Source organism: Euprymna scolopes, chromosome 46 (assembly GCF_053919585.1).
Source record: "Euprymna scolopes isolate OS-2025 chromosome 46, ASM5391958v1, whole genome shotgun sequence".
In the NCBI taxonomy this organism is placed as follows: Eukaryota; Metazoa; Mollusca; class Cephalopoda; order Sepiida; family Sepiolidae; genus Euprymna; species Euprymna scolopes.
In genome coordinates, this window is record NC_136527.1 from 101,345,298 (window position 1) to 101,565,297 (window position 220,000).

General features: G+C 32.9%; 1 protein-coding gene and 1 pseudogene across 2 annotated transcripts; both read left to right on the top strand.

Moving 5' to 3' along the window:
• The first annotated feature begins 59,170 nt into the window (after positions 1-59,170).
• LOC145271204 (INO80 complex subunit B-like) lies at positions 59,171-200,472 on the top strand. 2 transcript variants are annotated; one of them, XM_080126769.1, is made up of 10 exons: positions 59,171-59,406; positions 61,468-61,636; positions 107,052-107,138; positions 128,816-128,991; positions 134,775-134,932; positions 149,628-149,679; positions 155,678-155,778; positions 168,873-168,929; positions 178,761-178,879; positions 200,276-200,472. In XM_080126769.1, exons 1-10 carry the CDS (start codon positions 59,364-59,366, stop codon positions 200,409-200,411), a joined length of 1,098 nt encoding a protein of 365 aa, XP_079982895.1. In that variant the 5' UTR covers positions 59,171-59,363; the 3' UTR covers positions 200,412-200,472. The 2 variants fall into 2 exon arrangements, with proteins under 2 accessions (XP_079982895.1, XP_079982896.1); XM_080126770.1 differs by lacking the exon at positions 107,052-107,138.
• Positions 119,927-120,053, top strand: LOC145271861 (U2 spliceosomal RNA; annotated as a pseudogene).
• Positions 200,473-220,000: the final 19,528 nt, after the last annotated feature.

A 220,000-nucleotide genomic window follows, 5' to 3' on the forward strand; every position in this document is an offset into this window, starting at 1 on the left:
GCTTTTTTGAGGCCAAATTGGCTTTTTTGAGGCTAAATTTGGCTTTTTTACGCTCTTGCATGGAACCATGATTTTGGTCACCGTTTTTTTTTTTTTTTTTTGTGAGGGGGGGGGGGGTCTTTTTCTAAATGTTCACTTCAAGTGCGTAAATTATTGTTAAGACATTGGTGGCCATTAAAAAAATTTTTTTTTTCGTATTGACATTCGTTCGTATCCAAATTATTATAGTTTTTTTTTTTTTGCGAGGGGGGAGGGTATTTTCATGGGACCATGATTTTTGGTGTCCATGTTTTATTAAAACAAAAAAAAAAATAATAATTTGTGAAAAGAAATGGCAATATGAAAAAAATGAAAAAAAAAAAAAAATGGCCACCAACGTCTTAACAATAATTTACGTACTTGAAATACACCTTTAGCAAAAAAAAAAAAAAAAAAAAAAAAAACGGCAGCCAAAATCATGGTCCCAAAACAGCTGGGCCGATTTTTATGAAATTTCACACAAAGGTACTTTATGTATCTGGCAGTGTTCTTAGATAGGTTTTGTATCGGAATGTCTTTGATAAGTATCGATAATCAATAACCAAAATAAAAATATACTATTATATAAAAGGAATTTTGTATGAGTTCGTTCCCTATGGACTCTGAAATGGCTGGGCCGAATTTTATGAAATTCCACACAAATGTACTTTATGTATCTGGCAGTGTTCTTAGATGTCTTTGATAAGTATCGATAATTGTTTGAATTTTTTTTGTACCAATAATAGTACCCCCCCCCGTTTACACGTATTATTTTTTAATCTTGTTCTTATATTTGATTCTTTATGTATTTTGTATCTTTTATGATTCTTAGTTTCGTATATTTTAGGTTTGTATGAAACTCCCTTTAATTTGAAGAAAAGGAAAATGCTAGCTCCTTGATGATGTCACGAGCCCAGCGCGAATTTCGGTCTCTTTTTGGTTCCAGCGGCATAAAGATTCATTGCCTGGCGCCGACAAGGAATTTTGGAGCGTCCTTCAAAGAAGAAAACCCGGCAAGTTAACCCCAGACATGCTTCTGAAAACTATCTAAATGGCTACGGTCTGCACATATTTGGAAGGAGTGTGATTTTTTAAAAAAAAGAACTTATTTTATGTGGCTTTTTTTCTTTTTTTTTTTTATTACATTTTCACCCCAAACAAGGCAAATTGCCACTTTGGTGTAGGGGGCTACTATCAGGGGCAACAACTAATGGGGTACTATGTAGGGATTTGGGCAGCAAGGTGTCGGTTCATGTTACACTTGAACCTCTGCACGTCAGTACTGTTGGGGAAGCAGGGACCTGGAATAGAATTCCAGAGTCTAGCGGTTCTGGGGAAGAAACTATTGGAGTAAAAAGATCTTTTACATCTAGGGATCTCTACAGTGTGGGGGTGGGATCTAGCAGCCTGTCGGGTTTGTCGAGGGTGCTCACGTCGTGGGGGGCACAAGTGATTGCAGTTCGTCAGAGCATTCACCACTAAAATACTTGTAGAAAAGGCAGAGGGATGCAACATTTCGTCGATGGGACAGAGGCTGAAGCTTAGATGCCAGTTCAGGGCTTATCAGGTTTGCGACTCTCTTTTGAACCTTGTCAAGGAGCGAGAGACTAGTAGCAGATGCACCAGCCCAGATGTGGCAGCAATACTCCATACATGGGCGAATGGTGGCCTTATAGAGGTACAGGATACTTTCGGGTGTTAGTAGTTTTCTAGCACGGTAGAGAGAGCCCACCTTTCTTGCAGCGGCCCTGGCAATGCCTTCAATGTAATTGTTCCAACTCATGTTTCCTGTGAACGTTAGGCCAAGGAGTTTGAAAGATGGACTCTCAGATAAAGAGTCGTTGGCCATTGCTATTGGTGGTAGAGAAGGTTTCTTGTAATTATTGAATGACATGGCAGATACATAAAAGACAAGGCCATCAAGTCAGATATTGTGATATGGAAAGAGCCTGAAAGAACCTACCACTGCGTGTTCTTACAAACCCAGAGAGACCTAAGACACTCGAGGATAGTGTCTAGTAGGCATTCAATGTACACGCAAGTGTGTTTTTAAATTAACCTTCTGTAAAAATGTTTATCCGTGAACCTCACAAGAATATGGTTTCTCAACTATGTGGCTGTGCATTTGATTTGGAAAACCAATACTCTGTGAAAAATCTGATTTACAAATTTCATGTTTTTTCACTTTTTTGTATTAGTTTACTTTGATAGTTTTACGAGATTAAGGTGTTCCATCCTGAAATTAGCACTTGATTCCATATCCAAGGGCTCTTTTAAGAATATTTATGGCTACTATCTGTATTTTTTTTTAATTTTTTTTTTTGACAAGGTGGTCACCACTTATCAAGGCCTGGAAGCCACTCAGGGATAAGGGTTATTGTAAGTACAGTACGTTTAATAAAGTGTGTAATTAAGGGGGCGGTTCATCAGGAATTTGTTTACTACGGTGTGCACGTAAACGGAAGGAGTATAATTTTTTAAAAAGGACTTTAAATCGAGAAAAAAAGAAAAAGGCACGTGCCTGACTGGCTTTCAATTTATGAGTACGCTCCTAAAATTTATTTCATATGAGAGTGAGATTAGAAACTACTATTTTGAATCTTATTATTGTTTCATTCATGGATACGACATCTTCAGTGTTATTTTTTTCATTATATGTCACCTTGGCGTTTTTTTAATTTCATGCCCGCAAAGGGAAAAATTTGCAACTAATTTCATTGGAAATAAAATCTCCGAAAAAAAATTTCACTTAATTTCATCAAATTTAAAAAAAAAAAAGTTTTTAAAAAGTTCTCTTTCTATATAAAAGCCTGGAAAGATGGTGGGATCCTTCTACCGCTCCAGAAGATATCTCACTACTGATGCAATTCTCTATCTATATAAAAGCCAAGTACGTCCAACGATGGAATACTGTTGCCACATCTGGGCAGGAGCTGCTAAAAACAGCCTATCCTGCCTTGACAGAGTACAAAATAGACTTCGTGGCTTAGTGGGGGATGCCCTTTTCTCTACCCTGCAACCTCTCCCCCACAGAAGAGACGTTGCGAGCCTATCCTTGTTTTATCGTTATTTCCATGGCAGGTGCTCGTCTGAACTCCAATCTGTGGTCCCCCCCCTCGCCAATCTTTCACGAAAAACACTCGTCTAGCTGAATCCACTGTGAAAAATTTCCCCCACTCTATATCTGTGCCTAAATCAAAACGCGGATTCCATGAACAAAGCTTCTTTCTTAGAACTGCACGCCTGTGGAACTCTGTTCCGTCTGCCTGCTTCCCTCCGGACTACAACTTGGATGTCTTCAAGTCCAATGTTAACAAATTCCTAATGAACCGCCCCCTTAATTAAACACTTCAGCAAATCTCCACACTAACGTAATGTACTTGCAATAACCCTTATCCCTGAGTAGCTTCCGGGCCTTGATAAATGGTGATCACTGTGTAAAAAAAAAACAAAAAAACATATTATTAGACACTAAGGCTAAAAGAAAAACGGAAAAAATTAAATTTTCATTATTTTTTCAATATTTTTATCAGACTAAATGTACGATAATCGAGGCCGCCATATTGTTTTGAAAATTTAGCTATTCTAAGGCTTACCAGATTGGCCTTTTTGAGGCCAAATTTGGCTTTTTTACGCTCTTGCATGGAACCATGATTTTGGCTGCCGTTTTTTTTCTTTTTTCTTTGGTTTCTTATTCTAAATGTTCACTTCAAGTACGTAAATTATTGTTAAGACGTTGGTGGCCATTTTTTGTTTTTGTTTTCATGTTGCCATTTTTTTTGTTCCAAATTATTATGTTTTTTTCAGGAGGTGGGAGTATTTTCATGGGAAAATGATTTTTGGTGTCCATGTTTTATTTAAAACCAAAAACAATAATAATTTGGGACAAAGAATGGCAATATGAGGAAAAAAAAAAAAAACTGGCGACCAATGTCTTAACAATAATTTACGTACTTGAAGTGTACAGTTAGAAAAAAAAAACAAAAAAAGAAAACTGGCGACCAATGTCTTAACAATAATTTACGTACTTGAAGTGCACATTTAGAAAAAAAAAAAGAAAAAGAAAACTGGCGACCAATGTCTTAACAATAATTTACGTACTTGAAGTGTACAGCTAGAAAAAAAAAACAAAAAAAGAAAACTGGCGACCAATGTCTTAACAATAATTTACGTACTTGAAGTGTACAGTTAGAAAAAAAAAACAAAAAAAGAAAACTGGCCACCAATGTCTTAACAATAATTTACGTACTTGAAGTGCACATTTAGAAAAAAAAAAAAAAAAGAAAACTGGCGACCAATGTCTTAACAATAATTTACGTACTTGAAGTGCACATTTAGAAAAAAAAAAAAAAAAGAAAACTGGCCACCAATGTCTTAACAATAATTTACGTACTTGAAGTGTACAGTTAGAAAAAAAAAAAAAAAAAGAAAACTGGCGACCAATTTCTTGACAATAATTTACGTACTTGAAGTGTACAGTTAGAAAAAAAAACAAAAAAAGAAAACTGGCGACCAATGTCTTAACAATAATTTACGTACTTGAAGTGTACAGTTAGAAAAAAAAACAAAAAAAGAAAACTGGCGACCAATGTCTTAACAATAATTTACGTACTTGAAGTGTACAGTTAGAAAAAAAAACAAAAAAAAAGAAAACTGGCGACCAATGTCTTAACAATAATTTACGTACTTGAAGTGCACATTTAGAAACAAAAAAAAAAGAAAGAAAACTGGCGACTAATGTCTTAACAATAATTTACGTACTTGAAGTGTACAGTTAGAAAAAAAAACAAAAAAAGAAAACTGGCGACCAATGTCTTAACAATAATTTACGTACTTGAAGTGTACAGTTAGAAAAAAAAAAAAAAGAAAACTGGCGACCAATGTCTTAACAATAATTTACGTACTTGAAGTGCACATTTAGAAACAAAAAAAAAAGAAAGAAAACTGCCCACCAATGTCTTAACAATAATTTACGTACTTGAAGTGCACATTTAGAAAAAAAAACAAAAAAAGAAAACTGGCGACCAATGTCTTAACAATAATTTACGTACTTGAAGTGCACATTTAGAAAAAAAAAAAAAAAAGAAAACTGGCGACCAATGTCTTAACAATAATTTACGTACGTGAAGTGTACAGTTAGAAAAAAAAAACAAAAAAAGAAAACTGGCGACCAATGTCTTAACAATAATTTACGTACTTGAACTGCACATTTAGAAAAAAAAACAAAAACAGAAAACTGGCGACCAATGTCTTAACAATAATTTACGTACTTGAAGTGTACAGCTAGAAAAAAAAACAAAAAAAGAAAACTGGCGACCAATGTCTTAACAATAATTTACGTACTTGAAGTGTACAGCTAGAAAAAAAAACAAAAAAAGAAAACTGGCGACCAATGTCTTAACAATAATTTACGTACTTGAAGTGTACAGCTAGAAAAAAAAACAAAAAAAGAAAACTGGCGACCAATGTCTTAACAATAATTTACGTACTTGAAGTGTACAGTTAGAAAAAAAAACAAAAAAAGAAAACTGGCCACCAATGTCTTAACAATAATTTACGTACTTGAAGTGTACAGCTAGAAAAAAAAAACAAAAAAAGAAAACTGGCGACCAATGTCTTAACAATAATTTACGTACTTGAAGTGTACAGCTAGAAAAAAAAACAAAAAAAGAAAACTGGCGACTAATGTCTTAACAATAATTTACGTACTTGAAGTGCACATTTAGAAAAAAAAAAAAGAAAGAAAACTGGCGACCAATGTCTTAACAATAATTTACGTACTTGAAGTGCACATTTAGAAAAAAAAAACAAAAAAAGAAAACTGGCCACCAATGTCTTAACAATAATTTACGTACTTGAAGTGTACAGTTAGAAAAAAAACAAAAAAAGAAAACTGGCGACCAATGTCTTAACAATAATTTACGTACTTGAAGTGTACAGTTAGAAAAAAAAAACAAAAAAAGAAAACTGGCGACCAATGTCTTAACAATAATTTACGTACCTGAACTGCACATTTAGAAAAAAAAAAACAAAAAAAGAAAACTGGCGACCAATGTCTTAACAATAATTTACGTACTTGAAGTGTACAGCTAGAAAAAAAAACAAAAAAAGAAAACTGGCGACCAATGTCTTAACAATAATTTACGTACTTGAAGTGTACAGTTAGAAAAAAAAACAAAAAAAACTGGCGACCAATGTCTTAACAATAATTTACGTACTTGAAGTGTACAGTTAGAAAAAAAAACAAAAAAAGAAAACTGGCGACCAATGTCTTAACAATAATTTACGTACTTGAAGTGCACATTTAGAAACAAAAAAACAAAAAAATAAAACTGGCGACCAATGTCTTAACAATAATTTACGTACTTGAAGTGTACAGTTAGAAAAAAAAACAAAAAAAGAAAACTGGCGACCAATGTCTTAACAATAATTTACGTACTTGAAGTGTACAGTTAGAAAAAAAAACAAAAAAAAAGAAAACTGGCGACCAATGTCTTAACAATAATTTACGTACTTGAAGTGCACATTTAGAAAAAAAAAAAAAAAAGAAAGAAAACTGGCGACCAATGTCTTAACAATAATTTACGTACTTGAAGTGCACATTTAGAAAAAAAAAACAAAAAAATAAAACTGGCGACCAATGTCTTAACAATAATTTACGTACTTGAAGTGTACAGTTAGAAAAAAAACAAAAAAAGAAAACTGGCGACCAATGTCTTAACAATAATTTACGTACTTGAAGTGTACAGTTAGAAAAAAAAAACAAAAAAAGAAAACTGGCGACCAATGTCTTAACAATAATTTACGTACTTGAAGTGCACATTTAGAAAAAAAAAACAAAAAAAGAAAACTGGCGACCAATGTCTTAACAATAATTTACGTACTTGAAGTGTACAGCTAGAAAAAAAAACAAAAAAAGAAAACTGGCGACCAATGTCTTAACAATAATTTACGTACTTGAAGTGTACAGTTAGAAAAAAAAACAAAAAAAACTGGCGACCAATGTCTTAACAATAATTTACGTACTTGAAGTGTACAGTTAGAAAAAAAAACAAAAAAAGAAAACTGGCGACCAATGTCTTAACAATAATTTACGTACTTGAAGTGTACAGTTAGAAAAAAAAACAAAAAAAGAAAACTGGCGACCAATGTCTTAACAATAATTTACGTACTTGAAGTGTACAGTTAGAAAAAAAAACAAAAAAACTGGCGACCAATGTCTTAACAATAATTTACGTACTTGAAGTGTACAGTTAGAAAAAAAAACAAAAAAAGAAAACTGGCGACCAATGTCTTAACAATAATTTACGTACTTGAAGTGTACAGTTAGAAAAAAAAACAAAAACAGAAAACTGGCGACCAATGTCTTAACAATAATTTACGTACTTGAAGTGTACAGTTAGAAAAAAAAACAAAAAAAGAAAACTGGCGACCAATGTCTTAACAATAATTTACGTACTTGAAGTGTACAGTTAGAAAAAAAAACAAAAAAAACTGGCGACCAATCTCTTAACAATAATTTACGTACTTGAAGTGTACAGTTAGAAAAAAAAACAAAAAAAGAAAACTGGCGACCAATGTCTTAACAATAATTTACGTACTTGAAGTGTACAGTTAGAAAAAAAAACAAAAAAAGAAAACTGGCGACCAATGTCTTAACAATAATTTACGTACTTGAAGTGTACAGTTAGAAAAAAAACAAAAAAAACTGGCGACCAATGTCTTAACAATAATTTACGTACTTGAAGTGCACATTTAGAAAAAAAAAAAAAAAAAGAAAACTGGCCACCAATGTCTTAACAATAATTTACGTACTTGAAGTGCACAGTTAGAGAAAAAAAAACTGGCGACCAATGTCTTAACAATAATTTACGTACTTGAAGTGCACATTTAGAAAAAAAAAACAAAAAAAACTGGCCACCAATGTCTTAACAATAATTTACGTACTTGAAGTGCACATTTAGAAAAAAAAAAAAAAAAAAAACTGGCGACCAATGTCTTAACAATAATTTACGTACTTGAAGTGCACATTTAGAAAAAAAAAACAAAAAAAACTGGCCACCAATGTCTTAACAATAATTTACGTACTTGAAGTGCACATTTAGAAGAAAAAAAAACAAAAAAAGAAAACTGGCGACCAATGTCTTAACAATAATTTACGTACTTGAAGTGCACATTTAGAGAAAAAAAAAACTGGCGACCAATGTCTTAACAATAATTTACGTACTTGAAGTGTACAGTTAGAAAAAAAAAAAAAAAAAGAAAACTGGCGACCAATGTCTTAACAATAATTTACGTACGTGAAGTGTACAGTTAGAAAAAAAAACAAAAAAAACTGGCGACCAATGTCTTAACAATAATTTACGTACTTGAAGTGTACAGTTAGAAAAAAAAACAAAAAAAGAAAACTGGCGACCAATGTCTTAACAATAATTTACGTACTTGAAGTGTACAGTTAGAAAAAAAAAAAAAAAAAAAAACTGGCGACCAATGTCTTAACAATAATTTACGTACTTGAAGTGTACAGTTAGAAAAAAAACAAAAAAAACTGGCGACCAATGTCTTAACAATAATTTACGTACTTGAAGTGTACAGTTAGAAAAAAAAACAAAAAAAGAAAACTGGCGACCAATGTCTTAACAATAATTTACGTACTTGAAGTGCACATTTAGAAAACAAAAAACAAAAAAAGAAAACTGGCGACCAATGTCTTAACAATAATTTACGTACTTGAAGTGTACAGTTAGAAACAAAAACAAAAAAAACTGGCCACCAATGTCTTAACAATAATTTACGTACTTGAAGTGCACATTTAGAAAAAAAAAAAAAAAAGAAAACTGGCCACCAATGTCTTAACAATAATTTACGTACTTGAAGTGCACAGTTAGAGAAAAAAAAAACTGGCGACCAATGTCTTAACAATAATTTACGTCCTTGAAGTGCACATTTAGAAAAAAAAAACAAAAAAAACTGGCCACCAATGTCTTAACAATAATTTACGTACTTGAAGTGCACATTTAGAAAAAAAAAAAAAAAAAAAAACTGGCGACCAATGTCTTAACAATAATTTACGTACTTGAAGTGCACATTTAGAAAAAAAAACAAAAAAAACTGGCCACCAATGTCTTAACAATAATTTACGTACTTGAAGTGCACATTTAGAAGAAAAAAAAACAAAAAAAGAAAACTGGCGACCAATGTCTTAACAATAATTTACGTACTTGAAGTGCACATTTAGAGAAAAAAAAACTGGCGACCAATGTCTTAACAATAATTTACGTACTTGAAGTGCCCATTTAGAAAAAAAAACAAAAAAAACTGGCCACCAATGTCTTAACAATAATTTACGTACTTGAAGTGCACATTTAGAAGAAAAAAAACAAAAAAAGAAAACTGGCGACCAATGTCTTAACAATAATTTACGTACTTGAAGTGCACATTTAGAGAAAAAAACAAAACAAAAGAAAACTGGCCACCAATGTCTTAACAATAATTTACGTACTTGAAGTGTACAGTTAGAAAAAAAAAACAAAAAAAGAAAACTGGCCACCAATGTCTTAACAATAATTTACGTACTTGAAGTGTACAGTTAGAAAAAAAAAAAAAAAAAAGAAAACTGGCGACCAATGTCTTAACAATAATTTACGTACTTGAAGTGTACAGTTAGAAAAAAAAACAAAAAAAGAAAACTGGCGACCAATTTCTTGACAATAATGTACGTACTTGAAGTGTACAGTTAGAAAAAAAAACAAAAAAAGAAAACTGGCGACCAATGTCTTAACAATAATTTACGTACTTGAAGTGTACAGTTAGAAAAAAAAACAAAAAAAGAAAACTGGCGACCAATGTCTTAACAATAATTTACGTACGTGAAGTGTACAGTTAGAAAAAAAACAAAAAAAACTGGCGACCAATGTCTTAACAATAATTTACGTACTTGAAGTGTACAGTTAGAAAAAAAAACAAAAAAAGAAAACTGGCGACCAATGTCTTAACAATAATTTATGTACTTGAAGTGTACAGTTAGAAAAAAAAAACAAAAAAAGAAAACTGGCGACCAATGTCTTAACAATAATTTACGTACTTGAAGTGTACAGTTAGAAAAAAAACAAAAAAAACTGGCGACCAATGTCTTAACAATAATTTACGTACTTGAAGTGTACAGTTAGAAAAAAAAACAAAAAAAGAAAACTGGCGACCAATGTCTTAACAATAATTTACGTACTTGAAGTGCACATTTAGAAAACAAAAAACAAAAAAAGAAAACTGGCGACCAATGTCTTAACAATAATTTACGTACTTGAAGTGTACAGTTAGAAACAAAAACAAAAAAAACTGGCCACCAATGTCTTAACAATAATTTACGTACTTGAAGTGCACATTTAGAAAAAAAAAACAAAAAAAAAAACTGGCGACCAATGTCTTAACAATAATTTACGTACTTGAAGTGCACATTTAGAAAAAAAAAACAAAAAAAACTGGCCACCAATGTCTTAACAATAATTTACGTACTTGAAGTGCACATTTAGAAGAAAAAAAAACAAAAAAAGAAAACTGGCGACCAATGTCTTAACAATAATTTACGTACTTGAAGTGCACATTTAGAGAAAAAAAAAACTGGCGACCAATGTCTTAACAATAATTTACGTACTTGAAGTGTACAGTTAGAAAAAAAAACAAAAAAAGAAAACTGGCGACCAATGTCTTAACAATAATTTACGTACTTGAAGTGTACAGTTAGAAAAAAAACAAAAAAAACTGGCGACCAATGTCTTAACAATAATTTACGTACTTGAAGTGTACAGTTAGAAAAAAAAACAAAAAAAGAAAACTGGCGACCAATGTCTTAACAATAATTTACGTACTTGAAGTGTACAGTTAGAAAAAAAAACAAAAAAAGAAAACTGGCGACCAATGTCTTAACAATAATTTACGTACTTGAAGTGTACAGTTAGAAAAAAAACAAAAAAAACTGGCGACCAATGTCTTAACAATAATTTACGTACTTGAAGTGTACAGTTAGAAAAAAAAACAAAAAAAGAAAACTGGCGACCAATGTCTTAACAATAATTTACGTACTTGAAGTGCACATTTAGAAAACAAAAAACAAAAAAAGAAAACTGGCGACCAATGTCTTAACAATAATTTACGTACTTGAAGTGTACAGTTAGAAACAAAAACAAAAAAAACTGGCCACCAATGTCTTAACAATAATTTACGTACTTGAAGTGCACATTTAGAAAAAAAAAAAAAAAGAAAACTGGCGACCAATGTCTTAACAATAATTTACGTACTTGAAGTGCACAGTTAGAGAAAAAAAAAACTGGCGACCAATGTCTTAACAATAATTTACGTACTTGAAGTGCACATTTAGAAAAAAAAAACAAAAAAAACTGGCCACCAATGTCTTAACAATAATTTACGTACTTGAAGTGCACATTTAGAAAAAAAAAAAAAAAAAAACTGGCGACCAATGTCTTAACAATAATTTACGTACTTGAAGTGCACATTTAGAAAAAAAAAACAAAAAAAACTGGCCACCAATGTCTAAACAATAATTTACGTACTTGAAGTGCACATTTAGAAGAAAAAAAAACAAAAAAAGAAAACTGGCGACCAATGTCTTAACAATAATTTACGTACTTGAAGTGCACATTTAGAGAAAAAAAAAACTGGCGACCAATGTCTTAACAATAATTTACGTACTTGAAGTGCCCATTTAGAAAAAAAAACAAAAAAAACTGGCCACCAATGTCTTAACAATAATTTACGTACTTGAAGTGCACATTTAGAAGAAAAAAAACAAAAAAAGAAAACTGGCGACCAATGTCTTAACAATAATTTACGTACTTGAAGTGCACATTTAGAGAAAAAAACAAAACAAAAGAAAACTGGCCACCAATGTCTTAACAATAATTTACGTACTTGAAGTGTACAGTTAGAAAAAAAAAACAAAAAAAGAAAACTGGCCACCAATGTCTTAACAATAATTTACGTACTTGAAGTGCACATTTAGAAGAAAAAAAAAAACAAAAAAAGAAAACTGGCGACCAATGTCTTAACAATAATTTACGTACTTGAAGTGCACATTTAGAAAAACAAAAAACAAAAAAAGAAAACTGGCGACCAATGTCTTAACAATAATTTACGTACTTGAAGTGTACAGTTAGAAAAAAAAACAAAAAAAGAAAACTGGCGACCAATGTCTTAACAATAATTTACGTACTTGAAGTGCACATTTAGAAAAAAAAACAAAAAAAGAAAACTGGCGACCAATGTCTTAACAATAATTTACGTACTTGAAGTGCACATTTAGAAAAACAAAAAACAAAAAAAGAAAACTGGCGACCAATGTCTTAACAATAATTTACGTACTTGAAGTGTACAGTTAGAAAAAAAACAAAAAAAGAAAACTGACCACCAATGTCTTAACAATAATTTACGTACTTGAAGTGAACATTTAGAAAAAAAAAACAAAAAAAGAAAACTGGCGACCAATGTCTTAACAATAATTTACGTACTTGAAGTGTACAGTTAGAAAGAAAAACAAAAAAAGAAAACTGGCGACCAATGTCTTAACAATAATTTACGTACTTGAAGTGCACATTTAGAAAAAAAAACAAAAAAAGAAAACTGGCCACCAATGTCTTAACAATAATTTACGTACTTGAAGTGCACATTTAGAAAAAAAAAACAAAAAAAGAAAACTGCCCACCAATGTCTTAACAATAATTTACGTACTTGAAGTGCACATTTAGAAGAAAAAAAAAACAAAAAAAGAAAACTGGCGACCAATGTCTTAACAATAATTTACGTACTTGAAGTGCACATTTAGAAAAAAAAAAAAAAGAAAACTGGCGACCAATGTCTTAACAATAATTTACGTACTTGAAGTGCACATTTAGAAAAAAAAACAAAAAAAAGAAAACTGGCGACTAATGTCTTAACAATAATTTACGTACTTGAAGTGCACATTTAGAAAAAAAAACAAAAAAAGAAAACTGGCGACCAATGTCTTAACAATAATTTACGTACTTGAAGTGCACATTTAGAAAAAAAAACAAAAAAAAGAAAACTGGCGACTAATGTCTTAACAATAATTTACGTACTTGAAGTGCACATTTAGAAAAAAAAACAAAAAAAGAAAACTGCCCACCAATGTCTTAACAATAATTTACGTACTTGAAGTGCACATTTAGAAAAAAAAACAAAACAAGAAAACTGGCCACTAATGTCTTAACAATAATTTACGTACTTGAAGTGCACATTTAGAAAAAAAATAAAAAAAGAAAACTGCCCACCAATGTCTTAACAATAATTTACGTACTTGAAGTGCACATTTAGAGAAAAAAACAAAAAAAGAAAACTGCCCACCAATGTCTTAACAATAATTTACGTACTTGAAGTGCACATTTAGAGAAAAAAAAAAAAAAGAAAACTGCCCACCAATGTCTTAACAATAATTTACGTACTTGAAGTGCACATTTAGAAAAAAAAAAAAAAAGAAGAAAACTGGCGACCAATGTCTTAACAATAATTTACGTACTTGAAGTGCACATTTAGAGAAAAAAAAACAAAAGAAAACTGGCGACCAATGTCTTAACAATAATTTACGTACTTGAAGTGCACATTTAGAAAAAAAAAACAAAAAAAGAAAACTGGCCACTAATGTCTTAACAATAATTTACGTACTTGAAGTGCACATTTAGAGAAAAAAAAAAAAAGAAAACTGGCCACCAATGTCTTAACAATAATTTACGTACTTGAAGTGCACATTTAGGGAAAAAAAAAACAAAAGAAAACTGGCCACCAATGTCTTAACAATAATTTACGTACTCGAAGTGCACATTTAGAGAAAAAAAAAACAAAAGAAAACTGGCCACCAATGTCTTAACAATAATTTACGTACTTGAAGTGCACATTTAGAGAAAAAAAACAAAAGAAAACTGGCCACCAATGTCTTAACAATAATTTACGTACTTGAAGTGCACATTTAGAGAAAAAAAAAACAAAAGAAAACTGGCCACCAATGTCTTAACAATAATTTACGTACTTGAAGTGCACATTTAGGGAAAAAAAAAAACAAAAGAAAACTGGCCACCAATGTCTTAACAATAATTTACGTACTTGAAGTGCACATTTAGAGAAAAAAAAAAACAAAAGAAAACTGGCCACCAATGTCTTAACAATAATTTACGTACTCGAAGTGCACATTTAGAGAAAAAAAACAAAAGAAAACTGGCCACCAATGTCTTAACAATAATTTACGTACTCGAAGTGCACATTTAGAGAAAAAAAAAACAAAAGAAAACTGGCCACCAATGTCTTAACAATAATTTACGTACTTGAAGTGCACATTTAGAGAAAAAAAAACAAAAGAAAACTGGCCAGCAATGTCTTAACAATAATTTACGTACTTGAAGTGCACATTTAGAAAAAAAACAAAAAAAACTGGCCACCAATGTCTTAACAATAATTTACGTACTTGAAGTGCACATTTAGAGAAAAAAAAACAAAAAAAGAAAACTGGCGACCAATGTCTTAACAATAATTTACGTACTTGAAGTGCACATTTAGAGAAAAAAAACAAAAGAAAACTGGCCACCAATGTCTTAACAATAATTTACGTACTTGAAGTGCACATTTAGAAAAAAAAAAAAAAAAAGAAAACTGGCGACCAATGTCTTAACAATAATTTACGTACTTGAAGTGCACATTTAGAGAAAAAAAAACTGGCGACCAATGTCTTAACAATAATTTACGTACTTGAAGTGCACATTTAGAAAAAAAAAAACAACAAAAAAAGAAAACTGGCAACCAATGTCTTAACAATAATTTACGTACTTGAAGTGCACATTTAGAAAAAAAAAAAGAAGAAAACTGGCGACCAATGTCTTAACAATAATTTACGTACTTGAAGTGCACATTTAGAGAAAAAAACAAAACAAAAGAAAACTGGCCACCAATGTCTTAACAATAATTTACGTACTTGAAGTGCACATTTTGAGAAAAAAAAACAAAACAAAAAAAAAACTGGCCACCAATGTCTTAACAATAATTTACGTACTTGAAGTGCACATTTAGAAAAAAAAAACAAAAAAAGAAAACTGCCCACCAATGTCTTAACAATAATTTACGTACTTGAAGTGCACATTTAGAAAAAAAAACAAAACAAGAAAACTGGCCACTAATGTCTTAACAATAATTTACGTACTTGAAGTGCACATTTAGAAAAAAAATAAAAAAAGAAAACTGCCCACCAATGTCTTAACAATAATTTACGTACTTGAAGTGCACATTTAGAGAAAAAAACAAAAAAAGAAAACTGCCCACCAATGTCTTAACAATAATTTACGTACTTGAAGTGAACATTTAGAGAAAAAAAAAAAAAAAATAACTGCCCACCAATGTCTTAACAATAATTTACGTACTTGAAGTGCACATTTAGAAAAAAAAAAAAAGAAGAAAACTGGCGACCAATGTCTTAACAATAATTTACGTACTTGAAGTGTACAGTTAGAAAAAAAAACAAAAACAGAAAACTGGCGACCAATGTCTTAACAATAATTTACGTACTTGAAGTGCACATTTAGAAAAAAAAAACAAAAAAAGAAAACTGGCCACTAATGTCTTAACAATAATTTACGTACTTGAAGTGCACATTTAGAGAAAAAAAAAAAGAAAAGAAAACTGGCCACCAATGTCTTAACAATAATTTACGTACTTGAAGTGCACATTTAGAGAAAAAAAAACAAACAAATAAAAACTGGCCACCAATGTCTTAACAATAATTTACGTACTTGAAGTGCACATTTAGAAAAAAAAAAAAAAAAGAAAACTGCCAACCAATGTCTTAACAATAATTTACGTACTTGAAGTGCACATTTAGAAAAAAAAAAAAAAAAAGAAAACTGGCTACCAATGTCTTAACAATAATTTACGTACTTGAAGTGCACATTTAGAAAAAAAAAAAAAAAGAAAACTGCCCACCAATGTCTTAACAATAATTTACGTACTTGAAGTGCACATTTAGAAAAAAAAAAAAAGAAAACTGCCCACCAATGTCTTAACAATAATTTACGTACTTGAAGTGCACATTTAGAAAAAAAAACAAAAAAAGAAAACCTCCCACCAATGTCTTAACAATAATTTACGTACTTGAAGTGCACATTTAGAAAAAAAAACAAAAAAAGAAAACCGCCCACCAATGTCTTAACAATAATTTACGTACTTGAAGTGCACATTTAGAAAAAAAAACAAAAAAAGAAAACCGCCCACCAATGTCTTAACAATAATTTACGTACTTGAAGTGCACATTTAGAAAAAAAAACAAAAAAAGAAAACTGCCCACCAATGTCTTAACAATAATTTACGTACTTGAAGTGCACATTTAGAAAAAAAAAACAAAAAAAGAAAACTGCCCACCAATGTCTTAACAATAATTTACGTACTTGAAGTGCACATTTAGAAAAAAAAAAAAAAAAAAAAAACTGGCGACCAATGTCTTAACAATAATTTACGTACTTGAAGTGCACATTTAGAAAAAAAAAACAAAAAAAGAAAACTGGCGATCAATGTCTTTACAATAATTTACGTACTTGAAGTGCACATTTAGAAAAAAAAACAAAAAAAGAAAACTGCCCACCAATGTCTTAACAATAATTTACGTACTTGAAGTGCACATTTAGAAAAAAAAAACAAAAAAAGAAAACTGCCCACCAATGTCTTAACAATAATTTACGTACTTGAAGTGCACATTTAGAAAAAAAAAAAAAAAAGAAAACCGCCCACCAATGTCTTAACAATAATTTACGTACTTGAAGTGCACATTTAGAAAAAAAAACAAAAAAAGAAAACTGGCCACCAATGTCTTAACAATAATTTACGTACTTGAAGTGCACATTTAGAAAAAAAAAACAAAAAAAGAAAACTGCCCACCAATGTCTTAACAATAATTTACGTACTTGAAGTGCACATTTAGAAGAAAAAAAAAACAAAAAAAGAAAACTGGCGACCAATGTCTTAACAATAATTTACGTACTTGAAGTGCACATTTAGAAAAAAAAAAAAAAGAAAACTGGCGACCAATGTCTTAACAATAATTTACGTACTTGAAGTGCACATTTAGAAAAAAAAACAAAAAAAGAAAACTGGCGACTAATGTCTTAACAATAATTTACGTACTTGAAGTGCACATTTAGAAAAAAAAACAAAAAAAGAAAACTGGCGACCAATGTCTTAACAATAATTTACGTACTTGAAGTGCACATTTAGAAAAAAAAACAAAAAAAAGAAAACTGGCGACTAATGTCTTAACAATAATTTACGTACTTGAAGTGCACATTTAGAAAAAAAAACAAAAAAAGAAAACTGCCCACCAATGTCTTAACAATAATTTACGTACTTGAAGTGCACATTTAGAAAAAAAAACAAAACAAGAAAACTGGCCACTAATGTCTTAACAATAATTTACGTACTTGAAGTGCACATTTAGAAAAAAAATAAAAAAAGAAAACTGCCCACCAATGTCTTAACAATAATTTACGTACTTGAAGTGCACATTTAGAGAAAAAAACAAAAAAAGAAAACTGGCGACCAATGTCTTAACAATAATTTACGTACTTGAAGTGTACAGTTAGAAAGAAAAACAAAAAAAGAAAACTGGCGACCAATGTCTTAACAATAATTTACGTACTTGAAGTGCACATTTAGAAAAAAAAACAAAAAAAGAAAACTGGCCACCAATGTCTTAACAATAATTTACGTACTTGAAGTGCACATTTAGAAAAAAAAAACAAAAAAAGAAAACTGCCCACCAATGTCTTAACAATAATTTACGTACTTGAAGTGCACATTTAGAAGAAAAAAAAAACAAAAAAAGAAAACTGGCGACCAATGTCTTAACAATAATTTACGTACTTGAAGTGCACATTTAGAAAAAAAAAAAAAAGAAAACTGGCGACCAATGTCTTAACAATAATTTACGTACTTGAAGTGCACATTTAGAAAAAAAAACAAAAAAAAGAAAACTGGCGACTAATGTCTTAACAATAATTTACGTACTTGAAGTGCACATTTAGAAAAAAAAACAAAAAAAGAAAACTGGCGACCAATGTCTTAACAATAATTTACGTACTTGAAGTGCACATTTAGAAAAAAAAACAAAAAAAAGAAAACTGGCGACTAATGTCTTAACAATAATTTACGTACTTGAAGTGCACATTTAGAAAAAAAAACAAAAAAAGAAAACTGCCCACCAATGTCTTAACAATAATTTACGTACTTGAAGTGCACATTTAGAAAAAAAAACAAAACAAGAAAACTGGCCACTAATGTCTTAACAATAATTTACGTACTTGAAGTGCACATTTAGAAAAAAAATAAAAAAAGAAAACTGCCCACCAATGTCTTAACAATAATTTACGTACTTGAAGTGCACATTTAGAGAAAAAAACAAAAAAAGAAAACTGCCCACCAATGTCTTAACAATAATTTACGTACTTGAAGTGCACATTTAGAGAAAAAAAAAAAAAAAGAAAACTGCCCACCAATGTCTTAACAATAATTTACGTACTTGAAGTGCACATTTAGAAAAAAAAAAAAAGAAGAAAACTGGCGACCAATGTCTTAACAATAATTTACGTACTTGAAGTGCACATTTAGAGAAAAAAAAACAAAAGAAAACTGGCGACCAATGTCTTAACAATAATTTACGTACTTGAAGTGCACATTTAGAAAAAAAAAACAAAAAAAGAAAACTGGCCACTAATGTCTTAACAATAATTTACGTACTTGAAGTGCACATTTAGAGAAAAAAAAAAAAAAGAAAACTGGCCACCAATGTCTTAACAATAATTTACGTACTTGAAGTGCACATTTAGGGAAAAAAAAAACAAAAGAAAACTGGCCACCAATGTCTTAACAATAATTTACGTACTCGAAGTGCACATTTAGAGAAAAAAAAAACAAAAGAAAACTGGCCACCAATGTCTTAACAATAATTTACGTACTTGAAGTGCACATTTAGAGAAAAAAAACAAAAGAAAACTGGCCACCAATGTCTTAACAATAATTTACGTACTTGAAGTGCACATTTAGAGAAAAAAAAAACAAAAGAAAACTGGCCACCAATGTCTTAACAATAATTTACGTACTTGAAGTGCACATTTAGGGAAAAAAAAAAACAAAAGAAAACTGGCCACCAATGTCTTAACAATAATTTACGTACTTGAAGTGCACATTTAGAGAAAAAAAAAACAAAAGAAAACTGGCCACCAATGTCTTAACAATAATTTACGTACTCGAAGTGCACATTTAGAGAAAAAAAACAAAAGAAAACTGGCCACCAATGTCTTAACAATAATTTACGTACTCGAAGTGCACATTTAGAGAAAAAAAAAACAAAAGAAAACTGGCCACCAATGTCTTAACAATAATTTACGTACTTGAAGTGCACATTTAGAGAAAAAAAAACAAAAGAAAACTGGCCAGCAATGTCTTAACAATAATTTACGTACTTGAAGTGCACATTTAGAAAAAAAACAAAAAAAACTGGCCACCAATGTCTTAACAATAATTTACGTACTTGAAGTGCACATTTAGAGAAAAAAAAACAAAAAAAGAAAACTGGCGACCAATGTCTTAACAATAATTTACGTACTCGAAGTGCACATTTAGAGAAAAAAAACAAAAGAAAACTGGCCACCAATGTCTTAACAATAATTTACGTACTTGAAGTGCACATTTAGAAAAAAAAAAAAAAAAAGAAAACTGGCGACCAATGTCTTAACAATAATTTACGTACTTGAAGTGCACATTTAGAGAAAAAAAAACTGGCGACCAATGTCTTAACAATAATTTACGTACTTGAAGTGCACATTTAGAAAAAAAAAAAACAACAAAAAAAGAAAACTGGCAACCAATGTCTTAACAATAATTTACGTACTTGAAGTGCACATTTAGAAAAAAAAAAAGAAGAAAACTGGCGACCAATGTCTTAACAATAATTTACGTACTTGAAGTGCACATTTAGAGAAAAAAACAAAACAAAAGAAAACTGGCCACCAATGTCTTAACAATAATTTACGTACTTGAAGTGCACATTTAGAGAAAAAAAAACAAAACAAAAAAAAAACTGGCCACCAATGTCTTAACAATAATTTACGTACTTGAAGTGCACATTTAGAAAAAAAAAACAAAAAAAGAAAACTGCCCACCAATGTCTTAACAATAATTTACGTACTTGAAGTGCACATTTAGAAAAAAAAACAAAACAAGAAAACTGGCCACTAATGTCTTAACAATAATTTACGTACTTGAAGTGCACATTTAGAAAAAAAATAAAAAAAGAAAACTGCCCACCAATGTCTTAACAATAATTTACGTACTTGAAGTGCACATTTAGAGAAAAAAACAAAAAAAGAAAACTGCCCACCAATGTCTTAACAATAATTTACGTACTTGAAGTGCACATTTAGAGAAAAAAAAAAAAAAAATAACTGCCCACCAATGTCTTAACAATAATTTACGTACTTGAAGTGCACATTTAGAAAAAAAAAAAAAGAAGAAAACTGGCGACCAATGTCTTAACAATAATTTACGTACTTGAAGTGTACAGTTAGAAAAAAAAACAAAAACAGAAAACTGGCGACCAATGTCTTAACAATAATTTACGTACTTGAAGTGCACATTTAGAAAAAAAAAACAAAAAAAGAAAACTGGCCACTAATGTCTTAACAATAATTTACGTACTTGAAGTGCACATTTAGAGAAAAAAAAAAAGAAAAGAAAACTGGCCACCAATGTCTTAACAATAATTTACGTACTTGAAGTGCACATTTAGAGAAAAAAAAACAAACAAATAAAAACTGGCCACCAATGTCTTAACAATAATTTACGTACTTGAAGTGCACATTTAGAAAAAAAAAAAAAAAAGAAAACTGCCAACCAATGTCTTAACAATAATTTACGTACTTGAAGTGCACATTTAGAAAAAAAAACAAAAAAAGAAAACTGCCCACCAATGTCTTAACAATAATTTACGTACTTGAAGTGCACATTTAGAAAAAAAAAAAAAAGAAAACTGCCCACCAATGTCTTAACAATAATTTACGTACTTGAAGTGCACATTTAGAAAAAAAAAAAAAGAAAACTGCCCACCAATGTCTTAACAATAATTTACGTACTTGAAGTGCACATTTAGAAAAAAAAACAAAAAAAGAAAACCTCCCACCAATGTCTTAACAATAATTTACGTACTTGAAGTGCACATTTAGAAAAAAAAACAAAAAAAGAAAACCGCCCACCAATGTCTTAACAATAATTTACGTACTTGAAGTGCACATTTAGAAAAAAAAACAAAAAAAGAAAACCGCCCACCAATGTCTTAACAATAATTTACGTACTTGAAGTGCACATTTAGAAAAAAAAACAAAAAAAGAAAACTGCCCACCAATGTCTTAACAATAATTTACGTACTTGAAGTGCACATTTAGAAAAAAAAAACAAAAAAAGAAAACTGCCCACCAATGTCTTAACAATAATTTACGTACTTGAAGTGCACATTTAGAAAAAAAAAAAAAAAAAAAAAAACTGGCGACCAATGTCTTAACAATAATTTACGTACTTGAAGTGCACATTTAGAAAAAAAAAACAAAAAAAGAAAACTGGCGATCAATGTCTTTACAATAATTTACGTACTTGAAGTGCACATTTAGAAAAAAAAACAAAAAAAGAAAACTGCCCACCAATGTCTTAACAATAATTTACGTACTTGAAGTGCACATTTAGAAAAAAAAAACAAAAAAAGAAAACTGCCCACCAATGTCTTAACAATAATTTACGTACTTGAAGTGCACATTTAGAAAAAAAAAAAAAAAAAGAAAACCGCCCACCAATGTCTTAACAATAATTTACGTACTTGAAGTGCACATTTAGAAAAAAAAACAAAAAAAGAAAACTGCCCACCAATGTCTTAACAATAATTTACGTACTTGAAGTGCACATTTAGAAAAAAAAACAAAAAAAGAAAACTGCCCACCAATGTCTTAACAATAATTTACGTACTTGAAGTGCACATTTAGAAAAAAAAACAAAAAAAGAAAACCGCCCACCAATGTCTTAACAATAATTTACGTACTTGAAGTGCACATTTAGAGAAAAAAAAAAAAAAAAAGAAAACTGCCCACCAATGTCTTAACAATAATTTACGTACTTGAAGTGCACATTTAGAGAAAAAAAAACAAAAAAAGAAAACTGCCCACCAATGTCTTAACAATAATTTACGTACTTGAAGTGCACATTTAGAAAAAAAAACAAAAAAAGAAAACCGCCCACCAATGTCTTAACAATAATTTACGTACTTGAAGTGCACATTTAGAGAAAAAAAAAAAAAAGAAGAAAACTGCCCACCAATGTCTTAACAATAATTTACGTACTTGAAGTGCACATTTAGAAAAAAAAAAAAAAAAAGAAAACTGCCCACCAATGTCTTAACAATAATTTACGTACTTGAAGTGCACATTTAGAAAAAAAAACAAAAAAAGAAAACCGCCCACCAACACCAATGTCTTAACAATAATTTACGTACTTGAAGTGCACATTTAGAAAAAAAAACAAAAAAAGAAAACCGCCCACCAATGTCTTAACAATAATTTACGTACTTGAAGTGCACATTTAGAAAAAAAAAACAAAAAAAGAAAACTGGCGATCAATGTCTTTACAATAATTTACGTACTTGAAGTGCACATTTAGAAAAAAAAACAAAAAAAGAAAACTGCCCACCAATGTCTTAACAATAATTTACGTACTTGAAGTGCACATTTAGAAAAAAAAAACAAAAAAAGAAAACTGGCCACCAATGTCTTAACAATAATTTACGTACTTGAAGTGCACATTTAGAAAAAAAAAAAAAAAAAGAAAACCGCCCACCAATGTCTTAACAATAATTTACGTACTTGAAGTGCACATTTAGAAAAAAAAACAAAAAAAGAAAACTGCCCACCAATGTCTTAACAATAATTTACGTACTTGAAGTGCACATTTAGAAAAAAAAACAAAAAAAGAAAACTGCCCACCAATGTCTTAACAATAATTTACGTACTTGAAGTGCACATTTAGAAAAAAAAACAAAAAAAGAAAACCGCCCACCAATGTCTTAACAATAATTTACGTACTTGAAGTGCACATTTAGAGAAAAAAAAAAAAAAAAGAAAACTGCCCACCAATGTCTTAACAATAATTTACGTACTTGAAGTGCACATTTAGAGAAAAAAAAACAAAAAAAGAAAACTGCCCACCAATGTCTTAACAATAATTTACGTACTTGAAGTGCACATTTAGAAAAAAAAACAAAAAAAGAAAACCGCCCACCAATGTCTTAACAATAATTTACGTACTTGAAGTGCACATTTAGAGAAAAAAAAAAAAAAAAGAAAACTGCCCACCAATGTCTTAACAATAATTTACGTACTTGAAGTGCACATTTAGAAAAAAAAAAAAAAAAAGAAAACTGCCCACCAATGTCTTAACAATAATTTACGTACTTGAAGTGCACATTTAGAAAAAAAAACAAAAAAAGAAAACCGCCCACCAACACCAATGTCTTAACAATAATTTACGTACTTGAAGTGCACATTTAGAAAAAAAAACAAAAAAAGAAAACCGCCCACCAATGTCTTAACAATAATTTACGTACTTGAAGTGCACATTTAGAAAAAAAACAAAAAAAGAAAACTGCCCACCAATGTCTTAACAATAATTTACGTACTTGAAGTGCACATTTAGAAAAAAAAACAAAAAAAGAAAACCGCCCACCAATGTCTTAACAATAATTTACGTACTTGAAGTGCACATTTAGAGAAAAAAAAACAAAAAAAGAAAACTGCCCACCAATGTCTTAACAATAATTTACGTACTTGAAGTGCACATTTAGAAAAAAAAACAAAAAAAGAAAACCGGCCACCAATGTCTTAACAATAATTTACGTACTTGAAGTGCACATTTAGAAAAAAAAACAAAAAAAGAAAACTGGCCACCAATGTCTTAACAATAATTTACGTACTTGAAGTGCACATTTAGAGAAAAAAAAACAAAAAAAGAAAACTGCCCACCAATGTCTTAACAATAATTTACGTACTTGAAGTGCACATTTAGAAAAAAAAACAAAAAAAGAAAACCGCCCACCAATGTCTTAACAATAATTTACGTACTTGAAGTGCACATTTAGAAAAAAAAAACAAAAAAAGAAAACCGCCCACCAATGTCTTAACAATAATTTACGTACTTGAAGTGCACATTTAGAAAAAAAAAGCAAAAAAAGAAAACTGGCGACCAATGTCTTAACAATAATTTACGTACTTGAAGTGCACATTTAGAGAAAAAAAAAACAAAAAAAGAAAACTGCCCACCAATGTCTTAACAATAATTTACGTACTTGAAGTGCACATTTAGAAAAAAAACAAAAAAAGAAAACCGCCCACCAATGTCTTAACAATAATTTACGTACTTGAAGTGCACATTTAGAAAAAAAAACAAAAAAAGAAAACTGCCCACCAATGTCTTAACAATAATTTACGTTCTTGAAGTGCACATTCAGAGAAAAAAAAACAAAAAAAGAAAACTGCCCACCAATGTCTTAACAATAATTTACGTACTTGAAGTGCACATTTAGAGAAAAAAAAAAAAAAAAGAAAACTGCCCACCAATGTCTTAACAATAATTTACGTACTTGAAGTGCACATTTAGAAAAAAAAACAAAAAAAGAAAACTGCCCACCAATGTCTTAACAATAATTTACGTACTTGAAGTGCACATTTAGAAAAAAAAAACAAAAAAAGAAAACTGGCGACCAATGTATTAACAATAATTTACGTACTTGAAGTGCACATTTAGAAAAAAAAACAAAAAAAGAAAACTGCCCACCAATGTCTTAACAATAATTTACGTACTTGAAGTGCACATTTAGAAAAAAAAACAAAAAAAGAAAACTGGCGACCAATGTCTTAACAATAATTTACGTACTTGAAGTGCACATTTAGAGAAAAAAAAAAAAAAAAAAGAAAACTGCCCACCAATGTCTTAACAATAATTTACGTACTTGAAGTGCACATTTAGAGAAAAAAAAAACAAAAAAAGATATCTGCCCACCAATGTCTTAACAATAATTTACGTACTTGAAGTGCACATTTAGAGAAAAAAAAAACAAAAAAAGAAAACTGCCCACCAATGTCTTAACAATAATTTACGTACTTGAAGTGCACATTTAGAAAAAAAAAAACAAAAAAAGAAAACTGCCCACCAATGTCTTAACAATAATTTACGTACTTGAAGTGCACATTTAGAAAAAAAAAACAAAAAAAGAAAACTGGCGACCAATGTCTTAACAATAATTTACGTACTTGAAGTGCACATTTAGAGAAAAAAAAAAACAAAAAAAGAAAACTGGCCACCAATGTCTTAACAATAATTTACGTACTTGAAGTGCACATTTAGAGAAAAAAAAAACAAAAAAAGAAAACTGCCCACCAATGTCTTAACAATAATTTACGTACTTGAAGTGCACATTTAGAGAAAAAAAAAAAAAAAAGAAAACTGCCCACCAATGTCTTAACAATAATTTACGTACTTGAAGTGCACATTTAGAAAAAAAAAAAAAAAAAGAAAACTGCCCACCAATGTCTTAACAATAATTTACGTACTTGAAGTGCACATTTAGAAAAAAAAACAAAAAAAGAAAACCGCCCACCAACACCAATGTCTTAACAATAATTTACGTACTTGAAGTGCACATTTAGAAAAAAAAACAAAAAAAGAAAACCGCCCACCAATGTCTTAACAATAATTTACGTACTTGAAGTGCACATTTAGAAAAAAAACAAAAAAAGAAAACTGCCCACCAATGTCTTAACAATAATTTACGTACTTGAAGTGCACATTTAGAAAAAAAAACAAAAAAAGAAAACCGCCCACCAATGTCTTAACAATAATTTACGTACTTGAAGTGCACATTTAGAGAAAAAAAAACAAAAAAAGAAAACTGCCCACCAATGTCTTAACAATAATTTACGTACTTGAAGTGCACATTTAGAAAAAAAAACAAAAAAAGAAAACCGGCCACCAATGTCTTAACAATAATTTACGTACTTGAAGTGCACATTTAGAAAAAAAAACAAAAAAAGAAAACTGGCAACCAATGTCTTAACAATAATTTACGTACTTGAAGTGCACATTTAGAGAAAAAAAAACAAAAAAAGAAAACTGCCCACCAATGTCTTAACAATAATTTACGTACTTGAAGTGCACATTTAGAAAAAAAAACAAAAAAAGAAAACCGCCCACCAATGTCTTAACAATAATTTACGTACTTGAAGTGCACATTTAGAAAAAAAAAACAAAAAAAGAAAACCGCCCACCAATGTCTTAACAATAATTTACGTACTTGAAGTGCACATTTAGAAAAAAAAAGCAAAAAAAGAAAACTGGCGACCAATGTCTTAACAATAATTTACGTACTTGAAGTGCACATTTAGAGAAAAAAAAAACAAAAAAAGAAAACTGCCCACCAATGTCTTAACAATAATTTACGTACTTGAAGTGCACATTTAGAAAAAAAACAAAAAAAGAAAACCGCCCACCAATGTCTTAACAATAATTTACGTACTTGAAGTGCACATTTAGAAAAAAAAAACAAAAAAAGAAAACTGCCCACCAATGTCTTAACAATAATTTACGTTCTTGAAGTGCACATTTAGAGAAAAAAAAACAAAAAAAGAAAACTGCCCACCAATGTCTTAACAATAATTTACGTACTTGAAGTGCACATTTAGAGAAAAAAAAAAAAAAAAGAAAACTGCCCACCAATGTCTTAACAATAATTTACGTACTTGAAGTGCACATTTAGAAAAAAAAACAAAAAAAGAAAACTGCCCACCAATGTCTTAACAATAATTTACGTACTTGAAGTGCACATTTAGAAAAAAAAAAAAAAAAAAAGAAAACTGGCGACCAATGTATTAACAATAATTTACGTACTTGAAGTGCACATTTAGAAAAAAAAACAAAAAAAGAAAACTGCCCACCAATGTCTTAACAATAATTTACGTACTTGAAGTGCACATTTAGAGAAAAAAAAAAGAAAAGAAAACTGGCCACCAATGTCTTAACAATAATTTACGTACTTGAAGTGCACATTTAGAGAAAAAAAAAAACAAAAAAAGAAAACTGGCCACCAATGTCTTAACAATAATTTACGTACTTGAAGTGCACATTTAGAGAAAAAAAAAACAAAAAAAGAAAACTGCCCACCAATGTCTTAACAATAATTTACGTACTTGAAGTGCACATTTAGAGAAAAAAAAAACAAAGAAAGAAAACTGCCCACCAATGTCTTAACAATAATTTACGTACTTGAAGTGCACATTTAGAGAAAAAAAAAACAAAAAAAGAAAACTGCCCACCAATGTCTTAACAATAATTTTCGTACTTGAAGTGCACATTTAGAAAAAAAAAAAAAAAAGAAAACTGCCCACCAATGTCTTAACAATAATTTACGTACTTGAAGTGCACATTTAGAAAAAAAAACAAAAAAAGAAAACTGGCGACCAATGTCTTAACAATAATTTACGTACTTGAAGTGCACATTTAGAGAAAAAAAAAAAAAAAAAAGAAAACTGCCCACCAATGTCTTAACAATAATTTACGTACTTGAAGTGCACATTTAGAGAAAAAAAAACAAAAAAAGAAAACTGCCCACCAATGTCTTAACAATAATTTACGTACTTGAAGTGCACATTTAGAAAAAAAAAAACAAAAAAAGAAAACTGCCCACCAATGTCTTAACAATAATTTACGTACTTGAAGTGCACATTTAGAAAAAAAAAACAAAAAAAGAAAACTGGCGACCAATGTCTTAACAATAATTTACGTACTTGAAGTGCACATTTAGAGAAAAAAAAAAAAAAAAAAGAAAACTGGCGACCAATGTCTTAACAATAATTTACGTACTTGAAGTGCACATTTAGAGAAAAAAAAAAAAAAAAAGAAAACCGCCCACCAATGTCTTAACAATAATTTACGTACTTGAAGTGCACATTTAGAAAAAAAAAACAAAAAAAGAAAACTGGCGACCAATGTCTTAACAATAATTTACGTACTTGAAGTGCACATTTAGAGAAAAAAAAAACAAAAAAAGAAAACTGCCCACCAATGTCTTAACAATAATTTACGTACTTGAAGTGCACATTTAGAGAAAAAAAAAAACAAAAAAAGAAAACTGCCCACCAATGTCTTAACAATAATTTACGTACTTGAAGTGCACATTTAGAAAAAAAAAACAAAAAAAGAAAACTGGCGACCAATGTCTTAACAATAATTTACGTACTTGAAGTGCACATTTAGAGAAAAAAAAACAAAAAAAGAAAACTGCCCACCAATGTCTTAACAATAATTTACGTACTTGAAGTGCACATTTAGAGAAAAAAAAACAAAAAAAGAAAACTGCCCACCAATGTCTTAACAATAATTTACGTACTTGAAGTGCACATTTAGAGAAAAAAAAAACAAAAAAAGAAAACTGCCCACCAATGTCTTAACAATAATTTACGTACTTGAAGTGCACATTTAGAGAAAAAAAAACAAAAAAAGAAAACTGCCCACCAATGTCTTAACAATAATTTACGTACTTGAAGTGCACATTTAGAGAAAAAAAAACAAAAAAAGAAAACTGGCCACCAATGTCTTAACAATAATTTACGTACTTGAAGTGCACATTTAGAGAAAAAAAAACAAAAAAAGAAAACTGCCCACCAATGTCTTAACAATAATTTACGTACTTGAAGTGCACATTTAGAAAAAAAAAAACAAAAAAAGAAAACTGGCGACCAATGTCTTAACAATAATTTACGTACTTGAAGTGCACATTTAGAAAAAAAAAACAAAAAAAGAAAACTGGCGACCAATGTCTTAACAATAATTTACGTACTTGAAGTGCACATTTAGAGAAAAAAAAAACAAAAAAAGAAAACTGGCCACCAATGTCTTAACAATAATTTACGTACTTGAAGTGCACATTTAGAAGAAAAAAAAACAAAAAAAGAAAACTGGCGACCAATGTCTTAACAATAATTTACGTACTTGAAGTGCACATTTAGAGAAAAAAAAAACAAAAAAAGAAAACCGCCCACCAATGTCTTAACAATAATTTACGTACTTGAAGTGCACATTTAGAGAAAAAAAAAACAAAAAAAGAAAACTGCCCACCAATGTCTTAACAATAATTTACGTACTTGAAGTGCACATTTAGAGAAAAAAAAAACAAAAAAAGAAAACCGCCCACCAATGTCTTAACAATAATTTACGTACTTGAAGTGCACATTTAGAGAAAAAAAAAACAAAAAAAGAAAACTGCCCACCAATGTCTTAACAATAATTTACGTACTTGAAGTGCACATTTAGAGAAAAAAAAACACAAAAAGAAAACTGCCCACCAATGTCTTAACAATAATTTACGTACTTGAAGTGCACATTTAGAAAAAAAAAACAAAAAAAGAAAACTGCCCACCAATGTCTTAACAATAATTTACGTACTTGAAGTGCACATTTAGAGAAAAAAAAAACAAAAAAAGAAAACTGGCCACCAATGTCTTAACAATAATTTACGTACTTGAAGTGCACATTTAGAAAAAAAAAACAAAAAAAGAAAACTGGCGACCAATGTCTTAACAATAATTTACGTACTTGAAGTGCACATTTAGAGAAAAAAAAAACAAAAAAAGAAAACTGCCCACCAATGTCTTAACAATAATTTACGTACTTGAAGTGCACATTTAGAGAATAAAAAAACAAAAAAAGAAAACTGCCCACCAATGTCTTAACAATAATTTACGTACTTGAAGTGCACATTTAGAGAAAAAAAAACAAAAAAAGAAAACTGCCCACCAATGTCTTAACAATAATTTACGTACTTGAAGTGCACATTTAGAGAAAAAAAAAACAAAAAAAGAAAACTGCCCACCAATGTCTTAACAATAATTTACGTACTTGAAGTGCACATTTAGAGAAAAAAAAACAAAAAAAGAAAACTGCCCACCAATGTCTTAACAATAATTTACGTACTTGAAGTGCACATTTAGAGAAAAAAAAAAAACAAAAAAAGAAAACTGCCCACCAATGTCTTAACAATAATTTACGTACTTGAAGTGCACATTTAGAGAAAAAAAAACAAAAAAAGAAAACTGCCCACCAATGTCTTAACAATAATTTACGTACTTGAAGTGCACATTTAGAAAAAAAAAACAAAAAAAGAAAACTGGCCACCAATGTCTTAACAATAATTTACGTACTTGAAGTGCACATTTAGAAAAAAAAAACAAAAAAAGAAAACTGGCGACCAATGTCTTAACAATAATTTACGTACTTGAAGTGCACATTTAGAGAAAAAAAAAACAAAAAAAGAAAACTGGCCACCAATGTCTTAACAATAATTTACGTACTTGAAGTGCACATTTAGAAAAAAAAAAAAAAAAAGAAAACTGGCGACCAATGTCTTAACAATAATTTACGTACTTGAAGTGCACATTTAGAGAAAAAAAAAAACAAAAAAAGAAAACTGGCGACCAATGTCTAAACAATAATTTACGTACTTGAAGTGCACATTTAGAGAAAAAAAAACAAAAAAAGAAAACTGCCCACCAATGTCTTAACAATAATTTACGTACTTGAAGTGCACATTTAGAGAAAAAAAAAACAAAAAAAAAACTGCCCACCAATGTCTTAACAATAATTTACGTACTTGAAGTGCACATTTAGAAAAAAAAAACAAAAAAAGAAAACTGGCGACCAATGTCTTAACAATAATTTACGTACTTGAAGTGCACATTTAGAGAAAAAAAAAACAAAAAAAGAAAACTGGCCACCAATGTCTTAACAATAATTTACGTACTTGAAGTGCACATTTAGAAAAAAAAAACAAAAAAAGAAAACTGGCGACCAATGTCTTAACAATAATTTACGTACTTGAAGTGCACATTTAGAGAAAAAAAAACAAAAAAAGAAAACTGCCCACCAATGTCTTAACAATAATTTACGTACTTGAAGTGCACATTTAGAGAATAAAAAAACAAAAAAAGAAAACTGCCCACCAATGTCTTAACAATAATTTACGTACTTGAAGTGCACATTTAGAGAAAAAAAAACAAAAAAAGAAAACTGCCCACCAATGTCTTAACAATAATTTACGTACTTGAAGTGCACATTTAGAGAAAAAAAAAACAAAAAAAGAAAACTGCCCACCAATGTCTTAACAATAATTTACGTACTTGAAGTGCACATTTAGAGAAAAAAAAACAAAAAAAGAAAACTGCCCACCAATGTCTTAACAATAATTTACGTACTTGAAGTGCACATTTAGAGAAAAAAAAACAAAAAAAGAAAACTGCCCACCAATGTCTTAACAATAATTTACGTACTTGAAGTGCACATTTAGAGAAAAAAAAACAAAAAAAGAAAACTGCCCACCAATGTCTTAACAATAATTTACGTACTTGAAGTGCACATTTAGAAAAAAAAAAAAAAAAGAAAACTTCCCACCAATGTCTTAACAATAATTTACGTACTTGAAGTGCACATTTAGAAAAAAAAAACAAAAAAAGAAAACTGGCGACCAATGTCTTAACAATAATTTACGTACTTGAAGTGCACATTTAGAAAAAAAAACAAAAAAAGAAAACTGGCCACCAATGTCTTAACAATAATTTACGTACTTGAAGTGCACATTTAGAAAAAAAAAACAAAAAAAGAAAACTGGCCACCAATGTCTTAACAATAATTTACGTACTTGAAGTGCACATTTAGAGAAAAAAAACAAAAAAAGAAAACTGGCCACCAATGTCTTAACAATAATTTACGTACTTGAAGTGCACATTTAGAAAAAAAAAACAAAAAAAGAAAACTGGCCACCAATGTCTTAACAATAATTTACGTACTTGAAGTGCACATTTAGAGAAAAAAAAAACAAAAAAAGAAAACCGCCCACCAATGTCTAAACAATAATTTACGTACTTGAAGTGCACATTTAGAGAAAAAAAAAACAAAAAAAGAAAACTGCCCACCAATGTCTTAACAATAATTTACGTACTTGAAGTGCACATTTAGAGAAAAAAAAAACAAAAAAAAAACTGCCCACCAATGTCTTAACAATAATTTACGTACTTGAAGTGCACATTTAGAAAAAAAAAACAAAAAAAGAAAACTGGCGACCAATGTCTTAACAATAATTTACGTACTTGAAGTGCACATTTAGAAAAAAAAAAAAAAAAAAGAAAACTGCCCACCAATGTCTTAACAATAATTTACGTACTTGAAGTGCACATTTAGAAAAAAAAAAAAAAAAAAGAAAACTGCCCACCAATGTCTTAACAATAATTTACGTACTTGAAGTGCACATTTAGAAAAAAAAAAAACAAAAAAAAAACTGCCCACCAATGTCTTAACAATAATTTACGTACTTGAAGTGCACATTTAGAAAAAAAAAACAAAAAAAGAAAACTGGCGACCAATGTCTTAACAATAATTTACGTACTTGAAGTGCACATTTAGAAAAAAAAAAAAAAAGAAAACTGCCCACCAATGTCTTAACAATAATTTACGTACTTGAAGTGCACATTTAGAAAAAAAAAAAAAAGAAAAGAAAACTGCCCACCAATGTCTTAACAATAATTTACGTACTTGAAGTGCACATTTAGAAAAAACAAAACAAAAGAAAACTGCCCACCAATGTCTTAACAATAATTTACGTACTTGAAGTGCACATTTAGAGAAAAAAAAAACAAAAAAAGAAAACCGCCCACCAATGTCTTAGCAATAATTTACGTACTTGAAGTGCACATTTAGAAAAAAAAAACAAAAAAAGAAAACTGGCGACCAATGTCTTAACAATAATTTACGTACTTGAAGTGCACATTTAGAGAAAAAAAAAAAAAAAAAAGAAAACTGCCCACCAATGTCTTAACAATAATTTACGTACTTGAAGTGCACATTTAGAGAAAAAAAAAACAAAAAAAGAAAACCGCCCACCAATGTCTTAACAATAATTTACGTACTTGAAGTGCACATTTAGAAAAAAAAAAACAAAAAAAGAAAACTGGCGACCAATGTCTTAACAATAATTTACGTACTTGAAGTGCACATTTAGAAAAAAAAAACAAAAAAAGAAAACTGGCGACCAATGTCTTAACAATAATTTACGTACTTGAAGTGCACATTTAGAAAAAAAAAAAGAAAAAAGAAAACTGCCCACCAATGTCTTAACAATAATTTACGTACTTGAAGTGCACATTTAGAAAAAAAAAAAAACAAAAAAAAAACTGCCCACCAATGTCTTAACAATAATTTACGTACTTGAAGTGCACATTTAGAAAAAAAAAACAAAAAAAGAAAACTGCCCACCAATGTCTTAACAATAATTTACGTACTTGAAGTGCACATTTAGAAAAAAAAAAAAAAAAAGAAAACTGCCCACCAATGTCTTAACAATAATTTACGTACTTGAAGTGCACATTTAGAAAAAAAAAAAAAGAAAAGAAAACTGCCCACCAATGTCTTAACAATAATTTACGTACTTGAAGTGCACATTTAGAAAAAACAAAACAAAAGAAAACTGCCCACCAATGTCTTAACAATAATTTACGTACTTGAAGTGCACATTTAGAGAAAAAAAAAACAAAAAAAGAAAACCGCCCACCAATGTCTTAGCAATAATTTACGTACTTGAAGTGCACATTTAGAAAAAAAAAACAAAAAAAGAAAACTGGCGACCAATGTCTTAACAATAATTTACGTACTTGAAGTGCACATTTAGAGAAAAAAAAAACAAAAAAAGAAAACTGCCCACCAATGTCTTAACAATAATTTACGTACTTGAAGTGCACATTTAGAGAAAAAAAAAACAAAAAAAGAAAACCGCCCACCAATGTCTTAACAATAATTTACGTACTTGAAGTGCACATTTAGAAAAAAAAAACAAAAAAAGAAAACTGGCGACCAATGTCTTAACAATAATTTACGTACTTGAAGTGCACATTTAGAAAAAAAAAACAAAAAAAGAAAACTGCCCACCAATGTCTTAACAATAATTTACGTACTTGAAGTGCACATTTAGAAAAAAAAAACAAAAAAAGAAAACTGGCCACCAATGTCTTAACAATAATTTACGTACTTGAAGTGCACATTTAGAGAAAAAAAAAACAAAAAAAGAAAACCGCCCACCAATGTCTTAACAATAATTTACGTACTTGAAGTGCACATTTAGAAAAAAAAAACAAAAAAAGAAAACTGGCCACCAATGTCTTAACAATAATTTACGTACTTGAAGTGCACATTTAGAGAAAAAAAAACAAAAAAAGAAAACCGCCCACCAATGTCTAAACAATAATTTACGTACTTGAAGTGCACATTTAGAGAAAAAAAAAAAAAAAAAAGAAAACTGCCCACCAATGTCTTAACAATAATTTACGTACTTGAAGTGCACATTTAGAGAAAAAAAAAACAAAAAAAAAACTGCCCACCAATGTCTTAACAATAATTTACGTACTTGAAGTGCACATTTAGAAAAAAAAAACAAAAAAAGAAAACTGGCGACCAATGTCTTAACAATAATTTACGTACTTGAAGTGCACATTTAGAGAAAAAAAAAAAAAAAAAAGAAAACTGGCCACCAATGTCTTAACAATAATTTACGTACTCGAAGTGCACATTTAGAGAAAAAAAAAACAAAAGAAAACTGGCAACCAATGTCTTAACAATAATTTACGTACTTGAAGTGCACATTTAGAAAAAAAAACAAAAAAAGAAAACTGGCGACCAATGTCTTAACAATAATTTACGTACTTGAAGTGCACATTTAGAGAAAAAAAAACAAAAAAGAAAACTGCCCACCAATGTCTTAACAATAATTTACGTACTTGAAGTGCACATTTAGAGAAAAAAAAAACAAAAAAAGAAAACTGCCCACCAATGTCTTAACAATAATTTACGTACTTGAAGTGCACATTTAGAAAAAAAAAACAAAAAAAGAAAACTGGCCACCAATGTCTTAACAATAATTTACGTACTTGAAGTGCACATTTAGAGAAAAAAAAAAACAAAAAAAGAAAACTGCCCACCAATGTCTTAACAATAATTTACGTACTTGAAGTGCACATTTAGAAAAAAAAACAAAAAAAGAAAACTGCCCACCAATGTCTTAACAATAATTTACGTACTTGAAGTGCACATTTAGAGAAAAAAAAACAAAAAAAGAAAACCGCCCACCAATGTCTTAACAATAATTTACGTACTTGAAGTGCACATTTAGAAAAAAAAAACAAAAAAAGAAAACTGGCCACCAATGTCTTAACAATAATTTACGTACTTGAAGTGCACATTTAGAGAAAAAAAAAACAAAAAAAGAAAACCGCCCACCAATGTCTAAACAATAATTTACGTACTTGAAGTGCACATTTAGAGAAAAAAAAAACAAAAAAAGAAAACTGCCCACCAATGTCTTAACAATAATTTACGTACTTGAAGTGCACATTTAGAGAAAAAAAAAACAAAAAAAAAACTGCCCACCAATGTCTTAACAATAATTTACGTACTTGAAGTGCACATTTAGAAAAAAAAAACAAAAAAAGAAAACTGGCGACCAATGTCTTAACAATAATTTACGTACTTGAAGTGCACATTTAGAGAAAAAAAAAAAAAAAAAGAAAACTGGCCACCAATGTCTTAACAATAATTTACGTACTCGAAGTGCACATTTAGAGAAAAAAAAAACAAAAGAAAACTGGCCACCAATGTCTTAACAATAATTTACGTACTTGAAGTGCACATTTAGAGAAAAAAAAACAAAAAAAGAAAACTGCCCACCAATGTCTTAACAATAATTTACGTACTTGAAGTGCACATTTAGAGAAAAAAAAACAAAAAAAGAAAACTGCCCACCAATGTCTTAACAATAATTTACGTACTTGAAGTGCACATTTAGAAAAAAAAAACAAAAAAAGAAAACTGGCCACCAATGTCTTAACAATAATTTACGTACTTGAAGTGCACATTTAGAGAAAAAAAAACAAAAAAAGAAAACTGCCCACCAATGTCTTAACAATAATTTACGTACTTGAAGTGCACATTTAGAAAAAAAAAACAAAAAAAGAAAACTGGCGACCAATGTCTTAACAATAATTTACGTACTTGAAGTGCACATTTAGAGAAAAAAAAAAAAAAAAAAGAAAACTGGCGACCAATGTCTTAACAATAATTTACGTACTTGAAGTGCACATTTAGAGAAAAAAAAAAAAAAAGAAAACCGCCCACCAATGTCTTAACAATAATTTACGTACTTGAAGTGCACATTTAGAAAAAAAAAACAAAAAAAGAAAACTGGCGACCAATGTCTTAACAATAATTTACGTACTTGAAGTGCACATTTAGAGAAAAAAAAAACAAAAAAAGAAAACTGCCCACCAATGTCTTAACAATAATTTACGTACTTGAAGTGCACATTTAGAGAAAAAAAAAAACAAAAAAAGAAAACTGCCCACCAATGTCTTAACAATAATTTACGTACTTGAAGTGCACATTTAGAAAAAAAAAACAAAAAAAGAAAACTGGCGACCAATGTCTTAACAATAATTTACGTACTTGAAGTGCACATTTAGAGAAAAAAAAACAAAAAAAGAAAACTGCCCACCAATGTCTTAACAATAATTTACGTACTTGAAGTGCACATTTAGAGAAAAAAAAACAAAAAAAGAAAACTGCCCACCAATGTCTTAACAATAATTTACGTACTTGAAGTGCACATTTAGAGAAAAAAAAAACAAAAAAAGAAAACTGCCCACCAATGTCTTAACAATAATTTATGTACTTGAAGTGCACATTTAGAGAAAAAAAAACAAAAAAAGAAAACTGCCCACCAATGTCTTAACAATAATTTACGTACTTGAAGTGCACATTTAGAGAAAAAAAAACAAAAAAAGAAAACTGGCCACCAATGTCTTAACAATAATTTACGTACTTGAAGTGCACATTTAGAGAAAAAAAAACAAAAAAAGAAAACTGCCCACCAATGTCTTAACAATAATTTACGTACTTGAAGTGCACATTTAGAAAAAAAAAAAACAAAAAAAGAAAACTGCCCACCAATGTCTTAACAATAATTTACGTACTTGAAGTGCACATTTAGAAAAAAAAAACAAAAAAAGAAAACTGGCGACCAATGTCTTAACAATAATTTACGTACTTGAAGTGCACATTTAGAGAAAAAAAAAACAAAAAAAGAAAACTGGCCACCAATGTCTTAACAATAATTTACGTACTTGAAGTGCACATTTAGAAGAAAAAAAACAAAAAAAGAAAACTGGCGACCAATGTCTTAACAATAATTTACGTACTTGAAGTGCACATTTAGAGAAAAAAAAAACAAAAAAAGAAAACCGCCCACCAATGTCTTAACAATAATTTACGTACTTGAAGTGCACATTTAGAGAAAAAAAAAACAAAAAAAGAAAACTGCCCACCAATGTCTTAACAATAATTTACGTACTTGAAGTGCACATTTAGAGAAAAAAAAAACAAAAAAAGAAAACCGCCCACCAATGTCTTAACAATAATTTACGTACTTGAAGTGCACATTTAGAGAAAAAAAAAACAAAAAAAGAAAACTGCCCACCAATGTCTTAACAATAATTTACGTACTTGAAGTGCACATTTAGAGAAAAAAAAACACAAAAAGAAAACTGCCCACCAATGTCTTAACAATAATTTACGTACTTGAAGTGCACATTTAGAAAAAAAAAACAAAAAAAGAAAACTGGCGACCAATGTCTTAACAATAATTTACGTACTTGAAGTGCACATTTAGAGAAAAAAAAAACAAAAAAAGAAAACTGGCCACCAATGTCTTAACAATAATTTACGTACTTGAAGTGCACATTTAGAAAAAAAAAACAAAAAAAGAAAACTGGCGACCAATGTCTTAACAATAATTTACGTACTTGAAGTGCACATTTAGAGAAAAAAAAAACAAAAAAAGAAAACTGCCCACCAATGTCTTAACAATAATTTACGTACTTGAAGTGCACATTTAGAGAATAAAAAAACAAAAAAAGAAAACTGCCCACCAATGTCTTAACAATAATTTACGTACTTGAAGTGCACATTTAGAGAAAAAAAAACAAAAAAAGAAAACTGCCCACCAATGTCTTAACAATAATTTACGTACTTGAAGTGCACATTTAGAGAAAAAAAAAACAAAAAAAGAAAACTGCCCACCAATGTCTTAACAATAATTTACGTACTTGAAGTGCACATTTAGAGAAAAAAAAACAAAAAAAGAAAACTGCCCACCAATGTCTTAACAATAATTTACGTACTTGAAGTGCACATTTAGAGAAAAAAAAAAAACAAAAAAAGAAAACTGCCCACCAATGTCTTAACAATAATTTACGTACTTGAAGTGCACATTTAGAGAAAAAAAAACAAAAAAAGAAAACTGCCCACCAATGTCTTAACAATAATTTACGTACTTGAAGTGCACATTTAGAAAAAAAAAACAAAAAAAGAAAACTGGCCACCAATGTCTTAACAATAATTTACGTACTTGAAGTGCACATTTAGAAAAAAAAAACAAAAAAAGAAAACTGGCGACCAATGTCTTAACAATAATTTACGTACTTGAAGTGCACATTTAGAGAAAAAAAAAACAAAAAAAGAAAACTGGCCACCAATGTCTTAACAATAATTTACGTACTTGAAGTGCACATTTAGAAAAAAAAAAAAAAAAAAGAAAACTGGCGACCAATGTCTTAACAATAATTTACGTACTTGAAGTGCACATTTAGAGAAAAAAAAAAACAAAAAAAGAAAACTGGCGACCAATGTCTAAACAATAATTTACGTACTTGAAGTGCACATTTAGAGAAAAAAAAACAAAAAAAGAAAACTGCCCACCAATGTCTTAACAATAATTTACGTACTTGAAGTGCACATTTAGAGAAAAAAAAAACAAAAAAAAAACTGCCCACCAATGTCTTAACAATAATTTACGTACTTGAAGTGCACATTTAGAAAAAAAAAACAAAAAAAGAAAACTGGCGACCAATGTCTTAACAATAATTTACGTACTTGAAGTGCACATTTAGAGAAAAAAAAAACAAAAAAAGAAAACTGGCCACCAATGTCTTAACAATAATTTACGTACTTGAAGTGCACATTTAGAAAAAAAAAACAAAAAAGAAAACTGGCGACCAATGTCTTAACAATAATTTACGTACTTGAAGTGCACATTTAGAGAAAAAAAAAACAAAAAAAGAAAACTGCCCACCAATGTCTTAACAATAATTTACGTACTTGAAGTGCACATTTAGAGAATAAAAAAACAAAAAAAGAAAACTGCCCACCAATGTCTTAACAATAATTTACGTACTTGAAGTGCACATTTAGAGAAAAAAAAACAAAAAAAGAAAACTGCCCACCAATGTCTTAACAATAATTTACGTACTTGAAGTGCACATTTAGAGAAAAAAAAAACAAAAAAAGAAAACTGCCCACCAATGTCTTAACAATAATTTACGTACTTGAAGTGCACATTTAGAGAAAAAAAAACAAAAAAAGAAAACTGCCCACCAATGTCTTAACAATAATTTACGTACTTGAAGTGCACATTTAGAGAAAAAAAAACAAAAAAAGAAAACTGCCCACCAATGTCTTAACAATAATTTACGTACTTGAAGTGCACATTTAGAGAAAAAAAAACAAAAAAAGAAAACTGCCCACCAATGTCTTAACAATAATTTACGTACTTGAAGTGCACATTTAGAAAAAAAAAAAAAAAAAGAAAACTTCCCACCAATGTCTTAACAATAATTTACGTACTTGAAGTGCACATTTAGAAAAAAAAAACAAAAAAAGAAAACTGGCGACCAATGTCTTAACAATAATTTACGTACTTGAAGTGCACATTTAGAAAAAAAAACAAAAAAAGAAAACTGGCCACCAATGTCTTAACAATAATTTACGTACTTGAAGTGCACATTTAGAAAAAAAAAACAAAAAAAGAAAACTGGCCACCAATGTCTTAACAATAATTTACGTACTTGAAGTGCACATTTAGAGAAAAAAAACAAAAAAAGAAAACTGGCCACCAATGTCTTAACAATAATTTACGTACTTGAAGTGCACATTTAGAAAAAAAAAACAAAAAAAGAAAACTGGCCACCAATGTCTTAACAATAATTTACGTACTTGAAGTGCACATTTAGAGAAAAAAAAAACAAAAAAAGAAAACCGCCCACCAATGTCTAAACAATAATTTACGTACTTGAAGTGCACATTTAGAGAAAAAAAAAACAAAAAAAGAAAACTGCCCACCAATGTCTTAACAATAATTTACGTACTTGAAGTGCACATTTAGAGAAAAAAAAAACAAAAAAAAAACTGCCCACCAATGTCTTAACAATAATTTACGTACTTGAAGTGCACATTTAGAAAAAAAAAACAAAAAAAGAAAACTGGCGACCAATGTCTTAACAATAATTTACGTACTTGAAGTGCACATTTAGAAAAAAAAAAAAAAAAAAGAAAACTGCCCACCAATGTCTTAACAATAATTTACGTACTTGAAGTGCACATTTAGAAAAAAAAAAAAAAAAAAGAAAACTGCCCACCAATGTCTTAACAATAATTTACGTACTTGAAGTGCACATTTAGAAAAAAAAAAAAACAAAAAAAAAACTGCCCACCAATGTCTTAACAATAATTTACGTACTTGAAGTGCACATTTAGAAAAAAAAAACAAAAAAAGAAAACTGGCGACCAATGTCTTAACAATAATTTACGTACTTGAAGTGCACATTTAGAAAAAAAAAAAAAAAAGAAAACTGCCCACCAATGTCTTAACAATAATTTACGTACTTGAAGTGCACATTTAGAAAAAAAAAAAAAGAAAAGAAAACTGCCCACCAATGTCTTAACAATAATTTACGTACTTGAAGTGCACATTTAGAAAAAACAAAACAAAAGAAAACTGGCGACCAATGTCTTAACAATAATTTACGTACTTGAAGTGCACATTTAGAGAAAAAAAAAACAAAAAAAGAAAACCGCCCACCAATGTCTTAGCAATAATTTACGTACTTGAAGTGCACATTTAGAAAAAAAAAACAAAAAAAGAAAACTGGCGACCAATGTCTTAACAATAATTTACGTACTTGAAGTGCACATTTAGAGAAAAAAAAAAAAAAAAAGAAAACTGCCCACCAATGTCTTAACAATAATTTACGTACTTGAAGTGCACATTTAGAGAAAAAAAAAACAAAAAAAGAAAACCGCCCACCAATGTCTTAACAATAATTTACGTACTTGAAGTGCACATTTAGAGAAAAAAAAACAAAAAAAGAAAACTGCCCACCAATGTCTTAACAATAATTTACGTACTTGAAGTGCACATTTAGAAAAAAAAAACAAAAAAAGAAAACTGGCGACCAATGTCTTAACAATAATTTACGTACTTGAAGTGCACATTTAGAAAAAAAAAAAAAAAGAAAACTGCCCACCAATGTCTTAACAATAATTTACGTACTTGAAGTGCACATTTAGAAAAAAAAAAAAACAAAAAAAAAACTGCCCACCAATGTCTTAACAATAATTTACGTACTTGAAGTGCACATTTAGAAAAAAAAAACAAAAAAAGAAAACTGCCCACCAATGTCTTAACAATAATTTACGTACTTGAAGTGCACATTTAGAAAAAAAAAAAAAAAAGAAAACTGCCCACCAATGTCTTAACAATAATTTACGTACTTGAAGTGCACATTTAGAAAAAAAAAAAAGAAAAGAAAACTGCCCACCAATGTCTTAACAATAATTTACGTACTTGAAGTGCACATTTAGAAAAAACAAAACAAAAGAAAACTGCCCACCAATGTCTTAACAATAATTTACGTACTTGAAGTGCACATTTAGAGAAAAAAAAAACAAAAAAAGAAAACCGCCCACCAATGTCTTAGCAATAATTTACGTACTTGAAGTGCACATTTAGAAAAAAAAAACAAAAAAAGAAAACTGGCGACCAATGTCTTAACAATAATTTACGTACTTGAAGTGCACATTTAGAGAAAAAAAAAACAAAAAAAGAAAACTGCCCACCAATGTCTTAACAATAATTTACGTACTTGAAGTGCACATTTAGAGAAAAAAAAAACAAAAAAAGAAAACCGCCCACCAATGTCTTAACAATAATTTACGTACTTGAAGTGCACATTTAGAAAAAAAAAACAAAAAAAGAAAACTGGCGACCAATGTCTTAACAATAATTTACGTACTTGAAGTGCACATTTAGAAAAAAAAAACAAAAAAAGAAAACTGGCGACCAATGTCTTAACAATAATTTACGTACTTGAAGTGCACATTTAGAAAAAAAAAACAAAAAAAGAAAACTGGCCACCAATGTCTTAACAATAATTTACGTACTTGAAGTGCACATTTAGAGAAAAAAAAAACAAAAAAAGAAAACCGCCCACCAATGTCTTAACAATAATTTACGTACTTGAAGTGCACATTTAGAAAAAAAAAACAAAAAAAGAAAACTGGCCACCAATGTCTTAACAATAATTTACGTACTTGAAGTGCACATTTAGAGAAAAAAAAAACAAAAAAAGAAAACCGCCCACCAATGTCTAAACAATAATTTACGTACTTGAAGTGCACATTTAGAGAAAAAAAAAAAAAAAAAAGAAAACTGCCCACCAATGTCTTAACAATAATTTACGTACTTGAAGTGCACATTTAGAGAAAAAAAAAACAAAAAAAAAACTGCCCACCAATGTCTTAACAATAATTTACGTACTTGAAGTGCACATTTAGAAAAAAAAAACAAAAAAAGAAAACTGGCGACCAATGTCTTAACAATAATTTACGTACTTGAAGTGCACATTTAGAGAAAAAAAAAAAAAAAAAAGAAAACTGGCCACCAATGTCTTAACAATAATTTACGTACTCGAAGTGCACATTTAGAGAAAAAAAAAACAAAAGAAAACTGGCCACCAATGTCTTAACAATAATTTACGTACTTGAAGTGCACATTTAGAAAAAAAAACAAAAAAAGAAAACTGGCGACCAATGTCTTAACAATAATTTACGTACTTGAAGTGCACATTTAGAGAAAAAAAAACAAAAAAGAAAACTGCCCACCAATGTCTTAACAATAATTTACGTACTTGAAGTGCACATTTAGAGAAAAAAAAAACAAAAAAAGAAAACTGCCCACCAATGTCTTAACAATAATTTACGTACTTGAAGTGCACATTTAGAAAAAAAAAACAAAAAAAGAAAACTGGCCACCAATGTCTTAACAATAATTTACGTACTTGAAGTGCACATTTAGAGAAAAAAAAAAACAAAAAAAGAAAACTGCCCACCAATGTCTTAACAATAATTTACGTACTTGAAGTGCACATTTAGAAAAAAAAACAAAAAAAGAAAACTGCCCACCAATGTCTTAACAATAATTTACGTACTTGAAGTGCACATTTAGAGAAAAAAAAACAAAAAAAGAAAACCGCCCACCAATGTCTTAACAATAATTTACGTACTTGAAGTGCACATTTAGAAAAAAAAAACAAAAAAAGAAAACTGGCCACCAATGTCTTAACAATAATTTACGTACTTGAAGTGCACATTTAGAGAAAAAAAAAACAAAAAAAGAAAACCGCCCACCAATGTCTAAACAATAATTTACGTACTTGAAGTGCACATTTAGAGAAAAAAAAAACAAAAAAAGAAAACTGCCCACCAATGTCTTAACAATAATTTACGTACTTGAAGTGCACATTTAGAGAAAAAAAAACAAAAAAAAAACTGCCCACCAATGTCTTAACAATAATTTACGTACTTGAAGTGCACATTTAGAAAAAAAAAACAAAAAAAGAAAACTGGCGACCAATGTCTTAACAATAATTTACGTACTTGAAGTGCACATTTAGAGAAAAAAAAAAAAAAAAAAGAAAACTGGCCACCAATGTCTTAACAATAATTTACGTACTCGAAGTGCACATTTAGAGAAAAAAAAAACAAAAGAAAACTGGCCACCAATGTCTTAACAATAATTTACGTACTTGAAGTGCACATTTAGAAAAAAAAACAAAAAAAGAAAACTGGCGACCAATGTCTTAACAATAATTTACGTACTTGAAGTGCACATTTAGAGAAAAAAAAACAAAAAAAGAAAACTGCCCACCAATGTCTTAACAATAATTTACGTACTTGAAGTGCACATTTAGAGAAAAAAAAACAAAAAAAGAAAACTGCCCACCAATGTCTTAACAATAATTTACGTACTTGAAGTGCACATTTAGAAAAAAAAAACAAAAAAAGAAAACTGGCCACCAATGTCTTAACAATAATTTACGTACTTGAAGTGCACATTTAGAGAAAAAAAAAACAAAAAAAGAAAACTGCCCACCAATGTCTTAACAATAATTTACGTACTTGAAGTGCACATTTAGAAAAAAAAAAACAAAAAAAAAACTGCCCACCAATGTCTTAACAATAATTTACGTACTTGAAGTGCACATTTAGAAAAAAAAAAAAAAAAAGAAAACTGGCGACCAATGTCTTAACAATAATTTACGTACTTGAAGTGCACATTTAGAAAAAAAAACAAAAGAAAACTGGCCACCAATGTCTTAACAATAATTTACGTACTTGAAGTGCACATTTAGAAAAAAAAAACAAAAAAAGAAAACTGGTGACCAATGTCTTAACAATAATTTACGTACTTGAAGTGCACATTTAGAGAAAAAAAAAACAAAAAAAGAAAACTGCCCACCAATGTCTTAACAATAATTTACGTACTTGAAGTGCACATTTAGAAAAAAAAAAAAAAAAGAAAACTGCCCACCAATGTCTTAACAATAATTTACGTACTTGAAGTGCACATTTAGAAAAAAAAAACAAAAAAAAGAAAACTGGCCACCAATGTCTTAACAATAATTTACGTACTTGAAGTGCACATTTAGAAAAAAAAAACAAAAAAAGAAAACTGCCCACCAATGTCTTAACAATAATTTACGTACTTGAAGTGCACATTTAGAAAAAAAAAAACAAAAAAAAAAAACTGCCCACCAATGTCTTAACAATAATTTACGTACTTGAAGTGCACATTTAGAGAAAAAAAAAACAAAAAAAGAAAACTGCCCACCAATGTCTTAACAATAATTTACGTACTTGAAGTGCACATTTAGAGAAAAAAAAACAAAAAAAGAAAACTGCCCACTAATGTCTTAACAATAATTTACGTACTTGAAATGCACATTTAGAAAAAAAAAAAAAAAGAAAACTGGCGACCAAGTTCTTAACAATAATTTACGTACTTGAAGTGCACATTTAGAAAAAAAAAAAAAAAAAAAAAAACGGCCGCTAAAATCATGCTTCCAAAACAGTTGGGCCGATTTTTATGAAATTTCACACAAACGTACTTTATGTATCTGGCAGTGTTCTTTGATAGGTTTTGTATATCAATGTCTTTGATAAGTATCATTAATCAATAACCAAAATAAAAATATACTATTATATAAAAGGAGATTTGTAAGAGTTCATTTCCTATGGATTCTGAAATGGCTGGGCCGATTTTTTATGAAATTTCATACAAATGTACTTTATGTATCTGGCAGTGTTCTTAGATAGGTTTTCTATCGGAATGTCTTTGATAAGTATCGATAATCGATAATCAAAATAATCCGATGAAAGAAGAACAAGTGATTTTGATTAAACATTTTTTTTTAACTCACGTTCACCCCTAACAAGGCACATTGGACGTAAAGGGCTACTATTTGGGACGATGCCTAGGAAAGATTAAGAAGATGTCGGTTTATGTTACATTTAAACTTCTGTTTATCGGTATAGTCAGGGAAGCCGGTAGTAGGAAGGGAATTCCAAAGTCCATCTGTTCAACGGAAGAAACTATTAAAGTAGAAAGCTTTCTGTCATTTAGGGACCTCAATAGTGAAGGGGTGTGATTTTGTTGCTAAATGAGTTTATCAGGGATGTATACGTTGAGGGGGCACAAGTGCAACGCGTTCATCAGAGCATATTCCATTAAAATATTTGTAAAACAGGCATAGGGATGCAACACTGCGGTGATGGGACAGGGGTTGGAGCTTAGTTGACAAAGTGGGACATACTAGATTGGAAACTCTCTTTTGGACCAAGAGGGAGTGGCTAGTGGTAGATGCACCAGCCCAGATGTGGCAACAATACTCCATGCATGAGTGAATAGTTGCTTTGTAGAGATACACGATTGTCTCAGGTGTGAGTAGTTTTCTAACACGATAGAGGGAACTCGCCTCCCCCGCCATTATGAAAAAACATGTCAAGAAGCAAAGGAAGATAACTCAACAATAATTCATAGCGACGATAGAGGGAACTATATCTATGAAAGATTAACAAAATGTTGATTTATGTTATATTTAAACTTCTGCATATCAGTACAGCCAGGGAAGTCAGACGAAGGATTGGAGCTCAGACGAGCACCTGCCATGGAAATAACGATAAAACAAAGACAGGCTTGCAACGTCTCTTCTGTGGGAGAGAGGTTGCAGGGAAGACAAAAGGGCATCCCCCACTAAACCACAAAGTCTATTTTGTACTCTGTCAAGGCAGGATAGGCTGTTTTTAGCAGCTCCTGCCCAGATGTGGCAGCAGTACTCCATCTTTGGACGTACTTGGCTTTTATACAGATAGAGAATTGTGAGCTCAATAGAATACATGCTGACATGTCTTGGCCTATTGGCTTCTAATTTTCCCATACCTACATCCCCTCTTGTTTGGACTTCGAAATTTTGTGACAGCAAGTAATCTTCTAGCTCGATCTTTGCAGCAGCTTTTGCAATGTTCTCAATTTATTTGTTCCATTTCATATTGCCCGTGAATCTTAGGCTGAGGAGTTTGAAGGATGAATTCTCAGGTAGGGTGTTATTTGTCATGGATATCAGTGATTGGAGAGGCATCTTGTAATTGTTAAAGTAGAGCCTATCCTGCCTTGACAGAGTACAAAATAGATTTTGTGGTTTAGTGGGGGATGCCCTTTTGTCTTCCCTGCAACCTCTCTCCCACAGAAGAGACGTTGCAAGCCTTTGTTTTATCGCTATTTCCATGGCAGGTGCTCGTCTGAGCTCCAATCCCTCGTCTCCCCTCACCAATCTTTCACAAAAAACACCCGTCTGGCTGAAACTACTGTCAATAATTTTCCCCACTCTTTATCTGTGCCTAAATCCAAACGTAGATTCCATGAGCAAAGCTTCTTTCTTAGAACTGCACGCCAGTGGAACTCTCTGCCGCTTGCCTGTTTCCCACCTGACTACAACTTGGACGTCTTCAAGTCCAACATAAACAAACTCCTGACAAACCGCCCCCTTAAGTAAGATACTCTATCAAAACCCCCAATACTAATGATTACTACAATACTATCTCATTGATTACTGTACACGCAATAACCCTTATCCCTGAGTGGCCTTCGGGCCTTGATAAGTGGTGACCCCCATGTAAAAAAAAAAAGAGCAGCTTAGTTGTACTCACATTAAACGTTACCATCCATTTACGACCCCATTCCACTCTAGTCTGGAGGTCATTTTCTAACAATTCTGCCATTTGTGTACATCCGCTCTTTCCTCGTGCATATTATAGAACGTTGTATCATCAGTAAATATACCCATCTCGGACACAATATTATCAGGGAGGTCATTTATAAATATCAGGAATAACAGTGGTCCAAGGATCGACGCATGAGGCACTCCCACGTTAAAGTTATGCTGCTTGATGTACTGTCCATCAATAACAACCTGGATGGTCTTGTACTTTCTAGCACGTTAGAGAGAGCCCACCTTTCTTCAGGTCTTGATATTTATTTACTTTCCATGTTCTTTCTCTTGCATACTGGTATTGAAAGGGCAGGCTAGTTCTCTTGTTTTTTGTTTAGAAAAATTATGTCAGGTTTGAAATGTTCAAGGACCCTATCAGTTTGTTTTACCACGCAAAATTCCAAAAAATCAACAACAATCCCACCAGCAAAATAAAGACTCAAGTCAACAAACTTATCACCACCAACAAACTAAAATCACTTATTACCTACTTTCTAAAATCATCAGTCACTATAAACCCGGTTATCTGTATGGTACTGTCAAAATACACAAACCCAACTTCCTCCTCCGACCCATTTTATCCCAAGTTACAACCCCAATCTATTCTGTAACAAAAAAAAAAACTAAATAAACTTATCAACCCATATTTATCTCACAAATACAGCGTTAAATCAACACAAGAGCTTTTAGAAATCTTCAAATTAAGAATAAAATTACTGCATGTAGAAAGCTTTTTCACTAACGTACCCGTTAAAAACAAACATATCATCAATCATCAGGACAGGCTCCTTATAGAAATGTGACAATGACGAAATGGGAGTTTCATTCTGTGTTAATGAACAAGCTTTATTCGTTATCTTCATTACTAGAGTGTACATGCATACAAAAGAGAAATGGGTTAGTAGGTTGGAGTGTTCTTGCGTAACTTATCAGCCCATATTTATCTCGTAAATACAGCGTTAAATCAGCACAAGAGCCTTTACAAATCTTTAAATCAACACAACCTGGCAATAAAATTATCGCATGTACAAAACGTTATAGAAATGAGGAGTTTCATTCTGTATCAATAAACAGCTTTATTTGTTATCTTTGTTAGTGGCGTTAGTAGAAGAGAGAAGCAGATTAATAGGTTGAAGTGTTCTTGTGTGAAGATAGAATTAATATATTGCCGGCTTGTTGAAGGAGAGAATTGTTTAGTCCACATGTGTTTATAGCTAGTAGTCGCCGGAACAAAGGAAACCAATTACAGGAGAAATAAAGGGCAAAGGTAGTCAGTGTATTGACATGTTGTCAAGAGTGTGTGTGTGTGTGTGTGTGTGTGTGTGTGTGTGTGTGTGTGTGTGTGTGCGGGTGTCAATGAGAGTAGTCCTGTAGCCAATAGTTTCCAGGACGAGAGAGGCCGGTTACAGGAGAAAGAAAGGGTAAAAGTGTGTTGATGCGTTGTCGAGAGTGTATGTGTGTATGTGTGTGTGTGTGTGTATGTGTGTGTATGCGTGTGTGTATGTGTGTATGTGTGTATGTATGTGTGTGAGTGTATGTGTGTGTGTATGTGTGTGTGTGTGTGTATGTGTGTGTGTATGTGTGTGTGTATGTGTGTGTGTGTGTGTGTGTGTGTGTGTGTGTCGACGAGAGTAGTCCTGTACAATGATAAATAAAGTTTGTGTGGGCACAGCACGTGGAAATAAATGGTTGTTTGAAGAGAGCCATTGTTAGTTCGTAGTACTCACATTCAGCCTGGGGTGGGGTGGGGGGGGGGAGCAAAGCCCCAGGCGAAGTCTGCTCTCAGGCAAGGTCAGGTTGAAAAGGGTAAATGATTTCAGATTTCACCTTTTATATACTCTGTCACGTGACTGAAAGCTGGCTTGCGATTGGATAAGCCAGGAGGAAATGGATTTCAAATCTCGTGAGAGTTAGTTTCTGCCTGTATGTAGTGGGTGTCGGCTGCTCCAAGATCTTTGATTTGTGTCAAGGGGTATGCATCAAGCAAAGTGAAACAGTTAATAATCTGGGAGGAATCGACCACCAATCGTTTCTTTTATGAGATGAAAAAGTTACAACAATTTGATCGCGTCATGGAGAATAACTTTCTCAAATGATTTAAGAATTTCTTTTTCAATGAACCGAGTATCCTCAGCACGGTAATAGCGGGACAGTAGCAACCGGTTTGCGATTAGGGGTCAAGTTTCTGAATAATTTAATTGGAGCACAATTAATTTTAGTAACAGCGCAGATATTTAGACTATCCTGCGACCCCTCAAAAGAAATAGCAATACTCCAGGGCATTTTATTGTATGCTTTTTAGCCAAAGAATGTTCGTTTGTGTAGTTCTGTTTTTTTTTTTTTTTTTTTTTTTTTTTACACAGTGATCACCACTTATCAAGGCCCGGAAGCCACTCAGGGATAAGGGTTATTGCAAGTACATTAAGTTAGTGAGGAGATTTGCTGAAGTGTTTACTTAAGGGGGCGGTTCATTAGGAATTTGTTAACATTGGACTTGAAGACATCCAAGTTGTAGTCCGGAGGGAAGCAGGCAGACGGAACAGAGTTCCACAGGCGTGCAGTTCTAAGAAAGAAGCTTTGTTCATGGAATCCGCGTTTTGATTTAGGCACAGATATAGAGTGGGGGAAATTTTTCACAGTGGATTCAGCTAGACGGGTGTTTTTCGTGAAAGATTGGCAAGGGGGGACCAGAGATTGGAGTTCAGACGAGCATCTGCCATGGAAATAACGATAAAACAAGGATAGGCTCGCAGCGTCTCTTCTGTGGGAGAGAGGTTGCAGGGTAGAGAAAAGGGCATCCCCCACTAAGCCACGAAGTCTATTTTGTACTCTGTCAAGGCAGGATAGGCTGTTTTTAGCAGCTCCTGCCCATGATAAAGTTCGTTTGGCTACAGCACGTGGAAATAAATGGTAGCTCGAAGAGAGCCATAGCTAGCGCATAGTACTCACGTTCTGCCTGGGGGCCAAAGCCCCAGGCTAATGTCCGCTGTCGGTCAGGGTCAGGATCAAAGAGGATTAAAGATTCGTGATTTCGCCTTTTATATGCTCTGTCACGTGACTGAGAGCAGCCTTTTCACCAATGTACCTGTTAATAAACATCATCATCATCATCATTGTACCTGTTAATAAAGGAGTTTAAAGAGAAATTTGTTTTGTACTCACATTAGGCCGGGGGGGGGCGGGGAAGGGCTAAAGCCTCCCAGCGATGTTTGCTGTTGGGCAGACCAGCTAGAAAGAGGATTAATGGTCTCAGATTTCGCCTTTTATATATTGTCATGTGACTGGGAGCTGACTTAATTGCTGGAACAAAGGAAGCCAGCTAAAAGAGAAAGAAAGGATAAAGTGTTCAGAGCATTGAGAGAGCAAGTACAGTACCTGGAAGTCCCAAATAGTCCCTCATATAGGGAGCCAGCTAAAAAAGAAAGAAATGGCAAAGCCTTCAGTGCATTGACGTGTTGTCGTGCGTGAGTGTGAGTTGTATTGATGTATGTTCTTTAGCGTTATAAAGAATGTTCGTTTGGGAGTACGGCATCTGGAAACAAGTAGGAGTTTGAAGAGAAGTTTTGTACTCGCGTTAGGTCTGAGGGGGGGGGGGCATTGCCCCCCTTCCTCAGCGATGTTTGCTGTTGGGCAGACCAGTTAGAAAGAGGATTAATCTCTCCTTTTATATACTCTGTCACATGACTGGGAGCTGGCTTGTGATTGGACAAGCCAGGAGAAAATGGATTTCAAATCTCGAGTCGAGAGAATTAGCTTCTGCCTGTTTGTAGCAAGTATTGACTGCTACAGCCTTTTCACTAATGTATCCATTAAAAAAAAAAAAAAACCAAGGCATAATACTTGATAATGTATGAACACCACCTCTCTCTTCAGTCACTAAAAATTAACAAAATAGATTGAAAAAGGTTATCATTTATCTTCACTCCCAAAATACCTTTCTCTAACTGCAAAGACAACCTATTTACCCAAATCGACGGCGTTACCATGGGATCAGCTCTCGGAGGAATCTTTAGCTAATTTTCTATGAGCAACCTTGAAAATAGAATATTAAAACCCACTAGAAACCCCTAACTCTAACCCTAACCCTAACCCTAATCCTAACCCACTAGAAACCCCTAACCCTAACCCCCTCATTTACATAAGATATGTAGACGGTATATTCATTTTAGCTGAGGACAAAAAGATTCATGTCCTGCAAAGTCAAAATCAAAAACAATTTTACTTTTTACAAAACAACAAAACCAAACACCATGAATAAATATTTAAAGATATAAAGAACTTGAAACATAAAAATATTTTTCCAGCAGCCAAATAGCATAATGGTTAGAAGCTCTGACTGTCGGCTAGGCGATCAATTTCAATCCTGGCTTGAGGTAGTTACTAGTCTAGCTGCATTAAAAAGCCATCTGTCTGTTGATGACTATATATATATATATATATATATATATATATATATATATATATATATATATAATTCAAACTGGTGTAATGTAAACATATTATAAGGTATTTACAACTTCTCTTCCAATTTTCGAATTTTCAATCATGTCAAAACGCACTTTATTTCCTTTTGATGGATTGATTGTTGCTATTTATCCTAAGAAGTTGAGGGCATAATAGATTCACTGATTGATATAATGATTAAGTGATTGATTTTGTGCTACGAAACAGATACTGCCAAGTGTAAGTGTCAATTGAATTAATGGAATAAATTGCAAGATGGTTAACATCATGAAATACGGAATAATGCCAATTTATTCCTTTAATTCATATTATTCAAATTATAAATATATATATATATATATATATATATATATAGTTTAGTAGAAATGGTAATTAATAAAAACTGAAGAAAGTGCTCAATACTGTTGTAGAGCAAATATGCGTTTTATTTTTTATTACCATATCTTTCTGTTAAGTTACATTATTGTTTCGGCTATGCTGCCTTTTTTTTTGGCCGTCTTTCATCCCATAATAACGAACATTTATGTAAAAGTCTGAGGAAGCTACAGACGGCCAAAAAAAATGGCCGGGTAGCTGAAACAATAATGTAACTTAACAGAAAGATACGGTAATAAAAAATAAAACATATATATATATATATATATATATATATATATATATATATATATATATATATATATATATATACATATATATATATATATATAATAACTATAATTACTTCCCCTCAAAGTAACAATATAATAAATTTTAAAATGAACTGATCTCTTTCTGTAAACATAAGTCCAAATTTAATTATGGCAATTTTGAAATTACATAGTTATTACTTTTACCTTTTAGATAGATATATAATTTTTCTTTAACTTTATCGTTTTTTCTACATACTTTCTTAATACTTTATAATTTAATAATCTTTTATTTCTTTATTTCTTCTTTGTTTGGCCGGATTTTTATCTGCAATTTCTGTTTTAGTCTTTAAATATTCCTATCTATCTAATATATCAATCTACCCACACTTTCATATCTTGTATGTATATTTACTTATATTTTACTATATACATTTACTTACTTACTTTCTTGCTTTTTCTTGAATTTGCAGATACCGGCCATCCTCTCCCCTTAAATAATTTTTATTTTTTTATATATTATATTTTATTTTTCATTTATTTATTTATTGTTTATTTATTATTTATTTTCTATTTATTTATTAATTTATTTATTTATTTTCCATTTAGTGTCTTTTAACAACTCTTGCTGATATTTTCTTAAGTAATAAACTGTACATTTCAGTTGACCTATATTATTTTGCCCTATAAATTTTTTCGTGCCTTTTAACATTTCCTGTCTGGGTCATTTTGACATTTGTTTTTCTATTTTATATTTAATTTTATCACCATTTAATTTTTTTCCCCCTTCTTCTTCCCTGATTCCTCCCCCCTTTTTCTTCCCTGATCTTATTTATATTTATATCTCGGCAGCATTGATAAAAGCATATCTTATTTTTCTTTTATTAATATTATTGAAATTTTTCCCTTTTCCCTTGTACATATTTGTGAATTATTCCATGGAGTTCGGCCTTTGGATTATTTTGGACCATCTTCCAATTACGGGATTTCCTTGGATTTTACTTGTGCAATGGAAATTCAGTTAACTTTCTTGAAGTTATATTTTTGGATTTTACCGTCATTGGATTATTTATCTTTCACCAGACTATCCATTCACGTGAAATCACTTTTTTCTTCAACATATTCCCTCTGCTTCACTTTTTTGTTATCAAATAATATCTTAGACTTACTTGTTGTTTCATCAAATACTTTTGTATGCAAAATCCGATCCCGCATTTTGCTAATTCCTACCCTCTGATGAGAAGGAAGTATTTCTTCGAAACTCCGCGGATTAAGGACTATCCACTTATCAAGTGTTTCCTTTTCAGATTAAATATGTTTTTAACTCATTTCAAAGTGTTTTTTAACATGTTTTATTAACTGTTTTCTCCTATATATATATATATCGCCATATATATTTTATAAATTACTAACTAGCTCTACCTAAGTATTGAGCACTTTTGAAGTAAATACTTAAAGTTTACGCATAAATCTATACTTTTGTATATTAATTTTATGTGAGTAAATTAAGCAGTTATATATATATATATACATATCTTATATATATATATATATATATATATATATATATATATATATATATATATATATATATATAGCCAGTAGAGTTTAGTTTCCTAGAAGTACATCCAATGAAACAACATGTGTCTACGAAAGAGTGCTCAATGAGTGAACAGAGCAGGTATATTAAATTTATTTATACAAACATTAATGGCTACATATGTGCATACATGTTTCTGTAATCACCCGCGTTGGGGGATTACGTCTTCAGGCCAAGAATTACCGCCGAGAACTGATATTTCAAACAAAGACATTTTCTTATTTCGTTTACAAAGTTAGAATGTAACCTGGGTGGGAGCTATAAGCGGGGGGGGGGACAAGTGAGGTCTTTGAATATAATTTAATATACAGGGTGTCCCAGAAGTCGCGCACCATGTAGATTTATATATGTATATATATATATATATATATATATATATATATATATATATATATATATATATATATGCTAGCAAAAGTACCCGTCATTGACAGGGTTCAAAAACAGCCTACAGAAAATGAACTCTGATTTATTAAAGTATGATAGGTTATGAAAAGGAAGGGTTGTAAAGACATAGCTTCGAATTTGGGAGTATCAAAACCAAAGCAAAATATGATGAAAGTAAAAATAAAATAGATAAACCCCATAATTTGTATTATTTGGATTCATCAGACTACTTGAGTGTTGAGACATCTTGAGTGTAATTTTCGCAACTTTTCAGTCGATGTAACCTCTGACCTTCTTCAGGTCTATCTCGTTAAGCTCGGAAATGTTTTTTGTCAAACTCGGGAATTTGGACGGAATCTCGAGCGGAATTCTTTATCTACTTCACGGGGATGGCGTGCTCTTGTTCTGTTAGCCATTATTGGAGAGAGGTCCTAAGTAATTCACAATTGTATTTTTTGGTTGCCCACACTGAGGATTGAACCTTCAACCTTTTTACAATTGATTTTTCCAAGCACTGTGACACAGGTCTTTGCGAATTACTTAGGACCTCTGTCCAGCTGACGGAACAAGAGCATGCTACCCCCATGAAAGAAATAAAGGGTTCCACTCGAAATTCCGTCCACATTCCCGAGTTCGGCATAAACATTCCCGAGTTCGACAAGATACACCTGAAGAAGGTTGGAGGTTACATCGACCGAAACGTTGTGAAAAGGGCACTCAAAATGATAACAGCAGTCTGATGAGTTCAAATATTTAATACGAATGACCAATCTTCATCTCAAAAGTTAACGTCACTAAAGATTTTTTTCTGGAATAGAAATCGTTGCTCTCGCAAACGACCTCGTGTTTGCTTAGTCTGTAAAATGCCAGCAGAAAATGTAGAAAAGAAAACACAAGCATAATTTTGTAGGTCGCTCATTGGTGAACAACGTATTCACTTAATTGGCATATGCACACAATTGGTAACTGTTGAAAGGGACGAATTCTAAAGCATGGGGGTTGAGTGGAGTTTTTTGTTGTGTGACAGTTTTGAACAAGAACGAATGGTGGGAGATAATATCGAATACACAAGGATTTGTTGCAAGTGGAGGAAAGAAAGGAAAAAATACTTTGACGAGCTCTCTTTTTTTCCCCTTTTGAATTCCTCTGTCAAAACTGGACTACTACGTCAGTAAAAGCAATATATATCCACAAGCCTTAGGATTTTATGGGTTCACTCTTAGATTGTCTCGTCTCTCCTAATTGATACATTTTAGACGGATACTTCAAAACCACTTAAGGGGCCACCCAACAACTGTTTTTCAAGGTCCGATTTTATGAGAACCAGTCTTTGTCTTGAAATAAACATTTTCTTTTCCCTTATCATCAGTCGTGGAATGCTCTTCCCAAGGGTTTCACGGCTAATTACAAATTAACTACCCACTTGATTTGATTCTCTGGTGGTCCTCAAATAAAACGTAAGTGCCAAATTTTCACTGCTTGGAAAATATATTTATGATTGTGTGGGGTGGGAATCATTTTGATTATCTGTTAAGAACACAGATTCCTTTTTTGCCATCATCATCATCATCATCATCATCATCATCATCATCATAGTCGTCGTCGTCGTCGTCGTCGTCATCATCATCGTCATCGTCATCGTCATCATCATCATCATCATTGTCGTTGTCACCACCACCACCACCACCACCATCATCATCACCATCATCGTCATCACTGTTACATCCGACAATGCAAAATCTCCTGAACTCATGTTAAAAGGACCACCCAGAAAACCGACCCACTAGCAAGGCTATCCAGTGTTGTCCGGTGCCCCATCTGGTCATATAACAAATTTAAGACCTAAACCCTAATAGTAATAAAAAATATTTCCCCAACCCCCAAGCCATTAGGAAAAAAACAATTGCTGCCTTCCATAATTGTTGTCGTCGAGGCCAGTGGTACAGTGGATGGAGACATTGAATCTCTATGGTTCCAGGTGAGCATTGGAGCATTTCGATTATCGATACTTATTAAAGACATTCCAATACAAAACCGAGCGTATGTAAGCAAAAAAGAGACAAATTTAAAGTTAAAACGATCATGAAACGAACTGCTTGGTCTGTCAGGATAATTTGGCGGGGCGTCGGTATGAATGCTGCTAGTGCTCGGGTGTCGATATGAATTAAGTTATTGTCAGGCTGAGGTGAGGGGTGGCAATGGCAAGAATGTGGCTTATGTGTTCTGGTGTCTGGGATACGAGTGCAGCAATGGCGGAAGAGGAGTACTCCTAAAAGCAGGTGTCGCTGTGGCGAGTTGGTGACAGTGGCTCCTGCTATTGGCAGGTACTCTTCGCTGTCTGGTGAGCTGTGGTGATCTGGCGGTGGCAGCAGAAGAGGGGTAGTCTCCAAGGCTTGCTGTCCAGTATCATGAGTAAGATAGCGGTAGGAGAGTAGTAGTGTTGTCGCTGGCGAGGGATTAACGGCTGCTGGCTGGTGACGGATTGGTATTCACAGTTTGACATGCAGGGCCCATCTGCCTGCTTGTCAAAAAAGCTGTCATTTTTATACTCGCGATGTGGATGTAGTTATAGACAAAAGGCGGCTTCATTCGCTTGGTCATCGTTTTCGCTTTTTATTTGTGTTTGTTTTTTGTGTTTTAATGTAATGTAGGGAGTCGTCTGTTTGGTGTTTGTATATATCAATTTAAAGCTAAGAAAGTTGTGAATGTATTCTAGTGGGTGTTGTACTGTTGCAGTGTTTTGTGAAATAGTTATTCGTGTTTATATGCTGTCGGAGATGCGTCTGCTGTGATGTTTGTGTTTTGTATTTTGATTTTTCTTTTGATGTGCGGCTTCCTCTGGCGTTTTTTTTTGTTGTTGAAGTGAGGTTCGAGTTATTTCGTTGATGTGTGCACATAAAAAAATGGGATTTGAAGTTGTCGTGTGTTTAGTGTGCTTTATCGTCGAACAGGCTTTGTCTTAGCGTCACCATTATTATCACTGTCGCTGCTCTAGCAGTGTCAGAAATTTCGTGAAAATAGTGAATAATTCCACCCCATCTTTCCAAGCTTGTAACTCCTCGAAAAATGTAATTCAAGCCCTAATTTCTTTTTCAATTAAAGGAGCAAGGACCAAGGTTTTATTAAAAAAAAAAAAACAAAAAAAAAAACAATGTGTTTTTTTTTTTAAAAAAAAGGTTTTAAACTTCGGACTTTACAGGTAAATTTCTAAAAAAGCGATTTTTTTTTTGTTTTAAATTTGAATATATTATTTATTGACCTTTTCTCTTCAATTTGTGATATATAAAACTCCCCGACATAATTAATTATTTACTTTTTAATAGACATTTCAAAATGAGAGGCGTGAATTATTCGACCCCCTGTCTTTCCAAGCTTATAACTCCTCGAAAAATGTAATTCAAGCCCTAATTATTTTTTCAGTTAAAGGAGCAAGGACCAAGGTTTCATTAAAAAAAAAAAGACAAAAAAAAGACAAAAAAAAAACAATGTGTTCTTATAAAATAAGGTTTTAAACTTCGGACTTTACAGGTAAATTTCTAAAAAAGCGATTTTTTTTTTGTTTTAAATTTGAATATATTATTTATTGACCTTTTCTCTTCAATTTGTGATATATAAAACTCCCCGACATAAATTAATTATTTACTTTTTAATAGACATTTCAAAATGGGTGACACTTGGGGGGGGGGCGTGAATTAAAAAAAAACGTTTGTCTAAATTATTATATTCGGTTTATTGGAAAGAACATAAAATTTCACACTGACCCTGAAAATATCGTAAAAATAGAATCAATAGAAAAATTTTGATAGATTTTTAAAGTTTAAAAATTGAAAAATATTGAGTTCGGAAAATTCATTACTGTTTTTTTTTTTTTTTTTTTTAAATATTTCTATTACTTTTAAAACAACTGTAATAGTTTATTTTGGAAGTATAATCCATAAAGAAAATAAATAACCCACTTTTAACAGAGAAATTACGAGGTTTTTATATTTTATTCGCAGTTTCGTGTTAGGGGTGTCAAAAATTCCTACAAAAATTCTGATACTGCTATCGCTGCTCCTGCTGGTTTCTGGTTTATTCATGTAAATATGGAGGGATATACGATATAACACTATCTAAGAACATTACCAGGCACATAAAGTGGCTTTGTGTGAGATTTCATAAAAATCGGCCCGGTGGTTTCCGAGTCAATAGGGAACGAACTCACAGACACAGAGATACACAAAGTTCCTTTTATATAATAGTAGAAAAAGGTTTAAAATTTTAAAAAAAAAAAAAAAGAAAAAAAAAAGGTGTCTATTCGTCTGAAGCCCTTTTCTTTATTCACTGGTCGTAAATAGGAAAAGTCTGTTCGTTTGAAGTCCTTTTCTTTAATCATTGGTTGTAAATAGGAAAAGCTGCAGTCAAATGTTTTTAAAAATCACAGTTTAATTTCCCTGGCCATTATTTGTTTTGCTTCTAAAAGTTAAAAAAAAAAAAAAAGAAGTAAATTTTATTTTTTAAATTTTATTTCCGTTGCATTTTTTTTCTCAAACTTTATTTTCATGCACGAAATTAATTTCTATAAACGTTGTAAAAAAAAAAAATAATAATTTAAAAAGTATGGGGAAAAAGAAAGAGCAAGCGACTGAAGAAGACACCATGGGTCAGTTTATTTTAAATATTTTTTTATTTTAAATATTTTTTTATTTTTAATTTTTTTTTATTTTAAATATTTTATATCTGTTTATATTTTAATTTATTTAAATTAAAATTTCATTTAATCTATGGGTTCGGTGGTATTTTGGGTTTGTTTTACTATATCCATAGGGTTTACACATAGATTCGAAAAAGTTGTCAAAAAACAAATATATAACAATTAAATGTTATCAAAGGCAAGATAAGTTACTTTTCTACCTAACTGGATATAATTTTCGTATTTTTATTCAATGTAACATCTTTATTCAGCTCGAAAAGCATACAGTGTTTACCGATGGGTTCGAAAATTCAAAATGGCGCCCGACTCTGTCTTTAACACGGTAAGTTCGGGAAAAGGTGTTTTAAATAATAAACTAGACAAAATACTGTTAGAAACTCGCTCAATATATGTTACCGTGGCATAGGCTGACATATATTCGGTGTTTTTTTAATAGTATTTTGTCTAGTTTATTATTTATAACACCTTTTCCCGAACTTACCGTATTAAAGAGAGAGCCGGGCGCCATTTTGAATTGTCCAATACATACATCGGTAAACACTGCATGTCTTTTAAGCTGAATAAACATGTTACATTGAATAAAAACACAAAAATATATCCAGTTAGGTAGGAAAGTAACTTATCTTGCCTTTGATAACATTTATTTGTTATATATTTGTTTTTTGACAACTTTTTTGAATCTATGTGTACAGCAATACAAACCCCTTTTCTACCCAACTGGATATGTTTTTAGTGTTTTTATTTAATGTAACATGTTTATTCAGTTCGAAAAACATACAATGTTTACCGATGTATTGGAAAATTAAAAATGGCAGCCGACTCTCTCTTTAACACGGTAAGTTCGGGAAAAGGTGTTATAAATAATAAACTAGACAAAATACTGTTAAAAACCCTCTGTTTGAGACGGTAAGTTTGGGAAAATGAGTTATAAATAAAAAAACAGACAAAATACTGTTAGAAACTCGCTCAGTATATGTTACCGGGGTTTATGTTACCGTGACATAGGTTGACATATAATCGGCGGGTTTTTAACAGTATTTTTTTGGGGGGGGGGGGGCTTGCCTGGTCGTAAAATACACTTAAATATATTTTAATTCATGCAGATTTCGTATTTAGTATTGCAAAGCCACTTCTCTATGAAATATCGTACCTATTAGCTAGAACTGATTTCCAAAGTTAAAAGGAAAAAAATGACTTGGGTGCCATCAGCTAGAATCGAAACCAAAACATTTAGCATTTCAGCTGCACTTCCTACTGTTTGAGCTGTTGACGGATAAGAAATTTAAAATTAAACCACTTCAAGCTATGAATGAATTTGCGCATGCACAAAAGTAATAGAAATATGTCACAAGTTTAAATGAACATTCTGCTTTTCAACTTGCCAATATATTTCTGTACGTGTTATTCCTCCATCCAAACAAAGATTTTACTCATTATAAACCATCCTTAGTGTATGATTATTATTTCCTGTTAATTTCAGTCGGTGCTAGTGCAGAGAGTGATCCGCACTATTTTTTAAATCGTATTTCCAAGTTTAATTAAAGTTTTATGATGTTTTTTTTTATTCAATTGTAGGGTTAAAGTACAGAATAGGTACAAAACACCCTCCCCTCCTCATGTTAAGAATGGCTTTTTAAATAATAACGTTATTATTTACGCCCGGATCACTCTCTGCACTAGTACCTTTCAGTCTTAGTAGTTTTGGAGTTTATCAGTTAAATATTTGGTACTCATGCAGAGAGTGATCCGTGCTGAAATAATAATGTTATTATTTAAAAAGCCATTCTTAACATGGGGAGGGGAGGGTATTTTGTACGTATTCTTTACTTCAACCTTACAATTGAATAAAAAAAATATACTATAAAACTTTAATTAAACTTGGAAACACGATTTAAAAAATGGCGTGGATCACTCTCTGCACTAGCACCAAAATATTTTCACACACATACACAGAGTTACTGTTTTATAGTTATTTAAGATTGTGATAATTTTTTTTTTTTTTTTTTTTAGATTCTCCTGTGAGTCATAAAAAACACAAAAAGCATAAAAAAAAACACAAAAAAAGAAAAGAGGATGATGAATCGAGTCCGGTTGGTCACCATTCGAATTTAATGTCTGACAGCAAACCATCCATTAAATTAAAGATCCGACTTGGAGGAGAAACCTTGTCATCTAAAAAGTGAGTGTAAGCCATTCTTTTTTTTTTTTTTTATTACATTTTCACCCCAAACAAGGCAAATTGCCACTTTGGTGTAGGGGGCTACTATCAGGGGCAACAACTACTGGGGTACTATGTAGGGATTTGGGCAGCAAGATGTCGGTTCACGTTACACTTGAACTTCTGCATGTCAGTACTGTTGGGGAAGCAGGGACCTGGAATGGAATTCCAGAGTCTAGCGGTTCTGGGGAAGAAACTACTGGTGTAAAAAGATCTTTTACATCTAGGGATCTCTACAGCATGGGGGTGGGATTTAGCAGCCTGTCAGGTTTGTCGAGGGTGCTCACGTCGTGGGGGCACAAGTGATTGCAGTTCGTCAGAGCATTCACCACTAAAATACTTGTAGAAAAGGCAGAGGGATGCAACATTTTGTCGATGGGACAGAGGCTGAAGCTTAAATGCCAGTTCAGGGCCTATCAGGTTTGCGACTCTCTTTTGAACCTTGTCAAGGAGCGAGAGACTAGTAGCAGATGCACCAGCTCAGATGTGACAGCAATACTCCATACATGGGCGAATGGTGGCCTTATAGAGGTACAGGATACTTTCGGGTGTTAGTAGTTTTCTAGCACGGTAGAGAGAGCCCACCTTTCTTGCAGCAGCCCTGGCAATGCCTTCAATGTAATTGTTCCAATTCTCCCGGTTATAGTCAGCTAACATACTTCCTAATTTTCTGCGTTTTTTTTTTTTGTTCTTCAAAATTTTTATCGTGAAGCGTTTTATTGAAATAAAATATAAGAAAAGGACATTATTGAAAAGTATACAATAAAAATTAATAAAACTATACAGTTAAAAGTAACACAATTAGTCTTTATTGGCACTTTTAATGACAAAATTAAAAAATATTTTTTTTATTTTATTTGAAATTTTATAAGAAATATGTTTATGAAATTATAAAAACGTTTCTTTTTTTTAAGTTTAAAGATAAGTATTTTTATTTGAATTTATATTTTATAGGTTTATGGGCATATGAAATAAAATTATTGAAATCAAAATTACAAAATTTCAAATATCATAAAAAAAAAATGTTTATATCAGACAATACATAATATTCCCAACATAGTTTAAAAATATTTTAAAAAGTGTTTTCAATAATTCTTTTTTTTTAAAAAAAAAAAAAAGGGAGCTGAAAAGGTATTTTCAATAATAATAATAATAAAAAAAACTCATTTTAATAATTCTTAATTAAAATAAAACCGAAAAAACTTTTACATAATCTATAAATATAAAAGCGAAAATGTATGTATGTGTGTTCGCTTTTTTTGTGTGTCTACAAAAGGCTTCTTTCAGAGAAGCGGTCGGCCGGTTCACAACTTTTTAAAACTTTTTATATCACATATAAATCGTAATATCTCACAGTTAACAATGAAGCTCGCCTGTCTATTTAATTTGCTCGATTTCGGGAAGATAAATATTCAACATTTGTCGCATGCCGCATGTGGGTTAGTCTTTTTCCTATAACATCTTGGGGGCGAGGAAAAAAGTGTTCAGCAGTAAATGAAATCCCGCAGTCAAACTTGACCTCATTAACTCATTAAAACGAGCACCTGCTAAATCCAAGTAATTAAATAAGTTCAAATGTGTTTCCGTAAGCATGTCGCGGTGGGGCAATGGTTAATGTTGCACGTTTTTTTTTTTTTACAACTTTGCCTCAACGGTTCGGGTTCGATCCTCATACTTACTTTTTTTTTACCCCCCCCCACCTCCAAACACCCGGGCAACGCCGGGTACCCCTCGCTAGTCTATATATATAAAAGGCAAAATGCGTTTGATCATTTAATGTATTTCAAAGCTTTTTTTGCCAGCATTTTCGACGGGCTTACTTAGAACTTTTTATATACCGTCTAAATAATAATATCTACGATTTGCGAACACACGTCGCGTCTAGATTTATTTGCATCGACTTTTATAAGATTCGCGCTATTTCGCTCTGTCACCTGTTTATTTCGCTTTTTAGTATAAATACAGTGAAACCAAATTCAAACGGTTCGTGTTCTTGACACGTCCAGAAAGCAATCAGCTTTTGATCAATGTGGAGTTTCTCCTTATATCAGACAATTGCTATTCGATTTGGACAATCCCCTTTAAATGGGGAGCTGCTTCCCCCCCCCCATCATCTTGAGGATGCAAAAACTAAAAATACTGCCACATCATCGTAATGCTCCAGCGCTGACCTCATTTAGCGTCTACAAGTACAAGCACCTACGAACATCCGGGCAACGCTGGGTACATCCCCCCCCCCCCCGCTAGTTATTAAATAAAAAAAAAAAAAGAATGTTCAGGGAAGATATAGGCACGAGAGAAAAAAGTGAAAGAACTGATTTTGCTGGTCATCGCTTCCGGCAGCAGCCATGCCGGAAGTTAGGAGTGCGTTAGCTGACTATAACTGGAATAGAAAAAGTAGAGATGAGAGGGACGTGTGTTTCCCTTTTTTTTTTGTGTTGCAGTTGTTTATTATAGAAATCTCAAAACTGCCTCTTTGTATACTTGTATGTATGTATGTTTGTATGTCTGCCTAAAACTTTCGACAGAGGTGACGGATTTTCACGAGATCGGTATCGTTTTGAAGCTCGACCCTTCGGACGACAAATATTGAAAAAATTGGCTGAAATCATTAATTCCTTCACCCTCAACTGGGCACTTTTCTACAGGGGGTTGCTTTTTTTGCTGACATTTTTTGCAAGTCATTCAACCCTTGCACCCACGACGTTGCATAAAAGGCGTTATTTCGAGCGCCTGTGGGGTAGCCACATCGATAAGATTGTTTTTTTTTTTTTTTCCCCATCTCTTTTACCTTTGGCATGTTACGGGTTTGAGGCTTGATCTAAGGGACATAACTCTACTTTTACTAATAGTTTTTTTCTTCATACAATAATTTGAGATGCTAATTGTAAGAAAAGAAAGATGCGACTATTTTTTTATTTCAAACAAAAAAAAAAGTTTTTTTTACTATATTTAAAATTCTGAATTTTTTAGATGCTGACCGATTATTTATATTGTTTTAATCGGACTATTGTTCTCAACTTGAGTTTTATTTGTGCAATGTTTCGGTCGGATTAGCCTTCGACCATCCTCAGTCATGTTGGCTTTTGTATGGAAACGAAAAGAGAAAAGTTACGGGCTCTGTAGATATTTTCGTATTCTGTGAGTTAGTCTTTATTTTATAGTTATTGTATTTGTAAAAAATTAGTTGACTTTAATAAAGATCGTCAGGGAATTATCTCCCTTCTATCATAGAAAAACAAACAGTGTCTACTCTTAAAATTTCGGCTATGGAAGGGAGATAATCCCCTGTCGATCTTAAAACAAAAAATGTTTAAAAAGTAAATATAATAGATAATTTAATTTTAGCAGGTCACCTGGCATTGCCCGGTCGTAAAATACACGATATTTTGATTAATACTGATTTCGTATTTATTATATTAGACCCAATATATAGTAATCTATCTATATATATAAAAGCAAAAATGTATGTATGTTTGTTTGTGTGTATGCTTGTGTGTCTGCTAAAAACTTTCGACACATGCGACGAAAATTCACAAACTCGGTATCATATCGAAGCCCAATCCTTTGCTTGAAAAATATCGGAAAATTGGCCAAAAACGTTAACTTTTACACCCTGAAATAAACAAAAACGGGTTTCTCGTAACGATGACCGATTCTACGCATGTGTCAGATGACGTCATGACCTGATTTACTTTAAATAGTTGAAAAGCCGAACACATTTCATCTACGTTGCTTTAGCGCAGTTGATTAGCGCGTTTGTTCATTATCTAAATGTTTTGGGTTCGAATCGTAGTGTGAGATGTTTTTTGTTTTTTTTCGATTTTTTAAATTTAAATATTGAACCCTGTATTATTTTAGCCATTTTTCACGTAACGTTCGTTTTCCTGGTTTTTTCTTTTTTTTTTGCTTCGCTTATTCTTAACGACACCCGGGTATCCACCGATCTTTTTTAAATTTTAATATCGAAACAGGGGTATTTAAGCCATTTTTCACGTGTTCGTTTTTCTGTTTTCATCGTTCGTTTGCCTTACGTTATTTTTTTGTGTTTTTTTCCTGCTTAAGTGTTAATGTTGTTTTCTTATTTAAGCCATTTTTCACGTGTTCGTTTACCTTACGTTAGATTTTTTTGTGTGTTTTTTTTTTATGTTTTGATTATCCATCCCCCCCCCCGGTTTCTTTTTTATTTAACACCACACACACCTACAAACACCTGGGCAACGCTGGGTACCCCTGCTAGTATATATATAAAAGCGAAAATGTGTGTATGTATGTATGTTCGCTCTTTGTGTATGTCTTCGAAAGGTTTTTTTCCAGCAGATTCTTGAGGCCGTCGCTCATTTTTAAAACTTTTTATATCACGTCTAAATGATAATATCTACGACTTAACAACGGTGGTTGCCTCTCTATTTAATTTGCTTGACTTTGAAACGTTAAATATTCAACATTTTCGGATCGGCACGTGTAGATTCGCCTTTTTTGTATAATAAAAGCAAAACTCGATTCGAATAACTGGCCAAAGTGATTTAACGTTTGATCAATGTTATCAGATGGTTGCTTTTATTTCGAAATGAGACACTCCCCCTAATAAACGGGGAGTTGGTTTTCCCCAAAGTTAAGTAAAAAAAGCAAACAAACCAGGTTATTGACCTCATTAAAAACTGTCCCGCAGAAACTGTTAACTGCTGAATAGCTATTGCTTATGATCACCACATGTGCATTAAGCTTTTTCGTATAAAAAAAAAGAAGCCAACAGACTTGCGGTAAATAAAACACTGTCCCGCACTCAAAGTTCATGTCATTAACTCGTCAAAAATGGGCACTTGCTAGGTCGCACGTTTTTTTTTTCACACTGTACTATTTTCCAACTGTGTGTCAAGGCTTCATTTTTTTTTTTTTTTTAAAACAACCGATTTTTCTTTTCATTCACCCAAAAACACACATGCCTACAAACATCCGGGCAACGCCGGGTACCCCCCCCCCCCTAGTGATTTATAAAGATAAAAAAAAAAAAAATGACTCGGGCACCAACATCGAGAATCCAAACCAAAACGTTCAGCTTACGATTTACTTTTTTCTTTGACATTAATGTCTGAGCAATGAAGACATGTTTGCTGCAAGGCTAAAAATTAAAACATGAACCAATAGCTATTACGTTACGCATGTATATTCGTAATGCAGTTGTTCGACCTTCACCTGGTAAATTCCATTTTTTTAATTTCCACTTTTGCACCGATTTTTCCCCAGCTAAAAGCAAAATATAAAGTTTCGCATGGGTTCGAATAGCTTATATATTAAGTTTCATGTCTGTAGACGAAAAACTGACAGCGGAGTTTGGTAGGCAAATTTTTTAAAACAATTATATATACTCATACATAAATATATAAAGAAAGAGGTTTATGTTAACGATAACCTTTTTACGCAAATATTATGCAAGTATAAATCATGTAGAATATCTGCATGAATATAATTACACGTAATAGTTAACTAAAGATGATCATCACATTAAAAAAAAAACAGAAGAAAGCTAATAGGGAAATAATAAAAATGAATGTTTAAAAGAATATGCAAATTAGCTAGATCTTTTGCTAGTGAATGCATATATAACACAGTTGTATTTTCTTTTTAAATAAATAGAAAAAATGGTTATTAATATGAATATCAATGAAAAAAAAAATTTATAGATTAGCTGACTATAACCATCCCCACTTCTATTTTTGCCTACGCTCACAATCTTACGACTGATTTTGTTTGTCCGTTTTATTGCATGCAAGTTATTTCTATAAGGTAACTCGGGACATTACGCACCACCTTTTTCATCGGCCCGGGGATGAGGCTCCTGAACAGAGGGCTGAAGATGAGGGTCCTGGGTGGGTGCTGTGCAAACACTGAGGAAGATGATGTTGATGATTCTGATTGAGCCTTGACATGAGGCGGACTTATCACAGTGATTATTTCAGCATTTAAACGACAGATGCCAGTGCAATCTAATCCTTCTTTGACGATCTCTGGCTTGAAGGATTTATCGATGTAGTCCATAAGCATCACGAAAGTAGTTCTTTTCCATTGGTTTTCTGTGGATTCGGAAAAAAACGATGAGGGATCATCTCCAGCCCATCCTATATCATGTAGTCCATAAGCATCACGAAAGTAGTTCTTTTCCATTGGTTTTCTGTGGATTCGGAAAAAAACGATGAGGGATCATCTCCAGCCCATCCTATATCATGTAGTCCATAAGCATCACGAAAGTAGTTCTTTTCCATTGGTTTTCTGTGGATTCGGAAAAAAACGATGAGGGATCATCTCCAGCCCATCCTATATCATGTAGTCCATAAGCATCACGAAAGTAGTTCTTTTCCATTGGTTTTCTGTGGATTCGGAAAAAAACGATGAGGGATCATCTCCAGCCCATCCTATATCATGTAGTCCATAAGCATCACGAAAGTAGTTCTTTTCCATTGGTTTTCTGTGGATTCGGAAAAAAACGATGAGGGATCATCTCCAGCCCATCCTATATCATGTAGTCCATAAGCATCACGAAAGTAGTTCTTTTCCATTGGTTTTCTGTGGATTCGGAAAAAAACGATGAGGGATCATCTCCAGCCCATCCTATATCATGTAGTCCATAAGCATCACGAAAGTAGTTCTTTTCCATTGGTTTTCTGTGGATTCGGAAAAAAACGATGAGGGATCATCTCCAGCCCATCCTATATCATGTAGTCCATAAGCATCACGAAAGTAGTTCTTTTCCATTGGTTTTCTGTGGATTCGGAAAAAAACGATGAGGGATCATCTCCAGCCCATCCTATATCATGTAGTCCATAAGCATCACGAAAGTAGTTCTTTTCCATTGGTTTTCTGTGGATTCGGAAAAAAACGATGAGGGATCATCTCCAGCCCATCCTATATCATGTAGTCCATAAGCATCACGAAAGTAGTTCTTTTCCATTGGTTTTCTGTGGATTCGGAAAAAAACGATGAGGGATCATCTCCAGCCCATCCTATATCATGTAGTCCATAAGCATCACGAAAGTAGTTCTTTTCCATTGGTTTTCTGTGGATTCGGAAAAAAACGATGAGGGATCATCTCCAGCCCATCCTATATCATGTAGTCCATAAGCATCACGAAAGTAGTTCTTTTCCATTGGTTTTCTGTGGATTCGGAAAAAAACGATGAGGGATCATCTCCAGCCCATCCTATATCATGTAGTCCATAAGCATCACGAAAGTAGTTCTTTTCCATTGGTTTTCTGTGGATTCGGAAAAAAACGATGAGGGATCATCTCCAGCCCATCCTATATCATGTAGTCCATAAGCATCACGAAAGTAGTTCTTTTCCATTGGTTTTCTGTGGATTCGGAAAAAAACGATGAGGGATCATCTCCAGCCCATCCTATATCATGTAGTCCATAAGCATCACGAAAGTAGTTCTTTTCCATTGGTTTTCTGTGGATTCGGAAAAAAACGATGAGGGATCATCTCCAGCCCATCCTATATCATGTAGTCCATAAGCATCACGAAAGTAGTTCTTTTCCATTGGTTTTCTGTGGATTCGGAAAAAACTTGATGAGGGATCATCTCCAGCCCATCCTATATCATGTAGTCCATAAGCATCACGAAAGTAGTTCTTTTCCATTGGTTTTCTGTGGATTCGGAAAAAAACGATGAGGGATCATCTCCAGCCCATCCTATATCATGTAGTCCATAAGCATCACGAAAGTAGTTCTTTTCCATTGGTTTTCTGTGGATTCGGAAAAAAACGATGAGGGATCATCTCCAGCCCATCCTATATCATGTAGTCCATAAGCATCACGAAAGTAGTTCTTTTCCATTGGTTTTCTGTGGATTCGGAAAAAACTTGATGAGGGATCATCTCCAGCCCATCCTATATCATGTAGTCCATAAGCATCACGAAAGTAGTTCTTTTCCATTGGTTTTCTGTGGATTCGGAAAAAAACGATGAGGGATCATCTCCAGCCCATCCTATATCATGTAGTCCATAAGCATCACGAAAGTAGTTCTTTTCCATTGGTTTTCTGTGGATTCGGAAAAAAACGATGAGGGATCATCTCCAGCCCATCCTATATCATGTAGTCCATAAGCATCACGAAAGTAGTTCTTTTCCATTGGTTTTCTGTGGATTCGGAAAAAAACGATGAGGGATCATCTCCAGCCCATCCTATATCATGTAGTCCATAAGCATCACGAAAGTAGTTCTTTTCCATTGGTTTTCTGTGGATTCGGAAAAAAACGATGAGGGATCATCTCCAGCCCATCCTATATCATGTAGTCCATAAGCATCACGAAAGTAGTTCTTTTCCATTGGTTTTCTGTGGATTCGGAAAAAACTTGATGAGGGATCATCTCCAGCCCATCCTATATCATGTAGTCCATAAGCATCACGAAAGTAGTTCTTTTCCATTGGTTTTCTGTGGATTCGGAAAAAAACGATGAGGGATCATCTCCAGCCCATCCTATATCATGTAGTCCATAAGCATCACGAAAGTAGTTCTTTTCCATTGGTTTTCTGTGGATTCGGAAAAAAACGATGAGGGATCATCTCCAGCCCATCCTATATCATGTAGTCCATAAGCATCACGAAAGTAGTTCTTTTCCATTGGTTTTCTGTGGATTCGGAAAAAAACGATGAGGGATCATCTCCAGCCCATCCTATATCATGTAGTCCATAAGCATCACGAAAGTAGTTCTTTTCCATTGGTTTTCTGTGGATTCGGAAAAAAACGATGAGGGATCATCTCCAGCCCATCCTATATCATGTAGTCCATAAGCATCACGAAAGTAGTTCTTTTCCATTGGTTTTCTGTGGATTCGGAAAAAAACGATGAGGGATCATCTCCAGCCCATCCTATATCATGTAGTCCATAAGCATCACGAAAGTAGTTCTTTTCCATTGGTTTTCTGTGGATTCGGAAAAAAACGATGAGGGATCATCTCCAGCCCATCCTATATCATGTAGTCCATAAGCATCACGAAAGTAGTTCTTTTCCATTGGTTTTCTGTGGATTCGGAAAAAAACGATGAGGGATCATCTCCAGCCCATCCTATATCATGTAGTCCATAAGCATCACGAAAGTAGTTCTTTTCCATTGGTTTTCTGTGGATTCGGAAAAAAACGATGAGGGATCATCTCCAGCCCATCCTATATCATGTAGTCCATAAGCATCACGAAAGTAGTTCTTTTCCATTGGTTTTCTGTGGATTCGGAAAAAAACGATGAGGGATCATCTCCAGCCCATCCTATATCATGTAGTCCATAAGCATCACGAAAGTAGTTCTTTTCCATTGGTTTTCTGTGGATTCGGAAAAAACTTGATGAGGGATCATCTCCAGCCCATCCTATATCATGTAGTCCATAAGCATCACGAAAGTAGTTCTTTTCCATTGGTTTTCTGTGGATTCGGAAAAAAACGATGAGGGATCATCTCCAGCCCATCCTATATCATGTAGTCCATAAGCATCACGAAAGTAGTTCTTTTCCATTGGTTTTCTGTGGATTCGGAAAAAAACGATGAGGGATCATCTCCAGCCCATCCTATATCATGTAGTCCATAAGCATCACGAAAGTAGTTCTTTTCCATTGGTTTTCTGTGGATTCGGAAAAAAACGATGAGGGATCATCTCCAGCCCATCCTATATCATGTAGTCCATAAGCATCACGAAAGTAGTTCTTTTCCATTGGTTTTCTGTGGATTCGGAAAAAACTTGATGAGGGATCATCTCCAGCCCATCCTATATCATGTAGTCCATAAGCATCACGAAAGTAGTTCTTTTCCATTGGTTTTCTGTGGATTCGGAAAAAAACGATGAGGGATCATCTCCAGCCCATCCTATATCATGTAGTCCATAAGCATCACGAAAGTAGTTCTTTTCCATTGGTTTTCTGTGGATTCGGAAAAAAACGATGAGGGATCATCTCCAGCCCATCCTATATCATGTAGTCCATAAGCATCACGAAAGTAGTTCTTTTCCATTGGTTTTCTGTGGATTCGGAAAAAACTTGATGAGGGATCATCTCCAGCCCATCCTATATCATGTAGTCCATAAGCATCACGAAAGTAGTTCTTTTCCATTGGTTTTCTGTGGATTCGGAAAAAAACGATGAGGGATCATCTCCAGCCCATCCTATATCATGTAGTCCATAAGCATCACGAAAGTAGTTCTTTTCCATTGGTTTTCTGTGGATTCGGAAAAAAACGATGAGGGATCATCTCCAGCCCATCCTATATCATGTAGTCCATAAGCATCACGAAAGTAGTTCTTTTCCATTGGTTTTCTGTGGATTCGGAAAAAAACGATGAGGGATCATCTCCAGCCCATCCTATATCATGTAGTCCATAAGCATCACGAAAGTAGTTCTTTTCCATTGGTTTTCTGTGGATTCGGAAAAAACTTGATGAGGGATCATCTCCACAGTGAATCCCCAGCCCCATCCTATATCAGCTTAATGCACTCAACCCCCTTTATTTTTATGAGCAGATGAGAACAATAGTCCGTTTAATACAAATAAGATAAACACTCATGCCCCATCTCAAAAATTCAGAACTTTATATTTTATCAAGTTCAACTTTAATATTAATGATTATATATATATATATACTAGCAGTTGTGCTTGGGTCCTATGTACTGTTCATAACTTTATATGCATATGTATATATATCAAAAAGTGTGAATATGCACGTTAATGCCTTTCCATATAATAGACTTCCTTAACTACCATAGAGAAAAGTTGGTAGAGACCACAGACGTCCAATTTTTTTAAACTTTGACCCCAATTTTGACCCCTTAACATTTATTGTTTTGGACTCAAATCAAATTATAAAGTTAGATCCATGTCCAAGGAACCTATATCTAAGATTTCATGTGTTTAGACCCAAAATTGACAGAGGAATTTGGTAGAGTTCTCAAAGGTCAAATTGTTGAACTTCGACCCTTTAACAGCAAAATTTCTGGCCGAAACCCAATTAAAAAGATTTTCCTAAATCTCAATAAACCCATATGTCAAATTTCCAGTCTTTAGACTGAAAATTGACAGAGTTATTGCATAGGGAAATGGACATACACAGACACACACACACACACACAGACAGACACTTTCACTTTTATATATATATACTAGCATTGGGTACCTGGCATTGGCCGGGTATTTGGATGTGTGTGTGGTTTTGGGTAAATCAAAACAAAAGAATACTAAAAAATCGTTGCCCGGGTTTTTGTTTTACAAAAAAAAAAATTTTGGTACGTAAGTAGGGAGAATTGAGGCGCAGTTTGAAAATAATAAAGTGTGAAAAAAAAACGTGCGACGTTTAACGGAAAGATGTTTGAATTTATTTAAGTATTAAGAATTGGCAGATGCCCATACTTGACGACTTGATGAGGTCAACTTTCAGTGCGGGGCAGTATTTTATTTACTGCGGGTCTGTTCGCTTCTTCTTTTATACGAAAAAGTCGAATCCACATGCGGCGATCAAAAAATGTTGAATATTTAAATTTTCAAAGTCGGGCAAATTAAATACACACGCAACTCCCATTCCTAACTGGTAGATATTATGATTTAGATGCAATATAAATAGTTTTAAGAAGGAGCGACCCGAGCAAGAAGGCATCGGAAAAAAACCCTTTTGCGGACATACACGAAAACGCACACACACACACACAAAAGCATTTTCGCTTTTATATATATACTAGTGGGGGTACCCGGCATTGCCCGGGTGTTTGGGGGTGTGCATGTAGGAGAGGGTGACCCTGTTTTAATATTATAAAAAAAACACGATGTTAAGAAAAATTGGAAAAACCAATACAAAGCAAAACCAAACAAACATAAAAAAAAAAAAAGGTGTAAAAGAGGAAAAAAAATTTAGGTAGAAAGACAGGCTCGAACCCGAAACATCGAGGCTAAGGCGGAAAAAAAATGCCCGACGCCAAAGTGACATACAACTGAGAACGGATAAAATTAAACCTTTAAAAACACTTGCAAGTGGTTGAAACTAACGCAAACGTTTTCTATGTCAAATATGACATCATTGTCGTAGTAGCAGGAGCAGAGAAAATGAAGGAACAATTTTTTCGGCACCCCTCCCTGTACAAAACTGATGATTTTAGGGTGAAGGAATTCATGTTTTTGGCCAATTTTTTGATATTTGTCAGGCAAAGGTTGGAACTTTAAAATGATACCTATCTGGCGAAAATCCGTGGCCCATGTCGAAAGTTTTTGCGAGACATACAAACACACATGCATACAAACATAATACATTTTCGCTTTTATATATATATATATATATATATATATCTGCGTGCTTTTTATATCCTTAATAGTTTTTGAGATATTTAATGTCCGAATGTGTTCACGATTTGTGGAAAACCTTGTATTTCAGTGCTTTAAAACCCCAGGAACAGTTTGCGTTTTGTATCATTGCTTTTCTAGAGTAAAAAGTTATGAAGTCAGTTTCAAAATGGCTGCAGATATGGAAGGAAAACAGCTTTTCAGCTTGGCATAAAACCATGTTTGATTGTTAAAAGCTGCTCTTGAGAAATAAAGCCTGTGATTGGTCAGTGATCAGACAAGCTTGGAATTTATTGTCTCACAAGTTCAATCGTAATGTTATAGAGATGTTTGTGAAGGTACCCAGGTTACACTACTTCATGAATGATGATGACCTCCGTTCTGTCTCGGTAAACAACGATGGATACCCCTTGTAAAAGTGCATGTGATTTTGAAGCAAGGGTTGCACAATCCCAGACCTCGCCTCTCCTGAATAGGTACTGCCTGATTCCAGTGGCAAGAAGTCTACAATGACTGGAAACTATACTGAGATTCTTTCCCGTGTTTCTACTTCTCTGACTGTACTGACATGCAGAAGTTCAAGTGTAATGTGAACAGACATCTTGCTGCTCAACTCCCTACATAGTATCCCTGCAGCTTATATCCCTGATAGAAGCTCTTTACATCCAAGTGGATCTGTGCCTTGTTTGGGGCAAAAAAGGCAAAGATCGCTGGAAAAATAGTTAGATCATTTTACTGCTTCAGTAGGTATCTCAATGCCAATGCAATCCTGTATCCGTATAAGAGCCAGGTATGCCCAAAAATGGAGTACTGTTGCTATATCTGGACAGGAGCTGCTTGGTGAGCTCTATCCAGCATTGATAGAGTTCAAAACTGACTTTGAAACCGAATATGGGATGCCTTTTTCTCTTCCCTGCTACCTCTTTCCTATAGAAGACACGTTGCAAGCTTGTCTGCTTTGTTATTTTCATGGCAAATGCTCGACTGAACTCCAAGCTAGGGTTCCCTCCACTTCTTGCCAAATTTCCACAAAAAAAACACTCGACTAGCTACAACCACTATAAATGATTTCCCCCATTCTCTATCTATGTCTAAATGTAAACACAGATTCCATAAACAAAGCTTCTTTCTTTCTTTTTCTGCCGATGGAACACTGTTTCGTTGGCATACTTCCCAGTTGAATACAACATGGTAGCCTTCAAATCCAATGTAAACAAATTCTTATTAAATAAATAACAACAGTTCTTAGGGTAAACCTGGTAACTGATTGCGCAATTACTTTGTCTCTAAATTCAATTTCAAGTAAAACCAGTGGTATCTGCTTAATGTCACAATAATGAACATATCCCAAAATTATGAAAAACAATAATGTAGAAATTTAATTGTCCCCCCCCCCCCCAACAGAGCAAGGATTGGACCTATTAATTCACTCTTGTTTCACCGTTTGTGTCTTTGCACTTTTCTCAATTACCACGCCTTGGATTAAAAAAAAAAAAAATTGCGCAAACATTAGTCATGGTGAAAGTAAATTTTTCACTTGTGGAGGGGGACTTTGCATGCTCGACTTGTTAATGAAAAGACAATTTAGCAAAAAATTAAGTTTTTGCTTAATTGACCAAATATTTTCAATTTTCAGAAAATATTTATCTCCCTTTTCTTACAATTAGAACTCTCCTTTTTTTTTTTTTTTTTTTTTTTTTGCAAAACTTAATTTTTACTAAATGTCTTCGAAAACTATTGGTTCACTGACTTAGATTTGGACCTTAGAATTCACCTTCGTTCGTTTGTCACCAAAATTCTCAATAACTACTCATTACATTTTCTGAAATTTTGCATCAAGTTACAACTACGCAAGGGCGGAATTTTGATACAAATTCTGGTTTCCTCAGAAGAAGGACAAAATGGCCAAAAATAGCACTTTTCGGGACATAGAATCTTTTCCGACCATTAGATTTTGCTGAAAATTACCCAAAAACAAGACCACATGGATATACACCTGGAAATGTAATATTTGACCCTGGGAAAATTCTGGAGCTTGAGCCCCACGATGTTTTAGGGTTGAAAATAAACCTTTTGGGGCTAATTTTTATTTTTCTCCTAAAATTCAAGGCAGAAGTCGGGGGGGGGCATATAGTTTTTGGCTTGTTTTCTTTAATACTTAATTTTCTGCTCTATCGTTTTTCATAATTTTTGGATACGTTCATTACTTTGACATGACGAATAGATAGCCTTGGTTTCACTTGAATTTGAATATCTCGATTTTTGAATTTCGTTATTATAATGAAGAAGAACCCTTCATTCGATTTCCACACTTTTCTCCTTACCTCGTGTGTTCTCTCCAGTGTGAAATTGCAAATAACTGGTTTGTGATTTCCACACCCTAACCCTAACCCTAACCCTAAACTGGTTTGTGATGTATTGCACCAGAAGAACTTTCTGTCCTTTTTTTTTGCTAACCAGCAGATAATCTACTTCAGTCCTTGGCTGTACCAAGTACGAGATAGCTTTCTTTTCCAACAAAAAAAAAAGGTGGGCTCCCTCTACCATGCTAGAAAATTAATCGCACCTTAGAGTATCCTCTATCGTTACAAAGCCACCATTCACCCATACATGGAGTATTTTTTTTTTTTTTTTTTTTTTACAAAGGCATCACCACATTATCAAGGCCCAGAGGCCACTCAAGGATAAGGGTTAAAGAGTGTACAGTAGAAGTTGGTCAATATAGTAATCATTAGTAATGAAAATTTGGTAAATTTAATAACTTATATGGAACGGCTCATCAAGAACTTATTTACTTTAGACTTGAACAAAACCATATTGTAGTCAGCCGGAAAGCAGGAAAACGGAAGACAATTCCACAGGCGTGCAGTTCTAAGAAAGAAGCTTTGTTCATGGAATCTACGTTTAGGTTTAGGCACAGATAAAGAGTGGGGGAAATTATTGATAGTGTTTACCACATCTAGACGAGTACATCTACCGCTCGTCTCTCTCTCAGACAGGGTCCAAGAAAGAGTTTCCAGTCTCTCACTATCGACCAACCTTCGCCCGATCGCTGCAATGTTGCATCCTTGTATCTGTTTTACAAATATTTTGATAGAATGTGCTCTGATGAACTCCTTGCATTTGTGCCCTCTCTACATACATACTCCTGACTAACCCGACAAGCAGCAAAATCCCACCTCTTCACTGTTGAGAATTCCTAGATGTTGGAAAGTCTTTGTTGACTCAAAAAATTTCTTCCCTCGAACTGCCAAACTTTGGAATTCCCTACCTGTTACCTGCTTCCCTGACTGAGTGTTTATGCACTTATTTACTGCGCTATTTTTCTAATAGTGTTTTCAAGTTTTACAATATCTATTTTGTTATTAAATTGTTAGGTGAAAGTACATAATAGTTACAAAACACCGTCCCTCATGTTAAGAATGGCTTTCTAAATGTTATTTCAACACGGTAAATAAGTGCATAAGTACCCCTGCCTGTACTAACCTGCAGAGGTTTAAATGTAATTTTAAGACATCTTGCTGCTCAACTCCCCATAGTCACATAATTAATTTTAATTACTTTATTGGATCAATTAGGTTTCACGGACCCCACAAAATAAGTAAACTGAAGGGACACTTATGGGTTAATACCAGTTAACTTTCGATTCACATGCCGTCTGTAAACATGTTATTTGTCTGGTTTATTTATATATATATATATATATATATATATATATATATATGATTAGTTTTTTTGGAAAAACAAATCCAGCAGAGTTCTCAATAAAAAGGAAAATCCGAAAAATAAGAGCATATTTTTATACCCCTTAATGAGATGAGTATTGGCTGAAGAAAGTTTGATATGGATATCTAAAACTGTCCTAATTATTGGGCTTGAAACCGACGGTACCAATGACTTGTCTCATCTAACAACTTTCTGTACACAAAATACAAAATATATATATTAGTCCTCACGCGAAAAAGCAGGACACAAAATGTTTTAAATAATAATAATAGAATAACAATAACAAAGTCTTTCGCTAGCGAGGACTACTATTGAGCGTAGCCAGTTATACAGTCCTTTTGAAATTTTCATCGCTATTTTTCTCGTTATCTACTGAATATTTTTAATGAAACCTATACGAAATATGTTCCTTATTAAATTGTAAAGATTTTCTATTCTGAAAGAAGTTAAAAAAAATTTAATCTAAAAAAGTTATTTTAAAGTTTTTGTTAAAAAAAATTCAGATTTTCTCATTATTCAGACATGTATGACAAAGAGGGAGTTGCAAAAAAAGAGTTGTGGTGTGAGGGGAAATACAAACTGAAACAGAGAATATTCAGACCTGTAATAATACAAAGAGGGGGTTGCAAAAATGAATTGTTGTGTGAGGAGAAATACAAACTGAAACAGAGAGTAGGAGAGTTTTTATAAGTACATGCAAAACCACATTTATTTTTTTTTTTAATCCAAATTAATAGATTAAATAAAATATCTTAAAAAAGATACGATACAAGTTAGAAAAACATTTCATCCAAGGCATGAAAGTTATTAAACAAAATGTTTTTACTATAGGGTTTAAAAATAAAGGTACAAGATTCAATTTGAAATTTATTCATCTTTTATATATTTTACAAAGTAAGGTATTAAATTTTTATACCTTTGTAAAATGTTTAAATTAAGGCTAGTCAATCGAAAAGAGGGGGATGACTTTTGAAAATATCGGCGAAAAAAGCGACCCCCTCCCTGTAGAAAAGTGCCCAGTTGAGGATGAAGGAGTTTATATTTTTGGCCAATTTTTTTGTATTTCTCGTCCGAAGGGTCGAGCTTAAAAACGATACCGATCTCATGAAAATCCATCGCCTCTGTCGAAAGTTTTAGGAAGACATACATGATGATGATAATTGAAACGTCTTGTCAGACGAGTGCCACTCCCTCAGACATGTAAAATCCATGAGCCCAAATGCCTGAGGGAGTATCTATAGAAATATGATGTTACAGAGTCTTAGCTTTGTACGACAACTAAGTCTCTCTCTCGGTTCAAAATGTTGAGATCCAGCAACAAGCAAGAGCAAGATAGCCAGCAACAAATTAAACTGCAGACCAGCTTAATGCGGGTAATGGTCTTCCGCTTTATGGTTTTTTAAATCAGAGATTTGCTTCTCCTAGAAAGGTTGCCTTCACCACGGCTTACGGGAGCCCTCTCCACCCCAATACACATATACACACACACAAATATACACGGTGCTAGTTGGCCGTTGACCCAGAAAAAGAGTTCATTTGCCCTTTGGAAGGTCTTGTTTTTAATCCTTCAGGGAGACTAGCCACCCTCCTCACCAAACACGTCTGGTGGGGAACCAGTTTAGTTGCCGGTGACCCGACCATGATGCAGGTAGTACTGGGTTTTGCATGGTACCAGTAGCACATGACATGACCTGACATACATACATACATACAGACAGGTGAGATTTATATTATAGATATAGTCCTTAGTACAATCATACCTTTTTATTTGGCTGGCTTCTCACTGTCCTATTTTCTGTGGCTATTTTCTTATTTTTTTTCACTCAACTTGCATGTTATTTCCTCCACTTAAATGGGTTTTTTGATGCATGAAAATTTATAAAATTGCAATAGTTGAAAAACGAAAAAAAAAAAAATTATATATTCGGCACTTCTGCATTTTTAATTTTTGAAGACAATTTTGTTTTTAGTTTTAGAGACAGCCACTCGGAAGAAAGGGGAAACAATTCAAGATCTTATGGAAACTTAAACTTTGTAAAGAAAAAAAAATTTTCGTTTCAAAAAAAAAGTCCCAATAATGACTTAAAAATTATAAATTTTAATAATTATTTTTATTTATTCTGGAAGTTTGATTTTATAAAAAAATTATCTCCATTGGTTTTAGAAAAAATACAAAATGCCTTTTTAATTTCTTTAGTTTTTTGTGTGTGTGTGGTGTGTTTGTGTATGTGCGTGTTAGTGAGTTTTTGTGTTTGTTTGTGTGTCTGTTTGTATGTGTTTGTGTATGTTTGTATGTTCGTGCTAGTGAGTTTTTGTGTATGCTTGTGTGTTTGTGCATGTTAGTGAGTTTTTGTGTTTGTGTATGCTTGTGTGTGTTTGTGTATATGCATGTTAGTGATTTTTTGTTTGTTTCTGTGTCTGTTTGTATGTGTTTGTGTATGTTTGTGTGTAGGTGTGTGTTTGTGTGTGGTGCATGTTGTTTGTGTATGTGCATGTTAGTGAGTTTTTGTGTTTGTGTGTCTTTTTGTTTGTGTATGTTTGTGTGTGTTAGTGAGTTTTTGTATTTGTGTGTCTGTTTGTATGCGTTTGTGTGTGTGTTTATGTATGAACGTTTTAGTGAGTTTTTGTGTTTGTTTTTGTATATGTTTGTTTTTGTATGTTTTTTTTAATTTTCTTCCTTTGAAGATTGTAACGCCAAACTAGCTGCCACCATTCCCCTGCTTTTTATTGAAACCAACCGAGAGCTCTTTTTAGTATCCTCGTTGTACCCTTAAGTGCAATTGTCTGAATCTCTTTTGCACTTGGTTCACCAGGAATATTAGTTAGGTAGGACTTCAGGTTCTTCTTCATAAGCCCTGTGGCACCTATAATAACTCGTATGATTGATATCTCCTTAAGATTCCAGTTTCTTTTCATATCATACATGAGACCTTGATACTTGATCTGTTTCTCCCTTTCAGCTCTGTTCAAGTCTCCATCATTAGGGACACTGACTTCAACCAAGGTTACTACTCTCTCCAACTTATTCCATTTGGTATCTCCTTAAGATTCCAGTTTCTTTTCATATCATACATGAGACCGTGATATTTGGTCTGTTTGCATATTTTTGTATGTGTGTTTGTGTAATTGTTTGTTTGTGTGTGTTTTTTTGTATGTGTCTATGTGTTCACTAAAACTTTAGTCATCCGTGTCAAACAGGCACGAACCTGATATCGTTAGGATGTGTCAGAGAGATCACTCTATCGAGAAATTAGAAAAAATCGTCAATTATTTCATGTAGAAATGTTGTATTTAAAAGTGGGAGTCAGGTAAAACTCTTGATTTCAGCATCGTTAATTGCGCATTCGTGAACAGTCAATTTTTTGTTTCATTTTAAAAAGCTAAATTTGCAACACCATAACATTCGTGTTGTCGTGGTCCGCTCGATAGCATGTTTGCTTATGAACTTAACTTTTCCAAGTTCGTGTCCAGCACGCAGCATTTTTCTTCCTTTTTTTTTTTTGTTTACAAAATTTTGCTTTCAGTTTCTCTTCTGGCTGATGGCACCCAAGTCCCATTTTCTTTTTTTTTTTTTTTTAATTTTATTTTACGGCCAAGCAACAGTGAGCACCAGCAATGGAGTTGCGATAAATGATAGTTGCATTAGCCCATTCCTTTCTCTTGACACATACACATGTCCTTTATGTAGGCATGAATAGACATAAGGGAAGTAACTTCTTGATAAATAATACAGTAGAACCCTAGGATACGTTTCTTCTTCAGGCTACAATGTTTTTCCTGCCCTTGGTTACAGTATTTGTCCTTAAGTTGTATTTATAATCTTATTTGATACATTTTTATACAACCTTACCGTAAAAATTATATTTTGATACATTTTTATACAACCTTTCCATAAAAATTATATTTTGATACATTTTTATACAACCTTTCCATAAAAATTATATTTTGATACATTTTTATACAACCTTTCCATAAAAATTATATTTTGATACATTTTTATACAACCTTTCCATAAAAATTATATTTTGATACATTTTTATACAACCTTACCGTAAAAATTATATTTTGATACATTTTTATACAACCTTACCGTAAAAATTATATTTTGATACATTTTTATACAACATTTCCATAAAAATTATATTTTGATACATTTTTATACAACCTTTCCATAAAAATTATATTTTGATACATTTTTATACAACATTTCCATAAAAATTATATTTTGATACATTTTTATACAACCTTACCGTAAAAATTATATTTTGATACATTTTTATACAACCTTACCATAAAATTATATTTTGATACATTTTTATACAACCTTTCCATAAAAATTATATTTTGATACATTTTTATACAACCTTTCCATAAAAATTATATTTTGATACATTTTTATACAACCTTTCCATAAAAATTATATTTTGATACATTTTTATACAACATTTCCATAAAAATTATATTTTGATACATTTTTATACAACCTTACCGTAAAAATTATATTTTGATACATTTTTATACAACCTTACCATAAAATTATATTTTGATACATTTTTATACAACCTTTCCATAAAAATTATATTTTGATACATTTTTATACAACCTTTCCATAAAAATTATATTTTGATACATTTTTATACAACCTTTCCATAAAAATTATATTTTGATACATTTTTATACAACCTTTCCATAAAAATTATATTTTGATACATTTTTATACAACCTTTCCATAAAAATTATATTTTGATACATTTTTATACAACATTTCCATAAAAATTATATTTTGATACATTTTTATACAACCTTTCCATAAAAATTATATTTTGATACATTTTTATACAACCTTTCCATAAAAATTATATTTTGATACATTTTTATACAACCTTACCGTAAAAATTATATTTTGATACATTTTTATACGACCTTTCCATAAAAATTATATTTTGATACATTTTTATACGACCTTTCCATAAAAATTATATTTTGATACATTTTTATACAACCTTTCCATAAAAATTATATTTTGATACATTTTTATACAACCTTTCCATAAAAATTATATTTTGATACATTTTTATACAACCTTTCCATAAAAATTATATTTTGATACATTTTTATACAACCTTTCCATAAAAATTATATTTTGATACATTTTTATACAACCTTCCCATAAAAATTATATTTTGATACATTTTTATACAACCTTACAGTAAAAATTATATTTTGATACATTTTTATACAACCTTTCCATACAAAATTATATTTTGATACATTTTTATACAACCTTACCATAAAGATTATATTTTGATACATTTTTATACAACCTTACCATAAAAATTATATTTTGATACATTTTTATACAACCTTTCCATAAAAATTATATTTTGATACATTTTTATACAACCTTACCATAAAAATTATATTTTGATACATTTTTATACAACCTTTCCTTAAAAATTATATTTTGATACATTTTTATACAACCTTTCCATAAAAATTATATTTTGATACATTTTTATGCAACCTTACCATAAAAATTATATTTTGATACATTTTTATACAACCTTACCATAAAAATTATATTTTGATACATTTTTATACAACCTTTCCATAAAAATTATATTTTGATACATTTTTATACAACCTTACCATAAAAATTATATTTTGATACATTTTTATACAACCTTTCCATAAAAATTATATTTTGATACATTTTTATACAACCTTTCCATAAAAATTATATTTTGATACATTTTTATACAACCTTACAGTAAAAATTATATTTTGATACATTTTTATACAACCTTTCCATACAAAATTATATTTTGATACATTTTTATACAACCTTACCATAAAGATTATATTTTGATACATTTTTATACAACCTTTCCATAAAATTATATTTTGATACATTTTTATACGACCTTTCCATAAAAATTATATTTTGATACATTTTTATACGACCTTTCCATAAAAATTATATTTTGATACATTTTTATACAACCTTTCCATAAAAATTATATTTTGATACATTTTTATACGACCTTTCCATAAAAATTATATTTTGATACATTTTTATACAACCTTTCCATAAAAATTATATTTTGATACATTTTTATACAACCTTTCCATAAAAATTATATTTTGATACATTTTTATACAACCTTACCGTAAAAATTATATTTTGATACATTTTTATACAACCTTACCATAAAATTATATTTTGATACATTTTTATACAACCTTTCCATAAAACTTATATTTTGATACATTTTTATACAACCTTTCCATAAAAATTATATTTTGATACATTTTTATACAACCTTTCCTTAAAAATTATATTTTGATACATTTTTATACAACCTTTCCATAAAAATTATATTTTGATACATTTTTATACAACCTTACCATAAAAATTATATTTTGATACATTTTTATACAACCTTTCCATAAAAATTATATTTTGATACATTTTTATACAACCTTTCCATAAAAATTATATTTTGATACATTTTTATACAACCTTTCCATAAAAATTATATTTTGATACATTTTTATACAACCTTACAGTAAAAATTATATTTTGATACATTTTTATACAACCTTTCCATAAAAATTATATTTTGATACATTTTTATACAACCTTTCCATAAAAATTATATTTTGATACATTTTTATACAACCTTCCCATAAAAATTATATTTTGATACATTTTTATACAACCTTACAGTAAAAATTATATTTTGATACATTTTTATACAACCTTTCCATACAAAATTATATTTTGATACATTTTTATACAACCTTACCATAAAGATTATATTTTGATACATTTTTATACAACCTTACCATAAAAATTATATTTTGATACATTTTTATACAACCTTACCATAAAAATTATATTTTGATACATTTTTATACAACCTTTCCATAAAAATTATATTTTGATACATTTTTATACAACCTTACCATAAAAATTATATTTTGATACATTTTTATACAACCTTTCCATAAAAATTATATTTTGATACATTTTTATACAACCTTTCCATAAAAATTATATTTTGATACATTTTTATACAACCTTACAGTAAAAATTATATTTTGATACATTTTTATACAACCTTTCCATACAAAATTATATTTTGATACATTTTTATACAACCTTACCATAAAGATTATATTTTGATACATTTTTATACGACCTTTCCATAAAAATTATATTTTGATACATTTTTATACGACCTTTCCATAAAACTTATATTTTGATACATTTTTATACAACCTTTCCATAAAAATTATATTTTGATACATTTTTATACAACCTTTCCATAAAAATTATATTTTGATACATTTTTATACAACCTTTCCATAAAAATTATATTTTGATACATTTTTATACAACCTTTCCATAAAAATTATATTTTGATACATTTTTATACAACCTTACATTAAAAATTATATTTTGATACATTTTTATACAACCTTTCCATACAAAATTATATTTTGATACATTTTTATACAACCTTTCCATAAAAATTATATATTTATACATTTTTATACAACCTTTCCATAAAAATTATATTTTGATACATTTTTATACAACCTTTCCATAAAAATTATATTTTGACACATTTTTATACAACCTTTCCATAAAAATTATATTTTGACACATTTTTATACAACCTTTCCATAAAACTTATATTTTGATACATTTTTATACAACCTTTCCATAAAAATTATATTTTGATACATTTTTATACAACCTTATCATAAAAATTATATTTTGATACATTTTTATACAACCTTACAGTAAAAATTATATTTTGATACATTTTTATACAACCTTTCCATAAAAATTATATTTTGATACATTTTTATACAACCTTTCCATAAAAATTATATTTTGATACATTTTTATACAACCTTACCGTAAAAATTATATTTTGATACATTTTTATACAACCTTTCCATAAAAATTATATTTTGATACATTTTTATACAACCTTTCCATAAAAATTATATTTTGATACATTTTTATACAACTTTTCCATAAAAATTATATTTTGATACATTTTTATACAACCTTTCCATAAAAATTATATTTTGATACATTTTTATACAACCTTACCGTAAAAATTATATTTTGATACATTTTTATACAACCTTTCCATAAAAATTATATTTTGATACATTTTTATACAACCTTTCCATAAAAATTATATTTTGATACATTTTTATACAACCTTATCATAAAAATTATATTTTGATACATTTTTATACAACCTTTCCATAAAAATTATATTTTGATACATTTTTATACAACCTTATCATAAAAATTATATTTTGATACATTTTTATACAACCTTTCCATAAAAATTATATTTTGATACATTTTTATACAACCTTACCGTAAAAATTATATTTTGATACATTTTTATACAACCTTTCCATAAAAATTATATTTTGATACATTTTTATACAACCTTTCCATAAAAATTATATTTTGATACATTTTTATACAACCTTTCCTTAAAAATTATATTTTGATACATTTTTATACAACCTTTCCATAAAAATTATATTTTGATACATTTTTATACAACCTTTCCATAAAAATTATATTTTGATACATTTTTATACAACCTTTCCATAAAAATTATATTTTGATACATTTTTATACAACTTTTCAATAAAAATTATATTTTGATACATTTTTATACAACCTTTCCATAAAACTTATATTTTGATACATTTTTATACAACCTTTCCATAAAACTTATATTTTGATACATTTTTATACAACCTTTCCATAAAACTTATATTTTGATACATTTTTATACAACCTTTCCATAAAACTTATATTTTGATACATTTTTATACAACCTTTCCATAAAAATTATATTTTGATACATTTTTATACAACCTTTCCATAAAAAGTATATTTTGATACATTTTTATACAACCTTTCCATAAAAATTATATTTTGATACATTTTTATACAACCTTACCGTAAAAATTATATTTTGATACATTTTTATACAACCTTTCCATAAAAATTATATTTTGATACATTTTTATACAACCTTTCCATAAAAATTATATTTTGATACATTTTTATACAACCTTTCCATAAAAATTATATTTTGATACATTTTTATACAACCTTATCATAAAAATTATATTTTGATACATTTTTATACAACCTTTCCTTAAAAATTATATTTTGATACATTTTTATACAACCTTTCCATAAAAATTATATTTTGATACATTTTTATACTACCTTTCCATAAAAATTATATTTTGATACATTTTTATACAACCTTTCCATAAAAATTATATTTTGATACATTTTTATACAACTTTTCCATAAAAATTATATTTTGATACATTTTTATACAACCTTTCCATAAAAATTATATTTTGATACATTTTTATACAACCTTACCGTAAAAATTATAGTTTGATACATTTTTATACAACATTTCCATAAAAATTATATTTTGATACATTTTTATACAACCTTTCCATAAAAATTATATTTTGATACATTTTTATACAACATTTCCATAAAAATTATATTTTGATACATTTTTATACAACCTTTCCATAAAAATTATATTTTGATACATTTTTATATAACCTTTCCATAAAAATTATATTTTGATACACTTTTATACAACCTTACCGTAAAAATTATAGTTTGATACATTTTTATACAACATTTCCATAAAAATTATATTTTGATACATTTTTATACAACCTTTCCATAAAAATTATATTTTGATACATTTTTATACAACCTTTCCATAAAAATTATATTTTGATACATTTTTATACAACCTTTCCATAAAAATTATATTTTGATACATTTTTATACAACCTTAACGTAAAAATTATATTTTGATACATTTTTATACAACCTTACCGTAAAATTATATTTTGATACATTTTTATACAACCTTTCCATAAAAATTATATTTTGATACATTTTTATACAACCTTACCGTAAAAATTATATTTTGATACATTTTTATACAACCTTTCCATAAAAATTATATTTTGATACATTTTTATACAACCTTACCGTAAAAATTATATTTTGATACATTTTTATACAACCTTTCCATAAAAATTATATTTTGATACATTTTTATACAACCTTTCCATAAAAATTATATTTTGATACATTTTTATACAACCTTACCGTAAAAATTATAGTTTGATACATTTTTATACAACATTTCCATAAAAATTATATTTTGATACATTTTTATACAACCTTATCATAAAAATTATATTTTGATACATTTTTATACAACCTTTCCTTAAAAATTATATGATTGATACATGTGCATTATATACTGTACTGTATTTTTGGTCCCCCCGACAAAAGGAGGTTGGACCTGTAAATTCACCCTTGTCCATTCGCACTTTTCTCAATAACTATGCCTTGGAATTTTTTTAAATTTCGCACAAACATTAAACATGATATGAGTAAAAAAAAGTAACAATGGATTTTCCAGGAGAACTCTAGGGGTGCCTGTCAGGTTAAAATGGCTAAAATTGACACTTTTGTGCTTATTAAAAAAAATAAATTGATGCCTTGGGTTTTTATAAAACTTCCTGAAAAGTTGTAACTAACTGATTTCTATATAATATTGTTTGTCTATACTTCACGATAACTCTTGGATGTACCCCCGGGGCTTTTTTAATGCTAATAAAAACACTCTATTTTGAGGACTATTTTACCATATTTGTCCAAAATTTTCTGCGTATGTCTATTTAGCTGTTTTGCATGGTGCTGAACTCGAATTTAAATGTTAAGATCTTGGGGACTTTTGGGGCTAAATGGGGGGGGAGAAATGATGGACTTGCGGCTAAATGGAGGGGGGGGTTAGGCAAATGATAGACTTTCATTTCTTTTTTTTTATTCTTGAGATTGCTCACACATTAACTCTTTTTTTTTGGGGGGGGGGAGGTTATACATTATGCTCACCTCCACAATTTTCTTTAGAATGACAATTTTACAGTTTTTTTTAGTATGCTGATTAACAAATTCTCATTTAAATTTTGTGGAGACAAGTACTTATAGAGATATAAAGACCTGTATTATGCACTGTAATTCATTGGTTTGTGTGCATGCGCAATAAGCAAAGCTACTTCTCATATACTGACACTGCCCCCCCCCTGCAGAACTCAAATTTACATATGTTAAGGCCTAAAACTGCACCGTTTGTTCATTTTCACCCGGATTTGACGTCCCTTGGGGACTTTTGGGGCTAAATGGGGGAGGGGAGCAATACTGAACTTAGTCATTTTTTTTTATGCCTCGTTCACTGTGCACTCACGGGGGAGCATGCACATATGCAAATACGATAAACAATGGAGTTGCACCCGACTCGCATTCCATAAACTGAGCGGAAGAACTTGGCTCTTTTTTGGAAACTTTTCAAATCTAAAAATATAAAAGCGAAAGTGTGTGTATGTATGTATGTTCACTTTTTGTGTTTGTCTGTAAAAGGCTTTTTTCCGAGAAGCGGTCGGTCGGCTCACAACTTCTTAAAACTTTTTATATCATGTCTAAATCATAATATCTACAAGTTAACAACGGAGGTCGCCTGTCTATTTAATTTGCTCGACTTTGAAAAGATAAATATTCAACATTTTTCGCTCGCCGCATGTGGATTAGGCTTTTTCTTATAATAAAAGCGACACTAATTCTGGCGGTATTTTTCCGGTCGTGAACGCCGGAAATGTCCGAAAGCAATCAGATTTGATCAATATGGAAATTTTCCTTATATCAGACAATTGCTATTCAATTTGGACAATCTCCTTGTTATGGGGAGCTGGTTTCCCCCCCAACATCTTGGGGAAACAAAAAATAAATAAATAAAAATAAAAAAGCGTTCTCGCAGTAAATAAAATACTACCCCGCAGTCAAAGTTGACCTCATTAATTAATTAAAAACGGGCACCTGCCAATTCTAAATAGTTAAATAAATTCAAACGTGTTTCCGTTAGTGTTTCGTGGTGGCCCAGTGGTTAACGTCGCACGTTTTTTTTTTTTTTTTTTTCACACTTTAATTACCAACTTTGCCTCTAGGGTTCGGGTTCGGGTTCGATCCTTCATACTTACCTACAAAAATTTTTTTTTTTTTTTTTACATAGGCATCACCACTTATCAAGGCCAAGAGGCAACTCGAGGATAAGGGTTAAAGAGTGTACAGTAGAAATTGGACAATATAGTAATCGTTAGTAATGGAAATTCGGTAAATTTGTTAACTTATATGGAACAGCTCATCAAAAACTTGTTTACGTTAGACTTGAAGAGAACCATATTGTAGTCAGCTGGAAAGCAGGAAAGTGGAAGACAATTCCATAGGTGTGCAGTTCTAAGAAAGAAGCTTTGTTCATAGAATCTAGGTTTAGGCGCAGATAAAGAGTGGGGGAATTAGTGATAGTGTTTTCTGCTAGACGGGTGTTTCTTGTGAAAGTTTGGTGAGGAGGGACCATAGATTGGAGCTCAGTCGAGCACTTGCCATAAAAATAACGATAAAGCAGAGACAAACTCACAACATCTCTTCTGTGAGAAAGAGGTTGCAGGGAAGAGAGAAGGACATCCCCTACGAGGCTACGAATTCTATTTTGAACTCTATCAAGATAGGACAAGTCCTTTCTAGCAGGTCCTGCCCAGATGTGGTAACAGTATTCCATCCTTGGACGTACCTAGCTCTTATATAGATAGAGATTGCATCAGCAGTGAGATATCTAGTGGATCGATAGAAGGATCCCACCATTTTTCCAGCAGCCTTGGCAACAGATTTGATGCAGGTTTTCCATTTAAGATTAGGAGTAAAGGTCAACCCCAGAAGCTTGTCAAAACATGAGGCCTTCCCAAGACGAGAGCCATTCATTTCAATTGATGCCAGATGGGGATGAGAGCGTTGATTATTTAAAGATAAAAGCTTGGTTTTAGATGCATTAAAAGTAACAAGTCACCTCTTTCCCCATTGTACCACTTGCTCAAAATCAGAGAAGAGAGAATCAGAGAGCACTTGGTTGTTTACGGTCTTAGATGTGCTACCATAGATGGTAGTGTCATCAGCATAAATATCTATGAATGATTTAAGGATGGGATTTGGAAGCTCATTAATGTAAATCAGGAAGAGAGTCGTCTCCGATTAAACCATTTTTCATACATGTGACTGGGGACCGCTTGTGAATTTCATACTCCCATGAAACTTCCTCCTTCAGAGGAAGCCGGTTAAACCCGAAGAGGGTTGGTGCCGACACACATTAAACCATTTGCCAAAAATGTTTATAACAAAACTTAAGACATGCTCGTCTACTTTGTTTTCATGCTATTTTAAATGAATTTCTGCTTCGTTCATTTAAATTATTTTGTTTTTGCTTAAAGAAGTTTCATTTTAAAAATAAACCTTAAATAGATTCAGGGTAATTCCATCAAATCATCCAGACTATGACACCTTACCTCTCAGACGTTTTCAAACTCTCACCATATGTTGGTATCATAAAAACTAGGGAATCCTGAAAATTTGAGCTTTTAACTCTAAGCGGTTCTGGAAATATCACAGTTTTGGTATTTTATGTATATCGCGTCAAGGCGCATATTTGCGAAATTATGAAATTACGTTTTTTGGCATAAATCAATTTCTAGACTGTAGAACCTTGAAAATTTGCATGGACAAGGTTTTCCACACAAAGAATCCAAAAATCACGTTTAAAACCTCTGAAAATGAACTGTTTCTGCATTACTGAACTTTTAAGCCGAGATTTGGGTATTGGTCTAAGGCAACCCCAAAAAACATGTGGCACTGTTGGAAATTGAATTTTTTTGTTTTCCTTATTGGTCTTGGGTTTTTTTTTCTAGCTCTCATTGCCATGTTGTACGAGATTACGCAGTTAGGTTTGTAGTTACTATTATTGTTGCTGTTATATTCAATTTTTCTGTTGTATCCTCATCTCCTACGGGCCTCATTGTAGTATTCCTTGTTTTTTTTCAAAAATATTCTCATTCTTGGAAAGTTTTGAGACTCTTTTAGAAATGTTGAGGATCAGTGCATTCTTCATGCATTTTGGATGGTTTGATCGGTAATCTATGTTGAAATTGTTTTGGTTTGTGGTAGGGTTCGTGTGTGCTATTGTTTAGGTTGATAGTCTGAACTTAATTTCCTCCAGAAAAGGTGTTTGGTTCTTTCCTCATTAGTTCACAATCTAACCTCAAAGATGGGCAGTTTTACGGGCCTCACTTCCAGACAGAGCAATGTACAAGGAGTCACTTGACTTGATCATAAACAGGAAATCCTGAATTTTATTTTGACTTCCTGTTCATTTAAGAAGTGGTATTGCTGCTTTCTGGTGTTTCTTTAAGTTGGCTCAAAAGAAAAAAAAAAAAAAAATTTTCAGGACTCCCTAGTTTTTGATACCAACATATGGCGAAAGTTTGAAAAAAATCTGAGAGGTAAGGGTGTCAAAGATGTTTTTTTCTGGATGACTTGAGATGGAATTACCCGTATATGATTCACTCCTAAACTGATTAACTGATCATTTAAATATTGAACCAGTGTTATTTAAGCCATTTTTCACATAACGTTTCGTTTTTCTGTTTCTTTTTTACTTCGCTGATCCACCCCCGACCACACACCCCAAAACACCTGGGTACCCACCGATTTTTTAAAAATTTTAATATCGAAACAGGCTTATTTAAGCCATTTTTCACATGTTCGTTTTTCTGTTTTCATCGTTCGTTTGCCTTACGTTATTTTTTTTGTGTTTTTTTTCCTGCTTAAGTGTTAATGTTGTTTTCTTTTTTTACTTCGCTTATAACAAACAAACCTACGTTGTCATTGTCGTCACGCTCGACGACTTCCGGGTGTGCACCTGTCAGTTTTGTTCTTACTTAAATAAATTCAAACATCTTTCACTAACTCATTCTGGCTGGCCGATTTTATTTTCAAACTTCGCCTCAGGGCTTCCGGTTCGATCCTATCCCCCCCCCCTGGGTTCTTTTTTATTTAACACCACGCACACCTTCAAACACCCGGGCAACGCCAGGTACCCCCGCTAGTAATAAAATAAAACATGTATGTATGTATGCGTATGTGTGTGTGTGTGTGTGTGTGTGTGTGTGAAAATATTTAACTGACAAACTTTTAAACAATTGGTTGCATAACATTGAAATAAACAGAAAAATAATCATACGCCAAGGATGGTTTATAATAAATAAACTCTTTGTTTGGATGACTAATGCGTACAGAAATATGTTGGCAAGTTGAAATGTAAAATGTTCATTCAACTTGCCAACATATTTCTACTTCTTTTCTGTGCATGCCCAAATTGAATTCATTTCTTCAAATCGCTTAATGTTATATCTTTCTTACCTATCTCGATAGCTACATCAGTAGGCAACGAAGTTGAAGTGTTAAAGGTTTTTGTTTCGATTCTAGCTGATGGCACCCAAGTCATTTTTTTTAAAAACTTTTAAATCAGTATATATATCAGGTACAATAGAGAATTGGCTCTAATAATATGAAATCTGCATTAATTAAAATATATTTAAACATATTTTATGACCTGACAAAGCGGGTGTCCCTGCTATTTTTTTGTTTTTTTTTAATAAAACTTATTTTTTAACTTTTAAAAAATTAAATCTTTATTTTTTTTCTCTCCTACAACCAATGAAAAAGCTTGTTTACCTAATTTAAAAATAATAATTTAAATATTGTTTTTTTTACCAAGCTAATAAAGTTGTTTTTTGAATCTAACATTAAAATTTTTTTTACTCTTAGTTTAATTACAAGAAAACATTGACGAAATGCCTTTTTTTTTTTTCACATAGGCATCACCACTTATCAAGGCCAAGAGGCCACTCGAGGATAAGGGTTAAAGAGTGTACAGTAGAAATTGGACAATATAGTAATCGTTAGTAATGGAAATTCGGTAAATTTGTTAACAAGTAGAACGGCTCATTAAGAACTTGTTTACATTGGACTTGAAGACAACCATATTGTAGTCAGCCGGAAAGCAGGAAAGTGGAAGATAATTCCACAGGCGTGCAGTTCTAAGAAAGAAACTTTGTTTATGGAATCTACGTTTAGGTTTAGGCACAGATAAAGAGTGGGGGAATTATTGATAGTGTTTACAGCTAGACGGGTGTTTTTTGTGAAAGTTTGGCGAGGGGAGACCATAGATTGAAGCTCAGTCGAACACTTTCCATGAGAATAACGATACATCACAGACAAACTCGCAACATCTCTTCTGTGAGATAGAGGTTGCAAGGAAAAGAAAAGGACATCTCCTACGAGGCTACGAAGTCTATTTTGAACTCTATCAAGGCAGGACAAGTCCTTTCTAGCAGCTCCTGCCCATATGTGGCAATAGTATTCCATCCTTGGACGTACCTAGCTCTTATATAGATAGAGAATTGCATCAGCAGTGAGATATCTACTGGATCGATAGAAGGATCCCACCATTTTTCCAGCAGCCTCGACAACGGATTTAATGTACGTGTTCCATTTAAGATCAGGAGTAAGGTCAAGCCCAGAAACTTGTTAAAACATGAGGCTTCCTCAAGACTAGAGCCATTCATTTCAACCCAGTCAGCCATAGTGTATCGATGGAGAGGTACGTCTGGGAACTTATTATATTTCATCTTTATCTTAAAATTTTATCTTTCATTGTCGGGTACACGGGCGGGTTCGTGAACAATCTGAGTGAGGTCATAAGCAATGGAGAAATCATGACAGAACCTCCCCTCATCATCGGTCTTGTTTGAGTGGGTCAACCATTCCACGTTGTGAACATTGAAGTCTCCACATACGTGAATGTTAGCTGAAGTATAAGCAAATAGGATGTAGTCAATTTTCTCAGATATGCATTTAAAGATAGTAACTCTGCTGTTGTGGGGGGTGATAGAGAGTAAATATAAATGTAGTAGTGTGAGCTAGTGCAACCCGGAAGCACATATAGGGTAAGTTAGGATCTTCTCTGGAGAGGTCCCTACCACATTGAAAGCCATCTTTAATATAGGCACATATTCCATACCCATGGCGATCTTGGGGGTCAGATTTGGAAGTTAGGTTAGAGTATCCTTTAATTGCGAACTCTTTTAAGGAAATAGTCTGTCCAATGCCAGTTTTGCTTAAAAATAAAAGGTCAGGTTTAGTCTCCTGTAATTGGGTTTCAACCTCTGGAAGTTAAGAATGTAGACCCCTGATGTTGGAGAAGTGGACATGGTAGTGGGGGTCTGCATTGGAAGTTGGAGATCCGGGTTTAATCGTGTATTTTTTCTTGAAACTTGTCATGATGAAATTTTGGAATTTGTGGACTAGGTCGTCAGATTTGCTTAGAGCAGAACAGAGAGGGGAAACTAAGAGAGAAAAAGAAATGAATTTTTTTTTTTTTTGTAGAATATGATAAGGTAAAGCCGTAACAATTACCCACTAATATGGCATCGAGAGGCCCCACCAGAAGCTACTGCATGGTCCAGAATCTATTCACCAAATGGCAATACAGCAGCCCCAGTACTTTGTGTCTGCTGATAGGACAGCCGCCTTAGTGGTTAATCCAAGGTTTGGGTCCCTGACTATCAGGCGGATAACGTCAGCCCAGATAAAACGTTTACCTCCAGCTCCCTTACTAGTGACATGGCTACAAGGATAGACATAGAAACAGAAAATTTCCACCATCTCTATCAAAATACTGCCAACCTAGAATACAGCTTTTTCTTCTCACTTTGTCAGAAAAATCACTCACTTAAAAATTAGGACTGAGGGACAAATAAAGAGAAGCGAGAGTAATGGGAGCTGCCGATAACGCATCCACATTGCATTGTCTACTCTTCATTAAAAAAAAAAAAAATTATTAAGTATTGTACTTAATAAAAGTCCAATTGGCTTGTTTAAGGGAAAGTATGGTGATAGATTTCCCTCTCATGAACTGAAAATGAATAAAATTACCTAATCTTATTTTTGTAATCAGCTTGGGAGATTTAATAAACAATATTTATGGACGAGAAAACGTTAGCATTAAATAAAACAATCAGAAAATAAATATATGAAATCAAATACTGAAATAAAATGTAGTTAATTAATATTTGAATCTAAAGATAAAAAGATTAATATAGAAGTCACTTATCTCGGAAAAAGAGATCCGTCTCCAGAATGCAAACTGTTGAAAATGTTTTAGTTTTAAAAACATCAGCGTTCCAAAGATTTTTTTTTTTTTTTTAAATTAACCGTTAAAAGAAAAGCATGTAATGTTATTTTGTTTATGACATAAATCATATCCTGCTACTGTTCAGAAATATAATCTGGAATGCAATCTGTTATTCTGGAATTAAATCAGAGTACTGAAAAAAAATTAATGTGAATTATGTCTCAACCACTAATAGCTTTGGCTGCAGATACATTGAGAGCATTGCCATGGCTGTTGCAAGGAAGGTGGGCTCTCTCTATCATGCTAGAAAATTACTTGCACCTGAAAGTATCCTGTACCTCTACAAGGCTACCATTTACCTATGTATGGAGTATTGCTGTCACATTTGGGCTGGTGCAACTGCTACTAGTCTCTCGCTCCTGGACAGGGTTCAAAAGAGAGTCGCCAACCTGATAGGTCCTGAACTGTCATCTAAGCTTCAGTCTCTGTCCCACTGATGAAATGTTGCATCCCTCTGCCTGTTCTAAAGTATTTTAATGGTAGATGCTCTGATGAACTACAAGCCCTTGTACCTCCTCGACGTAAATACCCTCGACAAACTCGGCAAGCAGCGAAGTTTCACCTCTACACAGTAGAGATCCCTAGATAAAAGAAAGCCTTCTATTCTGAGAGTTTCTTCCCCAGGAGTGCTAGACTTTGGAACTCCCTTCCAGGTTCATGTTTTCCCAACTCTACTGACATGCAGAAATTCAAGTGTAATGTGAATAGACATCTTGCTGCTCGACTCCCTACATAGTATCCCTGCAAGTTATGTCCCCGATAGTAGCCTCCTATATCAAAGTGGCACTGTGCCTTGTTTTGGGGGGAAAATGGAATTTTAACAAAAAAATTATTTTAATGTAACGTTAGAATTATAAAACAAACACTGTTCCGTTGGTCTACTTCCTAGTTGCATGCAAAATGGTAGCCTTCAAACCCAATGTAAGCAAGTTCTTGTTGAGTCATCCCCATAAATAATCAATTTCTACCCAATTTACACCATTAACAATTAATAAACTACCACATTTCATTCATTAACCCTTATCCTCAAGTGGCCTTTGGGCCTTGATAAGTGGTGACTACTAAGTCGAAAAAAAAAAAAATCAGTCATTATTTTGATCAGGAATTTATAGAAAGAGTAGTGTGAAAAGTTAAACAAACTGTGTCCATGGTATTATTATTCCATGAATAATTGGGCTCCTGTATACTGGTGGTGGTAGGAGTAGATATATGAATTCGAGTTAAAATGTCTGCAACCTTTTCTTTGACAGTGTTAGTTGGGAGAAACAGCTTCCCCAGAGAAAATGTAAGAAATTTTAAAAGAAAATGAAATGAATGTATATTTTCTGGAAGTACACATGAGGATTTGAACAAGGTGTCTGACAGAACAGATTAGCATATTAAGTCTTCGGCTTTAAACTTATAATATCTGATGAGAGAGGTGAAAGTCGACTTTATTGTATAGATAAACACAACATAATTAAAAGACAAAAACGAATGCGTTCAACTAAATATTACAAAATAATAGATTAAAAATTAAAAAAAAAAAAAAATGGTTGTCATTTTGACCACAAAAGTAGAAATTCTTAAATAAAAGGGGAGACATTCATTCATGAGTCGTATCTTCCACTTGGTGCAGATTGCAAACCCACATAACTTATTTTTTGCCATTCATTCCGATCCAGGGCAAGTTGGTTGATGGACGCCCAACTGTTGAGAGATGTCCAATCTAAAACATTTTTTCTCCAATTTCTCCTTGGCTTTCCTCTGCCTTTGTTGACAGGCCAGTGGTTGATCGTTTGACATGGCCAAAAAGTTTTACTTTTGATTTTATCAAATAGAGGGGGCAGTGAAGCAGTTTTGCTGGAGGATGGAATCCATGTGACCTGTTTTTCACCATTCCTTCCGATCCAGGGCAAGTTGGTTGATGGACGCCCAACTGTTGAGAGATGTCCAATCTAAAACATTTTTTCTCCAATTTCTCCTTGGCTTTCCTCTGCCTTTGTTGACAGGCCAGTGGTTGATCGTTTGACATGGCCAAAAAGTTTTACTTTTGATTTTATCAAATAGAGGGGGCAGTGAAGCAGTTTTGCTGGAGGATGGAATCCATGTGACCTGTTTTTCACCATTCCTTCCGATCCAGGGCAAGTTGGTTGATGGACGCCCAACTGTTGAGAGATGTCCAATCTAAAACATTTTTTCTCCAATTTCTCCTTGGCTTTCCTCTGCCTTTGTTGACAGGCCAGTGGTTGATCGTTTGACATGGCCAAAAAGTTTTACTTTTGATTTTATCAAATAGAGGGGGCAGTGAAGCAGTTTTGCTGGAGGATGGAATCCATGTGACCTGTTTTTCACCATTCCTTCCGATCCAGGGCAAGTTGGTTGATGGACGCCCAATTATTAAAAGATGCCCAATCGGAAACATTTTCTCTCCACCTTCTCCTTGGCTTTACCTCTACCTCTCCAGTTGCATCTTCTGCTCCCAGTGTGGATTTTGAACCCACGTGATCTATTTTTCACCATTCCTTCCGATCCAGGGCAAGTTGGTTGATGAACGCCCAACTGTTGAGAGATGTCCGATCAGAAACATTTTCTCTCCAATTTCTCATTGGCTTTCCTCTTTTGCCGTCTAACATACCCTCAAATCATAACTTTGACGTGCCAGTGATTGATCGTTTGACATGGGCAAAAAGTTTAAGGGTTTTACTGTTGATTTTATCAAATAGAGGGGGTAGGGAAGTAGTTTGACAGAAAGTAGATATTGTTTTCTTTTCTTGATCAGGCGATGTCCCGTAATGAAATGCATTACGTGATTTTGAAATGCCTCAATGTGATTGGTCAGTTATTTAGTCATGTGATACAATCAAGGCCAAACATATAACATATATGGAAGGACATAAATTAAATAAACGTTTACTTTAACGGTTATCGGCACCCTTTTTTGATTTTAGAATGGTGCTGTGTTTTTGGAAAGCCGCCCAACCCAGTTCGATTCTCTGGGTGTTTTTTTTTTTTATGTAGGCATCACCACTTATCAAGGCCCAGGGCCACTCGAGGATAAGGGTTAAAAAGTGTACAGTAGTCAATTGGACAATATAGTAATTGTCAGTAATGCAAATTCAATAAATTTGTTAATTTAAGGTGAACGGCTTATCAAGAACTTGTTTACATTGGACTTGAAGACAACCATATTGTAGTCAGCTGGAAAGCAGGAAAACCGAAGACAGTTCCACAGGCGTGCAGTTCTAAGAAAGAAGCTTTGTTCACGGAATCTACGTTTAGGTTTAGGTACAGATAATGAGTGGGGGGAATTATTGATAGTGTTTTCAGCTAGATGAGTGTTTCTTGTGAAAGTTTGGCGAGAGGGGGGACCATAGATTGAAGCTCAGTCGAGCACTTGCCATGAAAATAGCGATAAAGCAAACTCGCTACATCTCTTCTATGAGAAAGAGGTTGCAGGGAAGAAAAAAGGACATCTCCTAGGAGGCTGCGAAGTCTATTTTGAATTCTATCAAGGCAGGATGTCCTTTCTAGCAGCTCCTGCCCAGTTTTAATGTTGTCTCCTAATCACTGGCATAAATAAATGAATTGGATGACTAAGGAAGGCAACAACGATAATCACACGAAAACTAACATCGAAGGAAGATTAAAAATAACTGCAAATATCTAGATAAACTGGCGTCGATTGCAATATACCAAAGGATAATAAAATAAGATGCATATTAGATACATTTGAAGCCAAAACAACGCATTATTACAAAATAAACAGATATTTATTTTGTTGAAATTTATATTTGACTAGCAAAAGTACTCGTCGTTGACTGGGTTCAAAAACAGCCTACAGAAAATGGACTCTGATTTATGAAAGTATAAGTTATGAAAAGGAAGGGTTGTAAAGAGATAGCTTCGAATTTGGGGGTATCAAAACCAAAGCAAAATATGATGAAAGTAAAAATAAAATAGATAAACCCCATAATTTATTATACCATACCTGTTCACACTGAAACACTTCTCACAATATTCTGTGGATCTATATTAAAAAACCATGTTAAACTTTGTGACATATTTCTGTTCTCTGGATGTCAGGCGCGAACAAACACCCCACAATTTTATTATACTATATTTCTTCAAACTAAAACATAATTATCAAAGTATACTTACGTAGATAGATATGAAAAGTCTTTATTAAAGTTTGTGCCTATTTCCATTCTATGGAGGCCAGGCGCGAACGAAGACCCCACAATTTTATTATACCATCTCTGTTTAAGTTAAAACATTTATCAAAATATTATTATGTACATCTATATCAAAAACCCTTGTAAACGTTTTTGTTTTAATTTTAAAATTTTTTTATTTCCATACTTTGTGGACCAGGTGCATACGCAGACCCCACAATTTTAATGAATCATCACTATGCCAGATCAAACATACCCATTCCTGTGTCTCGATACATCTTCTATTATTATATGTGATCAGTTTTCTATAATAATCAACCATATAGGAGCCTATTCGTGACCGGACACACACAGACGTTCAGCTTTATATTAAAGATGACCAAATCTAGGCCTTTTACAGGTATCACCTACATGCTAGGCGTTTTACAAGTATCCTTACCAGTGACATATTCCTATATGGTAGGCCTTTTACAGATATCACCTTGCTTCCATGACCAATACCTATATGCTAAGCCTTTTACAGGTAGTACCTTCCTCTGATGACCAATTCCTATATGCTAGGCCTTTTACGGGTATCACCTTGCTTTCATAACCAATTCCTATATGCTGGGCCTTTTACAGGTGTCACCTCCCGCTGATGACCTATTCCTATATTTTAGGCCTTTTACAGGTGTCACCTTACTTTGATGTCCAATTCCTATATGGTAGGCATTTATGGTTATCACCTGTCTTTCAAAATCAAGTCTTTAATGCTAGGCCTTTTACAGGTATCACCTTGCTTCCATGACCAATTCCTATATGCTAAGCCTTTTACAGGTAGCCGTTTTCTCTGATGAATAATTCTTAATGCTAGGCCTTTTACAAGTATCACCTTGCTTTGATGTCCAATTCCTATATGGCAGTCCTTTTACAGGTATCACCTTGCTTTGATGTCCAATTCCTATATGGCAGGCCTTTTACAGGTATCACCTTGCTTTGATGTCCAATTCCCATATGGTAGGCCTTTTACAGGTATCACCTTGCTTTTGTAACAATTGCCATATGCTAGACCTTTTACAAGTATCACCTTCCTCTGATGACCTATTCCTATATTCTAGGCCTTTTACGGGTATCACCTTGCTTTCATGACCAATTCCTATATGCTAGGCCTTTTACAGGAATCACCTTGCTTTCATAACCAATTCCTATATGCTAGGCCTTTTACGGGTATCATTTTGCTTTCATGACCAATTCCTATATGCTAGGCCTTTTACAGGAATCACCTTCCTCTAATAACCTATTCATATATTCTAGGCCTTTTACGGGTATCACCTTGCTTCCATAACCAATTCCTATATGCTAGGCCTTTTACAGGAATCACCTTCCTCTGATGACCTATTCCTATATTCTCGGCCTTTTACGGGTATCACCTTGCTTCCATAACCAATTTCTATATGCTAGGCCTTTTACAGGAATCACCTTCCTCTGATGACCTATTCCTATATTCTAGGCCTTTTACAGGTATCACCTTGCTTCCATAACCAATTCCTATATGCTAGGCCTTTTACAGGTATCACCTTCCTCTGATGACCTATTCCTATATTCTCGGCCTTTTACAGGTATCACCTTGCTTCCATAACCAATTCCTATATGCTAGGCCTTTTACAAGTATCACTTTCCTCTGATGACCAATTCCTATATTCTAGGCTTTTTACAGGAATCACCTTCCTCTGATGACCTATTCCTATATTCTAGGCCTTTTACAGGAATAACCTTGCTTTCATAACCAATTCCTATATGCTAAGCCTTTTACAGGAATCACCTTGCTTTCATAACAATTCCTATATTCTAGGCCTTTTACGGGTATCACCTTGCTTTCATAACAATTTCTATATGCTAGGGCTTTTACGTGTATCATTTTGCTCCCATGACCAATTCCTATATGCTAGGCCTTTTACAGGTATCACTTTGCATTGATAACCTGTTCCTGTATTCTAGGCCTTTTACAGGAATCACCTTGCTTTCATAACCAATTCCTATATGCTAGGCCTTTTACAGGAATAACATTCCTCTGATGACCTATTCCTATATTCTAGGCCTTTTATGGGTATCACCTTTCTTTCATGACCAATTCCTATATGCTAGGCCTTTTACAAGTATCACCTTCCTCTGATGACCTATTCCTATATTCTAGGCCTTTTACGTGTATCATTTTGCTTCCATGACCAATTCCTATATGCTAGGCCTTTTACGGGTATCACCTTGCTTTCATAACCAATTCCTATATGCTAGGCCTTTTACAGGAATCACCTTGCTTTCATAACCAATTCCTATATGCTATACCTTTTACAAGTATCACCTTCCTCTGTGGGCCTATTCCTATATTCTAGGCCTTTTACAGGTATCACCTTGCTTTCATGACCAATTCCTATATTCTAGGCCTTTTACAGGTATCACCTTCCTCTGATGACCTATTCCTATATTCTAGGCCTTTTACGGGTATCACCTTGCTTTGATGACCTATTCCTATATTGTAGGCCTTTTACAGGTATCACCTTCCTCTGATGACCTATTCCTATATTCTAGGCCTTTTACAGGTATCACCTTGCTTTGATGACCTATTCCTATATTCTAGGCCTTTTACGTGTATCACCTTGCTTTCAAAACCAATTCCTATATGCTAGGCCTTTGCAGGTATCACCTTGCTTTCATGACCAATTCCTATATGCTAGTCCTTTTACAAGTATCACCTTGCTTTCATAACCAATTCCTATATGCTAGGCCTTTTACGGGTGTCACCTTGCTTTCATAACCAATTCCTATATGCTAGGCCTTTTACGTGTATCATCTTGCTTTCATAACCAATTCCTATATGCTAGGCCTTTTACAAGTATCACCTTCCTCTGATTACCTATTCCTATATTCTAGGCCTTTTACGTGTATCACCTTGCTTTCATGACCAATTCCTATATGCTAGGCCTTTTACAGGTATCACCTTGCTTTGATGACCTATTCCTATATTCTAGGCCTTTTACAGGTATCACCTTCCTCTGATGACCTATTCCTATATTCTAGGCCTATTACGGGTATCACCTTGCTTTCATGACCAATTCCTATATGCTAGGTCTTTTACAGGTATCACCTTGCTTTCATAACCAATTCCTATATGCTAGGCCTTTTACGGGTACCATTTTGCTTTCATAACCAATTCCTATATTCTAGGCCTTTTACAGGTATCAGCTTCCTCTGATGACCTATTCCTATATTCTAGGCCTTTTACGGGTATCACCTTGCTTTCATGACCAATTCCTATATGTGAGGCCTTTTACGGGTATCACCTTGCTTTCATAATCAATTCCTATATGCTAGGCCTTTTACGTGTATCACCTTGCTTTCCTGACCAATTCCTATATGCTAGACCTTTTACGGGTGTCACCTTGCTTTCATAAGCAATTCCTATATGCTAGGCCTTTTACAAGTATCACCTTGCTTTCATAACCAATTCCTATATGCTAGGCTTTTTACAGGTATCACCTTGCTTTCATGACCAATTTCTATATGCTAGGCCTTTTACAGGAATCACCTTCCTCTGATGACCTATTCCTATATTGTAGGCCTTTTACGGGTATTGCCTTGCTTTCATAACCAATTCCTATATTCTAGGCCTTTTACAGGTATCACCTTGCTTTCATGACCTATTCCTGTATTCTAGGCCTTTTACAGGAATCACCTTGCTTTCATGACCAATTTCTATATGCTAGGCCTTTTACAGGAATCACCTTCCTCTGATGACCGATTGCTATATTGAGGGTGTTTTACGGGTATCACCTTGCTTTCATAACCAATTCCTATATTCTAGGCCTTTTACGGGTATCACCTTGCTTTCATGATCAATTCCTATATGCTAGGCCTTTTACAGGTATCACCTTGCTTTCATAACCAATTCCTATATGCTAAGCCTTTTACGGGTGTCACCTTGCTTTCATAAGCAATTCCTATATGCTAGGCCTTTTACAAGTATCACCTTGCTTTCATAACCAATTCCTATATTCTAGGCCTTTTACAGGTATCACCTTGCTTTGATGACCTATTCCTATATTCTAGGCCTTTTACAGGTATCACCTTCCTCTGATGACCTATTCCTATATTCTAGGCCTTTTACGGGTATCACCTTGCTTTCATGACCAATTCCTATATGCTAGGCCTTTTACGTGTATCACCTTGCTTTCAAAACCAATTCCTATATGCTAGGCCTTTGCAGGTATCACCTTGCTTTCATGACCAATTCCTATATGCTAGTCCTTTTACAAGTATCACCTTGCTTTCAAAACCAATTCCTATATGCTAGGCCTTTTACGGGTGTCACCTTGCTTTCATAACCAATTCCTATATGCTAGGCCTTTTACGGGTATCACCTTGCTTTCCTGACCAATTCCTATATGCTAGGCCTTTTACGGGTATCACCTTGCTTTCATAACCAATTCCTATATGCTAGGCCTTTTACGGGTATCACCTTGCTTTCATGACCAATTCCTATATGCTAGTCCTTTTACGGGTATCACCTTGCTTTCCTGACCTATTCCTATATGCTAGGCCTTTTACGGGTATCACCTTGCTTTCATGACCAATTCCTATATGCTAGGCCTTTTATGTGTATCACCTTGCTTTCATAACCAATTCCTATATGCTAGGCCTTTTACAGGAATCACCTTCCTCTGATGACCAATTCCTATATTCTAGGCCTTTTACGTGTATCACCTTTCTTTCATGACCAATTCCTATATGCTAGGCCTTTTACAAGTATCACCTTTCTTTCATACCAATTCCTATATGCTAGGCCTTTTACGTGTATCATTTTGTTTCTATGACCAATTCCCATATGCTAGGCCTTTTACAGGTATCACCTTTCTTTGATGACTTATTCCTATATTCTAGGCCTTTTACGGGTGTCATCTTGCTTTGATGTCCAATTCCTATATTCTAGGCCTTTTACAGGTATCACCTTCCTCTGATGACCTATTCCTATATTCTAGGCCTTTTACGTGTATCACCTTGCTTTCATGACCAATTCTTATATGCTAGGCCTTTTACGTGTATCATTTTCCTTCTATGACCAATTCCCATATGCTAGGCCTTTTACAGGTATCACCTTTCTTTGATGACTTATTCCTATATTCTAGGCCTTTTACGGGTGTCATCTTGCTTTCATGACCAATTCTTATATGCTAGGCCTTTTACGTGTATCATTTTCCTTCTATGACCAATTCCCATATGCTAGGCCTTTTACAGGTATCACCTTTCTTTGATGACTTATTCCTATATTCTAGGCCTTTTACGGGTATCACCTTGCTTTCATGACCAATTCTTATATGCTAGGCCTTTTACGTGTATCATTTTGCTTCTATGACCAATTCCCATATGCTAGGCCTTTTACAGGTATCACCTTTCTTTGATGACCTATTCCTATATTGTAGGCCTTTTACGGGTGTCATCTTGCTTTGATGTCCAATTCCTATATTCTAGGCCTTATACAGGTATCACCTTCCTCTGATGACCTATTCCTATATTCTAGGCCTTTTACGTGTATCACCTTGCTTTCATGACCAATTCTTATATGCTAGGCCTTTTACGTGTATCATTTTGCTTCTGTGACCAATTCCCATATGCTAGGCCTTTTACAGGTATCACCTTTCTTTGATGACCTATTCCTATATTGTAGGCCTTTTACGGGTGTCATCTTGCTTTGATGTCCAATTCCTATATTCTAGGCCTTATACAGGTATCACCTTCCTCTGATGACCTATTCCTATATTCTAGGCCTTTAACGTGTATCACCTTGCTTTCATGACCAATTCTTATATGCTAGGCCTTTTACGTGTATCATTTGGCTTCTATGACCAATTCCCATATGCTAGGCCTTTTACAGGTATCACCTTTCTTTGATGACCTATTCCTATATTGTAGGCCTTTTACGGGTGTCATCTTGCTTTGATGTCCAATTCCTATATTCTAGGCCTTTTACAGGTATCACCTTCCTCTGATGACCTATTCCTATATTCTAGGCCTTTTACGGGTATCACCTTGCTTTCATGACCAATTCCTAGATGCTAGGCCTTTTACTGGTATCACCTTGCTTTCATAACCAATTCCTATATTCTAGGCCTTTTACAGGTATCACCTTCCTCTGATGACCTATTCCTATATTCTAGGCCTTTTACGGGTATCACCTTGCTTTCATGACCAATTCTTATATGCTAGGCCTTTTACGTGTATCATTTGGCTTCTATGACCAATTCCCATATGCTAGGCCTTTTACAGGTATCACCTTTCTTTGATGACCTATTCCTATATTGTAGGCCTTTTACGGGTGTCATCTTGCTTTGATGTCCAATTCCTATATTCTAGGCCTTTTACAGGTATCACCTTCCTCTGATGACCTATTCCTATATTCTAGGCCTTTTACGGGTATCACCTTGCTTTCATGACCAATTCCTAGATGCTAGGCCTTTTACTGGTATCACCTTGCTTTCATAACCAATTCCTATATTCTAGGCCTTTTACAGGTATCACCTTCCTCTGATGACCTATTCCTATATTCTAGGCCTTTTACGGGTATCACCTTGCTTTCATGACCAATTCTTATATGCTAGGCCTTTTACGTGTATCATTTTGCTTCTATGACCAATTCCCATATGCTAGGCCTTTTACAGGTATCACCTTTCTTTGATGACCTATTCCTATATTGTAGGCCTTTTACGGGTGTCATCTTGCTTTGATGTCCAATTCCTATATTCTAGGCCTTTTACAGGTATCACCTTCCTCTGATGACCTATTCCTATATTCTAGGCCTTTTACGTGTATCACCTTGCTTTCATGACCAATTCCTATATGCTAGGCCTTTTACGGGTATCACCTTGCTTTCATAACCAATTCCTATATGTTTTTACAATCCAGCCCATTTCCACGTGTTTCAGGTTTGTACTGAAAGAAGAGAGTGATCCTCCCGCGGCTGCTTTTCCCTTAAACACCCCAGCATCTTCCTTCAATTCCCGCACTGTCAAGTAAGCATTTTCTTTTTCCTTTTGGGGAAGAAAAGAAGGCTCCCCCCCACCCTACCATGGCCATGTTTTTAATTTTTTTATTTTTTATGGCCTAACGTTCACAGGGAACATGAGTTGGAACAGTTAAATTGAGAGCATTTCCAGGACCGCTGTGGAGAAGGTAGGCTCTCTCTACCATGCTTGAAAGCTACTAACGCCAGAAATTGTTGTCATATTTGTGCTGGTTCATCTGCTACCAGTCTCTTACTCCTGGACAGGGTTCAAAAGAGAGTCGCCAACCTGATAGATCCTGAACTGTCCTCTAGGCTTCAACCTTTATCCCATCGATGAAATGTTGCATCTCTCTGCCTGTTCTACAAGTACTTTAATGGTGAATGCTCTGACGAACTGCAAGCACCTGTACCTCTTTGACGTAAATACCTTCGACGAACCCGATAAGCAGCTAAATCCCACCCCTACGCAGTGGAGATCCGTAGATGTAGGAGAGCTTTCTACTCCAATAGTTTCTTCCCCAGAGCTGCTAGACTTTGGAATTTCTTTTCTGGGTCCCTGTTTCCCCAACTGTACTGACATGCAGGAGTTCAAGTGCAATATGAACAAACATCTTGCTGCCCAACTCCCTACATAGTACCCCTGTAGCTTTTGTCCCTGATACATAAAGTGGCAATGTGCCTTGTTTGGGGTGAAAATGTAATAAAAAGAATGAAAAAAAAAATTGTTTTATTCTATTTGCATAGGAACACATTGAAGACTTGATTCCCTACTCGTACTTGTAGCTGCTATCATCCCGCTTGGATGTAGCAATTTCAACAGTCCTGGGTTAGCTTGCAGGAAATGACTAACCACTTCCAATTTCAGCACCTGTGACCAACTAATTATCGGCTTGATTGTACTGCTAGATTATCCCTAATTCTTATCGGCCAGGTCTTCAGTTGCCTACCAATACGTGTCAGCCAGGCAGAGAAGGGGGAAGAGAGGACCTTGCGAACGAGCTCTCCCTTTGGTCGATAAGCTGCATGTCCAAACCGCTGGAGATGTCGCTAAAGGTGCGGTTGGTAGGGTGTGTAGGTTCACTCCAGACGAAATTCACCTAGATAATGTGGGTTTCTTTGTTTATCTTGGCTTTACTTTGTCACCAACTGGACAGGCAGCTGATGAGATTGGACAGCGAATCGGAGCTGTATGGCCCGCATTTTTCCGTCTCAACCAGTCTCTGTGGTCCTGATGGAAAATACGATGCAGACGCATCTCTAAGAGGACCTTGCGAATGAGCTCTCTCTTTGCTCAATAGGCTGCATGTCCGAATCACTGGAGATATCCTTTGAGAAGAACGGACAATAAGAAGCGTAGGTTTACTCTAGATGGAATTCACTGAGATAATGTGGGTTCCTTTTTTTTTTTTTTTTTTTTACACAGTGATCACCACTTATCAAGGCCCGGAAGCCACTCAGGGATAAGGGTTATTGCAAGTACATTACGTTAGTGAGGAGATTTGATAAAGTGTTTAATTAGGGGGGGGCGGTTCATTAGGAATTTGTTAACATTAGACTTGAAGACATCCAAGTTGTAGTCCGGAGGGAAGCAGGCAGACGGAACAGAGTTCCACAGGCGTGCAGTTCTAAGAAAGAAGCTTTGTTCATGAAATCCGCGTTTTGATTTAGGCACAGATATAGAGTGGAGGAAATTTTTCACAGTGGATTCAGCTAGACGGGTGTTTTTCGTGAAAGATTGGCGAGGGGAGGACCAGAGATTGGAGTTCAGATGAACACCTGCCATGAAAATAACGATAAAACAAGGATAGGCTCGCAACGTCTCTTCTGTGTCTGTCTTGGCTATCACGCCGTCTGCACAAGCAGTGGCTGAGTTTGGTTGGCGAATGGGAGCAGTATGATCTGCATTCTTTTATGTCAACCATTCTCTGTGGTTCCGATGGGAAATATGTTTGGACATGAAGGGACACATCGTATCATGCAACAATGAAAATCATCCTTCTCTATGTGAAACCTGTCCTGTGAAAGTGTCAGAATTTCATAAACTGGAAGTTTTTTTTTTTTTTACACAGGCATCACCACATTATCAAGACCAAGAGTGTTATATATTCGTTATCATCGAGGTTATCCTTGAGGGGTATCAAATTGAGCTTTCGTTACATTTGAATATGTTATCATCGAGTTCTTCATTTAGGGGCACTTTTTAAATCATTGAGGGGCACTTTTTACGTTTGGGTGTATACACTGTATAACATCAAAGATTCCGTGTGTGTATGATTGTCTCTAATATAAATGGTTGTGTGTTTGATTATCATAAAGGGAATCGTGTGTGTGACATGTAATTTCTGAACCTACCTCTGCTTCTTCTCGCTGTTGAACCATCTGGAAATTTCTCATCCTGGAGGGAGACTTGATACCTGTTTGACGAAGATTTATCACTCCAAGACGATGAAATGGTTTTATAGTTTTTTATTTCACTTTCCCCAGAGGTTCTGCAGAAGTGGAAGTGAAATCGGCTTGTGTGGGTTCTTCTTCACACACGTCAGCGTTCGTCTCCCCCCTCCCCAGTTAAGAGGGGGAGACAACGGAAAAACCATCCGTCTTCTTCAAAGCCCAAATCAAATCTCCAGATCTAGCCAACCACGTCACACATACGTAATTTGGTCAGCTGACCTTTGGTTCTGGTAAACGTGTCTACCTCCACGTTTACTCACCTCTCTCTCTCTCTCTCCCTCTCTCTCTGTAACAAGAGGCCACTCGAGGGTAAGGGTTAAAAAGTGTACAGTAGAAATTGGACAATATAGTAATGAAAATTCAGTAAATTTGTTAACTTATATGGAACGGCTCATCAAGAACTTGTTTACGTTAGACTTGGACACAACCATATTGTAGTCAGCTGGAAAGCAGGAAAACGGTAGACAATTCCACAGGGTGCAGTTCTAAAAAAGAAGCTTTGTTCATGGAATCTACGTTTAAGTTTGGGCACAGATAAAGAGTGGGGAGAATTATTGATAGTGTTTTCAGCTAGACGAGTGTTTCTTGTGAAAGTTTGTCGAGGGTGGACCATAGACTGAAGCTCAGTCAAACACTTTCCATGAAAATAACGATACAAACTCGTAACATCTCTTCTGTGAGATAGAGGTTGCAGGGAAGAGAAAAGGACATCTCCTACGAGGCTACGAAGTCTATTTTGAACTCTATCAAGGCAGGACACGATTCTCTTTGCAGCATTCTGCATTGTTGCCATGGAGATCATGTTCCAGTTTCCAATCTGCATCGAAGACTAAACCTACGACTCCCTTACTGTCTTCGTTGGTTGAAACAATGCATATGACATTTATAGCGTATAAGTAAAATTATAACGTGAATTTTTAGAGTTTGATTAATTTGCATATTTCGATGACGGCCATCTTGAATTTATAATGCGCTTGACCATCTGTTTATGTAAAATTGTCATTTTCTTTACTGAATTTATTGTGTATTTATTGTGTTGTCTTATATTGCAAATAAAATCGTTTTACATGTAGTATCACCTACTTTTATAGATGCTAGACTTGTTGCAGTTTTGTGACAGCCATTCCACGAGGATTAAAACCAAAATAAAAGATATTGAAGAATAAAATTTTCTCTTCTTTGGTCTCCCCAGAAGATTCCAGATCACCTTCTCTGAATGGTGTTGCGTTGGAGGACATGGAGTCGTTTGTGTATCTTGGTTCCATCATGGTTTTATCTGGGCAGGGTGTTGCAGAAGTTGACCGATGAGTTTGGACTGCTAGATTTGCTTTGGTGCATTTCTAGTGGTCCTTATGGGGGCGTAGGAAGATTTCAATAAAGACAGAGATGTATATATATATTATTCCTTAATTGGAATTCATTTTTCTGAGATGAGCATTATATATTAATTTATTTTTATTTCGGACTATTAGTCTCATCTTTATTAGTTGTTGTTTTTTTGATCTTTTTATTGGTTCACAACGTTTCGGCCAACTTCCTCTGGCCTTCGTCAGGTGGTAACCGCGACGGATAGGAACTTCGAATCTCCTAACTGCATTCTCAGCCATCACTGCCATCCGTAGTTGTTGTCGTCTCACCACATTTTGACCAATTAACCTCTGGCACGCTTTGGGTGGGATTGAAACCGCTATCTTCAGACATTGCTCATCTGGAACCGTAGAGATTCAACGTCTCTATCAACTGCGCCATGGGCCCCGAAGGGCGATCAAGGTTGGATTCTTTGATCTTATAAGATCAAAGAATCCAACCTTGATCTTGATTTATAAGATCAAAGAATCCAACCTTGATCGCCCTTTGGGGCCCGTGACGCAGTTGATAGAGACGTTGAATCTCTATGGTTCCAGATGAACATTGTCTGAAGATAGCGGTTTCAATCCCACCCAAAGCGTACCAGAGGTTAATTGGTCAAAATGTGGTGAGACGACAACAACTACGGATGGCAGTGATGGCTGAGAATGCAGTTAGGAGATTCGAAGTTCCTATCCGTCGCGGTTACCACCTGACGAAGGCCAAAGGAAGTTGGCCGAAACGTTGTGAACCAATAAAAAGATCAAAAAAACAACAACTAATAAAGATGAGACTAATAGTCCGAAATAAGAATAAATTAATATAGAGACAGAGATGTATATTTACCAATCTGACATTTGGTCGATCCTTGGAAACTATAAGTTTTTTTCCAATGATTTCTTCTGCCACACCTTGCGTTGCCAATGAGACAATAGAGCAGGTCGATTTGCAACTTTTTCAGAAAATCAACATATATATTATACACACACACACTAGATTCAACCACCCTGATGAGTCGTAGACGACGAAACATGTGTCAGTCAATAATTATATTTTAAAAAGAATATATATACCGCTCCTCATTAGGGCAGGTCGATTTGCAACTTTTTTCAGAAAATCAACATGGCGGCACTGGTGATGATAGTTGGGATTTGATGTGATAAGAACAGATACCAAAAATTAGATTCCCATCTTGAACAGAAAATTGAGCATTTAATTTTTAAAATCATGTAGAAAAATGCTGAAAAATCCTTCTTTTTCATAGCATTTTACACAACACTGACTTTGAAATTTCACTATTTTTTATGAAATATTCAATTAAAATTGATATATTTATATGAAATACATTGAAAGAAAAATAAATTCATGAATTATAATTTTAATTATGAATCACAACTAATAAAATATCTCAACTTTCACTGCATTGATTAAACAAAAATTGTAAAAAAAAAGCTAATTAGCAACTAAGTCTTTTAAATTTCACAATTCAAAAAGATATGTGGAGATGTATTACACAATATAACAACGTGATACAAGTTACAGAACCATGTATTTTAATTTTTTATTAAATGCAATAATATAAACTTATATTAGAACTAAATTTTTCTGTATAATTTCCTTTCGAGGAAAATGAAGGGTCTAATTTGCTGGCACGATGACTTTGTAATAATGTGTCTATGTCTTGCTTCCTGCCCATATACAACTTTTTGAGAAAAATCAATCAAATTTGACCAGTGTGTGGCTGCAAAATTGATAGCAGTAATCTTTTCATTTTTTTTTTTTTTTTTTTTTTTTTTTTTTTTTTAAGTTGTTCACTATTTCTGGAAAAAACACAAACAAAAAAGCAAAACAATTATTTGAAAACACTTACTTTTTATATTTTTGCGATGTAATATGAATAAAACTAACTATCGTTTGGGTAAATTAAGAAAACTAATAAAATTTAATGGATAAATATTTATTTACCTAATGGACAAAATCGTTTGAATGCCCTCTTCTCTCACATCCAATTCATCTGAGTTTATCATCGATATTATATTTTCCAGAAGTAGTGCAAAAGCACTATATCTTGAACAGTTTAAAACAGTAATTTGGATTTCAGTTAACTGTTTTGTTCTCTGAATCATATTAAAATATACTGTTGTTGGTTAAAATAAAATATTGTCAGTTTTGATCTCAAACCAAATAACTGCATACACTTGGATGATAAATTTGACCAAAATGTTTAATTTATCATAGTGTTTGAGGATAGACAACTCTGGTCCATAAACACATTAATCTTGTGGCTTATGTTAGCCATCTTCCTTAATTCAAGAACCCAATTTTCTAAGTTAACTTCTCCACAAGAAATGCTAACATCATACTCAAAAAGTAGCCTCTGGTCTTCACACTTAAATTATTTGTTTCTTCTGCTGTCAGATAATGATGATTGGGAGGGACACTAATTTTTTAGAATTCTACTTGAGGCAAATCTTGATAATTATTGATACAAAGTTTCCCCAAAGGACCAGTAAATGTTTGGCTTTTTGTTGTTCCATCAATTAATTAAAAAAAAATTGCTGTAAATGGCAGTTCTTCTAGTGGAACCTGAAAATGGGAAAATTTGCATGTTTAATAATAGAACCAGATTACATAATAAATACCAATATATTATTTTATTTTCCACAAAAAAGGAACATAATTGCAGGTGAATCTATAAAATTAATTTTACCTCCTTGTTAGGAGGACAAGTGCAGATTATGTGCCTTGTTTGACAATTTTCTGTGTTGCACTTTACTGCAAAGTCATCACATCTCAAGACAGGAAGTTTACAGCTACAAGAAAATATATCAAACAGTCTGTCTAGCTGTTCCTTCATTCTTTTCACTTTGATTGCTGCAAGAGATTTCCTGTCAATCTGTTTGGCCCTCTTATAGCAAAATATATTGACCTTCTGTCCTATATAATGTTACCTTAACAAGGGCAATTGTGGATTGACTGCTTGCCGAATACTAATTATTTCCTTGGCAATTAACTTAGAAATCTCACTATTTTTTAAGTGGGGATAACTGTTTTCTGGGAAATAACTAAACTGGATGACTTGTCCTGAAGTTGGGGATGCTGTTTCATCCAAATGACAAGTTTTGTGAACCACTGGTTAAAACTGAACGTCGTGCTTTTACTGACATTCTAATCTGAAAAAATGGATTATAACTGAAGGAAACTGTATTAGGCTATCTTCCAGTTTCATACGTAAAAAAATAAGTGCTAGTTATAAGAAATAATGAAAAACATTGTAGAGTTGAATTAGATGTATTGAAGAGAGGACCAAACCAAATCAGGGGCATAGTAGTGTTTAGTTTAGACATTTTTAGCAGATTTTAGCTCCTCCTTCGATAACATGAATTTATCTATAAAGAGATTCATTCTTGCTGTAGCTGTGCCATTTAAAACGAATGTTTAGTGTTTGAAAAACCAGTGCTTGTGCATCTATGTTACTATGCTATTTTTAATAGTATTTTCAAGTTAAATTAAATTTTTATGAGATTTTTGTTTATTAAATTTTTAGGTGAAAGTACAGAATAGTTACAATACAACCTCCTTCCCATATTAAGAATGGTTTTCTAAGTAACAAAATTATTTTAGCACAATAACGTAGATGCACAAATAATGAAAACCCTTTAAAGGAGTTTCCTTATTTACTTGTATTAATCTTTGTGGGTTATTTGATTTTAAAACGATAATTTTAGAAGAAAAACACCGCTTAAAAACAATTACTCCCTAAAAATAAAGATATTAAAATTTGACACTAATTTTCTGCAAAGTATTTTTTATTAAGTAGAAAAACTTGAAAATTTACGTGGTTATGTTTCGTAAAGAATGTGTAGAATAAAATTGTATGGACTACTTTTTTTGTTGTTGTTTTAATATAAAACTGGAGTATTACCATATTTTAATAAAAATTTCAAATAGAATTTGATGTGAAATATTAGGTTGGTGCAAAAATAATGTTTTCTACGTTCGTTTAAACGTAAAAAAATGCCATTATTTTTGCACCAACCTAATAGAAAAACAAATTAAAAAAGATAAAACAAATATGTTTAAATTCACTGCAGACACTAGAAATATAATATATATTTTAAACAAGTCTTTTTCGTTTTTCCTTTCGAAATAATTCAGTCTAAATCGTAATCTTTTCAAATTAAATAATAAACAAATGTTAATTTTCAATATCAATTAAGAGCGTATTTTGCAACGGTGAAATCTAAAATGTTTCCACCCAAAAAAAAGTTCCTGAAATAAAAAAGCGAACTTTGGTCGTTATTATTTAAAAAACATAATTTTGCCTTTACACCTAATATTTATTTTATTAATTCATTATCCTCACTCATTTTATTTAAAAATGTAGTTTAAAAATTATTCTAAATAATGATTCCATTTTCTTAACAGTACGGATCGTTTTGATGACGGGACGTTCTTAAAAATTCACCGAAAAACTTTTAATTGCTTCAATTTTTCAACTTTTAAAGTCATTTCCTCAAGCAAAGATAACAATTTTGAAAAAAATATTTTGTGTAGGTCTTTTCTATGTCAAACCCCAACTACCATCACCATCGCCTCACCGGGGTTCCAAAATCGACCTGCCCTAATGAGACAACTGTTCATCATTAATACCTCAATCTTAAGTCTCTGCCATTTGTCCTGTCACCACAACGTCTTTGAAGGTTGTGACATGCAGCTCATCAGGTTGATTTATAATGTAATCCTTCCTACCTCTACCTTTGTCTGGGTGGTATAAGCATATCAAGGGTGCAAGCATATCAAGGGTTTGACTGAACCTTTAGGTCAACAGGTGATCAGTTTTTAATATTTGCATCATGATTGGCTAGCTATCTCGTAAGACATTGCCCAGGACATTTGTGTATGAATTGCCATGATTTACGATGCAGCACACAATGAGAAAATAATTAGATAAGCTATTAAATAAAGTGTGAGTTTAGGCTAGCTCTAAAATAAAGTGTAAGTTTAGGCTAGCTGTAAAATAAAGTGGGAGTTTAGGCTAGCTGTAAAATAAAGTGGGAGTTTAGGCTAGCTGTAAAATAAAGTGGGAGTTTAGGCTAGCTGTAAAATAAAGTGGGAGTTTAGGCTAGCTGTAAAATAAAGTGGGAGTTTAGGCTAGCTGTAAAATAAAGTGGGAGTTTAGGCTAGCTGTAAAATAAAGTGGGAGTTTAGGCTAGCTGTAAAATAAAGTGGGAGTTTAGGCTAGCTGTAAAATAAAGTGGGAGTTTAGGCTAGCTGTAAAATAAAGTGGGAGTTTAGGCTAGCTGTAAAATAAAGTGGGAGTTTAGGCTAGCTGTAAAATAAAGTGGGAGTTTAGGCTAGCTGTAAAATAAAGTGGGAGTTTAGGCTAGCTGTAAAATAAAGTGGGAGTTTAGGCTAGCTGTAAAATAAAGTGGGAGTTTAGGCTAGCTGTAAAATAAAGTGTGAGTTTAGGCTAGCTGTAAAATAAAGTGTGAGTTTAGGCTAGCTGTAAAATAAAGTGCGAGTTTAGGCTAGCTCTAAAATAAAGTGCGAGATTAGGCTAGCTCTAAAATAAAGTGCGATTTTAGGCTAGCTGTAAAATAAAGTGGGAGTTTAGGCTAGCTGTAAAATAAAGTGTGAGTTTAGGCTAGCTGTAAAATAAAGTGTGAGTTTAGGCTAGCTGTAAAATAAAGTGTGAGTTTAGGCTAGCTGTAAAATAAAGTGTGAGTTTAGGCTAGCTGTAAAATAAAGTGTGAGTTTAGGCTAGCTGTAAAATAAAGTGTGAGTTTAGGCTAGCTGTAAAATAAAGTGTGAGTTTAGGCTAGCTGTAAAATAAAGTGTGAGTTTAGGCTAGCTGTAAAATAAAGTGTGAGTTTAGGCTAGCTGTAAAATAAAGTGTGAGTTTAGGCTAGCTGTAAAATAAAGTGTGAGTTTAGGCTAGCTGTAAAATAAAGTGTGAGTTTAGGCTAGCTGTAAAATAAAGTGTGAGTTTAGGCTAGCTGTAAAATAAAGTGTGAGTTTAGGCTAGCTGTAAAATAAAGTGTGAGTTTAGGCTAGCTGTAAAATAAAGTGTGAGTTTAGGCTAGCTGTAAAATAAAGTGTGAGTTTAGGCTAGCTGTAAAATAAAGTGTGAGTTTAGGCTAGCTGTAAAATAAAGTGTGAGTTTAGGCTAGCTGTAAAATAAAGTGTGAGTTTAGGCTAGCTGTAAAATAAAGTGTGAGTTTAGGCTAGCTGTAAAATAAAGTGTGAGTTTAGGCTAGCTGTAAAATAAAGTGTGAGTTTAGGCTAGCTGTAAAATAAAGTGTGAGTTTAGGCTAGCTGTAAAATAAAGTGTGAGTTTAGGCTAGCTGTAAAATAAAGTGTGAGTTTAGGCTAGCTGTAAAATAAAGTGTGAGTTTAGGCTAGCTGTAAAATAAAGTGTGAGTTTAGGCTAGCTGTAAAATAAAGTGTGAGTTTAGGCTAGCTGTAAAATAAAGTGTGAGTTTAGGCTAGCTGTAAAATAAAGTGTGAGTTTAGGCTAGCTGTAAAATAAAGTGTGAGTTTAGGCTAGCTGTAAAATAAAGTGTGAGTTTAGGCTAGCTGTAAAATAAAGTGTGAGTTTAGGCTAGCTGTAAAATAAAGTGTGAGTTTAGGCTAGCTGTAAAATAAAGTGTGAGTTTAGGCTAGCTGTAAAATAAAGTGTGAGTTTAGGCTAGCTGTAAAATAAAGTGTGAGTTTAGGCTAGCTGTAAAATAAAGTGTGAGTTTAGGCTAGCTGTAAAATAAAGTGTGAGTTTAGGCTAGCTGTAAAATAAAGTGTGAGTTTAGGCTAGCTGTAAAATAAAGTGTGAGTTTAGGCTAGCTGTAAAATAAAGTGTGAGTTTAGGCTAGCTGTAAAATAAAGTGTGAGTTTAGGCTAGCTGTAAAATAAAGTGTGAGTTTAGGCTAGCTGTAAAATAAAGTGTGAGTTTAGGCTAGCTGTAAAATAAAGTGTGAGTTTAGGCTAGCTGTAAAATAAAGTGTGAGTTTAGGCTAGCTGTAAAATAAAGTGTGAGTTTAGGCTAGCTGTAAAATAAAGTGGGAGTTTAGGCTAGCTCTAAAATAAAGTGGGAGTTTAGGCTAGCTCTAAAATAAAGTGCGAGTTTAGGCTAGCTCTAAAATAAAGTGGGAGTTTAGGCTAGCTGTAAAATAAAGTGGGAGTTTAGGCTAGCTCTAAAATAAAGTGCGAGTTTAGGCTAGCTCTTAAATAAAGTGCGAGTGTTTGGTGTTGTAAATGTTTATTCTGTTTAAAAAAAACCCCCAAAAAACAAGTAGTGTCGAACGTTACATGAGAACAAGAAAAAAATGGCTGCGATGTCTCTTGAAGTTTCGACATTGACTTAAAAATAAAAAATTATACAAAATAGTTGTTGAAACTCGCCCGATAATTGTTACGATAATTTGAAGCCTTTAAAAATGAAATTTAATTATCCTAATTAGTTTAATGAAATTGAAAACATAATTGTAATCTGTACAAGATTTCCTTCCATTTGATATGCTACAGGCTATATTGTGTTAATTTCTTGTTGTGGTGGCCATCTTGGATTTTTCACTGTGTAACGGTGACAAATGCGCTAAAGTCCATCAGAATAATATTTCGCATGATAATACAATCTTACCTCCCATTTTTTAAACTGTTTTTTTTAATGATGCTTCTACTGAAAGCTGTTAAAAAGAAACTTAATTATGCTAATTAGTTTAATGTGTTATATATTCGTTATCATCGAGGTTATCCTTGAGGGCCACTTTTTACATTTGGATGTATACACTGTATAACATCAAAAGATCCGTGTGCGTATGATTGTCTCTAATATAAATGGTTGTTTGTTTGATTATCATAAAGGGAATCGTGTGTGTGACATGTAATTTCTGAACCTACCTCTGCTTCTTCAAAACGGACCATCTGGAAATTTCTCATCCTGGAGGGAGACTTGATACCTGTTTGACGAAGATTTATCACTCCAAGACGATGAATGTGTTTTATAGTTTTTTATTTCACTTTCCCCAGAGGTCCTGCAGCAGGTGGAAGTGAAATCTGCTTGTGTGGGTTCTTCTTCACACACGTCAGCGTTCGTCTCCCCCCTCCCCAGTTAAGAGGGGGAGACCACAGAAAAACGTCCGTCTTCTTCAAAGCTCAAATCAAATCTCCCAGATCTGCCAACCACCACGTCACATATACGTAATCTGGTCAGCTGACCTTCGGTTTTTGTAAATGTGTCTACCTCCACGTTTACTCACCTCTCTCTCTCTCTCTGTCTCTCTCTCTCTGTAACAAATGTACTTGAAAACATAATTCTGATCTGTACAAAATTTCCTTTAATTTGATATGCTACAAGCCATATTTTTTGTTAATAATTTCTTTGAATCATGTCATAGTGGCATCTTGGATTTCCTGGTCGCCATCTTGGATTTTTCATGATGTTATAATGGGAAACGATAATGTCCATCAGAAGAATACTTCCTATGATGATAAAGTCTTACCATTTTTCTTAGCTGTTTTTATGATGTTTCTACTTAAAACTGTTAGAATGAAGCTTGCCAACTGAACCTTCATGGTATTACGATAATATGTTCAAAGTTTCATCATAATATCTTAAAAAGATCTGAAGATACAGTTTTTAGTCGCATGTAAGCGACTCTATAAGTCACTCCATTAGTTCGTCTGTCCGTCTATCCGTAACACTTTTGTGCTTGGCCTTTTTGGTTAAGATCAAAGGTCTGTTATTAAAAGATGCTGTTCTTAGCTTTTTAAGCTCAAAGATCAAAGTGTAGTATCTGTTCTGGCAGATGCTGCAAGCAAAGACCCTATGTGGAGGCGACCCCATAGATAAGACCTTGGTCAATGTAGGGGCAACCCTTCATAGCAATTGTCACTATCCAGCTCCCCTACTTCCCGGGGAGTTGGTCCCCATTTCCCCTTCACTCCCCACATTAAAAATCGGCCTTGTGCCTAATTTGCTCGGTGGAGGAGCAAATAAATACCTTTTTCTTGGCCTTTTGGCCAAGATCAAAGTGTAGTATCTATTCTTACTACATGCTGTACATATTGTGATATAAAGTGGGGGATCACTTTTCTGTATTGATTTAATGTAAAATGATCACCCACTTTACAACCAGTCAGTCTCCAAGCCATTCAAGTCATTCTCCAGATCATTCAAGTTGTTTTTGAAGGATTCCAGTTATTTTTTAAGCATTCAAGTCATTCTTAAGGTCATTCAATTCATCCTTAAATTCATTAAAGTCATTCTAAGTCATTTATTTTTTATTTAAGTCATTTCAGCCGATTTTTCGGTCATTTTAGTTTATCTTTTAGAATTTTATGTCAATCCTACATTCACGCATTCATTTATTACACGAGAGCACGCGACTAATGGCTATCGGCCTTGTTTTTTTTTTTTTTACATAGGCGTCACCACTTATCAAGGCCGATAGGCCACTCAAGGATAAGGGTTAAAGAGTGTAGAGTAGTCAAAAGGACAATATAGTAATCGATAGTAATGGAAGTTCGGTAAATTTGTTAACTTAAGTGGAACGGCTCATCAGAAACTTGTTCACGTTGGACTTGAAGACAACCATATTATAGACAGCTGGAAAGCAGGAAAACGGAAGACAATTCCACAGGCGTGCAGTTCTAAGAAAGAAGCTTTGATCATGGAATCTATGTTTAGGTTTAGGTACAGATAAAGAGTGGGGAAAATTATTGATAATGTTTTCAGCTAGACGAGTGTTTCTTGTGAAAGTTTGGCGAGGGGGGGACCATAGTCGAACACTTTCCATGAAAATAACGATAAAGCAGAGACAAACTCGCAACATCTCTTCTGTGAGATAGAGGTTGCAGCGAAGAGAAAAGGACATCTCCCACCAGGCCACAAAGTCTATTTTGAACTCTATCAAGGCAGGACAAGTCTTTTCTAGCAGCTCCTGCCCATATGTGGCAACAGTATTCCATCCTTGGACGTATCTGGCTCTTATATAAATAGAGAATTGTATTAGCAGTGAGATATCTACTGGATTGATAGAAGGATCCCACCATTTTCCAGCGGCTTTGGCAACAGATTTGATGTACGTATTCCATTTAAGATCAGGAGTAAAGGTCAAGCCCAGAAGCTTGTCAAAACTTGAGGCCTCCCCAAGACGAGAGCCATTCATTTTAATTGATGCCAGATGGGGATCAGAACGTTGATGATGTAAAGATACAAGCTTGGTTTTAGATGCATTGTGCAAATTTCCTACTATTTTCAGTCACGCATATGCATTTGAATACGACAGACTTATGGCAAAATGTCCAGTGAACCACGCATGCTGACTTTGAATGGTCATAACTCAAGTTCTAATGAGTTTATTCAAAAGAAAAAAATGGTGTGGCATTGCTTGTTTAAGCATTATTTAAAGAGTGTTAATGTTTATATAGCTTAGTGGTTAAGATAACGGACTGACATCAAGGTTGTTGTTGAAGTAAACTCAACTTAATATATCCCATATATTCAAATTTGTAAAAATAGCTGCTAAAAAATAAACATTGAAAAAAAAATGGAACTTGGCAAGTGTAAGTCGACTAAACATGTTATTTGTATGCATGCACAAATATACATTTATCAAGTTGAATTCTTTTCTTATTCTGACACTGATATTTAAGTTTTCTTATTAGGCTGGCAATGTTACCTAACGTTGCTCAGGCCATATAAGACTAAGGGCAGAAACCTAGTTGCGTTTGAACACATCTAAAAAAAGAAAAAGATTGTGTACGTTTTCAACATCCTAAATCCACTTTACAACAAATCGTCAGAAAATCATGAAAAAAAAAACCGTTTAATATCAATTATTTCTTTGTTGTGTCACAAGAAAACAGGGCATAATGCAGAGGCGGCTATTCCCCTCCCCCCTCTCCTTAAATTTTATTTTGAATATATATTGGTCAGACACCCTCATTCCACCCCATTGCTATCGAGACATTCGGCAACAAAATATCCACGTGTAAACCCATGAAAGGAAGCGAGTTAGACACCACATCCCCATTCCTCTTCCTGAAAGTCATTCATCGAGACACATGCCAAGGCCTTGATGAGAAACCCCACCTTCACCTCAAACAAAGCAGACTGCAGGAAAAAGAGGAAGAGAAAGATTTTAGCGGGAATTACGTGCGAGAAAGAAATAGGAGTTGGTAAAAAAAAAATGGAGCTGATCACATCACCAAAACGAATGTCGACAATAAAAATGCGATTGATACCAGCCAACATGATTCGCTTGGTAAATTGGAAGTTCACTTGACTTTAATCTCATTACTCAAGCTGAAAAGGGAACATGGCTCAGAGATATTGGAATAGGATAAATCCCCGAGTGGGGAGGACAACCAGACGATGCGATGAACACCAGCAATGCGATTTATACGGTGAAATGGCAACCCTCTCAACTGAGACTTATTACTGGAGCCGAAAAGAGAATACATCAAAACTACGAATGCACCTTGGCTCGGATATGTGGGAATGAGACGTCCAAACATCGGTGGTTGAGAAATAACTGAGAAGGAAAAATGAGGGAAGGCAAATGGATAAACAAACTTTGAAGGACGTTGAATCGCATGTTGGCGATTTGGGACTGCCTCACACTATAACATCAGAACATTGACTTTTATGAGTGCACGTCCTCACAGCTAAGTATCGTTCAATATCGTCCCCTCCCCCTCCATACTTCATAAATATCGATTTGCTGGACTGAATTGTTTTTTTTTTTTGTTTTTTTTTCTTATTTTGAATAATTTCTACCGTCTCATATGACTCAACCATTTATTCCACATGGAGGAAAAAAAAAGATAAAAAAGAGTCTGTTTATCTGAACAGTTTTCTTTACCATTGCCCCCTCCCCTCCCCTTTTTTTGACCCGTTGTGTGCATGTTTTCTTTTATTATTTCGTTTTAATATTTTGTCTTGGTTGTTGATAACGTACAACAAATGACATGCGTATAATATATATATATATGTGTGTGTGTGTGTGTGTATGTGTGTATCTATAATATAAAGCTGAATGTGTGTGTTTGTGTTAGTCACGAATAGGCTCCTATATGGTTGACTATTTTACAAAAACTGATTACATATAATGATAGAAGATGTATCAAAACACAGGAATGGGTATGTTTGATCTGGCAGAACGGTGGTTCATTAAAATTGTGGGGTCTGCGTTCGTGCCTGGTCCACAAAGTAAACACAAAACACATACATAAATCATTCGTTGACATCTTTGCTGATGTCACGACCATCTACGGCAACACATCAAAGGCTGTAAATGACAAAGTTCTCTCTGATTCTCTCTCCTCTGATCTCAAGCGCGTGGTTCAGTGGGGGAAGATGTGGCTGGTTACCTTTAATGCATCCAAAACCAAACTCCTATCCTTGCATCATCAACGCTCTGATCCCCATCTGGCATCAATTGTGATGGATGGCTCTCGTCTGGGTGAGGCCCCGTGTTTTGACAAGCTTCTGGGTTTGACCTTTACTCCTGATCTGAAATGGAACACGTACATCAAGTCTGTTGCCAAGGTCGCTGGAAAGATGGTGGGATCCTTCTACCGCTCCAGAAGATATCTCACTACTGATGCAATTCTCTATCTATATAAAAGCCAAGTACATCCAAGGATGGAATACTACTGCCATATCTGGGCAGGAACTGCTAAAAACAGCCAATCCTGCCTTGACAGAGTACAAAATAGACTTTGTGGCTTAGTGGGGGATGCCCTTTTCTTTACCCTGCAACCTCTCTCCCGCAGAAGAGACGTTGCAAGCCTATCCTTATTTTATCGTTATTTCCATGGCAGGTGCTCGTCTGAACTCCAATCTCTGGTCCCCCCTCGCCAATCTTTCACGGAAAACACCCGTCTAGCTGAATCCACTGTGAAAAATTTCCCCCACTCTATATCTGTGCCTAAATCAAAACGCGGATTCCATGAACAAAGCTTCTTTCTTAGAACTGCACGCCTGTGGAACTCTGTTCCGCCTGCCTGCTTCCCACCGGACTACAACTTGGATGTATTCAAGTCCAATGTTAACAAATTCCTAATGAACCGCCCCCTTAAGTAAACACTTCATCAAATCACCACACTAACGTAATGTACTTGCAATAACCCTTATCCCTGAGTGGCTTCCGGGCCTTGATAAGTGGTGATCACTGTGTAAAAAAAAAAAAAAAAAAAAAAGTATGGAAATAAAGAATTTAAAAATTTAAAAAAAAAACGTTTATGTTGCAATATTTTAGATTCTAATGGGTTATGATCCCACACAGTCGGACGATTCTATTTATAAACGATGCTGCTAAGAACTGACGAATCAAATTAATTCACGTTCTGCTACCAACCAATCAGAAACCAGAATTGCTTCATAAATATTAAACCTTTTCTGGAGCAATTTCACATGTTCTTTTCCCGGGTTTCGACACGGTAAGAATATTTTGTTTTGTGGAACTGTCTACTACAAACAAGTCACCTCCCAGGACTTGTGTGTAACAGCGAACCATCTGAAACTGTTCTGAAACTCAAAATGGCTTACACTTCTAGAGTTTACAAATGTTTCTGATATAGATGTACATGAGAATACTTTGATAAGTATGTTTTAACTTAAATAGGGATGGTATAATAAAATTGTGGGGTCTGCGTTCGCGCATGGCCTCCATAGAATGGAAATAGGCACAAACTTTAATAAAGACTTTTCATATCTATCTGCATAAGTATACTTTGATAATTATGTTTCAGTTTGAAGAAATATGGTATAATAATGGGGTGTTCGTTCGCGCCTCACCTCCATAGAATGGAAATATGTCATAAAGTTTAACAAGGTTTTTTAATATAGATCCACAGAATATTGTGATAAGTGTTTCAGTGTGAACAGGTATAATAAATTATGGGGCTTATCTATTTTATTTTTACTTTCATAATATTTTGCTTTGGTTTTGATACCCCCCAAATTCGAAGCTATCTCTTTACAACCCTTCCTATCATCTATAAATATAAAATCGAAAATGTATGTATGTGTGTTCGCTTTTTCTGTGTGTCTACAAAAGGCTTCTTTCAGAGAAGTGGTCGGTCGGTTCACAACTTTTTAAAACTTTTTATATCACATACAAATCGTAATATCTCAGCGTTAACAACGAAGCTCGCCTGTCTATTTAATTTGCTCAATTTCGGGAAGATAAATATTCAATATTTGTCGCTTGCCGCATGTGGGTTAGTCTTTTTCCTATAACATCTTCGGGGGGGAAAAAAAAGCGTTCAGCAGTAAATGAATACTATCCCGCAGTCAAAACTTGACCTCATTTAAAACGGGCACCTGCTAAATCCAAGTAATTAAATAAATTCAAATGTGTTTCCGTTAGCATCTCACGGTGGGGCAATGGTTAACATCACACGTTTTTTTTTTTCACACTTTAATTTATAACTTTGCCGCAAGGGTTCGGGTTCGATCCTCATATTTACTTTTTTTTTTTAATCCTCCCCCCAAACACCTGGGCAATGCCAGGTACCCCTCGTTAGTCTATAAATATAAAAGCAAAAATGTATGTATGTTTGTATGTGTGTTCGCTTTTTCTGTATGTCTACAAAAGGCTTTTTCCAGAGAAGCGGTCGGTTGCTTCACAACTTTTTCCTATAACATCTTCGGGGGGGGGGGGGAAGCGTTCAGCAGTAAATACTATCCCACAGTAAAACTTGACCTCATTAACTCATTAAAACGGGCACCTGCCAAATCCAAGTAATTATTAAATAAATTCAAACGTGTTTCCGTTAGCATCTCGTGGTGGGGCAATCGTTAACGTTGCACTTTTCACTTTTTTCACACTTTAATTTACAACTTTGCCTCAACGGTTTGGGTTCGATCCTCATACTTACCTACCAAAACATTTTTTTTACGCCCCTCCCTCCCCCCCCCCGAGTTTCCACACACACCTCAAAACACCCGGGCAACGCTGTGTACCCCTTGCTAGTACTTTCATAAATCAGAGTCCATTTTCTGTAGGCTTTTTTTTTTTAACCCAGTCAACGATGGGTACTTTTGCTGGTACATATATATATATATATATATATATATATATATATATATACATGTTTCATGATTCTTTGAGGGGTACAAAATTTATATAATGCAATCATGAAGGGAAGACGAAAATTTGTGATTTATCAAAGCTTTATCGTTGCATTACGTTATGTATGCGAAAATTTGTGATTTATCAAAGCTTTATTGTTGCATTATGTTATGTATGGAAAAATTCGTGATTCATCAAAGCTTTATTGTTGCATTACGTTATGTATGGGAAAATTTGTGATTTATCAAAGCTTTATTGTTGCATTACGTTATGTATGGGAAAATTCGTGATTTATCAAAGCTTTATTGTTGCATTACGTTATGTATGGGAAAATTCGTGATTTATCAAAGCTTTATTGTTGCATTACGTTATGTATGGGAAAATTCGTGATTTATCAAAGCTTTATTGTTGCATTACGTTATGTATGGGAAAATTTGTGATTTATCAAAGCTTTATTGTTGCATTACGTTATGTATGGGAAAATTTGTGATTCATCAAAGCTTTATCGTTGCGTTACGTTATGTATGGGAAAATTCGTGATTTATCAAAGCTTTATTGTTGCATTACGTTATGTATGGGAAAATTTGTGATTTATCAAAGCTTTATTGTTGCATTACGTTATGTATGGGAAAATTCGTGATTTATCAAAGCTTTATTGTTGCATTACGTTATGTATGGGAAAATTCGTGATTTATCAAAGCTTTATTGTTGCATTACGTTATGTATGGGAAAATTCGTGATTTATCAAAGCTTTATTGTTGCATTACGTTATGTATGGGAAAATTTGTGATTTATCAAAGCTTTATTGTTGCATTACGTTATGTATGGGAAAATTTGTGATTCATCAAAGCTTTATCGTTGCGTTACGTTATGTATGGGAAAATTTGTGATTTATCAAAGCTTTATTGTTGCATTACGTTATCTATGGGAAAATTTGTGATTTATCAAAGCTTTATTGTTGCATTACGTTATGTATGGGAAAATTTGTGATTTATCAAAGCTTTATTGTTGCAGTACGTTATGTATGGGAAAATTTGTGATTTATCAAAGCTTTATCATTGCATTACGTTATGTATGGGAAAATTCGTGATTTATCAAAGCTTTATTGTTGCATTACGTTATGTATGGGAAAATTCGTGATTTATCAAAGCTTTATTGTTGCATTACGTTATGTATGGGAAAATTCGTGATTTATCAAAGCTTTATTGTTGCATTACGTTATGTATGGGAAAATTTGTGATTTATCAAAGCTTTATTGTTGCATTACGTTATGTATGGGAAAATTTGTGATTTATCAAAGCTTTATTGTTGCATTACGTTATGTATGGGAAAATTTGTGATTTATCAAAGCTTTATTGTTGCATTACGTTATGTATGGGAAAATTTGTGATTTATCAAAGCCTTATTGTTGCATTACGTTATGTATGGGAAAATTTGTGATTTATCAAAGCTTTATTGTTGCATTACGTTATGTATGGGAAAATTCGTGATTTATCAAAGCTTTATTGTTGCATTACGTTATGTATGGGAAAATTCGTGATTTATCAAAGCTTTATTGTTGCATTACGTTATGTATGGGAAAATTTGTGATTTATAAAAGCTTTATTGTTGCATTACGTTATGTATGGGAAAATTCGTGATTTATCAAAGCTTTATTGTTGCATTACGTTATGTATGGGAAAATTCGTGATTTATCAAAGCTTTATTGTTGCATTACGTTATGTATGGGAAAATTCGTGATTTATCAAAGCTTTATTGTTGCATTACGTTATGTATGGGAAAATTCGTGATTTATCAAAGCTTTATTGTTGCATTACGTTATGTATGGGAAAATTTGTGATTTATCAAAGCTTTATTGTTGCATTACGTTATGTATGGGAAAATTTGTGATTTATCAAAGCTTTATTGTTGCATTACGTTATGTATGGGAAAATTTGTGATTTATCAAAGCTTTATTGTTGCATTACGTTATGTATGGGAAAATTTGTGATTTATCAAAGCTTTATTGTTGCATTACGTTATGTATGGGAAAATTAGTGATTTATCAAAGCTTTATTGTTGCATTACGTTATGTATGGGAAAATTCGTGATTTATCAAAGCTTTATTGTTGCATTACGTTATGTATGGGAAAATTTGTGATTTATCAAAGCTTTATTGTTGCATTACGTTATGTATGGGAAAATTTGTGATTTATCAAAGCTTTATTGTTGCATTACGTTATGTATGGGAAAATTCGTGATTTATCAAAGCTTTATTGTTGCATTACGTTATGTATGGGAAAATTTGTGATTCATCAAAGCTTGTATGGGAAAAAAAAAAATTACACCCTGTATTTCTTCCATTATATCTTTAGATCTCTTATTTCACTATCTGATTTTTTTTTTTTACAGGGTGTACTTGCAATAACCCTTATCCCTGAGTGGCTTCCGGGCCTTGATAAGTGGTGATCACTGTGTAAAAAAAAAAAAAAAGTATGGAAATAAAGAATTTAAAAATTTAAAAAAAAAACTTTTATGTTGCAATATTTTGGACTTATAATGGGGTATGATCCCACACAGTCGGACGATTCTATTTATAAACGATGCTGCTAAGAACTGACGAATCAAATAAATTCACGTTCTGCTACCAACCAATCAGAAACCAGAATTGCTTTTTAAATATTAAACCTTTTCTGGAGCAATTTCACATGTTCTTTTCCCGGGTTTCGACACGGTAAGAATATTTTAGATGAAAAAAAAATTACACCCTGTATTTCTTCCGTTCTATCTTTAGATTTTATTTCACTGTCTGATTTTTTTTTTTCAGGGTGGAACCTGTTGTTCCGAAAGAGGAACCGATTGACGTTGAGTTTGGTGATGTACAGTTTCCACAAACAGCACTTCCAGATCCTCTTGCATCGGCCATCCACCCCGGCTTCCTTGATTCGAATAGCATCATCTCTGGAATCCTGGCGCCCAGTGTCTACCCTTGGGCAAATCAAGGTACGTAAATCAGTTGAGACAATAATAAGCAAAAAGGTCGGGAGTTTTTTTCACGTTTCACCCCAAAACTAGGCACAGGGCCACTTAGTTGTGAGGGTCTATTATTTGAGACCAGATTTGCAGGGATACAATTTACGGAGTTGGGCAGCGTGATCTATTCACACTACACTTGAATTTCTGCATGTCAGTACAGTCAGGGAAATAGGTGCCCGGGAGGGAATTCCAAAGTGTAGCAGTTTGAGAGAAAAAGCTATTCGAGTAGAAGGCTTTATGACATCCAGGGATCTCTACAGTGTAGGGGTGTGATTTTGCTGGTTGTCAGATTTGTCGAGGGTATTATTCTCGAAGGGGTAATAGTGCTTGGAGTTTGTCAGAGCACTTGCCATTGAAATACTTGTAAAACAAATACAAGAATGCCACGTTTCGGTGATGGGACAGAGGTTGAAGTTTAGCTAGGTTGGCGATTCTTTTTTGAACCCTAGGAGTGAGAGACTAGTGGCAGATGCACCAGCCCAGATGTGCCAACAATACTCCATGCAAGGACAAATTGTGGCATTGTAGAGATACAGGATACTGTCAGGTGTGCGTAGCGTTTTAGCACGGTAGAGAGAACCCACCTTGTTTGCAGCAGCCTTGGCAATTGCCTCAATGTATTTGTTCCAATTCATGTTGTCTGTGAATGTTAACCCTAGGAAATTGAGGGAAGTACGTCAGCCAGTGTATCTGTGACACGGTCAGGCGTCTTGATTTTGAATGATGGTCACTGTTAGATAGTGCGGCCCGAAAAGCGGAATTGGCGCTGGTGGTGTTTTTTTTTTTTTTTTTAATCGAAAAAAAAAATGACGAAATTACATTTTTGTTTGTTAAATATCAGAACATGCAAAATAAGGTCAATCTTTCTTAATTTAAACAAAAAACAATCACGTCTAAAAATAGAAATCAGATGAACAATACATGGAATGTCTCGGTCGATATTCGATCATTCTATGTCAATGAAATCGATTATCTAGCAGATCGAATTACGCTTACGTGTAGGTCGGAGTATCCGGTCGAACGTGACAGAAATCATATAAAAGAAAGCAAGGGAGTAGTCGGTCGGCGGTACTGGTGAAGACACAATCACCTCGAGTTGAGTAAGCTGTGCCCTCTGGTCCCATCCTTAGAATCGAGACACCTGGCAGTGTTGATTCCCCCCCCCCCCCCGGTTCTTTTCTACATATAACAAGCGTTGTTTTTTTTTATTGTGACGTTATCATCAGCACCAACACCACGCGACAAAACGTCTTAACTGGCCCCGTGACCTAGGACCGACCCTATGGTGAAAACGGCAGTGTGTCATTACTCATGTACAGACATGAAACTCTAGTCCCCTTCGAAGTAATCTTCTCCGGCTGCAATGCACTTGTTTTACCATTCTAACAACTTCTGGAAGGCTGTATGGAAGTCCTCTTGTGTCACCACCATCGTAGTAATTGGGGTTTGGGGTGGGATTTTGCTGCTTGTCCAGTTTATCGAGGAGCACTTGCCATTGAAATATTTGTAAAACAAACACAAGGGTGCCACGTTTCAGTGATGGGACAGAGGTTGGAGTTTAGTTGACAGTCCAGGACCTATTAGGTTGACGACTCTTTTTTGGACCGTGTCTAGGAGCGAGAGACTCGTGGCAGATATACCAGCAGTACTCCATGCATGGGCGAACTATGGCCTTGTACAGGATACTCTTGGGTGTTTTTTTTTTTTTTTTACATAGTAGTCACCACTTATCAAGGCCCGGAAGCCACTCGGAGATAAAGGTTATTGCGTGTACAGTAATCAATGGGATAGTATCATAGTAATCGTTAGTAATGGAGATTTGATAAAGTGTCTTACTTAAGGAGGCGGTTTATCAGGAATTTGTTTATGTTGGAAATCAAATTGAGGGGGAAAAAGAAAAAAAAGATAAAAAAGAGTTTATGTTTATCTGAACAGTTTTCTTTACCCCTCCCCTTTTTTGGACCCGTTGGACACTGTGTGCATGTTTTCTTTTATTATTTCGTTTTAATATTTTGTCTTGGTTGTTGAATTTTAACAACAAATGACATGTGTATAATATATATATATATATATATATATATATATATATATATATATATATGGTTTTAAATAAAATAGTAGGCGGAAGTTTCTCGAGAACTCTTTCGGCTATCATCTCTTCAGGAGTAAATCGATAGCAATCTAAATAATATTGTAACGAAAATAAAGAGTTCTATTGGGGAACTTATTTAATGTGCCAACGTACGGGGACATTAATTAAATTTATTTACGTTTAAAAAAACGATTAAAAATGTTGGCACAACGAGGGAGAAAAAAAAAAAAAAAAAAAAAGCGGGAGAAAAAATTCAAAGTTCCCCAAAGAGAAACAATGCGTTTGATGTTTCCTTTTGCCGGCGCAAAGAAGGTTGACGCACCGCGATAGAGACAGCTTCCAAAATCTTTAAATGGTTTTTGGAGTCCGCTCTATGTAGCACCTCGAACCAATCTATTTTATATCTATCGGCACAGCACAGGTGGTCAACCAAATGCTGGCCAATAGCAGAGTCCAAGGCTGCAGAAGGAGGGAGACCACCGAACCCCATCCTCCCTTGTCTGATCTTCGATGGAACATGCTGGTTTATACGAGTCAAAAAAAAATATATATAAGCTGAATGTCTGTGTGTGTGTCTGGTCACGAATAGGCTCCTATATGGTTGACTATTTTAAAAAACTGATTACATATAATGATAGAAAATGTATCAAGACACAGGAATGGGTATGTTTGATCTGGCAGAACGGTGGTTCATTAAAATTGTGGGGTCTGCATTTGCGCATGGTCCACAAAGTATGGAAATAATCAGTTGCCAAGGCTGCTGGAAAAATGGTGGAATCATTCTACTGTTCCAGTAGATATGTCACCGCTGATGCAATTCTCTACCTGGGCAGGAGTTGCTAGAAAGACCTTAACCTGCCTTGACAGTTGAAAATAGACTTCGTAATCTAGTGGGGGATACCCTTTTCTCTTCTCTGCATCCTCTTTTCCACAGAAGAAACGTTGCAAGCTTGTCTCTGCTATATCGTTATTTTCATGACAGCTTCAATGCTTTATCGTTATTTTTACAGCTTCTATCTGTGGTCCTCCCCTGGCCTGACTTTCACAAAAACACTTGTCTAGCTGAAACCACTATCAATCTCTTTATCTGTGCCTAAACCTAAGCGTAGATTCCATGAAGAAAGCTTCTTTCTTAGAATTGCACGTTTGTGGAACTCTGTTCTGTTTTCTTGCTTTCCAACTGACTACAATATGGTCGTCTTCATCATCATCATCATCATCATGTGTTGTCCTTCGTGTCCGAAGACGACTTCCTGTAAATCATCATTCTCCACTTGTCACGGTCGCGACTGAGGGTTTGCCAGCTTCCAGTAGGGATCAACCTGTCCTTTGGATTTCGTTTGACGTTGTCACGAAATCTGAGCTTAGGTCTGCCTATGCCTCGTACCCCCATCCTCCAGTTGTGAAAACAGTATCTGTTTTGGTTTTACGTGCCCGGCCCATCTCAGGTTTTTCCGGATGAGCAGGTCATACATGCTTGGGAGGTTGGCTTGTGATAGGATCTCCCTGTTGCTGATAAAGTCATAACACTTGACATTTAAAATCTGCCGGCGGTGTCTCATCATATGGGTGTTGAGCTTGCGGGCTACCAGTTTGTACACTGGTCAATTTTCTGCACCGTATTAGAGTGACGAGAGGACGATGACATGGTACACCAAGCACTTGGTTCTGAAAGTCTGGTCTTTATTTTGCCAGACCTTTATTTGTTTAAAAGAAAAAATCTCCAAAGAATGGTCGTCTTCAAGTCCAACGTAAACAAGTTCTTGATGAGCCGTCCGCTTAAATAATCCAATTTACCAAATTTTCATTAATAACGATTACTACGATATTTTCCCATTGACTACGGTACACTCATTAATCCTTATTTTCGAGTGGCCTTTGGGCCTTGATAAGTGGTGATTCCTTTGTAAAAAAAAAAAAAAAAAAAAAAAAAAGAAAAGAAAAAAAAAAGCCTGTCAAGTGTTTTTTTGTGAAAGTTTGGCCAGGGGAGAGTATAGATTGGAGTTCAGTCAACCACTTGTCATGAAAAAAAAAAACGATAGCGTCGAGACAGGCTTGCGACGTCTCTTCTGTGGGAAAGTGATTGTGGGGGATGGGGAGAAAAGAGTATTACATACTAGGTTTCGAAGTTGGTTTTGAACTCTATCAAGGCAGACTGCCATGACATGGCAACAGTGTGTGTGAATTCAACAAATTGTGTGTGTGTATATAAAAACAGGTGAGCATACAGTATTTCATGAATGTCTGTTCTTGCATCGAAAGTCTTTGAACCTCGTGTTTTTCTATTATGCACAAAATTTGGTAGTGAGTGTTCACATGCTTCTGATTATTTTTTTTTTTATTACATTTTCACCCCAAACAAGGCGCATTGCCACTTTGATGTAGGGGGCTACTATCAGGGACATAAGCTACAGGGTACTATGTGGGGAGTTGGGCAGCAAGATGTCGTTTTACGTTAAACTTGAACTTCAACATGTCAGTACAGTTGGGGAAACAGGAACCCGGATGGAAATTCCAAAGTCTAACGGTTCTGAGGAAGAAACTACTGGAGTAGAAGGCTCTTACATCTAGGGATCTCTACTGTGAAGGGGTGGGATTTAGCTGCTTGTCGGGTTTCTCAGGAGTATTTACGTTGAGGTGGGGTACAAGTGCTTGCAGTTTGTTGGAGCATTCACCGTTAAAGTACTTGTAGAACAGGCAGAGGGACGCAGCATTTCGTTGGTGGGACAGAGGCTGGAGCTTAGATGACAGTTCAGGACCTATCAGGTTGGTGACTCTCTTTTGAACCCTGTCCAGGAGTGAGAGACTAGCAGCAGATGCACCAGCCCAAATATGGCAACAATACTCCATACATGAGCGAATGTTGGCCTTATAGAGGTACAGGATACTTTCGGGCATTAGTAGCTTTTTAGCAGCGTGGAAAGAACCTACTTTCTTCGCAGTAGTCCTGGCAATACTCTCAATGTAATTGTTCCAACTCATGTTTCCTGTGAACGTTAGGCCGAGGAGTTTAAAAGATGTACTTTCAGATAGTCTTTGGCCATTGCTATTGGTGGTAGAGAAGGTTTCTAGTAATTATTGAAGGAAACAAGTTTAGTCTTGGCAGCATTAAATGTGACCATTCATTTTTGTCCCCATTTCACTACAGATTGGAGGTCATCCTCTAGTGTTTCTGCCATTTCATAGAAAATACTGGTTTGAACTAGTTGATTCATACTTTCAGGTGTTAGTAGTTTTCTAGAACAGTAGAGAGAGCCTACCTTCTTTGCAGCAGCCCTGGCAATGCTTTCAACCCCTGAGGTACTTGCACATTGAACTTTTGCCGAATTGAGAGATGATACTTAAACACATGTTCGGCTGCTGTTAAAGTGTGGAACTTCACTTGCACTTAATGAAGCATTCAAAATTCATACTAGTTGACGTTATCTCTACCTACCCGCGTAGGGTCCCCAACATATAACACACATACAGAAAATGGGGCAAATATCATCTTTTGAATGGCAGTAATAATGCTATTTGGGTTTTTTTTTTTTTTTTTTTTTTAAGCAAATAACAACAAAATTGTATTAACAAATAACAACAAAATTGTATTAACAAATAACAAGAAAATTGTATTAACAGATAACAAGAAAATTGTATGTTTCATGGATTCTTGCAGAAGATCTGGATATTGATGAGTCTTTAGAACCTGAAGAAAACAAAGAGGAAATTTCAAATGAGGAACAGGCCTGGTTGGAAGCATTGGAAGCAGGAGAATTGGACGACTTTGGAGAAATCCGTAAACCAAAAAATCCAAATCTTCTCACAGCCAGACAAGTAAGTAATTCCTTTCATCATCATCATCATGTTTGGTTGCTCTCTCTTTTTCTACGCACACACAAAGAGGGGGGGGGCTAGTACCCGGGTTGAATATTCATCTCAATTTTAAACCTTTTCTTTTTGCAATGGACGACTTTAATCCTTTCTCTGTTGACGCCTCCAACGCGAGACACAGATTTAACCTCCCCTATATGTAACACGATGTAACAGTAATTTAATCTATATAATTATAAAACTCAAATGACCCTGTAACAGGTGTTGTAACCCAACATCAGGTTTATGACTTCGGTTTGCGCATGCGTACATAAACAAATAATCAATGCGACAATAAAGCATATTGTTTTACTGTGTACGTTTTCGGCATCCCAATTGTTTTTTTGTTTTTTTTCATGCTTAAATTATCCAAATAAACAATTGTTAATATTTTCTGCATTTTTTTTTTTTTTACATCGTTCATTTCCGTATTACTTTTAAGTTATTTTAACGCAATTTTCTTACAAATAAATCTACTTTAATCCGTTGATAATCATAAGAGCATTTTACAACGGCGATTTAACCACCACCTTCTTTTTTTTTTAATTTATTCTCCATTTTTTAATACACCTTTCTTAAAAAACATTCATATATTTTCTTCTATACTACCAACATAAATGAATAACCCCGAAAATGTTTTTTTTAATTTGCATTACAAATAAATAATCAATGCGACAATAAAACGTATTGTTTTACTGTGTACGTTTTCAGCATCCCAATTGTTTTGTTTTTTTTAATTTAAAATTAAAAGCTATATCAAAATTTGAATTTAACTTTAAGTATTATGGTATCTGTTCAGTGCACATTTACCTATAAGTATGGCAAACCAATTATAATTCAATGGCTGTAAGTTTTTTTTTTTTCAAAAATAAACAATTATAAACAGAACGACTCATAGAAATCTATCTATATTATTTTTTTCATTTTAATATACTTTTATAGAAGTGTTTCTGTTATGTCAAGAAAAAAACTATTTTCTTTACGTCACAAGTGTCATGCTCATACATTAATTCCATAGCTAATATAACATACTGACCCAACGGGTCAAGGGTAGTCTAGTTATCTATATATCTTTATAATTATCTATCTATCTTACAAATAAATCTACTTTAACTCGTTGACAACCATAAGAGCCTTTTACAACGGTGTTACCCACCGCCTTCATTTTTTAAAAATTTATTCTTCATTTTTTAATACACCTTTCTTAAAAAAACATTCATACCTTTTCTTCTACACTACCAACATAAATAAATAACCCCGAAAATATGTTTTTTTTAAATTTGCGTTACAAAGCCAAGTACGGCCAAGGATGGAATACTGTTGCCATATCTGGGCAGGAGCTGCCAAAAACAGCCTATCCTGCCTTGACAGAGTACAAAATAGACTTCGTGGCTTAGTGGGGGATGCCCTTTTCTCTATCCTGCAACCCCTCTCCCACAGAAGAGACGTTGCGAGCCTATCCTTGTTTTATCGTTATTTTCATGGCAGGTGCTCGTCTGAACTCCAATCCCTGGTCCCCCCTCGCCAAACTTTCACGAAAATCACCCGTCTAGCTGAATCCACTGTGAAAAATTTCCCCCACTCTATATCTGTGCCTAAATCAAAACGCGGATTTCATGAGCAAAGCTTCTTTCTTAGAACTGCACGCCTGTGGAACTCTGTTCCGTCTGCCTGCTTCCCTCCGGACTACAACTTGGATGTCTTCAAGTCTAATGTTAACAAATTCCTAATGAACCGCCCCCCTAATTAAACACTTCATAAAATCTCCTCACTAACGTGATGTACTTGCAATAACCCTTATCCCTGAGTGGCTTCCGGGCCTTGATAAGTGGTGATCACTGTGTAAAAAAAAATAAATAAATAAATAAATAAATAATCAATGCGACAATAAAACGTATTGTGTTACTGTGTACGTTTTCAGCATCCCAAGTGTTTGTTTTTTTTCGCATTTAAATTAAAAGATATATCAAAATTTAAATTTAACTTTATCTGTTCAGTGTACATTTACCTATAAGTATGGCAAACCACTTATAATTCAATGGCAGTAAGTTTTTTTTTTTAAATAAACAATTATAAACAGAACAACTCATAGAAATCTGTCTATGTTCTTTTTTTTTTTTTTTTTTTTTTTTTTTTACAGTGATCACCACTTATCAAGGCCCGGAAGCCACTCAGGGATAAGGGTTATTGCAAGTACAGTACGTTAGTGTGGAGATTTGATGAAGTGTTTACTTAAGGGGGCAGTTCATTAGGAATTTGTTAATGTTGGACTTGAACACATCCAGGTTGTAATCAGGTGGGAAGCAGGCAGACGGAACAGAGTTCCACAGGCGTGCAGTTCTAAGAAAGAAGCTTTGCTCATGAAATCCGCGTTTTGATTTAGGCACAGATATAGAGTGGGGGAAATTTTTCACAGTGGATTCAGCTAGACGGGTGTTTTTCGTGAAAGTTTGGCGAGGGGGGACCAGGGATTGGAGTTCAGACGAGCACCTGCCATGAAAATAACGATAAAACAAGGATAGGCTCGCAACGTCTCTTCTGTGGGAGAGGGGTTGCAGGGTAGAGAAAAGGGCATCCCCCACTAAACCACGAAGTCTATTTTGTACTCTGTCAAGGCAGGATAGGCTGTTTTTGGCAGCTCCTGCCCAGATATGGCAACAGTATTCCATCCTTGGCCGTACTTGGCTTTTATATAGATAGAGAATTGCATCAGTAGTGAGATATCTTCTGGAGCGGTAGAAGGATCCCACCATCTTTCCTGCGACCTTGGCAACAGACTTGATGTACGTGTTCCATTTCAGATCAGGAGTAAAGGTCAAACCCAGAAGCTTGTCAAAACACGGGGCCTCACCCAGACGAGAGCCATCCATCACAATTGATGCCAGCTGGGGATCAGAGCTTTTTTCATTTAAATATACTTTCATAGAAATGTTTCTATTATGTCAAAAAAAAAAAAAACTATTTAAATCTAGCGAGATTCGAAATCGGGACCCCACGGTAATGAGACTAAACTCTTTATCCGCTCGTACATCTCACGCGACTGTCTGGATATATCGCGATTTACTTAGATGTTTGTTTTTGTTTTTGCGATACGTTTTGGATGAATTCAATTATTTACAAAAGTGCGTTTTTACCTAAATTTTATATTTAAAAAAAAAAGAAAACCCCAATATTTTAACCTTTATATATGTAAAAATATTTTTAACCTTTATATATCTAATTTTAAATAAATAAGAATGTAAATATACTAAATACTAATCATAGTGGGGGTGATAAGTAGTTAAATGGATTAATCTGTAATCTTATAAATACAAGACTGATAAATTAAAAAATGTATCCATTTTAAATGTGGAAATTGATGAATTGTACAGATAAGAAATTCATTTTTATAGTATGAAAAGGTTAGTAATTGCAATTAAGAATAGGAAATTGGATCAAATGTTTGTAACATGTCTTCTTCCTAAGATTAAGGGTGGTGGTGTTTGATCAACACTGCTGGGGAGCCATGATGTGATATACTGTTTTGTTTTTAAATCTCTGAAACAGTGTTTCATGGTAAACAACTGATGATCCCTTAAAAAATAAATTATTAGTACTATAGTAAATTCGAGAGCAAGTTGATGCAGTTAATCACCTGCAATAGGTGATTAAATGACTGACTGACTGAATAGTTTTCTAACGAATGATAAAAAATATTTTGTTGTATAGTTTTAAAGGTTAAAAACTTCAAAGACTATATATAAAGATATATAAACCCATTATTTATTTCATTTATCTTGAAGTTGTTAATAAAAAATGGACATAAAATCAATTTTATGTTTAAAAAAAAACATTTTTTTTAAATAATTTATTACAATTAGTTACAACAAAAAAAAAAAATTCTAAAAAATAATTCTTGAAAGATTTAAATAGAATAAAATTTTAATATTCTGCGAAATAAAGTTTTAAACATAGATTTTTGTGGAAGCTTTTCCAATGTAAAAGATTATTTTCATATTATTTCTAGGAAGAGGGGATCAACTTGATTATAGCGCCTATTTTCAAAAAGAATGTACAGAGGTATTAAAATTAATATAAATAATAGCAAACAATGCTGCTTCCCTGATTTAATTAAAGCAACTAGCGGCTTCCGTAAAAAGTATGTACAACTATATGATAGGTGCAAAATGATGACATGGGTGATGGTGCGGAAAATGTTGCACATTCCTAATGATTTGCATCCAAATTTTCTTGGATCGTCAAATTTTCCTCCTGCCTTCCACTTTAAATGGGCAGAGAAATGTAAACAACTAACATCAGGAGTTCATTAAGTTTTGGTATATTCCATCTCACCTGCAGCTTGGTCTGAAAATGGACAAATAAGAGCCCAAAACTGGTTTTCGCATTGTATGAAACTGCATTATATGACGGTGGCCATAAAGTGCAAAAAATATTTGTAAAATGTTTTTAAAAACGAAAAACAAACCGAAATTGGTAATTCCAGAGTGTAATGGAGTCTTTTGGTGAGATTAAGAAATGAAGAAAAATTTTAAATATATATATATATATATATATATATATACACACTGCATATCAAATTATTAACAAGTTTACATTTTTTTAAAATATTTAAATATTTGAATAAAAATCCATGAAACTTTGAGAAAGTGCTTACAATACTAATCAGCTACTCCAGTCAGAAAATAAAAGTATTTAAAGCAAAACTTTGGCAGAAGATAGGAATATCTGTTGCTGAAATCAAGAAATGAAGAAAAATTTTATTTTAAATATGTATATATATGTGTGTGTGTGTATATATATATATATGTGTGTGTGTGTATATATATATATATATATATATATATATATGTGTGTGTGTATATATATATATATATATATATATATATATATATGTGTGTGTGTGTATATATATGTATATATATATATATATACATATATATATATATATATATATATATATATATATATATATATATATATATATATACCATTAATTATTAAATACTTAGTTATTAAATTCTTTTCCAATTCTTTTTCAACAATTTCAATTTTTAAATTTTGTCAATATTTCATAGTAATGACGTCATAATTTCTCTATCCAATCAAATTGCATTCTTTCAACCGGTGTCAAACGACTGCTGTTCCTATTTCATCTTCCTAATTTCCGTTTGCTTAAAGTGCAACAGGGCCCATAATCCGACTTCTAAAAAGTTTATAATTACAAAAGAGAATTCATTTATATAAGGAGAGGAAAAAAAAAAAGAAAAAAAAAAGCCTTAACTAAAATTGTTAAATAGAAATAGACTTAGCACTTGCACTTTCGCAAAGGTTTTAAATTTTACGAGAGAAAAAAAAATGAAATGAGAAAACCTTAAATAATAATAATAATAATAATAATAATAATAATAAATATATATATATATATATATATATATATATATATATATATATACTCGGGTTTTTTTATATTCAAAAGTAATGGACTAATGAATTCAACGAGGTTGTTAGATAGTGCTCAATAAAAAGAGCTGATAATACTTATTTATTGTTATATAAACATGCTCACATCCCGCTGCTACAAATAGCCACTTGTTTCAATCAAACAACAGATATCATCAGGCAGAGACTTTTCTATTCAAAAGTTCAATGAATAATCAATGATTATTCATTGAACTTTTGAATAGTCAAGTCGCTGCCTGATGATATCTGTTGTTTGATTGAAACAAGTGGCTATTTGTAGCAGCGGGATGTGAGCATGTTTATATAACAATAAATACGTATATATATATATATATACACACATATATATGTAATGAATGAATGACAAAAGTCTATATTCCAAAATTCATAATGTTGACCATCTTATAATTTATTCCTTTCGGTTGACATTTACAATTCTTGACAGTATATGTTTCGTAGCTCAAAATCAATCACTTTATTATTATATCAATCAGTGAATCTATTATGCCCTTATCTCATCGGAAGAAATAGCAACAATCAATCCGTCAAAAGGAAATGAAGTTTTGACATGATTAAAATCCGAAAATTGGAAGAGAAGCTGTATATACCTTTTAATATGTTTCCATTACGCCATTTTAAATATATATATATATATATACTAGCATTTCAGCCCGGTGTTGCAAGGTGTATGTTGAGCAAAAAAAAAAAAAAAGTGGTTGTAGGAAGGCAGGCTCGAACCTGTACCGCAAAGGGGGAAAAAAACCCTGACGTTTTTGTTGTTACGACCACCGCCAAACCAGAAGTGACATAGATTTTAATTAAGGCTACACAATCGAAAGGAGAGGATGACTTTCGAAAAAAGCGACTCCTCCCTGTTGAAGGTGAAGATATTAATGTTTTTAGCCAATTTTTCGATATGTTGCCTGAAAGATCGAACTTCAAAACGGTACTGATCTTGTAAAAATCCGTCGCCTTTGTCGAAAGTTTTAGGCAGACATGCAAACATACATACATACATTTATATATTGGTAATTCAAATTTTCGACCCAAACCGATTAAAAAGCTTGCCCATTGTCTGAGTAATTTGGTAGAGACAGAAACGGTCAAATTTTTTTTAACTTTGACCCCTATTATGACCCCTTAACATTTATTGTTTTGGGATCAAATCAAGTTATTAAGTTAGATCCATGTCCAAGGAACCTATATCTAAAATTTCAAGTGTTTATACCCAAAATTGTTGGAGGAGTTTGGTAGAGTTCTCAAAGGTCAAATCTCAGTACCCTGTATATCAAATTTCGAGTCTGTAGACTGAAAATTGACAGAGTTATTGCATAGGGAAATGTACACAGACAGACACACACACACACAGATACTTTCACTTTTATAGATATGTTTGAAATTTCAATTCATTTCACTCTGGAATTACCAATTTCAGTTTGTTTTTCATTTTTATTCTTTTAAAAAATATTTTACAAGTATTTTTTCATTTTATGACCATTGTCATATAATGCAGTTTCATACAATGCAAAAACCAGCTGATGGCACCCAAGTCATATTTTTTTTTTAAACTTTGAAATCATTTGTTATATATTGGGTTGATAGAGGTCAAAGGCGACACCGATCGAAACGTCGCATGAATAACACTCAAGATGAGAACAATGTAGATCAAAGTGTAGTATCTGTTCTTCAGATGCTGCACTTCAATTTCTTGTTCTCTAGTAATTGTCTGTATTTTTGAGATGAGGTGTTTTCATTGATTGAGATTGTCGGACTGACTTCCTCATCTTGGTTGTTATAGCGGAAAAGCGGTAACTAAAGGAGAGACGGAAAAAATCAGGTATAGCCAACCATGTCTGGATGGAGAGGGGGGGGGCATCGATCGCCCCCTATGGGATGTAGTAAAAATAATAAACAGAGAGACCCACTGGAAAGTGAGAAAACTTAAAGAAACAGCTCACATGCTCGGACATAACAACCTACTGGCAAACCAAGCATAGAGCTGAATGCAATTTGGACACGTCTGATAGAGAGAGAAAACCTTGAATAACAACATAGGTTTAACATTAACAAAAACCAACTAAGAATTGTCCTAGTGACATATGGCCGAGTGGTCCTAGACGTTGTATCAAAGTTTATACTTACCCAAAGGTACTGAGTTCAATCCTGAACGAAGGCAGTGAAAAGTAACATTCAAAAACAGAGAATCAGCAACTATGTCCCAGAGCCTAGCTGGAGCCCTGTAATAATAATAAAGGGTTGGGTTCGAGACTCCTAACAAACAGTTCCCCAGTTCGATACAAAAGATCTGATGAAGGCCGGAGGGCAAAACGGCCGAAACGTTGTGACTATAACAACCAAGATGAGGACAATCTCAATAAATGAAAACAATAGTCTGATAAAAATTAGTTTTTATAAAATACTAGCATTTCAGCCCGGCGTTGCCCGGCGTTGCCCGGAGGTGTATGCTGAGCAAAAAAAAAAAAAAAAAAAAAAAAAAAAAAAGGGTTAATTTTTTTAACTTTAACCCCTATCATGACCCCTTAAAATTTATTGTTTTGGGCTCAAATCGAGTTATTAAGTTAGATCCATGTCTAAGGAACCTATATCTAAAATTTTAAGTGTGTAGACCCAAAATTGTCGGAGTTTGGTAGAGTTCTCAAAGGTCAAATCGTTGAACTTTGGCTGAAAACCGATCCCATCAATTTTTCCAAATCTCAGTACCCTGTATATCAAATTTTGAGTCTGTAGACTTAAAATTGACAGAATTATTGCGTAGGGAAATGTACACAGACAGACAGACACACAGACACGTTCACTTTTATAGATATACTAGCATGGGTGCCTGGTATTGCCCGGGTGTTTGGAGGTGTATGCTGAGCAAAAAAAAAAAACAAAAAAAAAGAAAAAAACGGTCAATTTTTTTAACTTTGACCCCTATTATGACCCCTTAACATTTATTGTTTTGGGCTCAAATCAAGTTATTAAGTTAGATCCATGTCCAAGGAACCTATATCTAAAATTTCAAGTGTGTAGACCGAAAATTGTCGGAGGAGTTTGGAAGAGTTCTCAAAGGTCAAATCGTTGAACTTTGACCCCTTAACAGCGAAATTTCTGGCTGAAAACCGATCCCATCGATTTTCCCAAATCTCAGTACCCTGTATATCAAATTTTGAGTCTGTAGACTTAAAATTGACAGAGTTATTGCGTAGGGAAATGTACACAGACAGACAGCTACACAGACGCACACACATTTTCACTTTTATAGATATATAGATTTATGTGACTGAAAGATGTAATTAGATAATTCCTATTTCAGTTATGGGTGCTAGTGCACTTACTGATCCGTGCTATTTTTTAAATCATATTTCCAAGTTTAAAGTTTGATATGTTTTTTTTTTTTTTTATTCAATTGTAAGGTTAAAGTACAGAATAGGTACAAAACACCCTCCCCATGTTAAGAATGGCTTTTTAAATAATAACATTATTTCAGCACAAATCAATAAGTGCACTAGTACGATGCTGGGTATTCTGCTAGTATATATTTCCACCTCTCTCATTCAATCCCGGACGATGCTGGGTATTCTACTAGTATATATTTCCACCTCTCTCATTCAATCCTGGACGATGCTGGGTATTCTGCTAGTATATATTTCCACCTCTCTCATTCAATCCCGGACGATGCTGGGTATTCTACTAGTATATATTTCCACCTCTCTCATTCAATCCTGGACGATGCTGGGTATTCTGCTAGTATATATTTCCACCTCTCTCATTCAATCCCGGACGATGCTGGGTATTCTACTAGTATATATTTCCACCTCTCTCATTCAATCCCGGACGATGCTGGGTATTCTACTAGTATATATTTCCACCTCTCTCATTCAATCCCGGACGATGCTGGGTATTCTGCTAGTATATATTTCCACCTCTCTCATTCAATCCCGGACGATGCTGGGTATTCTGCTAGTATATATTTCCACCTCTCTCATTCAATCCTGGACGATGCTGGGTATTCTGCTAGTATATATTTCCACCTCTCTCATTCAATCCCGGACGATGCTGGGTATTCTACTAGTATATATTTCCACCTCTCTCATTCAATCCTGGACGATGCTGGGTATTCTGCTAGTATATATTTCCACCTCTCTCATTCAATCCCGGACGATGCTGGGTATTCTACTAGTATATATTTCCACCTCCCTCATTCAATCCTGGACGATGCTGGGTATTCTACTAGTATATATTTCCACCTCTCTCATTCAATCCCGGACGATGCTGGGTATTCTGCTAGTATATATTTCCACCTCTCTCATTCAATCCCGGACGATGCTGGGTATTCTGCTAGTATATATTTCCACCTCTCTCATTCAATCCCGGACGATGCTGGGTATTCTACTAGTATATATTTCCACCTCTCTCATTCAATCCTGGACGATGCTGGGTATTCTGCTAGTATATATTTCCACCTCTCTCATTCAATCCCGGACGATGCTGGGTATTCTACTAGTATATATTTCCACCTCTCTCATTCAATCCCGGACGATGCTGGGTATTCTGCTAGTATATATTTACACCTCTCTCATTCAATCCTGGACGATGCTGGGTATTCTGCTAGTATATATTTCCACCTCTCTCATTCAATCCCGGACGATGCTGGGTATTCTGCTAGTATATATTTACACCTCCCTCATTCAATCTCAGGCGATGCTGGGTATTCTACTAGTATATATTTCCACCTCTCTCATTCAATCCCGGACGATGCTGGGTATTCTGCTAGTATATATTTCCACCTCTCTCATTCAATCTCAGGCGATGCTGGGTATTCTACTAGTATATATTTACACCTCTCTCATTCAATCCCGGACGATGCTGGGTATTCTACTAGTATATATTTCCACCTCTCTCATTCAATCCCGGACGATGCTGGGTATTCTACTAGTATATATTTCCACCTCTCTCATTCAATCTCAGGCGATGCTGGGTATTCTACTAGTATATATTTCCACCTCTCTCATTCAATCCCGGACGATGCTGGGTATTCTGCTAGTATATATTTACACCTCTCTCATTCAATCCTGGACGATGCTGGGTATTCTGCTAGTATATATTTCCACCTCTCTCATTCAATCCCGGACGATGCTGGGTATTCTGCTAGTATATATTTACACCTCCCTCATTCAATCTCAGGCGATGCTGGGTATTCTACTAGTATATATTTCCACCTCTCTCATTCAATCCCGGACGATGCTGGGTATTCTGCTAGTATATATTTCCACCTCTCTCATTCAATCTCAGGCGATGCTGGGTATTCTACTAGTATATATTTACACCTCTCTCATTCAATCCCGGACGATGCTGGGTATTCTACTAGTATATATTTCCACCTCTCTCATTCAATCCCGGACGATGCTGGGTATTCTACTAGTATATATTTCCACCTCTCTCATTCAATCTCAGGCGATGCTGGGTATTCTACTAGTATATATTTCCACCTCTCTCATTCAATCCCGGACGATGCTGGGTATTCTGCTAGTATATATTTCCACCTCTCTCATTCAATCTCAGGCGATGCTGGGTATTCTACTAGTATATATTTACACCTCTCTCATTCAATCCCGGACGATGCTGGGTATTCTACTAGTATATATTTCCACCTCTCTCATTCAATCCCGGACGATGCTGGGTATTCTACTAGTATATATTTCCACCTCTCTCATTCAATCTCAGGCGATGCTGGGTATTCTACTAGTATATATTTCCACCTCTCTCATTCAATCCCGGACGATGCTGGGTATTCTGCTAGTATATATTTACACCTCTCTCATTCAATCCTGGACGATGCTGGGTATTCTGCTAGTATATATTTCCACCTCTCTCATTCAATCCCGGACGATGCTGGGTATTCTGCTAGTATATATTTACACCTCCCTCATTCAATCTCAGGCGATGCTGGGTATTCTACTAGTATATATTTCCACCTCTCTCATTCAATCCCGGACGATGCTGGGTATTCTGCTAGTATATATTTCCACCTCTCTCATTCAATCTCAGGCGATGCTGGGTATTCTACTAGTATATATTTACACCTCTCTCATTCAATCCCGGACGATGCTGGGTATTCTACTAGTATATATTTCCACCTCTCTCATTCAATCCCGGACGATGCTGGGTATTCTACTAGTATATATTTCCACCTCTCTCATTCAATCTCAGGCGATGCTGGGTATTCTACTAGTATATATTTCCACCTCTCTCATTCAATCCCGGACGATGCTGGGTATTCTGCTAGTATATATTTACACCTCTCTCATTCAATCCTGGACGATGCTGGGTATTCTGCTAGTATATATTTCCACCTCTCTCATTCAATCCCGGACGATGCTGGGTATTCTGCTAGTATATATTTACACCTCCCTCATTCAATCTCAGGCGATGCTGGGTATTCTACTAGTATATATTTCCACCTCTCTCATTCAATCCCGGACGATGCTGGGTATTCTGCTAGTATATATTTCCACCTCTCTCATTCAATCTCAGGCGATGCTGGGTATTCTACTAGTATATATTTACACCTCTCTCATTCAATCCCGGACGATGCTGGGTATTCTACTAGTATATATTTCCACCTCTCTCATTCAATCCCGGACGATGCTGGGTATTCTACTAGTATATATTTCCACCTCTCTCATTCAATCCCGGACGATGCTGGGTATTCTACTAGTATATATTTCCACCTCTCTCATTCAATCCCGGACGATGCTGGGTATTCTACTAGTATATATTTCCACCTCTCTCATTCAATCCTGGACGATGCTGGGTATTCTACTAGTATATATTTCTACCTCTCTCATTCAATCCCGGACGATGCTGGGTATTCTGCTAGTATATATTTCCACCTCTCTCATTCAATCCCGGACGATGCTGGGTATTCTGCTAGTATATATTTACACCTCCCTCATTCAATCTCAGGCGATGCTGGGTATTCTACTAGTATATATTTCCACCTCTCTCATTCAATCCCGGACGATGCTGGGTATTCTACTAGTATATATTTCCACCTCTCTCATTCAATCCTGGACGATGCTGGGTATTCTACTAGTATATATTTCCACCTCTCTCATTCAATCCCGGACGATGCTGGGTATTCTGCTAGTATATATTTCCACCTCTCTCATTCAATCCCGGACGATGCTGGGTATTCTACTAGTATATATTTCTACCTCCCTCATTCAATCCTGGACGATGCTGGGTATTCTACTAGTATATATTTCTACCTCTCTCATTCAATCCCGGACGATGCTGGGTATTCTACTAGTATATATTTCCACCTCTCTCATTCAATCTCAGGCGATGCTGGGTATTCTACTAGTATATATTTCCACCTCTCTCATTCAATCCCGGACGATGCTGGGTATTCTACTAGTATATATTTCCACCTCTCTCATTCAATCCTGGACGATGCTGGGTATTCTACTAGTATATATTTCTACCTCTCTCATTCAATCCCGGACGATGCTGGGTATTCTGCTAGTATATATTTCCACCTCTCTCATTCAATCCCGGACGATGCTGGGTATTCTGCTAGTATATATTTACACCTCCCTCATTCAATCTCAGGCGATGCTGGGTATTCTACTAGTATATATTTCCACCTCTCTCATTCAATCCCGGACGATGCTGGGTATTCTACTAGTATATATTTCCACCTCTCTCATTCAATCCTGGACGATGCTGGGTATTCTACTAGTATATATTTCCACCTCTCTCATTCAATCCCGGACGATGCTGGGTATTCTGCTAGTATATATTTCCACCTCTCTCATTCAATCCCGGACGATGCTGGGTATTCTACTAGTATATATTTCTACCTCCCTCATTCAATCCTGGACGATGCTGGGTATTCTACTAGTATATATTTCCACCTCTCTCATTCAATCCCGGACGATGCTGGGTATTCTGCTAGTATATATTTCCACCTCCCTCATTCAATCCTGGACGATGCTGGGTATTCTACTAGTATATATTTCCACCTCTCTCATTCAATCCCGGACGATGCTGGGTATTCTGCTAGTATATATTTACACCTCCCTCATTCAATCCTGGACGATGCTGGGTATTCTACTAGTATATATTTCCACTTCTCTCATTCAATCCTGGACGATGCTGGGTATTCTACTAGTATATATTTCCACCTCTCTCATTCAATCCTGGACGATGCTGGGTATTCTGCTAGTATATATTTCCACCTCTCTCATTCAATCCCGGACGATGTTGGGTATTCTGCTAGTATATATTTCCACCTCTCTCATTCAATCCTGGACGATGCTGGGTATTCTGCTAGTATATATTTCCACCTCTCTCATTCAATCCCGGACGATGCTGGGTATTCTACTAGTATATATTTCCACCTCTCTCATTCAATCCTGGACGATGCTGGGTATTCTGCTAGTATATATTTCTACCTCTCTTATTCAATCTTAGCCGATGTTGGGTATTCTACTAGTATATATTTCCACCTCTCTCATTCAATCCCGGACGATGCTGGGTATTCTACTAGTATATATTTCCACCTCTCTCATTCAATCCCGGACGATGCTGGGTATTCTGCTAGTATATATTTACACCTCTCTTATTCAATCTTAGCCGATGCTGGGTATTCTGCTAGTATATATTTCCACTTCTCTCATTCAATCCTGGACGATGCTGGGTATTCTACTAGTATATATTTCCACCTCTCTCATTCAATCCTGGACGATGCTGGGTATTCTGCTAGTATATATTTCCACCTCTCTCATTCAATCCCGGACGATGTTGGGTATTCTGCTAGTATATATTTCCACCTCTCTCATTCAATCCTGGACGATGCTGGGTATTCTGCTAGTATATATTTCCACCTCTCTCATTCAATCCCGGACGATGCTGGGTATTCTGCTAGTATATATTTCTACCTCTCTCATTCAATCCCGGACGATGCTGGGTATTCTGCTAGTATATATTTCTACCTCTCTTATTCAATCTTAGCCGATGTTGGGTATTCTACTAGTATATATTTCCACCTCTCTCATTCAATCCCGGACGATGCTGGGTATTCTGCTAGTATATATTTACACCTCCCTCATTCAATCTCAGGCGATGCTGGGTATTCTGCTAGTATATATTTCCACCTCTCTCACTCAATCTGAATTATTTGTTTTTTTAGAGAGCTTTACTCCATGGAAAACAAGAACATGAATTATTAGAGCTTCCCACAGGTAAGAAAACTTATATTTTTTTGTCAGAGTTAAAATCCAAAAAAAAAAAAAAAAAATTAACTGTGTTTTTATTAGATTGGTATATCTGTCATCGATTTTCGTTGAAAGAAAAACATTTTATTTTATGTATTCTAATTTGTAGAAATTTGATTCGTGTTGAGAATTCCTTGATAATAAAGAAACATAAAGAAAAATATGTAGTGGCTGCATCTAAAACCTTGTTAGCTTTAGAGTTAAAGACAATCATGTTGTAGCTCACAGGGAAGCAGTACCATGGTAATGTTCACAGTTACTTTTAAAAAAAATATATATGGCAAAGTAGGCTCCGGACGCCCATGCACAGCCATCATTAATAGCTAGCAAAAGTGCATTGAGAACGCTGGTGACTATGTACAAATACAAATTACTTTTAATGCATCTAAAACCAAGCTTCTCTCTTTACATCATCAACATTCTGATCCACATCTGACATCAATTGAAATGAATGGCTCTCGTCTTCAGGAGGCCTCAAGTTTTGACAAGCTTTTTTTTTTTTTTTACAAGGAGGTCACCACTTATCAAGGCCCGGAAGCCACTCAGGGTTAAGGGTTATTGTAAGTACAGTACGTTAGTGTGGATATTTAATAAAGTGTCTACTTAAGGGGGGGCGGTTCATCAGGAATTTGTTTACGTTGGAAGGAAAGAGAAACCAGCATCATCATTGGAGATTTGGAGCTCAGCCGAGCACTTGCCGTAAAAATAACAATAAAGCAGAGACAGTCTCGCAACGTTTCTTCTGTGTGGAAAAAAGGTTGCAGGAAAGAGAAAAGGGCGCCCCCCCCCCCACAAAGTCTATTTTGAACTCTGTCAAGGCAGGTTGGATGAACCAAGTTCGTTCCACAGAAATGCTTTCACTGAGGGAAAACCAAGCTTCTCTCTTTACATCATCAACATTCTGATCCACATCTGACATCAATTGAAATGAATGGCTCTCGTCTTCAGGAGGCCTCAAGTTTTGACAAACTTCTTGGCTTGACCACTACTCCTGATCTTAAATGGAACACGTATATCAAATCTGTTGCCAAGGCCGCTGGAAAAATGGTGGGATCTTTCTATCGATCCAGTAGATATCTCACTGCTGATGCTATTCTCTATCTATGTAAGAGCCAGGTACGTCCAAGGATGGAATACTGTTGCCACATCTGGGCAGGAGCTGCTAGAAAGGACTTGGCCTGCCTTGATAGAGTTCAAAATAGACTTCGTAGCCTCGTAGGAGATGTCCTTTTCTCTTCCTTACAACCTTTATCTCACAGAAGAGATGTTGCGAATTTGTCTCTGATGTATCGTTATTTTCATGGAAAGTGTTCGACTGAGCTTCAATCTATGGTCCCCCCCTCGCCAAACTTTCACAAGAAACACTCGTCTAGCTGTAAACACTATCAATAATTCCCCCCACTCTTTATCTGTGCCTAAACCTAAACGTAGATTCCATGAACAAAGCTTTTTTCTTAGAACTGCACGCCTGTGGAATTGTCTTCCGTTTTCCTGCTTTCCGGCTGACTACAATATGGTTGTCTTCAAGTCTAACGTAAATAAGTTCTTGATGAGCCGTTCCATATAAGTTATCAAATTTACCAAATTTTCATTACTAATGATTACTATAATGTCCAATTTCTACTGTACACTCTTTAACCCTTATCCTTGAGTGGCCTCTTGGCCTTGATAATGTGGTGATGCCTATGTAAAAAAAAAAAAAAAAAAAAAAAAATATCACATTCCAAAACTTATATAAATTGATTAATTAGTTTCAGTTTTGGTCCTCCGACAAAGAGGTTGGACCTAGTAGTTCACTCCCGTTCGTCTGTTCATTTGCACTTTTCTCAATATCCATGCCTTTGATTTTTGGAAATTTTGCACAAACATTCGTCATGGTAAATGTAAACTTTTGGCAGAACGGATTTTCCAGGATAAATATGGTTCTGCACCCCCACCCCACCCAATCCCAGGGATCATTACAAGCCTAAAATGGCCCCAAATCATTTGTTCGTTTGTTTGCACTTTTCTCAACAACCACGCCTTGGGCTTTTAAAAAATTTTACACAAACTTTAGTTATGGTAAAAGTAAATTTTTCACATTTCCATCTTGAAAATATTCTCAAGAAACAAGGGCGATAACTCAACAATAATTAACACTTGCAAACTTTTGTTGCAATGTCTGCAATTTTCCATTAATTGCTTAAAATTATTTTCTGTATAAAAAAAACTATTTGGTCAATTTTACATGATTTTTGGAATATAAGATGTTCATTTCATCATAGAGTTACCCACATCACAGATTTTTTTCTTTTGTTTTTTTAATATGGGGGAATTCTGGACAGGAAGTAAATAGTGACATCAACGTTTAAAGCAATCAAAAGGTTTATTAAACTTCAAACCTCATACAAAGACATACAATAATTTACGTAAAAAAAAAATTTGACTTGGGTGTATTTTTTTTACTGTAATAAAAAAAATTTGACTTGAGTTTATTTTTTTTACTGTAATAAAAAAATTTTTACTTGAGTTTATTTTTTTTACTGTAATAAAAAAAATTTGACTTGGGTTTATTTTTTTTTATGTAATAAAAAAAATTTGACTTGAGTTTATTTTTTTTACTGTAATAAAAAAAATTTGACTTGGGTGTATTTTTTTTTACTGTAATAAAAAAAAATTTGACTTGGGTGTATTTTTTTACTGTAATAAAAAAAATTTGACTTGGGTTTATTTTTTTTACTGTAATAAAAAAATTGACTTGAGTTTATTTTTTTTACTGTAATAAAAAAATTTGACTTGGGTTTATTTTTTTTACTGTAATAAAAAAGATTTGACTTGAGTTTATTTTTTTTACTGTAATAAAAAAAATTTGACTTGGGTTTATTTTTTTTACTGTAATAAAAAAAAATTGACTTGAGTGTATTTTTTTTACTGTAATAAAAAAAATTTGACTTGGGTTTATTTTTTTTACTGTAATAAAAAAAATTTGACTTGGGTTTATTTTTTTTACTGTAATAAAAAAAATTTGACTTGAGTGTATTTTTTTTACTGTAATAAAAAAAAAATTTGACTTGGGTGTATTTTTTTTACTATAATAAAAAAAATTTGACTTGGGTTTATTTTTTTTACTGTAATAAAAAAAAATTGACTTGAGTGTATATTTTTTACTGTAATAAAAAAAAATTTGACTTGGGTGTATTTTTTTTACTGTAATAAAAAAAATTTGACTTGAGTTTATTTTTTTTTACTGTAATAAAAAAAATTTGACTTGGGTTTATGTTTTTACTGTAATAAAAAAAAATTGACTTGGGTGTATTTTTTTACTGTAATAAAAAAAATTTGACTTGGGTTTATTTTTGTTACTGTAATAAAAAAAAATTTGACTTAGGTGTATTTTTTTTTACTGTAATAAAAAAATTTTTTACTTGGGTGTATTTTTTTACTGTAATAAAAAAAATTTGACTTGGGTTTATTTTTGTTACTGTAATAAAAAAATTGACTTGGGTTTAGTTTTTTTACTGTAATAAAAAAAATTTGACTTGGGTTTATTTTTTTTATGTAATAAAAAAAATTTTACTTGAGTTTATTTTTTTTACTGTAATAAAAAAAATTTGGCTTGGGTGTATTTTTTTTTACTGTAATAAAAAAAATTTGACTTGGGTTTATTTTTTTTACTGTAATAAAAAAAATTGACTTGTGTGTATTTTTTTACTGTAATAAAAAAAATTTGACTTGGGTTTATTTTTGTTACTGTAATAAAAAAAAATTTCAAAGTATTGTATGTTGTAAAAAAACAAAAAACAAATGTCAAAAATGTTTAAACGACTATTACAAGTATGAATTATTAGGTTGGTGCAAGAATAATGTCGTTTTTTATGATTATTACAGTTCAACTCCAAAAGATAATAACTCCTTTCATAATAGGCCCTGTCGGTGGAGCATTAGAATACGCCAACTGCCTCCCTGCAGAGGGTAAAAGTCCTTCAATAGGCGTCCTGAATATGACCTTAAACTATATCCAATGGTGAGGCTTGCGGGCTCTGGAGAGTGTGGAGCCACCCCTTAATTGCCATTGCTCCCAGGTCCACTCTGACCCGGAGTGGTAGTACCTGTTAGGGTCCCAACTATGGGTTAAATAGAAACCGACTTGAAAAAAACAAATATATTCTATTAAAAAAATTTTCTTCAAAATCCCCGGATTCGAGATTAAATAACCTGAAAAGGGTTGATATGCCGTAAAACAAAAACAACCAACCAACCTTTCATAATAAACTTTATTAATCGAAATAAGAACCATTAGAATCGACACCCCATATTAGCGGCTTGCTATTTGAAAAGAGAAACACTGTTAGGCTATCAAACCATTTGTCATCTTTGTCAAAACCAACTGGTTTTAGGATTGATGGAAAGCCAGCGATGTCATCTTTGTCAAAACCAACTGGTTTTAGGATTGATGGAAAGCCAGCGATGTCTATGACCCTTCGGACAGTATTATTCAGAGTTCTGCCTATAGAATATGTTGGCGCTCTTTCTACATCAAAAGATGTCCATATATTATAAAACGAACGTATCTCTTGCAATGTGTATATAAAAGACTCCTTTAATAATTACAAGACGCGTCCCCAACCATCGATATCCATGACAAATAACACCCTACCTGAGAATTTTTCCTTTAAACGCCTTGGCCTAACATTCACAGGCAATATGAACTGGAACAAATACATTGAGGACATTGCAAAGGCTGATGCAAAGAAGGTGGGCTCCCTCTATCATGCTAGAAAACTACTCACACCTGAGAGTATCCTGTGCTTCTACTAGGCCACCATTCGCCCATGCATGGAGTATTGTTGCCATATCTGGGCTGGTACATCTACCACTAGTCTCTCCCTCTTGAATAGGGTCCAAAACGAAAAAGAGTCTTCAATCTGATAGGTCCCACTTTGTCAACTAAGCTCCAACCCCTGTCCCATCACCACAATGTTGCACCTCTGTGCCTGTTTTACAAGTATTGTGGTCCCTTGACATACATATCCCTGACAAACCTGCTTAGCAACAAAATCATACCCCTTCACTGTTGAGGTTCCTAAATGCTAGAAAGCTTTCTATTCTAATAGTTTCTTCCTTCGAACAGCTAGACTTTGGAACTCCCTTCCTGCTACCTGCTTCCCTGACTGTATTGATATGTAGAAGTTTAAATGTAGTATGAATCAATATCTTTTAATCTTTCTTAGGCATGGCCCCAGATAGTAGCCCCTTATGTCCAAGTAGCGAGATGCCTTATATGGGGTGAAGGTGAATTAAAAAAAAATTTTTTTAAGACATCTGCATTTTTTTTTTTTTTTTTTCATGCTGGTGTATAATTGTGTTTAATAAATGGCAAATTTTTTTATGAAGACTTTGTTTATTTGACAAATTGGTGTCTGTGACATGGGCAGGGAGAGATGAGAGTGTGGTGGTGACAGGCTGATTTGTAGTGTGCGTCTCACTTTCTCCTCGTTTGTGGCTCGATGCTGTTGGTTTATATCAACTGCTTGATTTATTTAGCATTGATGTCTTGCGTCAAAGGTCAGAATATGGGTTGCTTTTGTTCCACTTGTTCTTTTTTGGGTTATCCGGCGTTGCTCGGGAGTTTTGTTATAGCAATTCTCATTCTTGTTTATTCTGGCATTGCCCAGTCCCCTTACTTAACACATGCACATCAACTGGTTAACCACAATGGCACTTCTGGCCACTGCACTTCTTTTTTCTTTTCTTTTCTTTCTTTTTTTTCTTTCTTTTTTTTCTTTCTTTTTTTCTTTTTTTCTTTCTTTTTTTCTTTCTTTTTTCTTTCTTTTCTTTTCTTTCTTTTTCTTTCTTTTTTTTCTTTTTTTTTCTTTTTTTTCTTTCTTTTTTCTTTTTTTTCTTTCTTTTTTCTTTCTTTTTCTTCTTTTTTTCTTACTTCTTAGTCTTGTACTCTCATTATTGCATTTTTTATTCTCCCTTCCAGGCTACAAAACGGTCGAACTCACAGAGGAACAAATACAACGGCGTCAACAAAGTGCGAAAAAACGCCGCCTGCAGGCACAGGAAAAACGTGAAAAAGACAAAGTAAGACATGTTATTATTGGGAGGAGAGGGGAGGTTGTTTTTATTCTACTTGTATTTATTCAACATCATTTTTTCCTTGTTTACGGGTCGGACATTTTTCAGTTTCTGTATTAACTAAAATATAATATTTATGTGTATTTTACGACCAGGCAACGCCGGGCGGCCTGCTAGTAGCAAAATAAAGTGTTATTAAAAAAATATATATTTTTAAATGGAAAAGATTAAAACTAAGTAATCTGGAGTTACTTCCCTTGAATATGATGTTCATAGTTATTTCCCTTTGACTAAAAATGCTACCTCAACGTTTGTATAAATAACATCATTGTATGTTTCCAGTGGGTTCTTCAGTCCTGTATCTTTGTTGCGACGGTTGTCTCATACATCTGTGAGGCTTCACAAGTACGAGGCCATGGTAGTCACCACTTATCAAGGCCTGGAAGCCACTCGGGGATAAGGGTTATTGCGTGTACAGTAATCAATGCGATAATATCGTAGTAATCGTTAGTATTGGAGATTTGATAGAGTGTCTTACTTAAGGGGGCGGTTCATCAGGAATTTGTTTATGTTGGACTTGAAGACATCCAAATTGTAGTCAGGTGGAAAACAGGCAAACGAAAGAGTTCCGCAGGCGTGCACTTCTGAGAAAAAAGCTTTGCTCCTGGAATCTACGTTTGGATTTAGGCACAGATAAAGAGTGAGTGAAATTATTGACAGTGGATTCAGCTAGACGAGTGTTTTTGATGAAAGATTGGCGAGGGGGGGGGGGACTAGAGATTGGAGCTCAGACGAGTTCTTGCCATGGAAATAACGATAAAGCAGAAACAGGCTCGCAACATCTCTTCTGTGAGAAAATGGTTGCAGGGAAGAGAAAAGGGCATCCCCCACTAAACCACGAAGTCTATTTTGTACTCTGTCAAGGCAGGATAGGCTGTTTTTAGCAGTTCCAGCCCAGATGTGGCAGCAGTACTCCATCTTTGGACATACTTGGCTTTTATATAGAGAATTGCATCAGTAGTGAGATATCTTCTAGAGCGGTAGAAGGATCCCACCATTTTCCCAGCGACCTTGGCAACAGACTTGATGTAAGTGTTCCATTTCAGATCAGGAGTAAAGGTCAATCCCAGAAGCTTGTCAGAACATGGCGCCTCCCCAAGATGAGAGCCATTCATTTCAATTGATGCCAGATGAGGATCAGAGCGTTGGTGATGTAAAGATAGGAGCTTAGTTTTACATGCATTATGAATAAACAATATTGTCTACGAGATTATCACGTTTATAAAAATGTTTTAAAAAACAAAATAATCTTTGAAATCTAGTGGTGAATATTCTTTTTTTCTTTCTCACAGAAAAGACTTTGCTAGTCTTTCTCTACTCTATTGTTTTTTTCATGAAACATTCACAGCTCAAAAAAAACAAAAAAAAACGGATCCACTTTGCATACCTTGCCAGGAACCATACACAACTAATCATATACTAACAAGATGTGAAGACTTGAAAACAAACCGACAAAATCTATATAATGAAAAAACTTCAAAGGATATTTTCACTCATGGAGACTGGTGCTACCAGATCAGGCTGTCTACTGGCTTCCTGAGACGAAAAGCACCTACATCGATTTTCTGTTTTTGTTTTCTATTTCACCTTTTGTAAAACTTAATTATGTTCTGCAAAAATAAAAACAAAAACAACAGCCCCCATTCCCCCCTTCCACTCTTTTCTTTTTCTATCCTTACTACTCAACCCCGTCGGTGGGGCATAAGAATACACCGACTGCCCTCCTGCAGAGAGTAAAAACCTCTCAATGGAGCCACCTGTTGGCCGTGAGTGGCGACCCGTAATGCCTAGGAAAGGGATCCTGGTGGCTGAGTAATTGATACCTAGGGAAAACAAAGGTATCAGTGGCAACACTCCACTTTGGCCTCGTACTGGGTCAGACGGGCGGTTGGACGGGCCCGATCCAATCAATCGGCTGGTCACGTCAAGCTCTAAACCTGACTAACATAACAAGAAAATCCACTCGTACTCTCCACCTTTTTACAATAAACAGATTTAGAAAGCGGTGGCTCATGGGTCAATCGACTCGCTGGACAAATGGACTTTTCATGGCTGAAAAACAAATATTCTTACTAAAAAGAGGCTTTTGAAAAATTTTTTAGTAAAAATGGACGAACTACAGGTGCTTAGGTCTACCAACGAGACGAGTATACCTCCCGTGTATCCCTGTTGCTGTTGGGGCGAATGGGTTCCCCCCCCAACACCTCCCATATAGGACTCCGAGGTGGGTGGGGAGCACTAGAGAAGAAAAATTACGAACTACAAAAATGGCCCACTATAAGCCTCAAAAAAGAAGTCATTCAGAAGTTTCTGATCTAACCAGCTCAGATTCAGAAACTGAAATAAACAAACAAACCTTCCCGAGATTTTTTGTAATAGAAACAATTGAAGGAGAACAAATAACAAAAATGTCTCCTTTCAAAATAGAAAGGATACTATCAAAAGAAATCAAACCAAAAACTGTAAAAAAGCAAAAAAATGGCACACTGTTAATCGAAATAACAAACCAGAAACAAGCAATCGAAATTAAAAAATGGAAACTTTTTGATAATCGAAAAATAAAAACCTACCCCCATAGAACATTGAACACTAGCAAAGGTGTAATCAGGTGCCCCGAATTAGCCCTGTGCCCCTTAGAAGAAGCAAAAAATAATCTTAAAAATCAAAACGTCATTGATATCAAAAGAATTCAGACAAAAACAAGATCCGGCGAAATCATAGACACAAACACTTACATATTAACATTTGATACTCCTCAAATACCTAACAACATAAAAATAGGATATGAAAAAATAAATACTGAAATTTATATACCAAGCCCATTCAGGTGTCACAATTGTCATCGATACGGGCACCATAAAGATCGATGTACACAACCACCAACTTGCATGAGATGCGGAGACAAAGAAACACATATTGATTGTCAAAATGCACCAAAATGCGTCAATTGCCATCAAAATCATAGCGCAAACTCAAAAGAATGCGAAAAATGGAAAAAAGAAAAAGAAACTCTCAGAATAAAATACACCAAAAACATAAGCTTTCAAGAAGCCCGTAAACTAGCAGAAAACACAAAATACTCTGAGATAACAAAAAGAAATACACAGCCTAACTTTGAACCAAATAATACAACAAAAACAAATCCTTCAAACATCCAAATTGAAATATTCACGAAATTACTCAATGAAATGAGAGAACTAATAGAAGACTTCAAAAAAACTATGAAACAAACCATCACAGAAAGTAAAGATTTTTTAAATAATATAACCGAAATAAAACAAAGTCCCCAAACTAAAACTCTACCACAAAAACCTATTAAACTCCAAACAACAACATCCCTAGAAACAAACCTTACGACAGAAAAAATTAAGAAAAATAAACAGACCCCAAAAGAACCCCACAAGATAGATACCAATAAAAGCAAAATAAACAGATCCCGCTCATCCTCTAGATCAGGATTTCATCACCCACCGCGACCCCATTCGCGATCTGAAACCCGAAACACCCAAACTAACATCGAAACTATGGACGTAGACATAAACACCAACAGTCCAAAACCAAAAGAAAATATAAACCATGACTAACAAAATCCTACAGTGGAACATAAGAGGATTAAAAATTAATATCGAAGAAATGCAAATACTTATCAAATCCTTATGTCCTGCAATAATTTGCCTACAGGAAACACACTTAAAAGAAAATGACAAAATTAACATAAAACACTACTCAATATACAACCACATAAACAAATTATCATGCAAAGCCACCGGTGGATCATCAATACTGATAAACGAAAACATTCCACACAGCAAAGTGAACTTAAAAACAAATATGCAAGCTGTTGCAATAACTGCAACACTACACAAAACAGTAACCCTGTGTTCACTCTATATACCACCAAATGAAACAATAAACAAAACAGAATTAAACAATATAATCAAACAACTACCTAAACCTTTTCTACTGTTGGGAGACTTCAATAGTCACAATATATGGTGGGGCAGTAAAAAAAACAACAAAAGAGGCCAAACCATAGAAAAAATAATTAACCAAAATGATCTATGCCTACTCAACAACAAAGAGAATACATATATGCACCCACCAACGGGAACCCTATCAGCAATCGATATAACACTATGTGACCCAACTATATACATGGATTATAGCTGGAGAACACATAAGGATGCATGCGGAAGTGACCACTTCCCAATCATAATAGAAAACGAGAATCCCAAGCCAGAAGACAAAACACCCCGCTGGAATTTACAAAAGGCAAATTGGGAAAATTTCCAAAATACATGTCAATACAGATTAATACCTGAAGCGAATCCTAACTTAGAACACATCACATATTTCAGCAACACCCTACTCACAATAGCCGAGGAGAACATACCAAAAAGTTCCACTACTACAAAATATAACAAACCCTGGTACAATAAAGAATGCAAAGAAGCTATAAGAGCCAGACGTGCAAACCTAAGGAAATTCAAAAACAGTCCAACGAAAGAAAATTTGGACACCTATAAAAACAGCAAAGCCAAAGCACGGAAAACTATCAAAGAATCAAAACGGAACTCGTGGAAAGACTATGTAACAAAAATTAATCAAAACACAAAACCCAAAAAAGTATGGGAGATGGTCAGAAAAATAGCAGGAAAAAATACAAAGAACCCTATTAAACACCTTATATGCGACAACACAAAGATTACCGACAAACAAAATATCGCAAATAAATTAGCAGAACAATTCTCAATGAACTCATCATCAAAAAACCAAAATAAAAAATTCCAAGCTATAAAGAAAAATGAAGAAAAAATAAAAATAAACTTCAAATCAAAAAATGAAGAAAACTACAATCAATTATTCAACAGTGCAGAACTAGAGGAGGCAATAAACAAATCTCCCGATACAGCAGTCGGCCCCGACGAGATCCATTATCAATTCCTCAAAAAACTACCAAAACCATCACTGGACTACTTATTACAAATTTACAATGAGATATGGATAACTAACAACATTCCAAAAAACTGGAAGCAGGCAACAGTAATCCCAATACCCAAACCAAAAAAAGACCATACAAACCCAACAAACTACCGACCCATTGCACTAACTAGTTGTTTGTGCAAAACTTTTGAGAGAATGATTAACGAAAGGTTAAATTGGTACTTGGAAAGCAAAAATCTAATTACAGAAAGCCAGTCGGGTTTCAGGAAAAATAGAAGCCCCACCGATCACTTAATAAAACTGGAAACACGCATAAGAGAAGCATTTGCAAAAAAAGAACATCTAATAGCAATTTTTTTTGACATGCAAAAGGCGTATGACACCGCTTGGAAATACGGAATCCAAAAAGACCTGTATGAACTAGGACTTAGGGGTAGAATGCCAGAAATTATCAGAAATTTCTTAACAAATAGAAACTTCCAAGTACGGATGGACAACACTTATTCAGTCCAAAAAGATCAAGAAATGGGGGTCCCCCAAGGCAGTATCCTGTCTGTCACCCTCTTCAACATTAAAATAAACAATATCATAAAAAACATAGACCCAGGAATTGAAAACGCCCTATACGTGGACGACCTACTTATATACTACCAATCTAAATATATACAAACAGCCGAACGCAAACTACAACTCTGTCTGAATAAAATAAACAAATGGGCCATAGAAAATGGATTTACATTCTCAGAGGAAAAAACTAAATGCATCCACTTTTGCAAATTACGAAAATTCCACCACGACCCCAACCTGAAAATGGATAACAAGAACATCCCACTCACCGACCAACATAAATATTTAGGTATTATATTCGATAAAAAATTGAACTTTATACCGCATATAAAATATTTAAAAGCAAAATGCCAAAAGACAATGCAATTGATCAAAGTCCTAGCACACACCGATTGGGGTGCAGACAAAGTCACATTATTGAAATTATACCAAACTCTAATCAGATCTAAAATGGACTATGGATGCTTCATCTATGGAGCAGCAAGGAAGTCCTACATAAAAGAACTAAATACAATCCATCATCAAGGATTAAGATTAGCCTTGGGAGCATTTAGAACCTCTCCAGTAGAAAGCCTCTATATAGAGGCCCATGAGCCTCCACTGATTCTAAGACGACAGAAGTTAGCGCTACAATATTACCTAAAGCTGGTATCATGTCCAACAAATCCTGCATATCAATGTACCCTCCACCCACAATACACACATCTCTTCAACAAGAAAGAAAATATCAAGCCCTACAGCCTCCGGATAAAAAACCTTCTCACAGAAGCCCAAATGGACATTACAAAAATACATAAATATAACAAATCAAAAACTCCACCCTGGATGATCAAACAACCACACATAATATTAAAATTAAATAAATATCCCAAAACGAAAACCCACCCATCAACCTTCCATGAAGAACTACTTATCATCCAGAATACATACAAAGAATATACACAAATTTACACTGACGGATCAAAAGATGGAGATAAAGTAGGATGCGCAGCCATCCACAAAAAAATAAAACTAAAGAAAAGGCTCCCAAACGAATCTTCTATTTTCAGCGCAGAAGCAACAGCCATAGATTTGGCACTGAATATAATAACCAATGATGACCATCAAACATATATCATATTTACTGACTCACTTTCAATACTCATATCTCTAAAAGAAAAAAAAATGACAAACCCACTTATTACAAAATTGCTAAACAAAATAGATGCCATAACCATGAAAAAAAACATTATCTTTTGCTGGATACCAAGCCATATCGGCATCTACATGAATGAACAAGCAGATAAGGCAGCAAAGGAAACTCTGCAATAAAACCACATGTGGAAAAATCCCCTATACAGACCTAAAGACTAAAATAAACACATATTTGAAGAGAAAATGGCAAGAAAACTGGAGCTCATGCACCAAAAACAAATTATTCCAAATAACACCAAATATTGGAACAAGAGACACCAAAAAGTTAACAAGAAAGGAAGAGGTAGTAATGACCAGACTGCGAATAGGTCACACTCACATCACTCACTCATATTTACTAAAAGGGGAGGAGACACCAAACTGTATAACGTGTCAAGAACCCTACACAATACACCATATACTGACAAACTGCATTGACCTTGAACAAATCCGAACAAAGTATTACCAAGAAAAAAATCTGAAAACAATATTAAACAAGATTGATCCCCAAAAAATTATCAATTTTCTGAAAGAAACTAAAATATACTCAAAAATATAAGGAAAGACCCCCCCCCAAAAAAAAACAAAAAAAAAAAACCTTAAGAAGAACAAACCAATATTTAACACAACATAACGAACCTTTCGGCATTAAATGACCCCAAAGTGGTTGATATGCCGTAAAACAGAACAAACAAACAAACAAACACTCATGAAGACCCAACTACCCTCTTCAAATATCTGAAGATAACAGGCTTATTCAAAAAATTAAAAACAGTATTTTATCTAACTATATAAACATAGACACTGAACACCAAATGCACACAAAAAAACTTATAACCTTTTATCTATATATAAAAATGAAATTGTCTGTCTGTGTGTGTACATTTCCCTACCAAACTACTCTGTCAATTTTCAGTCTACAGACTCGAGATTTGACATAAGGAGTATCAAGGTTTTGGAAAATATTTTGAATCAGTTTTTAGCCAGAAATTTGACTGCTAGTATCAACATAAAGGGTAATGACAAAGCCGCATTAAAATTTATCCCAACCAAAGATAAGGTCCCTCATACCGATTTAAAACAAACTATTAATAAATATATTAAAAACACTATCAATAATTCCCCCCACTCTTTATCTGTGCCCAAACCTAAACGTAGATTCCCTGAACAAAGCTTCTTTCTTAGAACTGCACGCCTGTGGAACTGTCTTCTGTTTTCCTACTTTCCAGCTAACTACAATCTGATTGTTTTCAAGTCCAATGTAAACAAGTTCTTGATGAGCCGTTCCACTTAACAAATTTACCGAATTTCCATTACTAAAAATTACTATATTGTCCAATTTCTACTGCACACTCTTTAACCCTTATCCTCGAGTGGTCTTTGGGCCTTGATAAGTGGTGATGTCTATGTAAAAAAACAAAACAAAAAAAAACAAAGCTGACAAACCAGCTCCTGTATCAAATCAAGGAAAACAGAAACCAAACAAAAGAATGACCAGAAAGGAGGAAGTTATAATAAAAAGACTCCGAACATTCCGAAGACATTCAAAAAAAATTTTTTTTTAGTTTGTGTCTGTACAATTGGTTTTGTGTGATACATCTTTATCTTGTTCTTTAATTAAAGTTGGTATTAAAACAATTTCAAAAAATAAACAATTGACGAAAAAAATATTACAAAGTAGTGCTAGAATGTTACATTGCAATACCATATTTTTTTTTTAGTCAAGTAATGTTTTATTTTGCTTCAGTCGAAGTGCTCAGAAGTCAAGGGGCCCACTACCTGGGGCTAACACTTGAAGTCTATATGAGATACATAGATATTCGAATGTTCCATCGCAAACACTGAGTTAGTAAAGAAGTTATAACATAATTTTCCTCTCCCCAATTAACCATTTTTATATGTTGTAGTATATCTTTCGTATCTTTATATCTTTTTGTAGTATATCTTTCGACACATACACTCACACACATTGGTCTGGCTGCTGCAGCCTTTGGTAGACTCTCGCACAGAGTTTTTATGAACCGTAACCTCACCACCACCACCACCAAGGTTTCTGTCTATAGAGCAATCTGTCTCTCCATCCTCTTGTATGGCAGTGAGTCATGGGTGCCTTATAGACGCCACCTGAAAAAGCTAGAAGTATTTCATACCAACTGCTTACAGCGTATACTAGGTTTAAAATGGTGGCACAGGGTGCCACACAATGAGATACGCAGGCGCACTCAAATGGACCCACTTGAAATAATTCTAACTAATAGACAACTTAGGTGGCTTGGTCACACCATCCGGATGCCAGCAGAAAGGCTCCCACGCAAGGTCCTCTACGGGGAACTTGCAGAGGGCAGACGCAACCCTGGGGGTCCACGTAAACGTTTTAAGGGCCAACTAAAAACATCATTGAAAAAGTGTGGCATAGAATCCAACGCCATCGAACATGCTGCTGCTGATCGGAGAAAATGGCGAAACATCTGCCAAGAGGGCTTGGAAACTTTCACCTCCACCTATAACGACCGAGCAGAGCGAAGAAGACACCAAAGGCACGCGGCGCAGCGGGCAGACGGCATCTTCCCTTGTGCTGCCTGCGGCCGTGTATGCAATTCACGAATTGGACTCCACAGTCACCAGCGAGTCCATCAGGCGTAATCTATCTGGGACTGTTAGGCATGGTGCAATGTCATCGTCGTCAGCGACGGACTACTGAAGAAGTATATCTTTCATGTTGGTCTCTTGGTCTTACTGGATTCTAGGACAAGAATTTATCTAGTCTGGTGGAGTATCCAGCTTCGTGCTATTACTTGAGGTAATATCACTTGGAGAAGGTGCACCATTCCTCGGAAAAGCTGTGGGGTAGCTGTAGTGAGAAGATCTTATTTGGGCTGCGAATACTATGTGATTTTGAATATTTGGTCAGGGTTTACTTCTACGGAAAAAGTATCCTCATACCAGATTGTTCTGACAAACCCCTGTACAGAGAGACCTTAGACACTCGAGGATAGTGTCTAGTAGGCATTCAAATGGGTGTTTGTATATTGAATGAAGCCGAAATACTGAATTTAAAGTAAAACAAGTGGTACCTACATAATTGTCATAGTACAAATAGTAACATATCCAAAAATTATGAAAAACGATAAGGTAGAAAATTAAAAGGTTTGACACTTGTACAGTATAATCAAGACATTAAAAAATGAAAATATCGAAAAAAGGTTATATATATATATTTATTTTTTATTTTTTTTTTGTACGAATCCGTTTTGGACTGAAGATCTCCGAAAAAAAATTTAATTTAATTTGATCGAGTAATTTTTTTTTATGAGAGCAGAAAAACACGTTTTCATGAGAGCGCATTGAAGTCAGCCATTATGAAATTTATTGTACATGCCACGGGGAGATAACTCAGTTTAAAGCGCCGACACTCCCTCCCCATCTTTAATTCTAGCTTTTCTTCCTAAAAATCGAACCTTTTGCTCGGTATCAAAACAAATTTTTTTTTCGCTGTAAAACAAAAACTACTTGATCAAATTAAGTGAAAATTTTTTTTTGGAGAACTTCGTTCCATAACGGATACGTACGATATAACCTTTTTTTATTTGATATTTTCATTTTTTAATGTCTTGATTAAACTGTACAAGTATCAATCCCCATTCTGCATACCTTGCCAGGAACCATACACAATCAATCGTATACTAACATATACGATGCGAAGACTTGAAAACAAACCGACAAAATCTATATAATGAAAAAACTTCAAAGGATATTTTCACTCATGAAGACCCAACTGAAAATAACAGGGTTACTCAACAAAATTAAAAACAAAAAAAGTACCTTATTTAACTATATAAACATAGATATAGATACTAACCACCAGATACCTTGGGGCATAAAACTTATAATTTATAGTGTATATAGTTATATAACCAAAATTGTTAAAAAAAAAAAAAAAAAAAAAAAAAAAAAAGACTTCAGCATTAAATGCCTACTAAGATTGATATGCCATAAAACGAACCAATCAAACAACCTCATAACTCATCTCTCTACAACCGCTATAAAAAAATCCTTTCTTTCTCTGGCTATCTGGAGCCAAGTGGAACATCCACAAGCGGAGTATTTTTTTTTTTTTTTTTTAAGAACTGCACATTTGTGGAGCACAATACCACAGGGTTTCTTCCCAGCTTACTACAGCGTGACTGTTTTCAAGTCCAACATTAACAAGTTCTTGTTCCTGACATCTAGTGGTCCTGGATATGACCTTAAACTATATCCGATGGTGAGGCCCCAGCTTGCGGGCTTTGGGGAGTGTGGAGCCACCCTTTAATTGCCATTGCTCCCAGGTCCACTCTGACCCGGCGTGGTAGTACCTGTTAGGGTCCCAGTTATGTGTTAAATAGAAACCGACTTGAAAAAAAAAATATATATATATATTCTATTAAAAAAAAGGTTTTTTTCAAAACCACTGGATTCGGCATTAAATAACCTGAAAAGGGTTGATATGCCGTAAAACAACCAACTAACCTGACATCTAGCCACTCAGCTCGCCTGATTGCCACCCCTTTATCTTCTTTGTATGGGATGCAGTAAAACAAGATCCAGCTGCAATATGAAGGATGAGCTAACAGCCAAGATTACCACAGCTTAGGGTGGAGGTGATGGTGGGGGGGGTTACCATTTGTTGGAATCAGAGGTACCGATCCGTAGAGAGCGTGTTCAATATTTCGTAGAGGTTGTTATGTTGAAGGTCGAAATTTGAAGTAAATTTGAATGAAAGCAAATTACATTATATACAGTGTTTTTTTTTTTTTTTAGTTGCAATATATATAAGTATTTGTGTACATGCGTGTGTATTGTATGTATATATATATATATTTTATGGAGGTCCCCGCTTATCAAGGCCCAGAAGCCACCCGAGGATAAGGGTTAATAGGTATACATTAGTCACTGTGATTTTAGCGCAGTAAACATTAGTGGGGATTTTGTAACTTGGATTACTTAGGAGGACGGTTCAATAAGAACTTGTTCACAATCAGATTGTAGTCGGCTGGAAAGCAGGCAAACGGAATAGAGTTCCGCAGGTGAGCAGTTCTAAGAAAGAAACAATATTATAAAATTATTTCTCTCTGATAGGCTCATAAGAGTAGTAGTTGATGGGCAAAAATCAGAAGCTCACAGTATTAATGCTGCAGTCCTTCAGGGGTCCATCCTGGGCCCAACTCTCTTCCTGATTTTCATCAATGATCTTCCAAATCACATCCTTACATCATTCGTAGACATCTATACTGATGACACTACCATCTATAGTAGCACATCTAAGACCGTAAACGACCAAGTTCTCTCTGATTCTCTCTCCTCTGATCTTGAACAAGTGGTTCAATGGGGAAAGGAGTGGCTGGTTACTTTTAATGCATCTAAAACCAAGCTTCTATCTTTACATCATCAACGTTCTGATCCCCATCTAGCATCAATTGAAATGAATGGCTCTCGTCTTGGGGAGGCCTCATGTTTTGGCAAACTTCTGGGCTTGACCTTTACTCCTGATCTTAAATGGAACACATACATCAAATCTGTTGCCAAGGCTACTGGAAAAATGGTGGGATCCTTCTATCAATCCAGAAGATATCTCTATCAATATGAGCCAGGTACATCCAAGGATTGAGTACTGTTGCCACATCTGGGCAGGAGCTGCTAGAAAGTACTTGTCCAGCCTTGGTAGAGTTGAAAATAGACTTCGTGGCCTCGTAGGAGATGTCCTTTTCTCTTCCCTGCAGCCTCTGTCTCACAGAAGAGATGTTACGAGTTTGTCTCTGCTTTATTGTTATTTTCATGTCAAATGTTCGACTGAGCTTCAATCTATGATCCCCCCTCGCCAAACTTTCATAAGAAACACTCGTCTAGCAGAAAACACTATCAATAATTCCACCCACTCTTTATCTGTGCCTAAACCTAAACGTAGATTCCATGAACAAAGCTTCTTTCTTAGAACTGCACACCTGTTGAATTGTCTTCCGTTTTCCTGCTTTCCAGCTGACTACAATATGGTTGTCTTCAAGTCCAACGTAAACAAATTCTTGAGCCGTTCCACTTGAGTTAACAAATTTACCGAATTTCCATTACTAACGATTATACTATATTGTACAATTGACTAGTGTACGCTCTTAACCCTTATCCTCGAGTGGTCTTTGGGCCTTGATAAGTAGTTATGCCTATGTAAAAAAAAAAAAGAAGTCTCGTATGACTTTTTTGCGTCTATATTTGTACATAACGTTTTCGTTTACTGCTTTCGTTTCTGATAAGTTTTAATTTGATAAAATCTTTCATTCATTTTTTGTCTGTTGATTTTAATGTCATTTTTTTTTCTTTCCCAGAAACAAACGTTGGAACGTCTTCTGAAGAAACAAGAAACAAAAGCAAAGACACAAAAGGTAGAAAAAAAAAACAAACAAAAAAAATTAACAAATTATTTCAAACCAAATAAACGCTTTAAAGTAAATTAAACCACAAAAATATTAATCCGAAATTTTTTTTTTGGGGGGGGGGGTGAGAGTATAGAATAGTTTTTCAAAAATTCCCCTACATGTTAAGAATGAGTTCCTGAATAGTAGCGTTATTATTGCAGCACGGTCCATAAACTGCACAAGTGCCAAGATTTTAAAGGAATTATAATTGTAAAAAATTAATTAATTAATAAAAATAAATAAATTTAAAAAAAAAAGGTATTTGTACAGTTTAGTCAAGACATTAAAAAAATAAAATGCTGAAAAAAAAGTTTAAATTGTATGTATCCGTTATAGAACGAAGTTCTCCGAAAAAAAATTCACTTAATTTCATCAAGTAGTTTGTTTTTTTTTACAGCGGAAAAACACGTTTTTATGAGAGCGCGTTGAAGGCGGTCATCTTGGATTAAAAAAAAAAGTTTGAATTTTATCAACATTATTAGATACAGGTATCATTTGATATTGGAATTATTTGATACTTGGTGAGTTATATATACAGGGTGTCCGTAAAGTTACTATACAGTCTTACAAGTTACTCTACAGACACCCTGTAATATATTAACAGTACAGTAAGATATTGTATTAAAATTTTTATTTGTAACATGTTCCCTGTAAACGTTAGGCTGAAGAGTTTAAAGGAATTACTTTCAGGTAATGTGTTCTTGGCCATTGCTATTGGTGGTAGAGAAGGTTTCTAGTAATTATTGAAGGAAACAAGTTTAGTCAGTCTCACATACAACGTTCTAGTAAATTGATCCCCCATTTTTAGAACTGATCTACATCCTCGTTTTGACAACAACAACTAATAAAGATGAGAATAATAGTCCGAAATAAAAAAAAATAAATAAATATATACAGGGTGTCCGTAAAGTTACTATACAGTCTTACAAGTTACTCTACAGACACCCTGTAATATATTAACAGTACAGTAAGATATTGTATTAAAATATTTATTTGTAACAAAAGAAATAAAAAGAAATAACACCTTTACGTTTATAAAAATCTCAGAAAATACACGTGTTACATCCGAAAAGACTGTAACAATCAAGGCAAACAATTTCTATGACAAATATTCAAATCGCTTCAAAATAAATTTGCGCTCTTCCAAAGTTAGCTTGCGTGGCATGCTTGATTAAATAAACCTGTAAAAAAAAAAAAAATATTAACTATTGATAAAAATATAATACAATAAAACAATAAGACTGTATAGTAACTTTACGGACACTCTGTATGTTACTTCATGAAATATTCATTTCTTAATATTCTTGGCGCTTCTACACTATTGGGACGAAATTTCGGAAATTGTATATTGAATTTCACATGAAAACAATGGTATCTACGAATTCCTCGTATTTTTAAGATGATTATATCCAAAAATTACGAAAATCAATAAGGTAGAAACTTATTTTTTAAAGAAAATAAAAAATAGAATTTGATGAAAACGATCGTAAGACACAGGAAAGTTACAAAGAGAGGTCATTTTTCGTTTTGATTTAAACAAGATGGCTGCAACTTTTCACCTGCTAACACGATTAAAGTTGGTTTTTTTTTTGTTTAAAAATTCAGTAATATTCATTAAATTAATGCTCTTTTATACATATATTCACATCGACACTGATTCCCTTAAGATGAAGCCGCCCTGTCAGTGGGGCTAAGATTTTGACAACTGCAACCCTATACACTTTCTTAAGTGGTCTTATGATTTTGATCAGGACTATATATATATATATATATATATACATATTTTTTTTTAAATATAATGGGTGGAAGTCTCTCGAGAGCTCTTTCAGCTATCATCTCATCAGGAGAAAATCGATAGCGTAAAAATAATACTATGTCGAAAGTAAAGAGTTCTGATGGGGAACTATTGAATGTGCCAAAAATACGGTGACACTAAAATAAAGTTTATTAACGTTTAAAAAACGATTAAAATAATGGCACAACGAGGGGAAAAAAAAACGGGAGAAAAGATTCAAAGTTCCCCAAAGAGAAATAATGCGTTAGATGTTTCTTTCTGCCGGCACAAAGGTTTCCGCACCGCAATAGAGACAGACTCCAAAATCTTTAAATGGTTTCTGGAGTCTGCTCTATGTAGCACCTCAAACCATTCTATTTTATATCTATCGGCACAGCATGGGTTGTCAACCAAATGCTGGCCAATAGCAGAGTCCAAGGCTGCAGAAGGAGGGAGACTACCAGACCCCATCCTCCCTTGTCTGATCTTCGATGGAACATGCTGGTTTATATGAGTCAAAAGATGCAAGGATGTTCGCCCAACATAACCAGCATCGCACTGACATTTGAATTGATATACAATATTGCTATTTTGGATGTAAGGCAAACTATGCTTGCGAAAAGAAGGAAAAGCAGGTCTCGTAGTATATACCAAACGCAAGGACATAGAATAAAAACAGTCATAAATACTTCTGCAAATCTGTTTGGAAAGTCTGTTACTCTTTTCCCCAATCCACGGTAATTTTAAATAAACCGGGCATTTCAAAGGTCCGAACTTTTTAGGGGATTTAAAATCCACAACCTTTTTGAAAATACAGTCATCAATAAGGTCAACAGGATAACCATTATTGATGAATATTTCCCTGATCTTATGGAATTCAACGTCTAATCTGTTAGGTGAACAAATCATGAGGGCTCTATGTACCAAAGTATGAATTAAGCCGACCTTACGTGATTTTGGTACAAAAGACAACCAGTTCACATATAGGGCAGTAAATGTCGGCTTTCTATAAATTGTAGTGAGAAAGACCCCCCCTTGAACGTTCGACAAGAACATCCAAGAAAGGAAGCGAATTATCCTTCTCACTTTCCATAGTGAACTTTAGAGCTCCTATAAAAAATATCAACGCTTCACTTTGCGATGGAAAAACAGCAAAAGTGTCGTCAACATATCTGAAATATGCAGTGGGTTTTGTTATAGAGTTAAACAGAATGGATTCATTGTACCCAACGAAAATATCCGCTAAAGTTGGGGCCAACGGACTCCCCATTGAAACCCCTGACAGTACATAATATCACAGAAACTAAACTCCACAGATTTTGTGCACATTAAAATGAGTTCAATAAGAATCTCTTTGGAAAAACGTGGAGCAGTCAGGCGACTATCGTAAAGCGCGTCAGTACATATACGTATCATCTCATTCAACGGTATGTTGGTAAAGAGACTAGAGACATCAAAAAAAAATAAAAGACGTCTCTGCATTAGAATCCAACCCACGTACATAATCAACAAACTGAAAAGAATCAGGGATACAGTGCGTGGTGTATAACTCGCGCACAGGTTGCAGAATTTCCACAAGCCACTGAGCCAAAGAATGTTGTGCCGAACCAACCATTGATAAAATAGGTCTCAGTGGAACACCTTGCTTGTGTATTTTGGGGAGACCATTCATTCTAGGACGTTGTGAACCAGAGGGTCTAATCCTGTCATAGACGTCCTTGCAAAAAACTTTCTTTTTAAATAATGCAAGTAGACGTCTTTGCATTTTTGCCTCGTTCTTGCAAGTATTATCCGTCAACTCGACAGGACCGAGTTTACGGAATTTCGAAACATCGTTGAGAATAACTGCCATTTTCGCAACGTAGTCCGATTTGTCCAAAATCACCACTCCTGCACCTTTGTCTGGTTTGCACATATAAATATTGTCATTGGATTTTAACGCTTTCATAGTTTTAAATTGCGTTATGTTCCAGACAAAGTCGCTATAATCAACAGGTGTGTTACTGTATCGGTGAGCTAAGGCAACTAAACTAGATTTCATCTCAGAAATTCTTTCCGGGGAAATAGGGACATTATGTCTAAGTTGGGAGAACAAAACTTCAAAGGCAGAAAGTGTTCTCTCTTTATTTATACTGGTTGTGGGAAATACAAAAATCCAATCCCTTAGGCAGAACTCTATTTTCAATTTCTGTAAGTTCATTTTTCGAAAGATTGAAAATATGTTTGCTTCCATTAATGAGTTCACACCCATATCTTCTACGAACCAGAAGAGCAAGTTGTTTATTATTGTCTTTGGAAGCACGTTGCTTAGCAAATTGATCACCGATGGATAAATTCTTGCGAAAGCAGAAAGTCAAAAAAGGCCAGGAAAACCTTAACTACAGACCAGAGGTAATGACGATTACTAATATACACCTCTAGCTTCTCTGTCAAATTATTGATATCGTCTCGTATAAACACCCGCTCCATAGACAAACTAGGTTTTACCCAAGATGCAGCAATGTGTTTACTGATATAAAGTGGGGCCACATCTTGTTCCAGACACGAACGCAAAAAAACTATGGAGAGGTTGGTAGATCTAATTCTACTCCTTATTCGAATAATAGTATTACAGGTGTCAATTTGATGTTGACTGTACCTTTCCCGAAGATATTTAAATAAATGTTTAGAGGTACAGAATTTATATACAGTTTTTAATATAATGGGCGGAAGTCTCTCAAGAGCTCTTTTAAATGGTTTCTGGAGTCTGCTCTATGTAGCACCTCGAATCATTCTATTTTATATCTATCGGCACAGCACGGGTTGTCAACCAAATGCTGGCCAATAGCAGAGTCCAAGGCTGCAGAAGGAGGGAGCCTACTAAACCCCATCCTCCCTTGTCTGATCTTCGATGGAACATGCTGGTTTATACGAGTCAAAAGGTGCAAGGATGTTCGCCCAACATAACCAACATCGCACTGGATAGTTTGCCTTACATCCAAAATAGCAATATTGTATATCAATTCAAATGCCAGTGGGATGAAGGTTGTCATCCAAGACTGAAGAGGCTTCCCTCCCCTTTGGTTTAGTTTCAGAGTTTTCCTTCTAGACGGATGATCTGGGAAGATCTACTGGGTCCGTCAGCACTGAGAGGGTTTGCTCTGTGCCTGGGTTCTAATCCAGGTATTTCTGCGACCCCGCGAGGTTAGTTAATGTTACTGGGTTAGTTTGTAGAGGTTATATATCTGCTGAATAGTTACACTCCTCAAAGTGATTTAGGGACATTGCTATTTCATTGTTACTGGATAAAGGGGGTGAGTGGAGCTCATGCAGTGTCAGCAACTGAAGATATCTCTTTTCAACCCTTCCTTTTCATAACCTATCATACTTTCATAAATCAGAGTCCATTTTCTGTAGGCTGTTTTTGAACCCAGTCAACGACGGGTACTTTTGCTAGTATATATATATATATATATATATATATATATAAAACTAAAAGGTAACTATCTCTATATATTTTTAAATCAAATTTATTATGTAAATTCAAAAATATATATTTTTTCTACTCATTTCTATCTCTAACCTATATTAATTTTCTTATAAATTTTAAATCCAAACCTTTTATTTCAATTTTTCAGATTCATCTGCCTTACTTTTAATGCTAGGTTTATTTTTGGTGTCTTTTAAATTCAATAAAAATCCTCCTAAATTTGCTGATGAGGAGACCGTGCTTACCAAAAAAACTATATATAATTATTCTACATAACTTCATGTATACCACAAATAAAAAGCACGGATTTCCGAAACGATCGTACAGATAATTGACTTTGTTTTTGTTCCTTCTTATGAAACTGATTTTTAATTTAATTAAAATTTGACTTTTAAATTAAAAAATTTTTTTTTTAATTTTTAAATTGTAAATCACATTACTTAATATTGAATTAGCTCTAGGACATTTAACTATCGAGCTTATTATATATCTAAATTACAACGAGCATTTCCTGTATTTTAATTAAACTAGTAATTTCACTGTTACATTAAAATACACTTAGCTCTTTAGACTATTATTCTAATCTCCTTTAAATTATATATATATATATGAAAAATGGCAAAATAAAAGATAATTGCAACTTTCCTTCCGATTTTGTAATCATGTCCAAATGCATTTTATTTTCTTTTAATGGATCGATAAGTGCTATTTCTTCTAAGGAGTTAAGGGCAGAATAGATTCATTGATTGATATAATTAAATGAATGATTTTGCGCTATGGAACAGTTGCTGTGAAGAATTGTGAATGTCAACGTAATTAAAGGAATAAATTGTAAGATGGTCAACACCATGAAATTTGGAATATATATATGTTATATCTTCCCTCTTTGGTTTTTATACATAAAGTAAATTTCACAGTGTATAAGGATTATTTGATACTGGAGATATTCATAATTGTACCCTATTTCCAAAAGAGGGGAGATATAACATATGAGAAATAGTTGGAATCAAGTCTTCCTTTGCTGTTATTTCAGATCAATTGCAAACCACAGCAGCAAGTTCTAGTTTCCCCTCCATCAAGGCCAAACTCCTATCTTTACATCATCAATGCTCTGATCCCCATCTTGCAACAATTGAAATGGATGGCTCTCGTCTAGGAGAAGCCCCGTGTTTTGACAAGCTTCTGGGTTTGTCCTTTACTCCTGATCTGAAATGGAACACGTACATCAAGTCTGTTGCCAAGGTCGCTGGAAAGATGGTGGGATCCTTCTACCACTCCAGAAGATATCTCACTACTGATGCAATTCTCTATCTATATAAAAGCCAAGTACGTCCAAGGATGGAATACTGCTGCCATATCTGGGCAGGAGCTGCTAAAAACAGCCTATCCTGCCTTGACAGAGTACAAAATAGACTTCGTGGCTTAGTGGGGGATGCCCTTTTCTCTACCCTGCAACCTCTCTCCCACAGAAGAGATGTTGCAAGCCTATCCTTGTTTTATCGTTATTTCCATGGCAGGTGCTCGTCTGAACTCCAATCTCTAGTTCCCCCTCGCCAATCTTTCACGAAAAACACCCGTCTAGCTGAATCCACTGTAAAAAATTTCCCCCACTCTTTATCTGTGCCTAAATCAAAACATGGATTCCATGAACAAAGCTTCTTTCTTAGAGCTGCACGCCTGTGGAACTCTGTTCCGTCTGCCTGCTTCTCACCTGATTACAACCTGGATGTCTTCAAGTCCAACGTTAATAAATTCCTAATGAACTGCCCCCTTAAGTAAACACTTCATCAAATCTCCACACTAACGTACTGTACTTGCAATAACCCTTATCCCTGAGTGGCTTCCGGGCCTTGATAAGTGGTGACCACCGTGTAAAAAAAAAAAAAAAAAGGCCAGAAGTTTTGGGGAAAATATCAGATATTTGTAATTCATATGCAAAACTAGGAAAACAAATGACTATGATGAAACATTTTATGATTGTAAAAAAACGTGCCAAAAATAGGCTCTGGATAATGGATGATCCACTTAATGTGTGACGTTAAGGGCAAACGTCACACACCCCCTACACAAATCAGGTCATTACCTTTCCAACGTTAAATTTTGACACATAGTTTTAGTCTCCCCTCCATCAAGGCCAGAGGTTTTGGGGAGATATCAGATATAGTTACTCTTAATTCTTGTAACAGTTTGCAAATGTTCTTAAAAGTGACTTTGTAGCTGGGTTCGAATCTACCGACTAATAGCTATCGTCACTTCCTACTCTGATGATTGCAAAAGCATGAAACAATGTCTGTAGGTATAAAAATAATTCTATGTAAATATATATTTATTACTTACTAGCATTTCAGCCGGCGTTGCCCGGGTGTTTGGAGGTGTATGTTGAGCAAAAAAAAAAAAAAAAAAAAAAAAAGCGGTCAATTTTTTTAACTTAAGCCCCTATTATGACCCCTTAACATTTATTGTTTTGGGCTCAAATCTAGTTATTAAGTTAGATACATGTCCAAAGGAACCTATATCTAAAATTTCAAGACCCAAAATTGTAGAGTTCTCAAAGGTCAAATCGTTGAACTTTGACCCCCTAGCAGCCAAATTTCTGGCTGAAAACAGATTACAAAGATTTTCCCAAATCTCAGTACCCTGTATATCAAATTTCGAGTCTGTAGACTTAAAATTGACAGAGTTATTGCGTAGGAAAATGTACACACACAGACACGTTCACTTATATATATATAGAGAGAGAGAGAGAGAGAGAAAAAAAAAATAATAATGATTATAATGCCGTTCATCAAATTCCGTCTGTGTTTGTTTACAATAGCATGTCAGCTGATATTTGAGCTTGATGATGAATGCCCTGGAAAAGTAACTTCTGATTAATGTTTTGCTTTAAAATATGCAAACGAATAAATGACTTGCAGCGATTTTAAATGGTACCTCTTCTTTTATTGGAAACTGAATTCATTGATGAGAAAAAAATTAAAATAAAATGGTGAAGTACATCCGGGCTTGAACAGGGAATCATTCGATCTGTAGTTGAACGCTATACCACTGAGCTATATCTGCACATGATAATAACTCTGGTTATATATATAGATAGATAAAAAAACTAGCCTAGGTGCTCAAGTGTTTGATGATGTGTGTTGAGCAAAAAAAAATAAAGTGGTAGTAGGAAGGCAGGCTCGAACTTGTACCGTGAAGGAGGAAAAGAATGTAAAAAAAAAAAGTGACGTCTTTGATGTTGTGTTTATCGCCAAACTGGAAGTGGCAAAGTTTTAAATTAAGGCTAGTCAGTCGAAAAGAGGGGATGACTTTTGAAAATATCGTATCGGCGAAAAAAGCGACCCCTCTTTGTAGAAAGCTACCCAGTTCAGAATGAAGGAATTAATGTTTTTAGCCAATTTTTCAATATTTGTTGTCCGGAAGGTCGAGCTTCAAAACGATACTGATCTCGTGAAAATCCGTCGCCTCTGTCGAAAGTTTTAGGTAGACATACATACATACATTCAAACAGACAAGTGAGATTTATATAATAGACTAGTGGGAGTACCTGGCGTTGCCTGGGTGTTTAGAGGTGTGTGTGTGTGTGTTGGGGGGGGTAGATCAAAACAAAATGGGTAAAGTAATAACCCTGTTTAAAAAAAAAACAAACAAAACATGTCACCCGGATGTTTGGAGGAGTAAAAGAAGAAAAAAAAGGTAGGTTCGAGCCCGAAGCCTTGACGCAATGGTGGAAAAAAGGGAAAAAAAACTGACATCTAACCCGCTCGGCCACAAGGGGAGAAGAAGTGAAAACTGTTAATTTAAGGATTATAAAGTGAAATTGACAGGTGCGAGGATTTAATGCTAATGAGGTCAAACATATTCCGCAGTTAAGTTTTGCTGCGAGGCAGTTTTTATTTTTTCTTTCCCCAACTTTGGCTGTTTGTTTCCCCAAGATATTGGTGGGAGGGGGGGGGCATCTAAAATGGGTTTGTTCATTTGAAAAGCAATTGTCCGATATGACGGTTTTTGCTGCATTAATCAAAGCTGATTTGCTTTCCCTGTCAGGAGTGTCAGGGAGCTGATGCTACGGATTCAGTTTCGCTTTTTTATACTGAAAAGCGAAACGAAGACGCAGTGATTGAAAAAAAAATCTCAAAAATAGCGCGTAAAAGTCGGGCAAATTAAAGATAGACGCAACCTCCGTTCGTAACTTAACGTAACGTTCGTGCTATAATTTAGACAGTATATAAAAAGTTTTAAAAAATGAGCGCCCCCCCCCCCCTCCAAAAGCCTTCGCCGGACATACACAAAAAGTACACACACACAAACACACATTTTGCCTTTTATATATATATATATATATATATATATATATATATATATATATAGATGTTTTATTTATAGAACCATAGCTTGTCTACACATTAAGAATATGTTTCAGTCACAGCTTCAATAAGCTCAACATCCTTAGGTTAACAAGTCTGTTCTTTATTCTCTCTCTATTTTTTAATTGGCCTTTTGATGTTTCCTTGCACACAATCAGTTGACGAAATCCAACATTTTTTTTTTTTTCCAGATGAAAAGCAGCAAGAAAGCGGAAATTCCACGTTATCGTTACGTCAATGGAGTGTCCGGAATTTTTATTTCAGTGCCTCTTGGTCTTGACTTTCCAGTGAGTGCAGTGCCCATTACAAGGTAACCTCATTTTATCCGCCATTTTTTTTTTTTTTTTCTAGTGTATGTATGCATGTAATAAAACTGTGATATCTTGCTTGCTCGACAAACACTGACCCCAACGCTCCTTCTGTGGATTCCTTTTCTTTATCTTCTCCTCTGACCGTGCCATCATCTCTCACTTTATATTTAACTCTGTGATATGCAAAAACAAGCGACCCCCTGCTTCTTATTTCTTTTTCTGGTACACATAAACAATTGGCACCCCCTTTACAATCTTTTCCTTTTTTTTTTTTCCAACTATTTCTGCGGATTATTTTTGATTATTGATTGGACACTAAGCAACCAGATTATGAAAAAAAAAAAAAATTGGAAAAATTAAATCAATATTTAAAGAGTTGGAAAGAGGGTTCATTTTTTTTATTTTTTTATTTAACTATTTCTGCGAATTATTAATGATTAGACACTAAGCTACCAGATTATGAAAAAAAAAAATTGGAAAAAGTAAATCAATATTTAAAGACTTAGCAGGAGGGTTCAGTTTTATTTTTATTTATTTATTTTTTTATTTTTTTAATTTTTATTCAATTTTCACCCCAATCAAGGCACAGTGCCACTTTGAATTAAGGAGATACTATCGATTTATGAAAAAAAAAAAAATTAATATTTAAAGAGTTGGAAGGAGGGTTCATTTTTTTTTTTTTTATTTAACTATTTCTGCGAATTATTATTGATTATTGATTAGACACTAAGCTACCAGATTATAAAAAAAAAGAAATTGGAAAAATTAAATCAATATTTAAAGATTTGGAAGGAGGGTTTATTTATTTATTTTTTTTTATTTAACTATTTCTGCGAATTATTATTGATTATTGATTAGACACTAAGCTACCAGATTATGAAAAAAGAAAAATTGGAAAAATTAAATCAATATTTAAAGATTTGGAAAGAGGGTTTATTTATTTTTTTTTTTTATTTAACTATTTCTGCGAATTATTATTGATTATTGATTAGACACTAAGCTACCAGATTATGAAAAAAGAAAAATTGGAAAAATTAAATCAATATTTAAAGATTTGGAAGGAGGGTTCATTTTTTTTTTTTTTTTTTTTAACTATTTCTGCGAATTATTATTGATTAGACACTAAGCTACCAGATTATGAAAAAAAAAAATTGGAAAAATTAAATCAATATTTAAAGATTTGGAAGGAGGGTTTATTTATTTATTTATTTTTTTTAACTATTTCTGCGAATTATTATTGATTATTGATTAGACACTAAGCTACCAGATTATGAAAAAAAAAAAAATTGGAAAAATTAAATCAATATTTAAAGATTTGGAAGGAGGGTTTATTTATTTTTTTTTTTTATTTAACTATTTCTGCGAATTATTATTGATTAGACACTAAGCTACCAGATTATGAAAAAAGAAAAATTGGAAAAATTAAATCAATATTTAAAGATTTGGAAAGAGGGTTTATTTATTTATTTTTTTTATTTAACTATTTCTGCGAATTATTATTGATTAGACACTAAGCTACCAGATTATGAAAAAAGAAAAATTGGAAAAATTAAATCAATATTTAAAGATTTGGAAGGAGGGTTTATTTATTTATTTATTTTTTTTTTAACTATTTCTGCGAATTATTATTGATTATTGATTAGACACTAAGCTACCAGATTATGAAAAAAAAAAAAAATTGGAAAAATTAAATCAATATTTAAAGAGTTGGAAGGAGGGTTCATTTTTTTTTTTTTTATTTAACTATTTCTGCGAATTATTATTGATTATTGATTAGACACTAAGCTACCAGATTATGAAAAAAGAAAAATTGGAAAAATTAAATCAATATTTAAAGATTTGGAAGGAGGGTTTATTTATTTATTTTTTTTTTTTAACTATTTCTGCGAATTATTATTGATTATTGATTAGACACTAAGCTACCAGATTATGAAAAAAAGAAAAATTGGAAAAATTAAATCAATATTTAAAGATTTGGAAGGAGGGTTTATTTATTTATTTTTTTTTTTATTTAACTATTTCTGTGAATTATTATTGATTATTGATTAGACACTAAGCTACCAGATTATGAAAAAAGAAAAATTGGAAAAATTAAATCAATATTTAAAGATTTGGAAGGAGGGTTCATTTTTTTTTTTATTATTTAACTATTTCTGCGAATTATTATTGATTATTGATTAGACACTAAGCTACCAGATTATGAAAAAAGAAAAATTGGAAAAATTAAATCAATATTTAAAGATTTGGAAGGAGGGTTTATTTATTTATTTTTTTTTTTATTTAACTATTTCTGTGAATTATTATTGATTATTGATTAGACACTAAGCTACCAGATTATGAAAAAAGAAAAATTGGAAAAATTAAATCAAGATTTGGAAGGAGGGTTCATTTTTTTTTTTTTTTTTTATTTAACTATTTCTGTGAATTATTATTGATTATTGATTAGACACTAAGCTACCAGATTATGAAAAAAGAAAAATTGGAAAAATTAAATCAATATTTAAAGATTTGGAAGGAGGGTTCATTTTTTTATTTTTTTTTTTATTTAACTATTTCTGTGAATTATTATTGATTATTGATTAGACACTAAGCTACCAGATTATGAAAAAAAAAAAAAATTGGAAAAATTAAATCAATATTTAAAGATTTGGAAGGAGGGTTCATTTTTTTATTTTTTTTATTTAACTATTTCTGCGAATTATTATTGATTAGACACTAAGCTACCAGATTATGAAAAAAAAAAAAATTGGAAAAATTAAATCAATATTTAAAGATTTGGAAGGAGGGTTCATTTTTTTATTTTTTTTATTTAACTATTTCTGCGAATTATTATTGATTATTGATTAGACACTAAGCTACCAGATTATGAAAAAAAAAAAAATTGGAAAAATTAAATCAATATTTAAAGATTTGGAAGGAGGGTTCATTTTTTATTTTTTTTATTTAACTATTTCTGCGAATTATTGATTATTGATTAGACACTAAGCTACCAGATTATGAAAAAAAAAAAAAATTGGAAAAATTAAATCAATATTTAAAGATTTGGAAGGAGGGTTCATTTTTTTTTTTTTATTTAACTATTTCTGCGAATTATTATTGATTAGACACTAAGCTACCAGATTATGAAAAAAAAAAAAATTGGAAAAATTAAATCAATATTTAAAGATTTGGAAGGAGGGTTCATTTTTTTTTTTTTTATTTAACTATTTCTGCGAATTATTATTGATTATTGATTAGACACTAAGCTACCAGATTATGAAAAAAAAAAAAATTGGAAAAATTAAATCAATATTTAAAGATTTGGAAGGAGGGTTCATTTTTTTATTTTTTTTATTTAACTATTTCTGCGAATTATTATTGATTAGACACTAAGCTACCAGATTATGAAAAAAAAAAAAATTGGAAAAATTAAATCAATATTTAAAGATTTGGAAGGAGGGTTCATTTTTTTATTTTTTTTATTTAACTATTTCTGCGAATTATTATTGATTATTGATTAGACACTAAGCTACCAGATTATGAAAAAAGAAAAATTGGAAAAATTAAATCAATATTTAAAGATTTGGAAGGAGGGTTCATTTTTTTATTTTTTTTTATTTAACTATTTCTGCGAATTATTATTGATTATTGATTAGACACTAAGCTACCAGATTATGAAAAAAAAAAAAAATTGGAAAAATTAAATCAATATTTAAAGATTTGGAAGGAGGGTTCATTTTTTTATTTTTTTTATTTAACTATTTCTGCGAATTATTATTGATTAGACACTAAGCTACCAGATTATGAAAAAAAAAAAAATTGGAAAAATTAAATCAATATTTAAAGAGTTGGAAGGAGGGTTCATTTTTTTTTTTTTATTTTTAACTATTTCTGCGAATTATTATTGATTAGACACTAAGCTACCAGATTATGAAAAAAAAAAAAATTGGAAAAATTAAATCAATATTTAAAGAGTTGGAAGGAGGGTTCATTTTTTTTTTTTTTATTTAACTATTTCTGCGAATTATTATTGATTAGACACTAAGCTACCAGATTATGAAAAAAAAAAAAATTGGAAAAATTAAATCAATATTTAAAGAGTTGGAAGGAGGGTTCATTTTTTTTTTTTATTTTTAACTATTTCTGCGAATTATTATTGATTAGACACTAAGCTACCAGATTATGAAAAAAAAAAAATTGGAAAAATTAAATCAATATTTAAAGATTTGGAAGGAGGGTTCATTTTTTTATTTTTTTTATTTAACTATTTCTGCAGATTATTATTGATTATTGATTAGACACTAAGCTACCAGATTATGAAAAAAGAAAAATTGGAAAAATTAAATCAATATTTAAAGATTTGGAAGGAGGGTTCATTTTTTTATTTTTTTTTATTTAACTATTTCTGCGAATTATTATTGATTATTGATTAGACACTAAGCTACCAGATTATGAAAAAAAAAAAAAATTGGAAAAATTAAATCAATATTTAAAGATTTGGAAGGAGGGTTTATTTATTTTTTTTTTTTTTTTAACTATTTCTGCGAATTATTATTGATTATTGATTAGACACTAAGCTACCAGATTATGAAAAAAAAAAAAATTGGAAAAATTAAATCAATATTTAAAGATTTGGAAGGAGGGTTTATTTATTTTTTTTTTTTATTTAACTATTTCTGCGAATTATTATTGATTAGACACTAAGCTACCAGATTATGAAAAAAGAAAAATTGGAAAAATTAAATCAATATTTAAAGATTTGGAAAGAGGGTTTATTAATTTTTTTTTTTTATTTAACTATTTCTGCGAATTATTATTGATTAGACACTAAGCTACCAGATTATGAAAAAAAAAAAAAATTGGAAAAATTAAATCAATATTTAAAGAGTTGGAAGGAGGGTTCATTTTTTTTTTTTTTATTTAACTATTTCTGCGAATTATTATTGATTATTGATTAGACACTAAGCTACCAGATTATGAAAAAAGAAAAATTGGAAAAATTAAATCAATATTTAAAGATTTGGAAGGAGGGTTTATTTATTTTTTTTTTTTTTTTAACTATTTCTGCGAATTATTATTGATTATTGATTAGACACTAAGCTACCAGATTATGAAAAAAAGAAAAATTGGAAAAATTAAATCAATATTTAAAGATTTGGAAGGAGGGTTCATTTTTTTTTTTATTATTTAACTATTTCTGCGAATTATTATTGATTATTGATTAGACACTAAGCTACCAGATTATGAAAAAAGAAAAATTGGAAAAATTAAATCAATATTTAAAGATTTGGAAGGAGGGTTTATTTATTTATTTTTTTTTTTATTTAACTATTTCTGTGAATTATTATTGATTATTGATTAGACACTAAGCTACCAGATTATGAAAAAAGAAAAATTGGAAAAATTAAATCAATATTTAAAGATTTGGAAGGAGGGTTCATTTTTTTATTTTTTTTTTTATTTAACTATTTCTGTGAATTATTATTGATTATTGATTAGACACTAAGCTACCAGATTATGAAAAAAAAAAAAATTGGAAAAATTAAATCAATATTTAAAGATTTGGAAGGAGGGTTCATTTTTTTATTTTTTTTATTTAACTATTTCTGCGAATTATTATTGATTAGACACTAAGCTACCAGATTATGAAAAAAAAAAAAATTGGAAAAATTAAATCAATATTTAAAGATTTGGAAGGAGGGTTCATTTTTTTATTTTTTTTATTTAACTATTTCTGCGAATTATTATTGATTATTGATTAGACACTAAGCTACCAGATTATGAAAAAAAAAAAAATTGGAAAAATTAAATCAATATTTAAAGATTTGGAAGGAGGGTTCATTTTTTTATTTTTTTTATTTAACTATTTCTGCGAATTATTGATTATTGATTAGACACTAAGCTACCAGATTATGAAAAAAAAAAAAAATTGGAAAAATTAAATCAATATTTAAAGATTTGGAAGGAGGGTTCATTTTTTTTTTTTTATTTAACTATTTCTGCGAATTATTATTGATTAGACACTAAGCTACCAGATTATGAAAAAAAAAAAAATTGGAAAAATTAAATCAATATTTAAAGATTTGGAAGGAGGGTTCATTTTTTATTTTTTTATTTAACTATTTCTGCGAATTATTATTGATTATTGATTAGACACTAAGCTACCAGATTATGAAAAAAAAAAAAAATTGGAAAAATTAAATCAATATTTAAAGATTTGGAAGGAGGGTTCATTTTTTTATTTTTTTTATTTAACTATTTCTGCGAATTATTATTGATTAGACACTAAGCTACCAGATTATGAAAAAAAAAAAAATTGGAAAAATTAAATCAATATTTAAAGATTTGGAAGGAGGGTTCATTTTTTTATTTTTTTTATTTAACTATTTCTGCGAATTATTATTGATTATTGATTAGACACTAAGCTACCAGATTATGAAAAAAGAAAAATTGGAAAAATTAAATCAATATTTAAAGATTTGGAAGGAGGGTTCATTTTTTTATTTTTTTTTATTTAACTATTTCTGCGAATTATTATTGATTATTGATTAGACACTAAGCTACCAGATTATGAAAAAAAAAAAAAATTGGAAAAATTAAATCAATATTTAAAGATTTGGAAGGAGGGTTCATTTTTTTATTTTTTTTATTTAACTATTTCTGCGAATTATTATTGATTAGACACTAAGCTACCAGATTATGAAAAAAAAAAAAAATTGGAAAAATTAAATCAATATTTAAAGATTTGGAAGGAGGGTTCATTTTTTTATTTTTTTTATTTAACTATTTCTGCGAATTATTATTGATTAGACACTAAGCTACCAGATTATGAAAAAAAAAAAAAATTGGAAAAATTAAATCAATATTTAAAGATTTGGAAGGAGGGTTCATTTTTTTTTTTTTTTTATTTAACTATTTCTGCGAATTATTGATTATTGATTAGACACTAAGCTACCAGATTATGAAAAAAAAAAAAAAATTGGAAAAATTAAATCAATATTTAAAGAGTTGGAAGGAGGGTTCATTTTTTTATTTTTTTTATTTAACTATTTCTGCGAATTATTATTGATTATTGATTAGACACTAAGCTACCAGATTATGAAAAAAAAAAAAATTGGAAAAATTAAATCAATATTTAAAGATTTGGAAGGAGGGTTCATTTTTTTTTTTTTTATTTAACTATTTCTGCGAATTATTATTGATTAGACACTAAGCTACCAGATTATGAAAAAAAAAAAAATTGGAAAAATTAAATCAATATTTAAAGATTTGGAAGGAGGGTTCATTTTTTTTTTTTATTTAACTATTTCTGCGAATTATTATTGATTAGACACTATACTACCAGATTATGAAAAAAAAAAAAATTGGAAAAATTAAATCAATATTTAAAGAGTTGGAAGGAGGGTTCATTTTTTTTTTTTTTATTTAACTATTTCTGCGAATTATTATTGATTAGACACTAAGCTACCAGATTATGAAAAAAAAAAAAATTGGAAAAATTAAATCAATATTTAAAGAGTTGGAAGGAGGGTTCATTTTTTTTTTTTTTTTTTTAACTATTTCTGCGAATTATTATTGATTAGACACTAAGCTACCAGATTATGAAAAAAAAAAAAATTGGAAAAATTAAATCAATATTTAAAGAGTTGGAAGGAGGGTTCATTTTTTTTTTTTTTATTTAACTATTTCTGCGAATTATTATTGATTAGACACTAAGCTACCAGATTATGAAAAAAAAAAAAATTGGAAAAATTAAATCAATATTTAAAGAGTTGGAAGGAGGGTTCATTTTTTTTTTTTTTTTTTTTAACTATTTCTGCGAATTATTATTGATTAGACACTAAGCTACCAGATTATGAAAAAAAAAAAAATTGGAAAAATTAAATCAATATTTAAAGAGTTGGAAGGAGGGTTCATTTTTTTTTTTTTTATTTAACTATTTCTGCGAATTATTATTGATTAGACACTAAGCTACCAGATTATGAAAAAAAAAAAAAATTGGAAAAATTAAATCAATATTTAAAGAGTTGGAAGGAGGGTTCATTTTTTTTTTTTTTATTTAACTATTTCTGCGAATTATTATTGATTAGACACTAAGCTACCAGATTATGAAAAAAAAAAAAATTGGAAAAATTAAATCAATATTTAAAGAGTTGGAAGGAGGGTTCATTTTTTATTTTTTATTTTTAACTATTTCTGCGAATTATTATTGATTAGACACTAAGCTACCAGATTATGAAAAAAAAAAAAATTGGAAAAATTAAATCAATATTTAAAGAGTTGGAAGGAGGGTTCATTTTTTTTTTTTTTATTTAACTATTTCTGCGAATTATTATTGATTAGACACTAAGCTACCAGATTATGAAAAAAAAAAAAATTGGAAAAATTAAATCAATATTTAAAGAGTTGGAAGGAGGGTTCATTTTTTTATTTTTTTTATTTAACTATTTCTGCGAATTATTATTGATTATTGATTAGACACTAAGCTACCAGATTATGAAAAAAAAAAAAATTGGAAAAATTAAATCAATATTTAAAGATTTGGAAGGAGGGTTCATTTTTTTTTTTTTTATTTAACTATTTCTGCGAATTATTATTGATTAGACACTAAGCTACCAGATTATGAAAAAAAAAAAAAATTGGAAAAATTAAATCAATATTTAAAGATTTGGAAGGAGGGTTCATTTTTTTTTTTTTATTTAACTATTTCTGCGAATTATTATTGATTAGACACTAAGCTACCAGATTATGAAAAAAAAAAAAATTGGAAAAATTAAATCAATATTTAAAGAGTTGGAAGGAGGGTTCATTTTTTTTTTTTTTATTTAACTATTTCTGCGAATTATTATTGATTAGACACTAAGCTACCAGATTATGAAAAAAAAAAAAATTGGAAAAATTAAATCAATATTTAAAGAGTTGGAAGGAGGGTTCATTTTTTTATTTTTATTTTTAACTATTTCTGCGAATTATTATTGATTAGACACTAAGCTACCAGATTATGAAAAAAAAAAAAAAATTGGAAAAATTAAATCAATATTTAAAGAGTTGGAAGGAGGGTTCATTTTTTTTTTTTTTATTTAACTATTTCTGCGAATTATTATTGATTAGACACTAAGCTACCAGATTATGAAAAAAAAAAAAATTGGAAAAATTAAATCAATATTTAAAGAGTTGGAAGGAGGGTTCATTTTTTTTTTTTTTTTTTAACTATTTCTGCGAATTATTATTGATTAGACACTAAGCTACCAGATTATGAAAAAAAAAAAAATTGGAAAAATTAAATCAATATTTAAAGAGTTGGAAGGAGGGTTCATTTTTTTTTTTTTTATTTAACTATTTCTGCGAATTATTATTGATTAGACACTAAGCTACCAGATTATGAAAAAAAAAAAAATTGGAAAAATTAAATCAATATTTAAAGAGTTGGAAGGAGGGTTCATTTTTTTTTTTTTTTTTTTAACTATTTCTGCGAATTATTATTGATTAGACACTAAGCTACCAGATTATGAAAAAAAAAAAAATTGGAAAAATTAAATCAATATTTAAAGAGTTGGAAGGAGGGTTCATTTTTTTTTTTTTTATTTAACTATTTCTGCGAATTATTATTGATTAGACACTAAGCTACCAGATTATGAAAAAAAAAAAAATTGGAAAAATTAAATCAATATTTAAAGAGTTGGAAGGAGGGTTCATTTTTTTTATTTTTTTTATTTAACTATTTCTGCGAATTATTATTGATTAGACACTAAGCTACCAGATTATGAAAAAAAAAAAATTGGAAAAATTAAATCAATATTTAAAGATTTGGAAGGAGGGTTCATTTTTTTATTTTTTTTATTTAACTATTTCTGCGAATTATTATTGATTATTGATTAGACACTAAGCTACCAGATTATGAAAAAAGAAAAATTGGAAAAATTAAATCAATATTTAAAGATTTGGAAGGAGGGTTCATTTTTTTATTTTTCTTTATTTAACTATTTCTGCGAATTATTATTGATTATTGATTAGACACTAAGCTACCAGATTATGAAAAAAAAAAAAAAATTGGAAAAATTTAATCAATATTTAAAGATTTGGAAGGAGGGTTCATTTTTTTATTTTTTTTATTTAACTATTTCTGCGAATTATTATTGATTAGACACTAAGCTACCAGATTATGAAAAAAAAAAAATTGGAAAAATTAAATCAATATTTAAAGATTTGGAAGGAGGGTTCATTTTTTTTTTTTTTTTATTTAACTATTTCTGCGAATTATTATTGATTAGACACTAAGCTACCAGATTATGAAAAAAAAAAAAAATTGGAAAAATTAAATCAATATTTAAAGATTTGGAAGGAGGGTTCATTTTTTTTTTTTTTTTATTTAACTATTTCTGCGAATTATTGATTATTGATTAGACACTAAGCTACCAGATTATGAAAAAAAAAAAAAATTGGAAAAATTAAATCAATATTTAAAGATTTGGAAGGAGGGTTCATTTTTTTATTTTTTTTATTTAACTATTTCTGCGAATTATTATTGATTATTGATTAGACACTAAGCTACCAGATTATGAAAAAAAAAAAAATTGGAAAAATTAAATCAATATTTAAAGATTTGGAAGGAGGGTTCATTTTTTTTTTTTTTATTTAACTATTTCTGCGAATTATTATTGATTAGACACTAAGCTACCAGATAATGAAAAAAAAAAAAATTGGAAAAATTAAATCAATATTTAAAGAGTTGGAAGGAGGGTTCATTTTTTTTTTTTTTATTTAACTATTTCTGCGAATTATTATTGATTAGACACTAAGCTACCAGATTATGAAAAAAAAAAAAATTGGAAAAATTAAATCAATATTTAAAGAGTTGGAAGGAGGGTTCATTTTTTTTTTTTTTATTTTTAACTATTTCTGCGAATTATTATTGATTAGACACTAAGCTACCAGATTATGAAAAAAAAAAAAATTGGAAAAATTAAATCAATATTTAAAGAGTTGGAAGGAGGGTTCATTTTTTTTTTTTTTATTTAACTATTTCTGCGAATTATTATTGATTAGACACTAAGCTACCAGATTATGAAAAAAAAAAAAATTGGAAAAATTAAATCAATATTTAAAGATTTGGAAGGAGGGTTCATTTTTTTTTTTTATTTTTAACTATTTCTGCGAATTATTATTGATTAGACACTAAGCTACCAGATTATGAAAAAAAAAAAAATTGGAAAAATTAAATCAATATTTAAAGATTTGGAAGGAGGGTTCATTTTTTTATTTTTTTTATTTAACTATTTCTGCGAATTATTATTGATTATTGATTAGACACTAAGCTACCAGATTATGAAAAAAGAAAAATTGGAAAAATTAAATCAATATTTAAAGATTTGGAAGGAGGGTTCATTTTTTTATTTTTTTTTATTTAACTATTTCTGCGAATTATTATTGATTATTGATTAGACACTAAGCTACCAGATTATGAAAAAAAAAAAAAATTGGAAAAATTTAATCAATATTTAAAGATTTGGAAGGAGGGTTCATTTTTTTATTTTTTTTATTTAACTATTTCTGCGAATTATTATTGATTAGACACTAAGCTACCAGATTATGAAAAAAAAAAAAATTGGAAAAATTAAATCAATATTTAAAGATTTGGAAGGAGGGTTCATTTTTTTTTTTTTTTTATTTAACTATTTCTGCGAATTATTATTGATTAGACACTAAGCTACCAGATTATGAAAAAAAAAAAAAATTGGAAAAATTAAATCAATATTTAAAGATTTGGAAGGAGGGTTCATTTTTTTATTTTTTTTATTTAACTATTTCTGCGAATTATTGATTATTGATTAGACACTAAGCTACCAGATTATGAAAAAAAAAAAAAATTGGAAAAATTAAATCAATATTTAAAGATTTGGAAGGAGGGTTCATTTTTTTATTTTTTTTATTTAACTATTTCTGCGAATTATTATTGATTATTGATTAGACACTAAGCTACCAGATTATGAAAAAAAAAAAAATTGGAAAAATTAAATCAATATTTAAAGATTTGGAAGGAGGGTTCATTTTTTTTTTTTTTATTTAACTATTTCTGCGAATTATTATTGATTAGACACTAAGCTACCAGATTATGAAAAAAAAAAAAATTGGAAAAATTAAATCAATATTTAAAGATTTGGAAGGAGGGTTCATTTTTTTTTTTTTATTTAACTATTTCTGCGAATTATTATTGATTAGACACTAAGCTACCAGATTATGAAAAAAAAAAAAATTGGAAAAATTAAATCAATATTTAAAGAGTTGGAAGGAGGGTTCATTTTTTTTTTTTTTATTTAACTATTTCTGCGAATTATTATTGATTAGACACTAAGCTACCAGATTATGAAAAAAAAAAAAATTGGAAAAATTAAATCAATATTTAAAGAGTTGGAAGGAGGGTTCATTTTTTTTTTTTATTTTTAACTATTTCTGCGAATTATTATTGATTAGACACTAAGCTACCAGATTATGAAAAAAAAAAAAAATTGGAAAAATTAAATCAATATTTAAAGATTTGGAAGGAGGGTTCATTTTTTTTTTTTTTATTTAACTATTTCTGCGAATTATTATTGATTAGACACTAAGCTACCAGATTATGAAAAAAAAAAAAATTGGAAAAATTAAATCAATATTTAAAGATTTGGAAGGAGGGTTCATTTTTTTTTTTTTTATTTAACTATTTCTGCGAATTATTAATGATTAGACACTAAGCTACCAGATTATGAAAAAAAAAAAAATTGGAAAAATTAAATCAATATTTAAAGATTTGGAAGGAGGGTTCATTTTTTTTTTTTTATTTAACTATTTCTGCGAATTATTAATGATTAGACACTAAGCTACCAGATTATGAAAAAAAAAAAAATTGGAAAAATTAAATCAATATTTAAAGATTTGGAAGGAGGGTTCATTTTTTTATTTTTTTTATTTAACTATTTCTGCGAATTATTATTGATTAGACACTAAGCTACCAGATTATGAAAAAAAAAAAAATTCGAAAAATTAAATCAATATTTAAAGATTTGGAAGGAGGGTTCATTTGTTTATTTTTTTTATTTAACTATTTCTGCGAATTATTATTGATTATTGATTAGACACTAAGCTACCAGATTATGAAAAAAAAAAAAAATTGGAAAAATTAAATCAATATTTAAAGATTTGGAAGGAGGGTTCATTTTTTTATTTTTTTTATTTAACTATTTCTGCGAATTATTATTGATTATTGATTAGACACTAAGCTACCAGATTATGAAAAAAAAAAAAATTGGAAAAATTAAATCAATATTTAAAGATTTGGAAGGAGGGTTCATTTTTTTATTTTTTTTATTTAACTATTTCCGCGAATTATTATTGATTAGACACTAAGCTACCAGATTATGAAAAAAAAAAAAATTGGAAAAATTAAATCAATATTTAAAGATTTTGAAGGAGGGTTCATTTTTTTATTTTTTTTATTTAACTATTTCTGCGAATTATTATTGATTAATGATTAGACACTAAGCTACCAGATTATGAAAAAAAAAAAAATTGGAAAAATTAAATCAATATTTAAAGATTTGGAAGGAGGGTTCATTTTTTTTTTTTTATTTAACTATTTCTGCGAATTATTAATGATTAGACACTAAGCTACCAGATTATGAAAAAAAAAAAAATTGGAAAAATTAAATCAATATTTAAAGATTTGGAAGGAGGGTTCATTTTTTTATTTTTTTTATTTAACTATTTCTGCGAATTATTATTGATTATTGATTAGACACTAAGCTACCAGATTATGAAAAAAAAAAAATTGGAAAAATTAAATCAATATTTAAAGATTTGGAAGGAGAGTTCATTTTTTTTTTTTTTTTTTTAACTATTTCTGCGAATTATTAATGATTAGACACTAAGCTACCAGATTATGAAAAAAAAAAAAATTGGAAAAATTAAATCAATATTTAAAGATTTGGAAGGAGGGTTCATTTTTTTTTTTTTATTTAACTATTTCTGCGAATTATTAATGATTAGACACTAAGCTACCAGATTATGAAAAAAAAAAAAATTGGAAAAATTAAATCAATATTTAAAGATTTGGAAGGAGGGTTCATTTTTTTATTTTTTTTATTTAACTATTTCTGCGAATTATTATTGATTAGACACTAAGCTACCAGATTATGAAAAAAAAAAAAATTGGAAAAATTAAATCAATATTTAAAGATTTGGAAGGAGGGTTCATTTTTTTATTTTTATTTAACTATTTCTTCGAATTATTATTGATTAGACACTAAGCTACCAGATTATGAAAAAAAAAAAAATTGGAAAAATTAAATCAATATTTAAAGATTTGGAAGGAGGGTTCATTTTTTTTTTTTTATTTAACTATTTCTGCGAATTATTATTGATTAGACACTAAGCTACCAGATTATGAAAAAAAAAAAAATTGGAAAAATTAAATCAATATTTAAAGATTTGGAAGGAGGGTTCATTTTTTTATTTTTTTTATTTAACTATTTCTGCGAATTATTATTGATTAGACACTAAGCTACCAGATTATGAAAAAAAAAAAAATTGGAAAAATTAAATCAATATTTAAAGATTTGGAAGGAGGGTTCATTTTTTTATTTTTATTTAACTATTTCTGCGAATTATTATTGATTATTGATTAGACACTAAGCTACCAGATTATGAAAAAAAAAAAAATTGGAAAAATTAAATCAATATTTAAAGATTTGGAAGGAGGGTTCATTTTTTTTTTTTTATTTAACTATTTCTGCGAATTATTATTGATTAGACACTAAGCTACCAGATTATGAAAAAAAAAAAAATTGGAAAAATTAAATCAATATTTAAAGATTTGGAAGGAGGGTTCATTTTTTTTTTTTTATTTAACTATTTCTGCGAATTATTAATGATTAGACACTAAGCTACCAGATTATGAAAAAAAAAAAAATTGGAAAAATTAAATCAATATTTAAAGATTTGGAAGGAGGGTTCATTTTTTTATTTTTTTTATTTAACTATTTCTGCGAATTATTATTGATTAGACACTAAGCTACCAGATTATGAAAAAAAAACAAATTGGAAAAATTAAATCAATATTTAAAGATTTGGAAGGAGGGTTCATTTTTTTATTTTTTTTATTTAACTATTTCTGCGAATTATTATTGATTATTGATTAGACACTAAGCTACCAGATTATGAAAAAAAAAAAAATTGGAAAAATTAAATCAATATTTAAAGATTTGGAAGGAGGGTTCATTTTTTTATTTTTTTTATTTAACTATTTCTGCGAATTATTATTGATTAGACACTAAGCTACCAGATTATGAAAAAAAAAAAAATTGGAAAAATTAAATCAATATTTAAAGATTTGGAAGGAGGGTTCATTTTTTTATTTTTTTTTATTTAACTATTTCTGCGAATTATTATTGATTAGACACTAAGCTACCAGATTATGAAAAAAAAAAAAATTGGAAAAATTAAATCAATATTTAAAGATTTGGAAGGAGGGTTCATTTTTTTATTTTTTTTATTTAACTATTTCTGCGAATTATTATTGATTATTGATTAGACACTAAGCTACCAGATTATGAAAAAAAAGAAAATTGGAAAAATTAAATCAATATTTAAAGATTTGGAAGGAGGGTTCATTTTTTTATTTTTTTTATTTAACTATTTCTGCGAATTATTATTGATTAGACACTAAGCTACCAGATTATGAAAAAAAAAAAAATTAGAAAAATTAAATCAATATTTAAAGATTTGGAAGGAGGGTTCATTTTTTTATTTTTTTTATTTAACTATTTCTGCGAATTATTATTGATTAGACACTAAGCTACCAGATTATGAAAAAAAAAAAAATTGGAAAAATTAAATCAATATTTAAAGATTTGGAAGGAGGGTTCATTTTTTTATTTTTATTTAACTATTTCTGCGAATTATTATTGATTAGACACTAAGCTACCAGATTATGAAAAAAAAAAAAAATTGGAAAAATTAAATCAATATTTAAAGATTTGGAAGGAGGGTTCATTTTTTTATTTTTATTTAACTATTTCTGCGAATTATTATTGATTAGACACTAAGCTACCAGATTATAAAAAAAAAAAAAATTGGAAAAATTAAATCAATATTTAAAGATTTGGAAGGAGGGTTCATTTTTTTATTTTTTTTATTTAACTATTTCTGCGAATTATTATTGATTATTGATTAGACACTAAGCTACCAGATTATGAAAAAAAAGAAAATTGGAAAAATTAAATCAATATTTAAAGATTTGGAAGGAGGGTTCATTTTTTTATTTTTTTTATTTAACTATTTCTGCGAATTATTATTGATTAGACACTAAGCTACCAGATTATGAAAAAAAAAAAAAATTGGAAAAATTAAATCAATATTTAAAGATTTGGAAGGAGGGTTCATTTTTTTATTTTTTTTATTTAACTATTTCTGCGAATTATTATTGATTATTGATTAGACACTAAGCTACCAGATTATGAAAAAAAAGAAAATTGGAAAAATTAAATCAATATTTAAAGATTTGGAAGGAGGGTTCATTTTTTTATTTTTTTTATTTAACTATTTCTGCGAATTATTATTGATTAGACACTAAGCTACCAGATTATGAAAAAAAAGAAAATTGGAAAAATTAAATCAATATTTAAAGATTTGGAAGGAGGGTTCATTTTTTTATTTTTTTTATTTAACTATTTCTGCGAATTATTATTGATTAGACACTAAGCTACCAGATTATGAAAAAAAAAAAATTGGAAAAATTAAATCAATATTTAAAGATTTGGAAGGAGGGTTTATTTATTTTTTTTATTTTATTTAACTATTTCTGCGAATTATTATTGATTATTGATTAGACACTAAGCTACCAGATTATGAAAAAAAAAAAAAATTGGAAAAATTAAATCAATATTTAAAGAGTTGGAAAGAGGGTTCATTTTTTTTTTTTTTTTTTTTATTTAACTATTTCTGCGAATTATTATTGATTATTGATTAGACACTAAGCTACCAGATTATGAAAAAAAAAAAAAAATTGGAAAAATTAAATCAATATTTAAAGATTTGGAAGGAGGGTTCATTTTTTTTTTTTTTATTTAACTATTTCTGCGAATTATTATTGATTAGACACTAAGCTACCAGATTATGAAAAAAAAAAAAATTGGAAAAATTAAATCAATATTTAAAGATTTGGAAGGAGGGTTCATTTTTTTTTTTTTTTTTATTTAACTATTTCTGCGAATTATTGATTATTGATTAGACACTAAGCTACCAGATTATGAAAAAAAAAAAAAATTGGAAAAATTAAATCAATATTTAAAGATTTGGAAGGAGGGTTCATTTTTTTTTTTTTTTTTATTTAACTATTTCTGCGAATTATTGATTATTGATTAGACACTAAGCTACCAGATTATGAAAAAAAAAAAAATTGGAAAAATTAAATCAATATTTAAAGATTTGGAAGGAGGGTTTATTTATTTTTTTTTTTTTATTTAACTATTCTGCGAATTATTATTGATTATTGATTAGACACTAAGCTACCAGATTATGAAAAAAGAAAAATTGGAAAAATTAAATCAATATTTAAAGATTTGGAAGGAGGGTTTATTTATTTTTTTTTTTATTTAACTATTCTGCGAATTATTATTGATTATTGATTAGACACTAAGCTACCAGATTATGAAAAAAAAAAAATTGGAAAAATTAAATCAATATTTAAAGATTTGGAAGGAGGGTTTATTTATTTGTTTTTTTTTATTTAACTATTCTGCGAATTATTATTGATTATTGATTAGACACTAAGCTACCAGATTATGAAAAAAGAAAAATTGGAAAAATTAAATCAATATTTAAAGATTTGGAAGGAGGGTTTATTTATTTTTTTTTTTTTATTTAACTATTCTGCGAATTATTATTGATTATTGATTAGACACTAAGCTACCAGATTATGAAAAAAAAAAAATTGGAAAAATTAAATCAATATTTAAAGATTTGGAAGGAGGGTTTATTTATTTTATTTTTTTTATTTAACTATTTCTGCGAATTATTATTGATTATTGATTAGACACTAAGCTACCAGATTATGAAAAAAAAAAAATTGGAAAAATTAAATCAATATTTAAAGATTTGGAAGGAGGGTTTATTTATTTTTTTTTTTTTATTTAACTATTCTGCGAATTATTATTGATTATTGATTAGACACTAAGCTACCAGATTATGAAAAAAAAAAAAAATTGGAAAAATTAAATCAATATTTAAAGATTTGGAAGGAGGGTTTATTTATTTTTTTTTTTTTATTTAACTATTCTGCGAATTATTATTGATTATTGATTAGACACTAAGCTACCAGATTATGAAAAAAAAAAAATTGGAAAAATTAAATCAATATTTAAAGATTTGGAAGGAGGGTTTATTTATTTTTTTTATTTTTATTTAACTATTTCTGCGAATTATTAATGATTATTGATTAGACACTAAGCTACCAGATTATGAAAAAAGAAAAATTGGAAAAATTAAATCAATATTTAAAGATTTGGAAGGAGGGTTTATTTATTTTTTTTTTTTATTTAACTATTCTGCGAATTATTATTGATTATTGATTAGACACTAAGCTACCAGATTATGAAAAAAAAAAAATTGGAAAAATTAAATCAATATTTAAAGATTTGGAAGGAGGGTTTATTTATTTTTTTTTTTTTATTTAACTATTCTGCGAATTATTATTGATTATTGATTAGACACTAAGCTACCAGATTATGAAAAAAGAAAAATTGGAAAAATTAAATCAATATTTAAAGATTTGGAAGGAGGGTTTATTTATTTTTTTTTTTTTATTTAACTATTCTGCGAATTATTATTGATTATTGATTAGACACTAAGCTACCAGATTATGAAAAAAAAAAAAATTGGAAAAATTAAATCAATATTTAAAGATTTGGAAGGAGGGTTTATTTATTTTTTTTTTTTTATTTAACTATTCTGCGAATTATTATTGATTATTGATTAGACACTAAGCTACCAGATTATGAAAAAAAAAAAAATTGGAAAAATTAAATCAATATTTAAAGATTTGGAAGGAGGGTTTATTTATTTTTTTTTTATTATTTAACTATTCTGCGAATTATTATTGATTATTGATTAGACACTAAGCTACCAGATTATGAAAAAAAAAAAATTGGAAAAATTAAATCAATATTTAAAGATTTGGAAGGAGGGTTTATTTATTTTTTTTATTTTTATTTAACTATTTCTGCGAATTATTAATGATTATTGATTAGACACTAAGCTACCAGATTATGAAAAAAGAAAAATTGGAAAAATTAAATCAATATTTAAAGATTTGGAAGGAGGGTTTATTTATTTATTTTTTTTTATTTAACTATTCTGCGAATTATTATTGATTAGACACTAAGCTACCAGATTATGAAAAAAAAAAAATTGGAAAAATTAAATCAATATTTAAAGACTTGGAAGGAGGGTTCAGTTTTATTTTTATTTATTTATTTTTTTTATTTTTTTAATTTTTATTCAATTTTCACCCCAATCAAGGCACAGTGCCACTTTGAATTAAGGAGATACTATCAAGGACATAAGTTGCGGGGGCATTGTGAAGGGAGATGAGTAGAAAGATGCTTGTTCACATTCCACTTGAACTTCTGCATGTCAGTACAGTTGGGAAAGCAGAATTCTGGAAGTTTCCAAAGTCTAGCAGTTCTGGGAAAGAAACTAATGGATTAGAAGGCCGTCTTACACCTACGGATCTCTACTGTGAAGGGGTGGGATTTAGTTGCTTGTCGAGTTTGTTGGGAATATTTACATTGAGGGGGCACAAATGTTTGTAGTTCGTCAGAGCATTCACCATTAAAGTACTTGTAGAACAGGCAGAGGTATGCAACATTACATCGGTGGGACATAGGCTGAAGCCTAGATGACAGTTCAGGACCTATCAAGTTGGCAACTCTCTTTTGAACCCTGTCCAGGAGTGAGAGACAAGCAGCAGATGCACCAGCCCAGATGTGACAACAGTACTCCATACATAGGCAAATGGTGGTCTTGTAGAGCTACAGGATACTTTGAGGCGTAAGTAGTTTTCTAGCACAGTAGAGAGAGCCCACCTTCCTCGCAACAGCCTTGGCAATATTATTTTATTTCGGACTATTATTCTCATCTTTACCACCAATCACTGCAGTCTGTAGTTGTTGTCGTCTCACCACGTTCTGGCCAAGTAAACCTCTGGCCAGCTTTGGGTAGGATTGAAACCGCTATCTTTAGGCATGTCCAGCTGGAACCATAGAGATTCAACGTCTCTATCAACTGCGCCATGGGCCCCGTGAAAAACAACAACCAATAAAGATGAAAACAACGACTAATAAAGATGAGAATAATAGTCCGAAATAAAAAAATAAATTAATATATATAACGCTCATCTCAAAAATGAATTCCAATTAAGGAATAAGATATAAAATCTTGGCAATGCTCTCAATGTATCTATTCCAGTTCATGTTTCCTGTTAACGTTAGGCCGAGGAGTTTAAAGGAAGTACTTTCAGGTAATGTGTTCTTGCCCATTGCTATTGGTGATAGAGAAGGTTTCTTGTAATTATTGAAGGAAACAAGTTTAGTCAGTCTCACATACGTTTTAGTAAATTGATCCCCCATTTTTAGAACTGATCTACATCCTCGTTTTGACATTGGCTCCTTCAACCCCCCCACCCGCTATTATTATTATTATTTTTATTTATTTATTTTTTTTTTGCGACTTTTTACTTTAAAAAAAAGTTCAGTCCGTCACGTGTTTTATTTTTGTTTCATAATAATAACACAGAAAGTGTTAAAACTAAATTATTTTTTAAAATAAATATATGGTTCTTTTAATTTTTTTTTTTTTTAACATAATTTTCCGTTGTTGATACTAAATGATAAAAAAGGAATTTTATCTTAAAACTAAAATTTATTGATCATAAAAGCGAATTTAAGTAAAAAAAAATACAAATGGCACGAGTAGATATATTAAATAATGGCACGATCTAAAAATAGTAGTGCTTTATGTTACAAGTGGCAATGTGCCTTTTTTTTTGGGGGGGGGGAGGTGAAAAGAGTAAATGTAGCCAAAACCACTTGGCTATTTCAAACGAATATATCTCTTTTGAAGGACATATCAGAATCCATTAATTTAATTGGAATCGTCCCAGCATTAATACCTTGCCTGGTTATATAAACAAACAAACTGGTCCATACTCCTTGAGCAGTGCTGGTACCTATTATTAATGTTGGTATAATTAATCAGAATTAGGAAATGTGACTCACCATGGTGGGCAATTCTTGCTACTGGTAGCCTTGCCATTTTTGAGCCGTAGTTGGATCCACCATCTGTCCCATTTTTTTCTAACTTATAGTTTTTTTTATCTTCCACAGACCCTCGAAGGTGCGTACATGTGGGGTCCGAAACTGTACACAACCCAAAAAGTATTCCTGCTCCAAGACCGGAATCCCACTTTGCAGTTTCCAATGCTACAAGAAAAATTTGCTATTCCATAAACTTGTACTGTAAGCTATTTGTATATATTTGTATATATATATATATATCTTTTTTTTTCTTTTTTTTTTTTTTTTGTTGCAAACAAAAATAAAACCTTTCTTTTTTAAAAAAAAAAAAAAAAAAACCCCAACTTTTTTTTGTTTTGTTTATTTAATACGAATAGGGACATTCGGCATTGCCTGGGATGAAAGTGTAACCTATTTCTATTAAAACTGCTGCGAGGTTATGGTGTTATAGAGATATACCAGTTTAAAAACTAGTCTACCAAATAGCTTCGCGTAAAGCGAACACACAGACACAATTCAATTATCGCTCTTTTGCCCCCTGTCTCTGGCACACAGGTGGCGACTAATTTCCTCTTTTCCTTTTTTCCACTCCCTCTTTTTTTTTTTAGATAGCACGCAGCTAGAACACTCGCGCCATGCGCTCAAAGCGCGCCTTACACACACAAGCCGATGTTGTAATGCAATTGAACTTTCGTGTATTATCCAGCTTTATCGAAGCAAGCTTAAACATTGGAAATCATGAACAAATACTTCAGTAAGAACTTTAAACAAAATACTTAATCTCTGATCACACTTGATAGGCAAAAATCAACAACACGCATGTACACACACACACTGTATAAAATATTCTTTCTTGTTTTGATCAAGTCTATGGTTGTGTGTGTGTGTGTGTATATATTTATATATATATATATATATATATATATATATATATATAAGCATTTCAGCCCGGTGTTGCCCGGGTGTTTGGAGGTGTATGTTAAGCAAAAAAAAAAAAGGTGGTCAATTATTTTAACTTTGACCCCTATTATTACCCCTTAACATTTATTGTTTTGGGCTCAAATCAAGTTATTAAGTTAGATCCATGTCCAAGGAACCTATATCTAAAATTTCAAGTGTTTAGACCCAAAATTGTAAGATGAGTTTGGTAGAGTTCTCAAAGGTCAGATCGTTGAACTTTGACCCCTTAACAGCCAAATTTCTGGCTGAAAACTGATTACAAAGATTTTTTTAATTTTTTTTATTACATTTTCACCCCAAACAAGGCACATTGCCACTTTAGTGTAGGGGGCTACTATCAGGGCAACAACTACTGGGGTACTATGTAGGGATTTGGGCAGCAAGATTTTGGTTCACGTTGCACTTGAACTTCTGCATGTCAGTACAGTTGGGGAAGCAGGGACCTGGAATGGAATTCCAAAGTCTAGCGGTTCTGGGGAAGAAACTACTGGAGTAGAAAGATCTTTTACATCTAGGGATCTCTACAGTGTGGGGATGGGATTTTGAAGCCTGTCGGGTCTGTTCACGTCGTGGGGGCACAAGTGCTTGCAGTTCGTCAGAGCATTCACCATTATAATACTTGTAGAACAGGGAAAGGGATGCAACGTTTCGTTGATGGGACAGAGGCTGAAGCTTAGATGCCAGTTTCCCAAATCTCAGTACCCTGTATATCAAATTTTGAGTCTGCAGACTGAAAATTGACAGAGTTATTGCATAGGGAAATGTACACAGACACACACACACAGACACGTTCACTTTTGCAGATATATAGATATATAAACTCGGTATCTATTTTCTTTAATTTATGTTGATGAACACGCAAGCATACCTCAACAGTGCTTAATAACAGGGACTGACAGCTTAGATGTTGGCAACCTTCATGTAGTCCGTCTTGTAAGTATTCAATGTCTTTCTAGAAATAATTCTGACTAGAAAAATATCAGGGAAACCAATGGCAAGAATAGAATTTTTGGATATGATCATAGCTTTTATCTCTCTCTTTCTACCTCCCCAGTTTTTCTCCTTCCTCTCCCAACCCCCATCTTTTTTCTCCACCAATTCCTATCTAGCTGATCACATTACTAACCCTGTTTAAATGTTAAGCACATGCATACTGAATAATCTTGGTTGAAGTGAGTGTTCCTAATGATGGAGGTCTGAACAGAGCTGAAAGGGAGAAACAGACCAAATATCAAGGTCTCATGTATGATATGAAAAGAAACTGGAATCTTAAGGGAGATATCAATCATACCAGTTATTATAGGTGCCACAGGGCTTATGAAGAAGAACCTGAAGTCCTACCTAACTAATATTCCTGGTGAACCAAGTGCAAAAGAAATCCAGACAATTGCACTTAAGGGAAGAGGAGGATACTAAAAAGAGCTCTCCATCGGTTTCAATAAAAAGCAGGGCAATGTTGGCAGCTGGTTTGGCTGCCTCATACCCAGCGTTACAATCTTCAAAGGAAGAAAATTTTGATTAGAGGATGAAAGAGAACTATAATTAAGTGCAAAATGGAGAACCCATAAATGAACTGCCAGTTGGTCCAAAAAAAATGTCAGCAACTGACTGTAAAGTCCAAATTTCCGCCAAAGGTGCAATCCGTCTTCCGTCGAAAGTTATAACTAGGGCTATGACAAGAGAATATTTTGGTCCCCCCGATTTATCGGAGAGCGACCTATGTTTCGTTATTCCAGACGATTGCCAGATAACCGTCCATTAGTTTTTCCTGAAATTTTGCAACAAACTGTATTTTATTAAATAAATGTGCACAGTAAAAAAAAGATTTTTTTTGCAAAAATTCCCGTTGCGTCCCCAGGGGTTCAAAAGATGTCAAAAATGCCCCAAAATTGCCAAAAATGGCACTTTTTGCCCCATAGCGTTTGATCCATCCATTAGATTTTCCTGAAACTTGGCCAAATGTGGAGGCCTTTGTTTGGCAAAATTCTGGTTCGCATCCCTCTCTGACTTTTAGGGCAAAAAAAAAAAAATTACTTTTTGGAACTCTTTTTTTCATATTACTCAAAAACTTGATATTTATAGTGGTTTTCCATGGTGCTGAATTCAAATATACATGTCTTAAGGCATGAAACTGCACCGTTTGTCCATTTTCACTGGAATTCGGCATTACCAGGAGCTCCAAAGGGTTCACAAATGCCCCAAAATTGCAAAAAAATTACTGAAAGGGAGAAACAGACCAAATATCAAGGGCTCATATATGATATGAAAAGAAACTCAAAGTAGCTGAGCAGCGGCTTGGTTCCCACCAGTTCTGGCAAATAGCAAATAGGATCCTGAACAGAAGTGTGCGTTCTATCCCAACCATTATCAATGGGCCAGAAGTCATCTCGTCAGCATCCGACAAGGCCAAACTATTTGCCAAGAACTTTGCAGCAAATTCTACCCTCTGCGACGAAGGGCATCAACTCCCCGTATTTCCTCCTACAACACGCTAGATAACGTACAAATATCTCCATAGCTACCAACGTAATAGATGTACTGAGACTAAAGCTGCTTTCAGGACTGCCAGCAACCACTGTAAAAGAGTAATAAAACATGCAAGAGAGCTATATGCTCAGTCCATTAAATCCAAAGTAGCTGAGCAGCGGCTTTGTTCCCACCAGTTCTGCCAAATAGCAAACAGGATCCTGAACAGAAGCATGCGTTCTATCCAAACTATCATCAATGGACCTGAGGTCATCTCGTCAGCATCAGACAAGGCCAGACTATTTGCCAAGAACTTTGCAGCTAATTCTACCCTATGCGACAATGACCATCAACTTCCTGTATTTCCTCCTATAACAGACAACACGCTATGCAACATACAAATATCTGTGCGTGAGGTCGCCAAGCTAATCAAGAACCTTGATTCCAGTAAAGCAACTGGCCCTGATGGCATTCCAGTCATAGCACTGAAAAAGCTCCAACCAGAACTTACCCCCATACTTACAAAACTGTTTAAGCGTTGCCTTAAGGAGAAGTGCTTTCCAACACCCTGGAAAACCTCATCAGTATGCCCTGTATTTAAGAATTCAGGTGAAAAGTCATCTCCCTCTCAGTACAGACCAATAAGTCTCTTGTGTGTCATGAGTAAGTTGTTGGAATCCATATTAAATAAAGAAGTAGTCAACCACCTCAACAGAAACAACCTTCTTAGTGACATGAAATATGGTTTCCCTTCTGCAAGATCTACAGCAGATGTGCTAACGGTTATATCACATAGGATTAGTGAATCTCTTGACAAAGGTTTCCTTTCCAGGGCAATTGCTCTTGACATATCAAAGGCCTTCGATAAGGTATGGCATAAGTTGAAATGGATGGCTCTCGTCTTCGGGAGGCTCCATGTTTTGACAAGCTTCTGGGTTTGACCTTTACTCCTGATCTGAAATGGAACACGTACATCAAATCTGTTGCCAGGGACGCTGGGAAACTGGTGGGATCCTTCTACCGCTCCAGAAGATAAGAAGATATCTCACTACTGATGCAATTCTCTATCTGTATAAAAGCCAAGGATGGAGTACTGCTGTCACATCTGGGCAGGAGCTGCTAAAAACAGCCTATCCTGTCTTGACAGAGTACAAAATAGATTTTGTGGTTTAGTGGGGATGCCCCTTTCTCTTCCCTGCAACCTCCCTCCCACAGGAGAGACGTTGTGAGCCTGTCTTTGTTTTATCGTTATTTCCATGGCAGTTGCTCGTCTGAGCTCCAATCCCTCGTCCCCCCTCGCCAATCTTTCACGAGAAACACCCGTCTGGCTGAAACTACTGTCAATAATTTTCCCCACTCTTTATCTGTGCCTAAATCCAAACGTAGATTCCATGAGCAAAGCTTCTTTCTTAGAACTGCACGCCAGTGGAACTCTCTGCTGAGTCCCTGATTCCCACCTGACTACAACTTGGACGTCTTCAAGTCCAACATAAACAAACTCCTGACAAACCGCCCCCTATCAAAACCCCCAATACTAATGATTACTACAATACTATCTCATTGATTACTGTACACGCAATAACCCTTATCCCTGAGTGGCCTTCAGGCCTTGATAAGTGGTAACCTCCATGTAAAAACAAAAAAAAAACCCTCAAGCGAAATCATGGACCAGTCATGAAATAAAGGACGTCATCATCTTTGTGTATCTGCGTCTTCGACAGAAAAAGGTATTGTCCATTTATATTATAAGAACTTTGTGAAAATCATCATCTGAAAAATAGGTAAGAAATAAATGTATCAATATTTATAGAAACACTCCCGTTCATACAGAAATGTCAAACGTATAAACGCACAAACTCTCAGTCTATCAAAGTATAAATGTTATAGAAACACTCCCGTTCACAGAACTGTCGAAAGTATAAATGTCAAACTCTCGGTCTATCAAAGTATAAATGTTATAGAAACACTCCCGTTCACAGAACTGTCAAAAGTATAAATGTCAAACTCTCGGTCTATCAAAGTATAAATGTTATAGAAACACTCCCGTTCACAGAACTGTCAAAAGTATAAATGTCAAACTCTCGGTCTATCTATCTATCTATCCAATTTCCTCTCATTGTGTATCCTGTCATTATATATAAGAACTGTCTCTGTCTTTATATATATATATATATATATACCCTGTTTAAGACTCTATCTCACAAACATGAACAACAACATATATATGTCATCTTACAAATAAGAACTCACGTAACATATGCACATATTTGGTACCTCGTTAAAATACCAACCACAATGCAACACTAGTATGCCCAAGCCACCTAATATCTGGATGCAAGATCCTTCTAGCCGATGGTCATTACACTGCTTGCCACAACAAAGTATGTAGATACTTACATTGGAAGATCTGTGGAGAGATGCAACTAGATAGGTCGTCGAACATCTGGGAACATGATCCACCATCGATAACATCAAATGGAAAAGTGACGGTGTTCTACAACAAAGACATACAGGCAGGCAGATACATAAAAGACAAGGCCATCAAGTCAGATATAGTAAAATGGAACAAGCCCGAAAGAACTGCACTCATTATCGATGTCACAGTTCCAAACGACTTTGGTCTTAATAGAGCAGAACGGGAAAAGATAACAAAATATCAGGACCTTAAAAATGATCTAAAAACAACATGGTCTCTGAAAGAAATAAACATTATACCAGTTGTGACAGGAGCAACTGGCCTAATAAAAAAGAATCTTCATAAATACTTAGAAGCAATCCCTGGAAAACCAAGCTGTAAGGAAATACAGATAGCAGCCTTAAAGGGATTAGTGTCTATTCTTAAAAGAGCCCTCGGATATAAATTTAAATTATAATAGAATCAAGTGTTAGCCCCAGGAAGGAGCCCCTTGATCTCTTAAAACTAACAAAAGTAAAATAAAATAAAAAGTATGTTTAAGATTTAGGGTGGCCATCACACACACATACGAATACTATTCTTTCTGGTCTTCCATTACCACAATTTCGCTTTTTATTCACTAATGTATGTAGGAATCATGGTGAGGCGGTTATATACAAGAGAGCAACATAAGTCGTACATTTTCTGACACCATAAAAATTCTAGTCAAATTAAAAGCATTTTTATAGCTGAATAACCCGATTAAATCTTTAACCCCTTTTAGCATAGATATTTCAAATTCACATTCTGTTTGAACCTATACACACTAGTATGTTTAAAATTTAGGGTGGCCATCACACACACATACGAATACTATTCTTTCTGGTCTTCCATTACTTCTATCTCGATCTTTAACCCTCCCCCTCCTTTCCCATTCATTCCTATATATAAACAGACTCGAATCGGGTTGTATTTACATACAACCAAATCTCATTTTTCGCAACAGCTAACGATATTAACTCCCTGCGACAAGGAAGACCCGATATTTGCAAACTTTGCTTCCGTATAAGCTGTATCGCATGAAGAGGTCTCTAATTACTAGCAACTAGCAGACCGAAACATACTCATGGTTGTGTAGCAACATATTACTGTTGAGGTAAAAACAACTAAAGTGTATACCCTGCTCTACTGAGCAGTATTGAGCACTCTTGTATTAACCGCGTTACACCTTATTGCTTACCTAACCTTTGGGAAACAATGACGTCAGATTGTATATAACAAAAAAGGTTAGAAATCTTTTTAAAAAAAAAACCCACTAAGGTAGCGGAAAAAATATAAATAACAGCGTTTCGATGTTGCTAATAAACACCAACAACAAATTTTTAATCTAAAAGTGATAAAAATCATGCATTCAAACGGTGAATCATCATACCTCATTGGTAGAACGCCAGACTGCGGATGCTGATATCATGAGTTCGATACTAACCAATTCTGATGATGACGGAACGCAACAAACATGCGTGTCCATGGATATGAATTTTATGCACGTAATAATATTTAATAAAAAATATATATGCATACATGTATCTATCTATCTATATATATATATATATATATAGATAGATACATGTATGCATATATATAGATAGATACATGTATGCATATATATATATATATATATATATATAGATATATGTATGCATATATATATATAAATATACACAATGTATATATATATATATATATATAGATACATGTATGCATATATAAATATACACACTGTATATATTAAATATACATATATACATTGTGTATATTTAGGCAGCATTTTCTCATTTAGACAAATATTATTGAATAGCACGGAATTATTCTGTTTTACAATTTTCTTTTTTATCTTCTTCAATCTCCGAATAGTCCTTTTTGTGTTCTTCTCAAAATTGTATATGTTTAATAAAATATATATATGCATACATGTATCAATATATATATATATATATATATATATATAGATAGATAGATACATGTATGCATATATATATATATATAGATACATGTATGCATATATATATATATATATATATAAATATACACAATGCACGTAATAATATTTAATAAAAAATATATATGCATACATGTATCAATATATATATATATATATATATATATATATATATATATATATATATATATATATATATATACATTGTGTATATTTAGGCAGCATTTTCTCATTTAGACAAATATTATTGAATAGCACGGAATTATTCTGTTTTACAATTTTCTTTTTTATCTTCTCCAATCTCCGAATAGTCCTTTTTGTGTTCTTCTCAAAATTGTATATGTTTAATAAAAAATATATATGCATACATGGACCAATATATATATATATATATATATATGGTAAAACTGGTAATTAGTAAAAACTTAAAAAAATACTAACAACCATTTCTGTAAGGTCTGACGACGCTGTTAGATCGTAAACACGGTCCAACATCCGAAACATATGTAACCAAACAGATAAAACGGTAATAAAAAATAAAACATATTTATATATATATGTGTGTATATATATATTTATATATATATAAGTTGATTAAAAAGTCGGTCAAAAACAAAATCACAAATTGTAATGAAACCCGAAGCGCTTTTCGTCAGACAAAAAAACTAAATTGAATGTCCCCCTCCCCCCCAAATAGTTCCAATTGTAACCGAAGGCTTCTCTGCTTGCACAAAGTGGGGTGGGGTGGGGGTGGGGGCCTAAAACTGATGGCAAGCGCCTCGAGGACAAAAAAGCGCATCGGATTTCATTGATTTTTTTTCTTATGTATAAAGCATCCGAATATGGTTAATTTTTTTTCATCATTTTAATTATATATATATATATATATATATATATATATATATATAACTAATTCATAGTTATTTTGTTTTAATTTCATTGAAAATCATAATTGATTCTCTATCTCAAATATTGAGCACTTTTACCAAGATAGATAAATATTAAATATAAATATTAATATTTCCTCATGAAATTTAGAATTTTAAAATACTGAAAATACACACACACACACACACACACACACACACACACACACACAGACACACACACTTTCAGTAACGAGTTATCTGCCCTTGTATCATTTTTCTTTTTAGAAATATGATAAACACTTAATATTTGTTGAATATTTTTTTTTTTTACTCAGAAAAAATTGCATGAAAAAATCGTTTGGGAATAATGCTAATATCCATTTCACAATTATCAAAACAAATAAATTAATCTTCCTAAAAACATTTTATATATATATATATATATAGCAAAAGTACCCGTCGTTAACTGGGTTCAAAAACAGACTACAAAAAATGGACTCTGATTTATGAAAGTATAATAGGTTATGAAAAGGAAAGGGTTGTAAAGAGATAGCTTCGAATTCGGGGGTATCAAAACCAAAGCAAAATATGATGAAAGTAAAAATAAAATAAATAAACCTCATAATTTATTATACCATACCTGTTCACACTGAAACACTTATCACAATATTCTGTGGATCTATATTAAAAACCCTTGTTAAACTTTGTGACATATTTCAATTCTATGGAGGTCAGGTGCGAACGAACACCCCATAATTTTATTAAACCATATTTCTTCAAACTGAAATATAATTATCAAAGTATACTTACGCAGAAGGATATGAAAAGTCTTTATTAAAGTTTGTGCTTATTTCCATTCTATGGAGGCCAGGTGTGAATGCAGACCCCACAATTTTATTATACCATCCCTATTTAAGTTAAAACATACTTATCAAAGTATTCTCATGTACATCTATATCAAAAACACTTGTAAACGTTTTTTTTTTTTAATTTGTAAATTTTTTATTTCCATACTTTGTGGACCAGGCGCGAACGCAGACCCCACAATTTTAATGAACCACCGTTCTACCAGATCAAACATACCCATTCCTGTGTCTCGATACATCTTCTATCATTATATGTAATCAGTTTTTTAAAATAGTCAACCATATAGGAGCCTATTTATGACCAGACACACACACAGACGTTCAGCTTTATATTATAGATTAATGGCTATGCTGAGAAATACTGTTTGTAATTAGTTTTGGAGCACAAATGAGCCATAATACTTGAGTAACATAATATTTGGGTTAATAAATATAATTAGCTCTAAAATACAAGGGAAATAACTGAGAAAATCTCTTATTGAATTATGTCCCTTTTAACGGCCAAATTAAACATTTATCTTCTCTATATAAATAAAATGAACTTTATAGATATATAAAGAATTCATTATAAATTTTGTAAATTAGTATTTACAACAAATTTATTATTCGACAAATAATACAAGTTGAAAACTTAAAATTTTCATTGTTACACGGAGTCTCAAAGAATGGCTCTTATCCTCAGAGGAAAATAGTTAGCAAAAAGATATTCATATGCAGGGTATAAATTTTGTCTCGTCAACACACAAATTGAAAACTACAAAGTTGATAATAATGCGAAAAAGTTAAGATGCTTTGCTAAAAATTGTGGGAGAAGATTTTTCCACAAAGTGAAGGAGCTGTTATTGGCTTTATCTCTATATAAATAAAATGAACTCATTTTTTCCCGTCGGATTTTTACCTTAATAGGATTAAAAATCAAGATATTTCATGCAAATATAATATGCACAAACGGCAGAACAATATCTGAGATGTGTTATAGGCTTATTATTTCTCAAATTCCTTGATAATCTTAGATTTCTATACTTTTTCTGCTGAGAAGTCACGGCCAAAATCGGTTAAGATCAATGGAAGTGGTAAAATATTTTCTCTCTAATAAATTCCTCCTCCCCCTGCCACCACTTAACACCGTTTGGGGATCGTTCACAAGGAACAGTTGAGAAGAGAACACCGGTTTGGCTTCGTAGTTCTTTCATGTGAAGTTATTTAAAATCACTAAACTAAGCTGCAGTGCTCTGTGGCGTAGTGGTTAGCGTGCTGGACAATTCACATTATATTTTCACGTTCGCGCCGACCTACCGTAGTCGTTTTTTTTTTTTTTTCCTAAACAACTGGAATGGACTTTTCTTGGTGGCCGAACTGTTAACGTTGCAGATGTTTTTTTTTGTTTTTTTTTTTTCACACTTTATTTTCCTACTTTTACTCATGACTCCGGGTTTGATCCTTCCTACTTACCTACCATAACATTTTTTAAAACTCCCCCCCCCCCGTCCCGGAAACAAACACTCGGGCAACGCCGGGTACCCCCGCTAGTCTAAAATAATTTCTAATTAAGCCCTTACAGACTTAAAATAAGACAATATTTATTTATTTGATAGACAATTATGTTTTTAAACATATATACCGTATATTTCGGTGTATAAGACGACACTTAAAGTTAAAAGATATCATTTTTAAAAACCAATATTCATTAAAATACCGGGCGTTGCATTGTTGCAATCTCTAGCCTTGGCTAAACAAACAAACATAGTTTCATGAGTTAGCAGTCGTCTTATGCAAGCAGTATATGAAAAATTTATTAAAAATCAAAAACAACAAGGATTAATTTCATATTTGTATTTTTTTTTTTTCGGATATTACAATTGTTCCGACATGTATCAGACAATTTAAGATTTGATATTATTTAAAAAATTTTCATCAGATACGTTTGAAAAAAAAAATACAAAGTTTGTATGTATCTTGACTCATTTTTATCGGTTAAAACTACATCGGGCAGTGATTACCCCCCCCCCCCCTTCGTGCTTTTAACAGGTGCACTATCTGTGTCGAAGAAATTTATATGGGCCTTATTTTCGTATATTTGTTTTAAATTACGACGAGAATTGTTAAATTTGGACTACTTTGAAATCGGACAAAATTCTGAATTAATGAGATTTATAGTTTCTTACTTTTAATTTATTATTTTTAATGTTTTATTTGTTAATGAATCTCAGGTAATTTGGTTGTAATTTTACGTTTTCTCAATTCAAAACTTTCACACACACATATATATATATATCTATATATATATAAAAATGTAAATTTGCTTCGTTACAAGTGAATAAAACCATATTTCTACGTTACCAATTTATTTGAAATTTTCAGACAACCCATCTTTAGAGTCGAGGTATGTTTTTATGTTATTAAAATAAATTTACCTCGCGAATTATTAAAATATTAAATAAAATAAATATATTTTCGTAAGCCGTTACTGCGAATCTGTTCTGTTGATAAAACTGAACTTCTGGTTCGATTCATTTCACAGCCACGAATTGACGAAAGATTTCATTTTCTGTTAACTCGATAAGTAAAAAAAACAAAAAAAAAACATAATTCATTTGTTTATCTTCCAAATTTTTTAATTTACACATCTTTTCTTTATTATATAAGGCCCCAAAAAAAAGTTTGTCGCTTACCTTACATAAAAACACTAAACAATTATCCAGTTAGGTAGAAATGTAACTTACCTTACCTTTGCTTTCATTTGTTTTTGGGCAACTTTTTCGAATCTGTGTATAGTGAACCCCTCCCCACACATCACTCAAATATTAATTACTAACTCACATTTTTGTATACAGAAAAAAAACAAAAACATTTAGCGTTTCAACGTTAGCTTTATCCACTGATTGTTGGTCGAGCCCAAGCAATGATTGACGGTAATCCTGAGGATCAGGATCCAATTCTGCAAGAGTACCATTTTTTTCATTTTTTCTTTTTTTTTTTTTTAGAGTGGATTGCTGTACTAAGAATATAAGAAACATGCATTTTCTCTTTTTATTAGAATTTTCCATGACACCAAATTGAGCCACAGCAACGCGTGGCAGGGTACAGCTTGTATATATTTATATATATACATATATGCAAATCTATTAAATTATATTTATTATACATATGTATATTATATATATATATATATATATATATATAATATTTTTATTTAAATAGACAATATTACATAATTGCTACACTTCAAATGCTAATGTTTTGGACAAATTGGTTTGCAAAAACCCAAAAGTCACTTGTCAGGAGACGTAAAATAAAATTTTATTTTTCACCGACGGCATCTGGTTCAAAAAACCTTTCTACGTTTCCTGGCGAGTGACTTTGGATTTCTTGCAAACCAATTTGTCCGAAACATTAGCATGTCTAGTGTAGCGACTATGTAATATTTGTCGACATAATCATGTTGAGCACCGTTTAAGTAAATACTGAAAGTTTACGCATAAAATTATACTTTCGTATATTAATTTATGTGATTAAATGAAGTAGTCATATCTATCTATCTATCTATCTATCTATATATATATATGTCTTGGAAGTTATTTTTATTGTTTATCATTCGTTAGAAAACTATTTAGTCAATAAGTCATTTAATCACCTACAATCACTGCACCAACTTGCTCCCTCGAATTCACTACAGTACTAATGGTAATTTAAGGGATCATCAGTTGTTTACCATGAAACACTGTTTCGGGGATTTAAAAACAAAACAGTATATTAAATCATGACTCCCCAGCAGTGTTGATCAAACACCACCTCCTTTAATTTATAGAAGAGGACATGCTACAACTATTAGATCTAGTTTCCTCTTAATTACTTTATCTAATCTATTTATGTTATAAAAATGAATTTCTTACCTGTGAGATTCATCGGTTTCCAAATTCAAAATGGATATATTTTTTAATTTACCAGTCTTGTATTTATAAGATTAGGATTGGTCCATTTGACTACTTATCACCCCCACTATGATTAGTATTTTGTATATTTACATTTTTATTTATTTAAAATTAAATAAATAAAAGTTAAAAATATTTATAAATGCATACTTTTTTTTTTAAAAATATATTTTATACATTACTAAAAGTTCTGGATTTCTTTTATTAATATATTCTGGTTAATTTCAAACGATTCGAAAGCATCAGGATAACGAACAAATGCTTTATTTAACTATTTAAATATTTTAGTTTTATCCCCACCTTGTTTTATCATTCTTATTACTAAACTAGAAACTGGTGGTATAAAATCTATAAATTTTAAAGTAACGCGAGCTATTCTCAAAAATTCTGACATAATCTTCTATCTATATATATAAAAGCGAAAATGTATGTATGTTTGTATGTATGTATGTACGCTTTTCCTCGATGCCCACAAAAGGCTTCTTTCAGAGAAGTGCTTGCTCGGTTCACAACTTCTTAAAACTTCAAAAGGCTTTTCTCGCACACGGTTCCGATGTCGTTATGATCGCTTACAACTGTTTATATGGGTCCTAAATAATAATATGTACGATTTGGGAAAGTGCGTCGCATCTAGATTTATTTACGCCGACTTTTACAAAATTATTGCTATTTTGGCTTCTCGCATGTTGATGAGGTTTTTTCGTATAAAAAGCGAAACTAATTCAAAGTTAACAACGAACAACGTTCTCGGCATTGCGCCGGGAAATGTCCAGAAGCAATCAGCTATGATCAATGTTGTACATCAGACAATTGTTATTCAATCTGGACAATTGGGAGCTGGTTCCCCTCCCCCTAACAGATGTTGTGGGATAAAAACAAAAACAGTCAAACTTGGGTAAACAACTGCGTGACTTCTATTTGACCTTCTTAATTAGGTCAAATGGAAGCAGCAGAGTTAACTTTTATTGCGCACGCCTGTTTTTATAGTTTAATAAATAAATTAAAACCTGAGTATGTTATATGTATGTCGCGGTGGCCTAATGGGTAACGTCTCCCGTTTTTTTTTTTCACACATTAATTTCCAACTCAAGGGTATGGGTTCGATTCTCATACTTACATACCAAAACATTTTTTTTATTTACCCCCCCCCCCGGAGTTTTGATTTACCTCAAGACACCTGGGCATCGCCGGGTACCCCCCGCTAGTCTTCTATATATATAAAAGGCAAAATGTGTGTGACCATTTCGTGTATGTCTTCAAAAGGCTTCTTTCGCACACGGTCCCGGGTTCGTTACTATCGCTTAAAACTGTTTATATAGGTCCTATATTATAATATCTAGGAATTAGAAAAGTGCGTAGCGTATAGATTTATTTACGTCGATTTTTACAAAATTATTGCTATTTTGGCTTCTCGCGTGTTGATTGGGCTTTTTAGTATAAATAAAGTGAAACTAAACTCAAACGGACGTGTTCCCAGCCCTCTGTGGCCATGAGAGTATCTGTTCCGACGGATGCTGCAAGCTATGACTAGCAAAGACCATATGTGGGGGTAACCCCACGTATCTGAACTTGGTCAATGTAGGGATCACCCTACAGACCACAGTTACTATCCAGCTCCCATTTCCCACCTCTCGGGAGCTGGTCCCCCCCTTTCCCTCCCTCCTCCCTCTCTCTCCACATTAAAAAACGGCCTTGTGCCTAATTTGCTCAGTGGGAAGCAAATAAATCCAGCGGCATTGCGCGCAAGACAAACTCAGACGCTTACGCTGCGTGACTTCTATTTGACCTTCTTAATTAGGTCAAATGGAAGCAGCAAAGTTAACTTTTATTACGCACGCCTGTTTTTATAGTTATAGTCAGATAAAACACATCTATGCTGTATGTCGCGGTGGCTCAATGGTAACATCGCACGTTTTTTTTTTTTTTTCACACATTAATTTCCAACTCAAGGGTACGGGTTCGATTCTCATACTCACCTACCAAACATTTTTTTATTATTATTTAAACCCCCCCCCCCCCGGAGTATTGATCTACCTCAAGACACCAGGGTATCGCCGGGTACCCCCCCCCCCCGCCGCTAGTATATAAAAGCGAAAATGTATGTATGTATGTATGTTTGTATGTCTGCTAAAAACTTTTTACCGACGGAACAAAAATTCACAAACTTGGTATCATATTAAAGCCCCACCCTCCGGACGACAAATATCGAATAATTAGCCCAAAGGGACAATCAGAAGTGCGTCAACTGATCGATTTTCTGCAGGGGGGGGTCCCAACAAAAAGTGACATTTTAATGTTAAACATTACATATTTTTAAATCAATTTATAACTGCCCCCGAAAATACGGGCGCCAACTGTTCTACATAAAGTATACACGGGCCGTTTATTTTGGGTCAACTTGTATATAAATCCCCCTGAGTCATGTCAAGTGATCTTGACGTCAGCAAGCTCTAATGGCAGTCTGAATTTAAAAAAACATATTGTTATCGGTAAAAAAAATTTAACCCTTACACAAGCTAAACTATGAACTTCTACGCTATGGCAACATTACCAAAGTTATTAGCACATTCAAAATAGTTAGCTACGATAGTTAAATGAAGAATAACAAACCAAAAATGTGAAGTAAAAAAAGAAATACTCTTACAAAAAATATTAACGATCGAAGTTTTTACAAAAAAATAACAGCCAGACGCCATTTTCTTTTTTAGTAACAGTCTTTAGAGTAAGGAAGACGGAGAGAGAAAGAGAGAGAGAGAGACACACACACACACACATACACAAACAGAGAGAGAGAGAGAGAGAGACAGACAGACAGACAGATAGAGAGAGATGTCTTGACAGGAAACGAAATACGTAATTTAATAAACGCTAATGTGAAGTAAAACAAAAAAAATAAAATGCTGCTATGTCATCTCGTAACGTTCCCGCGATGACCTCATTTAGTGGCTATCTTTCAATCAAACCTCTTTCACTCTCTTTATAAGCCTTATTTTAACGCTATAATCAACTCCTCTTACTCTTGGCCTAGACAGTTAAGTGGTTGGAGTTAGTTTCACCTCCGCGTTCTGGGTTCAATCCAGCCTTACGACCAAAACTATTTTTTAGACACGCGGGCAACGTTTCTTTATTTTTTTTACTTCGCTTATTCTTTAGTTTACTCCCCCCCCCCTATACACACAGCGTTTTTTTTTTCGCTGTTTTTTTTGGGGGGGGGATTTGGTTTTTCCGATTTTTTTAACATCGTTTCAGGGTTATTACTTATCCCCTTCCCCATACACACACCTAAAAACACCTGGGCAACGCCGGGTACCCCCCCCCGCTAGTGGTTCCATAAAACATAAAAAAAGGGCAGGTACTATCTTTATGCGGCATACGGATGACTATAATGCTCCCTATCTTTGTTGAGCATGTTGGGAATTGATATACAAATTGCTATTAGCCTATTTAACGACGCTTTTTGAGTTAAAAAATCGAGTGGAGGCATTTGGACGATGTCAAAACACCGTTAATTCATTACCCACACAGCAGCAGCCGTATAGCGTAGTGGTGAGAAGCCTTGACTGTCATTTGGGCGATCGGGTTTCGATCCTGGCTTGAGGCAGTTGCCTGTTTAGCCGCACTGATGAGCTGTGAAACAGTACTGTATGTGGATGGCTATATATATATATATATATATATATATATATATATATATATATATATATATATAGTTTTTTTTTCCTGTAGTTTAAACAAACCATTAAAACGAAACTTTCAAAAAGACTAAAATACACTTCTGAGATATATGTCTCCTAAGCCTATTGTTTAATCTAAAAAAAAAAAAAAACCCTCAGTAATTAATTATGGCACTACGTTCGGTGTTCTTTAAAAGTATTATAAAATTATGTACCCATAAAAATCTTTATATATATATATATATATATATATATATATATATATAGTCATCCACATACAGTACTGTTTCGCTGTTTCACAGCTCATCAGTGCGGCTAGACAGGCAGCTACCTCAAGCCAGGATTGAAACCCGACCGTTTGTACGGCAGTCAAGGCTCCTAACCATTACGCTATTGGCGGCTGCTTGAACGAGTAGTGAGTTTAACGATGTTTGATATCGTCTGAAATACCTCCGCTCGATTTGTTTACACAAAGAGCGTCGCTTATATGCTAATGGTAATTCGTGTTTCACTTCTCAATATGCTCAACTCAAGGTGAGGAGCACTTTAAGTATTTACTTCAAAAGTGCTCAATACGTAGGTAGAGCTAGTTAGTAATTTATAAAAGCTTAATCGCCATATATATTTTATAAATTACTATATATATATATATATATATATATATATATATATATAGTAATTTATAAAATATATATGGCGATTAAGCTTTTATAAATTACTAACTAAGCTTAATCGCCATATATATTTTATAAATTACTATATATATATATATATATATATATATATAGTAATTTATAAAATATATATGGCGATTAAGCTTTTATAAATTACTAACTAGCTCTACCTACGTATTGAGCACTTTTGAAGTAAATACTTAAAATTTACGCATAAATCTATACTTTCGTATATTAATTTTATGTGAGTAAATTAAGTAGTTATATATATATATATATATATATATATATATATATATATATATATATATATATATATATATTATATATAGGCATAAGCCTGAAGAATCCTAGAGTGGATGAAACGTGGAATATTCAGTGTAGCTTAATCGCCATATATATTTTATAAATTACTAACTAGCTCTACCTACCTATTGAGCACTTTTGAAGTAAATACTTAAAGTTTACGTATAAATCTATATTTTCGTATATTAATTTTATGTGAGTAAATGAAGTAGTTATATTATATATATATAGAGAGAGAGACAGACAGACAGACATAAATATAATAATGTTGATGGTTTTATATTCCAAAATCAAGTATTATGATTTATTTGTGCTCCTAGACAAAATATAAACCATATTAAACTGACGGGCCACTTATTTAACAGTACATTTTTTTTAAAGGGCTTTTTAATTAAAAGAAAAGAAATAAGATGGAATCCACTCAACACCTTTTAAAATCAAAATGAAAAAAAAAAATTATTTAAAGTCGGTAATTTTGTCCCCAGCAAAAAAAGACACCACAACAACAACAACAGCAACAATAATAAATTAGAAATATGTAAAAAATATTTTTTTAAGATGTGGAAAAAAAATGAGCCTTGATTTATTTTTTATGACAAATTGAAAAAAAAAAAATGCAAGCTAGAGATATTTATATACGATATACATGTTTACACAGATTGGAAAGAAAAGGATAAAAAAAAACTTTTTTGAGTGTCTTTTATATAGACTTGCATTTTTTTTCTCATGATATATATATATATATATATATTTTTTTTTTTCTTATGATATATATATTTTTTTCTCATATATATATTTTTTTTCTCATGATATATATATATATATATATATATATATATATATATATATATACATATTTTTCAATTCATTAAAAATTTTCGTTCCTTGCTTCCATAAATTTTTTTTTACATTTAATTTTCTTTTCCTTTTTTTTTTTACCAAATTTTACCGTGCTTAACTTCAGAAAAAGAAAACAAAAAAAAACATTTTAACAAAAGATTTTATTTATCAAGACAAAGGGAGACAATGACGGGAAGAAAAGAAAATCACCTCTCTGCTCACCACCATCTCTGTGCACCCAGACAAAGAAAATCAGGACGAATAGGGATTGAATAGGGAGTGGAAGGAACGAGGAATGGTTGTAGGATTGAAAATCACTTTTAAACTTTTAGAAACCTTACTTGCTTAAATCTTGTCATAAATAATTTCATAATTCATACATTTTGGTTTCGCTTTCAATTCTAACTGATGGCACCAAAATTGTATATATATATATATATATATATATATATATATATATATATATATATATATATATATATATATACTTTTGGAATGATTGATTATATATATATACTTTTGGAATGATTGATTATATATATATACTTTTGGAATGATTGATTATATATATATACTTTTGGAATCATTGATTTTATATATATACTTTTGGAATCATTGATTATATATATATATATATATATATATATATATATATATACATATAATCAATGATTCCAAAAGTATATATATATAATCAATCATTCCAAAAGTATATATATATAATCAATTATATATATATAATCAAATTTATATATATATATTTATATATATATATAAATATATATATATACAATTATATAGTTTCTTATAATCAATCCTTATTTAAAAAGCTCA

Coding starts and splice junctions, on each gene's coding strand:
- LOC145271204 (XM_080126769.1), top strand. CDS start 59,364: ATGGGGAAAAAGAAAGAGCAAGCGACTGAAGAAGACACCATGG. Junction 134,933..149,627: donor ATCTTCTCACAGCCAGACAA/GTAAGTAATTCC, acceptor TTGTTTTTTTAG/AGAGCTTTACTCCATGGAAA. Junction 178,880..200,275: donor AGTGCAGTGCCCATTACAAG/GTAACCTCATTT, acceptor TATCTTCCACAG/ACCCTCGAAGGTGCGTACAT.